The sequence below is a fragment of the Diceros bicornis genome, chromosome 27, assembly GCF_020826845.1.
Source record: "Diceros bicornis minor isolate mBicDic1 chromosome 27, mDicBic1.mat.cur, whole genome shotgun sequence".
NCBI classification, from domain to species: Eukaryota; Metazoa; Chordata; class Mammalia; order Perissodactyla; family Rhinocerotidae; genus Diceros; species Diceros bicornis.
Window position 1 is genome coordinate 45,591,422 of NC_080766.1, and position 243,502 is coordinate 45,834,923.

Sequence of the window (243,502 nt, forward strand, 5' to 3'; positions counted from 1 at the left end):
CTAAGTGCCGATGAGAAGATGCCCATCAGCCTACATAGTCCACAAAATGTACCCAGAGGAGCCTGAGCACACTTGACCCTATCTGTTCTCCCAAATTCACCAATTCACACTTCCCCTGGGAGTAGAAAAGAGGCTGGAAATTTTTTCCAGGAAAGTCCCTCCATGTGGAAACACAAAGAGTGGGAATAAGGGTTTCAGCCTACATGGACATCTCAAACCCTGAGTCTTACCAAGCTAAAGGAGGGAAGAGGTTTCAACTGGAGCAGAGTTTGAGTTTTGATATTTTACTGGACTGGAATTTTTATGAGAAAAATAATAATCGTCTCTTTTTTAATATCTAAGAAGGAAGGAAAAAAACTATAAATCAAACTAAGAATTCATAGATAAGAGTTTCTAAAAACAGTCATGAGAAAAGATAATCCTTTCCTCTGCTTGCACCCTACCAATTCCAGCTTGTTCAATAAACTGGATACAGAAGGTGTCCAGGTTTTTGGCATGGACAACTGAGGATGTGATGGCGTCATTTACTAAAATAGGGAAGGTTTGGGGGGAAATTTCAGCTTAGATTGGGGACATGTTAAGACAAAGATGCCCATTAGGCATTCAAGTGGATATGTTGAGTAGGCTGGTGTTCAGGGAGAAAGGACAAGGCTAGAGAGAGGAATTTGGGAACCATCTGTTTTCAGGTAATGTTTGAAAACATAAAGTTAGATGAGATCAACTAAGGAATGACTATTCCAGAGAGAAGAGTTTCCAGGATGAGCCCTGGGGCATCAACTGTTTCCAATATAGAGGAGAAGTCGTGCCCAGAGAGAGGAGAAAAATCAAGGGAATGTGGAATCAAGGGAGCCAAGTGAAGACATGGTGATTTGTGCAGAGGTTTTATAGGGATTGTAAAATGAGGTCTGCGAATTGATTAGATGTGACAATTTATTGGTGACTGACAACAGCAGTAACAAGAGACGTGAGGAAAAAAGCCCAGTGGTAGAGTTTTGTTTTGTTTTGTTTTAAAAAAGGGAAATTTCCAGTTAAACATGTCAGACAGCACAGGCATTGACTTTTATTTCCCACTCAAACCCTACTCACATAAATTAATAAAAGAGATAAAAACTCACAGAGAAAGAATGGGAGAAAAGGCAGCAGTAAACAAGAGAGATCAACAAAATTATAGAGGCTGGGAATGTAAAGGGGAATGATAACTGACTTAGCAAGCCAGAGAAAGCTGAAATCTGTGTGTGGGGGTGAAACCATCAAGAAAAAAGACCATTCTTGCCAACGAACCCCAGGAAGGCATAGAAGTTGGAAGAACTGGTGGAAAGTTTGAATAAGGAGCAGCGTGACAATAGATCCCTCCCCCAACCTGGGTGGAAGCCTGCAGCAGTTGAGTCAGCAGTTGTGAACTCAGGCACAAGGCATAGCTGAGGGCCACTGAAAGCAGGAGGCTTGAGTGAAAGTTTATACTCATGCAAAAGCCCAGTCCCACTTCTCCCACTCAGCCATATAGCTTCAGGCAGTAGGAGGAGGATTTCTCTAAAGCAAAAGACCGCCAAAACACATGCAAACATTGGCCAACTTGGACCCAGTGGAAAAGCAGAGAAGCTGGCAGGCTGTATCCATTGACATAGAGCTTCCAACAAGCTCCTCAGAGCCCCAGTGTCAACATGAGCCAGACATTTAAGGAAAACCTCTACCACGAAAGACAGCAAAACACAGAAAAAGGAAATTTTGAGAAATGGAGATGATGAAGGTGTGGAAGAGGACTTTGACAAAAACATGTCCTCACAGAAATAGGATGTTGCACCCATGAAACAAGAACCATCCAACACACTCTTGCCGTCCCTGCCTTATTTTTCTCCTTGTTTATCACCAACTAGCATACCAAATGTTTTGCATATTTATCTTGTTTATTGCCTGTCTGAAAGAGAAGCCCCATGAGGGCTGAAATTTGTTTTGTTTGTTGCCGTATCCCCAGCACCTGGAATAATGCCTGAGATATCGTAAACACTCAAAAATGATACATTGAATAAATGAATGAGCAGGAGTCTCTAAATAGGAAATATTAAGAAAAAACACTCTCAGAAATGAAAAATATGGCAGACTTTAAAAGTCACTAGAATAGGAAGATAAAATAGAGAAATTTTAGGATGGTAGAATAAAAAGATAAGGACGTAAAAAATTGAAGGGAAAAGAAAATTAGAGAATCAATCCAGGTGGTCAGACATAGGAATATTAGGAGTTCCAGAGGAAAATAATGGAGGGGAAGAACATATTAAATAATTCCAAAAAATTCCCAGAATTGGTGGATAATTTTCCAAATTGAAAAAGCATGGCAGGGGCCAGCCCGGTGGCGCAGGCAGTTAAGTGCACGCACTCCCGGGCGCGCACCGACGCACTGCTTGGCAAGCCATGCTGTGGCGGCGTCCCATATAAAATGGAGGCAGATGGGCACGGATGTTAGCCCAGGGCCAGTCTTCCTCAGCAAAAAAAACAGGAGGAGTGGCAGATGTTAGCTCAGGGCTGATCTCCTCACAAAAAAAATGAAAAGAAAAAGAAAAAGCATGGCAGATTGTTTTCCAAAGATGCCTGCAACACCTCCCATCTCACATGCTCCTCTACAATGTGGTCTTAACCCTCATCCCCATTGAGAAATGGGATCTATGTCCCATCCCCTGATTCTGTGAACTGCTTGTGACCAATACAATGCAATGGAAGTGATCCTGCACTAGTTCCAAAGCTGGGCTTGCGTTTTGCTCCCTAGGACACTTGCATTTGGAGCCCTGAGATTCCACGTAAGAAGTATGACACCCGAGGCCATCTTGCTGTGAGAAAGCCAAGCCATGTGGAGAGATCACATATAGCTACTCAGGTTGAAAGTCCCAGATGAGGGCCAGCCCGTGGCTTAGCGGTTAAGTGCACACGCTTCGCTGCTGGTGGCCCAGGTTCGGATCCCGGGCGCATACCGACGCACCGCTTCTCCAGCCATGCTGAGGCCGCATCCCCCATACAGCAACTAGAAGGATGTGCAACTATGACATACAACTATCTACTGGCGCTTTGGGGGGGAAAAAATTAAAAAAAAAAAAAAAAAAGGAAGTCCCAGATGAGCCCCCAGCCAACAGTGCAATATCACCTGACAGCCATATGAGTGACATCCCATATAAATGGAGGCAGATGGGCACGGATGTTAGCCCAGGGCCAGTCTTCCTCAGCAAAAAAAACAGGAGGAGTGGCAGACATCTCAGACATCCAGCCTAGTCAAACCCTCAGATGACTGCAGCCCCAGGGAATACTTGACTGCAATTGCATGAGATCCCGAGAAAGCTGCCCAGCTGAATCCTTCCCAGATTTAAGCTACTATTGGGAGTAGTTTGGGTTTGGGGGTAGTTTGTTACACAGCAATAACTACTGGAAAAAAGCATTACTAAGTGCCCAGCACAATAAATTGGGCAAGCAGGAGAGTAAGGGAGGGAAACCAACACATCAAGCATGTTGTTGAGAAATCTGAGAACATCAGGGATAGAGATGATCTTAAAAACTTCCAGCAACAAAAAACAAACAAAAACACTGGGGAATGATTTCCAACCTAGAATTCTATTTCCATTCAGACAATGAATCAAGTGTACGGGTAGAAATAAAGACATTTCAGACATGCAAGCTCAGAAGGCTGCTAGACGATGGGCTCCATCAAAACGAGAAAGCAGACCAGGGAAGAGGAGTATATATGACTCAGAAGCCAGGAAATGTCCAAGCCGTGGCAGAAAAACGGGTTACCCAGAGGGTCATCTCCAAAAGAAAGGAACTAGCACATGACAGAATTAGGAGCTTTACACCTAGGATGGAGAGTTTTGGGTGAAGTAGTGATAGGAACACAGAAAACCAAGCAAATGGAAAAACAAGGCAATTCATGCCGGGAAAAACTGAAAGTTGTACCTAAAGGAAATGTAATCATAAACCAATACAGGGTTCAAGAGCAAACAGTATTAATACAGTCCACATGAGTGCAGATTCCAGTCAACATTATATTAAGCTGTTTTGGGAGACTAGTAGGAGAGGAAATGTAGATATATGTGTGTGTGATATACATTGCAGAGAGGATAGTATAAGAGAGCTAACTCCTCTTCCAGTGCAGGAAATCAACAATGTCTAAAATCAAGATTAAGAAATAGCATTATTTAAGTCTTTATTGATAAACATGAAGTTACTCACTGAAGAGATCCCTAAAAGACTTGAATAGTGTTTGTTTTGGGGAAGCAGGGATCAGCTAGTCGATTTGGTGGTGGTGGGATAAAGAAGTTCTGTTCTTAGTGCTTCTATTTTCTCAGCGAAATAAGCAGCAAGGTCATTATCTAAGAATGTGGGAGTTTTGAAGAGAATAAGAAGTTATGCAACAGTCTTCTCAGAGAGTCTAGGGGATATAGGATTATAGTAGAGAGGTGCCGACTGCCAATTTAAAATTGGTGGTCATACTCAGTGTCATCAAGTCTATTAATACCTCTTTCTGTATATGGCTCAAATTTATCCCTTCTTTCCACACCAACTGCTAGCAAACAAACTCAGGATTATACCCTTCCTCTTTCACCTGGACGGCTATAGCACCTCCCTCTCAAGATTCCTGCCTTGTCTTGCTGACCTTCCCCATACACTATCTGAAAAAGAAAATGTGACCCAGTCACTTCTCTGCCTAATATTCTCCAACAGCTGATTCCCATAGCACTCAGAATAAGGCAGCAAGGGCTCTGCGGTCTGGTCTATCCCCTCACTTGGCAACACTACCAAACTGTACCCAAAAGGATGTGATGAAAACCTGGAGGTGCCACTCTTTCCCAGTACACCCCTGCACTCCTCTCCAGTAATTCTGCTCTCTCCTCAATCCCCTTGTCTCCCTCTGCTTCCAATCCAGGCACATACCCGTGCACATGCTCAGAGAGCTACGTACATATACAGTTGACTCAGTACCTCTGTTCGCTCTCTCAGATGTGAGCTGAGTGGGCCTGGTGGGCAGGCTTCCTGCGCCTTATTCATCCCCTGCATCATTGGTACCTGGCACATCAGGGACTGCAACTTTGCTGAGACAATGAATGACAACTTGTTACACACAGAAGTGTGAGCTACAGATTCCCTCAGAGCATATGTTGGTGAGTAACAGTCTGAGGATACGGTGAAAACAGGTAAGAATATCAAAGATGTTACACAGGAGGAAATAGCCTTTCATTCTGAAAACTGGGTAAGACCTTATTAGACATTCAAATAGTTTATTTGCATGATTTTTTATTTTTTTTTAATAATTTTATTTATTTTTCCCCCCAAAGCCCCAGTAGATAGTTGTATGTCATAGCTGCACATCGTTCTAGTTGCTGTATGTGGGACGCGGCCTCAGCATGGCCGGAGAAGCGGTGCGTCGGTGCGTGCCTGGGATCCGAACCCCGGGCAGCCAGCATCAGAGCGCGAGCACTTAACCGCTAAGCCACGGGCCGGGCCAATTTTTGCATGATTTATAATCACATTTCCAACAGTGCATCAAGCATCTGAGAATAACATCATTTTGAGTAAAAGCAGAAAATATTCCAGAGAGACCCTCCCTCTCTCAGGCCCAGCAGCTCAAATGTCCACCATGTCCAGCAGTGCAGAGAGATGGAGCTCAGAGGCAACTTCCTCTTCCTTTGAACTCCGGATCAGCCTTTCCAGGTGCTTCAGCCGTTCAGTAAGAGATGTGTCTGTTGCCTCTGACAGCTGCAGTTGCTCCCCTGTCCTTTTATTCTATTTGAATAAAAAAGAAACTAAAAACAGTTTTGATATATTCATAAACCAAGATCTATTCTCTGTAAAAGCACTAGATCTGCCTCATGTTAGACACCTTGTCTGGGGCCTGTGGGGCTCAACAAACCCCCTCCTGGCAATGTATCATACATCCTTCCAGCCTCTTCCAGTACAGACACATACAGCTGGTATCATCTGCACATGGAATGTTTCTCTCCTGATTCTATCATTAACAACCTCCAGTGTCAGTCATTTTTGAAATATCATCGTCTGGGCCAGCTCCGGTGGCCTAGTGGTTAAGTTCGGCACACTCCGCTTTGGCGGCCCAGGACCGGTTCCCAGGCACAGACCTATACCACTCGTCTCAGTGACCATGCTGTGGCGGCAGCCCACATACAAAGTGGAGGAAGATTGGCAACAGAAGTTAGCTTAAGGCAAATCTTCCTCAGCAAAAAAATATATATATATCATTGTTAAGGGCTACGAACTATTGCATCATATGTATTGTAATTGCTTAACCAGACTCCCATCTTTAGATATTTAGTTTGTTTCCACTCTTATGCAGTATAAGTAAAGCTACAGTGAACAAAAATACATTATTTTTTGTAATATATAGTAATTTCTTTAGGGCAGAATTGTTCAAGTCAAAAGTACAAATATTTTTAAGTTGTCTGCCAAAGTGATGAAACAGTATGTCGTCTTAATTCCCTTTTCTCGAGACCCTATTGAAGGGCTTCCTAAAGCCAGTTCAGAAGCATACTTTTTACCTATCCAGCATTTTTTTTTTTTAATTTTTTGTTTATTGCAGTAACATTGGTTTATAACATTGTAAAAATATCTAGCATTATACATCAATGATTAAAACTCTGTTTTTGCTTCTTTTACCACTGAAGGAAGGATGGTAAGGTAGAAAGACCTTGAGCTTTGGAACCAGTCATGTCTGGCTTTGAAAAGCACCTCTGCCACTGACCAGAACACTCTTGGGTAAGGCCCTTGACTTCTGTGAGCTTACCCTCCTCATTCATTCATTTTCCTCAGGGAAAGTTAATCCCAGAACGGGATATCTGGGTGTTGCCAAGGCTTAGACAGTATGTGCTCTATAAACAGAAGCCACTATCATCACCGTTCTTATTCTCCTCAATGCCCTTACTGTGTGTCAGCACACGGTTATGGGTCTTGTTCAGTTCTTAAGCATGTCTCAATTCCATTCTTCATTTCACAAGCAGAAACTCAGAATCAGTTGGGCCTCTCTGACACTGACAGATGAAGTTTAAGAAAAGATCTAATTTAAACTAATAACTTATTGGTCATCATACATCACATGATGGATCGAGATGTTACTTTTTCCCCGCCGTTTTCTCAGTCTTTAATTTCAATAAAAATGCCAAATGTACTCTCTTCTCACCTGAGGGCTAACAGCTGTAGATGTTTTCAGCACAGGTTTGATAGTCTGAGGCAGAGACACCAGAGTTTGAGGAAGGTAGAGGGGTAGGGAAGTTGAATCTGTAAATGCTCCTGAGTCTTCAGACAACCACCGCTGAAGTTGATCTTCAAACCTGAAACATTTGAGCATTAGGAAGCAAAAATTTAACTATCATTCAGTTTTCTCCTATATATACTTTAAATTTTTTAAAGCTTTGCTTTTTACTAAGGATAGGACTATTATGACATCAACTGAGGAGCAGAAATTTTACCTTCTTAAAAAATTTAATATCTTCCCTTTAATTTATAAACCCAATTTACATTTTATGAGAAAGGTGGCACTAATCCAAAAACAACTGCTTTTACATGTTACTTAACATTACTTATAATTCTCTCATTTGGTTTATTTTCTGTTTGGCTTATTTTGGTTTTATGTGTCTATAATTAATTCTTATCTCTTGATGTATTGTCCAAATGTATGGATTGCTTATAGTTTAAAATTAACTCAAAATAATATCCTACTGCCACCTAACACACCCCAGAGCTGTCCACTCCATACACTTGTCTTTTCAAGAAAAACAATCTGATCCAAACTGGTTAAATGATACAGACCTAGGAAAATCTACTTTTAGAAATCATGACACATTCATTCACACTTCCAATACATATTTATCAAGCCCTACAAAATGCTAGGCACCATTCTAGGTCCCAGAGACACAGCACTGAAACAAAACAGACAAGGCCCAGCTGTAAGCAGCTTATACTTTAGTGAAGGGAGATGGAGAAGGAACACATGACAAGAAGAGAAAGACAAAGCAGAGACATGGAGACTGGGAGGGTTCGGGGCAGGCAAGGAGGGCCTCATGAGAAGTAGATACTTGAGCAGCAAATGCAAAGGCCTGGCTGACCACAGCCTGGCATGTTGGAGGGAGGAGCAGAGGTCAGAAAGGACATAGAAGGCAGATCACGCAGGGCCTTGCCCACCTCATAAGGAGTTTGCCTTTGATTCAGGGTGAAAGAGAAAGCCACTGGAAAGTTGTGAGCAAAGGGCTAACATGACCTCTGCCTCACACCTGAAAGGCTCACACTGGATCTGCCGAGACTAGACTACAGCCTACTGCAAAAATGGTCTCTCAATATATTCTGAATAGAGCCAATAGGATTTGTGGATGGACTGGATGTGGAGGGATGATTCCAAGGCATTTGGCCTAGGCTGCTAGAAGGATGGGGCTGCCGTCAACTGAGAAGACCACCGTAGGAGGAGCTGGTTGGGGGAAAACCAGGAATTGGATTTTGGGTATGTTAGCTTTGAGATGCCTATCAGATGGCTAGTGAAGATTTCAAGGAAGCAGTAGTATATTCAAATCTGGAGCTCAGAGGACTCAGGGTTTGAGATATAACTTTGGAGTTGTCAGAATACTGATGTTCTTGTAAAATCTGTGAAACTTGATGAAATCACTGGGGAGTGGGTGCAGATGACACAGAGGAGAGGTTCAGAGAGTGAGCTGGGGAGGAGGCAGTTGGGACATGACGAAAAACCAGCAGGGGGGCCTTAGGGGGAATGGCTAGCAGGGCAGGAGAGAGACTAACGGTATCCTGGGAGCCAGGAGGGAAGGAGCAAAGGTGTGGAACAGTGCTGGGGACTGGGGTTCGTGATCAGTTCAGCGTGTGCCGGCTGCAGTGACCCGGACCGGAGCAGACATGGGGGGTGAGAGGGGCTGAGGAGAGACAGGGAAAGAGGACTGGGGAAGTGAGAATCACACTGCTTTTAAGGAGTTTACTGTTAAGGGAGCAGAAGCATGGGGTGGTGACTAGGAGGGAAACGGGGCCAAGTTAGGGAGAAACGCCAGCTTGCTTTCACGTTTGTACGCTGGTGGGAAGGTGATGGTGCACCAGAGTGACTGTCACTGGACGAGTGTCCTTGTGTGGGTGGGAGATGAGACCTCAGCCAAGGGGAGAGTTCATCCCCAGCAACAAGAGGGGACAGGCTGGACGCAGGGAGGCTGCTGAAGGGGGGGCAGGGCAGGGGGAGGCATGAGGACGACCCGTGTGAACCCCCTTCTTCCTGGTCCTCTGTCTCAGTAAAACCATAAACAAGGGTGGTGGGAGACACAGAGGGCCTGCTCTGGCTGCCTGCCCGCCTGCAGTGTGGGATGCTGCACCAATACCCTCAGGCTCCCAGAGGGCAGAGAGCGGGGGTCAGCCACACGTTTAGCACTGATGGTCCAGTCAGACCTGGTTAGCCAGCCACACTTACTTCTCACTAGCAAACTTAAGACTGACTTTCAATAATAAACAATAAATTAAATTGATTTCAAATAATAAAACAGTTTAAGACATTCTATCTAGGGCACTGCCTCTGCCTGGTACACCTTTGACTCGCCTTCTTTTTAAAACAAAGTCATGTTACTATGATCCTTGCTAATCCAGCATGAAGCAGCCTGAAGGGCACAATGAACCACAGGGACAGGGCTTCACCTCTTGCTCTCCTCCTTCTCCAGCAGCAGACTGCTGGACAGACACTGGGCCAGGCGCTCGTGGGCAGAGGCTCCGCGCATCAGATCCTCCGTGCTGGGAATCCGCCCCTCTTGGCCGCACTCCACACTCCTCCTCCCTTTGCAGTGCACGTGAAGGAACGGAGTAGGAAACTTGTTTGCAGAGGGATGAAAAGATTTTATCCCCAAACTGTAAGTACATGTTTTGAAATGCTTACGGTCAGGAAAGAGAGGGAGAAAGAGTTCCTCCAGGTTAGGTAGAGTGGGTACAGACACAGAGCCTCAGACCTGCCCCTGCCTGCTCCTCAGGAGGGAAGCAGACGGAGCGCAGCCTCTGCCTTACGGGAGCTTCCACTCTCCTGGGCAGCTGGGCTCTCAGAGCTTCTCTATTCTGAGTTTTGCTTCCCATTCCAGGGTTATCAGTAGGTTCCCTATTTTCCCTGATATTTGCGAAGTTCTTATTTTTACATTTAGCTCTCAAATCCATCTGGAACTAATGTTTACAAACAGTGGGTGATATGGGCTCTAATGTTTTTCCTAAACAGATACCAATGTCTGTCGTTCCCCCACTAATTTTGCTAATTTGGCATGGTACTTTTGTCACAGATGGTTCTGTTTCTGGACTTTCCATTCTGATCTTTCTATTCTATTCTGATTCTATCTGATTCTATTCTGATCTTTCTATCTGATAAAAGTTTCGATTCTATCATAACTTTATGATATGTTTTGATATCAGGCAGAGAAAACCTTCCTTTTTTAATTTATTTTTTTTTATTTTTTTTATTTTGTGAGGAAGATCAGCCCTAAGCTAACATCCATGGCAATCCTCCTCTTTTGGCTGAGGAAGACTGGCCCTGGGCTAACATCTGTACTCATCTTCCTCCACTTTAGATGGGACACCGCCACAGCATGGCCTGACAAGCGGTGCATCGGTGTGCGCCCAGGCTCCGAACCCAGGCCGTCAGCAGCGGACCACGCACACTTAACTGCTATGCCATGGGACCAGCCCCAAGACCTTCCTTGTTATTCAAAATTTTTTCAGCGATTGCTGCAAATTTTCTCAACCTGATGAATTTTAGAATTAACTCATCAAGACCGGGAGGAAAAATCTCTTTGGGTTTTTGATTAGAAATGCCCTGGGGCAGGCCCCGTGGCTTAGTGGTTAAGTGAGCGCACTACGCTACTGGCAGCCCGGGTTCGGATCCCGGGCACGCACCCATGCACCACTTGTCTGGCCATGTTGAGGCGGCATCCCACATACAGCAACTAGAAGGATATGCAACTATGACATACAACTCTCTACTGGGGCTTTGGGGAGAAAAATGGGAAACAAAGCAGGAGGACTGGCAATAGATGTTAGCTCAGGGCCAGTCTTCCTCAGCAAAAAGAGGAGGATTGGCATGGATGTTAGCTCAGGGCTGATCTTCCTCACAAAAAAAAAAAAAAAAAAGAAAGAAAAAAGAAATGCCCTGACTTTATACTTTTGAGAACTGACATCTTTACAGCATTGCGTCATCCTGTCAACAAAGTCAGCCTGCCCTTCATTTATCCAGCTTTTCTTTGCACCTTCAGGGCCTGAGAGTCCCCTTTACAGGGTTCAGCACCTCTCCTGGTCACTTTATGTCCCTCTGTTATGTGCTTGTTGCTGCTGTGATGAGAATTTTTGTACATTGTACATTGATCTGTCCCATCACCTTGGTGAATTCTGTATAAAGTTCTAAGGGCATGATTGTTTATTATCTTGAACTGATAGTTGTACTGTCTGGAAATGACAGTTTCCTCTTCCTTTCAATATTTATGCCATCATACCTGTGTCCTTGCATGGGCAGGATTTCCAGGACAACAGTGAGCAGCAGTGACATGAGAGGCAGCTCAGGCTGGTTCTGACTTCACTGTTTCCAATGTTGTACCAAGAAGCATGATTTTTTTTGTGTGGTAGTTTTATGGCAGATAGCCTTATAAAGCTAAGGAATCTTTTTACCCAAGTATGTTAAGCAATTTTATCAGGAATGGGTATAAATTTTGGGGAGGGAGCGGGCAGGAATGGGTATAAATTTTAAGAAAAGCATTAAAACCTACTGAAATGATCACTTATTTTTCTGTTATGGCAGCAAATTACACAAATAGATTTCTATTGTTAATACTGTTTATCGTAGGATAAAGCCTACTTTACACTTTTTTATGTACTACAAGATTGTATATGTTAACATTTTATTTAGTGTTTCTGAACCAGGTTTGTAAGTGAGATGAGAGATGTCAGCTTTCTTTTGTCTGCACGCTCCTGGTTATGTGATGATTTCAGGGTCAGGTTCGTCTGATAAATGAAGTGAGATTTGCTTCTGTCTGCTCTGGAACAGTTTCTACTACGTGGGAATGATCTGTTCCTCGAGTATTTGTCAGAACCTGCTCACTATGGGCTGGATTCTGTGTATAGGATATTAATCTCTGTCTTCTACTTTGGAAGAGAACAATATGGTTCACTCTCTTGGCTGTAGTGACGACAGAAACACACACTGAACACAGATCTCACCGCCCCTGACTCAGCTGTAGCTCCTTCTGCGTCTGCATTCTGGCTTGTTCCCACAGCAAAGGAACATCATATTTTTCCAAATGGTTTTTAAAAAAATATACACATATCTGACCGTCTTCACTCAGCGCCTCTGAGAAAACAATACAAAAACAAATAAGAAGAGAATCAGAAGAGCAACAGGTGACCACTTGACATTTGCTTAAATTCACTGATTTAAGGACAAGTCCTTCTGATAATTAAAGTCACATAATTACATGACTCCCATGTTTGAGCCAAATATGCTCCAAGTGTCTGTGGGTCATTCAAGGTCCAGACAGGCTCATGTCCAGACTATGGCATAGCCAGTATGATTCCTCAGAGCTACAGAATTCTAACTTAGAGCCAGCATAGGGGCCCATTTCAGGGAGGAGGTAAGTCTAGGCTCTCCTGGAACCTTCTTAACTCTCCCCAATGTTTACAGGTCACCTGGAAGTCACTGGCTTGAAGAGGGAGTCGGACGGAAAGGAAGGGCAGGAACCCACAGGAAAAGAAACAAACATCCAGTAAACATCCTTAAACAAGTCTCATGAGGAGCTGGCCCCACAGCACCGAGTGCTAACTACCTGGCGTGACGGGAAGCTTGGGGGGCGTCCAGTCCCTCAGCCTGTGGTTGACACACAAGGCAATGATGTCGTCCCATGGGATCTCCGCAGCCGAGGGCCCTGCACCCCGGCCCAGGCGGGGGCTCCCGCTCCTCCACCTGCAGTACGTCCTGCGGAGCAGCCTCTCCACTTCGGACTGGAGGACAGGCTGCGTCTGCCGAGAGCTGGGAATCTGCGAGGCATACTGGATGACCATAGAGTACATGGGGAGCCAGGGAGCTGGAGAGAAAGCACCTCTTGAGTTACAAGATTTGGCCAAAATCTATGTAAATTGTTCTTAAGACAAGGCAACTGTATAGTTGAGAAGTCTGCTTTTGAATCTGAATACGATAGAACCACAGCTGCAGAAGAAAGAGCATCTCCCTCTCCCTGTCCTGGTAAGAGATGCAGACAGGCACCCTGGACAACATTCACAACGAAGGGTCCACCCTAGAGGCTCTGATTGCACAGGCCTGTGGTTGTGCCCAGAAATCTGTATTTTAACAAGCACAGGAGAGTCTGGTATGGGAGGTCTTGGCTTCTCTTGGGGAACCCTAACCTAGCTCACAGTACAAAGGATTTGTGCTGTGTGCTTTGCTTCCCTTCGAGTTCCTTCTGTAACAAGGAGCTACTGAAGACCACATCGTGACATTTAGAAGGGCCACTGAGGCCTCTGTTCCATGTGGCCCTGGCAAGGAGAGTGGCCTGGCAAGACCACACACGGCACCACATAAGCAGCAAACGGCAGCGTCAGCAAGGGAAGGGGCAGCCTCCACACTCAGTGCACAAGACCCATACATCAAAACAGCCCAAAGGCCTCACCTGGGCACAGCCTGGGCCACAGAACAGAGGCTGCTTTGACAAACAAGGAACACTGGCATTAAATCAACACTGAGTACCATGGCCCCAGCAGAGCCCAAGTGTGGAGACGGGACTGCAGTCCCCACGTTCTTTGCCCCACACCCCGTGGGCACAGGCAGGACAGGACCTGCTGTCGTAGGCCTTGAGCCAGTGCTCCTCCTGACACTGCTCGCCACCGTCCTCCCAGGGCTGAGCAGACACCCACAGACGGCTCTGTTGTTGGTGACGGGTTAAAAGCCCCCACTCCACAAAACCCTGCTCGTTGTGACCCCTGAACCCAAAGGTGGCCAGAGGCAGTGTGGGGATGCAGGGCGCACAGTGGAGGAGGACGTACGAACCTCACACTAGTGCCTAAGCCTGCCAGACTGTCACTACAGTAAGAAAGCAATCGGGCTTGGCCGCCTCACGCTCCTCCCCAGCCGCAGCCCTCAGCTTCAGCACGCACCCCCTGGCGGCGGAAGGTCCATCTGCGGAAGCTGGAAGCCCAGCACTGCCTGCTTCAGCCAGGCCAGGTGCTCCGGGGTGTTCCAGTGCAGGTGAGGAAGCAGCCGGCTGCCCCCAGTCTCGGCAAACTCGGTGACGGGCCAGGACAGGTCGCACAGCTGCTCAGAGGACACTGCACAGGCCAGGAAGTGCAGCACACTGTTGAACAGCTCAATGATGGCGCTGGGCTCCTGCGAGGCCAGGCCGCCCAGCCGCCTCTCTCTTCTGTCACGGAAAAACCGGCCGCTAAACTCACGGCCAACCCCATCTTCCACATACTGAACGAGGGTCTGGCAGCAAAGGTCAAGGGCACAGGGGCAGCGGGAGACCAGCCACTGCACAGCCTGTGAAACCTGAGAAGCAAAGACAGTCAGGAGAGGCTTGGTTAAATAACTCATGCTGTTTTTTGAAGGAGCTTCCTGAAGGTGCCTCCTCCCGCAGCTGCCACAGCAGGTGCCCGAGAGCACAAGCTTCTCAACCACACCAGGAAGGGGAGCAGAAGCTTCTGCTGCAGTTGTTTGGCCTCCTAGAGCCCTGGAGACCCACATAGCGGGGCCCCAGAGAGGGGCTCTGAGTCCCACTCCACCCTAGAGGAGTGCGGCCTGCAGGGTCACCCCCCAGAAGTGCTTAGGCCTAAGGGAAACCACCCCTGCGTCCTTTTCACCACGCACAGAAATGAGGCCACATCTTCCCGCTCTTAGAACGACTAACAGCTTCGCTACACGCCAGGAAGCTTTCACATTCTGCAGTTATCTTTCTTCCTGTAGTTACTTTTATTTCCCAGCACTTCTTTCCCTAAATGTAATTGTCAGCACAGACCTCCTTCTTTAAAGGAGACCTCTGATAACATTATTTCTTCATAAAGTCCAAGGACAACCACCGTACAAAAACAATTTATATATCTGACCCTCAGATACAAGACATGAATGGTCATACTTAAAAAAAACACTAAAAAAATTTATATGAACAATTTAATTTGTTGCAGATAGCAGGACTGAGCAAATTTTCTTTTATTTTGATTTCTGCTTATATTTTTAGAAAGTTACCTATCAAAACATAAAATTCAAAATGTAAGCAGTGGTGTACACTAAATTCAAGATAAAGAAAAAGGGGAAAAACTGACATATCTTGTTGGCCCTTTAAAAAGGATGACACTTTACCTTACTTGTGGCTTGTAATTCATTAATGGAATCAGGGATCTCAAGAATGGTGTAATCTGAAATCAGCTTAGCCAAAACCAAATCCTGTAGCATCAGACCTTTGAGAGAAACAGATGGAGGTCACCTGCCTCCTGCTCTCAGCCTGCAGTGGAGCTTACGTCTCATGCGCCGACGCCCAGCCCTGCCCCCAGTCACCACCACAGCTGCTGTACCGTGACTCCCAACACCACACTGCAAGCTTTCCTCACACCCAGGGCTGACCCACTTATTAAACATGCCAGTTCACAAACAAGACTGTCTTCACAAACCATCTTCCACTTCCTTCTCCACAGGGTCCCCTCCGGGGCTGGGCGCAAGAACCACCAGCGGAAGTGCAGGCTGGAAGGGCTTGGCCTGCAGGAGCTGCTTGAGCTGCAGCAACGCCGACAACCAGTACACGTCCTCCTCCGCCACGTCCTCGCTCTTCACTTTGGGGGGAAGCAGTAGCATGAGCCCACTGGCCCCCAGCAGCTCCTTCTGCGTCTCCACGGCATCGAGAGCACAGTCACTGAGCGCGCCATGGGCCACCTGGAACAGCACCCCGACCATCAGGATAGACACACAAGGGGACAAATCAGCAGTGAATGAGGGCCCCAGAGTGAGCACAACCAGATGCTCACTGGACCGGCCTCCCTCCATGAGGCCATGAATTAGTGCGAGAAACAGCCAGGTCAACAGATAATTCAGCTTCCAGTGTTTGAGCACATTACTTTAATCTTAACAATTATCCTTAAACAGGAATAAAAACAGGTAAGCCCAAGGACGGGCCCAGTGACATTGTGGTTACATTCGTGCACTCTGCTTCACCGGCCTAGGGTTCGCAGGTTCAGGTCCCAGGTGCAGACCTATGCACCATTCATCAAGCCGTGCTGTGGTGGCGTCCCACATAAAAAATGGAGGAGGATTGGCACAGATTTTAGCTCAGAGACAATCTTCTTCAAGCAAAAGGAGAAAGACTGGCAACAGATGTTAGCTCAGGCCCAATATTCCTCACCAAAAAAAAACAACAGGTAAGCCCATAATGACAAAAAAGGTGAAAGGCAAGCCAGCAGCAGACAAGGGATTCTGATCCACTTCTAGAAAGCAGCACAGAGATGGGAACAACCATGGGTTAAGGAAGCAGAGGAAGCCACACCTGAAGGGCTGCAGACATGGTATGAAAGGAACCAGGCAGTTGAGCCTGCAAAAGCCCTGAGCTCCCAGGCCTTGTGGCACCAAGAGCCAGAACTGAAGTTAGGAGCACAGAGGGACAAGTCACACACAGAACAGTGGCCCGACAGGTCATCCACCCACCCTGCAGGCAACCTCTAAGCAGAGCCTGTCCCCTTATCCTCCTGGGCAGGATCCAGACACAGGGGCATCACCCAGCAGTGGAGGGGACCTTACCTGAGAGCACCAGCAGCTGCCCAAGGAGGAGATGAGATGACTCCTTTTCCAGGGAAGCCCAGGGAATAGATATCCTGACATTTTGGGGTCCCCCCAAAAAAGGCTGGCTTGCTATTCAGTTACCCTCTACCCCACGTTAAGCACAGCTTGTGCCCAGCCTTTTAGGGCCTCACTCAGGTATGGGGGATAGCCTCAGATAAGGTGTCTGAGGAGAGCCTCCAACATGAGAGAGACTAGAATAACAGACAAAAAGAAACAGATAAAGCAGGGAACATGTGAAAACTTAGAAAGACCTCAAAAATCCTAATTTCCTCAGAGAGAGAAGATGATGCACCCAATAACAGTCATAAGATGATATGAGAAAGACAAATAAGGGTAAGAAAAAGGAAATGAATAACATATATGGAATAAAAAATTCAGTACAACATTTGAAATATAAAGTGAAGGAAATCTCCCAGAACACAATATAAAAAACAAGATAGAAAATAGGCTAGAAAGGATGAGAGGCTCAGAGGATCAACTGCAGAGATCCAGTATCTGTCTAACAGGTTCAAGAGAGAACAGGAAAAAAGAGAGGGAAAGCAGGTGTCACCAAGACACAAAAACATCCCAAAAGTGAAACAAGGGTCTCCAGCCTGCAAGGACCTGCCAGGCCTAGCACAATGAGTGAAGGATACTGGCACCAGGCAAACCAAAGTGGGTTTTCAGAACCTCAGGGACAGAGAGAGCAGGCTTCCAAAGAGAAACAAAACCAGGCCACAGAGAAAGGAACAGGAATAGTCACAGACATCTCAACAGCAATGCTGGATGCAAGGTGACAGTGCAGCAAAACTGGAAGGAAAACAACTTTCAACCCATCATCCTACAACTAGCTACGCTATGAAGCAATCAATTGTGAGTGTAAACACATTTTCAGACAGGCCAGGACTCAGCAAATTCTCCTCCCATGCATCCTTTCTTTGGAAGAAACTGGAAGTCATTCTCCATCCAACAAGAGACTAAACCAAGAAAAAATACTGCTCCTGCTGTGAACAGCAGCACTGCACGAGCACTTGGTGTGTGTCAGGCACGGCTCTGAGAACTCACTTGTATAACTCACTTCATCCCAGGGGCACCTGTATGCAGCACCACCACGAGTAGCTCTATGGCATGAGGCAATCTATTTTAACTTCTCTGAGCCTCTGTTTCCTCATGGGTAAAACAGGGATACTGAGTAAGAGTACATCCACAGGCAGCACGGGGGCATGAGGAGTGTGCCCAAGGTCACAGAGTTGCCAGGTGGAGGAGCAGGACAGCGACTGGTATGGAGGGCCCAGTGGCATCCACACCCTGGGACACGCTATCAGCCAGACAGGAGCAGACGATGGCACTTTCTCAGAGGGAGGGATAAGGTGAAGTCACAGAGCACTTGGAAAACTCTATTAAGATGTATACAGCCCCTCTGCTGGCACTCTTGGGTAAAAATTAATGAGAGATACAGACAAAACTACGTAAGTGAGAAAATAAGGCAACTATTTCTCGCAGAAAAAATAAAGAAATGTAGTCACAGAACACTCGCCAGTTCTGGGGCAAATAGCGGTCACACAGACATCAAAACATAACCCCACTTACTGAGATAATATAAAGTGACAATGTAGCCGTCCTGGGAAGGTGGGGAAGGCTGAGTGAGACTGTGGTGTAAGAGTTCACTCCTCACCTAGCATGGCACGCAGCCGCCAAGATGGCCCCCACGATCCCACTCCTAGTGCTCATGCCGTTGCACAATCCCCTGCCCTGAGTGTGGGCTGGGCCTGGCGACTCACTTCTAACAGACAGAATCAGACAAAAAGTGACAGATGTCACTTCTAAGATTAGGTTACAAAGAGACTCTGCCATCTTACTCAGCTGATGGAAGCTGGCTGCCACGGTGCAACCTGCCTTATGGAGAGGCCCACATGGCAAGGAACTGAGGCCTCTGGTCATAGTCTGTAAAGAAGTGAATCCTGCCCACAACCACGTGAGCTTGGAAGTGAAGTTCCCTCAGTCGAGCTCTCAGATGAGACCAGACCTTGGCCTACATCTTGATTTTCACCTTGTGCGAAACCCTGAACCAGAGGATCCAGCTAAGCCATACCTGGACCACTGACCCACAGAAACTGTGAGATAACAAATGTTTGTTATTTTAAGCTGCTAAATTTGGGTATAATTTATTATGTAGCAATAAATAACTAATACACCTATTTTTTTTGTGAGGAAGATCAGCCCTGAGCTAACATCCATGCCAATCCTCCTCTTTTTGCTGAGGAAGACAGGCCCTGAGCTAACATCTATTGCCAGTCCTCTTTCTTTTTCTCCCCAAAGCCCCAGTAGATAGTTGTATGTCATAGTTGCACATCTTTCTAGTTGCCGTATGTGGGAGGCCACCTCAGCATGGCCAGATGAGTGGTGCGTCGGTGCACGCCTGGGATCTGAACCCGGGCCACCAGTAGCAGAGTGCGCACACTTAACCACTAAGCCACGGGGCCAGCCCCACTAATACACCTACTTTAATGGGAAGTCAGCAGAGAATATCTAAAGTGGATAAACTGAGAAATAGCAGTGTAAGCATACGATTTGGAAACACGAAGAAATCAAGCTCTGCGGCAGAAGGCTAGGAGAGGGGGCAGGAGCTGCTGTTCCTCATTGTAAATCATATGGTACTAGGGCCGGCCCTGTGGCATAGCGGTTAAGTGCTCATGCTCCGCTGCTGGCTGCCCGGGTTCGGATCCCGGTCGCTCACCGATGCACCGCTTGTCAGGCCATGCTGTGGCAGCGTCCCATATAAAGTAAAGGAAGATGGGCACGGATGTTAGCCCAGGGCCAATCTTCCTCAGCAAAAAGAGGAGGATTGGGCAATGGATGTTAGCTCAGGGCTGATCTTCCTCACAAAAAAATGATAAATAAATAAATAAATCATGTGGTACTGACTTTATTTTTTTTTTAAGTTTTTATTTATCTATTTTTGTGTGTGTGAGAGATCAGCCCTGTGCTAACATCTGCCAATCTCCTCTTTTTTTGCTGAGGAAGACTGGCCCTAGGCTAACATCCGTGCCCATCTTCCTCCACTTTACATGGGACGCCGCCACAGCATGGCTTACCAAGCAGTGCATTGGTGCGTGTCTGGGATCCAAACCAGTGAACCCTGGGCCACCGAAGCGGAACATGTGCACATAACCTCTTGCACCACCAGGCTGGCCCCTGACTTTTTAATTACATGCAAATATTACTTTGATCAAAAACTTTAAGAATAAAGGCAAGAGCTGGGGCCGGCTCAGTGGCATAGCAGTTAAGTTCATGCGTTTCGCTATGGCGGCCCGGGGTTCGCCAGTTCAGATCCTAGGCACAGACCTACTCACTGCTCATCAAGCCATGCTGAGGTAGTGTCCCATACAGAAGAGCTACAACTCTACAACTATGATACACAACTATGTGCTGGGGCTTTGGGGAGAAAAAAAAAAAGGAAGATTGGCAACACATGTTAGCACAGGGCCAATCTTCCTCAAAAAAAAAAAAGAATAAGGGCAAGAGGAACAACAATCGCTGTCTAGCGGGTGAAGTCTGACTCTGTACTCACAGGAAGAAAGGGAAGAAGACACACCGAGACATTACTGTCGCCTCTGAATGGTGAAAGCACAGATGGCTCTAGTCATCTGTATACTTCCTTTACATTTCCTTATATTTTTAAAGTTTTATACATGTATTACTTTTACATTTAGAAAATACAATAAATAGTATTAAAATGGAGAAACAAAAACTCTATCACCAAACTACAATTTGAAGACGTTCCAAGGACGGAGGGAATACGGACTGCAGCGTCAAATGCAGATGACCAGGGCGTGCCATGAAGGTGACATGGTTAGGAAGAGGAGTGGCCTGAGCAGTGTCAGCCTTCAAGTCAGGACATGGGGGAGGGCACTGACTTTCACTGAGCCGTCCTCCAAGCATGCAGCCCAGCTACCCTCACAAGACGCTGGTGCAGCAGGCTGTGATCACCACACTATGGAAGGTACCGCGCCCAGGCTCAGAGAGCTGACCACGGCAGCAGCAGTCAACACCACGTCTACTCAACACTGAAGCCCACACTTCCTGCTGTGCACTGCTATTTTCCAAGTAAATAAAATATACATCCGATTTTATTTCTGAACACATAGACTGAAACCTAAAATTCACTTATGCAGGTTTGAATCTAATGAGGAAACAGGTTCTCATTAAACAAAACTCTCTCAGGGAACCAAGTAAGGTCAGTATTGTACAAATACCTATAAAGAGCAAAAATTAGAACTTATAATAGAAAACCAAGGACAACATGAATGTAAAACCAAAACAACTAATCTGAAATGTCCAATATTGAACCCATATAGTAGCTGGGATCAAGTTTAGTGAAAACTGCACAGGATTAAAAACCATTAGTCTTTTGGTAAGACCTAAAGTATCAGGAGGCTATTTTAACAAAGATGTCAGCCGTTGGCAAACCACGTGTGATGTAACAGTCGCTGCATTTTTGTAGAGTGCTCTGTCTCTTATCCCTCTTGGGTTAATTACCAGAGGCCCATGGAGGAGTTCAGGACTTCTGAATTATGTGCAGAACAGCATAAGTGCATCTCTGCCTTTTCAGGATGGTTCTGAGTTTTCACCAAGTTCTCAAAGAGGTATGTGACCCAAGACAGTTAAGTATCACTACACTCCTGAGAACCTAGCCTGGTATCTCACTCCAAAAAGTGACCATGGGACGTCAAGATTCAGGAGGAAAAGACATGACACTTGCTTCTGAGCCTCCCACATTCTTTCAAAACCACTTCAGGGCATTTATGTGATTCCAGTGATGTCTGGGAGTGAGTGAAAATAAGCAAATCATAGAAGCAAATACACAAAGTATCTGTGACTCACCTTTATACACACATTGACAGAAACTGTCTGACTCTCTTTGCTCCTGAGCGCGTTAAACAGTGCAAGTGTCTGAATCCCACAAGCGTCACTGCATGTGTCATCCACCGAGCCATCGTCTCCCATGAACTTGACTTTTAACCAACTTGCTAGGATTCTGTGAATAAAAAAGAACACTTGAAGGGGCCGGCCCGGCGGCGCAAGTGGTTAAGTGCGCATGCTCCGCTGTGGCGGCCCAGGGTTCGCTGGTTCGGATCCCGGGCGCGCACCGACGCACTGCTTGGTAAGCCATGCTGTGGCGGCGTCCCATATAAAGTGGAGGAAGATAGGCACAGATGTTAGCCCAGGGCCGTCTTCCTCAGCAAAAAAAGAGGAGGATTGGCGGATGTTAGCTCAGGGCTGATCTCCTCACAAAAAAAAAAAAAAAAACTTGAAGAAGAATCTAATTCTAAATTTGAACTACAGAGATTTTCAGGAAAATAAGTTAGAAATATCACACAGATATAGGTCCACAGACACCAAACCTTACTGTGAAATGGATCTACACAAAACAGGCTGTGATTTTAAAATGGTGCTAGGAACTCTACTGGGTTATTTATTTGGGTAAGAGGAGAGGTTATTCATGAAACTGGGTCATTCTAATGTGATTTAAGATTCTGAAGCACTAAGAGAAGATTTTGAGCAATAGAAAAGGTCCTTAGAGTTTGAAATATAAATGTTCTACAAAATCAAATTTCTCATGCCTGAGACCTTAAGAATTTTTATGACATGTTTCCTTATGAACTTAGTAAATCAGAAGACAGCTGTTTCATTTTAAGAAATGAATCATCATTTAAATACTTTTAAAATACCACAACTCTCTTCTTTGCTCAGACGTCTCATGAGATAAGCTTTACGACTTGCTTTTTCCTTAGCATGCATGTGTTCCAATAGCAGTTACTACTGGTAACTAAAAGTAATATATTTAGAGAACTTAATACCCTCATACATTGCTAATAGGAATGTAAAGGGTGCAGCTACTGTGGAAAACAGTCTGGCAATTCTTCAAAGACTTAAACATGGGTTACCATACAACCTAAGAGCAATTCCATTCCTAAGTATATACCCAAGAGAATTGCAAACGTATGTCCACACAAACACTTATATATGAATGTTCACAGCAGCATTATTCATAATAACCAAAAAGGGGAAACAACCCAAATGCCCATCAACTGATGAACAGATAAATACCATGTGGTATATGCATACAATGGAATATTATTCAGCCACAAAAAAAGAATGAAGGACTAATATATGCTATAACATGAATGAACCTAGAAAACATTATATAAATGAAAGATACCAGTCATAACAGACCACATATTGTATGATTCCATTTATATAGGATGTCCAGAATAGGCAAATGCCTAAAGACAGAGAACAGATTAGTGGTTGCCAGGGGCTGAGGGCAGGGAGGAATGGAGAGTGACTGCTAATAAATATGGGGTTTCTTTTCAGACGAAAGAAGTATTCTGGAATTAGATAGTGGTGATGATTGTACAACTCTGTGAATATACTAAAAACCAGGGAAATGTACAGTTTAAATAGATGAAATTGATGATATGTGAATTTCATCTCAATAAAGCTGTGAAAAAAGAAAAATAACATGTTCTGTAGTTGCTTTAAAAGTATGGTTTCTGGAAGCGATTTGGTTACAGGAAATAATGCCATGTCAATTTTTTGGATTTCTTTTTAAAAATGCTAAAAGTTTTTTTCCTAAGAAAACAAAGAGAACTGTAGCAAACTGTAAACTGTCTTCCCCAAGAGTCTAAAATGAAGAAGGCTCTAACCAATATACCTCAGCATAGCTTTAAATAATAAACTCTGAAATGCTTTTGGACAAAGACTATTGCCAAGTTTACAGAATGAAAATTTAAATAATCTCAAGTGTCAACTTCAAATCACAAACAAAACAGACTTCACGTCTCAGCATCAAAACATAAAAACACACGTCGGGGTTCCCGCGGTGCACAGGAGGAATACACTGCGCTCACACCCCAATGCTCTCAGAAGAGCTGCTCCACCCACCCAGGCCGAGGTCTCAGGATCAACCCCACAGAGGGAAACTCTCCCTGACCTGCCAGGACTCCCTGGGGACTGCTCTTCTCCAGCAGGCAACACCAGCACCAGCTTCCAGAACACGCGCTCCTGCCTCCCAGGGAGGTGCTCGGCCACAAGGGATGGCAGGTCCAGGGGCGCCCAGGCTGCATCACTGGAAGCAACAGAGCGCTGAGGGTGAGCCAGTGCTCAAGCCCCGGGCAGGAGCAGCACGCACCGCAGGGGCACAACAGACCTCAGCAGCTGCTGGTGGAAGTGCTGGACCTTCAGCTGGTGCACCGTCTTGTTTCTGAGCCACCTTAACCTGCGGAGAAAGGGAGAAGGACAGAGTGGCTACACAGCCAGCTCAGTGCCTGTGGCAGGAACTCGGTAAGTATTTACTGATGTTCTGAGTGTAAAGTAATTGGTTAGTGAGTGTCTCCTGGTAGAAAACACTCTAGGAGACCAAGAAAACTTTCTCTTTTTTTTTTTTTTGGTGAGGAAGATTAGCCCTGAGCTAACATCTGTTGCCAATCCTCCTCTTTTTCCTGAGGAAGATCGGCCCTGAACTAACAGCTGTGCCCATCTCCCTCTATTTTATATGTGGGGCGCCTGCCACCACGTGGCTTGATAAGCAGTGCATAGGTCCATGCTCAGGATCCAAAGCTGCGAACCCTGGGCTGCCGAAGCGGAGCGCGTGAACTTAACCACTACGCCACTGGGCTGGCCCCAATAAAACTTTTTCTGATAAAGAAATAGGTTAGTCAGAGGACTCATTCATTCCACAAACATCATGCAATGATCTACTGTGTGCCAGCCATGGAGGATCAACAGTACACAGACAAGAATCCTGCCCTTCTAGAACATGTGCTCTCACAGCGAGAAGAGCCTCTGTGAGTGGACGGCATGGCTGATGCTGTGGGCGTGCTGTGGTCTTACACAGGCTGGTCAGAGAAGGGGATATATAAGAACACCTGATGGAAATAAGGGCAACCAGTGTGACAAGCTCTCGGGGTAGACAGGCAGAGAGGATGGCCATGCCGAGGCAGGAGCAGGCCTGGCACATACTCAGAATGAGCACAGAGAGAGTAGTGGGGGATAGTAGAGGGGGGCGGTGGCTGCCGTACGAGGACTTGGGGAGCAGCACAGGGATGTCAACTAGAGACCTGAGGTGACCTGACTCGGACGTGGTGCTGAGCACACCAGGGTGTAGGGTCAAGGGTGGAAGCCAGCAGACAGACAGGCGGCTCTATGAGAAGGACTGGCAGCAGAGGTGGTGAGGGTAGAGCTGAAGGATGGTGGGTCCGAGTCCAAGTGCGTGACCTCACACCAGAGAGGACAGGCTGGCGTCCTGGGAGCAGGGAAGGCCTCGAGTGGGGCAGGCTGGGTGAAGATTAGGTTACGTGTTGAGTTGGGAATTGTATACAGAAGTCTGGGATGCAGGGAAGAGGCCTCGGCTGGAGATGCACGAGGGGAGTTGTCAGCGTGAAGGATGGAAAGAAATTACCAAGGGAGGGGGCAGAAGGGAAGAACAGAGGACAGGGGGCTGTGCTGAGAGGGAGGGGGCGGGGGAGACACAAGAGAGAGGGCTGTCCTGACACAGGCAAAGCAGCCATGACTCCAAGAGGAAGCCAGGCCACTGCCAACGCTGCCGTGGGTCAGAGAGAACCCTGAATACCCCGACCACACAGTGCATCCGAGACAGGTCAGCACTATCATCCACCCCACTCAGAGGTGCAGAAAAGGGACCCCAGGGATCTAGGCAACTGCAAAAAGTTTGTTGGACCCAAATGAAACCCAAGGAGACGGTTTTTGGAGAGAACACCCCATAACACCCCAGGGAGGATGAGGTGCACCAGAAGACCTCGGCACAGTACGCTGCTGCAGCCCCTCCATATCCCCTTCCCCCGGGGTCCCCACTGGGAGGCCCCTCTCAAGAGCTGATACAGCCCTGCATCGCCAGGATTGGAAAGCCTAAGCAAGGACCTGAGCAGGTCCCCGAGGAGCCAGACGTGCCTGGGATAACCGGAAGGAGCAGAGGCAAGGGCATGCCCAAGGGCCACAAGGAGGGAGCCTGTGAGAGGAGACTGGAGGGCGGGAGGTGGAGTCACTAAAACGCTGCTGCAGAAGACAGAGGGTCGCAGTGTGAGCGAGGCGGCAGCAGGAATGACAGGGAAGCAGAAGGATCTGGACACAGAGGAAACAGGTGGGGGTGGGAGTGAGGCCAGTGTGGACCTCTAGCTCCACCAGTGAGAATGGACGTGGTACGTCCTTAAACCATGAAGACCAGAAGGAAAAAGGTGATTCCAAACAAAAGTCGATTACCGGGACACTGAGTGTCTCAAGGAGAAAAGGCGTGTGAAATCAGAGCATGTAGAGTAAGTCACACCCAGAACTGGAGGGAAAGATGACCTTCAAAAACACAATCCTGCATTTGTCTTCACTTTCTCTGATTCCACCCATTTCCCTCCAAATACACATGTGAATCCACACTCTTTCTAAAGCCAGGTGGGGTGGGGGGCACTTAGGAGGCCGTGCAGCAGACCAAGCACTGACCTGGTGCAGGAGATGCCCACTTTCCCTGCATGGCCCAGGTCCAGGAGGCCCTTGGCCAGGTTCTCCTCAGTGATGGGGCACTCTGCGCTGGGCGCCAGTGCCCTCAGCCGGTCATTCACGTCCACACAGGGCGCCGCAGGGAAGGCCCGCATCTGGCGCCTCAGTTTCTTCCGGGCTGTGACAGCCTCCCTCCACCTGGAGGACACATCAACATATCATCACTGGGTGTTTTAAAGGTTCACCACAGGGACAAATGCAAAGACAAGCTCCAGCACCCTCACACGGAGAAACACATTTTTGGCAATATGTTTAGGTCTTTTTCAGCAATAATCCTCAAACTGAGAAATGAATCAGAATTAAAACTCAGGCATGGGGAAGGCCTGTATCAAATGAGTGGTGAGGAGCAACGAAACTACTGAACTTAAGAGTGAATGCTAAATGATCTTTGGAGGCCAACTTGGCAACAAATACAAGATACATATACCCTTTGAACTAGCCAACACCACTGACAGGAATTTATCTCTAGACACGTGTGAAATATTCGTAGAGACACTCACTACAGCACTCTCTGTCATGGCTAAAGAGAGAGAGCCAGGTGAAAGTCCATCACCAGGGGACCAGCAAGGTCCTTTATGATGCATTCTTGCAGTGATCCGCCTCAATGCCACTGCAACGAGCAGGAGAGCCCAACATGCTGCCGTGGTCAGGCCCTGCCTCATATCAAATGGAGTACAGAAAGGCTTAGCACAGAGGAGGGAACATGCTTCCATCTGTGTTAACAACCACAAAAAAGGACAGAAGGTTTCTGGATGGGTACACAAGCAGCTGCTGCTCCTGAGGAGGACGACGAGGTCTCTCATGGAACGGAGACTCACTGCTCACTGAATTCCCTTTTATCTGGTTGCAACTGCCAAGAACACTATGACTTATCTTAAATTTTGCTATGAAATGAATCACCATACAACATTCATAACATAAACCTAATACCGACGTCCTCCTGCCCAGTTGAGAAGCAGTGGCTGTGACCAGCACTGCGATGCCCACGGGCCCTGCTCAGTCACACGCCCTCTTGCTTCCAAAGGTAACCATGATACTGAGTTTATGTTCCTTATTAGCCTTCTTTTCTTTAGGATTATACTACTATACATAAATCCAAAACAGTCTATTTAGTTTGAATATACATTGCTTAAATGTTGTATACATTTCCCTAAGAAGTGCTTTTTTTCACTATAAATTATGTTTTGGAAATTCATCCATGTGGGTGAATATGGCTATAATTTGTTTGGCTTGTTCACAGCCATCTCTCTGTGTCTAGCACAGTGGGTAAACGACTATAAATACTTGTCAAAATACAGAACAGGCCCCCCCGCCCCGCCCCAATCTAATTCCTTACTTATCCAGTTTAGACCCTTGAGTAAAGAACATGTTACATGTGTGTATAATCGACTGTTTCTGAAAGTACAATCTTTGTAAGACACTCTCCCTGTGGGCATGGACTCACCGCTGGAGATACTTGCAGAAGCACTGAAGTTCCTGGAGGGTCTCCTTTGCCGTCTGGAAAATTTCCTCCCCGAGAAACAAGTCCACCAGGTGGGCACAGACATCCTCACAGCAACGGGCCCTGCGGAGCCTCTGGTCTCTCTCCACCGCACTCCTAGGGAAGAGGGCAATCAGCATGGGAGACACTGCACCCAGGGCCCCACACACCGAGGGCTTGCCTTAAAAGCACAAGAGTCCATGTCCTTAATACTGAAATATAATTACATTTTTGCTGCAAGAGAAGCTCTAAAATTTTCATTTTATTTAATGTACAGACACTTGGAATGATAGAGAAAACGGAACAAAAGTGGTACAGGGTACTAGATCATAGGTCCAACAGGGCCCTTGTAAATGATCAAGAATAAACCTTTATTTTAATAAAATAGTTAAATTTTTTAACTTTTAAATAACCATTAAGACAACTGCAACAGCTTCTCATCAGCAATATCTGATGCTTGCAATTAGAAGTGTCACAAGTACGTCAGAGCTAGCAGCCTGTGGTCATGTGGTAGTGGCCTCAGATAAACCAGTATCTAAGAGAGAGCTTTTTACAACAAAATTCTATTAACCGAGGGAGCAAAGAGGACTTTATCAGATATATTTAGTGACAAAATCAAAGGTGCTTAAACAAGCCAGACCCGTTTCCAACAGCCATCCTCTGTGACGGGTGGAGACAGCCCTGGGGGTGAGCTGCCGTCCAAGTCTCCCAGGACTGTGGAGAATAGCACTTTCCCCATGCATCAATGAGTCCTAGGTTTTACTTATCTCCTAACACCCTGCCTGGGATTAAGAACAGAAATACATCCATCATCTGTGAGGTCTCTTGCTTACAGTAAACAGGGACATAGACTCACAATTAACAGAGAAAGAAAGAAACATGAATTAAACAATACACTTCTGCCTCCCGGCTGTGTCCCCATCTACACGGGAAGCTGCAATCTGTACTAACGTCCATCACCTTCAGGGCCATGTCAGGGGAGCTTAAGTACAAAGACAGACTTCCCTGCACAATTGAACCTTTTTCTCCCTGAAGCTTGGCATTAAAATTAATAAAGTTCTTAAGTGAGAAAGCTCAAAGAAATCTTTTAACACATGAAACAAGGGACAGAATCTTCTAGGTGAGAAAAACTACGTAACTAAGCTGGCATGGAGACTACCAGCGAATTCTTTTGCCAACAGACACATCCCTGCACCCAAGGCAGGGCCCACAATGAGGATGAGACTGAAAGTGAGGCCCTCTCTGGAAGCAACACACACAGAAGTACAGGGATGGCATTTTAGTTTTGGTATCGAAAAGATATACTCTTGTCAAAAACAAACCCAGCTAGCTTGAACTGCACCAGCCTGGCCACAGGGCCTCAGTCACCCTGCACCTCACCCGCACCCCGCACTGCAGGACAGTGCTTCTCTTACTTCAACTCCTGGGAGCAGGTTTCCCTCACACATTCCACCACCACAAGTTCCATCAGCTCTGCAGCCAGGCCCTGGCTCAGTTCATTCAACACCAGTTCTCTCTCTTGTTTCAACCTAAGAGTAAAACAAAAAAAAAAAAGCACAAGGGTAATGCTGAAGAATAAAAACAAGTGTCATCACACTCTGACCTTCCAAGTGGGGATCTGAGATGTGCTGCCTGAGTCGGCAGGCCCGACCCCTCTGATCCCATCAGACAGCCACAGAGCCGCCCCCACTCCAGCTCTTCTGACCACCACCCTGTCCGCCACCCCAGCTAGGGAGGACTGCTGCTCACAAGGTGGGTGCGGCCTTGGGACCCCCACCCACTCCCTGGGCCACAGGGCACTGGGTGCACCATGGTCTGATCCTAGTACAGGGGACAACAGCAAGAGCGTCCTAGGCCAGGGCGGGTTCTCTCCTGTGTCCACACGCTCTGACCCCCATGTGCACTGCAGGGAGGAGACACACTCACCTCTTCTCTTCAGCCTGCCGCCTCTCCTCCTCCTTTCGTTCTCTTTCCTTAGTCACTTCTTCAGCTGCAATGTGCCTCAAAATGCCTGTGGTTGCAGCTGTTAACAGCTCCTCCATAGCAGCATTGGAAACACTAGACAGAGCAAAGTGGATACCGTTCTAAATAAATAAATAAATAAAAGCCAAGCAAACCACATAACTAAACTTCTAACACTGGCAAGGAAAAAAAATACTTAATTGGCTTTTAGCATAAAAATTTAGCCCATGGTTGAAAACATACACTCTATCAAAACTGACTCATGAAGAAATAGAAATCTGAATAGACCTGTAACTAGTAAGGAGATTGACTCAGTATTCAAAAACCCCTCCCAACAAAGAGAAGCCCAGCACCAGATGGCTTCACTAGTAAATTCTACCAAACTTGAAGAATTAACTTAAAGAAGAACTAACACCAATCCTTCTCAAACTCTTCTAAAAATTTGAAGAAGAAAGATGTGCTGAACTTCCTAACAGTTCTATGAAGCCAGCATCGCTCTGATCTGATATCAAAGCCAGACAAGGACACTACAAGAAAACTAAAAAGTAACATCCCTTATGGATATTGATGCAAAAATCCTCAGCAAAATACTAGCAAACCAAAATTAAGCAATACATTTAAAGGATTATACAACTTTATCAAGTGGGATTTATTCCTAGGATGCAAAGATGATGCGACAAATGAAAATCAATCAGTGTAATACAACCACATTAATAGAACGAAAGAAAAAGAACCCACATGGTCATCTCAACTGATGCAGAAAGAGCATCTGACAAAATTCAACACCGTTTCATGATTAAAATACTCAGTAAAGAATAGAAGGGAACTTCCTCCACGTGATAAAGGCCATATAAAAAACAACCACAGGGGCCGGCCTGGTGGCGCAAGTGGTTAAGTGCGCGAGCTCCGCTGCGGCGGCCCGGGGTTCGCCGGTGTGGATCCTGGGCACGCACAGATGCACTGCTTGGCAAGCCATGCTGTGGCGGCGTCCCATATAAAGTAGAGGAAGATGGGCACGGATGTTAGCCCAGGACCAGTCTTCCTCAGCAAAAAAAAAAAAAAAAAGAGGAGGATTGGCAGATGTTAGCACAGGGCTGATCTTCCTCACAAAAACAAACAAACAAACCAAACAAAAAAACACCACCACAGCTAACATCATATTCAGTGGTGAAAGACTTGAAAGCTCTTCCTCTAGGATCAGGAACGAGACAAGGGTGCCCACTTTTGCCATTTCATTCAATACCATATTGGAAGTTATAGCCAGAGCAATCAGACAAGAAAAGTAAAAAACATTCAAACTGGAGAGGAAGAAGAAAACTTTGTTCACAGATGATATGAACTTGTATATAGAAAATCCTAAGGAATCCACTCAAAACCTATCAGAACTAATAAACAAGTTCAGCAAGGTTGGAACACAAGGATCAAACACAAAATCAATGGTATTTCTACACACTAGCAATGAACATTCTAAAAATGAAATTAAGAAAATTCCAGGGCTGGCCCCATGGCTTAGCGGTTAAGTGCACGCGCTCCGCTGCTGGCGGCCCGGGTTCGGATCCCGGGCGCGCACCAACGCACCGCTTCTCCGGCCATGCTGAGGCCGCGTCCCACATACAGAAACTAGAAGGATGTGCAGCTATGACATACAACTATCTACTGGGGCTTTGGGGGAAAATAAATAAATAAACTACACTGGTCTTTAAAAAAAAAAAGAAAGAAAATTCCATTTACAATAGCAACAAAAAGAGTAAAATAATTAGGGGCCGGCCCCATGGCGTAGCAGTTAAGTGCGCGTGCTCCGCTGCTGGCGGCCCGGGTTTGAATCCCGGGTGTGCATGACGCACCGCTTGTCAAGCCATGCTGTGGCGGCGTCCCACATAAAGTGGAGGAAGATGGGCACAGATGTTAGCCGAGGGCCAGTCTTCATCAGCAAAAAGAGGAGGATTGGTATGGATGTTAGCTCAGGGCTGATCTTCCTCACAAAAAAAAAAAAAAAAAAAGAATAAAATAATTAGGAATAAATTTAACCAAGGAGATGCAAGACTTAAATGAAAACTACAAAACATTGCTGAAGGAAATTAAGGATGACCTAAACAAAGGGAAAAACATTCCATGTTCATGGATTGGAAGACTTAATATTGTTAGGATGTCAATATTACCCAAAGCAATCTACAGATTCAATGCACTCACTGTCAAAATCCCAAGAGCATTTTTTGCAGAAATAAGCCCATTCTAAAATTCATATGGAATTTCAAGGGACTCCAAATAGCAAAACAATCTTGAAAAAGAGAAACAAAACTGAAGGACTCACACTTTGTGCTTCAAACCTTACTACAACTTACTACAAAGCTACAGTAATCAAAACAGTGGTACTAGAACAAAAACAGACATAGACCAACCGAAGAGAGTAGAGAGCCCAGAAAGAAATCCTCACATATATGGTCAATTGATTTCAAACAAGGGTCCCAAGACCATTCAATGAGGAAAGGACAGTCTTTTCAACAACTGGTGTTGGGAAAACTGGATACCCACATACAAAAGAATGATGTTAGATCCTTATGTTACACCACATATAAAAGCGAAATAAAAACAGATCAAAGACCTAAACTCAAGAGCTAAAACTATAAAACTCTTAGAAGAAAACACAGGGAGAAATCTTCATAACACTGGATTTAGCAACGATGTCTTGAATATGACACCAAAAGCAGAGGCAACAAGAGAAAAAATATATAAATTGGACTACATAAAAATTTAAAACTTTTGTGGATCAAAGGACACTATCGAGAGAGTGAAAAGACAGTCCACAGAATGGGAAAAATTACTTGCAAATCATATACCTGATAAAAGATTAATCTCCAGAATATAAAAGAACCTACAACTCAACAATAAAAAAAAAAACAATTCAAAAATGAGCATAGTGAATTTCCGTGAACTAAAATTAAAGAAATAAAGTTTCTGTAAGTAATTCAAAAAAAAAAAAAAATTTTATGTATATTTTACCACAATAAAAAATTAAGCCCATGGAAATCATACTTATTTTTAGTTCCATCAAATAGAAAGTATGTATACAACTCCAGTATAAAAAAAAAAAATGAATCAAATCTATCAACTGATCTTTTTGTGTAATCTCCATTCATATAGGTGAAATATCTTTTATCATTGTGTCACTTTATGTGTACTAGGATTTTTACAAGATGTTTGAAATCCTTAAAGTCTGATTTACTAAATTTATTAATTTTAATTAGCTTTACAAAAGTTTCTTAAGAGCTTACAAAGATTTTGATTATTAAATTTATTGTCTAAGGAAGTTTCATCGTGGTATAAAACACAAATGGTATAAAATGTTTAAAGGGATTTAATCTGTCAAATTTATAAACTGAGACTTAATCCAAGATCAAGTAAAGTGAGTGTTTTTAATTTTTAATAGAGAATTTTTTACTAGATTTTTAAGTCGTTTAAAACAAAGAAAAATAAGTTTTTAATTTACAACTTTAAAATAAGCCTGATATTGCTGAAAAAGCACACACGAACGGACACTACATGCCAATGACAAACAGAAGGTCAGGAACATGAGACATTACACCCGCCGAGAGAACAGGACCAATATTTAAGCCCACACAAATGGGTAGCTGCGATCTCTTGTTGAAGACTGAGAGCAGCTTCATGACAGGAAATATCTGGAGGGACAGGGTATGGCCCGAGCGAGAGCAGACCGCCTGAGCAGGAGGAGCGCCACACTTACCCCAGAGCTGTGGCTGCGAAGGCCGCCCCCGCAGCGCCAACCTCCTCGCAGTCCCTCTGAAGAACCTCCTGGATGAGCTCATCCACCACCTGCGCCAGGTCCTAAGGAGGGGCCAGGCAGGGGTCAGGCGTGCCGTGCGGGCACTGAGAGACACTGCCTCAACCAGACCCCGCTGATAACCAAATGGTCTCACGCTACAGCCTTAGGGTACTGAAGGTCCTCCCAGAACCTCAGAGAGGGAGACCAGACGACCTTCTCCTGGAATAGCTCACCCAGGGCAGAAATCCCTTCCAGAGCTTGTTTGAAGGCGCCCAATGACCCTCGCACAGGGGTTGGGTACACTGCTTCTGGAAAAGTTTCCTGCTAATGAATGAGAGCAGCCTTCTGGAGAGGACGGGGCAAGCCTGCGGCCTGCTGGACAACAGCTGTGCAGGCGGCCCTGATGCCACCTCACATCAAACACCCTCAGTTTCTGTGGCCATTATCATGCTCTTCTCAGGCCTCCTTGATCCCTCAGCGGGCACAGTGCCCAGCGCCTGCCCAAGCAACAGGGTGGCAAGATTCAGTCCCACAACCTGTGTGGTGGACAGGCCCTACTTGACCCCAGGGGCACCCCTGTCAGAGGGCACGTGCACCACAGGGACACGCCTGTCAGCGGGCATGGGGACCCCAGGGACACACCTGTCAGCGGGCACGGGGACCCCAGGGACACACCTGCCAGCAGGCACAGGGACTCCAGGGACACGCCTGACAGCAGGCACACAGGCCCCAGGAACAGGCCTGTCAGCGGGCATGCTGGCCCCAGGGACACGCCTGTCAGCGGGCACGGGGGCCCCAGGGACACGCCTGTCAGCGGGCACGCGGGCCCCAGGGACACGCCCATTAGCGGTCCCACACGTCCCCAGTCCACGTGTCCACTGACTATCTTGAATGAGCAGGTGTTGAGCATCACGTTGAGCAGACACCCTGCATAAGGGTGCAGGGTGGCATAGGGTGGCGCAAGGATAGAAAGACCACGGACAGGAGTGTCTGCTGAGCCCCCGGAAAGAAAGCACTCAGTGCAGGACAACACTTATTGTACCAACAGTATTAGGTCCATAAAACCCCTCAGTTCATTCTCTCAAGTTTCAACTGTAACCTTTCAAAGAGAAACGCAGGCAGCAAGCTGGGGAGCCGCATGCAGTCCCTGCTCTCGGAGCCGCAGGCTCCTCATCTGAAAGACGGGCTCCAGCCTGAGGGCCAGGGTCCTGAGACCCACCATGGCTGGAACCTTCCTGAGCCACACATGCCACCACCTCAGCAGGTTCAGTCTACAGATGACGGTCAGACTAGACACTGGACACTGCTAGACACCTGTGCACAGCGGGTTCCTCAGAGCCCTGGTCTGCAAGACTCCTTACCGTGTCAGAGTACACAGGCGCAGGCTTTGGTGGAAGAAGCTCAGGCTGCACAGGGGGCTGGAAGGGGCTGGGCGCCACACTCGGGGCTGGTGCCGGTGCCGGCAGGTGAGGCAGAGAGACCGGTGCAGGTGGTGGGGCAGGAAGAGGCTGTGGGAGGAGAGCAGGCGCGGGCGCGTCCGCCTCTGCACCACTCTCCTCTCCTCTCTCCCCACCTGGAAGGGAACAGACAAACATGGGCACTAAGGACGACCCCTGGGCCACCCACAGTGACCACTAGGGACTGGCCACCTTCCCTGAGCAGACCACACGTCATGGGGGACAGTGTGTGCTTCACCCAGGGGAACCAAGCCCCATGACGTCAAGGAGCCATTCAGGAGGCTCTCAGGAGGAAACATCCAAGCACTGAGCAGACACCCACATCCCAGCCCCCAGAAGACGACACTGCTTCTAGCTCATGAGAGGCTTTCTAGGGGGAAACACAGCTAGCTCCCTCCCGCAACTGCAGCTCACTCACCTGCTGCGTCCAAGCCAGGTCTCTGAGTGCCCATGGGCAGCTCGGCGGCCAGGCTCTCCCCAACATACTTGTTCTGGGAGTTGAAGCTGCACACAGGTGTGTGACGAGGGACGGGGGGCAACAGCCCTCCATTCACGATTTCCCCAACCGACACGGTCAGCTTCCTGGTAATAAACACCGACTTCCTGGCCTTGGATAACCCCTCTGGTTCCAGGAACGAGGACCGGTTCAGCTCGACACAGCTACCCAAACCACAAGGAACCCAGAGAGGTGTCACAGAGGTGAGAAGCCAGCCTTCACCTTCACAGTACCTAGCAGCATGTTAGAAGCCTCACCCCGCCACTGTGTCACCACATGGCCACATGGAAACGAGGAGGGAAGGTGGCAAAGGCTGGTCTGCCGGCTAGGCCCACAGCGCCCACCACTGCCAGCCCGGGCGTTTCTTTCTGACATGGGAGCCGCCTGGCCTAGTCGTTAACAGCCAGGTGTGGAGCAACGCACACCTACATGCTCCTGGCTCATTCCAAAGCCGCCACATTTCTGTGAGGACAGGACTGCAGGCAAACGGGGGCCAGCGGTAAGGAGCCAAAGGAGGGAGGGGCTGGGGAAACACCAACTCAGGACACGAATGTTGTGGGTCATGGTGCCATTTTCTGGGAGGGGAACCATGAGTTACATCAGGCTCTCAAAACACTCTGCTCCACAGCAAAGGAGAAGCCCCTGGCCTAGCCCACCAGCGCCTGTGTAGACTGTCAGAGGGGGATCAGCAAATGCCATCATCACACAACAGAAGAAGGAAGGCCCTAACCTTTACCTTTAGGTTCTTTACTAATTTGTGAAAAGCACTGATTTTTGGAGTCACAAGTAACTGGGTCTGAGCCCCAATCTGCTGATGAGCAGTGTGTGACCTGGGGATGTTCCCCAGCCATTCTGAGCCCCATGTGTTCACCTGTTCCCAGGGAGGCAGCACATGGAACGTCCCTTCTCTAGGGCCTGGCACGTGGCTAGCGTGGCCCAGCCGGTTATCAGGGATTTACTAAAAGAGAAAAAGGAGAGAGGCCCACAGTTCCACTCTCAGCTCTTACCCCTCAGAGACGGCGAGCCCGTGGTAGTTGAGGAAGTCTGTGGCCTCTTCGCAATCTCTGAACAGCAGCATGCGCACCACGCTGTCCAGGGGAAAGGTGGTGGACCTCTGCGTGCTCACCGTGTATGCAATGTTGAGCGCTCGGAGAGCATCCTTGCGGATCTAAAAAGAGAAGCCAAATGACTGCAGTCTCAAGGGTCACGGTCACCCCACCGCCACGGAAATGCCACATGGGGCAGGGGTCCTGCTGTCGCTCAGTCCCCTGGAAAACACAGGGGCACCACAGGTCCCAGACTTAAGGATCATCAGGCCATGTGCTCAGTGGAAGATGCCCAGGAATGCGTGCAAAGAAAACAGTTTCACACAAAGGAAAAGTTAGGCCAAGAAGGCTTTATTTACAAGAAAAACCAGGAAACAAACCACCCGGAAACAGGGCATGGAAAGTAAACTGAGCAGCATCCACTCAACGGAAAGCTGTGCAGCTGCTAAAAATTATCACAGCGACAATGCAGTGGCGTGGAAAAACACGTAACATGAAATTCAGAGAAAGACTCAGTGACAAAATTCTTTCACAGTATTATAAGAAGTGCTTTAAGAAAAGAAGACAGAGCAAGCCCTCACAGTCTAGGGGTTAAGATTCGGCACTCTCATTGCCACAGCCTGGTCAGTTTCTGTCGTGGAACCACACCACCAGTCTGTCGGCTGTCATACTGTGCCAGCAACACACGTAGAGAACTAAAAAGCTAACAACTAGGATACATAACCATGCACTCAAGCTTTAAAAAAAAAAAAAAAGACAAAGGAAAAACATGAAAATGCTAACAAAATCATGTTTGGGTGCCAGGAGTCTGGGTGACTTTTGCTACTCCTCCTCCAGCGTTCTGTAACCAATTCAACCAGTATTTATCAAGGGTTTCCTATGCACCTGGTATTGTTAGTGCCGAGATACAGCAGTGAACAGAACAAGACGCCTGTCTCCATGGCCCACAGGTCAGGGAGAGACCAACACTGAACAAATGGATACATAAATAGCAGAGTACACTTAATGCTGATAGCGCGACAGAGAGAACAGACAGAAGAGGAGGACAGGGAGCAGATAGGGTGGGTGGTCAGGGTGGGCCCTGCCGAAAAGGTGGCAGCCAAGCCAAGATCTAGAGGAGGTGAGCACTGTATGGCTCTCAGAGGAGAAAGAACAGCAAGTGTAAAGGCCCTGAGGCAGGTGAGTGCTGGGGCTGGAAGTGCAGGAAGGCATCAGTGCAGGTGGAGTGGAGCAAGGGGGGAGCAGGAGAGGAGGTCCAGGAGACAATGGGACCGTGTGGGCCACTGCTAGTGAAACACTTTGTTTTTCTTGAGAAAAGGCACTCAGATTTCCTTTTCATTTAAAGTTATTGAAATGGGCACAAATGGTCAATGGTCTAACAACATTAAGTAATCATTTTAAAAATATTAACTATGATTTATTTATCAACTGTACCGAGTTGCCCAACTGGCACATTGTTAGAAATCTTTTCATTTGTTCCAGAATTTCAGTTCTGTTGGCAACTGTCAGATCTGACAATGAGCAAGCTTACGGAAGATCTTTGCCTGGGATGTGACCGTGGGTTTAGGCACTGTTTACAGGAAGACCTGGTGTGTGACCAAAGAGGGAAAGTGCCCAGAGTCACAGACCCAGCTGGGCAGGGCCCTGAGATCCACCAGGCAGGCTCCTCCCCACCGAGTGGACCCCAGGCAGGTAGCCAGGCAGGCAGCATGTCCTCACACCCCTGCAGGGGGCAGGGGTAGCACAGCACATGCAAGGCGAGGGGGCATGCTCCCTGAGGTAGGTGGGGGCTGCTGTATTATCATCCCCAAGTGCTCTCAGGGGCTGGGGCCGAAGACCTGACTTGGAAAATTCCAAGACCAGGAGTTTACACTCTATGCGAAGCCCCAGCTAAGAGATGGTCTTCCCCCTCCTTTGTAACCCCAGTGTACAGCACAGGACGCAACAAAGAGCAGGCACTTAAGATATTTATTGAAATGAATTTAGCATCATCAGGCTCAGTCCAAAAATTTAGATTAATAACACTAAGAATTTCTAAGTCAGGGATTTTGTGCGTGCAAGTTTTGCTTTTTGGTTTCTTTGTTTCCATGGAAGATGATAGTGCTGAACTCAAGTTATATCTTTCTAAAGAGACTTCTCTTATGTGAACCATAAGAATAGTATTTTCCATTGCATGGCCTTTTCCATTGGTGATCAATGGTGCCAACCCCTGTAAAACGGGGTAACACCAGTAACCCCCTCGGAGGGCTGCCACAAGGGTTGCACAAGAGTTAGCCCAGGACCTGCTGAAATGTTCTTGGAATAGAGAAGCACCTAAATATCACAAGTAACAGCCCACTTTCTTCCAATTCTGCAAGTACAGCGATGTTACTCACCTGGTTAAAGTAACAATGCAAAAGACAAGCGTTTAGGTAAGAAGCCGACTGGACCAGTTTGAAAAATCTCACAAAATTATTACTGTTCAACGCAGCAAAAGCCTGAACAGCAAACTTCACCTCAGAGGAGTTTCTAACAGCAGGATGGAACTGTTGTACTTCTCTGTCAATTAAAGGAGAGAAAAGGGGTTAGAATTTTATTTTTAACTAGGCAAAATTTCCATGAAAATAGATCTGATTAAAAAACTAGATTTCAATCATACTGAGAAAGAGGGTCTTAATAGTGACATGTGCCATTATACTCATAATTTATTAACTTCAAAGCTGCCACTCTTGGGCTGGGTTGGTAACAAAAGTTTTCTTTAAAAAAATGATGGGGGCCGGCCCGGTGGCGCAAGCGGTTGGGTGCACGCGCTCCGCTGTGGCGGCCCGGGGTTCGCTGGTTCGGATCCCGGGCGCGCACCGACGCACTGCTTGGTAAGCCATGCTGTGGCGGCGTCCCATATAAAGTGGAGGAAGATAGGCACAGATGTTAGCCCAGGGCCGTCTTCCTCAGCAAAAAAAGAGGAGGATTGGCGGATGTTAGCTCAGGGCTGATCTCCTCACAAAAAAAAAAAAAAAAATGATGAATAAAGTAAATAATTTCAAGCAACAATTTAAGAACTGATTATCAAAGAGTTACTTTAACTCTTTCAAAGACAGTTGACTGCCAACTGTGCTTTATGACAATGTCTAATAAACAGAAGTTAACTGTATTTCGTTTAGAAATAAACTGATTTGACTGAATTATTCAAGATAGGAGACAAATACCTATCATATATGAAAAGACCACATAGCCATTTCCCATAACTAGTTTATCTCCAAGGCTTAATTTTAAAACTTAAAATCAATCACACATCTAGATACACTGCAACAAGGTTCTTGGGGAAAATACTAAGCTAACAAAAACTTTTGGCATAAATAAGAGAATCTTGGAACTAAAGGGGACACTGGCTGTCATAAAGTCCAATTTACCAGTGAAAGGAACAGAGGCCCAATGGACTCTGCCATGTTTTTCATATAAATGTCTACATATATATCAGACCAGGGTTTAAAATTCATTCTTTCTTGGGCCGGCCCCATGGCTTGGCGGTTGGGTGCGAGCACTCCACTGCTGGCGGCCCGGGTTCGGATCCTGGGCGCGCACCAACACACCGCTTCTCTGTCCATGCTGAGGCCGCGTCCCACATACAGCAACCAGAAGGATGTGCAACTATGACATACAACTATCTACCAGGGCTTTGGGGAAAAAAAGGAGGAAGATTGGCAATAGATGTTAGCTCAGAGCCGGTCTTCCTCAGCAAAGAGGAGGATTAGCATGGATGTTAGCTCAGGGTTGATCTTCACAAAAAAAAAAAAAAATCATTCTTTCTTAACATCTCATCTTTAGCATTTTTGTTTCACACAATTTTTTCCTCTCCTATTACTTAGATCTTTGACAAGGTGTGTGTACAAATGTGTTAAAAGAAACACACCTAAGACAGCAAATTGCTAACAGCTCTGATAGGGCGCCCTGGGGTTCCCTGTCCTGTTCACTCCCATGTCCTGCTCATCAGGCCAATTCCTTCCTCCTCCTCTCTCGCTGACAAGGAGAAACTGTTCTCAGAAAGGACTGGGGGCCGACTTCAGATGTGCTGGTGTCAGTCTGCGTCCCCATCCTTCTGCTCCTGGCAGCTCAGCTCAATAGACTGTACAGCCCAGCCCAGGTTTCTTACTATCATCCCAGCTTTTAATACCAGAGAAAACTCAGCACTATCAGCTACTGCTAATCCTAACAGCTCTTTCCCTGTTTAAACCTTGCCTTTCCATACATCTTAGGCTAGCTTCCAAATTTGAAAATTCACCTTAGGATATCCCCCTTGTTGAGATTGAGCAGAACATTGTAGCCCTGGAACTCTGCTTCACTGGCACAGAACACGCCCTTGTTTCTCAGGTCCTGGTACATCTCCTTCAGACTCTGAAGGCACTTGGTCATGTTCTCATTGTTGATCTTGGCATCAAAGGATGACATGGGCTCCTCACACATGAAGTGAGCACAGTGGATGTGAAACCGGGTACATTTCTCGATCAGGGACACCGTTACAGGGTCACACAGGTGCTGCTGCGTGATGTCCTGGCCACAAGCGAGGGGAAATATTACACATACACACACGTTTGATACACACATGGACATCATACACAGCCAGGTGACCTGGTACGCACACACACACCTTATATGCACATGGGTCTCATATACACACAGATTTCATGCACATATTCCCATGCACAGAGAATCAACTATTAGAAAAATCATGCTTATTACCCAAGTTTCTCATATTTCAATTTGAAACAAAGCCCATGCAGCACATTTTAATAGAACACTGTAATGATTTTAAATTAGTGTATTTTTTCTTACAGATAAACTATAACTGAGTGAAATGAACTCTCACGTTCACTTTGGAATTTACATGCACTTTCTAGCCTCCTGACGGGAAGCGGCCAATACCTTCCGTATGCCTCGTGTGCGGTTCCACACGAAGTCATACCAGTCCCGCAGGCTGCCCTCCTTCTGGTCCATGATCTGGGTCACCAGGTAGTCCATGGTCCTGCTGAGCACTGCCGAGGGCCGCAGCTCGTGCGGCAGGGGCTCCTCCTGATCCGCTGAGGAGCGGCTATACTCCTTCACAGCTGCCGCGTGGTCCACCTAAGCACAGGGAGTGGGGACAAGCTGCTGGCGGGCAGGTGCTGGGCCAGCCTCCCAGCAGCGGTGCCTTAAAACAAGGAGGGAAATCACCCACACTCATACAAGATCAACACTGCAGAATACCACTGTAAAATATAAAACTTCTGTTTGAAGGTGATAATTAAATTCAAAGACAAAATAAACCGATAAACTTGTTTTTGGCAAATACGACAAGGAGGGAAGATGTGAGGCCATCACATCAAGAAGCAGACGGAATGTAAGTGAAGGCATACCTGCTTGGCTCCAAGCACAAAGGTGTGACAGGTAAAGGACTTTAAGACATTTTAAAGGTCTCAGCCCCGCTCAGACATCAGATTAAGCCTACATGGACCAGAAACAAAATGGAGACCTCAGTGAGGACTAAGGGGGCATAGCAGCAGCAGGGGCTGGGTGGGGCTGGGACCAGCTGCCTGCAAGAGGCCTGGAGTCGCATCTTCCACCTTCAGAAAGAGGCTGAAGACATGTGGCTGAGGGCAGAAACAGAGACGTCCACAGGACTGGGCCCTGGGCATCCGCTACAAGCTATCGTCACTGTCTCCTGCGGCAGGAGCCCTGGGCCTCTGCCGTGACTGCTGCTGCCCAGCTGGGGACTCCACATGGGCAAAGGCAGCTATAAAACCACTAGCCAGGAGAGGAGGAGAAGCCCATAAGCAAAATTAACAGAGAGTAAAAGGATCTAAAATGACGTAGATTTCTGGGGAAACAATTTGGGAACATGAATTGACACGTTCAGGAACCTTAAGAAAGGTCATACCCTCTGATACAGTACCTTAATTCTTAAGATGTATCCAAAGGATATAATCTAAACGCCTTAGAAGCATTACACACAACATGTCCAACAGAATTATTAATAAAATTGAAAAATCAGAAACAGCATATCTAATGATTGCAAAATGGGGAGTTTTGACAGAGCTACATAATCAAATAACATGCTGTCATTTAAAAATGCTTATAAAGAGTTTATTATAACAGAAAAAAATGCTCATAATTTTAAACGAAAAAGAGTCAAACAAAACTCTATCTCAAGCATAATCCCAAATGTCAAAGTACAAACACAGGAAAGGACAGGAATAAAGTTGTGAAAAGAAAAAAGAAATGACAATTTTTAATCCAGGAAGCAAATCTGCATCTACACCCACACCTTAGGGTGCCATGTGGCCCAGCCACCGCCCACGAGGTAGCTCAGCACACACCTCACAACACAAAGGATCTGACGGGACTGCTCACGGCACATCCCCACCACCCCATACAGACCCGAATCAAGTATCAATTTGTACAGAAATTACGGAGAACAAGCCTCTCCTCCCTTGCCCACCCCACCTCCACCCGATGATTAAACATGGGCAGCGGCCTGGAGAGGAACCCCAGGGGAACAGGGGGCTCCACCTGGTCAGTCCCCGGGACCACTTCAAACACGCTCAGCTGGCTCCGGGTCTCCCGCATGTACCGCTCCTTCTCGGGACACATGTCCGGGCACGTCCCAACAAAAGTCCTCGCTTTGTCCAGGTCGGTTCTTTTCACCCGAGCTAAATGACATCAGATAAAAAGTTAAGAGTGTACCACAGTTACCAGGAACCAGAGAAGTGCATTTTCATAGTGATAAAAGGAAAAATAAAAATAAAAACAAACATCACACACAAATTACAAAAGAAAAGGCAGAAATATTTTTGAATTTAACAATCACTGGGCCTTAGAGAAAGGAAGTGCAGCCTATCACTCGGGGGACAGGGCAGGCAGGCCCACGAAGACCTCAGGCCTTCCCTCCCCAGCACTCAGGTCCTCACTGCACACCACAGGCAGGAGCTCCTGTAGCCAACTCAATGACAATCACGCTGCAGTATGTTTTAAAAGAATGAATTTAAAAAGTAAACATTCAAGATATACCAGTATTTTAACACTGTCAGTATTTCATTGTTTTTAATATAACAAGAATCACATAAAGGAAGTTACCTGGGTCCTGACCTGAACAAACCGCTATTATCACCCACAGAATTAAACAGTTACAAAAGCATATTTTAAATGAAACAGAATGCAACAACTTCACAACTCCAAATATACATATCTAATTTTTAGGTGGCGTAGCAGTTAGGAGCACGCGCTCTGCTTTGGCAGCCCAGGGTTCGTAGGTTAGAATCCCGGGCGCGCGCCAACACACCTCTTGTCACACCATGCTGTGGCAGCATCCCATATAAAAGAGAGGAAGGTGAGCATGGATGTTAGCCCACGGCCAGTCTTCCTCAGCAAAAAGAGGGGGATTGGCATTGGATGTTAGCTCAGGGCTAATCTTCCTCAGGAAAAAAAAAAAATTCCAATACCTGGTAATAATTTTATTTGGAATATAAAAATCACCATGTCAATGATATAATATACCATGGCAGCTTTTATTACCACGTTAAGGAGGTGCTGTGATTATTCCACTTATTCACAGCTTTTAAAAGGAGGAAAATCCTACAGCTAAAATTTAATTTTAAAAAAACTTTGCAAAGAAGAGCACAAGTGCTTTTTCCTTTTATTTTTGGTCACTGTACATATTTTTCAATGTTAATAGAATATTTACTTTTTGAATAGGTAATACATTCACAAAGTTCAACGATCCAAAGGTAAAAAAATGTCCAAAATGGAACACCCACCCCCACCTTGCTCTGCTCTCTCCTGACAATCAGAGTGAGCAGACCCTTTCGCATCTCCCATAACTATTTTATGCACATGTAAGCAAGTATACTTACATATACACGGTAAGCATATGACTGACTCACACACACACACACACACGCACACACACACACTCTTTCCCCGTTTTTGTACACAAATGGTAGCACACTAGGTACTTCCTGCATTGCACTTTTTCACAACAAACCTTGATGATGTTTCCATCAGGAAACCCCAGTCTTCTTTCAAGCTGTTTAGAATCCGACTGTGTGGACAACCAGTTTCCAACCTCTGTCATCACAAACCACCTTGTGCACAAATCACACACACGTGCACTATGTTTGTGAGGTACACCCCTAGACATGGAATACTAGGTCAAAGGCACGAGTTTTCTTAAGTCTCAAAGATACTGCCAACTTGTGCTCCTCCACAGGAGTGCAGCCCCGCAGCCCAACCTGTGGGGTGTGATCTACATCGCCCACTGTGTGACAGCCCATTCACGACACTTCCTTTTCTTGCAGACCCCTTAGTCCTTTCCCACTACATTTGGTCTTTTTCATACTAACTTCTACAATACTTTCTGTATCAGAGAAATCAGCTCTTCGTCTGTGATATGAGTTACAGATTTCTTCCCCTAGATTGATATTTCTTTCTGAGTTTTATTTGTGGTGACTTCTGTCAAACAGAAAATTTTGATTTTTTTTACATGTTTTCTGAATGTCTAAAAATTGCCCTTTAAATTGTTTAATTTAGCATGGATCAATGGTTTGTAGACTTTCTTGCAAAATAAAATAAAATTAAAAACATATCTGCATTATGTCCATGCCTACATTCACGCCTCAGGAGACTCGCAAACAAGAAAGACCGTATGTGGCACATCAGAGGCCCAGGACTCGACGACAGTGGAGCCGCACAGACAGGTCGTTCCTGCTCTCAGAACTCTGAGGAGATGACCTTGTCATGACCTTAGCAGGGTCTCTGGACCTCTGCCAAGAAGACCCAACATACCTTGCCGCATAATTCTGTCCCTCTGGTCAAGTACGCGGTACTTCTCCTCAGACGTCTCAGCCACGGTGCCTATCAGGGTACTAAGGGAGGACACACACGGCCCGAGACCCTCAGAGCCCTCGGAGGCCTCATCAAAAGGGTCTCCTTCCAACTGGTGGGCCTTCAGAAGACTTGGCTTCTTCACTGGAGAGCTACAAAGAAGACAACACATTAAGGGCCTGTATCTATCAAGCATTTGTATCATTTCCACTTCCAAACACTTTTCTTATCTTTCAAGGTTTTCTGCTCCTCTAAGGCCGACAAACTTACAAGCATTGAAGTGCAATGAACCTTGATAATGCTGGTGATGTGCACAAAGGTGTTAGTTATATTAGTCTGTGTTAGTTACCATGATTTTAGAATTTTGAAATATTTTATACTTTTTAAAAATGAGATGAGCCCATTTAAACAGCTGAAATGAATATTTGTAGATTTCTATTTCAAAGAAATGAAATTCAGCCTGAAAAAGAACACACTTTAACACCATGAGGAAATATCATGCCTACGTGTTTTCACACATAAACACGTATCATTTCAGCAGAAAGATGTACTAAAAAGAAGTGGGCGTTCTCTCTCAGCTTCCTATTTTCTAGCAGGCTTTCAACATTCTGTGAACCCAAATGCTGAAGGTATGACTTGTTGAGTGAGACAGGAAAAGCACAAAAAAATCAGCAAATAAACTGCTAATTACAAAATGGAAAGTGACAGAAACGACACACTGGCTAAAATATGTGAGGAAGGATATTATAGAAGATCTGTTGCAACAGCCTGATGTGAAGAGGAAGTCGGGATCACGCAGGGAGGGGAGGGCGACAGAGATTCCCACACAGAGAGGCCGTGTGAAGCGCACAACCAAGCGCCAGCCTGACCCGAGGGCCACACACACGGCTCCCCAGTTATAACGTAGCTGCAAGGGAGAGCGCCTCACCGTAAGGAAGCTGGACCTACAGAGTCACGTTGGAAATTGCTAGAAGTGGTTACTAGGAACACACCGGCTATCACAGCCAGTTAGACGATTTAAGGGAAAACGTTACTGCTTCTACATTTATACATCGGGTGGAACCATATGACAGCAACGGCATGGGACACGGGACCAAGTGAGAAGAGCGAGGAGCACCACAGGCTCTTCTCAGCCCTGGCAAGTGACTCCTACGGTTACCCCTCTTGTGTGCCCCCAGTCCTCCTGCCCCCGGGTCCTCTCCCTCACCATGTCATCCTCTCCCCCTCCCCGTCATCCCTCAGTCCCTTCTCACGTTGTCAGCGTACCACCCCACTTCCCATGCACGATGGCTGTGAAGTCCCCCGTTTACAGACATCAGAAGTCAAAGCACCCACACGGCATGTAACATACAGTCATCAAGAAGGAGCGGCCACACCTCTTATTCAGCAGGCTGCCAGCTGCGGCCCTCCCCACAGGCCTGCCCAGAGAGGCGTGCTGGAAGGGGGCGTCCTCCGTGCCCTGGCCAGCCTCACCATCACCCGGTGTCTTCTCCGTGAGGGAAAGGAGTTTCTTGTTGGGACCTGAGGACGCCAAGAGTCAGAACAGAGGTTATAATAGCATAAGTCATTTGACACTGGACTTTTTCACTTGTTTTTTGAAAAAGTAAAATTCTTGTAATTGTTACAGAAAGTTACAAAGGAGCCCCAGGAAACACCATGAGACAGGAGGATCCACGTGGAGCCGGCCCTCCATGGCAGTGGAGAAGGGGCTCACACTCAAAGCTCCAAGGGCCTTGCACACAGAGCATTAGAGACTGTGCAAATAATAACTGAAAACTCACTTATTTTCTTCTTGTGCCAAAAGATAGCCATGTCTTTATGCAAACCTTTCCCCTTCTTCCTAGCCAGGGCTGCAGATGCCTGGAAAACAGTCCACAACACAAAGTATGAGGACCTCAGGAGACCAAAGTAACTGAGATTAAACACTCAAGTGCAACGTGCAGAACTCTGTACAACAGCGCAACGCTCCACTCATACATGTTCTGACCACGCCGCCTGCCTCCAGCCACGGCAGCCACGGTCCTTGCCTCCCTTTCCTGTCTCACAAACACGTACTTGCTCTTCTCCCTTTTGAAGTTAATGACTTGACTGTGAATAGAACCCAGAGGCTTGGCCTCGCTGCCATTTGGTAAGACGACCCTCACCATCTGATTACACAAACAGCAATGGAAAGACTGCCAAGTCACACTTAAACACAAAAGGGAGCTGCAAAATGATACACATGGAATACAATTTATCACAAAACACAACAACACAAAACCAACTACATGTTAGTATACACACAGATATACCTATGAAAATGTCTAGAAAAATGTACACCACTCTAGGAAACTGTGCTTGCTCCTAGGTAACAGGAGAGATGGGGTGATCAGGGGACCTCAGCTTTGTATGCATTCATGAATTGCTTACAATGACTATGTATTTATATACTATATTATACATTTATTATATAAATATTTTTTAGGGTTCCGCCAGAAGAATAAGCACATTGCAATAGCCAAAAAATAACTTTTAAAAAAAAGGATTGGGGCCAGCCCCATGGCGTAGTGGTTAAGTTGGGCGTGCTCCACTTCGGAGGCTCAGGGTTCATGGGTTCGGAGCCCAGGAGCAGACCTACGCCACTCATCAGCCATGCTGTGGCAGTGACCCACATACAAGATAGAGAAAGACTGGCACAGACGTTAGCTCAGGGCGAATCCTCCTCAAGCAAAAAGAGGAAGATTGGTAACAGATGTTAGCTAAGGACAAATCTTTTTTCCTTTTTTCTCCCCAGAGCCCCAGTACATAGTTGTGTATCACAGTTGTAGAGTTGTAACTCTTCTACGTGGGACGCTGCCTCAGCATGGCCTGATGAGCGGTGAGTAGGTCCGCGCCCAGGATCCGAACCATCGAACCCTGGGCCTCTGAAGCGGAACATGCAAACTTAACTGCTAAGCCACCAGGCCAGCCCCTCAGGGGGAATCTTCCTCAACAACAAAAAATTAGGATTACCATATAACCCAGCAATTCCACCCCTAAGTATACACCCAACAGAATTGAAAGCAGGGTCTTGAAGAGATATTTGCAAACCCTGTTCATGGCAGCATTATGGGAGATGGAAACAACTCGTGTCCATCGACAAATGTATAACCAAACAAAATGTGGTACATTCATATAATGGAATATTATTCAGCCATATAAAGGAATGAAGTAAAACCACATGGACGAACCTCGAAAACATTATGCTAATTAAAATATGTCAGGCACAAAGTACAAATATTAAATGATTCTACTTGTATGAAATATTTAGAATAGGCAAATTCATAGAGATAGTGAACTAGAGGTCACCAGGTGCCAGGGGAAGGCGGGAATGGGGAGTTATTGCTAAATGGTTACAGCCTCTGTGTGGGATGATGAAAAGTTCTGGATATAAATAACGAGGATGGTTGCACAACACTGTGAATGTAATTAATGCCACTGAACTGAAAAAAAATTCCATAGAAAGGAATAAATAGCAAAAGCCCTAAAGCTGTGCATATATTTTGGCACAGAACTTCCACTTTCAGGAATTTAAACAAAGAACATGAACTAATCAGAAGCATATGCACAAACACACCCACACATAGAAAACTGGCCAAGTAAGTAAACAGGATAGAACGCCATGGAGCATTTAACAATCCCACTCTAAGCTAGACTGTTTCAGTTCAGAAAATACTACATATTGCTACACGAAGAGGTTACCAAACAGTATATGCAGTGTGATCCCATTTGTGTAAAAATAATGTGACTCTTTAGTCTTTCTGGTTTTCTTCCTTACATTGACAGGCAATATTTCTATCATTTTTTTTTTAACTATTTTTTTTTTAGGCAGTTGGATGCCATTTATTTTTTTTTTCCCCCCAAAGCCCCAGTAGATAGTTGTATGTCGTAGTTGCACATCCTTCTAGTTGCTGTATGTGGGACTCGGCCTCAGCATGGCCGGAGAAGCAGTGCGTTGGTGCGCGCCTGGGATCCGAGCCCAGGCCGCCAGTATCGGAGCGTGCGCACTTAACCGCTAAGCCACCGGGCCGGCCCCATATTTCTATCATTTAACAAAGTATAGAAACATGTTTTCTACTTTATAAATTCCTACAGAACCTAATTTTTCCACACAAGAATACTCAGAAAAAAATAATAAAGCTATAAAGCTACATAACGTGAGTAGTCTGTGTACGCATACACTCTACAACCAATGTGTTATGCATGTATGTGCTTATACACATATTGAAAGTCAAGGTATAAACCAAAAGATTAACAGCAGTTATCTCTGTAGGATGAGATTACAAGGGGATTTTACTTTTTCTGTATTGTTTGAATGTTCACAGTGATCATATACTATGATCAAATAAAACAAAATGAAAAACAAAACAAGAAAACTCACATTTGAAAAAGTGTTGTGTAATCGGTGACAGAGCCACTCCCATGCATTTCAGAGGAATCTGACTTGGTGGGAATCATTCACCCAGCATTTCTAGAATGCTGCCTTCAGTAGGGACTGAAAGCTTTTCACAAATGACTCCAAGTTATGAAATAAATAGTGCATTCCAGCCTCTCCAAGTTAAGAATAATATATTCTAGTATTTCCCTACATTCTAGCAAGCAAATAAGTAATAAATGAAAAAAATAGGTTTTAAAGTGACAAAGTTCAAGTGACCTCTGTCTGGAGTACTCACATGATCAAAAAAATACACCACTGCAAGCTTCTTGCTGCGCCTGGTGTAGATGCGCTGCACTTTAGCAATTTTACCGAAGTGCCTCTCCAGAATGGTTCTGTTGTTGAGACAGTTGGGGATGTTCTTGCACTGGATTGCCGTGACTTCAGCAGGAGACAAGCCCCCAAGACTGTCTGTGCTCTCGCTTCTTTTACTCTGACGCCCAGGAGTTCCTCGGAGAGAATCTAGGGAATCAGAGAACAGGCACGGAAACTTACTAGATGGAACGTTTTCACACAACAGGAGGCTCTAATTATGTACCAGCAAAGGAAATCTTCATGGGTGTAAGACCTGCTCCGAGATCCAATGGTATGTTAGGATCCCTAATGTTTACAGGGGATTTTCCAGAAAAATCAAGCATACATCCAGGGAAATTTACCAAGAACTTGCAAGCAAGATTTACTGAATGTTGTAGATTTTTAGAGCTCACCTTCTTTTTTATCTCTACTTTCGGTTTCTTCCTCTTTATTCACACCTGGAAGCCGGGAAGGTGCAAGGACAGATTGACTCCCCCCTGGGATGGCGAAGTGGTCATTATCCCCAGACTCGGCACAGCCAATTTCCTTTTTCGATTCCTTGTTGCCCAGACGACCTACTTCTTTATTGCTTTTGAAGACATCCTGTATCGTCCGACCAAACAAAGTGCCTCCCCGGGGTCGACTGAGACGGACAGGTCGTTTATCTGGGGGATGATCGCCCCTCGACAGAGGGTCCAAGTCTTCTGCCCCATCATGGCCGTGTCTCCTTGGGGAGCGATCCTGGTCCTCCTTCCTTTTCAGTCCTTTCATGAGGCTGGGAAGTGGCTCCATTTGGGAAACAGCTTCTTCACATCCTTGTCTGACACCTGTTTTGCTGACTGGGAAGGGTTCACCCAAAAACCCTGAAGATGTGGGGAAGCTGGTGAAGCTACTACCAGAACTTCCGAACAGTGATTTAGGGCCTCTCTTCTCTTCCTCTACATTTTGGTTTGACAAAGCAGGAGTAAAGGCAGATGACGAATTATTACTATTAACTGGTTTTGAAAAAGTAAAATTTGAATTGGTAGCTGAACTACTTGTCATCTGAGAAAAAGAAAATGGGGTCAGTCCCCCAGGTCCACTACTAATTGGGTGGGAAAACGTGAAAAATCCAGAAGTAATTTGGCTCTGAGTTTTCTCTGGCTCTGATTCAGTCCCCAATATTGGTCTGAACACTGAATTTTCGAGAGGTTTAAAGCTGAATTCGGTTTTCCCCAAACCAGAACTTGCTATTTCTCCAGTTTCTGGTCCAAAAGTAGAAGTACTTGGAAAAGCCTCAAGGTTGGGTGATTTAAAACTAAATCCCGGGTTTCCAGGCACACATGAACTTGAAGGCCCAGAAGTAGCTACAAAAGCCGGAGTGTGTTCAAGTCCAGAAAAGAGTCCAACATTCGAGGTCTGGGAGAATCCTGCTTGCGCTGAAGAAGAATGACTTACTCCAGAAGATGCTGGAAAGCTGGATACCTGTGAAAATCCTGAGCTCTTCCCAGGTAATGTACTGTTTTGTCCAAAAAGAGAAGGCTGACCAAATCGAAACGCTGGCCTAGCCTGAAACGTTCCTATGGAACTACTAGATGTTGGAAAAACACTAGGCTGCTGCCCACTGAAAGGATTAGTTGGGTTCATTTTCTGATCCAATTATTGGAAAGTAATAAAAACTGTGTGTACAGAAGTAGTCCTCTTCTTTAAACAGTCTGTTGAACTAGAGAGCTCCTCTTCATCTTCACGATAAGCTGAAAGACAAAAATTCAGATCATTACAGCTATGTCCTATTATAAGACTAAGAAAAGAATTTTTAATCACACGTCACACTCTAAGGATAATTATTTAAAAGGCGAGCAAAGCTAAGGGCTGAATATTCTTATTTTCTGAGAGCCAGCGGATTCCTTTTTTTTGGACCGCGGAGTGGAGCGAGGGATACAAACACATTACTTTGCTACGGAGGTTTAAAGCGTGATCCTCTAAGACCAAAAGAAAAAAAAATTCAAGTCATTTTCCTAAATTGGTGAATTCACGAGAAACCTCAAATGGTAATAAGAAAATGAACGCCGTTCTCAACTTCAAGACGCGTTCCTGCTGACTTCCTCAACCTTCGCAGCCAGAGAAATACAATGTAACACCGCTAGAAGCCCGGTGTTGTTTCCTCCCACCTCATCGTTCTCCGCGTCACCAGAGCACCAGCCTCTCCCCAGACACGGGAATAACTGCGTCTTCACACTGGGGCGACCCCCGCCCCCCAGGCGCGGGCTCAAAGGCCCCGAGGGCTCAGGCGGGGGCGCCCCAGATCGGGAGGGCCCGGAGGGTGCGGCCGCGCTCGGGCCCGCCGTGTCCGCCCCGGCCGCTCCGTTACCGCGGGCACAGCGGCCGCTCACCGTCCGGCTTGGGGACGCCGCCGCCCGCCTCCCGCCGCCGCCGCCGCCGCCGCCCCGGGGCCCCTCGGCGCCCGGCTGGACGCGCAGAATCGGACCCCGGCCGCCGGAGACAGCCTTCGCTGCGCGCCGCGGACGGGAATACCGGCGGACCGACTTCCGGTCCGTCAGGCCGGTCCAGCTCCGCCTGCGCCCCGCCGCGCTTGGGTTCCGCTTTCCGGGCTGGGCGGCGGCGGGGTTTCCGGTGCGCTGTGTCCAAGCCCGGGCTCCCCGGCTTCGGCCGGGGTATGTGCGCGGGCGGCTTCCCCTCTCCCAACGGGGCCGTGGTACACGCCCCGCATGCTGCCGGGGCCTGCGCACCCCACCCAACTCCGGCACCTCATACCCCCCCGCTTCCCCACCTCCCCGACCCCGTACCACCCCGCTCCAACTCCCCGACCCCCGCTCCCCCCACCTCCCCCCCACGCACCCCGCTCCCCCACTACCCCCCTCCCTCCGTCCCTCCCTCCACCGTCGCACCCTGCCGCCCACAGCCCACCCCCTCTCTTTTTATGGCCCTTCCCCTCCACCGGCCTTAGTTGGCTACTGGCTGTTGTTATCCCTTCTGACTTCGTTTCATATCCCCTCATGTTTCTATCTTCCTTATGATAAAATGTAAATTCCCTTACATTTTTCAGTGAATTCCACCAAATAAAGTGATTTGTGTGTGCACGTGTGTGTTTACAGAATTATGACTTCCTAGTACTGATTTGTCTTCTCTTAAAATTTAACCACAGGTTCCTTCACCAGCATTTTTAAAGGGCCGGGTTGTTTTTCCTGAAATGAGTTTGGTGCTTAGAAATCTGCAGCGAGCCGTCCCCCTCCGGAGAGCGCCACTCCGCAAGAAGATGGAGATAGTAAGGAATATTTTAGGAGTGCAGAAGTTCGACCTGGGGATCATCTGTGTTGACAACAAGAATATTCAGCACATTAATAGAGTCTACAGAGAGAGAAATATCCCAACCGACGTGCTTTCTTTTCCATTTCATGAGGTAAAAAGTATTTTCCTCTTCACCTTGTCTAGACTACTATCCAGTGTAAATTTCCTGTGTTAATTATACAATGGGTGTGATTTTTAAGTTTTATTTTGAAAACTTTCGAGTATACACAAAAGTAGATATCAACCCCTATTGATTGATGCCCATCATGGAGGTAAAAAGGCAATTGGACTCCTCCATCTCCCCCTCCCCGTCCCTCTTAATGCTGTCAGCGAATTAAGAGGTCTTCTACAATTGTAAGTGTGATTAGATAATGAATATGTATAGATTGAAAAATTTAAATAACACTGAAAATAAAAGAACAGATGGGTAAATATTTTCAACAAATATGTGAAATATAAACAAATATGCTGTGAGGTCACTACCTCCGTGAAGTAAATACCTCATTCAAGGCTTCACACATTGTTAGTAGCAACATAAATTGGAGCGACCCTCTTGGAAAGCAGTTTGTCCGTATACTTTAGGAGCATTTAAAACATATATGTACTCTTAATCCGCTAGTGTCACACTTAAGAAAATAAATCAAAGAAGGGAAAAGATAAAATGTTAAATATATAATATTAAAATGTTTATTTTCCCTAATAGGAAGAAAAAACGTTAACACCCTAAATATTCATGTATAGGTGACTAGCTTAGTGTGAACAGTCCTCAACTGAACGGACTGATCTTTAAGGTGTTTATGTGGGAAAATGTGAAAGACTTTAAGACAAAATTCCAAGCAGAAAGAACAGAAATATAAAATTGTATCGATGTGGTTTAACTCCGTAGAAGTGGTGGATCTGTGTGATTTTGCACTGGGAAGGATGAAAGAAATGGAAAGGAACTCATCTGACAAGGTGGAAACATCTTAAGTCGCTTGTGTGTGGTGGCTCTGCTGAGCACCACCCCCCACCTGCCTTGGGACTAGTGAGAGGGGTCTTCCAGAGGGAAATCTGTAGGCCTGCAGTCGAGGTCGTGTTCCTGAGGTCATGTTCTCCACACCTGTATTTCCTCATTTGCAGAATCTGAAAGCAGGTGAAATTCCCCAGCCGGATTTTCCAGATGACTATAATTTGGGAGACATTTTCCTAGGAGTGGAGTATATCTTCCAGCAGTGCAAGGAAAATGAAGATTACTATGACATCCTGACTGTAAGTGGAATGCTGAACTGACAGATCCCGGTAGCGAGATAAACACCGATGTCCTTCATCCAGGCTGTGTAAAGAGGTTGTGAATGCGACACCTGCATCCACACTATCATCCACGCATAGGACGGGGGTTATTGGGGGAGACCTACAAGCAGGGACACGCCTCTCTCCCACAGAGAGAGAGGAGAGCCTAGGCCCTGGGTCTGCAGGCCCAGGGCAGTGTTGGGTGGGGAAGAGGACAGGGAACATCTATGTAACTGGGAAAACGGAAGCTCCCAGAAGTGGCCTTGTTTTAGCTTTTATCTCTGGAGATCAGCAGGCTGTGTTTAGCTAACTCAGACGTGCTGAATAACTGAACTGCCCAAAGTAGGCAGGACTCTAGCCTCCAGAACCTTCTAGATCTGTCTCTCCTCAGCTTGATGCAAAAAAAAAAAGGGAGTGGGGGGGATTGTTCTGAAAAACGATGTGTGTAATTGAATCATGTTTTAACTTCCCCATGGATTCAATTGAGGTGCCTTCCTTTGGCGGAACAGCTGCACCCTGAATTACCTTTGGGGAATCCTAGTGCTTCTGTGTGACTTGAAGCAGAGCTTCCAGGCCAGACCCAGTGTGAGCAGGCATTGGGGGCCTGACTGCTTCCTCGGGTGAGGGTGGGTGAGGGTGGGTGAGGGCGGGACTTCCCCGGGGGAGGAGGCTGTGCTTTCTTCCTGAGAGTGACAGGAGCCCCAGCATAGGCAGGACTGGTTGGCATGGGGTTCAGCTCTGGGACCTCTGGCAGCAGCTGTGCACCCCCAGGGTCCTGCGGGGGGCAGTCTTGGACGTCTGCTTCCACTCCCCCACACCTCCTGAATATTCTGTTACCCACACTGGAGGACCAGGCCTGCTCCTAGGACCCTCTCCCCCGGCACCAGGCCAGGCCAGGCCACTCTCCTCCCCGCTGGCTCCCAGCTGCACGTAGGCTCCTTCCAACAGCCTGGGTGCCCTCCACCTAGCCCCCCTTATCCTCCATGTCTCCACAGCCCCCACCCTGCCGCCCCTCCCCCTGCCCCCTCCTCCCCCCCAGGGGAGACCCTGGTCTACACACCCGTAACGGGGCCCTGGCCTACCTGCTGTTCCCTGAACTGCACCCCTCTGTCCTCACAGCCCCGCTGTGTCCTTTCTGCCCGCCCTCGCCCTCGGTGCTGCTGCCACCTGCTCCCACAGCCCCGCCTGGGCCCAGAGGCAGGTTCCTAACCTCCTCTGAGAGGTGTGGGCTACTGCCTTCCTGCCTCCTCCCCCCTTTCCCGAGCTCACGGTGTGGTCGTCTTAGCCCCTGAGGCGGCTCTTAATTGTTCTGACAGGTGACTGCCACCCATGGGCTCTGTCACCTGCTGGGCTTCACACACAGCACAGAGGCCGAGTGGCAGAAGGTAAGACCATCCCTGTCCATCGGCATGCGCAAGGGTGCGCCCTGCCGTGTGCACCAGGCACCCCCAGAAACAGGGCCACCCAACCCGTCCCTTACAGCCAAGGATGAAAACCACAATTGGAAAAACAGTAAAATAAGGAACTTTATAAATGCCTGCTTTATGAAAAAGACTCACAATGTTTGTTTTAAATATTGGGCTCCCCAAATGCTGTTAACTGTGCTATTTATTAGCTACTGAAAGGAAAGTCTCAGCAGAGAGACTGAATTCTATAAATTCTATAAAATTCTAATGGCTTAAAGTTAAAAAATCTTTATAAAAGAAATTGTGATGATATTTATGAGTTGGAAACAGGATTTAGGACATGCAGGCGTCCGATCGGGACTATTGGGTAAAGTTATTTACCAATTTGTTTTCTCAAAGGGCCAACATTTACCCTGTTTATAAAAGTCTGCGTGGGTATATGCACCATATTGTGTTTAATAAACTCAAATTATATTTGTAATCTAACAGTCGGGTTCTCTGAAAAGCATAGAAAAACTTTTTTCATTAACAAAAAAAGTCCTTGATGCCGTTGGCCTCCCAGGGCCCCATCCTAGGCTGGGTCCACACCCTGGCTCGGCCCTGTTCCCAGTGGGATGCTGACCCCGCTGCGGCCCCTCGCTCCTCTCCTCCCTGCACCCACAGACCAGGAGAGCCTTCGATGACGTCACCTCCAGCAGGCCTGTCTTCCAGGGACTCAGCCCTCCTGGGGCGTCCCTGCCCACCCGCCCAATCCCCCCGGGAGGGAGTGTCCTCACGCACCCACCCCTGTGTGTCCTGGGCCTGGCTGACCGGCGTCCCATCCTCCTGAGCCGCCCCATCTGGCTCGTTCTGCAACCCCAGGCACGTTCTCCTCTCTCCTACCTGAGACCACCACCTCAGCCCCTGCCCTCAGCCCCTCCTGCTGGCTCCGTCCTTCACCCTGAGTGGCGTGTTGGCCCCCCACCGTGTGCAGGCGCTGGTGACGGTGAGCAGAACTGGACCTGCCCTTCGGCCTGTGTGGGAGGCCGTGCAGCCAAGGCTCCCTCACACCACAGCCGTGAACGCGGGCCTTTGGTCGGGGCTTCCAGCAAGGGGATCCCTGGGCCGAGCCAGGGACTCTCCAGGCCTGAGGAGGCCAGGCCAGCTGGGCGAGTCCCCAATCGTTCTCCGTTCCTTTCTTTCAGATGTACCAGAAGGAGAAGCAGGTTCTCGAGGAGCTGAGCTGGCGGACCGGTACCAGGCTCCAGCCCCTGAGCAGGGGCCTCTTCTGAGGATCGAGGCCCAGGACGGCACCCTGGTATCGCAGGGTGCTCCAGAACACAGGGACACAGTGGCTGGAAGACAGACCCCTCCCTTTGGGCTCTGAGGATCAGGGACTGCCCCAAACTGAGGGCCCTGCTGGTCCCTGCTGTCCTGTCGGGCTGCAGAAGTGCCAGCCCACGCTGGGGCTAAATTTCCCGAGTGGAACCTGACCAAGTACAAGAGAAATTTCCATTCATTATTTAGAACACAGCAGACGTGTTCTTTCAGTATTGTAAACAAAATAGTTCTAAACTCTCAGAATGGAGAGATAGAGCACATGAACCCCCCCGCCCCCTTGGGGTCCTGCGTTTGGTACAGAGGCCCTTCCCTCTCCCCCCTCTGCAGCCCACTCTAATACGCAGCCCAGGCTGGACATTCCCCTCACCCTCCTTCCTGCTGGAGTCCCAGTGGATTTGGTTCCCGCCCAACCCTCAGGAGCACTGTAACCTGGAGCCTTCACTTGGCACCTCTATGACAGGAGGGACAAGGCTCACCCTTGGGGTGGCTGCAAGGCCCAGGATGACCCCAGCCAGGTGACCCACAGTGGACGTCTCCTATCTGTGGTGTCTCCCGAGATGGGCATGGCCCCTGGTCAGGGCATTTGCCTGTAGACTGTACCTGAGTCCTCCACTGTGGCAGGGGCGTGGCCAGAGCTCTGGGGCCCCAGCTCCCCCTTACTGCCCACTGAGCTGTGTTAAGTGTCTTCTGGCTCAAGGGAGGCACCTGAGCTCCAACAGCCGCATCGCATCCTCCCAGAGGAAAGCGTCCCTCCTGTCAGTATTTCCTGCCTTGTCTTCTGGGTGTTAAAATAAACCCAGGAGTCATCACAGAGCTTTGTCCAGAGCTACTCATGAGCGTGGGGTGTCATGGGTGGGAGTGGATCGTGGAGGGGCGCTGAGCCAACCCAGGGCCTCCATCACGGGGGCCTCCCAGGTCCACACACCAACCACAGCGCAGCGCAGCGCATCCCTCCAAGGAGCCCTGAAGAGGGTGCAGCAAGGAAACACAGCCTCTCAGAGGCCCTTTTTTGGCGCTAAAACCCAGGGGTGCTACGATTCTGAGAATTTGTTTCTCCCATGAATCAATTTTAGAAACAAGAAAACACATTTCCCGCTGGATTTGTGTCCTGTCTCAGCCAGGACTTTCCCTGGGCTCTCGGGGACCCGGAGTTGGGCCAGTCGTCGTCCTGAGTCACTGTTGGCCATGCACGGCCTGCTTTTGGTCAGTTAGTTAAGCTTGTTATCAGTTTAAAGTCTGACACAGCGAAGACCAAAGATAACCCCCCAAAGCTCCTGGCTCTGCAGTCCTTTCTAAGACTGAAGGGGTCCTGAGACCTATGGGTCCCATCGGTGGGTATTTCGGAGGCTCCTCCGTCTGCCGTCAGAGCTGACCCTGGTGAACCTCTGGCCACATCCAGGGCACAGGCGGGGTCCTGGGGATGGGCCTCACAGCGGAACTGCTGGGGGCCGGGGTGGGAGGTCCAGCTTTACCAGGCAACACCTAATCCTGAAGGGCCAGCTCACCTGTCCCCCAGCAGCCCGATGCAGTGACCCCGGGGTCCAGACCCCAACTGTGCACACCCTGACCCCTCCACATGGATGGGTGTCTGTGTGTGCACTGTGGCCGTCCTGTGTCCTGTCACCAGTGACCCTCTTCATTGGCATTGCCTCCACTGTGAGGTGACTGCTCAGCCCTTAGGCCCATTTTTCTACTAGTTCTTTTTTCTTACTGATTCAGAGGTGTTTTCATATATCACTGAAAACAATAGAGACTGAGTAAGTGTCCCTCTGACCTTCGGAATCTGAGAAAAGGCCGCCCACTGTCCAGTCAATGGCTGTGTCACCTGCCACCTGGCTGTGGAGCTCCGTCCTGGCTATTTCATTCCACTGGTCACTTTTGCCCACCCCTGACGTGGCCCACACTGCCCTGGCTCTGGAGCTTCCTGCAAAGCCAGTGTCTGCCAGGGCAGACCCAGTACCTTGGGCTCCTCGGCCTTCTACTCTCCTGCCTGTATTCTGGACTCAGCTCCTGAGCCGTGACGACCTGGAATCTTGGTGAGAGTTACATTAAATCTGTAGGTCAGCTGAGGATCTTAAGGCTCCAGGCCAGGCCGGCGCAGCATCTCTTACTTCGTGGGTCTTCGATGCTTTTCAGTGAGTGTCAACGTCTTAGCACCGGTGGGCACGATGTGCCTGTAGGAGCCCCACCAGCATGAGGGCATGGCCATTAAAAGAAAACTGCTCACAACAGGAGTTAGTGCAGACCCCACAAGTTAAGGGCTCAGTCCCGAAAGACTGCTCCCCACTTCAGACCAGGGTACCCACACTTCTGTTCAACTTCAATACAAATCAGGGTCTCCACACCCCCTCCATCTGGTTCAGTAATTTGCTAGAATGGCTCACAGAATTGTGGGAAACACTGGTTTATTATAAAGGCTACTATACAGGATACAGGAACAGCCAGATGAAGAGACACATAGGGTGAGGTTGTAACCACGGGCCCTCCAGAACCAATCAACTGACCCCATCTTTTATCAACAGAGTGATTAAGAATTACCTTTCAGGGGCCGGCCCAGTGGTGTAGCAGTTAAGTTCGTCTGCTCCACTGCGGCTGCCCAGGTTCAGATCCTGGGCGTGGACCAACGCACCACTTGTCAAGCCATGCTGTGGAGGCATCCCATATTAAGGAGAGGAAGATGGGCACAGGTGTTAGCCCAGGGCCAGTCTTCCTCGGCAAAAAGAGAAGGATTGGCAACAGATGTTAGCTCAGGGCTAATCTTCCTCAAAAAAAAAAAAAAAGAATTGCCTTTTATGTGCACAGTCACGTAGCCCGAGCATGTGCAGAAGAAATCTTGAACTGAAATGACCACAGAACCAAAGACCCTCCTCCTCATGGAATCCAAGGACCAGTCTGGACACAACCAGAACTTGAATGTCAGACTCTTATCAGAAGCAAGGCGTCCCTCATTCAGGAAGATCTGGTGTTAAAATTCTTTCCTCACCTCATCATAAATGTTTAGAACCCTATCATAAAAGTTGAGAACCGTATCATAAATATTTAAAACCTTACCACAAATGCTTGAAGCCCACCAATCAAAACCTGTCCCACCAGCATTTCCACATGGCAGCCTACTCTCTCTAACCTCTTAAATTTTGCCCCAAATCCTGAATCGGAGACAGATCTGAGGTCACACACCCCCTGTTCACCCTGCAGATAGATCTCACGGAATAAAGCTGATCTCTTTCCCCAAAGGCTGATGCCATAATTAATTGGCTATTTATGCAGATCAGGCAAGAGAACCCCAATTTTGTGTGGTAACAAGGTCTGGGAGGGTCCCGAGCACAGGAGCTCTGTCACCATGGAGTTTGGGGTGCGTCACCTTCCCATCTTTTTGGGTTTTTGTGGAGGTTCCATTCCATAGGCAGGATTGATTCAATCCTTGGCCGTTGGGGATTAACTCAATCTCCAGCCCCTCTCCCCTCCCTGAGGTTGGGGGTGGGGCTGCAAGTTCTGACCCTCTAATCCCATTTAATCACGTGGTTGCTTCCTCTGGTGACCAGCCCCCTTGCTGAAGCTCTGGGGGGCCCACAGATTCACCTCATTTGCATAATCTCAGGTGTGGTTGAAAGGGGTTTATTATGAATAACAAAAGACACTCCTCTTACCCCTCTCACTGGGAATTACACGAGTTTTAAGAGCTTCTACGCCAGAAACCGGGGATGAAGATCAAATATGTATTTCTTATTATATCACAATATTACGCCATGCAAAGCCCCAACCACCATACTCTAGGCCCCTGGACCCCAGAACCGGCCTCCCAAGCAGCTCAGCCCCCTTCCAGGGCTGCTCAGACCTCTTCAGCTCCCGAAGGTTGGCCCAAGAGGGACCAAGGGGGCCACGTATGGGGATGCCTTGACCCCTGGTGATCCACCCCTACTGCAGGCCCTCCCACTAGTGCCTTGTCCTGGGGTCACAGCACAGGGACACTCCTGTGCAGGAACACGTTTCCTCCATCCCTGCTGACCTGGCACGGCCAGGTGTGAGAGCATAGAAGATATATCCATCAGTCTCTGCCTCCAGTTCCCGGCACAGAGCTCCTGAATCTCTTGTGATTTCCTGGGTGATAGGAGCATCTTTTGTCCTAATAAGGTGGGGGCTGGTCACCAGAAGGAGCAAGCCATGATCAGAAGCCTGGAACTTTCAGCCCCACCTCCCATCCTCCAGAGAGGGGAGAGAGGCTTAATGATTGATCATGCCTACATGATGAAGCTTCCATAAAATCCCAATAGCATGGGGTTCAGGGAGCTTCCAGGCTGGTGAACAGGTGCACGTACCAGGAGGGTGATGCACCCCAACTCCATGGGACAGAAGCTTCTGCACTCGGGACCCTCCCAGACCTTGCCCTGTATGTCTCTTCATCTCACTGTTCATCTGTATCCTTCATCATATCCTTTAATAAACTAGTCAATTTAAGTGTTTCTTGAGTTCTGTGAGCTTCTAGTAAATTAATCAAACCTGAGGAGGGGATCATGGGAATCCTGATTTATATCTGGTTGGCCGGAGCACAGGTGATAACCTGGACTTGTGATTGCTGACTGAAGCGTGCTGGGAGGGACGTCTCATGGGACTGAGCCCTTACCCTGTGGGGTCTGACGCCATCTCCGGGCAGATGGTGTCAGAATTGAGTTAAGTTGTCGGATCCCCAGCTGGTGTCGCAGAGAATCGCTTGGTGTAGGGAAAAACCCAGACATTTGGTGACCGGAAGTGAAGTGTTCTGTGTGAGTGTAAAGAGACTCACGGGGAAGAAAGACACAGGAGGAAGACCTGGGTTTTCCCTACTTAGGAGATAAACAAAACTGAGTTTTTCCAATTTACCAGGCCATCCAAAGACAATCAACTTCTGTCAAATTTCCTCTCTCTGTTGAATTAATAATTATGTTGAGAAATAAAACCAAAGAGAAAAGCCATGTTAGAAAAAGTCAACGTGAAAATAGGAAATTGGGTCAGACCTTTAATTGGTGCATTTAACAAGAGACTAGATGCCCCACTCGCTGTGCTCGGGCCACCCCTCCCCTGTGGGCACACGTCACCCTCACTGCTCCGAAGCCGGGCTGGCTCAGCCCAGAGCGAGCCTGCGTTCCGCCAAACGGCAACTCAAACGCCATCTCGCTTCCTCTGACCAGCGCTCTGGAGAACGTGTGTGTGTCCAAGGATGCAAAGGGGAGACAGGGCTCCTGCTTGTGCAGAACTTAGAGAAAGAGATAATTTATCCCAAAAGGGGCCAATGAAAACATCCATAATACTTAAAAATGACATTTACGTGAAAATAATATTAAAATAGCAAGGGACCATAATTCCACCAAGAAAATAAAGTAACAATAAGTACAGAAAGTGTCAAGTTTATGTATTCGTGTCAGAAACCCAACCACCGGAGGGAACAAGTGGGACTGAGGAAGCCCCCCCTCAGCCTTTCTTCAAAAGGAACGTGTGCAGCTTCTTGTGTTTTATTTCTAGGAAGAAAAGCTATGCAAACCCACTTGCAGATCTATCCACGTACATCAACAGAGGTCACATCGTGCACGTCCTGCAGCTTCCTCCACGTTAACAGGAGACTCTCCCTCTGCCACGCCGTGGCAGACACATCTCCCAGTTATCATGCTATTTGACTGTGTTTATGGTATTTTTCCCACTGGAAGGCTTAAGATTTTATGTGGCTAAATCCATTGGTCTTTCTCCTATGGCTCCTGAGCTGTCTTTCCTGATGAAAGCCCCATTTCCTTGTGATCCTGAGTCCAGCATCCAGGGCCCACGACTGCCCCTAGCGGGAGAGCGAGGACCCTGCTGCTTGCTGGAGCCCAATCGTGGGGCTCACAGGCCCGGAGCATGTGTGGGCAGGACGCCATCGGACGCCATCCTAAAGGAAAGGCAAGATGTCTCCGGTGTCTGCCCTGGTCTGGCTCACAGACGCAGACACATCATGCTGCCAGGGCTTGGGCGGGGGGCCCTCGCAGCTGTGTTTCCACTAGACATTCCCAGGGCCACCCCTACTGGGCAGGACAAATGACCTAAGCTGCAGGCAGCTTCCCTGGGAGGTTGGCCGGGGGTCCACACTTGGCCGGCTGTGGCGGCCAGGGGCTGAGGCGGCCAGGGGCTGAGGCTGCCGTGGTCCCACCCTCGTCCCTCTGGGAGACGGCAGGGCCTGCCAGGCTCCTTTCCAAATTCCCTGCTGCAGCCTGTTGACCTGACGCAGATGGGGTGTCCACTGGTTCTCAGCAAGAATGAGAAGGGGTGACTCGGCCCTGGGATCCTCCCACTCCCCAGACCCAGGAAGCTGGCCTTAAGCCCGGCCAGGACTTACGCGCTAAGGGCAGCCGCTGAGGGGCCGGCCACGTGGAGCACAGTGGGCAGGAAGCCAGCAGTAGGTGGGAGGGCAGTGGCCGAGACCACTGAGGGCCACAGGGAGTAACCCACTGGGGAGCCAGCTGCAGGGACGGCCTGCAGTGGGGCTGGGGGCGTGTAGTGGTGGTGGTGATGCACGGCTGGCGGCTTCTGCCTCTCGGCTCGCAGGATGGCGCGGTGCGCCTGCTGGGGGTCCTGGGTACAGCACACACACCGGTCCATTTCAACGGGACCCTGGGCCGCTCTCAGCCATCCCCTTTCCCTCCGCCTGGTTCCTGACTTAGGGTGGGATTGGAGCCCTGGATGGGCAGCTATGGGCAGGGGGGCCAGGAGGGGAGGGCGAGGCTCCAGCAGGGCTCTTCTGGCTTAAGGAAGCAGCTTTCTGGGCCCCGAACTGCACAATCCACTCTTCATCTGGGGTGGGACAGGGGACCACTGGGGGGCTGCACAGACAGGTCACAGACCCAGAGCCAGAAATGTGCTTTTCAGAGTTAGGCAGGTGCGCAATTTCCAGAGAAAAGCCACCCCAGGTCCTCTGGTTTTGGTTTGGGCGTTGCCTTTGCCTTGATGTCTGCTCCCGGCTGAGCCTACCTGCAGGGTGGGGTGCCGGGGGGCGGCCTGCGGTCCTCCAGAGGGCATGAGCGCTGAGGGGGGCAGGGCTTTGAGCATCAGGTTTTGCATGATGATCTGGTGCATCTGTGCATTCTGCATCAGCATCAGCTCCACCATGTCTGAAAGGAGAGGCCAGGAGGGGCTAGGTCATTCTAGGACGGCGGCCGATTAGCGGGCCTCTCCTGAGAACAAAGCTTCCGAGTCTCCTATTTGTTGAAATAGACGTAGTGCATTACAAGCAACGGAGACCCTTCCGCACAGGTATCCAACGTGCAGGTCTGTGGGGGCACGTCCTGGGATGTGAAACGCCTAGGTCAGAGAGTGTGCGCTTCAAAGTGCTGGTGACGGTGTCCAGCTGGGCTCCCAGGAGGCTGCTCTGCTTTGCCTTCCTGCTACAGGATTCCACAAGTCCACCTGGGCTGCATGGTGGCCCCCCAAAAGTGTCTACTTCCTAGTCCCCAAGATCCCTGACTGTGACCTTAATTGGAAGAAGGGTCTTTGCAGATCTAATTAAGGATCTTGAGATGAGATCATCCTAGATTATCCAGGGGGCCCTAAATCCAAGGACAAGTGTCTTTATAAGGCAGAGGCAGAGGGAGATTTGAGACAGACAGAAGAGGAGACACAGACAGAGGAGAAGCCACATGGAGACGGGGCAGAGACAGAAGCGATGTGGCCACACGCCCAGGAACACCGGGAGCGGCCGCTGGAAGAGGCAGGAAGGATCCTCCCCAGAGCCTCTGTAGGGAGGGTAGCCCTGTGACACCTTGACTTGGGACTTCTGGCCTCCAGAATTGAGAGAGTACATCTGTGTTGTTGTAGGCCCCCCAGCTCGTGGTGCTTTGTTAAGGCAGCCCCGGGGAAATTAATATATTCACCAACCCTGGATACTATGAAACGTAAATTTGTGTCAGTGTGAGAGGTAAACACGGGTTCTTTCCACAGCAACTAGGCCCTGGAAACACGGCAGCCCTTGAAGGTCCCCAGGATCTCTCTCACTCCCACTCAAACAATCTGAAGCCTGGAGGCCAGGGGTGCTCCCACAGGCGCAGCCAGGAGCCAGGGTGCTGGCAGGGGTGCCGATGCCCTTCCACTCAAACCGCAACTCTTTCTGGGGTCTCCCGCCTGCCGGCCCGCCCTGCAGATTTTGGACTAGCTAAGCCTTCTTGACCACACGGGCCAATTCCTTAAAAGACATCTTCCTCTCTCTCTATGCATATCCTGTTGGCTCTGTTTCTCTGGAGAGCCCTGACTAACGCAGATTTTGCCACAGGTGCCACGGGGGGCGGGAGGACAGAGCCTGGGTCTTGCAGCAACACAGCTGTGGGAACTCTTACCTACAAGATAAGACAGTGGGGAGGCTGATCCTGGCATTCTGGGCCAAGACCCTGGAGGAGACTACGTGGGCCTGGGCCTGGGGCAGCCCCGTCCAGCAGCAGCAGCAAGCCCTCTGAGGGGAAGCTCCCCCAGTGGGGTCTGCAGGATCCCCACTTGCAGACTAAAGTGTGAGAAGATTAGACAGCAGGAGGGTGCAGACACAGACCCACGTCCGCTGCTGCCTCATGACAAAGGTCGGTGCAGTGGGGAGACAGGGTTGAATTGACATCCATGGCAAAACCCATGATGACCCCTAACTCGAAGCACACACAAAAATCTACTCCAGACAGATTGAAAATCTGAGTGTAAAAGATAAACAAAGCCATAGGAGAAAATAAAGAAGGGCATTCATGACCTCGAGTGGGCCAGGTCTCTCTGTGCGAGAGAGGGAACGCTGAGGTGCTGCTGGGGGCTTGTGAAGGATCGTCTCAAGATGATAGAAATGATTTGAATTTACCTAATAGGTAAATTCAAACAGTATTTTGTGTATGAAATTGTACTAGTGTCTACTTTTGTGAAGCTTTTCTCAGAGGTGGAGCTGAAAGGGAGCAGGACTGGGTCAGGCCAGAGAAGCAAGGGAGCCAAGGGTCCCAAGTTCCTTTTGTTACAGGGGAGGAGGTGGCTCAAGATAGTGTGTGTTTAATTTTCTATGAAACAGCCCAAGAGTTCTCCAAAGTGGTTGTTACAGTACTTTTGAGATTTTGTATTTTTACCTTTAAATATTTGATTCAGTCGGGACTTGTTTGGTATAAGGAGTGGGGTAAGGAGTTTGACTTTACTTTTTCTAAGTAGCTAGCTACTTACTGAATATTTCATTTTTTGCCACTGATTTTAAACACCACTTTTTCTCTTTTAGGCACACAAGCATTTGCACACACATACGGCACACATGCACGCACACAAACACAGATCACCACACGCATGGTTTGCTCGATTTGCCTCTGGACCCTGACAGGCTGTCACTAAAGTTCGCCGGGAAGAACCAGCAGTGAGTCATGAGGAGAGACGCAGATGCCCCTGGGAGTGCACACGCTGTGTCTCTGCAGCTCCAGGGGCACCTGTGTGGGTCACAGTGTGAACAGGCCCCGCGTGGGCAGTGTGGCCACCTTGGACCAGGCCTGTGTATTACAGCACACGGTGGAGCCACAGTAACTAAACAGGCTGGTACTGGTCACTGGGACGGAACTGAGAACACTGCTCAGAAGACTGATTCCACACACGGGTCTGCCCCTATAGACTCCTAATCCATCAGTCTTTAGGGAAATGCAAATTAAAACTACAGTGAACTACCACTAGCCCTCTATTAAAATGGCTGAGATTAAAAAGACTGACCAGACCAAGTGCTGGCAAGGATGTGAAGGAAGTGGAACTCTCATACGTGGCTGGTGGGAGCGTAAAATGGTGCAGACACTATGGAAACAGTTTGGCCATTTTTTGGAAAGGTAAACACACACCTGCCATATCATTCAGCCATTCCACTCCTAGGTATTTACTCAAGAGAAATGAAAACCTATGTCCGCGGGAAGACTCAGACATGAATGTCCATGGAGCTTTTGTGGTGCTAACAGAAAACTGGAAAGAACCCAAAGGTCCATCAACAGGTGAAAGGAGACATAGACGGGCCCATCCACACAGTGGAGTGTTACTCAGCAATGGCAAGAGTCATGGTTTGATGCACCCAACTAGAGTGATGAGATTAAAACCATTCTGCTGAGTGAAAGAAGGCACATAAAAAAGAGTATGTACTGTGTGATTCCATTTATATAAAAATCTAGAAAATGCTAACTAACACAGCATGGCGAAAGCTGACCAGCAGTTGCTTGTGGGGGGCAAGAAAGAGGGAGTAAGCAGGGCCATGGAAAACTTGCAGGGTGATAGATGTGTTCACATCCTTGATTTAGTGATGGGTTCACAGGTATTTACATATGTCAAAACTTATGAAATTGTACACTTTGTGCAATTTATTCTATGTCATCTCAATAAAGCTGTTTTAAAGTCAAATATTTAAAGGTTATTTAAAAAGCAGCAGCAAATTAACCAAGGTTTTGGTAGAGCTAATAATTGGATGAGTTGGGACTGGAGCCCAATTCCTTCAATTCTAGTCTAGGCCTCTTTCTTTTACCTCTTACTTTCTTCCCTCAGATTGTCCACCATATAAGGATTTTTCAAAGTTAAAATTATTTTCATCTTTCATGTAAATGCATAGCTTCAGTTGAGTAGACAATAGCTGACCCTATGTAACTATCTTGATTAGAAAATATTTTTTGTTTCAGTTGAGAATTTCATAAACTCATAACAATTTAATATGGAACACTTACCTTCCTTAATACTTCCTGACCTTTGAGTGGGGAAGGCCTGGGGAGGGGGAATCTGTGCTATGAGTGGCTGCTGAGGCAGCTGCTGAATGATGGTGGCAGGAGGCTGGGGGACCTAGGAAAAGCCAGATGGAAAGTTACCTGAAAGTGCCCTTGGAGAGAGTGTTCTACAGCATCCACCCATGCACCCATCTACCCATCTGTCTACCAACCCACCCACCCACCCACTCACTCACTCAACCACCCATCCATCCACCCGCCCACCCCCCCATCTAGCCATCTGTCTGCCAGCCCACCCGCCCACCCACCTACCCACTCACTCACCCATCTATCCACCCACCCATCCATCTACCCATGTGTCTACCAACCCACCCACCCACTCACTCACCCATCCATCCACCCACCCACTCATCTACCCATCTATCTACCAACCCACTCACCCACCCACTCACTCACCCATCCGTCCACCCACCCACCCATCTACCCATCTGTCTACCAGTCCACCCACCCACCCACTCACTCATCCTTCCATCCATCCACCCACCCACCCACCCACACATCTATCTGGTCATCCATCTATCCACCCATCCATCCAAGGGGAAATTTAAAGGATTAACCCTAGAGGTTAAATAGATGGCTGCATAGATAGATATTTGAGTCTGGGTATCACTTAGGACATGGTATATTATGGACTGAATGTTTGCGTCCCCACTAAATTCATATGTTGAAGCCCCAATCTCCAACATGACTGTATTTGGAGACAGGGCCTGTGAGAAAGTGATAAAGGTTAAATGAGGTCATAAGGGTGGTTCCCTAATAAGAAGAGGAAGAGACACCAGAGCTCTCTCTGCCATGTGAGGACACAGCAAGAAGGCAGAAATCTGCAAGCCAGGAAGAGAGCTCTTACCATGAACCAGATTGGCCGGCATCTTGATCTGGGACGTCCTGCCTCCAGAACTGGGAGAAAATAAGTTTCTATTGTTTAAGCTGCCCAGTCTGTGGTATTTATTATGGCAGCCCAAGCTGACTGAGACATGGTATTTTTAGTGTTTGCCACATTTCCTGTATTCAGCAGGCTAAGTCAATCCCTCATTTCATTAATTCTGCTTTAGTAGAGGCATCCACGGAACCTGTCATGAAATAACCTGCACTTCTCTTCTGAGTTAAAAACACGCAACAATCCAGCATGCACTGGGTGAGCCTGCACCAGAGAGACCACTTACGTTAATCCTTCCTGGAGGTACGGGCCCTGACCTTGTCCCTTCTTCCTCAGCTCACAGAAAGGGTGGCCGGCAAAGGAGGCCGGCACTCTCTCTCTGTGGAGGCCTAGACAGTAAGTCGTCTGGGTTTTGGGGGCCACGCAGCCTCAGTTGCAGCTACTCTACTCTGTCGTTCTAGGTTGAGATTGGCCACAGGCGTGGCAGCAAATGAGGCTGGTCCAATGAAACTTTATTTATGAACACAGATTGGCATTTCCTATCATTGTAATGTGTTACAAATTATCCTCCTTCTTTTGATTTTTTCCCCAAACATTTAGAAATGTAAAACCATTCTTAGCTTGCAGGTGGTACAGAAACAGATGGCAGGCCAGGCTCGGCCCATAGCCATAGTTTGCTACCCCAGCACAGCCCAAAGAGCCATTCTCAGAGCGGCTGTGCCTGTCCTGGCTGATGGGACCTGCTACCTAGGGGTCTCCGAGTCCAGCTTCTAGGAAATTCATTGTAATGACCAAGCGTCCTGCCTGTCCTCGGTGTCTTGGGGCCAAGACTGAAATGTGCAAGCATGCCTGGGCCCTGATGGAGTGCAGTGTGTAAACATGTTTGGGCTTGGGGACAGCCTCCTGTAGCTACACCCCCACTACTCCCACCCTTCCTGGAAGGAGGTTCCAGGTGTTGGAAGACGGGAACATGCAGGCTGGGGATACCTGGCACCTGGACACAGACAGTCCAGGGGCAAAGGGGGCTGTGCGGGCTCTGTTAGCATGGGTCCCTCTGAGACAGCCCCTTCCCACTCCATTCCCCCCACCATATGTTGCCAGCGTCCTCTCCCAAAGGACAAATGCCCTCCAGGTCATGGAGGGAGACTGCCGGCACCATCAGTCTCCCTGGCCAGCCAGTCCAGAACCTTCTTAACTGGACCCTGCCCACCTCCTTGGCCTCTCTTCTCCCTGGTCACATTGAACTTCTCCTGAGGCTTCGAGGTGCCAGGTCCTGGCTTCCGTCCCTCCTCTGGGCACCCAGCGGCCCTCTAATACACTCCCTTTCGCTTAAGAAAGTAGGAGTTGTTTTCCGTTGCTTGTACCTAGGATGCTGAATGAAGGTGTGAGGACCCCAAAATTGGAACACTCTTTTACCTTTTTAAATTCTGCCCTTGAAATTAGGGTCTTAAGCTTCCCCTGGTCATTATGAAGTTTTGAAAAAGAGTTGACACCCTTCTTTCCCAAATTCAGGGCCCTCCTGGTGCTGAATCCCCCTGATCCTTCTGCTCCTGGTGAAAAGTTAGGACTGGGGCTAGAGCCCGGAAGGCCAAGCTGGGAGCCCAGCCCCTCATCTGTAATGAGGGGACAAGACCACCTCCTCCCCAAAGGCAGTCTCAGGGTGCCTGCGAGGACTGACGGAGATGAGCCACCGAAGTCCCTGTACAGTGCTCGGGACACAGTAAATGCAGCCAGTGTTGGCTCTGAGCCACTGAGCACCTTCAGAGCACTTTTGTGATGCTGCTGAGGTTGGCCGAGAGGTGTGGGAGAGGAGCCGCCATCTCTGCTCAGATGAGAGGTCTCTGTGCCACCTCACCCACCTTGGTTCTGCCCTGGGTTCACCATAACGAAGACTTACGGAGTGTTGGATGATCCGTGGCGACTCCAGGGCCGGTGGGGGTGGGGAGGCTACCGGGTAGATTCCCATGGGGGGCACTTCTGGGGGCAGCCCTGACCCGTGGGCTCCTCTGTTCACCCCCCTCCAGGTGTGGGCGTGGGAGAGCTCTTCCAGGAGGTGATGTTCCTGCAACGCCAATGCAGAGCCTGCTGCACCGAGCGGGGAGCCACAAACGCTCAGTGAGGAGGCCCGGGGAGGAGGCCCAGTGGGGAAGTGGCGTGTTCTGGGCTTGTCCTCCGCCTGCACGGCAGCGCCAATGTACAGACGTGTGCCCTCTGTGTGGGCGGCCTTCGGACTGGCCGTCACTGGTCTCCATTGGGCTCTCCTCCCGCCCCCACACAAGGCGCAAGTGCAGCCCCTCTGGAATCAGAGCCCTGGAAAGCAAAGCCTGAAGGCCCCACACGTGGGGCACAGGTGAGCATAACGCTTCTTTCCAAATTCACCAAATAACATGAACTAGCTCTGGGTGCTCTTTTGTTCCAGACAACAGAGTATATTGTCTCCTTCCAACTTCCACATCTACTTCACTGCAAAGCACATGTTTCCATAACCATCCGTCTGGAATCACATGCATCGCGCATGGGCATTCCCTGCTGCTGGTGAGTTGAGTTCAGATGGAGCCCCTGAGCATTTCAGAATCCCACTTTCTGGGGGAACGGGGCCTTTTGCACAGCATTTCCACCTTGGATAATGTGCAACCAAAGCAGGTTTTTAGCTAGTAACACCCCTGCTAGAGCCCAGACTGCAGAAAGTGTGTGTGCCTGTTTGACTTTCCCCGTGAGGTCTGTGATCTGGGTGTGAGGCCTCGTAGCTGCTCACGATTCATGAGTTATCCATCCACAAGTCACAAACATCAGAGAGCCAGCGCTGAGTCCAGAAAGACCCCCCCCACACACACTGTGCCTCCTGTCTGAGCGCAGTGGCCAGCAGTTTCAGCCACAGAGAGCTCGGGCCTAGGCTTGCTGCGACCCTGGGGCGCCTACCCAGAGTCTCTGCAGAAGGTCCTTCCTCCTCAGCAGAGCACTCTGCAGGGCTGCGGCCGGCCTGTCCTCGTCTCCTGGAGGGAAGCACGCAGTGAGGAACACTTCAAGTCTCATCACCGCAGACCCCATCAGAACGCCCCAACCTCACCCGCCCCGGCGCCAGGGGTGACCTGGGCTCAGGCTTCCTGTGAACGCCTGTCCCGGAGAAGGAGGGACAGTGCCTGGGGGGAGCGAGATCAGGGGCCACCCCATCGGGGGTTATGTGGGCCACAGGCGGGCACTCAGGGAGCCCCATCTTTGAGTTGGGGCCTGTCCAGTGGATCATCTTATTCCTGGAAAGGAGCTGGAAGTCACACAGCACAGATTCCTATCCGGGGCCCAGGTACCCCTTGCTCCTGCAGCGCCCGTGGTAGAAAACCCCTCAGGCTCTGCTGGACGCCGTTGAGAGGAAGGAGGCCCTCACAGGGCTCGGTGGTGACCACAACCGGGTGGTGAGCCCGGTGGCCCTAAGCTGCCTGGAGGCTGGCGTGGTCTGCCAAGCCGCAGGTGACGCCATCTGCAGCATCCTTAAGTCCATGCCTCTCCGAGGAACGGGACCCCATTCGAGAGAAGGCTCTAGAAGGCGTCTGGCTCTGGCCTCCTTTCCTCTGGGCACAGCAGGCCTGCCCCCCTCCGCTGGGGGATGCCCAGAGCAGCCTCACCTTGGAGGGTCCCCAGGAACACCTGCCCCCAGCCCACTTGCACTGCTCCGTGGTTCTGCTCACACCTCTTGGGCAGGTGACCTGGTTTGGGATTTTCTATCTGGATTTGGGCCCAGGGCTCTGCCTGCTGCCCTCAGGAGCTGCCTGGAGCCCCCACAGCCCTAGGGGCTACCCCACATATTAAAGAACAAGCAATGCTCTGCAGTCCTCCCCAGCACCTTGCCCAGATGTCCCCGAATCCAGACCCCATCACCGGGGAAAAGGGTCCCCTCTCCTGGTTCCTGTGGCCTGAGCATCTGACCACAGGCCAGGGTCAGCGGACGCACGGGGGTGTCTGGTCTGGACACCTGAGGATGGATGGAACGGGATGAGTCCCCCACATGCCTCACCCCAGAGCAGGCTCAGGGCAACATGAGTCTAATCTGGATGTGGCCACTTCTGAGCTGGGCAACCTGGGGCAGATTATCAGAGCTCTCTGTGCCTCCACCCTCTCATCTGCAAAGTGGGAATGAAGAATGTACTCCCTCTTGGGGTTTGCAGACTAAAGGTGACAAAGTATGAGGGTGTGCCTAGTGGAGCACCTGGTGTGTGTGTGTGTGTGTGTGTGTGTGTGTGTGTGTTAAAGATGAAAACAACAGCCTTTCAGCTCTGAATGAAGAGTCTTAAGGACAGTCTTGCTGTGACAGGAGGCAGGGAGGGACCTGAGCTGACGGGGGTCTCGTGCCTGCCTATAGGGCTCCATGCAGCCCGGGGCTCTCACCTGGCATGAGGCGAGGGTCCTCAGACTCCCCCTCCATGTTCTCACGCTCTTGCTCCAGTTTCTGTGAGGAAAAGAGGCCGTGACGGGGACACGCACTCCGACACAGGCTCAGTGTGAGCGACTGGCTCAGAGGGCTCTGAGGGTTCTGAAGGGACCCGCGCCCCAGACGGAGGGGACTGGGAGCAGGAAGAGCTATGTCATGGAGGTCTGCGACAGGTGGCAAGGGTCACATACTCTCTTAGGGACCATGTGAGTCACGCTGTCCGTGCAACGCCCATACGTTGCACCTTGAAATCAAAGGCAGATGCTCTGAAGTGTATGGCCCCCTTCAGGCAGCTTTCTGAAGAGCTTGACTCAGTCCAGTTCTGTGGCCCTGACCACCCGGACCACCCTGACCACCCCTTCTGAGCCCTGGACTGAGGAGCCATAGTCTGGGCCCATCCTGGGGTGACCCCTGCTGCCCCCTCCACGGGGAGCTTGGGGCTGCGGGGCATCAGAAGAGGAATAAAGCAGGCGCAGGGACATGGAGGAGCTGCTGCACTGGGTGGCTGTGAGGACGTCCGGTCCTGGACCACGAAGACCCTCAGAGAAAGATAAGAAAACTGGTGTGGAAGGGCCAGCCCGGTGGTGCAGCGGTTAAGTGCGCGTGCTCCGCTTCGGGGGCCCAAGGTTCGCAGGTCCAGATCCTGGGCGCGCACGGGTGCACCGCTTGTCAAGCCATGCTGTGGCGGCGTCCCATATAAAGTGGGGGAAGACGGGCACGGATGTTAGCCCAGGGCCAATCTTCCTCAGCAGAAAAAAAAAAAAAAACGGGAGGATTGGCATTGGATGTTAGCTCAGGGCTGATCTTCCTCACCAAAAAAACAAAACAAAACAAAAACAAAAACAAAAGAAGACTGGTGTGGGGACGGGTCCATCAGGCCCATCCTGCAAGGCTGTGGGCCCAGCACTGGGCAGGGTTCCCATCTTCCCTTAAAGACTGAAGCCGCGTGGCTCTATGGTGGAGCTTCATGGGGCCCTGGATCTGCTCTGGCCCCTGGGTGCGTGCCTGCCTCCTGGCTATAGAAACTGTGGGAAGAATCTACTGGGTTCTGTGTAAATGCAGAGAAGAAAAGCCAAGAAACCACTGTCCTTCATTACAAGGCTAAAAACCACCACAAAGGTTTTGCTTTGGAAGCAGCAGTGTACTCACAGGTATAATATCTCACTTTTTTTTTTTTTTTTTTTTTTTTTTTTTTTGTGAGGAGATCAGCCCTGAGCTAACATCCGCCAATCCTCCTCTTTTTTTACTGAGGAAGACGGCCCTGGGCTAACATCCGTGCCCATCCTCCTCCACTTTATATGGGACGCCGCCACAGCATGGCCTACCAAGCAGTGCGTCGGTGCGCGCCCGGGATCCGAACCAGCGAACCCCAGGCCGCCGCAGCGGAGCGCGCGCACTTAACCGCTTGCGCCACCGGGCCGGCCCCAATATCTCACTTTTTGAAGCTGCAATCCCTAAACAAGTTAAAAACACAATTGCCCTGCTATCTTACCTTCTCCAAGAGTTTCAGCGTCAGTCGAGTCATCTGATCTGCCAGTGAGGAGTCCAGCATCCCAGGACCACAGGAGAGGGGATGCCCAAGCCCACCTCCCTCCCTGGTTCTCAGTGATCTGCAGGAAAGACCCGCTCAGCTACAAGGAGCAGCCCCAGCCCTGGTGTCATTGGAGGATTTCCACCCCCGGCTTGGTTCACCTCCTGGAGACTGGCCTCTGTGGGAGGGTCGCTACATCCCTCTGGACTGCAGAGCCTCTGCAGCCCACAAGTCATCACCTTGGCAGTTGCCAGGCGCCGCGGACACAGGGAGGCCCCAGGTTGCCAGGTTTCCACTGAGAGTCCTTCCTATGCCCCGCCTGCTCTCCAAAGGGGTTACCTGTAAACACTGCTGACTCCCAGGTATGCCAGGGGCTCACCAGGAAGGCAAAAGTGGCAGCAGCTGGTGCCAGAGGGCAGTGCGTGGCCCTGGGGAGGGGGGGGACAGTCCAGACCCCTCATACACCACCCCACCCTCAGGACAGAGCCCAGAAGAGTGTGGGGTTGGAGGACAGGGCAGCTGCATCCATCCCCCATGTACTGCAGGGGCCTGCTGCCCCCTTACCCATTACCACCTCCAGGAGGCCATCAAGCCCCTCCCTAGGACCCTCAGAGCCAGATAGGAGTGAAGCCCGGACACCAAGGGGACAGGGTAGGAGCATCACCTCCCTGTGGATTTCAGGAAATTCTGCGTGGCAGCAGAGGTGGCACCAAGGAGCTGGCCAATGTCTCGCCTAGGGACTTCTGGGTGGGGGTCACGGTGGCCCCCCACACAGGCACCTATCTGGCACCTCACAGGACACAGGGCCACCCGGGGCCACCACCCCTCCAGGAGGGGATGTGACTCCAGCGTTGGTACTGCCCTGCGGGGACCCCAGCCCCAGGGTGGGGATCCTGGTGGCCGAGGGACGGGGGCACCTGGGGGCGGGACCTCCAGCCAGGTCAGCACTCTGTCATGACCCACCTGAGGCCAGGGCTTGTCTGCAGGGCTGCAAGTAGGGAGGGGTGCGCCCAGCAAGGGAAGCCTTTTATAATTGCTGCTTCACACAGAGGCCAGGGCACAAACAGATAAAGGTCGCCCTTCATTTGCATGGGCTCTCCATTCCAGATTTACAAATCAGTCAGCCTGACTAATGAAGCGGATACAGCAGATTTGAAATTGGAACCCGTGCCTGCTGGTGGAGGTTGTGGGAGGAGCAGGGCAACAGCAGCTTACAGTCCCCTCCTCAATGCAACTGACCTAGAAACTTGCATCCAATGGCCCAAACCGGGCTAAAAGTCCCTTAAAGTGCCCATACACTTTAGTATTTATGGTTTTATATGTATCATAATCCTAACATTCAAACAGGAGGTCTGAATGTGCACAAAAACTGGTTAGCTTAGCTAGGCAACTCAAGGTATCTAGGAGGTAATCCCAGTGGTAAACATAACACATCCCAGTGGGTATGAGTTTGTTAGAAAATTTTTTTAAAAAATTATTTTTTAGAACAGTTTTAGATTTACAGAACAATTGAGAAGATAGCACAGAGAATTCCCACACATGGCTTTGCCTATTATTAACATCTTGTATCAGTATGATACATTTGTTACAGTTGATGAGCCTATATTGATACATTATAATTAAAGTTCATACTTTATTTGATTTCCTTATTTTTTTTGCCTAATGTCCGTTTTCTGTTCCAGGAACCCATCCAGGACACTGTGTGACATTTAGTCATCATGTCTCCTTTGGATCCTCTTGCTTTTGATGACCTTGACAGTCTTAAGAAGGACTTGTCAGGTATTTTGTAGGGTGTCCCTCTACTATTGGGACTCATGATGGTTTCTCATGGCTGGACTGGAGTCGTGGGTGGTGGGAGGAAGACCACAGAGGTGAGGTGCTCTTCTCACCACATCACACCCAGGGTGCGTGCCGTCCACATGACCTGTCACTGTGGGTGTGGACGTGACCCCTGGTGGAGGGGTGTCTGTTAGGTGTCTCCACTCAGTGTCACTCTGTCCCTCCCCACACTGTCCTCTGTGGAAGGGGGGGTGCCATGCACAGCTTGTACTTAAGGAGTGGGGGGCTATGTTTCCCTCCTTGAGGATGAGTATCTACATAAATTTATTTGGACAGCTTTTTAGTTACTAAAAACAAATTAAGATGGGGCCAGCCCCACAACCTAGTTGTTGGGTTTGGTGCACTCTGCTTCAGTGGCCCGGGTTCAGTTCCCGTGCTCTGACCTACACCACTTGTCAGCCATGCTGTGGTGGCATCCCACACACAAAATGGAGGAAGATTGGCACAGACATTAGCTCGGAGTGAATCTTCCTCAGCAAAAAATAAAATAAAATAAAAATAAATAAATAAATAAATAAAGACTCAGATCCAACATTTACAGAACCTGTCTAGAATGGCCATGGAAATGATTCTAAGGTTCTGAGGAATAGTTGGAAACCCACCGACCCAACCAGTGTAGGCAAACTGTGCACATGGGCCCCCAAGGAGTTTTAAATGTATTGCAACATGAAAAGGTTGAGAGATCTAGGCACAGATCTGGGTCTCTGACTGCTCTTGGAAAGTCTGGTCCTGTGGTCTGCAGGTGTTGCCTGCCTGACCCCTTGTCTTATGAGCCTCATGTTTGCTCAAACCACTCAATTCTGCCGGCCAAGACTGGAAACTCCACTCCCCACACAAACGGCTGTGGTCTGACTCTGGAGGAGGAGTGCTTTCTGGTGGAGGCAAGCTTCCAGCTCCCTGAAGGAGGTTTGTGTACACTGCGGTTGATTAGAATCACAGTTTCTCACTGAGGTTGAAAGATGAGCTTGTGTCGGCATGGTGTCACTATGGCTTGTTAATGGAAGGGCATCATCGCTGCCATTATTCAATCTCAGAGCACACGGCCTGCACACAAACCCTGTTCAGGGAGAGGCCCAGGAGTAGTGAATAGAAGAGAAGGAAACCCAGAAACCACGGAGCGTTTGCTTCGATGAGCCCTGCACAATCACGCTTTTTATGCTGCCTTCTCTCCAGCTGCAGGGTACCTGAAGTGCTGCCATCCTGCCCAGCTCTCCAACGTCCCAGACTGTAGAGGGCCAAGTTTCAGGGGTGTTGACACTTCTCACACAGGGAAATCGAGGCACAGCTGTTCAGGGGTTTCCCGGGTCTCTTCCCGTGTTTGCGGATCCCACCTGTCCTTGGCATCTGCCTGGACTCTGATTTCCTAATTCCGCAACTGAAATGTGGTGCTATTCCATTTACAGACTCGAACCTGGGGGTTTTACTTTTGTTGGGGAAGAGGGAGAATCCCCCTCCATCCTTTCCCTTAAGGTTCTTATGGCTGGCCAAATAATTAAAAGACAGGTTAGCAAGAGAAAATAATACCAAGTTTAATAATATTTATACAAGGGAGAAACCAGGGAAACTGAGTTTCTCAACAAAATGGCAGAGATTCTCATCTTAAATACTATCTTCAGCGAAAGACAAAGGAGGATGTTGGGGGAGGGGGGAGTCAGTTATGGGAGATTACCAGAAAAGCACAGTAAACAAGAGTAAGGTTATTACCCAGATTTAAGGTCTCACCTTCCACATTGATAAGTTTCTAGAGATAAGGTCATCTCCCCTCTTCCCAGTACAGAGAGGGAAATACCTTTACAAACAGAGATTTCCCTTATAAATGTTAATGTTTGTCTGGCAACTCTTTTCAGGGCCACCTAGAGAATGCGGCCAGGAAGAGACAGAATTTTTGATAAGAGGGGCTTGGTGCCTTTCCTATTGTAACATCTATTTTACATTATATTACAGCCATCATATGACAGTGGCTCCTTCCTGAAACAGGTCTTCTATGTTAAATTCTTTAGGCAGTTTGGGGAAGGTCAAATGTCCGTCAGAGAAAATAATCAAGGTAAGGAGACACATTTAAGGGTGGCCAATTTTGATCTCCCACACTTTCATTTTCCTTTTGATGGTAAATGGGATGCTACCAACAGTGATGAGAAAAGGTAAAATGAGACCAAGAATGTTAAGCACATTTAGGTAAACAAGATCACCATTTGGTGAGAGCATCATGGCCCCCCCAGGTGCCCACCTGTAACCCAGATACAGTTACGCTAGAGTCACAAAAGGTGCAGGCAGGACGCTTGGGTTAACGTCAATTAGTCAGAGCTTATCAGCTTCCAATGAGCTTGGTTACACAGAAAGCATTTGATTGTTAACCTAAACCAACTGTAGGCTAGGAAAAAACTCAGCACTGTTTCCTTATCTGGACAAACAGGTTCAAGTGAAGTTTGAAGCTAAGCAACAAACAATGATTTCATGAGACTTCAGATTCCCACACAGACCATGAATTTATAACCAAAGTCACATTTAAAAAAAAATTTTTTTCAAGACTGTATTTTTTAGAGCAGTTTTAGGTTCACAGCAAAATTGAGCAACAAGTACAGCACATTCCTTTTTAATAACTATTTACAATATATTTGGAATGATTTAGTCAAACGTTTCAAAACCTTAATCCTTTTCCACTTGAGAACAGACTGTTTCTGCCTTTCCCTGAACCAGCTCTCTCCCCCTGGTGATTTAGAACTGGGTACAACTACTGCGACGTTTAAAACGGCATCCTCCCTGAATTTTGCTCCTTGAGGAGACCACAGGCCTTGGCAAGGAGGCCCTCTGGAGCCCCTTCCATCCTGGGCTTCCAGAGACTGTGCTCGCGGGAGCAGACGGCATCCCAGGAGTGGGTCTGCCCGTTGGCCTGCCCTTCTCCCCAAGCTCCCCACCGGCTCGTCTCCCAGCGGACACGCTGACTGGGGGCTCCTTTACGGCAGAGTCGGGTGGACCAACTGTGGGGCCCTCTGCTGAGTCTGGTCTCGCCCTTCTTAGAAGTCCTGGTCTGATTCTGCACCGCCTGGAAGCTGCAGCCGCGTTACACCGGAGACCCCGACCCGGCGCGTGTCCCCAGGAGGAGCGCACGGGCCCGGGGTGGCACGGCCGCCCGTCCCGCGACTCCGGGCTCCGAGGGCCGAGGTCCCCGGCCCGAGTCCACTGAACGGAGACTCTGGGCCACGAGGCTTGGGCTCCTGGGGCCGGCGCCCGCGGGCTCGGGCAGCGGAGTCACAGCCGGAGGGCGCACGGGACTGGTCCGGATGACTGCCGGCCTCCGCGACGGCGAGGGGGACAAATGCCGCGGCCGGGCGGGCGGGGCGGGACCGGGGCTCACACCCCTGAGGACAAGGTGCCTTGGGTCCCGGGGCACTCCCGAAGGGGCCCCGGAGAACAGGGCGTAGACTCAGCGGGCCCCCGCGCGTCCGGGGCCGCCTCAGCCCCCAGGCTCACGGCTAACGACCGACGGACCGGTCGGGGACAAAGGCCGACGACCACACCCGCTCCGGTCCCGCGTCCGCGGGACAGCCTGGAGCCCCCGCCGCGTCCCGGGAAACACTGCCTGCCGCGCGCGCAGACGGCAGGCCCCTCGGTCCCTTTAAAACCGACCAACCACAGCCAGTTCCGCGGCGCCGCGCCTGCTCATTGGTCCTGCCCGGAGGGAGGCGGGAGCGTCAGCACACCAATCGGGGGCGGGCGGGCGGCAGGGGCGGAGCTCTGCTTAGCCCGCCCCCCGAGCGCGCGTGCGCGCGCTCAAGAACACGGCCCCCTGATTGGCGGCGGGAGCAGGGGCGGGGCCGGGCGCGAGGCGGGCCCACGTCTGCGTGACAGTTGTCGCGGGGAGGGGAGGGCGAGCCAGGCGAGGGGGAGGGAGCGTAAATAGAGCGAAGGCGGCGCGGCGGCGGCCCTGCCACCTCCCGGGCCACCCGCGAGGAGGCCCGCAAGGAGATGGAAGAAGATGAGCAAGAGCAGCGGCGCAGGAAGGTGGAGGCCGGGAGAGCGAAGGTAAACGGCAGCGCCGCCTCCTCCTGCTGCCTCGGCGTGGACTCCTGAGGGCGGGCTCCGGCGCCCGCCACCACCCCTGTCGGGAGCCGATGTAGTCAGGCGGGCCCCGCCGCAGTCTTGCCCCGGCCGCCGGCTCGGCTGGAAGCCGCCTCCTGGCCGCCGCCATCTTGAATCCACCGCCCTCCGCTGGGCCCGCCCCCTCCGTGGCCTCAGCCAATCAGCGGCTGGGAACGCGCGGCGCCGCTTGGGGAGGCGGGGTGCGGGGCACGCCGGGACTCGCGGGGCTGCGCCTGCGCGCTGGAGGGCGGGGCGGGGCAAGGGTCTCGGCCGCGGGCTGTCACTGTCGCCCAGGGACCCCTCTACCCCGCCGTCCTCCCGCGCGTCCAGGGGTGCTGGCTGCCCTTCACCGAGGCGCGCTAACGGACGCGGTGGCTTAGAAACGCGCTGTCCCTGCCCGCCCGCCACACCCGACCCCGGAGAGAGTGAAGGGCTGGGCGCAGTCACCGCACCGCGCGTCCTGGTTCTCGGCCGGCCGGCGCGCGCCTGCGCGCACCTGCTCGCCTCATCCGAGCTCGGGTTCCTGGAGGACTCCCTGCAGTCCTGGGCTACACAGGCGCTCTCCCGAGGGCTCATCTCCGCTTCTATCGCTTTAGAACTACATGTAGAGTTTTGTTTTGTTTGCAATTCTGCCATTTTTTAAATATAAAAAAGTCTCCGAATGATGTTCCAGGAACACGTGAGTTGTTTACACTGCAGAACACTTCCCGCTGACGAACCGCTTCATATTCCCGGGGTCCAGAAGCTCCTGTTCTCTCCTAGTTGGCCTTAGGGCCCATGCGGACCGTCTTGAGCAGGGGAGGGTGGAGGAGCTCTGCCGGGGTTCCCGGGGAAGCTCCAGACGCCCGGACCGAGCTCCCGGGGTGTGTGTTACATCCCTGGGTTGTGGACGCCCCAGTGAACTCGGTGTGGTCCTGGAGTCACATGTCTCCAAGGATGCTTTTATTATCTCCTTTCTGCCGCAGTTTTCACGGAAACACCTTTCTGTCACTCACTGTTTTGGGGGCATGTCGTGGGGATTAAAGCATATGCTGAATAGATCTGGGCTCTAAAGGCGGAGTGGAGCAAGCACCAGCCCCACCCCGTCTGGCTGTGGGAAGTCACCGCTCTGTCTAGGAATGAGTGAGAGCCTCTACAGTGCTGGTGGAGTATTAGGTAGAGCCAGGTGAAGTTGCTGTGTTTGAGGTCAGACGCCGTCAAACATGGGAATTTCCCATGGGTCAGCTAGCACGAGGGTATTCAGTGCCAGTTCTTCCCTGGAGGAAACCACAGGGCCACTGCACTAAAGAGACCGTTCAGAGCACAGTGAGTGGTGTGAGGCAGTGACAGAGATAGCAGCATCCTATGGTAGAGTGACAGGCAGAGGACAGTGGCCTTGTTCAGGCTTCCTGTGAAGGTGAAACTTCTGACTGGGGTTTGAGGAGGGAGGCTGTGGCGTGCTTTTTTCTTCCTTTGCGTGTGTCTGGCACACAAACCTGCGTAGAGACGAAAATGAACTGGAATTGAATACTTGCTGTGTGTGTTCTCCAAGCTTGGCTTGGTGTGTAAACGTAAGTAAATGTGCTTTCAAGGAGCGTTGAGGATGATGAGGAAGATTAACCTCGTTGCTAGAAGAAACAAGACGCCTCTTGTTGGGTGACCACAGGCCAGAGATGAGGACTGTGGTGCAGGAAGGGCACTCACAGGTGGTTAGATTGGCTGGAATGGGGCTGGTTTTGAAGGCAGTGTCTGTCCTTGAGAGACAGTTTTTCTCAAGTGGCCTTGTGTGTTTTTCCTGTGTCTGTGAAATTTGTGCATTTCTGTTATTTACACGAACGTTTGTTCAATGCATTTGCTTTTATGACCACAGTTGTCATTTGAAGGAACTGATATCCCCCTGTGAAAAGCTGGTGTTAGATATCATACGTTTTGAGTAAAGTGTTAGTGGGAGATGTGTGTGAACAGAGTCTAAAGCCCTCGGGTCTGAGAGACTGAACAGAGCTAGGTTGTGCCTTCTGATGGGCGACATTCTGTGGAGGTCCCTGGTGCTTTGGTGAGCTGTGTCATGAAAAATAGAACAGCTGATTCCATAAAGGAGGATGTTAGATTGACCTGGCTTAATTAATTTTTTGCTATTTCTGTACCTTGTCTCAGAATCTATGGCTAGGAAGTTTTGGCCAGGCTATATATTTCCTTGATTGGGGGAAATGGGGGCAAAAAGGGAGAGATTTAGCTTTTATATAGTTTTAAACCTTAATCATGCTTTGATTAAGCTGTCTTTTAAAAAGTGTATTTTCTAAAATTTTATTTTCTAGCCAGGGACTAGAAAAGCTGTTCTGCTAATAGACTGTATTGCTTTCTTTTGTTTGTTTGTAAACGTAATTAACAGTCCTCATTATTAGACTCTTTGGGTGTAATTGTGAACTTAATTCCTAGCGTCAGAGATATTAATGAAGGCAGTATTTTTGGGCAGGGGTCTGTTGGCTGACGTGAGTCTGGCCAGGTGTGGCTGAGTGGGCTGGGCCAGCCCTGGAGCCTCATGTGCCCCACGGGCTCGTTGACTTTGTGGTCCTGTTGCTGTTTTCTCACTTATCTTTGCCTTTACTATTTCTCTACGTTTTTGCGCAGCTTGCTCACTTCCGACAGAGAAAAACAAAAGGTGACTGTGTGCATTCGAAGAAAAAGACGGCGAAGAGGAAGGGCTCGGCTGTCGATGCGCCTGTCCAGGAGGAGAGTCCGGTAGCTGCCGAGGGTGGACTCCAGGGAGGAGGGGATGTTTGCAAAAGCACATCGTGGGGTGACACCCCTAATGGGGCAAGAGTGGTTCAGGTACATTTACTCAGTATTGTGTTTTCACATTTTGTTTATCTTCTAGTTATTGCTAGCGTAATTTACTAAAAGTGGTCTTTGGTCTGTTTTTGCCTATCAAAAGTGGGGAAAGAGGGTTTTATTCTGGTTTACAAGAGGAGAGTCTGTTTCTGTGGTTTTACTCCTAAGAAGTGTTTTATCTTTGTTACGTGGTGTTGAGAACTTTTGGGTTGACTGTTTGAGGGCAAGCATCAGTGTCGGTGCTTTGGCAGTGTGAGCTTTACAGGTGTGAGTTCCCTGGGTGTGGCTGTGTGCGTCAGCTCTTCTGACAGGTGTTTCTTTGGACACTTATAATATTCTTTCACCCGCTCTCAAATCCACTTGCTTGTCATTCTGTGTCCTTCACCTTTCTTTCTGAACGTGGGACGAGGAGGGAACGTGTTGCAGAAATGGTGTCTTGCTGGAGGAGGTGCCACCGTCTGCTGCTTGAGGCCTGTGAGCTGCTTGAGGCCTGCGAGCTGCTGGGGGCAGGTGTGGCAGGTGAATGGATGTGGGTGTGGGGAGTGCTGAGGGTGCTTGCCCTGCATGGCCTCCCTGGGGCCTCGGATTGCCCGTGGGTGGGCTCTCCTTGGGGCCTCTTCTTGTGTGCCTTATCAGTGAGGGGCCTTGAATTGTGAGTGTCTCTTGCTGTGTGCAACAGGGTAGGTGGAGGTTTAGGTGTTTGCTAGAATGAGCTGGAAAACTAGTGGCTGAGGGCAGTATTTGACTCAAAATCATGTGTCTGGCCTGCCTTATTGAAAAAGATGGAATCATTGCCAGTATGTAGTTTATGATATTCTACCTACAAATCTGGAATTTTGCTTCTTTTGAAAAATTGGAAGACCTAACCACAGTGCTCCCATGTTGCCTGGGGAGCAGCTGGCCAGAACTCTGGTGGCCGAGCCTTTGGACCAGCCTCTGTCCAGTTCACTCTCCCGTCACTCCTGCCACCTTGCAGGCCTGAGGTCGGATGTCAGTGCTGTTCATCGTGGTTATCGTCCTCTTGTTGTTTCTCTTGGGTAGAGCCCCAGTTCTCAGCAGCCATGTCTGCATCACAGCTGAGGAGATGAAAGCTACGTCGAGAGGCGAGTTTTACTCCCAGTGGCTTTTCTCTGTATGTTTCCTACCTAGCCTCTTGGAGGAGAAAAGCTCATATTGTATAATTAATATTTATTAATTTTTTATTTTTACTATAAAATTGGAGGTCTTTTTTAAATTAAAAGCTTTATATTTTTTAGCTTTTCATTTTGAAGTAATGTCAGACTTATAATAAAAAATTTGCAAAAATAGCACCGAGTTCCTAGATACCCTTCACTTAGCTTCCTGAAACGTTAACATCTTGTGTGATCATAGTGTAGTTATGGCGATCAGTTTCAGTTAACATTGAAACAGTGCTGTGAGCCAATCAATAGCGCTTCTTCACATTTTCCCTATTGTCCCACCAAGGCCCTTTTTCTGGTCCAGGATTCTGTGTTGCATTTCAGTGCCATGTCACCTTAGTCTCCTCCAACCTGGGTCAGTTTGTCAGTCTTCTTTGTCTTGTATAAGTTTGACACTTTTGAAGATTACTCGCTAGCTGTTTTGTAGAATACCTGCCAGTTGGGGTTTGTTCGATGCTTCCTCCTGATTGAAGTCAGGTCTTGTGTTCTGGCAAGAACACTGTGGCAGTGATGCACCCGCGTAGTGTGTGAGGTGTTGCTCTTTGATGCGTCTCACTGCTCGTGGTGCTGACTTGGATCGCTTGATTAAGGTGGGCTGCCGGATTCCTCTTGACAGAGAAGTTGCCAATGTTCCCTTTGTATTAATAGGTATATATATATATATATATATATATATTTTGTGTGTGTGTGAGGAAGATTGGCCCTGAGCTAACATCTGCCAATCCTCCTCTTTTTGCTGAGGAAGACTGGCCATGGGCTAACATCCGTGCGCATCTTCCTCCACTTTATATGGGATGCCGCCACAGCATGGCTTGACAAGCGGTGTGTCGGTGCGTGCCCGGAATCCGAACCATCGAATCCCGGGCCACCACAGCGGAGCGCGCACTTAACCGCTTGCACCACCGGGCCGGCCCCTTAATATGTATATTGTGTGGAGATGTTTAGAGACCCTGCAAATATCCTATTTCTTGTCCTACTTTCTTTCATTAATTTTAGCTTCCGTTGGTGATTCTTGCCTACCACAGTTATTACGGTGGTGTTGGCCAAATGATGACTTTCTGTCCTCATGATTCTGTCTACATGTTAATTGGCATTCTACTCTAAGGAGGAACTGTTGTTCTTCCCAGTTTATTTGTTTAGTCAATTACTTATATCAGTGTGGACTCACAGATGGTTATTCTATGGGTTTTTTGTTTTTGTGTGTGTGTGTGAGGAAGATCAGTCCTGAGCTAACATCCATGCCAGTCCTCTTTTTGCTGAGGAAGACTGGCCCTGGGCATCTATGCCCATCTTTCTCCACTTTATATGGGACGCTGCCACAGCATGGCTTGCCAGGCAGTGCATCAGTGCGCTCCCAGGATCCAAACTGGCGAACCCCGGGCCGCTGCAGCAGAGCGTGCACACCCAACTCCTTGTGCCACCGGGCTGGCCCCTTTATGGGTTTGAATCCATCATATCAACCATATCAGTGTTTATGTTGTTGCTGAAATACACAGATTTGGCCACTGGGAGCACCTCTGAATTGGCGTCTGTGTCCTTTCAACATGTCCTCATCATTTTCTGGCACCTTACTTTCTGGCACCAAGGTTTTCCAGGCTTATTTTGTCCTTTCCCTGTCACAGCCCTGTAACCAGCCATTTCTTCAAGGAGCCCTGGTTCCTTTTAGTGAGAATGGTAATTAGAAACCAAGATCTGGGTGCTAGGTGTGCTTATTGCTAGTGGGATGTCATTGCTTCTAGGCTATTTCAACAGACAGAGCTAGGAAATATATGTATATTCACACATCTGTATGTATTTTTTTGTCTATTTATATGTATAATAAAAACCATGAGTTCACATGAATACCTTCAGTTCCAGTCCAACACCACAGAATTCATTCTAGCTTTTCCCTCTCCTTATTTTTAATTCCTTTTTTGAATAGTGAGAAACCTGGCTTCCTTATCTACAATATATTGGCTTATTTGGTCCATCTTAAAATACACACAAATTAGTTTTAGAATTGCTAACCCTCACCCCTGTGAAAAACAAATTTACTAACTAGAGTAGAATACTTGCATATAGTTCTTTTTGTCTTTATCATTCCAAAGTTTATTGTTTAGTGTTCCCAAGTTATTAGGTTAGTCCTTGCCTCTTCATTGTGGTCATTTTATTCATTTGTAACACAGTTTATTGTTTTATTGTTTGTATTCTGTTTTGGTTCTTCTCACATCCAGGCTGATTTTAGTTCATTATTTTTGAGTAAGTGAAACATTAATTACTGAGGTTCTGAGAATCAGAGCTGTACGCTGAGAATGTCACTTCCTCGTCTTGCCACAACCTGTTCCCATTTCTCCCTTCTTCCCACTCCACTCACCCACCCTGTACATGAACAGTCTGTCTAGTTTTTAGTTTATCCTTCCGGTATTACTTTTCACACAGAGGAGTAAATTCATGTTTGTTTTCTTATATCCTGTTTTTATATGAGAAGGAGCATGCTATGGATAATCTTTTGCACTTGGCTGTTTTCCTGCAACAGTGAACCTTGGAATCACTCCCTGTCAGTTCACAGAGATCTTGCTCCTTCATTTTTTGTGGCTGCATAGCACGTCAATTGGGTGGAGGCACCGTAGCATATTCAGTTGTGCCCCCTGAATGGGCATTCACACTGTTTCCAGTAGTTTGTTTCACAAACGGTGCTGTGGTGAATGACCTTGTTCATATGTCTTTTTATATCGTAGGAAGTATATTCTCAGGTTAAGTTCCTAGAAGTAGTCAAAAGGTGAGTGTATCTGTAGTTTTGTTGGCTGTTGCTAAGTCTACTCCATAAGGGACCTATTCATTTGCATTTCCATTAGCATAGTGTGATATTGCCTGCTCCCTGACAGCCTTGCCAACACAATGTCTTGTCATACTTTGAAATTTTTGGCATTCTGACCTATGGTTTCATTTCTCTTGGATCAATACCTAGGAGTGGTGTGGTTGGATCCTATGGTAGGTGTGTGTTTAACCTTTTAAAAATCTGCCAAAAACGTTTTCCAAAGTGGATGTAGCATTTTGGATCCCCACCAGCAATACAAATTCAGCAATAAAAAGGAATGAGCATTCAAGACATACAAAGACATGGATGAACCTTAAATGCATACTGCTGAGTTGAAAGATGCCGGTCTGAAAGGCTATGTACCGTGTCATTCTGTTTATATAACATTCTGGAAAATGAAACTATAGAGACAGTCAACAGATCAGTAGTTGCCAGAGGTTAGTGGAGGGGAGGGTCGAATAAGGTAAAGCTTGGGATTTTTTAGGGCAGTGAAACTGTTCTGTATGATGTAAATTTTAAAAAATCAAATTAAAAAATATTTGTATGCAAATTTAAAAAGATCGTTCAGGAGATTGGGGGATCCCAGAGTGGAATGCAGTCTGTAACAAAAGACCCTAACTGTTTTACAGATGTATAAAGCAACCTCACTGGAGGGGTTGAGGGGAAGGGGGCTGACCTGAGTAACTTTGGAATGAGTGGAGTTTGTAAGACTGAAGGCAAAGGGAACTGTGTATGAACACTGTACTCTAGTTGGGAAAGTTGTGTCCCAGGGGGTCAGGGTTAACAGTTCTGATATTGCTGTACATGTACACTGGAATTGAATAGTTAAGAGACGGATGGTAGGTGGTGGGAGCTAGGTTTCTGCTGTCTGATGACGTGCTCATGCAGCTCTGCCTTGGCTGGCATTTGGGTTGAACTAAAGTTGAGAGTGTCTCAGGTGAGGGCCGTTGGGGGTCTGGGCTGTATGGGGAAGGCAGTAGGGAGAAGGTCAGCGGGAAGAAAGGGAGAGAGAAGCTCGGGGGAGATTTAAAGGCAGTGTCTTAAGCTGCTCAAGCTGCCATAACAGAATACCACACAGACTGGGGGACTTAAATAAGAGACACTTATTTCCTCTCAGTTCTGGAGGCTGGACGTCTCAGATCAAGGTGCTGTCAGGGTTGGTTTCTGGTGAGAGCTTTCTTCATGACTTGTAGATGCTGCCTTCTTGCTGTGTTCTCGCGTGGCCTCTTCTCTGTGTGTGCAGAGAGAGAGAGAGCTCTGGTGTCTTTTCCTTTTGTTATAAGGACGCTAGTTCTGTCAGATTAGAGTCCCACCCTATGCCCTCATTTAACCTTAATTACCGTCTTCAGGACCTATCTTCAAATATAGTCACATGGGGGTTAGGGCTTCAACATATTAATTTCAAGGGACATAGTTCAGTCCATAATATTTTGCCCTCTGGCCCCCCCAAATTCATGTCCTTGCATGCAAAATACATTTAGCCCACCCCAACAGCCCTAAAGGTCTTACCTCATTCCAGCATTTATTCCAAGTCCAAAGTCTCGTCTAAATATCATCTAATCAGAGACGGGTGAGACTTGAGGTAGGACTCATCCTGAGGTGAAATTCCTCTCCAGCTGTGAAGTTGTGAAGCCAAAATTATGTGCTTCCGAAATACTGCAGTAGGACAGGCATAGGATACACAATCCCATTTCAAAAGGGAGAAATGGAAAAGAAGAAAGGGATGACAGGTCCCTGGCAAGTCCAGAACCTAGTAGACAAAATCTGTTTGATTTTAAGGCTCAAGAATACTCGTCTTTGGCTGGATGCTCTGCCCTCTGGGCCCATGAGGCCGCAGCATCACCCCCGTGGCCCTGGGCTGAGGCATTCTGGCATGCTGAACTTGAGGAGGGGACCCCACCCTCTGACACTGAGGAGGAAACAGCCTTGTCCCCTGGGCCTGTGGTGGGAGTGGCAGCCTGATGACCTCTGGTCATTCTTCCCTTTTCTTGAAGGATAACACACGTTCATGGCCAGATAGCTCTATTGTCCTGTCCTGTGGAGTCTCAGAAGTCCGAAAGCCTTTCTTTATTTCATCCTGTCTCTGTTCCCTTTGGTGCAGACTGGCGGTGTCTCTGCTGATGTAATCCCATCTCCATTACTGGATCTGCTGAGATGGCTGATTAACTCCATGAGTGATCTCTTTGAAACGACTGTCCAGCCACACCCCTGGTGTTCTCTCCAGAGCAAGCTTTCACCTTTTTTTGCATTATGGATAGGCCAAGAATTTTCCAAATCTTCAAATTCTGGTTTCTTTTTTGCTTAACAATTCCTTTAATGTATCTCTTTTCTCTCACATTTTACTATATGCAGGGAGGAGAAGCAGGCTGCACCATCAACACTTTGGCTAGAAATTGCAGCTAGATAGTCAGTTTCATTGCTCACAAGTTCTGCCTTCCACAAAACACTAGAACACAATTCAGCCAAGCTCTTTGCCACGTTATTACACAGATTGTGTTTCCTCCAGCTTCCAATAGCATGTTCCTTGTTTACATCTGAGGCCTCACCAGAATCAGCTTTAACATTCATATTTTTGCTGATCATCCCTTCGTGGAAATCTTTTTTAATATGCACCTCAAAACGCTTCCAGCCTGTACCCATCATCCGGTTGCAAAGCTGTTTCCACGTTTTTAGGTATTTATTACAGTAGCACCCCACCCTCGGTACCCAAATCTGTGTTAGTCTGCTTGACTGCCATAACAGAGTACCTCAGACTGCGTGGCTCTTTTCTCGTGCTTCTGGAGGCTGGACGTCTGAGATCAAGGTGCTGGCAGGGTTGGTTTCTGGTGCGAGCTCTTTTCCTGGCTTGCACATGGCTGCTGTCTCAGTGTGTCCCCACGTGAGAGAGAGAGTGCCCTGGTGTCTCTTCCTCTTCTTGTAATGCCACGGTCCTATTGTATCAGGTCCCACCCTTAGGGCTTCATTTAACCTTAATCTTCTCCTTGAAGGCCCTGTCTCCGAGTGCAGGGGGGGGTGTGTGAGGGGGTGTTAGGGCTTCAACGTGGGTACTTTGGAGTCACAATTTGACCATAACAGGCACCCACTAGGAGGGAAGATGGGATCCATCTGACGGCTGTTTTTAGAGAAAGGCTGTTGAAGTTCGATTTGACAGGTGGCAGGATGGAGTGGACGGGCCTCCCAAGTTCAGAGAGTGTAAGCAAAATAATTACCTTTACCTTTTGAAGGGACAGGATGTATTTGCTCGTAGATCAGAATCAGCTTGAAATTCAGAAGGCTTAGGCTAGAATAACTGAACTGGAGGAAGAGCTTCTGAGCAAGCCGGATGCCATTGGCAGACTTAGTCTGAAGGTGGAGGCACCTCGGGCTCGGCTGGTTTGGTGCCCTGGCGTTCCCTGTCAGCAGGTTCATTGTTAACTTGCCAACATCTTGTTTGTTTCAAAGGAAATGTCGTGTTTAATGTAAAGTTCCAAGGCTAGGCCTTACCTTGTAAATCATGGATTCATTTTGATGTATCTGAGCTGATGCCTTTCCTTCGTCTGGCTGGGGAGCGATTTATGTCCCTGTTTTAAAGCCTGGGGTGAGATAAGGGTATCTGCTGGAGCGAGTGGATCAGAAAAGAAGGATTTGAGGGTGGAGCGTTGAGAAGAGACCCAGCAGCAATACTGGTTGGGCTTCCTTGGCTGTCTAGATGTACAGGCCGTCGGTCCTGGAGGCTCCTGTGTGCTGAGGGAGTTCAGCCAGGGAGGGCTGGGTAGAGCATGGGTTGTGGTGTTTGCTGGGCAGTCTTGCCAGTGCCAGCCATGCTCCCATGGTGGCAGTGACACCTGGTGAAGGACCCTGTGCCACTCAGAGTCCTCTGCCTATAGCTTCATTTCATTTTTGGTGGAGACAATGATTGCTATGATCTAGTTTTCTCAAATTAGGGAAGTTCAGTTAATTCTGAGTTATTTAAACTGTTTCAGGGGCTGGAGGGGAGCAGTGGTGCAGAGTTGGTGTGGGGAGGCAGGAAGGGGGCCGGGAGGGCCCGAGGCTATAGTTCTGGATGTTGCTATAAATGCTCTTCTCTGGCCCTTCCCCTCTTAGCTGGAAGACCCCGATGGAGAGAGGACAGGGGACATGGAGCAGCCGCAGCGGGCACTGGATGGTGACGGTCTGGAACAGCCTGGGGTCATCACAAAGGTATTCTTCTTCCAGGTTCTGTGTTAAGGTGTGTTGCTTGTCAGAGGATTTCTCCCTGTTGTGGTAGAAATCCAAACCAGAGAGAAGACTCAGTCTCTGAAGGGCCCTCTCTCCTTAAAAGTGGAAACCAGGAGTAAAGAAGGCTGGAGGCAGAACTTACCCGGCAGGCCTCATGGAAGGTCTCTCTTCAGACCCCTCTGACTGAGCCCGAATCTGCCTTCCTGTGACCTTTGATCTTTTCTCCTGCATGTTGGGGAGAGAAGGTTGCCCTCCGTGCGTTGAGGATAGCTGTCGTGTGACTTTCTCCTGTCAAGTGATTGCCCTCGTCCCTCACGTGGTCATGTGTGGTGGGTTCCAGCCTGGAGCTGTAACATGGAGGGCCGGCTTGGGGTCAGTCTTAATGTCCCAGTTGCTGCCACAATGCCCGGTATGAAGTCCATGTGTGTTGAATTGATTACTTTTATTTAATCGATTTGGTTTTTGTTAGCATTTGGAAGGAAATTTATTAGATATTGAATTGACTAATTTCAAAGTGTTAGAAGTCTATATTTTAGACATTTGATTCTAGCTGGACTCAGGTCACACTGCTTTAGGCAGTGAGCAAGTTTGGTCTTTAATCTGAGTTATTGCAGGAGAGATCTATATCATAGGCAGGGCCTGGAAAAATGGTCTCTGGTGGGGTCCATAAAACCTTATTATACTTGTTATAAACGACTGTGACGTGTGGCATATGTATAGAAAAGTGCAAAGTACGTAAAACTTACTTACAGCCTAACAGATGAGCACACAGTAAACACCACTTGATCCCTTTGCAGGTAAGAAACAGTACCATGCTGGACCTGGATTCTTCCTCTTGCCCTCCTTCCCCCACCCCCCAGCCTCAAAGTCAACACTGTCCTGATTTCTGTGGCGTTTATGCTTTAGAAGTTTGTGTGAATAGATCAGACATGATTCTGGTCTTTTTCTATCTTTTACCTTCCAATATCTTTGCATCTTATGTTTTAGATATATATCTGGTAAACAGCATAGAGTTGGTTTTTTTTTTTTTTTTTGTGAGGAAGATCGGCCCCAAGCTAGCATCCATGCCAATCCTCCTCTTTTTGCTGAGGAAGACTGGCCCTGGGCTAACATCTGTGCCCATCTTCCTCCACTTTATATGGGACGCCGCCAAAGCATGGCCTGACAAGTGATGCATCAGTGTGCGCCTGGGATCTGAACCCGGGCCGTCAGCAGTAGAGTGCGTGCACTTAACTGCTATGCCACGGGGCCAGCCCAAGAGTTGATTTTTTAAAATTATTCGGACGGTCTTTGTCTTTTTAGTAGATAATCTAGTTCATTTACATTTCATGTAATCACTGATGTATTTGAGCTTACATCTATCATTTAATTTGGGCTTTCTGTTTGTCCCACTGTTTTGTTTCTTTTTTCCTCCTTTTTACCTTCTTTGGATTACTTTTTGTAGGAGATTTTTTTTAATTCTCTCTTTACCCATTTTGAAGTTATAATAGACTCAGTTTCCATTCTTTTAGAAGTGAGCTTATTAAATCCTACATTTACGCTTAAATTATGTAAGTCTAAATTTAATCAGCACCTTCACTTTCCTCTTGGATAGTACAAGGACTGTAGAATGCTTAAACTCTGTTTATACCTCCCTCTATGTACGTTTTTGTCATGGTTTTTTAAAATTTTAAAATACAGTTAACATAAGATTTACCATCTTAATAATTATTATTTTTTTGGTGAGGAAGATTGGCCCTGAGCTAACATCTGTGCCAGTCTTCCTCTGTTTTGTATGTGGGTCACCACTACAGCATGGCTTGATGAGCGGTGCATAGGTCTGCGCCTGGGATCTGAACCTGTGAACCCCAGGCCGCTGAAGTGGAGTGCGTGAACTTAACCAATATGCCACTGGGCTGGCCCCATCTTAACTATTTTTAAGTGCACAGTTCAGTTGTATTAAATACATTCATAATGTTGTGCAACCATCACCACCGTCCATCTCCATAGCTCTTTTCATCTTGTAAAACTGACATTCTGTATCCTTTAAACAGTAACTCCCCATTCCCCCCTTCTCCCAGCCCCTGGCACCCACCATTGCACTTTTTGTCTCTGATTTTGACTATTCTAAGTACCTCATATTAGTGGAATCATATAATTGTCTTTTTTTTTTTTTTTTTTTTGTGAGGAGATCAGCCTTGTGCTAACATCTGCCAATCCTCCTCTTTTTTTTTTTTTTTTTCTGCCAAGGAGGACTGGCCCTGGGTTAACATCCGTGCCTATCTTCCTCCACTTTATATGGGACACCGCCACAGCATGGCTTGCCAAGCAGTGCATCAGTGCGTGCCCGGGATCCGAACCGGCAAACCCCAGGCCACCGCAGTGGAGCGCACGCACCTGACCGCTTGTGCCACCGGGCAGGCCCCTAGTTGTCTTTTTTTGACTGACTTATTTCACTTAGCATAGGGTCCTCAAAGTTTACTCATGTTGTTAGCATATGTCAGAATTTCCTTCCTGTTTAAGGCTGAATAATATTCCATTGTATGGATAGACCACATTTTGTGTATTCATTGATCTGTCGATGTACGCTTGGTTTGCTTCCACATTTTAGCTATTGTGAGTATTGCTGCTGTGAACATGGGTGAACATGGGTGTACAAATATCTCTTTGAGTCCCTGCTTTCATTTCTTTTGGGTATATATCCAGAAGTGGAATTACTGGATCATATGGTAATTCTATTAATTTTTTGAGGAACTGCCACGCTGTTTTCCACAGTGGCTGCACCATTTTACATTCCCACCAACAGTGCACAAGGGTTCCAGTTTCTCCGCATCCTTGCTAACACTTGTTGTTTTCTGTTTTTTTTTCAGTAGCCATCCTAATGAGTGTAAAGTGGTTGTTTTATTTTTGTTTTTAAATAATTTTTAACTCTACAGTCCATCCATCTATACAGCTATTTGTTTATTGCTTTAAATAAACTTAATTTTGGACTAATTTAGAAAAGTTGCAGAGATAGTTCAGACAGTTCTGTATGCCCCTCACTCCACTTCCCTACTGTTAACATCTTGTATACCACAGCACTTTTGTCAAAGCATATTTGGATTTTACCAGCCTTTCCTCTAATGTGCTTTTTTTTTTGAGGAAGATTTGTCCCGAGCTAACGTCCGCTGCCAGTCTTCCTCTCTTTTGTGTGTGGATCGCCACCACAGCATGGCCGCTGACAAGTGGCATAGGTCTGCGTCTGGGATGTGAACCCAGGCCCCAAAGTGGAGTGCACTGAGCTTACCCGCTGGGTCACGGGGCTGGCCCTGGTCTGCTTTTTCTATCTGGGATCCCATCCAAGATTCCATGTTGCATTTCATGATCTTGTCTCCTTACCCTCCTCAGGTCTTTGATGGTTTCTCCCTTTTCCTTATTTTTGGATGACCATGACAGTTTTGAACAGTACTGGTCAGTTATAGACCTTCCCTCAGTTTGGGTTTGTCTGATGTTTTCTCATTATTAGACTCAAGTTAGGGATTTCTGGGAATGACACCACGGAGGGATGTGCCCTTTTTATCACGTCATATCAGGTAGTGTCTGCCAGTTTCACCTGTCAAAGTACAGTTTTCTCCCTTTGCAGACTCTGTTCTTTGGAAGCGAGTCACTAAGCCCAGCCCACACTCAAGGGAGGGAGATGAAGGGCCGCCTCCTTGGGGGAGCAGTAGCCACACGTTGTATGTGGACTTCTTCTGTAAGGAAGATTTCTCCCTTCTCCCCCATTAATTAGTTTATTAACTATGCGTTTATGTTGGTATGGACTCATGTCTATTTATGTTATACTTTGAGTTATAGCCCCAAACTGCCTTATTTATGCTGTCGTTCAAGTGTTGCAGCTCTGCCACTGGGAGCTCTTTCAGGTGGGCTCCCCTGTCCCGTTGACACACCTGTCCTTTGTTTTGTAAGCACATCCTGGCTTTCTGGCACTACGCGGTCCCCCAGGCTCATTTTGTACTTTCCCTGCCTCAGTTCTAGAATCATCCATTTCCCCAAGGAGCCCTGGTATCTTTTGTTGGGTGGTGGTATTTAGAAACCAAGATCTGGGCACTGGGTGTGCTTGCTGCTTCTAGGCCCCAGTGGACAGAGCCGGGGAATCCGTGTACGGATGCTCGTCCACGTGCCGGCATCTGTCTGTACTTACTTCTGCATGCGTCTGTCTGTATACACATGTTAAAATAACCTTGAGTGCAGACTGATGTCTCAGACTCTAAGCCAGCACTCAGGGGTCATTACCGAGCAGTCCCACTCCCCCACGCCCCCCGTGTGTCCATTTTGCAGTCAGCCTCTCCTGCTTCCCCAGCCTCTGCTGACCTGTGTTCCATGGTTTTGCCTTTTCCAGAATGTGGTACAGATGGAATCTTGGAGTACATAGCCCTTTTGGGTCTGACTTTTTGAGTCACATAGCAAAGCAAATGTAGGATTCACGTGAGTTGTTTCCTGCTCAGCCCTCGCCCTGTCACTGTGCCATTGCGTGGGTGCCAGTTTGTCGATCACTCGCCTGCTGAAGGACAGCTTCCCTGCTTCCAGGTTTTTTGTGCTTATGAGTACGGGGTTTGGTTTTTAGTGGTCAATTTTTCTTGTTTAGGTTTAGTGTTGTATTTCCCATCTTCTTTGTCCTTTATTCCTTTTCAGATTTTTCATGTGGGGCCACCTTTCTTCTGCTTCAAGAACAGGCTTTAGTGTTTCCTGTAGCAAGACCCTTCTTCTGCCAAGTGTTCCCGGTTTTTATTTTCCTGGCTGTATTTTTGTTTTCATTTCCCCTTCGTTGTTGAAAGAGAGTCTTACTGGTGTAGACGTTCAGATTGGCGTTTGTATCTCGTGTGCTGGGAGTCTCATCCTGCTCTTCTCTGGCTTCGTGCTGGCTGCTGGGCCGCTGTTCTTTGGCGTGGCTGCTTTGAGGACTTTCCATGCTTGGTGTTCTGCAGTTGTACTTCACTGTGTCTAGGTGTGGATTCCATGATTTCATTAATCCTACTTGGGATCAAGGTGTTTTTGAATCTGTGGTTGATGCCTTTCACCTCCCTTGCTTCTAGAAAGTCTGCCGGCAGTGTCTCCCTGTGTAGCTCCTGCCTGTTCTCTCTCTCTCAGCCTGAAATTCCAATTACGTTTTTTTAGACCTCCTCTCGTATACACATTTCTCATGCTGTCTTCTGTGCTTTCCTTCTTTTCACCTTTCTGCTGCATCCTGGATGATTTCATTTGGGTTACCCTTTGTTATACCAACTTTGGTCATCTATACAGAATCTTCTGTTAAATCTGTCTGCTGAGCTGTTGAGTTTGTCTTTGCTGTTTCCATTTCAAGACATTCTTTTTGGATTTCTTAAAATCAGTTATGTTATTCTGTGTAATTTCATGTTTCCTAGAGATATTTTCAAGCTGCTTTTGTTTTGAGCATAACTGTCCTTTCTTTTTTATGAGCAAATTGGTCTGAGCTTTGCCTTGTGTTTGGAGGTGTGACCAACTATTCACTTTATATTAAATCTGTGGCTGGGGATTATTTGGGTCACTTTGGTTTTTGGTTTTTTGGTCTGCAAACTTATGGGTGCGGCGTCTCAAGATCTTTCGTTTTAGTGCTTTGTTTTCCATGTCTCTGTTATTCTTCCTGGAGTAGCCGTTGTGTGGCTCTTCTCTAGTGTGTGTTTGTGTGGTTTCTGTGAGAACGGCTGTGTCCTGGCTTGCAGGAGCCCCTGCAGATGGTGCCAGGTCTGCACCTCATCAGTGTCCCACAGGTAACCCTTTGCTGGGACTTATTTTTATGTCAGTTTCTTTGCTTGGGGATTCCTGCCTCCGATGGTATGTATACATTGTAAACAAGCGTCAGGGGCAGGCCTCTCCCCATCCCGCTCTGTTGGAGGCGGGTACGCTTCCTGGCCTCCTACCCGCGGGAGCAGGTATGTCTGTCCTGTCCTGTGGCGCAGCCTTCCGGGGGACCTGGCTTTGTTCAGATGTTGCGTTCCTAACCACCCTCCTGGCAGAGCCTCCGATTCTGGGAGGAGGCGCTATTGTAACTCGTCCTTGTCTCCCCAGATTGTGATAGTTTTCAGGTCCCTCCTGTCTACATGTGGGGTGTTCCCTCTCTTAAGAGCCTTTAAAGTCACTTTTGTTATGTTTTATCCAGAAATTCTAGGTGTTGGTAGCAAGAAGGTTTTAAGATCATGCCTTTTATGTTTAAAACTGGATATTTCTACATTACCTTTTCAAGAGGGAAGGAGAAACTTAATTTGAAAGAGGGTCCGTAATTGACTCCGACACTCCCGTTTTTGGACAGTTGTTCCCCTTGTTGCTGTCATGGATAGAGGAACGCTTGCACGGCCATTTTCACCAACACTTTGTCTCCTGGGTGCCACTGCGGTTCCGGGCATCTCAGACATGCGTGTAGAGAGCAGCAGGAGTCTCTGCGGGGCTGGGGGACCGGGGTTGATGTGGTTGCAGAGGACAGGCAGGTGCCCAGAGGAACTAGAGAGAGGAGAGGCACAGCCGTGTGGGAGTCGAGCGCCATGTGGGATGGCAGGCAAGGGCTGCACCGTGTGGGAGTTTAATCCAGGGGCCGCGGACGCACTGAGGAGTTTAAGGGAGAGTGTGACAAGATTAGATTTGTTTTCTGAGAGCGTCTGCAGTCTCCAAGCCAATGATAGCACGGGAGGCCAGTCAGCTGTGCTCATGGGAATGGAAGGATGCCGGGACAGACCCTGATGTGGCCATGGAGTGGCTGTGAGGGGGAGGCAGGAACATGAGGACTGTGCGGGTTTGGGGTGCGGTTAACTGAGGTAGAGAACTTGGAAGAGCCCTGGGTTGGGCAGGAAAATTCAGTTCAGTTTTGGTCATTTTGAGTCTGAGGTAGACAAATGTGTGTTCTGGGGGCCCCACAGAGAGGTCTGGCTGCACGAGGGGAAAGCTGGGAGGCCCCAGTAGCGGGTTCCAGGCGGAGCGAAGGGCTGGCCTTCAGGGGTGTGGAGGGGAGTGGATCACGGTGGGGAGGGGGGACTGTGGTGCCGTGCTGGTATACAGGCCTATGGTCTTTCCTCTCCCTTTGGGTTGTTGATGCTGAAAGCGTTCCCAGAGGTAGGAGTGTTCAGACAGAAACCTTTTCTGTGGCTCTTGACACTTGTTGTCAAAGTAGCTCTTAGGAAAAAAGCCACACCAACTTATTCTGTCGTTGACCGCTTTTGGTTAATTTGCTTCTCCGTGACCTTGGTGACATTGAGGATCAGTATCATCATCACCAGCTTTTGCTGACTTAGTGGCTGTAAAGTGATCTTTAATATGTACATCTTCAGGTTCGTGTGGTTCTGTTGGCTCTGCCCCAGCCGGGTGTTTCATGTACATTTTCTCTGCTGTAAGCTTCGCTTCCCTCCTCTGCCTGAGGGGCAACAGCCGGGAGGCCGCGCTGCTCGTCCGTGTCAGCACCCATGGCCTCTTTTTCTGGGGTTTCCAGCTTTACCCTAAGACACTTAAAACAGGTTGAATATTCTTTCATAGTTGTTATTTTTATTGAGATATAATTCACATAACATAAAATTCACCATTTTTAAATATGTACTTCAGTGGCTTTTAGTACATTCATTATGTTGTGCAACCATCACAGCTATCTAATTCCAAAACATGTTCATCACCCCAACAGGAACCCCGTCCCCGTTAGCAGTCACCCCCATTCCTCCCTCCCCCAGCCCCTCGCGACCTCCATTCTGCATTCTCTCCGTGGATGTGCCTTTTTCGGACGTTTCCTTTGATGGACCCGTAACCATACAGTGTGTGTCTGGCTTCTCTCACTGAGTACAGCGTCTCGACGTTCTTCGTGTTGTCATGTGTGTCAGTACGTTGTTCCTTTTTATGGCTGAGTGATAGCCCGTTGTATGGACACACCACATTTTGCTGATCCGTTCACTTGTCGATGGACACTGGGGTTGCTTCCTCCTTTTGGCGATTGTGGCTGGTGCCACTGTGACGTTCATGGACAAGTCTCGTGTGGAGCTGTGTTGTTGGTTCTCTCTGGTGTCCTCTTCTTCAGCAGCGTGTTTTCTCCTGTGAATTCTCTGAGTCACGTGCTTTGCTTTCCTGCTCCAGGAATGTGGACAAGAATGTAAACGTGAAATTGCTGAACTGATAAGCGGACAACAAGAGGAGACTGGTGGACAGCAGCGGGCAACGGTGGAGCCTCAGCAGCCGGCAGAGACGCAGCTGCAGAGCCAGGTGACCCTGGGGCGCTCAGGCCCCAGTCCAGGGGCTCAGGGGCACAGCCAATTCCTGCGCACTCGCTCTGTCACTTACACCAGGACACAGTGGGTTTTGGAATCTGGGAGGGTTGCAGGTAGGAGAAATTTGTCACAAGTGGACGGCTGTATGCTGCAGGCTTGCTGTCTCTGCTTTGTTTTGTTTTCACGTCTGTGTGTGGGGCCGTTGAAAGCACGCTTGGAGGGACACATGTGGACACCTGTGGCAGCGAGTCTGGCCAGGTGCCAGGCTGCATGGGGGACACTCGCTGCAGGCCGGCGTTTCCCTGTCAGCTGCTGAGCCCACTCTTTAAACACCAGCAGTGCTGTAGTGGAGAGGGATCCTGAGGGAGCAGAAGCCGCGGGAGTGGAGCCGCGTGTGAGGCCATCCTGGAGGTGCGTCCGGCTCCCCTGGGTGGCTGCTGCTCCCTGGGCCTCAGGGTCAGGGCCAACCCCTCGAAGCAAAGGGAGCGCTGGACACCTCTAGCCGTGGGAGAGCCGGCTGGTGCCCCTGCTCCTCGCTGTGTCCTCTCCCCCCTCGGGAGGTCCCTGCTGGACTCCTGGGGACATGTGTTCTCTTCCTCTGTTTTCTGCCTGTTCCTCTCCTTTATTCATTTTTCTCTTCCTGCTTTTCTGTGGGTCCCTTCAGTCCCGTTCCAAGCATGTTTTTCTGTTTTTTGTGTTAATTGGGAATCAGGTGTTGGACGCCTGGAACCCTAGCCTTCCTCCATTTCCCCTGAGGCAGTGGAAGGAGAAGCTGATCCCTCACATCTCAGGCACAGAAGCTCTCTTCTTTTCCCCTCTGTCTACGTTCGAGAGCAGTCAAGCGCAGAGCTCGCCTGTCTCTGGTTTGGAATGTGGGGTTCCTGTGGGTGCTGTTAGCTCAGTGGTCGCTGGTCACTGTTTGGCCTCAGTTACTCCCTTGTTGGCACCGACCTGCTGTCAGTATTCTGGTGTCATCCCACGTTTCTTTATTTTTTTTTTTTAATTTATTTTTTTGTGTGGAAGATTGGCCCTGAGCTAACATCCGTTACCAATCCTCCTCTTTTTGCTGAGGAAGGTTGGCCCTGGGCTAAAATCCGTGCCCATCTTCCTCTACTTTATATGTGGGATGCCTGCCACAGCACAGCATGATGAGCAGTACGTAGGTCCGCACCTGGGATCTGAACCTGCAAACCCCAGGCTGCCAGAGTAGAGGGTGCGAACTTAACTACTATGCCACCAGGCTGGCCCTCATCCCATGTTTCTTAACGGGGGTTTTGCAGTATCTGGAAGACCTGCTCGCCTGTCCCCAGCCAGGACAGGCCTCCAGGCTGTGGACTCTGTCCAGAGGAAGGTGGGGAGCCGTCTGCATGGCCCTGGTCTGTGTGTGGCCCACGTCTTTGAGGAGGAATGAAGAGGCAGTGATTATGGCTCCTGCCCTCCAGGGAGCCTTGGTTTAGTTGGAGAAAGAGGGCACGTGGCTGGAGGGGCCTCCAGAGAGGGTCGAGTGGGCTGCTTTAGGTGGTCGGGGAGTTGCCGGGCTGTGCCGGGCGCCTGAGGGCAGCGGAGGTGGACCAGGGAGGGAGCTGAGGTGCCGTCCCTTGAGCATGTGGCTTGTGAGGAGCAAGCAGGAACAGCAGGGAGAGGGTGCTGCGACAGCGTCTCAGCAGGAACAGTGTCTGTAAAGAAGTAAACCGCGGCCCCTGAAAGACAGGGCCACACTGGGTCGTACCCTCCCCACGCCACTCCATAAACGCCTCTCTCCCCCAGCCGGTCCCCTCCCTGGAGCTGGAGGCGCTGCGCCTGAGCCTGAGCCACATGCACACGGCGCAGCTGGAACTGACGCAGGCCAACCTCCAGAAGGAGAAGGAGACGGCGCTGACGGAGCTGCGGGAGATGCTCAACGGCCGGCATGCGCAGGAGCTGGCCCTGCTGCAGAGCAGGCAGCAGCTGGAGCTGCAGCTTGTCAGGGAGCAGCACGCCCGCGAGCTGGAGGAGGTGGCGCTGCGCTGCAGCCAGGAGACAGGTGTGTGCGGGCGGGGCGGGCGTGGGCTTCCAGGGGCCTGTCTGAAGCTCAAGTCCCTGCGCCTGGTCTCGGGAAGCCAGTGGTCCATCCGGGGCGCCTCCCGGGGAAGGCGTTCACATACAGGTCTCTGTGCCCCCAGGAAGTGAGCCCCCAGGAAGTGTGGGCGTGGCAGTGCTCTGGGTGGTTGTCTTCTCCGGGTGGTGTGGGGTGTGTCCTGCGCTGCTGTCCCCTGTCTTCCGTCTGGTTTTCCAATGGGCTTGTCTTAATTTTTGAAACGATGTCATTGGAGGCAATTTGCTCACGTGCTGGGAGTTTCTGTGTCCGCATCTCTGACGGAACTCTGACTGGGACCGAGTTTTGTCCAGCCCGACCCAGACGCCCTGGGACGCAGACCCCCCGCCCCACAGGCTCCTCCTGGTGGGTGCCCAGGTGCCTCTTCATCTGGCCTAGACTGAGCTCTTTGTGCCTAACATGCACTTTTACCTTTTCACTTTAATGTTTTTTGGTACATTTTTTGTTAAAGTAGTCACCAGTTTTTGTAAACATCTGTTTTTTACGTAATTGCTCTATTTCCTGTAGTTCACATACCACACAACTCACCCATTTACAGTGTACACTTCAGTGGCTTTTAGCCTGTTCACAGAGTTGTGCAAACTGCCACAATCTGAGTTCAGAGCATTCGTCACTCAGAAGGAAACCCTGTGCTTTCAGCAGTCCCTCCATTTCCCGCTGGCGAGAGTGCCTGCTGTCTGCCTGCTTGGTAGGTTTTCATTTGAAAAATAAAAGACCGTGCCCGGCTATGGTGTGTTGGGAAGTCTTCCTCTCCTGGCCCCCACCCCGAGAGCGGGCCAATCTTCTCAGGTTCTTGTGCTGCTGTCCTGTGTTTCTTCACATGGATGCAAGCAAACGCAAACACATAGTTTTACGTCCCCCTTGTTTTGTTTATTTTTTTTTGGAAAGGAAGATTAGCCCCGAGCTAACATCCAATGCCAGTCCTCCTCTTTTTGCTGAGGAAGATTGGCCCTGGGCTAACATCCGTGCCCATCTTCTTCTACTTTATATGTGGGCCGCTGCCACAGCATGGCTTGATAAGCAGTGCACAGGTCCATGCCCGATCCGAACCTACGAATCCCAGACCACCAAAGGAGAACGTGTGAACTTAACCACTACACCACCAGGCTGGCCCCTGTTTATTTTTTAAAATACAGAACATACTTTGCCTTAGGCCCCTTCCTGTGCTGTTTTGTCCTTGCGCACCCCTGGGAACGGGTCCATGGAGAGGCCCACGCCTGCCCTCTGCTCCATGAGGCTCTGCTGTGGGCTGGGCCCCTATGGATAGGGCTGGTGTCTGGCCCTTTGCCTGAATTCTGGACTTGCTCAGGCCACCCTCACGTGCCTGTGTTGTGTCGCCTGGTACCCTCTCCCCAGCTCCACCTCACTCTTTCCTGAAGCCCCTGCCGTCTCTGCCGGGCGCCCAGATCTCCAGGTGTGCACCCGGCTCTCAGCCCTTGCCCGGCCGTACCCACTGGTCCAGCGTCGTCTCCCTCCTCCTCCCCTCAGCACCTGGTCTCTTTTCTTGTGCTTCTTCCCTCTTGGGTTTGGGAGCGTTGTGTCCTAGAACGTCTCTACCTGTCTTGATTTACCTGTCTTCTAGCACCTAGCCTGGCATCTGGCATGGAGGGAGCCTGGGTGCTTGGGGGTCCCCGTGTGGAGCAGACAGGCTGAGGACCAGAAGGATGACGTGGGTTTAGGGTGCTCAGTGACCTGTGCAGCCCCAGAGCCAGCCTTGCTGCGCTCATCCCGAATTGTCATGCTGGCTGAAAATCTCCCTGTCCTTGGTTTGGGCACGAATATAATTTGTTGATTAGACCAGACACCATCACGTTCTTGTTCCCTCACAGACATGTCCTGTTGTCCCATTCACGTTGGCGAGTGTTTTGTGGAGCAGCCAGTGGGCACTGGGAGCCGTCTCATCTCCCGGGCAATCAGGTTGTGGAAAAGTCTGAGATCAGTGATCCAAGCTACTTTTTGTTTTTCTTGCAGCTGAGCTGAAGGAGAAGTTGCAAATAGAAGTGGAGAAAAATGTCCAGATGATGGAGGTACATATGATTGGAAACTTATTATTCTGTGTGTGCAGTATTCTCTTTTTCTCCCCATCCCTCCAACTTGTCCCTTGCCCCGGAACTCCCCACAGAAAAGCCCCTCACTTGACTCAAACAAGATCCAATCAAAGCTTTAATTGAATGCGCTGGTAGAAAGTGTATTGTGTTTTCCTTTGGAGGTAAAACATTGTTTTATTTGTACAATTTGAATTTGTCGGAACGGCTTGTTTTGGGGTTTCATGTTGACTTGTGTAACATGAGGCTCCATCCCGAGTCTGGTTTCTGAGTGGCCCCTGGGGCCTGGCCCTCGCTGTGCTCTGGACACAGACTCTGGTCCTCACAGATAGACGTGCCAGCACAGGGCAGCGCTGACTGTGGTGATGAAGTGAGATGCGTGGGGCACAGATGCTGGGACGCCTCAGGGAGCCACAGGGGGAAGAGGTGTGGGGAGTGGGGCGCAGGGCGTGCCCGTGGGTGGAGCAGCCAGGCTGGGAGTGTCCACGCTGGTGCAGCCGATGCTGGGCGATGCCTGCGCGAGGGCCACTGTCGGCTCCAGCGGCTGTGCTGACCCCTCTGGCTTGACCTGTAATTGTCCTGCTGCTGTCACCCCACACCCCCTTTTTGGGGGAAAGAGTTGTATTTTAGGATGTAACAGAACGAGCTCTTTTCTAAGGAAATCTGTCACTGGAACTTTTGATCTTCGTGAGCAGTGCCTTTCTCAAGGTTAGGTTTGTAGAAGGGCTGTTAGTGCAGGTGACGGCAGAGGAAGTGGATGACATCAGGGGACATGGGTGGTGAGGGCGGGGGACCTGGGTGGCGTTGGGGGGCATGTATGACGTCAGGGCATGTGAGCATTTATGTCCTGGCCGCTCTGGTTGGTCAGTTGGTAGAGGATGGCCGTCAGTCCTGGGTTGGGGGCTTGTGCCCAGCCCCCTGCCCCTCTGAGCTGGACAGTGGGGACTTGTTTCTTAGGGCATTTGGGACAGAGCCCGGCTCCCGGCAGAGGTCGGGGACATCACTGTAGACGCCCAGGTCTTGTGTGGGGGACGGAGGCGTGAGTCATCGAGAGTGACCGCAAGCCTAGGCTTTGTGTTCAGAGACCGGTTCTGTGCTGGGCAGGCGATCCTTCTTCTCTTTTCCTTGGCTGTTGGCCTTGTGGGTGCTGCCGTCCTGTCCCTTTTAGCGGTAGTGGACAGACCGACTGGACGTCCAGAGCCAGTTTCCTGTAGTGCCGGTCTGGTCTGGGTGGGGGTGACTGCTCACTCCAGGTTTTCAAATGTGCAATTAAAATTTTTTTAACCACAGATAATCAACTATTGGCCATAATCTCCTTTTTCCTTATTTAAATCAGACCCTGAAGCAAGACTGGGAATCTGAGAGAGATTTATGCTTAGAAAACCTATGCAAAGAATTATCTGGAAAGCATCAGTTGGAATTGGAGAATTTACAAAACCAGTTTAAGAAAGAATTGGCGGAACAGAAAGCTGAGTTGGAGAAGATGTTTCAGGCCAAAAATGAGGCTGAATGTGAGTATCTAATTAAAATGAGCACGCTTTTAAGGGGGACTAAGTTTTCCTATGTAATACTAGAATAAATATCATGTGCTCTGTCAGATTCATGATTGAACACTGATCCCCTATGTGTTCAAACCCCAGATAACTGAGTGCATGTGACACCCATGGGGATGGAGGTGTGGGACTGGCTTCCCGGGGCACAGTCAGCCTTGGGGCCTTCCCCCGTTGATCATAGGTTTCTCAAGGTCGCTGAATCTTCCTGAAACCTTTGAATTTTGCATGCTCCATTATTAAATTGCTACCAAAAGAGTAATATTGTATCTGTTCACTTTTTATCCGGGTTGCCTGTTACACGGCGATGCCCACTGCTCAGGAGGGCTCGCCTGCATCTCCCCCCTCCTCCAGGGGAGCAGGGGTGCTGAGAACGGGGTCTGGAAGGAGCCGGGGGACCCGCTGTGCGAAGGGCGGTGCTCTTCGGTGCTGTCGTGACTGACTGCAGCGTGCTGGTTAGCGTCATGTTGAGAAGGGAGACCGTGGCGTATGCGCTGAGTGAGGTCTTTGCTGCTCTCCAGCTTCCCTTAAGACTCTGGAGGCTCAACATGAAGCAGCCTTGAGAAGGCTACACGAGGACCTGCGGTCTGAGCGCTGCCAGTACTTAGAAGACTTGGAACTGAAATTCAAAGAAAAGGAAAAAGAAAAACAGCTAGAGGTAGGCAAGAGCTTATTTATTTTAATTACTTGGTGGAGGAGGAGAGTCTTAGAAGATTGTGGATTGGGCTCATTTCACATTCTTTTGTTCGCAAGAACTTAAGTACTAAAGCTAAAGAGGCTTGCCATATTTGGCAGAGCTGGTAGATGCAGAAGTGGCTATGTCGTGTCTGTGCAGTTGATTTCACAGTTAGGCTCAGTCTGAGGCACAGAGAGTTGGTCTTCTTTACCAGAGCCCCTGAGATGGTTAGAGACCCCAGACACTGGGGCATTAGGCCACAATCTCTGTAATTCAACAAACAAGAAGTTCCTTTGAAAAGTTAACCAGAAACATTTCTACTGCCTGTGTGTTCAAAACTGTTTTCCAATGAAACACTACATGTCAAAATGTAGGAGGTGTGGCCAGATCTTTCTCAGAGAGCTGAATGCTTCTATCACCAAACCCAAGAACCAAGCAATGCCCCAAGCAGAGGTTCAAGAAATGACAAAGGAAGTCAGCAGGGCACAGAGTTAGTCGTGGCCTGTGCACGGGTTTACAGAGGAGGGGAGGAAAGTCGTTGGAGCCCAGGAGGAGCTTGTGTCTCAGGCCCTGCAGCTCTCGCTCCTGCTCCCACCCCCTCTCCTCCCAACGGAGGCAGGACCGGCCAAGTGTGAGAGTAGGGGTTCCTAGTGGGGCAGAGCTAGGGCAAGGCTGGTCACCGAGCACTGGGCTCGCTCTGCTCGCCACGATATGAGCCAGTTAACAACAATGAGTTAGGGATCGAGAAAGGAAGCTTGAATTCGATTAGCTGACACAGTTGGGAAGATGGCAGACTAATGTCTCAAAAGAACTACCTTCAAGGATTACAGAATCTTGAGGCAGTTATATAGGGAAAATGGGTAATAAGGAGGGGGTCCAGGGATGTTGGTCTATGACGGGCTCCAGGCATCACATTGTTCCATTTTTCTGTCAGCTGTGATGGATACTTTGTAGATACGTTTCTCGCCTGTGGTCAGCCTGTTCCTGGAGGGAAACTCATATAACAAAGCTTTAATTTATCAAGCTATTGGGGAGTACATACGTAAGTAGAGGCCATAAATCAGGAGAGCATGTGACTTGTTTGGAGTACGTGCAGAGCAGCGAGTAGTCACACACAGGAGGGGCTGGGGCCGCTTAGCGTAACAAGATGGCCTCACTTATGATCACTTACAAGGCTGGGGCACACGTCATCTCCCTGCTGGCTCTCCCTTACTGATGGGAAAGAGATGACAGAAGGGCACCTTCTTCCTGTGCCCTGGATGAGAAAAGGCTGCAGGCACCAGACCAACCTCAGGGCCAGCACTGCCCATGCTGCAGCCAGAGCTCCCATGTTCCCTCAGGCAGGACTAGCCCTTCGGCCTTCGGCCCTGCGCTCGTGGCTCCCAGCTTAGTGACCAGCCTGACCCTGAGCCCCCCGTGAAGGCAGGTGGGAGCTGCTCTCAGCTCTGTTGGTGCAGGGTGGGCTGGCACGCAGCACATGCTCGTTGTGCTAGCTCCATTCACCCCTGAAAGAAACCGCTACCCAAGAGGTTGACCAAGAAATGCGGAGAAAACCCAAACATACCACACGAGGGATGAGGGCAGCTGTGACCACATGAGGAGGAAGTGCCCCTGAGGTCAGTGATGTAATCTTGGGGTGGGACGGAACTTGTGGCCTCCTGGGAGACTGAGGGGTGCTGGTCGGTGCTGACTGACGGCCTGGGATGGAGCACAGTCTGCCCACTTCGGGGGGCCCGGGGCCTGCTCCGAGCCTCTCCCATGGACTCTGCTGGTCAAGTTAGAAGGACCTGTGTTTAGGACAACAGAGAAAGTTCCTGCCCTTGCTCATTGAGAAAAAATGGATCTATGGAGGGAACAGGGCCAGGGGCTGAGCAGGTAGTCTGTAAGAGAAGAAACGCGGGTCACCGAGAGGACCATGGTCGGGGAGTGGGTAGTCCGTAGAGAAGAAATGCAGGTCACCAAGAGGACCACGGTTGGGGAGCGGGCAGTCTGTGAGAGAAGAAACGCGGGTCACCGAGAGGACCATGGTCGGGTAAGGGCATGTCTGACAACCGTGTGGCCGCTGCTGCTGGTTTTCTCAAGGCCGTGGGTTTTGAATTGGAGCTTTTACTCCCATCTCATGCCCATCAGATGCTGGGCACAGACGACATGTCAGTGTGAGTCGGTGTCTCACGTTGCTGCCTTCCTTTTCCAGTTAGAGACTCTTCAAGCGTCATATGAAGAGCTGAAGGCTCAGTCGCAGGAAGATATCAGGCGCCTGTGGTCCCAGCTTGAGTCTGTGAGAACCAACACACGGGAGCCGGGTGGTAAGGAATTGCCTGTTGAAAATTCAGATCCTCAGAAGCTAAAGCTGTGTGTTTTTAATTGTTGAAACCCCAAACTAGAATTTAACAATTGTAGCAAGCAGAAAAAAGTGATTTTGTAAACTTCCTTGAAGACTGAGTTGTGTAGTTTTAAGGTGGAAATTTGTTTGTTGGAGAGCCTGGGTTTCACCATTAAGCAAGTTACCGAGTAACCACAGGTCATGCGTCTTTTCTCATGTTACCATGAGGCACTTTTCAAGGGTGAGGTTAATGAAGCTAACCAGTGGTGCTTGCTTTGACCCAGAAGCTGTGCTTGAGTGCTGTAGAAACGCGGTTCTTAGCCGGCATTTGGGGTCGCAGCTGTGCCTTGCACACACCGCCTTGTGGACCCCATGAGCTCACCAGGGATGAGTGTTGTCAGGCTCCTGTGGTCCCGAGCTCTGGTTTTGGAGGGTGATGCCCACATCCATGCCCCAGCAAGTGTGGCCCCTTTGACTGAGGGAAGGTCATCTGGGCCCCCCTTATAAGACCCTGTGTCAGAGCCATCGTGCTCGAGGGCGGTGCCTTCAGCAGGGGGAGGTCAGGAGACACGGGGAGTAAAATAGACAGATGTGAGCTTTTCTGCTGCTAATCTCCAGACAGAGTCTTTTAAAGCCAGTAATTGCCCTTGCTTGGTAAATCTTATTTGGCACAAAGAACAGAGTTATGAGAAAAGACCAGAAGTAATGCCTGTCTGCTGCATGTGGTGGTGAATATTGGTGAACACGGCCTCGTGTCCGCCTCCCTGCCCCGCACCGTCAGCGCACTGCCTGGTCTTTCTCTGGAGTCTGTCTGATGCTGGTGGAGGCTGCAGGTGTTGCTGGTGGACTTACCTGTAGGGGGCTGTCGTGCTTTCACATGCGTGTTTCAGCTCTCGCGTGTTCCGCTGGGAATCTTCTCCCTTGCATAAGGACCCTTATGGGAACTTTGAGTTGAAACATCTGGGATAATGACTAGTTTACATCCACATTATTTGAAAGCTAATTAATTATCAATTATCATAGACCAGCTGGCAGCATTCTCTTGATCAAAATAGCGATGATGACAAGTTCTCTTAGAATCTGTGTTACTGTTTTGTTGTGTGTACAAAATGTCACAGACTTAGAGTTTAAGAGCACACACGTTTATGGCTTGCAGATATGTAGGTCAGAAGTCTGGGATGGCGCGCCTGCATCTTCCCCGCAGGGTCTCCCACAGCCAGATTCAGGGTGTTGGGCTGCGCCTTGACCTGGCTCACTCAGGTGACAGCAGAATCAGTGCCTGTGGTTGTAGGACTGAGGTCCCGTTTCCTTGCTGTCAGCAGGAGCTGCTCTTGGCTCCTAGAGGTGCCACGTTCCTTGCATGCAGCCCCTCCATCTTCAGAGTCCCCAGCGGCACGTGGAGTGCTGCTCACGCTTCCCATCTCTCTGACTTCTTCTACCACTAGCCTGAAAAAGCTTTCTGCTTCCAGGGGGCTTGTGGGATTTGCTGAGGCCGTCTGGGTCATCTCCCTGTGTAAGGCCTCATGTGCCACATAGCATGAGCCACGTGCAGTGCCCACGTCACATCACAGGTTCTGGGATTGGGACCCTTTTTAGAATTCTGCCCTCCACAGCACACTACAGATATATCCGTAAATATCTTAAGTCTTAAATATCTCATTTTTTCTGAGTGCTTCATTTTAAGATGATTGTGTAATTTCATCCTATAAAAGAGTTAAATGAGCAGCCCCTGGCTCGAGCGTCTCACCTGAAAGAATTAGAACACCTAAAGCGAGCCTTTGAGGAGCAGCAGCAGCGAGAGAGAACGGAGCATGAATCCGAACTAGAACAATTGAGAATTTATTTTGAAAAGAAATTAAGGAATGCTGAAAAAAATTACCAAGAAGACCTGACTTTATTACAGCAACGGCTGCAGGAGGTGAAGGAAGACTCTCTTCTGGAGTCTGCGGAAATCAGGTAAATAAAGCAATTTTCATCTCAAATATGTTTTTCAAATATGGGAACCTTGAGCTGAACTGAAATCTTGCGCTGTTTGTGATTTCGTTCCAGTGGAGACTATAATAGCCTTGTATTTTGGAAACATTTTATGTTTGGGCCTTGAAACATTAGATGTTAGAGCTAGGAGCTGAATCTGACCCGCAGGACAGGTTCGGACGACGACCTGCAGCGTGGTGGTTGGGCAGGCTGTCGGGATCCCGCGTCGCCCACCACATCCCTGCTGCTGCCACACGTGGCTGAGTTGAATTCGCAACTGGCTCCCGTCGCTGCCACGGATGCAGCTCACTCAACTGTGGTCATCCTGTCCCCAACACAGGAGTAGGATTGCCTTGGAAGGAGTAGGAAGGGCTTTCTCCTTTCATGCAGTCGGATCCCAGGGACAGAGCGGAGTTCAAATGGAAAAGTGCTGTATGTGGGGCCGGCCTGGTGGCACAAGCGGTTAAGTGCACGCACTCTGCTGCCGCAGCCCGGGGTTCACTGGTTCGGATCCCGGGTGTGCACCGACACACTGCTTGGCAGGCCATGCTGTGGTGGCATCCCATATAAAGTGGAGAAAGATGGGCATGGATGTTAGCCCAGGGCCAGTCTTCCTCAGCAAAAAAAAAAAAAAAAAGGACAATGGGCAGATGTTAGCACAGGGCTGATCTTCTCACAAAAAAAAAGTGCTGTATGTCAAGTTTTTATAAACGTGTTTTCTCTTTTAGTTCATCCAGTGCATTTTTAGAAGAGCCATCTGAAAAAGACAGAAGAGACCAACTTGATCAACTCGGCCTTCAGCTGGAACAACATGAGGTGAAGGCCAGTTTTTTTCTGATTGAGATGTAATTGACATATAACATCAGTTTCAGGTGTACAACGTAGAGATTCAGTATATTTATCTGTTGTGAAATGATCACCACAGAAAGTCTAGTTAACATCCATCAACACACTAGTTACCAATTTTTTTCTTGTGATGAGAACTTTTAAGACCTACTCTCTTAGCAACTTTTAAATATACAGTACAGTGTTATTAGCTGTAGTCACCATGCTGTACCTTACATCCCCAGGACTTACTTATAACTGAAAGTTTGTATTTTTTGACCCCCTTTACACATTTTGCCCCCCCCCCTTGCCGCCTTTGGAACCACCAATCTGTTCTCTGTATCTGTGACTTTAGGTTATTTTTAGATTCTACATATAAGTGAGATCATACAGTATTTGTCTTTTCTTTATCTGACTTACTTCACTTAGCATAATGCCCTCGAGGTCCATTCATGTTGTTGCAAATGGCAAGATTTCCTCTTTTATGGCTGAATAATATTCCTTTGTATATGTTTAACACACTTTCTTTATCCATTCATCCATTGCTGGTCACTTAGGTTGATTCCGTATCTTGGTTATTGTAAACAATACTGCAGTGAACATAGGGGTGTAGATATTTTTTCGATTTAGTGTTTTGTTTTCTTCAAATAAATACCAAGAAGTGGAATTGCTGGATCATATGGTAATTCTATTTTTAATTTTTTGAGGAACCTCTATGCTGTTTTCCATAGTGGCTGCAACAGTTTACATTCCCACCAGCAGTGTACAGGGGTCCCTTTTCTCCACATCCTTGCCACACACTTGTTAGTCTTGTCTTTCTGACAATAGCCATTCTGGCAGGTGTGCGGTGACATCTCAGTGTGGTTTTGGTTTGCGCTTCCCTGGTGACTAGTGGTGTCACGCCTCTGTTTCATGTGCCTGTTGGCCATCTGTGTGTCTTCTTTGGAGGAATGTTGATTCACATCCTCGGCCCCTTTTTTAATTGGATTGTTTTTTGCTGTTGAGTTGGATGAGCAATTTTTTTTGTCATTGAGAAAGATTGTGTTTTATTAATCTTTAATTGAGAAATGGACTGTCTTTCATGTTACAAAAGCTGAATTTCCGTCCTCACAAATGCCTTCTGTGACACACATCACGTAAAGGAATATTGCTTTTGTGTTTTGTGAATGAGTGTGTCTGGCGACTGAACACGCTGCATTGTGGTCTGTTTACAACAACAAACGTGGTTGGGTTGAAGGGCATAAATCCGAGACGGCTTTCTACGACAGCCTGCTGTCCTTCTTTGGGCCTGCCCAGGCTCCCGTTACACCTGCTGCCGTGAGCGGGGCTTCCTCCTTCTCCTTGAGCTCCCTGAACTGCCTGTTGTCCCACGTTCCGAGAATTGGCAGAGTGTAATTGTGCATTTTTTGCTTTGAGTTGCATGTTAAGCATCTTTTCCTTGGCCTTTACGTTCTTCCTTGAATTGCCTCCATGTGTTTGTTTCTGTCATTTTGAACCTTATAGCACTGTCCAGAGAGAATTTTCTGTGACAATGGGAATGTTCTGTACCTGTGCTGCCGGTGTGGTGCCACCAACACACGTGGCTGGTGTGACTGAGGAACCGAGGTTTCCTTTTGTTTGCTGGTGGTTACTTCATGCGTCTGAGCCCCTGGTCTCCTGGCCACTGTCCCGGGTGAGCAGCACTCACACGTGGTGGAGTGGCCTTGCCCCTGTGCGGTGTGCTCTGCCCTGGGTGAGCACCGGCTTTAGTCTGAATGTGTGTTGTTCTCGGTCGTTTAGCTTGTGCCTTAGTCAGCTCAGGCTGCCATAACAAATAGCACAGACGGCAGCTTAGACAACAGACGTTTGTCATCTCAGAGCTGGAGGCTGGGGCTCTGAGCTCAAGGTGCCAGCAGGGCTGGTTTCTCCTGAGGCCTCTCTGCTTGGCTTGCAGGCAGCCGCCCTCTTTCTGCCTCTTCCCATGCTCATCCCCCTGTGCATGTGCACCCCTGGTGTCTCTGTCTGCAAATGCAGTCACATTCTGAGGTGCTGGGGGTTAGGACTTCAGCATAGGAATTTTGGGGGACACCCCACTTGCTTCTTCCTGTCACAGATTGCTTCCAGTTTTGCTTGTTAACGTCCTTTTGTATAAATGTCTGCGTACATGTGCTGATTTCCTAGGGGCAGGAGTGTGGTGGACGGCACTGCCCTTCCTTTCACTTCTCCCCCCGCCACCTTCCCAGTGGGCGTGGTGCCGGGTGCTGCAGCGAAGCCTCCTGGTCCTCATGGGTCCGTCTCCGTGTCCACTGCTCTCTACTGCCCTGTAGTGTCCTGCCCTGCCCTCTGGGTCTCCTGCTCACTGCTGTCCTGGGATGGCCCTGCTCTCCCGTTCCCCTGGTCCTTCCCCTCTGGCCGGCCCCACGCCCTGTGCTACCCGGGGAGCAGGTGTGCATCAGTCTGCGTTTACTCCCTTTCTTTGCTGCACCTGTTCCCTTAGCAGAGTGTAAAAGGGCGTGTTGGGGGGTACAACCTGGGCCTCGCACGTCTGAGAGCTTGTTTCGTTCTCACGTGTGTTTGACGGGATGTTGCGTTTGGAAGGTGGTTCTCCGTCGTCTCTCCCCGTGATTTTCCATTCCTGTGCTGCTTGTGTTTCCAGCAGCTCTCGGGGCCCCTCTGTGTTCTCTGGAGTTCTGAGACGGCTGTTTGTCTGTCTGTGTGTGTCCGTTTCTCGTGCTAGAAACGAGGAGGTGCCGTGAATCTGAGACTCCGCCTTCACTTCTGGGAAGTCTTGTGCTATTCTATTTATTTTGATAACTTTTCCTCCATGTTCTTTGAAACTCCTGTGAGCTTCATGCTTGACCTCAAGAATGAAGCCACCGGTTTTCTTAAATTTTCATTTCTCATCTTATGTTGCTTTTGGTTCTATTTTGTGAGTAGGAGATTTTTCTATCCTTACTCTTCTAATTCTTCAGTTGAATTTCTTATTTCCATTATCATTTTTAATTTCTAGGGGCTCTGCTTTCTTCATCTGTGTTCTTTTATACGTCCTCCTGTTCAGCGTCGTAGTTGGAATGTTTTGCTCACCCCTCTGAAGACAACAATTAGTGTAAAAGGTTTCTTGTGCCTCCTGTGTGTCCCTGCTGTCCATCTGTTTGTCTGTGTCAGTCTCTGTGTTGTGTTGGATGTAGGCGTTCCCTGTGTCGGTGACCCATGGCCATTCCTTCACGGGAGGTATGAGGCACCATCAGGTCTTGGGGTGCCCTCTGACCAATGGCAGAGCTCTACTTTGGGGGGCTGCATGTCGGGCTCCCCTCCCGGGGCCATTTGGTCTCCCTCAGCCTCCTGCTGGGGTACCTGTGGAGAGGGACCCCTGAGGAGAGGGGCCCGGGGCCTGTGCTACATCCCACCTTAGTCAGCCAGGTCCTCACCACTTCCTGCACGCCCAGTCTCCCTGGTCCACAGCCGCTGGAGGTGGGCTGCAGTCGCCCCCATCGCCCCTGCGTCTGCCTCCCGGCCTCCTGGGCGTCTGGGCAGCTCACATGTGGCTCTTCTCCTTCTCTTCTGTAAGCCAGGAAAGTTCAGCATCCAGTGATTTCTGTCTTCCAAGTTGGTCAACTTTAATTCGTTTCTTCCCAAAGGTTTATAAACTAAATTGTTTCCTCTCGAGCCAGCCCTGATGGCCTAGTGGTTAAAATTTGGTGCTCACTGCTCCAGCAGCCCTGGTTCGTTTCCCGGGTGCGGAACCACAGCTCTTATCTCTTGGTGGCCATACTGTGGCAGTGGCTCACATAGAAGAACTAGAAGGACTCACAACTAGAATAAACAGCCATGCACTGAGGCTTTGGGGAGGGGAAAAAAAAGAAGATTGGCAACAGATGTTAGCTCAGGGCAGATCTTTAAAAAAAAAAAATTTTTTTTCCTCTCATTTTAGTCATATTTCAGGAAGGGGGGAAAATAAAGTGATGGAGTGTGTGTCTGTTTAACCAAAAATCCAGTGTGTATGTATGCAGTGTGTGTGCGTATTTACAGTTTTGACCTGCCGGTGGCTTGTTCCCCCTGAGGGAGCCTGGCTGAACGTCCCAACATGGTGTGGGAGCCCCTGCTTACCCCCCGCCCCGCTGGACGTGGCCACAGCTTGTGAGGTCCTCACCTGATCGCTGTCTCATTTCAGCTTGCGCTGCCTTAGTTAAGATGGCGGTTGACTCGGCACTTACTCATTGACTCTTCCGTCTGTTTTATGCTTTGGCTTCTGCACCTTTGCTGTTGTATGTGCCCTTTTCTCTGGTTCAAGTCCCCACTCTGCTCATGTTTGGACTTAGCTGTGCATATTTTCACACTTGATGCTGGGCCCACATCTGCAGTGGGAGTCCTTCCCCTTGCCCTCGGCTCTTTGTCCCCATTCTCAGAGCGTCACAGTATTTTCCTGTGTTTTCTTCTGGTTCTTTTAAAGTCTTTAATTTTAGTTTTCATTCATCTGGAACTTAGCTGTTGTCTGGTGGGAGGTGTCGGCTCTAAGTTTATTTCCTTTTCCTTTCTTTTGTTTTTTTTTTGGTGAGGGAGATCAGCCCTGAGCTAACATCCATGCCAATCCTCCTCTTTTTGCTGAGGAAGACTGGCCCTGGGCTAACATCTGTGCTCATCTTCCTCCACTTTACATGGGACGCCGCCACAGCATGGCCTGGACGCCGCCACAGCATGGCCTGGTAAGCGGTGCATCAGTGCGTGCCCGGGATCCGAACCCGGGCTGCCAGCAGCGGAGCATGTGTGCTTAACCGCTGTGCCACAGGGCCGGCCCCTGTTTTCTTTTTCTAAAACGTGAATCGCTCTTTCAGGCCTGACTCGTTGAATTTTTTCTTCCAGTTTGAAACATGACCTTTTTGTGTACTTAGTTGTCACAGGGACATGAGTCTGTTTCTGGACTCAATTCTTCTCATCTGTCAAGTTTTTTATTCCTGTAACAATATAAGAATTTAAGTTATGACTTAAAAGATAATTTGAGCTCATTGGGAGCTTGAAGTTTAGGTTAATGTGACTTTTCTGTGAGTTTTCAGGAAAATGGATTTACTGGTTGCATTTTAAAGGAAACAGGAAATGTTGAAGCTTGCACTGAGCACTCCATCCCTCCTTCCTCCCCCCTTCCTCCTTCCTCTCCCCTCCCTCCCTCCCACTTTCCTCCCTCCCTCCTTCCCTCCTTCTTCCCTCCCTCTTTGCTTCCTCCCTCCCTCCCTCCTTCCCCTTTCCTCCCTCCTCCCTCCCTCCCTTCCTCCTTCCCTCTTTCTTCCCTCCCTGCCTCTTTCCTCCTCCCTCCTTCTTCCTTCCTTCCTTCCTTCCTTCCTTCCATCCTTCTTTCTCTCCTCCCTTCTTCCTTCCTTCCTTTCTCCTTCCTTCCTCCCTCCCTTCCCACCTCCCGCATGAGGATGCTGGGCAGCCCCTGTTATCAGGGCTAGTTGCAGCAGCCATCAGAGACCCTGCCCTGGGGGAGCTCCTTCCTCGTGGGGGTGGGCCCCAGGTCATGAGCAGGCCCAGCATTAGCTCTGGAAGGGGAAGTACAGGGGAGGGTGATGCGGAGGAGGGAGTGAGGGGGCTCAGGAGTGAGCTGAGTGGAGAGTCCTGGGAGCCCCCACAGGGGAGCAGGGTGCCTCTGGCTGAGGCCCTGGCCCGTGTAGCTGGTCACAGAGGCCATGTGGCCTGTGAAGGACAAAAGGGAGTAAGCCGGAGCCTGACCCTAGGAGGGCGAGGGACGAGGGTCCATTGGGCAGGGTCTGCTTGCAGCTCAGCTCCAGAAAAGTTCTGGTCAGGCTCCTGGGAACAGCCTGCCTGGCGTTCCTGTGTCCAGTGCTCAGTGTTGGCCACGGCGAGTGTAGCGAGGGTGTGAGGAGGATTCATCGACTCCGCGGCCCGTGAGCTGCAGTAGAGGGTGCCCTCCTTCTCTGGGCTGCTGGCAGCATTTCCATGAGGTAGTCCTTCTGGAAGTGAGGTGTTGGGGCAGGGAGAGACGGCGTGAACTGCGCGGCCTAGCGAGGGTTACCTGGGAGGCAGGGAGTAAGTAACAAGGCACGGAGGCTGTTAACACGTTTCCTCTGTGTGATTTCCCCACAGGAGAGCCTGTGTCTGCACACACCATTAGAAGAAGACCACCGGGGCCGAGTCACAGCAGTGAAGTCCTCTCCAGAAGTCCAGCAGGAGGCGGAACTCACAGGGGCCCGGGTGTTGGAAAGGGAGCAGCATGCAGGGCTCTCGGAAGAGTCTGGCCAAGGTGTGTGCCCTGTGGTGCTGCCCACGTTGGCAGGCGTCTGGCCTGCGGCAACGTTTGGTGGGAAGGTCGGGCACCTCGGCCATGATTGACTCCACGTGAGTGGTGATGTGGGTACGCTGGCCCTTTACTCTGCAGTGCTGGTGCTGGAGGCCTCCCCGGGGGGTGTCCTCACGTGGGCGGCTCAGAATATGTCAGGAGAGGGCCCAACTGGGCGCAGCACTGGGGTTGTGGGAGACTGGGGCGGCCAGGAGGTGGCTGATGGAGAAGCTGTGGTCATCCCATGGGTGCGGCAGATGGGGACGGGCAGTGGCCTTGCTGCTGAGGAGAGCAGGTGTAAGGCCAGCCCCGGATGCCGATTCCAGGAGAGACACCCAGACACCCGATTTCCTAGCTCTGTCCCCCTGGGGGTGAGCGCTGTTGCCGTCCCTCGTAGAGCTGAGGAGGGAGGCAGAGGGTCCCGCTGTGAGGGCGTGGCGGGGTCACGGTCCATGCCGGGGTGCTGTCTTGGCTGAGGGCTCCCTCAGAGCTGGGCAGGGCAGGCCGAGAGGAGGACCGTGCCCCCGAGAGCCGAGGTCACGCTACGCGTGTCTGCCCCTCACTGTTCACCTTTCTGCGTGAGAAGTGCCCCATGGCCATCACGTGATGTGCTACCTCACTGGGCACCGGTGCCCGTGTACTCACCCTCGGCTTGCTCTCGCACCCAGGAAGGTGGCAAGCCCTGGAATAGTTTGGAAGGGCCTGGCCCAGAACTGTGCGTCCCCCGTGGCTGGTAACAGTCGCCTGATACACAAAGTAAAGGAGCACACTGGGTGGCGGGTTGGTGTGGATGACTCAGGACGGGTTTGTGAGGGGGCAGCCGCAGGGCGTGTCATCTGGGGGTGAGGCACAGTGACCTCTGGGCCGACAGTTGGTGTGTGGTGTCCACTTCTGACACTGCACTCACCGGGAATTTTCAGAATCTAAGTGTCTGTGTTGTCTGAGGCGTTTGAAGGAAAGTGTCCTGTCCATGTTGTGTGGGTGTCCTCGAGGGTCGTGCCTGACTGTCCTCCCTGCTTCCTTGTCCCCTCGCAGAGCGTGCTCGGGTCTGTCTCAGGTATGCACAGGACACAGCCTTGGAGGTGGAGACGGAGGTGGCAGCCAGAGTCTTGAGTTTGGAAACCGAGCACAAGGTTAAACTCTCACTTCTTCAAACAGAGCTCAAGGAAGAAATTGACCTCTTAAAAATAGAAAATAGAAATTTGCAGGAGAAGTTGCAGTATGAAACTCGCCTGAAAGAGGACTTGGAGAAAGTAAGTTGTGACTCCTCAGAGCGAGGCGCTCCTGCCCACTTCCATGTGTGGCTCATGGGCCTCCTGTGAACAGGCGGCCTGTGCCAGCCGGGTGGTTAGGATGTCGGTCCACACAGTCCTTGAGCTCCATCCGTCCCACCACCAGGAGCAGTGTTTGGTTAGTGCCTGCCTCAGTCGGGAAAGGATTCCACTCTGAGCCGAGGCCAGAGTTTTGACTCCTTGTTCTTGCTCTTTCCACCTGCCTCCAGGGGTAGGGGAACTGGCCGGGCATCCTCAGAGGGGCTCCAGGAAGAGGCTTGAGCCGGGGGGTTGGCGCGCGGCCACCTGCAGGCCTTGTCCACCTCAGTGTCTCCAGTGGCGTCCCGAACCCCCCGGGCTCTTCCTGCTGACTGTTGGTCATGCAGCCACAGAGAGCGCACAGCGCGAGGGCACGCTGAGAAATACGTTATAGCACATAAACCTTCACTAAGTTATTCATGAGCTTCATTATACAGCAGTGCAGGCAGGGCATGGATTTATCACTATGTTGGAATAATAGAATTAAAGTGACTATAATTCTTTTGATTTTTTTTCATGTGTTCTAAGCTGTATTCCCTCCACTTGGTGCTTGTGCCCGATCTTCTCACCCATGTTCTTCCTTGTGAGGGTCTTCTTGGATTTTCACTCTCCATCAAAACAAAGTTTCATAGGAAGCTGTTGTTACCTGCAACTTTGATCACACGTTATTCCCAAAACTAAGGCATTGTGAGAACTTGGAGCAAAGTAGAGTGAAGGAAGGAGCTTTGTGGAGGCTGCGAGGGCTGGCCATGTCGGGGCTGCCATGGGGGCTGCAGTGCGTTTGCTGGTGGTCTGCCTGCTGTGTCAGCACTAGCCTCAGGCACTGCTTATCGAAGGACAGACTTGATGTTCAGGTGTGTGTATATGTGGTTCCTGGACCACCGTTTTATCAACCTATATCAATTATTGAGAGAGGGGTGTGGAACTGTTTCTCTCTCCCTTTAGTTCTGTCAATTTGTTTTTTTTTTTTGTGAGGAAGATTGTCCCTGAGCTAACATCCGTGCCCATCTTCCTCTACTTTGTATGTGGGACGCCACCGCAGCATGGCTTGACAAATGGTGTGTCGGTCTGCGCCCAGGATCTGAACCTGTGAACCCCGGGCTGCCGAAGCGGAACACACGAACTTCGCCACCCTAGTTCTGTCAATTTTTACTCTAAGTATTTTGAAGCTCTGTTGTTTCACATATACACATTTATGATTGTTATGTCTTCCTGAAAAACCTACTCTTTCATCATTCATGAAATATCCCTTTTCTCTCCTGTAGTGTCTTTGTATTGAAATCTACTTTCTTGTGTATGACTGTAGTCATTCTAGCCTTTCTTTGCGTTTTGTTTGCAAGGGGTACCTTGTTCCTGTCCATTTTACTTTTGATCTGTTGACAGTAGCTGCCCGGAGCTCGTGTCAGACCCTGCAGGTTAAAGGCTCAGCCTCGTGAGACTGCACCGCTTCTGTCTGACGTGGCTACAAAGTCAGAACGTTCCATGCTCCCCAGGTTTAATCATTTGCTAGAATGGCTCACAGAACTCTGGGAGATAGTTTACTTCCATTTATCAGTTTGTTGTAAAGGCTGTAAACAGGAACAGCCAAATGGAAGAGATGCACAGGGCAGGGTGTGGGGGCACGCAGCTTCTGCGCCCTCTTTGTGCATGCCGCTGTCCCAGCACCTCTAGGTATTCACCAACTTGGAAGCTCTCCGAACCCCATCATTGAGGGTTTTTGTGGAGGTTCGGTTACGTTGGCATGATTGAATAAATCATCGGCCATTGGTGATTGAACTCAATCTTCAGCCCCTTTCCCTACCCTGGAGGTTGAGGGTGGGCTAGAAGGTCCAACGCTCTGCTCAGGTGGTGGTCTTTCTGGGGACCAGCTCCTGTCTGAAGCTGTCTAGTCATCTCATTAGCATACAAGAGACCCTCTTATCACTCCAGAGACTTCAACGGTTTTAGCATCTGTGTGCCAGGAACTGGGGACAAGACCAAACATTTATTTTTTTATTATGTTACACATATGGACAGCATATAGTTGGGTACTTCTTTTTAATCCATTCTGACAAACTCTACCTTTTAATTGGAGTGCCTAGTCTGTTAACATTTTGTGTCATAATTGATATGGTTGGACTTAGGTCTGCCATTTTACTATTAGTTTTCTACGTGTTTCATCTGTTTTTCTTGTTTTTTTTTCTTTTTTTTTGTTCCTCTGTTCCTTCTTTCTTGCCTTTTTGATTATTTGAATATTTTTTAGAATTGATTTTAATGTTTCTCGACTTCTAAGTTATACTCTTTGCATTATGCTTTTAATAGCTGTTCTGGGGGTTAGAATATAGATTCTTTTCACAGTCTGCTTAGGGCTAATGTTGTGGCATTTCATGTGAGTTTTAAGAGTCCTATGATGGTGTGGGTGCGTTTGTCATCTCCTCTTTGTCTTTTATGCTCTGATTTTCATGTGTATTACATCTACTGTTGTAAACTCTACAATATGATAAGCTTTGCTCTGAACAGTCGTATGTACTTGAAAGAAATTAAGAGGAAAAACAGTCTTACATTTACCATTCACAGTGCTCTTCATTTCTTCCTGGAGATCTGAGTTTACATCTGGTGTCACTTCCCTTCAGCCTGAAGAATTTCCTTTATTTAGCATTTCTTGTTTTGCAGATCTGCTGTACAAGTTTTCTTTTAGCTGAAAAGTCTTTATTTCACCATCATTCTTTTTTTTTTGTGTGAGGAACATTAGCCCTGAGCTAACATCCATGCTAATCCTCCTCTTTTTGCTGAGGAAGATTGGCTCTGAGCTAACATCTATTGCCAATCCTCCTCTTTTTTTTTTCCCCAAAGCCCCAGTAGATAGTTGTATGTCACAATTGCACATCCTTCTAGTTGCTGTATGTGGGACGCGGCCTCAGCATGGCTGGAGGAGCGGTATGTCAGTGTGTGCCTGGGATCTGAACCCCGGCCGCCAGTAGCCGAGCGTGCGCACTTAACCACCAAGCCATGGGGCCGGCCCAACCATCATTCTTTTTTTTTTTTTTTTAATTTTATTTATTTATTTTTCCCCCAAAGTCCCAGTAGATAGCTGTATGTCATAGCTGCACATCCTTCTAGTTGCTGTATGTGGGACGCGGCCTCAGCATGGCCAGAGAAGCGGTGCGTCGGTGTGCGCCCGGGATCTGAACCCGGGCCACCAGCATCAGAGCACGCGTACTTAACCGCTAAGCCACGGGGCTGGCCCTCAACCATCATTCTTGAAGAATATTTTTGGTACATGTAGAAGTCTGGGGTGACAGTTGTTGTTCAGGATTTAGAGATATTGTTCCTTCTAACCTCCTTGTTTCTGATGAGAAGTCAGTGATCATTCAGTCTGTATTTCCCTGAGTGTAATGTGTCATTTTCTTTTGGCTCCTTCAAAGATTTTTCTCTTGATCTTTGGTTCGCAGTCATTTTGCTATGATATGCTAGGTGTGATTTTCTTTGACATTTTTTCTCATGAAATTCTTAAAAGTTAGTACATAAAATTGTGAATATTTGAGAAAAGGAAACAGGGATCCTAAGAAACATAGTTAACTAAAAAACAAAAATTTAGAGCTGGCCTGGTGGCATAGTGGTTATGTTCATGCACTCTGCTTTGGCTGCCTGGGGTTCGCAGGTTTGGATCCTGGGCACGGACCTATGCACTGCTCGTCAAGCCAGCCTGTGGCGGCGTCCCACATACAAAATAGAGGAGATGGGCAGAGATGCTAGCTTAGGGTCAGTCTGCCTCATAAAAAAAAATGTATACTAGATCTTATCTTTTCTTATTTATTAATGGTATTATTGAAATGATGGTCTGTTTTAATAACTTAAAAAACATTCTCTACATTTATGTCTTTCACCAAATTTGGGAAATTTTCATTAAGTATTTTCTTCAGTTTTTTCTTTCTGCCTCATTCTTTCCTTGCCTTTTGGAACTCTATTTACATGGATGTTATATCTTTTGGTTCCTGAAGTTTTGTTCATTTTATTGTTTCTAATCTTTTCCCCTTCCTGTTGGTTAAATTCTTTTGATCTTCAAGTTTACTGACTCTTTTCTTTTGTCATCTCTAATCTGCTTTTAATTCCATCCAGTGAATTTTTAAATTTCAGATATTGTGTTTTTCAATTCTACAATTTTGATTTGGTTCTTGTTAATAGTTTCTATATTTTTGCTGGGATTTTCTATCCTTTCATTCATTATGAGCATGGTTCCCTTTATGTCCATAAATGTAGTTGTGATAGCTGCTTTAAAATGTTTGTGTCACCTTGGGGTTGTTCTCCATTGGTTGTGTTTTCTCTTTAGTGTGGGTCATATTTCCTGTTTATTTGTATATCAACTAATTTTGGATTGTATCCTGGACATTGTGAACGACACATTGTGGAGACTCTGGATGCTGTTATGTTCCTCTGAAGAGTATTGATTCTTTGTTTCAGCGGGCAGTTAACTAGGCTGGATTCAGATTCTGCACTCCATCTTCTTTGTGTTGGGCTGCAGTGTAATGTTCAGTTCTTTTAGCCTTAGCTGGCCTGCCCTTGGAGTCTGCCCACACATGTATGGATGAGGGATCAGCCTGAGGTTTTAGCTAGGTTTGTTCACAGATTTTGCAGCTTTCGCTCCCTGCTTCTGTCCCAATGGGATTTCCCCTTTCACTTTCCAGCTTCTCTGTTCAAAAAAGTAAGATTATGGGATTTCTGTGTGCATGGCACAGACAGATAAATCACTTAGTGCCATTTTTTCTTCTGGGTGTCAAACCCCTCTCCATGATCTGCCTGCTTTTGGATGCTCTCCTGGGTCTTCATGTAGTTTCTTATATTTTTATCCAGAGTTTATAACTGTTATCTCTAGGAGGGTTGGTCTGATTAGAGCTTCTCAGGCGTCACCAGAAGCGGGGCCTAAACTTTATTTTTAATAACTTAGTTTTTCAATGAAGAGTTGAGGTCAATCTTAACATACCTTTTTTGGTTTTGTTTTTTTTGATGATGTTCAGTACTTGATTGACCTACTTTCTTTCCTTTATGAAAATCAGGATATTTCCTTGCCTTCGGCTTTCTGATTCATCTCCCTTTTCATAAGGTACCTTTAAAAGTGTTAATTTTAGCTCACCAGCCTCTTGCTCAAGTTCCTTGTATATCCTGGAATATAAATTGTGCAAGCCCAGAGACATGAACTCATTACACTGCTTGCTGTTCTTGCTCAGACTTCTAATCTCCTTGCTGATGGTGGTTCCGCTCTGTTTGGGGCAGTTGGCCTGTCCCTTGACAGAAGACCCATGACGTGTCTGATTTTCCCCTGTTGCCGGTCCTGGCACAACAAAGGCCTCCAGCCCCACCTTTGTGTGCTGTATTCCTGTGTGTATGTGTCAGTTCAGGTGGTTTTGGTGCCAGCTCCAGAGATAAGGAACAGTTGGTTCTAGGTGCCAGGATGTGGACACATTTTACTTAAGCAGAGAGTTATAAATTTGTTCATTTTAGGTTCCTTGTATTCCCATCAACATAAGAAACATTCCTATTGCTCTGATCAGCATAATGCCTGTATGTTGTGGAAGTTTCGCTGTCTTTAGAGGTGGATTTGGGTCATTGCTGCCAGTAATCTTTTCATTGAATTTCTTCCTTCTTAATCAAAATTATCTTATCTGTAGGTAAAGCATGATTTAGTTGAAGATCACCAGGAGGAACTGAAGAAAGCTAAGGAGAAGATTCAGCTAATGCAACAAGAATTCAAAGAAAGAGAAGCAGAGTGGAAAGTTACAAATGAGGACCTAAAGGGAAAAGCTGAAGAGAAGTTAACACTGATGCTCCTTGACCTGAGAGAACAGGCGGAGTCTGAGAAGCAGTCACTAATAAACAAGTTTGAGCTTCGAGAAATCACAATGAGACAACTTCAGGACCAGCAGGCGGCCCAGATCCTGGGCCTGGAGGGGTCCCTGATGGAGCAGCAGGGCCGCCTGCGGCAGCTGGAGCTTGAGCTTGCCGGGGACGAGTCTCTGCAGTGCAGCCAGTGCGGCCGGGAGCCAGGCGGTGGTCTAGCCCCCACAGACCAGGACCGGGAGCTCGCCACGCTCCGCCTGAAAGAGGACTGTGCCTTCCAGCTAATGTTGGCCCAGAACAGGTGGGTGATGTTCTTGTAGCAGTGTGTTAAGTTGGGAGCCATCTGCCAGGTCCCCATGTGAGACCTGATCCCGAGACACTCAGCAGAGAGCAAGAGGCAGGTTCCCTGGGAAGACGTGCTGTTGTCTCTCAGTAGGGCGAGAAGGTCTGCAGAGAGGTGGAGCGGAGTGTGGCGTCCTGAGTGCTGGACACTTGGTGTTCAGGACAGAGCTATGGGTCCCGTAACTGAGACGTGCTGGCCAAAACAGCGTCCAGATTCTTCCTTTGGAGTCCTTGTCTCCTTGATGGACACTACTGTGCATGCGTGTTTCACATCATTTTTGTTCTTTGCAGAACTTCAAACATCATTTATCACAAGGACATGCAGTTTATCCACACAAGTTTTTTGTGTTTTTTAAACTCAAATAGATATTTAAAAAAAAAAATTTTTTTTTCTAAAATATATACATACTTCCCTAAAGTTTTAAATAGACTTAGGGCATGACTTCATTTTTTGCCTCTGTTGGTGCTGACACTTTTTGCAGACTTGGGGCGTAATGGCCAGGGGTGTTTGTGAGTCTTGGGGTCATCAGACCTGCTCTTGGTTCTGCTGCTTCTTGTGTGTCAGCTGCTCCCCAGCATCATGAGGTGCAACAGCTTCTGCAGTGGGGTCTGAGAACTCGAGTTCGCATCCTGGCCCCCACTACATCTGAGCTGGATGGACATGGGCACAATGCTCAACCTCACGAGACCTTAGGGCACTCCCTGTGCAGTAAAGGTTAAATGGGGTAGTTTATGGAAACGCTTTCATGGTATCTGGTACACAGTTAGCACATAAAAATCATCGCAGCCCGTTATCTGTGTGAACTTACCAAGGCACGTCACCAATGTATCATGTGTGCCTGGTAGAGATGCCAGTCTCTTCCCAGTTCCTAGTGGGATTCTGGGTGCCATAATTAGAAGTGAGTCTTCCTGCCGGCCTCCGTTTTTGCCAGGCAGCATCACTTATGGCTGTTTTTAATTTATGTCCCTTAATTCACAACTGAAGAGTTTTCTTAGGTCTTTTGAATGCGCTTTGCGGCCCCGTGGGCTCCCGTAAGCCGTGTGCCGCCCCTTCCCTGTTGAGGTCCTTCTCACCGTGAGTGAACAGTCATGCCTGCTTTGCCATGGTGTCTGTCGGAAATGTGTATGTGGTTTCTTGGTGTAGATCCTGTGTCTTTCACTTCAGTCTGTGGCCGGGGATGCCTGGGCTCTGGCCTCAGAGCTCCTCTGGCCTCATGTGGCCCCTTTACTCTCCACTTACTTCTGGTGGTGGTGCTCAGACCACATGTGGCAGAGGGAGAAGGAGTCACAATAGTTAAATCCAGGAGTGATGATCTTCCCAGCAGACGTAGTGTTTCCTATAGGAAATGTGAACAGGTATTTCAAAGTGAGGTTGGTGCTTTTATGACTGCATATTTTGCTGTTTGTGTTCACTTTGCATGTCATCCCAGGTTTTTAGAAGAACGTAAAGAAATCACAGAGAAATTCACTGCGGAACAAGACGCCGTCCTGCAGGAGGCCCAAGAGAAGCATGCTAGCGAGCTCCAGCTCCTCCAGGAGAGACACCAGCAGCACGTTCTGTCCTTGACGACGGAGCTCCAGACCAAACACCAGGCTGAGATTGATGAACTGAAGGCTTCATTTGAGAGTGAACGGTGGGCTCTTTCAGAAGCTCGTGTAGCTGAATTGCAGACAAAACATGCTGCTGAAATCAGTGCTTTGGAGATGAGACATTTGTCAAATCTGGATTCTTTGGAATCTTGTTACCTGTCTGAAATTCAGGCCATACGGGATGAGCATAGGCGAGCCCTAGAGCTGTTGCGAGTCGACCTTGAGGGACAACTGCAGAAAAAGGATTCTTCTCACCAAATGATTTTGGCTCAGGAGTTAGAGAAACTTAAACTGAAACATGCCGAAGAGCTTCAGTCTGCCAAGGACAGCCTGAGAATTGAAATGAGCACTCAACATGTGGAAAGTCGGAAAGTCCTGGTCGCTGAGCTTCAGGGGGCACAGGTGAGGCGTCGGGGTTGCTTTGCTCTTTCTCAGGACAGGTCTCTTCCTTGCCTGTGTGTTTCAGCTGCATGTTTGTGTGTGTCTGTGCAAGTGTGTCTCTGCACGCGTGTGTCTGCATGTCTCCTGCACTGCACTGTCAGTGGTAACTTTGGGTTTCCTCAGGTGGGTGTAGGACAGTGAGTTCTAAGGGTTTTCTTGGAGGCTCTTTGGTGAAGGCTTTGGATCTCTGGTCCTATAAAGATGTGCGTATGTGTGTGTGTGCACAGAATTCTGTGTACGATTTCGTTGGTTAGAGTGCTGCTCAAGGCTAGCCCCTGATCCCCGTGGTAAGACTTGGTTTCAGGGGCCTTGGCTCCAATTTTCCTGTTGTGTGTATGGAGCTTCTGTTCTCCTTGATGGATGCTTCGTGAAAGTAAACCCTTCTGTCGTGTTTCAAGAGCAGTGACTGTCCCTTGGCGCAGGTACTGTAAGTTTTAGTATGAAAGGGAATTTCTGGAGAAGGCCCTGTTGTCCTGGGCTGGCACCCACTTTCTTCATCTGCAGACCTGCAGCCCCTGTGTCTCAGGAATTTGGATGTGTTTATTTGGCCTAAAACTGTCTTGCCGTGTAGACTGAAGTCGCTGTGGAGTCTCATCTCCTCACAGTGCTTGGGGCTGCTCTGTCCGGTGCGGGCGCGGTGGGCGTGCCAGCCCGGGGGCAGACGGTGTCAGGTGCCGCCACGTGCGGGGCGGGATGTGCACCTTTTTCCTAGGGTGGCAGTGGAATGATCTACAGCTGATGATGCAATTAAAAATTGCTATCCTGAAAAATTAGTACTTCGTCAAATATTTAAGAAGTAGATATTCCAAATTACAAAATAGGAAATCTAAGGCTTCTGTGAACACAAATACCAAGTGGAAATTGTTCACTGCCCAATTCAGACAAGCTTGATGAGACGTTCCCCAGAGGGTTTCGTGCTTCACTCCTTGTCAAGCAGCTCCAAAAGTTAGTTTATTGTTAGCCTCCATTCAGCTCTGTGTAAGATAGAAGGGAAAAGGTAACCTTGATTAATAGGTGTGATGGCTTCATTTTATGTTGCAGCTCTGCCTGTTGTGTGTAGTCTGAGGGTGTGCTCTTGGGAGAACTCCTAGAAAGCAGGGCACATTCAGGCCCCCTCTCCTGGTCACGGGCGTGGGCAGAGGGACGGTTGCCCATCGTGAGCCTCTGGTCTGTCCTTGCATTCAGACCTCAGGGCAGGTGTTGGGGCAGTCCCAGCCATAGGCTTCTCCTTTGGAGTGGATAGAGCCGCAGTGTCCTTTTGGTCTGAATTTAGAGAACTGTCTGATGATGCTGGGCGGTGCCCCTAGGCCAGCCGGCCGGCCGGCCCTCTCCAGCCGCAGGCCCTCAGATGTCAGTTTCAGTTTCCTACTATGCAGCCAGATCTGTGGATTTAAATTAGATTTTCTTGATTCATTTGGTTTGAAGAAAATGAAGTGCTAAAAGGCTATTCAAGAGGGAGAAACATGTATATGTTTACATGTGAACACTAAGTGTTTTAAACACTGGCTTACTGTTATTATAGGTGGCAACGTTTGATTGTAGAAAGCCTGTGGAATGTTTATCACCTTGCAGAGAGGTGTGTGTGGGTGGTCAGGGGGCGTGCGGAAGAATGTGGGTGGTGGGATGGAGGCATGTGTGGTGGTCGGGGAGGCGTGTGGAGGCGTGTGAATGGTGGGATGGAGGCATGTGTGGGTGGTTACACACAGCATGTACACAGACACATGCATATCATGTGATTTTGCATACCATCCTCGCAGGCTTGTGCAACTCCAGGAGTCCATCTGAGGACCCTGGCTGGACATCCCGGAGGCCCTTCTGCTTCTGTGCTCTTAGATTTGAAATACTCATATTTCCCATGTCTTCTGGTCTTTCTGGGGGTGAGAGGATAAGAATCTATGTTCATAGTGCTTCACTAATAATTGGTATTGTATGTGAAGCATCATGTACAAATTTATTGAGATTATAAATTTTTGTAAGTACTATTTCTATGGGGCTTTTTAAAAAGGACATGCTAATATCTCATTTTTAACCGTAAAATAAAGCCCTAGCCTTCGCTCGGGTTTCCCAGGTTGGTTATCAGTGCTCTTAGGGGTGTGTATACATATCAGTTGATTTCTGAAATTAGTATTTAAACTGTTTTTTCACATGAAAGTTCCCAGAATGAGAATTAGAGGAGATTACAAAAATAAATGGAAACATAAAAACGAGCTTTATCCTCCTTTGTTTGGTTGAAAAGTCTGGCAGTTGGCATTTTTCTTGAGATTTGTTTCTTGGACTCTAAGTTGCCCTGAATCTGGCCGCTCTGAGTGAGTTTCCCATGTTTGAATGGATAAGAGGACAAAGGAGGAATCCATACACAGAAAGCTTGCACCCTCAAGATGGCTTAGAGAAACACACATGGCAAGACCCCAGCTAAGAACCAGAAAATGCAGCTGGTCGTTGATTACATCACGTAAATACTCTTCTCTTCACAATGACGTCTTACTCAGATTTCATTAAAAGATGAAGCCCCCTCAGTGTCTCTTCAGCCCCCTCAATGTCCCTTCAGCCTCCTAAGTGTCACCTCAGCCCCCTTAGTGTCCCTTCAGCCCCCTTAGTGTCCCCTCAGTGTCCCCTCAGCATCCCTTCAGCCCTCGCAATGTCCTGTCAGTTTCCCCTCAGTGTCCCTTCAACCTCCTCAGTGTCACCTCAGCCCCTTAGTGTCCCCTTAATGTCCCCTTGATATCGAACCCGGAGTGAGTTTGCTCACCTGTCATACAGCAAGCCAGTCTGTGACACTGGGTGTAGTGGAAGAAAATAGGAATTTTATTGCAAAGCACTGAGCAAGGAGAACGGGCAGCTAACGCTGTAATCCCAAACTCCCCGAAAAGCTATAAGCAAGGGTTTTTATTTGGGGTTTTATGTAGGGGAGGGGGAGCATGTGGCCTTGGGGGCTGAAGTTCTAAGAGTCCTCCGCACAGGTGTGACTGTGTTCTGTGTGTTGCATGCGGTGGATTTTTAGTCTTTGACATCTAAAGTTTACAATCAGTCATTTTAGCTTCTCAGTGTTCCTGCAAGATGCTTAGTCAGGCGGCGGGCTGTCAGCAAGTTCCTGTCTTATCAGTGGTACTCCCGCCGTTCTGCAAGGCAAGCTCAAACTGGTTATTTTGTTTCCCACGTTAACTTTGTGGGTACAAAGCACAGTTTCACCCTAATCCAGGGAAATTTTAACTCCTTCATCCTCAGTGTCCACTCAGCCCCCTCAGTGTCCCCCAGCCCTATCATGTTGATGTCCTGAGGGGCCATCACAGAGGGTTCCAGTGGCCGCCAGGAAGACGCTGAGGTGCAGTGGAGGCTATGAGATGGACAAGCAGTCATCCTATCAGCACCTTCATCATTCACAGTCATCCTTGTGAAAGGCATGTAATGCTGGGTGCTGGCAAGTTCCATGTGCCTGGCCCCCTGGGAGTCCTGTAAGAAGGATTCTTAAGACAGCCCCTCTTGAGTTGGGCACTCTTCCATGTGTCCGAGAGGCTGGAATTTACCTGTGGGGCAGACACCTGTGGCCCTGCTGTGCTGCTGTGGCTTGCAGATTGGGATTTGGTTGGAGCATCTCTGGATGACTTAGTGATCCCTGAGAGTGGACAGCTGTCCCCCTTCTCTCCTGAGATGCTCCCTTGAGACGTGCTGACATGCTGAGGGTGTTTACGTTTCATTCTCTATCTTCTCTGAAAAAATCAGATTCTGTCATTTGCCTTTTCCTAGTACTCACTGACTTACAGCCCTCCCTCTAAAGAAACTCTGTCCAATCACGGATTCATTTCTCCTGCCCATTTTATTTGTTGGTAACAAAAAGAGCCATACGCTTTTTGAAACTGTGTGTCATTTATGTTTTTTGTCTTAGCCTTTTTGTACTTCTGTGTTGACTATTGTCTGAATGCTCCTAGGGCATTTTGGAAGTATTTTTCTAGTTGTAGTACAAGTTTATTCAAGTAAGTTGTCCCTTTACTTTGCTGCTAAGGATGTGAGTGTTAGATACTCTTTAAGTTACCGTTTTTGTCTGACTGATTTCACAGAAAAAAAAATTTGGCTTATGGGAAGGTGGGATATGCTGTTTCTGCCCCTGTTTTATTTTAACTTTTTATTGGAGAAAATTTCAATATATACAGCAGTAGAGAGAATAGTTCAGTAAAACTCCATATCCAGCTACCCGGTGGGGTACTTGCCAATCTTAGTGCTCCCTCCACCCCCTGACTATTTTGAAGCAAATCCCAGACATCATGTGTTTTCATCTATAAATACTTAAGTATGTCTCTACCAAGTAAAGTCTTTTTTTCCCCTTGATATATCATAACTGATATATTATCTCCCCATAATCTGTTCTAGCCCAAAAAGTTAACAGTAATTCCCTAATTTCATCACATATCCAGCCCAAGTTCCATTCTCTTTCTGTGGTTGTTCAAATCAGGATCCACACAGGGCCGCATTTGCACTAGACCTGTTTTTATTGCTTCCTGTGATGTTGGTTAACATTTCTCCCTTATTCCTGGTAAACCTGTTGGTAGGTCTGTACCTGTGATCAGATTTAGGTCCCTGTCTTGGTGAGAATACTTCTAGGTGGTGGCTGTTTCTTCTGTGGTCTTCTCTCAGGCTTTACCTTGCAAACAGAACCTTGCTGGGTGTTTCCTGGGATTTCAGGGTCATTGTCCCCAAAATAGCAGGGACATGCTGTTCTTCCTCTGTGAATAGGTTTTATTTGGGCCACAAATATCTTTGCACCTGTTTGAAAAGCAGTGTCACTTATCAGAAGAGTTATTTAACATGCGTTTGTGAGGTGATTGGATTACTTTCCAGGTTACCGCCCTTTGGAGTTTGGTTGTGAGAAAAGTTCTCTGAAAACGTAAGCTTGATTTCTTTTTCTTAGAGATATGCTTCCCACGTTGGTAACATCCTTATCCTTATCCTCGTGTTGGTAACACTAAGCAGAGTTCTGGAATGCGGAAGTAATCTGCAGTATGACCAGTATTGATTCCTTAAGGCAATTTTATCTTTTCTTGGTTAAAAAAAAAAAAAACCCAAATCTACTCATATGATAATTTTTGAAAATATTAAGAGAACCTGTGGATGGTTTAGATATAGTTTGAATGTCTTTAATTCATTATCAATTGAGTTTATTTTTATTACTACATTGGTATTTGTGCAGTACTACTTATTTTTTTCTTCTTTAGGCATATCTATTATGTTTTTTTTGTTTGTTTTGTTTTGTTTTTTTTTTTTTTTTTTTCGTGAGGAGATCAGCCCTGTGCTAACATCCGCCAATCGTCCTCTTTTTTTGCTGAGGAAGACGGCCCTGGGCTAACATCTGTGCCCATCTTCCTCCACTTTATATGGGACGCCGCCACAGCATGGCTTGCCAAGCAGTGCGTCGGTGCGCGCCCGGGATCCGAACCAGCGAACCCCGGGCCGCCGCAGCGGAGCGCGCGCACTTAACCGCTTGCGCCACCGGGCCGGCCCCTATCTATTATGTTTTTTAATGATTAAAATATATGTATGACAGTTTCCCTATAATTCTGTGGAGTTTTAGAAAAACCTGAAAATAACTTTTTAAAAACATCTTTTTCTTATATTGACCGTACCATTTAGAACATGACAAGTTAAACAGAGTTTTACTCAAGGCTGGAAATAGAAGTGATCGTCTGTAAGGAGGTGTGTGGGTGGGGGAGTTGCATGAGTAAAGCCTCCTTTGAGCCTGTCCAGTCAGGTCGAGCAGTGGCCTGAGGGTGTGCATCCCGCCAGACGTCTGCCCCAGAGATACTGGGCCCTCGAGGTGGAATGGCCAGATGCTGCCTACGCCCTTACCTGAGTGCATACTGGCTGCCCTCCTGCCAGGGCTGACCGCCCTTGAAGGTGCCTTGCCTGGCTCCTGAGTGTCTGGGTGATGCCGCCACGTTGGGCCTTTGCCTCTGTCAGGGTGCACGTCTGCAAAGTCCCACTCCAGGCCTGGGGGCACGCTGGGCAGGACAGGCACGCAGTGGCCCCGCTGCCCCTGCAGGTGCAAAGGTAGGATATTTCCTCATGCCCACAGTGCACATGGGACAGGTGTTTTGTGTTTCCTTTTCTCCTGCCTACCTTTAGCTATCTTGTTATACTTTGTGTGTCTCTGAAAACTGCCTTAAAATCCTTACTGAAACAAAATGAAAGTTAAGAAATAAGTGATATGCTTCGCTTCCAGCTGCCTTCACAAGTGCAGCTCTGTGTTGGAGGACCATGGTGCCTCAGTGGGGCAGATGAGGAGGGGGCTTGTCATCAGTGGGGCTGGCTCTTTGATTGCCTTTCCCAGCCACGGTACCATATAGAATCCACCCTCCACCCTCTCTGTTGGTAGGCAGTGACACTGAAGCCCGGAAGGACCACACGGCCAGAGAGAGGCGGGCAGCGCCTGCTGGTCAGTGCTGCTATGTGTGCGGTGCAGAGCACAGGCGCCCTGGGACTCAGGGGTGGGGTTCCACAAGGGCCTGTTGGGCATGGGGTGCTCTTGGACTCCTACTCTGACCTCAAACGGACATTTGCATCTGTGCAAGACTTTTGCCTGAAGAAAGTGACCTGTGGCTCAGAGAAGTTTCCCAGACCACGTGTTTAAGCCCTCTACCTCTTCACCAGAGCATTCAACAGGCGTAGTGAGCGTACGAGGTGTGCCCTCAGGACCCCTCGCTGAAGGTGCTGAGAGGGAGGTACGCTGTGCCCACATTGCTGGTCTGCTGTGATCTAGTTTCCAGCTTGGCTGGTGATCATGATTTATCATGTTTCTTGGGGGGTTTGCCTTTTCTCGGGTATTGATGTTTTCTTATTTTTCCCAGTGTTCTTCACTGTGTAGAAATATTTCATATGGGAGCTCTTTTGGGAGAAAGAGAGTGTGGCTCCTGTCCCTTGGCCTTGGCTCTGTGGTGCCTGTTGGCATTTTAGTTTTCTTGTTTTCACTGTGTTTTGTGGTTGGCAACCCACAGAACCAGCATCCTGGTCAAACCTGATTACTCTCAGGCTGCAGCTTCCTTCCTAGCTGTGAATGGTTCAGATCAACCCCATTCTTCCCCTGTAAGGTAGTTGTCTGGTATAAATGACATAATTAAAGCACTTTGGAAACTTTGCAATGTATCATAACTCAGAAGTTGCCCTTGAATGCTTCCTTTTAAAGGATTGGAATTAAATCTATTTCAGGAGAAAAAGTTGATGAGAATGATCTGTGTTAATTCAGAAATGGTCTCTAAAACTTGAAAATATAATTTTAGCGTTGTGTACCACACAAGCCATGTTTTCTGATTATCGCGGTTGAGGTGAGAATGCAGAGCCTACCAAGTGGCTCAGAGTTCTCTGTGAGCTCTGACCCGACCCCGTGTGTTACCACAGCTAACATGTGTAGGAGAAGAGTGAGCTCCAGTATCCATACCTGTCTGTGTGTAGGGTCGGGTCTCAGTGTTGGCTCTCCTCCTCCTCGTTCCAGCAGAGTGCCCTGCTTCCCGCAGAGCTCGAGGCCCAGTGCCCCGCTCTCCTGGCCCAGCTGGAGGAGGACAAGCAGCAGCAGCTCGCCTCTCAGGCAGAGACTGAGCTGCGGACGTGCCCGTCGGAAGCGTCATTTGAGCAGAAGACCGCACAGCTAAAGGTACTGGGGTTAAGAGTGATCTGTGTCATTGCTTGCCAGCCCTGGCAGTCTAGTGGTTAAGACTCGGTGCTCTCACCACGGCAGCCTGGGTTCGTTTCTGGTCAGGGAACCACACCACCCGTCTGTGGATTGTCACAGTGTGGTGACTTGCATGTTGCTGTGATCCTGAAAGCTATGTCACCAGGATCTCAAATACCAGCAGATCACCCGTGGTGGACAGGTTTCAGTGGAGCTTCCAGACTCAGACTGGGAAGGAGGACCCGGCCATCTACTTGTGAAAAAATTGGCCACGAAAACCCTATGAGTAGCAGCAGAGCATTGTCTGATACAGTGCCGGAAGGTGAGAGGATGGCGCAGAAAGACTGGGCAGGCTTCCGCTCTGCTGTGCACAGGGTTGCCAGGAGTCGGAATCGACTCAGCAGCACTAACAACAGTTTTATTGCTGTCCTTTCTCATCTGCGAGGTAAATAAGAAAAGTTTATTCTAAATTAATTTTGATGAGCAAAATTAAAACAAAATAGTTGCATTTTTTTTTTTTTGGTGAGGAAGATCATCCCTGTGCTAACATCTGCCAATCCTCCTCTTTTTTTTTTTTTTTTTTTTGCTGAAGAAGACTGGCCCTGGGCTAACATCCGTGCCCATCTTCCTCCACTTTATATGGGATGCTGCCACAGCATGGCTTGCCAAGCAGTGCGTCAGTGCGCGCCTGGGGTCTCAACCAGCGAACCCCGGGCCGCCGCAGCAGAGCGTGCGCACTTAACTGCTTGCGCCACTGGGCTGGCCCCAAGTTTCATTGTTTTTGAAACTGAGATTTTTCTAGGCAACTTTTTTCATTTTTATATTTATATATTTCATTTTTATATTTAAATTGGCTGGTCAGCATAGCTTTTCTGCTAAGCATTGTCATAAAATATTCCAACTGAGAAAGTTGGAGCCGTGTGCCTGGCTCTGGTGACTCAGCAACCACGTCAGGGCTCTTCTTGCTTTAATGATCCCGCTTTCACGGAAGGATGTCTGCAGGATGAATGGATACCTTCACTTCTCATGATAGTTGTTCTCGTAGGTTTGTTTTGTTTTTTGTTTTTTTATTTATTTATTATTATTATTTTTTTTCCCCTAAAGCCCCAGTAGATAGTTGTATGTCATAGCTGCACATCCTTCTAGTTGCTGTATGGGGGACGCGGCCTCAGCATGGCTGGAGAAGCAGTGCCTCAGTGCGCACCCGGGATCCAAACCCAGGCCACCAGCAGCGGAGCGCGCGCACTTAACTGCCAAGCCACAGGGCCAGCCCTGTTTTGTTTTTTAATGACAGCTTTATTGAGATATAATTCACACGCCATAAAAATCAGTCTTTTAAAATATACATTTCAGTGGTTTTTAGTTTATTCACAAAGTTGTGCAACTATCACTGCTGTCTAATGCCAGAACATTTGCATCCCCATGAAAAGAAACCCCTGCACATTAGCATTCTCTCCTCTCTGCCTGCCCCTGGCAACCAGTGATCTACTTTCTGTGGATTTGCCTTTTCTGGACATTTATAGAAATAGAATCATACAATATGTGCCATTTTGTGTTTGGTTTCTTTCATGGAGCATGGCGTTTTCTAGGCCCACATATGTGGTAGCGTGTATTAGTACTTGCTGTTTGCTTTCCATGTATCTTATGTCTCTTTTGTTCCTCTAATCCTCCATTATTGCCTTTTTTTCATTTTAATTTCCTTGATGTTTATTTTTCTATATCTTTTTTCGAGTTATTTTCTCATTGTTTACCGGGGATTACAATGAACACCTTACAACAATCTAGTTCAGTTAATGCCAACTTAGTTTTAGTAGTTTACAAAACTGTACTCTCACATAGCTTCATTTCCTCCTCCCTCCTTTGTGCTACTATTGTCATACAAAGTGCATCTGTTTATATTTTTTGCTCATTGCTATATGCAGTTGTCTTTTAAATCAAATAGGAGGAAAAAAGAATTACAAATGAAAACTCCATTTATTTTGTCTTTTATAATTACCTGTATGGTTACCTTTACCAATATTCTTTGTTTCTTCCTGTGGACTCAAGTTAATGTCTAGTGTTCTTTAATTTTAGCCTGAAGGACTCCCTTTAGTATTTCTTCAGGGCAGGTCTGTTAGTGACAAATTCTCCCAGTTTTTATTTATCTGGAAATGTCTTAATTTCTCACTGATTTTGGGTAGTTTCCTGGATATAGAATTCTTGGTTGACAGTCTTTTTCTTTCAGCACTTTGAGTATCTCGTCCTACTGCCTTTTGGTCTCCGTGGTGTCTTACGAGAAGAAAGCTGGCTCTTAGTCTTATTGGGGATCCCTTGTGTTGAGTCGCTTCTCTCTTGCTGCTCTCAAGATTCTTTCTATTTCTTTGTCTTTCAGCCATTTGATTATGAAGTGTCTAGGTGTGGATCTCTTTGAGTGTATCCAATCTGGAGTTCATTGAGCTTCTTGTATGTGTAGACTAACATTTTTTCATCAAATTTGTAAAAGTTGTGGCCCTTGTGTCGTCAGGTATTCTTTCTGCCCTGTTCCCTTTCTCCTTTCCTCTGGGACTCCCATTATGTGTATGTTGGTCTTTGAGGGTGTCCCACAGACCTTTAAGGCTCTACTTAAAGAGCCTCTACTTTTCCTCATTCTTTTTTCTTTCTGCTCCCCGGACTGAATAATCTCATTTGACCTATCTTCATGTTTGCTGATTCTTCTGCCCACTTGAATCTGCTGTTGAGCCCTCTAGTGAGTTTTTCATTTCAGTAGTTGCACTTTTCAGCTCCAGAATATCTATTTGGTTCCATTTGATACCTCTGTGTCTTTACTGAGTGGCTCTGGTTGGGGTGTGCTGTCAGTGCTCTTGCAGGCAGTTTGCAGCTCTGACTTACCTTTCACTTCCTGCTTGTGCAGAGCTGCAGGATCAGTGAAGTGAGAGAGCTTGGAGCTGTGGGGGAAGAGAGAGAATCCCCCTCTGCCCTTTCCCTTAAGGTTCTTATGGCTGGTCAAATAATTAACCAGACAGGTTAGTGGGAGAAAATAATACCAAGTTTAATAACATGTATACATGGGAAAAACCAGGGACACTGCATTTCTCAACACAATAGCAGAGATTCTCGTCTTAAATACCATCTTCAGCTAAAGACAAAGGAGGATGTTGGGGGTCGGGGGAGTCAGTTACAGGAGATTACCACTAAAGCACAGTAAACAAGAGTAAGGTTATTATGCAGATTTAAGGCCTCACCTTCCACACTGATAAGTTTCTAGAAATGAGGTCATCCCCCCTCTTCCCAATACAGAGAGGGAGATACCTTTACAAATGGAGATTTCCCTTATAAATGTAAATGTTTGTCTGGCAACTCCTTGCAGGGCCATCTAGAGAATGTGGCCAGAGAGACAGAATTTTTGATAAGATGGGCTTGTTGGTGCCTTTCCTATTGTAACATCTGTTTTATATTATATTACAGCCATCAGATAGGAACTCCTTCCTGGAACAGATCTTCTATGTCAAATTCTTTAGGCAGTTAGTGGGGGAAGTCAAATGTCCGTCAGAGAAAACAGTCACGGTAAAGAGAGCTATTTCAGGATGGCCAAATCTTGATCTCCCACAGAGCCTTCTCAGGTCTTTCTGGGCACGTGCACAGCCGGATACATGCCCATGCCTTCTAAATTCCCAGGAATATGTTAGAGCTTTTCAAAGCCCCCTGTTGACATCTCATTCTTGACTGTTGCCTTTTAAGTTTTTTTGATCTGCCTGTTATTAACTATTATCACAGCCTCAGGCCACTGTGATGTTAAACAGTTGCTGTTGATCGGTTTGACAAATGGCCTGGGGATAGGATCGTTGACCTAGAGTGAGCTCTGCATCAGGTCCAGCATTGAGAATGAAGCTTTTCAGTGAGCTGCCGGACAGGTCAGTTGGTGGCAGTTGGTAGGGTGGTGCTTTTGGGGAGCTCCAAACTCATTCTGTCATCCCCTCGGCCCCTGGCTACCGGGCTGCTGTTTTCAAAGCTGTCCCAGGGATTGATGGGATGGGGGCAGGTTCAAACACCCCAAAGCTTGCTGTTCTGTTGGAGACTCAGCCTTTGTTTTCAACTCTCTGGATTATTGCAAACCTTTCTTAAATTCCAGAGCTCTGAAAAAGTTTTCAGTTTTTGCCAGTGTTCTTAGTGCATTTATAGAGGAGTGGATTTTTGGAGGTCCTTATTCTGCCATTCTGGAAGTGCTGCCTCTGTAGTTTCTTTTTAAAAAATAAGCTTATTTTGTTAATATAGTTTAACTTATTACATAAACCTTATTAAAAATGTCTTTTATTATTTAAGAAGAAACAGCGTTTATCTTTTAAAACCAAAGGAACTTAGGTTTCTAAATATCTTGATTTTGATGGTCATAATACACAGATGATCTGTTTATTTTGTGTTCTATACGATAAGCACATTTGAATGGATGTTCACTGTGGGTTGCAGCCTTGGCCTTTTTTTTTTTTTTTAAAGATGTTTATTTATTTATTTTTCCCCCCCAAAGCCCCAGTAGATAGTTGTATGTCATAGTTGCACATCCTTCCAGTTGCTGTATGTGGGATGCAGCCTCAGCATGGCCGGAGAAGCGGTGCGTCGGTGCGCGCCCGGGATCCGAACCCGGGCCGCCAGCAGCGGAGCGTGCGCACTTAACCGCTAAGCCACGGGGCCGGCCCAGCCTTGGCCTTTTTGATCACTGCTCTTGACACACAGTACGGACTCATAAATATTTGTGGGATGAACTAAATTCTAGCAAACAAAAGAAAAATGGAACAAGCGTAATTTTATAGCTTAATGGCTTTTTTTTCGTTATTAATGTACTTTTGTACAGGGTGAATTTGAAAGTGAAAAGAAAGCTGCTTTGCATGAAAAAGAGGAGATACACAGACTTGAGTGTGAGCAAGCTCAGCGTTTCTACCAAAAGGAGAAAGAGTCTTTGTCTCTTCAGCTTCAGGAGAAGAGTAACCAGATCCTGCAGGTGTGTCAAATGCGTCTTTTGTTGGTTACTACTTTTTTATGTGTGGTAAAATATGCATAACATAAAATTCACCATTTTGACCATTTTTAAGTGTACAATTCAGTGGCATTATCCACATTCACAGTGCTATGCAACCATCACAGCTATCCATTTCCAGAACTTCTTCAAGATCCCAAGCAGAAACTCTATGCCCATTAAACAACAACTCCCCATTTCCCCTCCCTCCAGCCCTTGTACCCACCATTTGCCTTTCTGTCTCTATGAATTTGACTACTCTAGGGATCATATAATTGGAATCATACAACATTTGTCCTTTTGTGTCTGGCTTATTTCACTTGGCATAATATCCTGAAGGTCCGTCCATTTGTGGCATTGTCAACTGAGGAAAAAGCCACTGCAATTTAAACAGCAGATATTTACTTAGGCAATTGGAATTGTAATTCGGGAGACACAGATTCAGGTAGAAACCCAAAATGTGCTTCAAGGAAGACAAGACAAAGGTTTATAAAGGCTAAAAGAGATAAATTACAGAGGTTGTTTTGCAAGAGTTGTGATTGGCGCCGACGACAACTGTTACTTCTTGGCTACACGTGACTGGTTGCTAAGGCCATCTCTGAGGCAGAAAGTTCTTATCTATGGGAGTAAGCATATTCCTTGGAAGACAGTCAGGATGACAGCAGTGAAGCACAGTTCAAAGGTTACATTCCATCTGGGTGGAGACGTCAGAAGCCCCACTTCTCTAATGGCTTACCAGCTCCATTTAATTTAATTTAATTTAATTTAATTTAATTTAATTTTATATTTTATTTTATCTTATTTATTTTATTTATTTTTATTTATTTTATTTTTATTTTTTATTTCATTTCATTTTATTTATTTTATTAAATTTTTTAATTTAATTTTTTAATTTATTTTATTTTATTTATTTCATTTTTTGTGTGTGAGGAAGACCAGCCCTGAGCTAACATCCGTGCCCCTCTTCCTCCACTTTATATGGGACGCCGCCACAGCATGGCCTGACAAGCGGTGTGTCGGTGTGTGCCCGGATCCGACCCAGTGAACCCCGGGCCATGGAAGCAGAACCGCGCACTTAACTGCTGCACCACTGGGCCGGCCCTCCCAGCTCCATTTTAGGAGCCTTGACATATGTCACTTCTTTCTGTTATCCTGTCCACAGCATATTCAAAATGTTTTGGCTTTTTATGGCCAAATAATACTCTATTGTTTGTAGATACTACATTTTATTTATCTGTTCATCTATTGATGGTTGTTTCTGCCTTTTGGCTATTGTGAATAATGTTGCTATGAACGTTGGTATACCAGCATCTATTTCAGTCCCTGCTTTCAGTTTTTTGGGGCTATATATCTAGGAACAGAATTATTGGGTCATAGGATAATTCTATATTTAACTTTTAGAGGAACTGCCAAAGTGCTTTCCACAGTGGCTGTAGCATTTTACATTTCCACCAACAGTGCAGAAGAGTTTCAGTTTCTCCACATCCTTGCCAACACTTATTTTCCATTCTTTTGATAGTAGCCGTCCTGCTGGGTGTGAGGTATTATCTCATGGTTTTGATTTGCATTTCCCTGTTAGTGATGTTGAACATCTTTTCGTGGGCTTATTGGCCATTTGGATGTCTTCTTCGGAGAAATATCTGTTCAAGTGCTTTGACAGTTTTTGAATTGGGTTGTTTTTTGTTGTTGTTGAGTTGTTTTTCATTATTGCTTTTGAAAGTGTAAATGTGTATTTGTACTATTTTTTGAGATAGTCCCACTGTGTAGATCTTTCAGAGTTGTAATAGTAGTGTTTACTTTCCTTCTCTGACTTCATCATTGTTTTGTGCTGGTCTCAGCCTATCAGTAACAGAGAGAGAAAGCTCATGGGCCTGGGGTTCGTCTTTTATTGGGGTTGAGGGTGGGGGCCTAGGGTTTCATAGGCTTACTCTTCATTGGTGAATTTAAAACATAAGATCGGGAATTTAAAGCATGAGAAGAGAAAAAACAAGTGACCCAAATGGTCAGTTCTTGAAATCAACCAAGATCTCCAAAACAAAGGAGCCTCAGTGGGGGGAGGCGGCCTGGCTCTTTATCCAGTCATGTGGCTGGCAATGTGTTTATTTGTGCTAGCCCTCTTTGAAGTGGATGCTTGGACAGTTAAAGGTTAAGTCAGGCAGTTGCATTACAAAAAGAAAAAAAAAAAACCAACTCTTAGGGTTGTCAACTTAAAAAGCAAATTTGCCTGCTATTTTATCTCAAAATGAGTTTGTTCAGGATGAGCCAAAAGAATTGCAATTCAGGATATGTATGATATGGCAAACCATAGGAAAATCTGGAAAAAAAGGATGGGAGATGCTTTTATGGAGAAAAAGGGGGAGAGGGAGGGGCTGTTCTAAAGGAAAATCCATTGGGGGAAAGTAACAGTTTAGGGCGGCAATGGCTTCTCATTGGCTGAGCTGTGGTGTTTCTCATTGGCTGAGCTGTGGCGTTTCTCATTGGGGGAGCTGTAGCATTTCTCATTGGCTGGTCTGTAGCGTCTCTGATTGGCTGGGCTGTTGTCAGGTGGGGAGAGAAGTCTTCCTTCAGTGGTAAAGTAGTTGTACTTCCTGTGGGAGAGGCAAGCTTCTGTGTCTTCCTGTTTGGTATCATTGAGGATGTGTGACCAGGGGTGAGAGGTCCTCTGGCAGGCCTACCAGACTCTGGTTTTGTTGAGGTTTCTCTTATTAATTTCCGCAGGGTTTATACTACAGTCATCATGCAGGGTCGCTGGGTTGGAACTTCTTAATAGATTGGAGGCAGAGTTTACTTGTGAATGTGTGCCGGGCACTGTGCTAAGCATATTACAGAATTTTATCATTTCTGTACAGTTCTCTCCCACTCATTGTACAGATGCTTCGTGTCACGGAGGCCCAGGAAAGGTTCCATTAATTTGCTAAAAGTCCAGTGGCTGCCAAGTGGCAGAGCCAGGCCTCTCTGACTTGAAACACTGCACGTTTTGGGAGGACATAAAAATGACTCTCAACCAGAGGTCAGTGCAGCGGAGGTCAGTGATCAGCAGCAGGTCGAGAGGCACGTTCCCGGCTGCAGCAGCCCTCCCGTGCTGGGAGCCCAGCCACAGAAAGGCAGGAGGGGGCAGTGTGCAGTGGAGCAAGATGGCTGAGGTGGGAAGGGGATTCCATGAGGAAGAAGGGCCTTTCAAAGTGTTTCTTAAACTTTTTCTTCAAGTACCAGGCATTTCTGCTGTGATGCAATATATGTATTCCTGAAAAACTTCTCCTTCTGTAAAAAAAAATACTAAATATAACGCAGCTCGTGAGCAAAAGAGAGTTGAAGATATACCATTCAAAACTTATGCAATTTTATAACTCAAGTACCGGCACAAACAGTGGGGATCCTAATAAAAGTATTAACACAGTTAAAAAGAAAGGCTAAATTCTGAAATAAGAAAGAAATTGTAGGGGCTGGCCCAGTGGCTTAACAGTTAAGTGTGCGCGCTTCGCTATTGGTGGCCCGGGTTCGGATCCCAGGCGCGCACTGACACACCACTTCTCTGGCCATGCTAAGGCCGTGTCCCACATACAGAAACTAGCAGGCTGTGCAACTATGACATACAACTATCTACTGGGGCTTTGGGGGAAAAAAGGAGGAGGATTGGCAATGGTTGTTAGCTCAGGGCCGGTCTTCCTCAGCAAAAAGAGGAGGATTGGCATGGATGTTAGCTCAGGGCTGATCTTCCTCACAAAAAAAAAGAAAGAAAGAAATTGTAAAGCAGATAGAGCGATTAAAACAGGGATGATAGCTTGATGGAAGGGAGTGTGGGAGTTGAGGAAGAGAGAGTGAAAGACGTCAGAGTGGTGACACTAGGGGACAGACCGCCCAGAGACCCTTGTGGGTGAGTGGCTGGGGGCAGCGCACGCCAGTGCAGCTGTTGCATTCGGGGGGCTGTGCTTCCTGCTGGTGTTCCTTGCTGCCCCTGTCATGAGCGAGCCAAGAGGAGCTCACGTGCTTGTTTGTTGTGGCCAGGCAGTATCCCCAGTCAGAGAATAAATGGTGCTTTAGGCAAACCAGACTCTTCCAAGAAGTTGTTTTCATTGTGAACTAATCCTTCCAGTGTCTTTAAAATGTAATTACTCAGTTAGAATAGTGCTATGAAGTAAGGAATTGTGTCACCCAGGTTAAGTACCTAAGAAGTCCAGTCTTGTTGCTCTTGGAGCTCCTAAGCTCTCCCTTCCTGCCCTCTCCCATGCCTCCTTCCCCACCAGAGTGACCACTCTCCTGATTTTTATAGGTTTGTCACTTACTGGTGTGTTCTTGAACAATATGTTGCTTAGTTTTAGCTGTTTTTGACCTTCGTACAGGGAGGTCTATAATTGCCTGTCTCGTGCAGTGTTGATTGTGGGATCCATTGATGGCGATGTGTGGAGCTGTGATCACTCATCTTCATTGCAGAGTAGTATTCCATTGCATATCGCCAGTTATTCATCAGTAGACTTCGGCTTTTTTCTAGTTTTCTGCTATTAAGGGTAGAGCTGCCATGAGTCTTCTTATACATGTCTCTTAATACAAATGTGCAGGAATTTCTCAAGATTATATACCTAGAAGTGACATTGCTAGATTGTAGGGTTCTGCACATGTTCAACTTGGTCAGGTAATACCAGACTATTTTCTAAAGTGGTTGCACCAGTTTACGTTCCACCAAAAGTGAATGCAAGTTCCTGTTACTGCACGTCCTTGCCTATACCTAGAATGTTCCTACTTTTTAAATTTTTTAAAAATTATTTTATTGAGGTTATATTGGCTTATAACAGTATGTAATTTTAGGTGTACATTATTATATATGAGTTTCTGTATAGACTGCATCGTGTTCACCACCAACAGTCCAGTTTTTATCTGTCACCATATGTATGTGTCCCTTTACCCCTTTCGCCCTCTTCCCACCCCCTTCTCTGGTAACCACTAATCTGTTCTCCCCATCTATGTGTTTGTTTATCTTCCACATATGAGTGAAATCATATGGTATTTGTCTTTCTCTGTCTCATTTATTTCACTTAGCATAATACCCTCAAGGTTGATCCATGTTGTTGCAAATGGCACAGATTTGTCTTTTTTATGACTGAGTAGTATTTCATTGTGTGTGTGTGTGTGTGTGTGTGTGTGTGTGTGTGTATACCACATCTTCTTTATCCATTCATCTGTTGATGGGCACTTGGGTTGCTTCCATGTCTTGGCTATTGTGAATAATGCTGCGATGAATGCTGCATATATCTTTTTGAATTATTGATTTCATGTTCTTTGGAAAAATACTCAGTAGTGGAATAGCTGGATCATATGGTAGTTCTATTTTTAATTTTTTGAGAAATCTCCATAGTGTTTTCCATAGTGGCTGCAGCAGTTTGCATTCCCACCAGCAATGTATGAGGCTTCCCTTTTCTTGACATCCTCTGCAACGCTTGTTTTTTCTTGTCTTGTTAATTATAGCCATTCCCACGGGTATGAGATGATATCTCTACATCATGATTTTGATTTGCATTTCCCTAATGATTAGTGATGCTGAATATCTTCTCATGTGCCTGTTGCCTGTCTGTATATCTTCTTTGGAAAAACGTCTATTCATATCCTCTGCCCATTTTTTGATTGGGTTGTTTGTTTTTTGTTGCTGAGTTATATGAGTTCTTTGTATATTTTGGAGATTCACCCCTTGTTGGATATATCATTTGCAAATATTTTCTCCCAGTTGGTGGGTTGTCTTTTCGTTTTGTTCGTGGTTTCCTTTGCCATGGAGAAGCTTTTTAGTCTGATGTAGTCCCATTTGTTTATTTTTTCTTTTGTTTCCCTCACCTGTGTAGACATGGTATTTGAAAAGATGCCACTAAGTCCTATGTCAAAGAGTGTACTGCCTATATTTTCTTCTAGGAGTTTTATGATTTCAGGTCTTACGTTCAAGTCTTTAATCCATTTTGAGTTAATTTTTGTGTGGGGTGTAAGGTAATGGCTACTTCATCCTTCAGCATGTGTCTGTCCAGTTTTCCTAACACCATTTATTGAAGAGACTTTCCTTTCTCCATTGTATGTTCTTGGCTCCTTTGTTGAAGATGAGCTGTCTGTAGATGTGTGGTTTTATTTCTGGGCTTTCAATTCTGTTCCATTGATCTGTGTGTCTGTTTTTGTGCTGGTACCATGCTGTTTTGATTACTATTGCTTTGTAGTGTATTTTGAGTCAGTCTTTTATTGTTCCATATAAATTTTAGGATTCTTTGTTCTATTTCCATGAAGAATGTCATTGGGATTCTGATTGGGACTGCATAGAATCTGTAGATTGCTTTAAGTAGCATGGACATTTTAACTATGTTTATTCTTCCAATCCATGAACATGGAATATCTTCCCATTTCTTTATGTCTTCTCTTTCTTTCAACAATGTCTTAGAGGTTTCAGTGGATAGGCCTACTTTTTAATTTTTGCCAATTTTGTGGCTATGAAGTGTAGTTGCGTGGTGGTCTTAATTTGCATTTCCTTATTTTCTAATAAGATTGTGTATCTGTTAATACGTTTATGGCCCATTTGTGTTTCCCCTTCTGTGAAATGCCTGTTTGTATCTTTTTCCATTTTTCTATTTTGAAATAATTGTTTATCTTTTTCTTACTGACGTAGGGAAGTTCTTTGTGTATTCTAGATTTCTTCTAATTTGTGTTTTTTTCCTTCTTTCTGTTATCTTTTGATGAACAAAGTTCTTGACTGATGAATTAACTTTATTACCTTTTTTCCTTTTCGAGCTTGTGCTTTCTCTGCCTTAAGAAATCCTTTCCTATTTCATGCAAATATTCTCCAAGATTATCTTATAATTTAACTTTTAATCCACATGGAAGGATATGAAGTAGGGGAATGAATTTTTTCCGTGAGGATTACCTAAGACCTGTGTATGGCATCCATCGCTGCTGCTCTCACATACACGTGGGAGGTCTGTGGCCCCTCTCTTAGGCTCCTGTGGTGACCCTGTGCAAATGCGGCACAGTTCTAGTGGCTGTAGCACCTGGCATGGCGGGCTCCAGCTCTGTTTCTCTTCAGGAATATCTTTGCTGTTGCCTTTTACTCCTTCATGTGAGCACCAGGATCTGCCTGTTCAGTTCCTCAAAAATCTCCTGCTGGGATTGTGGTTGAAATTGTATTGAATCTGTACATTCTTTTAGGGAGAATTGACATCTTTATGTTATAGGGGCATTCTGTCTAAGATTCTGGAGTATCTCTCTATTTGGTTTTGTTAATTTCTCTCTCTGAACTGTGTAATTTTCTCCATGGAGGTCTTGCATATCTTTTGTTATATTTGCAGTTTGATACTTGAGAATAGGTACTTTAAAACCAACAGTTGTCAAGTGTAGCAATGCAACTGGCTGTTGTACTGAGCTTAACGGGGATGCTTGCACTCTTAATTTTTAAGAATAATGTTTGCTGTAGCTGTTTGTAGATGGTTTTTTTCAGGTTAGGGAGGTGATGGATTTTTATGTGACTAGATATTAAATTTGCTTTTTCTGCATTTATTAATATAAAATTATTTTTCTCATTTAATCTGTTAATGTGGTAAATCACAATGATTTTCTAATATTAAACCAACATATCTGTGTGATAAACTAGTTTATACATAATTTTCAGGTATTGCTAGATTTTGTTTTCTAGTATTCTTTTTAAACCTTTTGAATCTGTTTTCATTTTGACTGATCTGTAATTTCTCCTCGTTTCATGACAGTCTCATAAAATAAGCGAGGATTATGCTCCCCCACCCTTTCTACTCTCTGGACAAGTTTGTGTAAGATTGGAATTATCTTTTCCTTAAATGTTTGGTAAAATCATTTAAGGGGAAAACTGAGCTTAAAATTTTCTTTGTGGGAAGATATATAGGACTATTTCTATTTTCTGTTGCTTTTCAGTCAGTTTTGTTGAGATGTTTATTTGCACTTCTCTTTTTCTTGATCAGTGTTGCTAGAGGTTCACCTGTTAGATTTTTTTCCCCAGTTGCTGTGTCCTTTTGGCAGTAGGAGGGAGCAGAGCCGGCAGAAGGAATGGTCTGCTGTCCATAGGCTCTCAGTGGAACCAGCCCTTGTGGTGGCCTGCTGGCCTGTGCTGGCTGGCCATCAGCCATGGGTGTGCCACCCTGAAAGGCCGACCTTGGGTGTGGAGCTCTATGCTGCGAGGCCTGCAGGGGTCTGCCATCCGTTGACCGCCGTCCACTGTCAGCACTCTGGCTGCTCGGGCCGCAGCCGGCTCGGAGCAGTCTGGGCACCGCAGTTCCAAGTGAAACTTGCAATTCACTTTTTTATTTATTCCATTCTCTTTAATTTTTCCAGCTACCTGTGCATCTTAGTCTGATGTAACCAGTTTATAGAATCCATATTTTTTCTGATTTCCCTCCAAGCACAACATTGAAACTGTCTTTACAGTTTGCTTTTGTTCCCGGCAGTAAATTGGTTTCACAGTTGCCCTCTTCTTTTCCTCTGCCTGTGTTTTCTCACACCGTCTTCAGGGCCACATGCTGGTGTCCCTTATCCGTCTTCTCCCCCCACAAACCTGCTCTTCCTGCTGCTAGATACAGAGACGGCTGTGCCAGCGTGGTGCTGCCCCAGCCCGGCTTCTCCACTTGGACTCCACTTGGCTCACCACGCATCACTGCCCTGCCACCGCCAGCCATCCTTGACGGAGGGGTCAGACTGGTGCACTCTGCCCAACAGCCCCACCGAGTGTGCACGGCCATGCTCTGTGGTGTCCCCTGTTCTTCTGTCTTTGTGCGGAGGACACCCAGATTCTCATCAGTGAACTGGCCAGTCATGAGAAGTCTCTGCCGTTGGTGACTTGCTCAGGGGAGAGGCTCTTAGGTGACGGGGCTCAGGTCGCTCTGTTGCTGGGAAGATACACTTGTCACTTTTTAAGCTATGCAGTAAAAACCCCCGTGGTCTGTGGCCACTGCTTGGGGAGCCCACAGTAGCCGTGCACACCCAAGGTGGCTGGTGCCACTCACTCACCCAGCCCACTGAGACACCACGGTTGTTGACTCTTTTTGTTTTTAGAGAGAAATATGTAAGATAGATCTTGGCTGCCTGGCAACTAATTTTTATTCTGAATCCCCGGAAAAGGGATTTTGTTTTGAATTATTATTTGTGAGAATAACCTCTGGTGAATTTGCCCCTTCCCCCTGATGGCTAGGGCAGGCTGGGTTGTTTATTGTATTTTTGTAGGCGATGAATAATGGAGGAAAACCATATTAATAATTTTCACCTTTAATCACCCCTTGTTCATCTTATGCCATTTTTTTTTAAATGGGATGATAAAAATGTCTTACAGAAATTTATTTATAATGAAATTGTTTTAACTAAAGCTTTAACAATTTTCCTCAACAGCTGAGAGACCAAATTTTAACCCTAAGCCGTGAGATAGAAGAGCACCGTTCTGCCCTGGCACAGCTACAGCAACGGCGTGAGAGGGAGAACCAGGAGGGCACGCGCCTCATCTCCATGCTCAAGTCCGACATCGACCTGGCACACACGGAAAGGTCAGCGGCGCCCCGTCTGTTGCTGCTGCCCCAGCACCTTCTCCGCCCGCGGGAGTGCACGTTGATAGCAGGCGGCTGGGACCCTGAGCCACGTTATTCTTGTCGTTCAAAGAGGTTTTAAACATGGAGAAAAGTACTGAGTAATGTAACAGACACCTACATACCTACCACCTTGCTTTGCCAAATCTTCACATTTTGCCAAATTAGAAAATTTGATGCTATAATGCAGGCACAGTTAGTGATCTGTCCCTTTGTCTTGGTTGCTTGGGAGTCTTATTTAAGAAATAGTTTCCTACTCTGACACCATTCAGATTTTTTCCCGTATGTTGTGTCAGCTTTAGTTTTCTTTTCATGCAGGAATAGAATGTGCCTGGAGCTGTTCAGTTATTTGTTTATTTGCATCTGAGATCAGGAAAGTCGCTCATTTTTTCTGCCAGTCTGAGCAGTTGGCTCAGGGCCATGCATTGGAAAGTGTAGCTTGTGGGGTGGCCCTTTCTCTGGGCCCCTTTCTGCTGTGTCCCGTCCACTTGTCTCTGCCCGGTGTCTTATAGTCCTGTGGCTCAGTACTGAAGTCGGGACCTGGCCGGTTCCGCCACCCCTGGCCCTTTGTCCTCAGTGTACACCTTCAAGGGTCGAGAGAAACCAGGCCAGGCGGGCGGGCTTTGTTTAGTCCTGAGCTTGATGTGCAGAGAATGGCATCTTTCTCGCACTGGTGCGGGGTCTGTGTTGAGGTTTCCTCTGATTCTCTTCATAGTTTTCTAATTCTCCATGGAGACCTTGCCTGCTTTTTCTAGCATTTGTTTGTAGCTGCCTTGTGTCTTGATGCTGACCCCTCAGTTGCCCTGAATCACTATGGTGAGTGCAGGGTGGAGTGTGACGGGCTTGGCGGTCACCAGCTCCGCACACTGGAGGGACATGGCAGAGAGAAAAGGACCCCCAGGTTTTTGGGGAGTGTGCCTGGCTGGGCAAGCAGCAGCTGCAGACTCCCTGACACCCACAAATGTTTGGCATTTTTGAGCATCATCACGGGACCAGGGGTCAGCGTGGCCTGGACAGGGTGCAAAGAGGAAGTGGGGGCAGGCTTTGAGGGCGTCTTCTGGCATTTTCTCTCAGAGCAGAGCTGACTTGCCCTCCCTGACCCACTGTCTGTGTGGTCGTTCTCATGCCTACCCCCACACGCTTCCACCGCAGGGCCTTTGCATGTGCTGTGCCCGTCTTGCTTGTTCTCATAACCTCGGTAGCCACCTGCAGGGCCTGGGAAGCAGCAAGGAGCTGTCTGCGGCCTCCCCCAGCTGTTTGTGTGCTCAGGGCAGTCTGCCCCACTGCCTCCTTCCCGCCTCACCTCGCAGTTCCTGCGCCCCGATCTCACTGTCTGTCTCTCACCCGGAATGTCAGCTTGCAAGGGGCGGCTCTTGGTGTGTTGTGTTCAGTGTTTCCCTGTGTTGGGGGCAGTGCCTGTGCTGGGCCTGTGATAGGGCTGTGAGTGTGTGAAGGGATGGGGTGGGCAAGCCTCTTTCCTGCCTACTTCAGCCCTGACGTCTGACGGGTGTGGGAGCTCGTGTTGGCCTGTCTGGCTGGCACATTTGCTACAGCGCTTTGCCCATAGCTACGTCCTGAGCGGGGTCACGATGCCACAGACAGATGAGGCCCAGCTGGCAGGGCTGGTCTAAAAGGATGCAGCTCAGACACGGGTGCAGGCTGGTTTGTGGTCCTATGAAGAACAGAACAGTCCAAGCTTTGGGGTTTGTGTGGCCCCAGAGAGAGGCATGGGAGAGCCACGACTTCCCATGCACGTGGGCCGTGGGTCAGGTGTGACTTCTGATTTTTGAACAGATATTTTGTAAAAGGGAAGAACCCCGAGGCCATGTTTGTACCCAGCTCTGCTCCTGAGGGTCGGAGAGCCTGTGGCGTGGGGACTGGTGGGGTTTGTGTGCTCCCTGCCCCAGGGGAGAGCAGGTGGGGGCGGCCTCTAGACGAAGCTGGTGTGCTCTGGCTCGGGGGCTTTGCTCCACGCTTCAGGTCACAACAGTGCAACACCTTTTACAAGTCAAGAGCAGCAACAGAAAGATCTGCTCACGTTGTCAGAGCCGCCCCCCGGCCGTGCTGCTGTTGTCCCGGTCAGACAGGGCTGGGTCTGGGCCGACGGCCGCTGTCTGGTGTGCTTCCCTCCTCAGGAGAGCTCTGCGGGATGCCCTGAGGAGGCTGCTGGGTTTGTTTGGAGAGACGCTGAAGGCTGCCATCTCCCTGAGGAGCCGGATCGGTGAGCGCGTGGGGCTCTGTCTCGAAGACGAGAGCCCACCCGACATGCAGCTGGTGGGCCAGGCCCCATCTGCAGGTGAGTGCCAGGCCCAGGGCGCTGAGGGCCTCCTGGGGCCGCTGTGCTGGGAGCACCGCCCTCCCCCTTCCCTCCCACCACTGTGCTTAAAGACAGCCAAGCACTGGGCCCCGGGAACCTGCTTCTTATGTTAATATGGGTGTCGTTGTTAGCAGTGCGGGCATGCTGGTCCTTTGCTGCTGGTGGTCGGGTGTGCGGCCATGCGGTGTGTGTAGGCTGCTGTATTTGCTCACATTGTAGCACCAGCACTTGATGAGACGTGGCCTGGGTGTGATGCGGCCCTGCCAGAACTGGACGGAACTTTGCCAGAATGCGCTGAGATGTCTTCAGTGGCTGAAATTAGCAGTCACGTCTGTGAAAGCTTTTTTATGAGCCCAGAAAGTACGCTGGAATGTGAGCAGCCAATTAGGAGAATCTACCGGAGCCTTGGCCTGGCAGTGGACGGCCTCCTGGAAATGGCCCTGAACTCCAGCAGGCAGGTGAGACGTGGCCCCACTCGGCACCATCCTCACTGCCCGTTCTCTGTTCTGTGGCCCCATTTTGGCCCCTACTGCTGATTCTCTTTTTCAGAGAAGGATAAGGGATTGAATAAGTGAATAGACTGAGTCATTGATGATATTACAGCTCCCAGGTGCTCTGCGGGCGCCGTTCATATGGCTTTTGTGATTCTCAACCAAACCCTGCAGGATGAGAGGGATGTTTCCACTTTCCAGGCAGATCTGGCTTCTCTCTCCATTCTCTTCTCCACTGGGTGTGGAGAAACTCTCGATTCTGGGGGGCTAATTTGCTTCCCTTGTGTCATTTTATCTTCTGTCACTACCAACGACATTCTTCTACGTGTTCTTCTTTAAGAAGGAGTCTTTTCTGAGGAAGTAGGCTTGCTCTGAAGGAAAAGTAAAACCTCAGTGTACTTAGTTTAGACCTTATATAATCCGCCCCTTTCTTTTACTATATTTACTTCATGTACTATTTTAATTCCACATTGAATATATTTAGAGATTATCACTGAAAAAGGGCATTATTTTTGTTAACCCTTTTAGAACATTTTAATCAATCAGGAAAGATGTTAAATAGGAATATATGGAAAGCAATAAAAATTCTTTTTTCCAGAGTCAGACCAGTTAAAAAAATGAGGCTTTTTATGCAAAGCATTGCTGTTCAGATCTCAGAATAGCTGCAGAAATTTCCTCCTGCTGAAGGTGCGGAGAGCAACAGTATCGAAACCTGGTTTTTCTTTCTGGCTCCTCCCAGCTGCTGTTTTCTTCCCTTTGTGCCCTCCTATCTTCTCTCAAAAAGAGGACAGATTTGGGCAGCATCTGACGAGTAATCAGGTGTTTTTGATTGTCCCTCCAGTGTCATAAAAGGAAAACAGACACTCACATGTGAGCATCTCGTGGGTGGGCACTGTGTCTGCAAGTGTAACCCGGCCTGTGGCCCTGGCGTCATGTCCGAGCAAGTGCGCTAGTCTCTTGTGGGCTCACGTGTGCTCTCAGTGTGTCCCATTCCTTAGAAGTCCTACTGCATGGACTGTGTTCTGCAGGGCACCCGGTCCCGCAGCCGGGAGGAACATGGGGCCTGTGGGAGAGAAAGCAGGGCAGGTTTTGGGGGGAGGCAGGGTGAGCAGAGCGGAGTCCTATGGGAAGTGGAAAGTCAGCGCAGGGCAGCAGGAGGGGTGTGAGGGGCCCTGATCAGTCGGGGTCAGGGGTGGGGTGGCAGGAAGGGCGGGCAGTGGCTAGTTGGCTGGAGGAGGTGTCATGAGAGGTTGGAGGCTGGGGGAGGTGACCCTAGGTGAGGCATGAGGAGTGGCGGCCTCAGGGGCTGCTTTCAAGGTAAAATCAACAGATTTCAGTAGAGTCTGGGTCTGGAGAAGGCCGGAGCTGCATGAAGTACATGAGGAGGCCGAGGGAGGCCTAGGCCAGGTGCTCAGTTGTCTGTCAGGACAGCGCGGTATATGGGCGTTTTGGATTCAGACATTAACCCAGGCCCCCCAGCCTGGGGATGGCCTGGGAGCCTCAGACTGGACATGCCCGTCAGGGGAGTGCGGGGAGGAGGGGAAGGTTAGGGCCTGGGGCTGAGCCTCGAGAGGGGCCTCGTGGCATCTGGGTCAGGGAGGGAGGGTCTGCAGGCAGTGGGGACGTGTAGGTCTCCTGCCCAGTGTGGTGACTGGCCCATGGTGCCCTTCCTCCCGCACCTCTCCTGTCATTTCTCCACCTGCCGAGACCAGGTGGCCCGTCCCTGCCCAGGGCCAGGTTCTCAATGTCGGCTTCCTGCCACGTGTGTCCTTGGAAGTGCACCTTCGCCTCAACACACGTGGTGTCAGCACTTCACAAATGCACGAGTGTTCTGTGCCGTTTGTCTGTGTCTGTGTGCAGAATTTTTCTTGGTTGAAAATTTGTTGAATTACCAGGTTTAATTATTTAGTAATTGATATAACGTTGAACGTCGAAATTGTTTCATGTGGAATATTTATCATTTCACCAGGATTCTATGCCAGTAGGCTTCTATTGGTATTAATAAAAGTTTTGATGATTTTTGATACACAGTTCCAGTTTTCAAATGTGTTTCAACAGCTAGAGGAAGCACGTCAGATTCATTCTCGTTTTGAGAAGGAATTTAGCTGTAAGAATGAGGAGACACTACAGGTCGTTAGAAAGCACCAGGAGTTACTGGAGCGCCTGGAGGAGGAAAATGCGGCCAAGACGCGGCTGATGCTGGAGCTGCACAAGGCGGAGGGTAAGCGGCGGGCCACGGCAGAGGCACCCGTGACTTTCCTCAGAGAAATGAGTCGCGTTGGAGGCCCTGGGAGCTCTGGGGAGTCCGTGTTGCAGCAGACAGGCCCCTGGGGGGCGTCCGTCCTTGGTACTTAACGACCACTTCTCTTTGAGCTGACCACCTCGGTGTCCCGTCGTGTGGCGAGATGGGAACCTTCATCCTCCCATCACAGCGATGGGCAGTGGGTGCCCCAAGAAGTCACATCTCCGACTGCCCCCGACTCTACGCTGCTGTGTCTGGTGCTCACAGTGGCCTTGTGTGCTGGGCACTTGGCCTGAGGGGGTGTGCGTAGGCGTAGTGTGGAGGCGTCTTGCATGTGGCTGCTCACAGATGCATCGTCTTGTCTGGTGGCTCCCACATCTCACTGGGTCGGCCGGCCCTGTGCTGTCCATCTGGGACCAGGATGCAGGTGTGACCACTCAGCTCTCAACGCCCCATGGCTGATGTCTCACTGGCGCCTGGGACACCCTTGTCGTCCGACTGCTCCTTTCGCTCTTTCATTGGGGCCTCAGCAGCCATGTCTCTCCCTGTCTCCTCAGGTGTCATCGAGGGGTTCAAGGTGGAGAAGGCCAGCCTGCAGGAGGCACTGGGCCGGAAGGAGGCATCCGAGCAGGGGCTCGTTGTCGAGCTGGAGAGCCTGAAACAGCAGCTCCAGCGGGTAACCCAGCAGCAGGCAGAGCTGAAGGAGGAAAACTCCACCCTGTGGAGCCAAAAGGAGGCCTTGGCTGCAGGAGCTGAAGAGAGAGAAGCTGGTAAGAAATGCCAGTTCCAGGAGGGGAGACGGAGCTGCAGAGGGCGGGAGTGTGGGCAGCAGCCACAGGCTGTTCTGGAAGTTCAGCGTTTCCAGAGGGTAGAAAGGACAGAAGACGAGAGCACTCTCAGAGGGAGGCTTGATGTGTGTGGCTCCGGGAAGGTGTGAGAGGTTCCATGGAGTGTCCACCTGTGTTTGCTGCTCCTAGAAGAGGCTGGTTATCCTGGTGAGCGTGGTGACTCGAGTGTTCTTACGTTTCCGTGGGGTCAGCTCACCTCTGGCAAACAGGAGATGGCTGAGATGTTGCCAGGCTGTTTGAGATAAACAGCCAAGACTGTGAAAAGATGAGGCTACTTAAAAATTTTACTTAAAGTTAACATTAGGCACATTTTTTTAATTTTAACTAGAAAACACAGAGTTTTAACAAAAGGAGTTCATTATAGTTCAGATTCTTAGATAGTTTAGATTTAAATATATTTAAAATAAAAGTCTAAATAGAAGAAGCTTCACACGTTGAGCTGCAGGTGGTGTCCTCCGCGGCAGGTCTGTAGGAGACTGTTGTGCATGAGGTCAGGCTTTGCCAGAATGGGTGTCACGCCCTCGCCTCAGGTCTGCCACCTGTGGGGCGCTCGCCTCCTCCCGCTGCTCTCTGCTGGACCCTGGGGGCCGTCCACACGCTCAGAAGGCTGGGCTTTGTGTCAGAACCTTGGCCGCTGTTTACCACCCTAACCGATTCAGAAAACTCATTTTTCTTCCCCCAAATTCTTTCTTCTTTTTAATGTTTCTCATTGGTAAACAGCTAGCTTTTGGTGTTGCTCATTGATTCCATCTTCTTGTCCTGAGTTATGCCCATCTTTGCTCTTTCTGGCTATCGTAGTTCTTCAGTCACGCTAACATGAGGCTCCTGGGTCACATTCGGCTCCGAGGGGCTTGCCATTTCTTTAAGTAAAGGGTGGTCTGTTGCTTGGTTTCTTGGTGCCATCCGTGGGGGCCCTCTGAGCTGTCTGCTTGTCGTCGTTTCCAGACTTGATCTCTTGCTCAGCTATTTGTGACATATATGATGTTCCTCTGTCCTTTTTCTATTTTTTTTTTTTTTTGCAGGGGAAGATTCACCCTACACTAACATTTGTTGTCCATCTTTCTCCTTTTTCTTCCTTTTTTTCCTCCTCCCCCCTCACCCCTGTGCATAGTTGTGTATAATTGTAAATTCTTCGAGGTCTTCTGTGTGAGCCGCTGCCACAGCATGGCTACTGACAGACGAGTGGTGTGGTTCCGAGCCTGGGAACTGAACCCAGGCCACCGAAGTGGAGCATGCTGAACTTTAACTGCTATGCCATCAAGACTGACTGTCCTTTTCCTTTTCCTTTTTTTTTTTTTTTTGTTGAGGAAGATTGGCCCTAAGCTAACATCTGTGCCTGTCCTCCTCTATTTTGCATGTGGGTCACCACCACAGGATGGCTTGATGAGCAGTGCATAGGTCCGTGCCCAGGATCCAAACCTGCAAACCCCAGGCTGCCGAAGCAGAGCTTCAAACTTAACTGCTATGCCACTGGCCTGGTCCTCCTTTTCCTTTTTTTTTTTTTTTTTTAATTTGCAAGGAAGATCAGCCCTGAGCCAACATCCTATGCCAGTCCTCCTCTTTTTGCTGAGGAAGATTGGCCCTGGGCCACCATCTGTGCCCATCTTCCTCTACTTTATATGGGACGCTGCCACAGCATGGCTTGACAAGTGGTGCGTCAGTGTGCGCCCGGGATCCGAACCTGTGAACCCCAGCTGCCACAGCAGAGTGCTCACACTTAACCGCTATGCCACCGGGCCAGCCCCGCCTTTTCCATTTTTTTGATGTAAGTTCCTGATATTAGAAATACTAACCTGGGCCCGCCCTGTGGCTTAGCGGTTAAGTGCATGCGATCCGCTGCTGGTGGCCCGGGTTCAGATCCTGGGCGCGCCCCAAGGCACTGCTTGTCAAGCCATGCTGTGGCGGCGTCCCATATAAAGTGGAGGAAGATGGGCACGGATGTTACCCCAGGGCCAGTCTTCCTCAGCAAAAAAAGAGGGGGATTGGCAGATGTTAGCTCAGGGCTGATCTTCCTCACAAAAAAGAGAAAAAAAAAGAAATACTAACCTGGCTTTCTTTCTTCACCCCTTTATTTTTAGTTTTTCTTAATGTTTTTCTTTGGGACTCTTATGGGTATTAATGACGTGTGTGTGTGTGTGTGTGTGTGTGTGTGTGTGTGTGTGTGTGAGGAAGGTTGTCGCTAAGCTAACATCTGTGCCTATCTTCCTCTATTTTGCATATGGGATACCTCCACAGCATGGCCTCATGAGCTGTGCATAGGTCCGCGCCTGGGATCTGAACCTCTGAACCCCGGGCCGCTGAAGTGGAGCATGCTAACTTAACTACTATGCCACCAGGCCAGCCCCTATTGATGACTTTTTAAAAAGCTGATTTAGGCAGCTGCTTTTGTTCCGTTAGCCAAGTTTTATTTGCCGAGCCCACAGCTGCGTGGGTGTGTCCTGCTTTCTTCCGGTGTTTCCTTCTCCGTGCTTCCCAGGACCTGCTCTCTCCTCTCAGAGAGGGACTTTCCTCTGCCTTGTACAGCTGTGCATTCAGTTGTTCTTCTGTGCCTGCTCCTCCCTCACTCAGGCCACTGTCCTCTGATCACTGACCTAAACCTGCCCTGTGCTCTCTGACTCCTTCCCATCTCTGCTCGTCCCAGCCCAGCTGGGGTCAGGCGAGGCTGTCGTCCATGTTTGTGTGCAGGTGTGTGAGCAAGTGTGTGAGAACACATAGACGTGAGCGTGTGTGAGAGCTCGCATGAGTGTGCATGAGCATGTGTGAGAGAGCCCGCGTGAGTGTGCGTGAGCACGCTTGTGAGAGCGTGCGTGCGCTGTGTCCCATGTCACATGTGAATCGCCACCCAAATGGCAGTGAGCTGTGGGTGTTTTCTCCCTGCATCCTTGCTTTCAGAGGGCTGTGGGGACTTGCTCAGACCTTGAGTGTCTGAAATTTCCTTATTTTACCCTCATCCTTAAATGACGTTGTAGCTGAAAGATACGATTCTAGATTTGATTTCTTTTCCTTTAATACTTCGAGGCCATAAACTGTCGTTTGCTCACATCCAGTGTTTCTGCAGAGATGTCTTGTTTTTTGGCGGGTGTTCTTAGGAATCTCTCTTTGCTCTGATGTTCTTACCTGTCCCTGTGATGTGTCCAAGGCGGTTTTCCCACGCTATCCTGTTCTGATTGGGGATTTCTCAGCCACTGCTGCTTCTGTCCCCACGCCTTCCTGTCCTCCGGAGCTCCCGGTGGGGTGGACCTTCCTTGTGCAGGGCCCTTTCGCCCTGTCCTCAAGGACAACGCCCCCGCCCGTGGGTCCATGTGACCGCCCATGTTCCTCCACAGGGTGGCTGGGCCCACACCCTGTCCGTCGAGACTGGTATTTACTCCCGTGAGCACTCTCATTTTCAGCCCTTTCTTCTCTTCCTGGGTATTGGGACTGTAGAGTGGGGACCCAGTGGGAGACACACAGCGGTGGGACCAGCTGAGTGGCCACACAGCCCTGTGCCATGGAACAGCCTCGTCTTAGCTGCCCAAGGGCCGAGTGGCTCTGCCTTAGCTGGGCCTGGATCCGGTGGCCCTTGGTCCAGTCTCCCGTGGCGGTGTCTGTGTCCGTCCCCTGGGGCTCTGCCTCAGCTGGGCCGGGCTCCTCCTCTGCCTCTTCCTGAGGCCGTGACCGCCCCTCCGCTTCTGTGTCTCTGGTTCGGCCTGCGAGAGGCCTGGCTCCCTTGTGTGGCTGGAGCCCCCGGAGCGCCTCTGCAGACGTGGGAGCTGGGCCAGGGAGGGGCAGACAGACCCATGGAGCCCTTCCCGACCCAGGCTGGTCTTTCCTCCTTCGCTTCGTTTTGTCACCAGGAAATTCTTGGCTTTCTCTGGGGTCCTCTCGGGTTGCTTTCATTTTTGCATTGTTATCCCCACCTTAATTTCTCGCTCTGACCTCTGTTCCTCCCCTTCACCCTGCCGCACGATTCTGTGCTCCCATTTAGGGTCTCACGTGTGCACTGCCACGCTAAGGTTCTCCTGGGTAAGCTGTCTGAGAAGCTGCCCGCCAGCACACCTGATCTTCCCTGACCACAGCCCCCCTGGGTGGGGTCCAGGAGGCGGCCACTTGGTTCTCATTCTGCTTTAGGTCCTTGTGAACATGGGCCAACTTGTCAAGAGTTTCGGGAAGTCCCGGCACCTCGTGGGGAAATTCAGCCTTCCTTGCCCGTCTGTGTGGCTCCTCTTCAGCTGTGCGGCGTGTCTCATGGCCACCTTCAGGGCGATGCCGTCTGTCCTGTGTGTTTTCCTTTGTCTCCTTTAAAAGTCAACACGAAAGCCCCTGGGAGCCGGGACCTGCTGCGACACGAGGACAGACACTGGCTGTAGTAGTCCATCTGAGCTGCTGTAACAGAATTCCACAGATTGGGTGTCAACGACAGATATTTATTGCTCATAGTCCTGGAGGCTGGAGGTCCAAGGTCAAGGCGCCGGCACGGTCGCCTCCTGGTGAGGGCTGCTTCCTGGGTCACACAGCGTCTTCTTGCTATGTCCTCACATGCAGAAGGGGCAGGAGCCCTCTGCAGTCTCGTCTAGAAGGGTGCTAATCCCCTCGTGAGGCTCCTGAGCACCTCCTATGGGCCCCACCTCCTAACCATCATGTCTGGGGTTAAGTTCACCTGTGAATTTGGGGGGACACAGACATTCAGACCATGGCGGTGGCATTATGGAAACACACGAGTGTCAGGGGTTGTCCGAGGCCAGAAACGTTCCTGGAGTCCTGCGCCGACACTCGCTTCGCTTATTTCTGACTGTCATGTTCTAGGTCACACATTCTTCTGTTTCCATCTCTGAAAAGGCTGTGTGTTTTCATTTATAGGCATTCCTGTTACTCTAGCACATAAGGATTCAGGTCTGTAAAAACAGACGAATGATTTCTGTGTGATATGCTGTATGTTTGCACCAGATTTTACAACATTTTACTAAAGAGGAAAAATACTTCAGCGCTTTTGAGGCCAACTATTAAATAACATGGTGACTGTGACCTTCAGTACTCGTATGTAGAGCGATGAGGTCTCTGGCAAGGCTCACCGCAGTTGCGGAGCCACGGCGCGTGCTGCTTTGCAGTAGCCCATCTCGCGGTGGCTGCAGTGTCCTTGGGCTGGGGGCCCTGGGGGCCCGGAAGGTCTCGAGGGAGGGGCTCGGGGCCCAGGGGGCTCCTGTACTGGTCCGACCTCACAGTTGTCCCTCAGCATGGCCTGAATAGCCACACCGACGCTTTCCCCTCTGTCCTGCCTGCACGCAGGCGCCTGTGATGTCAGCCAGGTGCCTTTCCTCCATCTCGTGGCCCCATTGCGTGTGGCCCTGAAGGTGGTGTTGTCTGGGTGGGCACCTGGGGAGCGCTGACCGTCGCAGCAATGGTACACAAGCCCCGGACTCATGTCTCTGAGGGCTGTGAATGACGTTCTGACTGCATGTTTAAAGCTAATTTACCTTAATTGCTGACTTATTAGCATGAAAATTTATTGAGAATGTTATATTAGTGGTGATGATAGTTTGTCGTAAAAGATTGACAGATTTTTATAAACCGAGAAATTAAGATTTGAAAGCTGGTGAAATGTAAATAAAAACTTACGAACTTAACATTTCAGTTTTCGGGTAGTTTGAGCACTTCGAGACTTGTCAGAGGCAAAATGCTTATCAGTTTGTAGTTTCCACTTGGATTGTGGCTCCCCACCCGGTTAACTTTAGACTGGCTTTTGATTTGCTGATAGCTTGACGCCTTTGCTGCAGCACAGCCCCAGCCCCGGGCACGTGGTGAGCACCTTTACTGTCCACGGACCTGCTGGGGAGCCTCCTCATCAGGGCTTGTGCTCCCTCGGAGGGAGGTTCTAAGTTACATTTTATGTTTCCATATTGGAGAATACAGTGAAGTTGTCATTCCTAGAAAATTACCTGACGTGTCATTTGGGAATAACAAGTTTTCTTGGCCTTAAAATTTTTTTATCCAATTTTCATTTAAAAGATGTGATTTTTTTTTTTCTTTTGTTAACAGTACTTGACTTTATTTTCAGTGGCTACTTGGCTAACTTGTGGCTGTGTTAGTTAGGATGTGGGCTCAGCGTCTGACAGGACACGGACTCACCTGGCTTGCTGGGCGCATGTTTCCTCTGCTCGAGGCAGCTGTGGGGCCTTGGCCGTGTCACATCCCTGTGGGAGGAGAAGGAACGGAAAGGGAAGAGCCATGCCCTTCTCTGTGGGGCGGGGTCTGGAAGTCTCAGGGAACCTGTGCTCCAGTCCCCCAGCCAGGACTTGGTCCCAGAATGCCAGGGAGGCTGGACATGGTGTCTGCTTCTTCCCGGGTGGCCGTGTGCTGTGTCTGCTGTGGAAACGTCGCGCTGGGAAATGCACGTTTTGTGTTTCTGCTGTAACACAAGCGCCTTGCCCTGAGCTGTGGGGGCTTTCCTCATCTGTTTTCTTTGATCTTTAGCTCTTCGGAGGGAAGTGGAATATCTAGCCAAGGAGCAGTCGGAGACCAGGAAACAGTCTGAAAAGGACCGCTCAGCTCTGCTGTCCCAGATGAAGGTGTTAGAGGCTGAACTGGAGGAGCAGCTCTCTCGGCATCAGGCGTGCTCCGGGCAGGCCGCGGAGCTCTCCGCCCTGCGGCAGCAGATGGAGTCTCTGGACAAGCACTTGCGTAGCCAGCGGCAGTTCATGGATGTAAGAATTTTGGAGAATAAGTTTTATTTGTATCACTGGCAGTCATCTTTATCACATGAACTTCTTTCCAGGTCATTAAATGAGCTTCTGCACCACGGCAGTAGATTCCTGTGCAGATGGACCGTCACTTTTCCACTGTCTCTCGGTGGCCTTTCGGCTGTTGTCGGCATTTTGTGGTGTGTGACTCTTAGGGAACACCCTTCTGAGCCCCTCGCCACGCGCTCCTCTCTGGTCTGGGAGAAGTCTCTAACGGCCGACTGCTGGTCCTGTGTGCCCCGCGCCGGGCGCCGTCCGGGAGGTGCCTGCAGCCCCCTGCTGCTTCCCCTGGACTGTGCTGTCTGCTCTTTCTGTGTCTTGTCTTCCTGTCAACGTCCAAGAGCCTCCCCTGCGTTACACCTAAAGGGCCATTCCTCTTCCTTCACCCTGTCTACACAGTGGCCGCAATGAGGGAGCCCGCCTACTGGGCAGTGGACGCGTGTGTGAAGTGGAAGCCCTGGCCGCAGCGTGAAAGGCGTAGTGGGCAGTCAGCGGCAGGCCAGGCCCTTTCCTCTCTCGACCGCACACCTTTCACTTGTCCCTCCTGGTGCCACAGGAGATGTGCTGTGTCTCAGTGAGCACTTCTGAGCAGTCTCAGAGGAAACGATGCAAACAGACTGCCTCTCATGACAGGAGCAGGCCGTCGAGAGGGAGCAGGAGCGCGAGGACTTCCAACAGGAGATTCAGAGGCTGGAGGAGCAGCTCCGACAGGCGGCCAGGCCGCAGCCCTGGGGCCCCCGCGACAGCCATGTAAGTCAGCCTGCCGTGCCGCGCGTGGGGTGGCTGTTGTCTGTGGCATTTTTAAACTTTATTTTTTGAAACTTTTTCCTTCCATGTACGTGGAACAACAGCGGGCACAGCTGGATGAGGAGGTAGGGGTACGCTGTCTGCTGTCCGTCGAGTGGTCCGTGCTGCCTCCTTGCCCGCCCTCTGCATGGCCATAGAGGGCGTTGGGCACCTGGTCCTGTTTCTTGCTTGTTTTTCTTGCTTCCTTCCGCTTGGGGCTGGAATGATCTGCTTCCCCCTGTCTGAGGTAGCTGTGGTTGATTTGCTTGTTCTTTTTTAAAATTAAATTTGTTTTGAGATGATTGTGGATTGACTTGCAGTTGTGAGAAATAAGACCCAGAGAGATTCCGTGTCCCCTTCACCCAGTTCCCCCTGTGGTGACATCCTGCAGAGCTCTGCCCCAGATTACCGCCTGATGTGGACGTGCAGACAGACGAGATGGGTTCCCTCCCCGCGGGCCCCTCAGGCTGCCTTCCCTCCCCCCCACTAACCTGTCCTCTGCTTGGTGGTTTTATTATTTCCATGCTATTAAACAAATAGACCATACGTTGTGTAACCTTTTAGAACTGACTTTTTTCACTCAACCTAATTCTCTAGATTCATCCAGGTTGTTGCTGTGTCTGTAGTTAATTCTTTTTTATTGCTGAGTAGCTCTCCGTTCCTTACTGTCAAAATTAATCTTATTTTACTAACACATATTGTGTAATATTATTATTTTTATATGTCATCTTATTGAGAGCATGTCCTTGTTAATGCAGTTTTATCATATTCTTTCACTAGGCTTCATTGTGCAGCCTAGGTCTAAACCATGTAGATCTGTTTTCTCTCAGTTGTAGTGTGTACTTTATTTAGAAGATAGTTTTGTTTTTTTAAATCTTGTATTTCTCAAGCATTTTTTGTTGTTTTAGGTTGAATTGTTACAAGAAAAATTGAGAGAAAAGTCAGATGGACTTAATGAATTGGTTATAAAGAAAGAACTGGCAGATAGACAAGTATTGATCCAGGAAGAGGAAATTAAACATCTCGAGGAAATGAATGCCAACACCAGAAGGAAAGTGATCCAGCTCCAAGAAGAACTGGAAAAGCAGAGAAAAACTGTGAAAGAGTTACAGCAAGTAAACACCCTTTGTCCAGTTGGAGTTCCGTCAGGGTCTCTGGTTAACGGTGGCACTTGCTGGTGCATTGCCCCAAGCTCTCTGAGCCGCTGGGGGGTGGAGGGGGGGGGCCTTTCTTTCTTGCTTTCACTTGTGCCGTTGGCTGCACCAGAAAGACCACGTGGGAGCAAGGACCCCAGACCGATGGGCAACAGAGTTCCCTCTGAGCTCTGCTTTTATTAACTCTAAGGAACAATGCTCTGCGTGTCTCTGTGCTGTCAGCCCTCTGCTGCAGCGCCACCTCACTTCACTCCTGACACTTCTGGTCACTAAATGTGGGAGGGGGGTCCCCACACCAAGCTGTTCTCCAGTTCCCAGCAGACCCCAGCTGCGGGTCCTACAACTTCATTCAATTCTGACACCATCTACCTAGAGATGGCATCACATCCCACAGGGTAAGAGCTCAGTCCTACAAGATTCCCTCCCCCAGATGTCAATCACAAGTCCAAGATGAATAAATCGGAGGGTCCCACAACCCCTTCCTCAGGTTCGATTTATTTGCAAAAGCAGCTCACAGAACACAGAGAAACATTTTACTTACTAGATCACTGGTTTACTATGAAAGGACATAACTCAGGAACAGCCAGGTGGAAGAGACGCGTAGGGTAAGGGATGAAAAGGGAAACAGAGCTTCATGCTCTCTGGGAGCACCACCCTCCCAGCACCTCCATGTGTTCGCCAACCCAAAAACTCTCCGAACCCGTCCTGTTGGGTTTCTATGGAGGTTCCATGACATAGGCACGACTGATTAAATCATTGACCACTGGTGACCGATTCAACCTCCAGTTCCTCTCCTTTCCTGGAGGTCGGGGCGGGGGTGGGGGTGGGGCGGGGGGAACTGAAAGTGCCAACCCTCGAATCACATGGTGGGTTTCCCTGGCGACCAGCCCCCAGCCTTAGGTGTTTGCCCAGAGTCTCCTCATTCACATAAACTCAGATGTGGTTGAAAGGGGTTATTATGAATATCAAGACACCTTTATCACTCTCATCACTCAGGAAGTTCCAAGGGTTTTAGGAGCTGTGAGCCAGGAATCAGACGAAGACCAAATATGTGCAGTCACGTACCACATAACGATGTCTCGGTCAGCAACAGACTGCACATATGACGGTGGTCCCATAGATTAGCACCATGTAGTCTGGGTGTGTAGTGGGCTCTACCATCTAGGTTTGTGTAAGTACACTCTGTGATGTTCACACAACGACAGAATTGCCTAACGATGCATTTCTCAGAACATGTCTCTGTCAAAACGTGACACATGACGTGTTTCTTGTTATAAACCACAATATCACGTTTAGTATAATAGCATTTTGTACCAATTTTTACAGTACTCCTTTATTTCTCAAGCACTCTGAACTTATCCTTAGTAATTTCATAAAGTACATGTTCAACCTTTTATGTTGAAAAAACTTATTTCATTAGGTACTTTACTTAGAGCTAGTTATAATCATTTAAATTTTTGTGTTCAGGAATTTACATCAACTCCCCAGGGGAAATACTTCAGTGATAGTTTTTCATATTGTAGTTTGGAATTATGCACCTGTGATGTACAGGAGTGTTTTTGTATCTGCAAGTTTCAGCCGAGGTGGGAAAGCCAAGTGTGATTGGGGTCATCTGATTGCCATGTGCTCCAGCCTTTCCTGGCAGCACTTGTTCCCTCCTTGTGATCCTTCAGTCAAAAGGAATTCAACTTCTGATGTTTCATTTCATGTCACTGGGGTTAAAAATTACTTGAAAAGTGAGTCTCAATGAGAAATTTTATTTTAGAATCCTAAGTTTGACCTTAAGACAAATCCTCTTCAAGAAGGAGAGTTTTGGGCCGGCCCCGTGGCTTAGCTGTTAAGTGCGTGCGCTCTGCTGCTGGCGGCCCGGGTTCGGATCCCGGGCGCGCACCGACTCACCGCTTCTCTGGCCATGCTGAGGCCGCGTCCCACGTACAGCAACTGGAAGGATGTGCAGCTGTGATATACAACTATCTACTGGGGCTTTGGGGGGAAAATAAATAAATTTAAAAAAAAAAAAAAAAGGAGAGTTTTTACCAGGTGTGTTTGGTTCTTGAAAATGCTGATGAGAACCATTGAATGAAGTCAGAGCTCTTTCTTGCAGACAGGTTCACTCTCTCGGGAAGGACGCCCAGCACAGGCCCAGGCGCTGTGTCACCTGGTTCCTGGAGGGAGTCGTGCCCCTGGTCCAGCCACTTCCTGGACCTGTGTGGGGACAGCTCAGTTTGGGGCTGCCTTGTCTGTCCCTCCCTCCCTCACTTCTTATTTCCTTCCCTCTCTCCTTCCCTTCTTATTTTCCCCCTCCCTCCCTCCCTTCCTTCCCTCAGCAAACATTTACTGAGCTTATTAGGTGCTAGGGGTATAGAAAATGCCTTTTTTCCCTCCACAAAGTTGGACCATATATACAACTTTGTATGCCTATTTCTTCCCCACTTAATATGTTGTGACCATTTTATCCATGTTAAATGTTGTTTGAAGACTTTTTAATGTTTACAAATATTTGTCATATGGAGGTATCATCAGCCATTGCCGCATTCTTTGGCAAGTTGTTTCCAATTTTTGTTAAATTGCTAGCGGTCTAGAGACTGTTTTTGTACCTTGTTGAATAATTACTAAGGATAAATTCCTCACGGTGGAATCACGGGCACAGGCTATGGCTCTCTGTTGGGACTGCATCCTTCACCAGGCAGACCTCTGCTCAGCCAGGTCTGTGGATCGTGTGTCTGGTACATGCAGATGTGTGCAGGTGTGCTCCAGGCAGAGCAAAGGACGGTTTACACTCTGACAAACAGCATTTTGAGGCCCCTGATTCCTGAAATACTTGCCTAAAATCTCCTTTTTTTCTTAAATAGGATAAAGAGGCATTACAGGAACAGCAGATGAGTAACTTGCTTCTGGTGTCCACACTGCAGTCTAAACTAGATGAGGGCAAATGCCCCGTGCCTCCTGTGGACAGCCGTCCCAAGGGCCCAGAAGTCCAGTTAGAGGCGGTGCAGAGGGCACTCCTGCAGCGTGAGAGCGAGGTACGTGGGGGGCGGGGCAGACAGGCGGTTTCCTTCGGCTCAGGGTCTGCTGGTGGGATCCACTGCACTTCAAATGATACAGTTACTGTATATTGTTTATAGTTTTAATGTGGGTTATAGGATAGTAATAACTTTTTTGGCATGTATTTTTAAATCTTTCAAAGTGATTTTAATAATTATTAAATCAATTGCAATATTAGGTAATTTTTAATACCTGCCTTCTTTTGTTTTAATGAAAGATTCTGGACTTAAAAGAACAATTAGAAAAGATTAAAGATGACTTAGTAAGTAAAAACGAAGAAGTACTACATCTGACCTTAAAATTAGACATGCAGAACAACCATAGTGCCGTCAGTGTCAGAGAACTTCAGGAGGAGAATGCCAGTTTGAAGGTAAACGACAAGGACCCACCTTGACCCCTAAGTTTATGCTGATTATATAACAGCTGTGGCTGGCCAGCTGTGGGGACTACCTGAGCCTCGGGCCTTTGCAGACGCGTGTGAGCCTTCTTCCTGAAGACAGGAGGAGGGCCCTGCTCTGGCGGGTGACACCAGGAGATGCCTGACTTCTGCACTGAGCTTGGCAGCTGGGGCTGCGCCGGGAAGTGTTTGGGGGAAGCAGCTTTCCAGGAGTCAGGAGCGGAACACCAGTCACCTTGACTGGGAAGCTCCTCTGCGTTCACCTCCTGCACCGTGCTCTCCTTCCTGCTTGCAACACCAATAGTCAGGCCTTTCAAAGGATGCTTATTGGGTCACAGTGCAGGAAAGGCACTTCCCTAGTGACAGAAACTGTGAGAGGAAAAAAATCATAGATTTGGAGCGATGTGACCTGCTTTTGGCCATTGCAGGGGAACCCCATTCTAGAAGAAGTGGTTGCTAGTAAATGGTCGCTCATTGTCATCCTTCCTACCAGTAGGATGGTAAAAAATCTGTTTTTAAATCTTCTCTACTATCTTAATGTAATTGTGCTTTTGAAGCAAAAAGAAAAACAACCTCTGTATAGTGGAGATGATAATCCAAGTTGTAAAGAAATCAAAACCTTAAAAGGTGGCTGTGAGATACGTGAGTTTAGAATCAGTGTCTGCGGTGCTGACCCGGCAGTTGCTGGATGAGTGAACTAATAGCAGTGAAAGAAATTCAGGGGGTTGTGTCGTTTATGCCCGATCCTCACCAAGGTTGCATCTGTACAATTTTAAAATGTCTTCAGTGAAAATAGAGTTTTAAGGCAATCTTAGTCATTAGTTGTCCTTTTGGTGGGAATTTGTCCTTAATTAATAGACGAGAAGCAGATAAGAGCACACTTTACTTACTCTTTGGTGATTGCTTTTAAACAAATTGCCTGGAGAACTGCAGTGATTAATTTTTGCAAGTCAAGCTCTAATATGTCATTTTAAAAAGAAAGCACTTTAATAGAAAAATATTTTCAAATGAAATGTTGGTATTTAAAACTATAGGCATATTCATTGAGGATATTTCACTTCTGCAGGATCAGGGGACTGTTTCCCATAGTAATGCTTTGGTGGCTTTATTATTATTATCATTTCCACAGGCATTTCTGCAGAACAAAGAAAGGGAGATAAAGTGTGTGAGTGAGCAGCTCGAGGCGCAGCTGGCTGGGATGGGAAGCAGCGCTTTCAGTGAGGTAGGCCTGCCCTGACGCTGGACGCGCTGGACACAGTCCAGGCTTGTGCCTTTGGCCGTAACGGTGTCTTGCGCATTATGTTTTTGGTAGTTTGTAGGTGTGATCTGGGGATCAACAGGGGCCTCTGGGATGACAGTAGTCTGTGTCTTTATATGAAGTTGAGAGTGGTGTTTTTCATTAATTTTGGAGGTAAGGATGGTGGGAGGTTGGTGGGGTAAAAAGGAGAAGTTTTATCTGTAGTTTTTCATGTCTCCAAATTTTGCAGTGACAGAGGCTATTGGGATATTAATGATCTGTGTTGGTATCTTATATATTTGGCAAAATTTAAAGATATCATTTTGTGTTACTTTGAGAAATGCCTTTAAAACTGGTGACTAATTGTTTAAAGGAGATTGTATCTGTTATTACTCCTTAGTGCTCCAGAATTGGCCATGTGAGTATAATTTTACATACTAAAATATATACATATTAAAGAGAGTTTATGTGATAAGGGAAATATTTTAGTTCCATTAACAATAGAAAGCTTTGTAAAGACAATCCCAAATATTTTCTTTTGAGATTTTTGTTCATTTCTAGATTTGCAAATCTGTACATCCTTTGTTTTCTGTAATTCTACTTTGAATTTTTTGTAAAGGTATGGATAGTATCTTTGCTTCAATATAACAAATAAAACTAAAATTTCATTTTTTTTTAATTTTTTTTATTTTTTGTTTATTGCAGTAACATTGGTTTATAACATTGTAAAAATTTCAGGTGTACATCATTATACTTCTATTTCTGCATGGACTACATCACGTTCACCACCAAAATACTAATTACAACCCATCACATGTACTGAATTATCCCTTTCACCCCCCTCCCTCCCCCCTTCCCCTCTGGTAACCACCAATCCAATCTCTGTCCCTATGTGTTTGTTTATTGTTGTTATTATCTACTACTTAATGAAGGAAATCATACAGTATTTGACCTTCTCCCTCTGACTTATTTCACTTTGCATTATACCCTCAATGTCCATCCATGTTGTCACAAATGCCTGGATTTCATCGTTTCTTATGGCTGAGTAGTATTCCATTGTGTATATATACCACATCTTCTTTATCCATTCGTCCCTTGATGGGCACTTAGGTTGCTTCCAAGTCTTGGCTATTGTGAATAACGCTGCAATGAACACAGGGGTGCATGTACCTTTGCAAATTGGTGTTTTCAAGTTCTTTGGATAAATACCCAACAGTGGAATAGCTGGATCATATGGTAGTTCTATCTTTGATTTTTTGAGGAATCTCCATACTGTTTTCCATAGTGGCTGCACCAGTTTGCACTCCCACCAGCAGTGTATGAGAGTTCCCTTTTCTCCACATCCTCTCCAACACATGTTGTTTCCTGTCTTGTTAATTATAACCATTCTGACGGGCGTGAGGTGATATCTCATTGTAGTTTTGATTTGCATTTCCCTAATAGTTAGTGATTTTGAACATCTTTTCATGTGTCTATTGGCCATCTGTATATCTTCTTTGGAGAAATGTCTGTTCAGGTCTTTTGCCCATTTTTTAATTGGGTTGGTAGTTTTTTTGTTGTTGAGATGCATGAGTTCTTTATATATTTTGGAGATTAAGCCCTTATCAGATATATGGTTTGCAAATATCTTCTCCCAATTGTTAGGTTGTCTTTTCGTTTTGTTGATGGTTTCCTTTGCTGTGCAGAAGCTTTTTAGTTTGATGTAGTCCCATTTGTTTATTTTTTCTATTGTTTCTCTTGCCCGGTCAGATGTGGTGTTTGAAAAGATGTTGCTAAGACCGATGTGGAAGAGCGTACTGCCTATGTTTTCTTCTAGAAGTTTCATAGTTTCAGGTCTTACATTCAAGTCTTTAATCCATTTGGAGTTGATTTTTGTGCATGGTGTAAGGTAAGGGTCTACTTTCATTTTTTTGCATGTGGCTATCCAGTTTTCCCAACACCATTTGTTGAAGAGACTTTCTTTTCCCCATTGTATGTTCTTGGCTCCCTTGTTGAAAACTACCTGTCCATAGATGTGTGGGTTTATTTCCAGGCTCTCTATTCTGTTCTATTGATCTGTGTGTCTGTTTTTGTGCCAGTACCATGCTGTTTTGCTCTGTAGATTAGTTTGAAATCAGGGAGTGTGATACCTCCAGCTCTGTTCTTTTTTTTCAGGATTACTTTGGTTATTCGGCAGTCTTTTGTTGTTCCAGATAAATTTTAGGATTCTTTGTTCGATTTCTGTGAAAAATGTTGTTGGAACTTTGATAGGGATTGCATTGAATCTGTAGATGGCTTTAGGAAGTATGGACGTTTTGACTATGTTAATTCTTCCAATCCAAGGGCTCAGAATATCTTCCCATTTTTTTGTGTCTTCTATTTCTTTCAACAATGTTTTATAGTTTTCAGTGTACAGGTCTTTCACCTCTTTGGTTAAGTTTATTCCTAGGTATATTTTATTCTTTTTATTGCAATTGTAAATGGGATTATATTCTTAATTTCTCTTTCTGCTACTTCATTGTTAGTGTATAGAAAAGCAACTGAGTTTTGTATGTTGATTTTGTATCCTGCAACTTTACTGTATTCATTTATTATTTTTGAAAGTTTTTGTTGGATTCTTTAGGGTTTTATATGTATAAAATCATGTCATCTGCAAATAGTGACAGTTTCACTTCTTCTTTTCCAATTTGGGTCTCTTTTTTTCTTTTTGTTGCCTGATTGCTCTGGCTAGGACATCCAATACTATGTTAAATAAGAGTGGTGAAAGTGGACATCCATGTTCCTGTTCTTAAAGGGATAGCTTTCAGTTTTTCTCTATTGAGAATGATATTAGCTGTGGTTTTGTCATATATGGCTTTTATTATGTTGAGGTACTTTCCTTTTATACCCATTTTATTGAGAATTTTTATCATAAATGGAGACTGTACTTTGTCAAATGCTTTCTCTGCATCTATTGAGATACTCATGTGATTTTTATTCTTAATTTTGTTAATGTGGTATATTACGTCGATTGATTTGCGGATGTTGAACCATCCTTCCATCCCTGGAATAAATCCCACTTGATCGTGGTGTATGATCTTTTAAATGTATTGTTGTATTCCATTTGCTAGTATTTTGTTGAGGATTTTTGCGTCGATGTTCATCAGTGATGTTGGCCTGTAATTTTCTTTTTTTTGTGTTGTCCTTGTCTGGTTTTGGTATCAGGGTAATGTTCGCTTTGTAAAATGAGTTAGGCAGCTTCCCCTGCTCTTCAATTTTTTGGAAGAGTTTGAGAAGGATAGGTATTAAGTCTTCTTTGAGTGTTTGGTAGAATTCACCAGGGAAACCATCTGGTTCTGAAATTTAACTGTTTTGATCTCCTTACTGGTGATTGGTCTATACAGATTCTCTATTTCTTCTTGATTCAGTTTTGAAAGGTTGTAAGATTCTAAGAATTTATCCGTTTCTTCTAGATTACCCAATTTGTTGCTGTATATCTTTTCGTAGTATTCTCTTAAAATCTTTTGTATTTCTGAGGTGTCCATTGTAGTTTCTCCTCTTTCATTTCTGATTTTATTTTATTTATTTATTTATTTTGTGAGGAAGATCAGCCCCGAGCTAACATCTGTTGCCACTCCTCCTCTTTTTTCTGAGGAAGAATGGCCCTGGGCAAACATCCGTGCCCATCTTCCTCTGCTTTATATGGGACACCACAACAGCATGGCTTGACAAGCGGTGCGTCAGTCCATGCCCGGGATCCGAACCTGTGAACCCTGGGCTGCCAAAATGGAGCGCTCGAACTTAACCGCTGTGCCCCTGGGCTGGCCCCCATTTCTGATTTTATTTATTTGAGCCTTCTCTGTTTTTTTCTTGGTGAGTCTAGCTAAAGGCTTGTCAATTTTGTTTATCTTTTCAAAGAGCCAGTTCTTAGTGTCATTGATTTTTTTCTATTTTTTTTTAGTCTCTATTTCATTTATTTCTGCCCTGATTTTTATTATTTCCTTCCTTCTACTGATTTTGGGATTTGTTTGTTCTTCTTTTTCCACTTCTTTTAGGTACATTGTTAGATTGCTTATTTGAGATTTTTCTTGGTTGTTGAAGTAGGCTTGTATTGCTGTAAACTTCCCTCTTAGAACCGCTTTTGCTGTATGCCATAAATTTTGGCATGTTGTAGTTCCATTTGCATTTGTCTTCAGGTATTTTTTGATTTCTTCGTTGACCCAGTGGTTGTTCAGTAGCATTTTGTTTCATCTTCACGTATTTGTGGCTTTTCTGATTTTCTTCCTGTAGTTGATTTCTAGTTTCATACCATTTTGGTCAGAAAAGATGCTTGGTATTATTTCAGTTTCTTAAATTTATTGAGACTTATTTGTTGCCTAATATGTGATCTATCCTGGAGAATGTTCCATGTGCATTTGAAAAGAATGTGTATTCTCTAGTTTTTGGATGGAATGTTCTATATATATCTACTAAGTCCATCTGGTCTAATGTGTCACTTAAGGGCTAATGTTTCCTTATTGATCTTCTGTTTGGATGATGTATCCACTCGTGTAACTATTATTGTGTTGTTGTTTATTTCTCCTTTTATGTCTGTTAATAATTGCTGTATATATTTAGGCGCTCCTATGTTGGGTGCATAGATATTTACAAATGTCTTATCCTCTTGTTGGATTCTTCCCTTTATCATTATGTATTGTTCTTCTTTGTCTCTTGTTAGTTTTTGTTTTAAAGTCTGTTTTGTCTGATATGAGTATTGCTACCCCAGCTTTCTTTTCATTGCCATTTGCATGGAGTTTCTTTTTCCATCCCTTTGCTTTCAGTTTGTGAGTGTCTTTAGGTCTAAAGTGTGTCTCTTGTATGCAACATATATATGGGTCTTGTTTTTTTATCCAGTCGGCCACCCTATGCCTTTTGATTGGAGCATTTAGTCCATTGACATTTAAAGTAGCCATTGGTAAGAATGTACTTATTGCCATTTTGTTACTTTTCTTCTGGGTGTTTTAGTAGTTCTTCTCTGTTCCTTCCTTCTTCTCTGGCTGTCTTCCCTTGTGGTTTGATGGCTTTCTTTAGAATTATGTTTGGCTTCTTTTTTCTTAATTCTTTTGTATTTATTATAGGTTTGTGGTTTTTGGTTACCATGAGGTTCATATATAATAACCTACGTATATAACAATCTATTTGAAGTTGATGGTCTCTTTAGTTTGACTTCTTGCCAGAAGCTCTACTCTATTACTCCCCTCCTCCCACATTTTATGTTTTTGTTATCATATCTAACCTTTTTTTTTTTTGAGGAAGATTAGCTCTGAGCTAACATCTGTTGCCAATCTTCCTCTCTTTTGCTGAGGAAGACTGGCCCTGAGCTAACATCTATGCCCATCTTCCTCTACTTTATATGGGACGCTGCCACAGCATGGCTTAACAAGTGGTGCGTCGGTGTGCGCCCGGGATCTGAACCTGCAAACCCCGGGCCACCTCAGTGGAGCACACGCAGTTAACCGCTATGCCACTGAGCCAGCCCCCATTCTTTCAGCACTTCAGATATATCATGCGACTCCCTTCTAGCCTGTAAGTTTTCTGCTGAGAAGTCAGCTATATAGCCTTATGGGGTTTTCTTTGTATGTTACTTGTTGCCTTTCTCTTGCGGCTTTTAGGATTCTCTATCTTTAATTCTTGACATTTCAACTATGATGTGTCTTGGTGTGGGCTTCTTTCAGTTTATCTTTTATGGTGCTCTCTGTGCTTCCTGTACCTGGATGTCTGTTTCCTTTCTTAGGTTAGGAAAGTTTTCAGCTATTATTTCTTCAGATAGGTTCTCTGCCCCTTTGTCTTGCTCGTCTCCTTCTGGGACACCTATAACACGAATGTTAGTGTACTTGATGTTTTCCCAGAAGTCCCTAGAGTGTCCTGGTTCTTTTTAATTCTTTTTTCTTTTATCTGTTCAGCCTGGGTGATTTCCTCTAGTCTTTCGTCCAGCTCACTGATCTGTTCTTCTGTAACATCTATTCTGCTATTGAGTCCCTCTAGTGAACTTTTCATTTCCAGTATTGTATTCTTCATTTCTGATTGGTTCTTTTTTATATTTTCCAGTGTTTTGTTGACGTTCTCACTGCGTTCATCCATTCTTCTCCCAAGATCAGTAAGCATCCCTATGACTTTTTGTTTTGTAGTCTTTGTCAGCTAGATTGTTTATCTCTTTTTTGTTTTGTTTTTTCTGGGGTTTTGTCCTGTTCCCTTACCTGGAATGTATTCCTCTGTCTCCTCATTTTGCCTCTTTCTCTGTGCTTATATCTACGTATTAGGTAGGTCAGCTATGTCTCCCGATCTTGGAGAGGTGGCCTTATGTAAGACATGCCTTATGAGGCCCAGCAGTGTGCTTCCCTTTCGTCACCAGTTCCAAATGTTCCAGGAGTGCCCCTTGTATGTGCTACATGTGTCCTTCTGTTGTGGCAGGGTCGCTCTTGCTGCAGGTGCCCAGGGAGGCTACGTTGTCCCCCTGGCCGGCTGGTTGTAATGCTCAGCTGCATGTGGCTGCTACAGTCCCTTCAGTTACTTTTTCGGGCATGGGGACCCCCAGCACAGTAGGCTGCAAGGTCTAATAGCACATTCCTGCTGCAGTTTTTCTGTTAAGTGAGTAGACCCCCAGCGTGGCTGGTTGCTAGGCTCAGGGGCTTACAATTGCTGCAGGCCTCTGGCCTGATCGGCTGTTGTCAGCTCTCAGGCTTGCAGCTGGGTGGGGCTGGCCCCAGGCATGGGAGCACCCAGTTGTTTCACGCTTTGGAAGGTGGGCCCGATCCTCTATGTGGCTGTTTGAGAAGCACAAGTCTGCTACAGCTGACAGGCCCCATTGCCTGCATGGCCACACACCCTGTCTACAAAGTCCTGTCCCATGTGTGCTCCCTGACCCACTGATGTGGGCCCAGTCACCCCACTACAGAGTCCCCACAAACTCCCCAATGCAGGCCCGCCCCTCATGCACACCCTGCCCCACAGAGGCCAACCTACTCACCTGGCTGCAGAGGTTCCAGGCACCCCGCCTATGCGGGCCCACAAGTTGCCCAAGGGCTTGCTACTGGATGGGGCCAGTCCCTAGGGTGGGCTGCCTGCCCTTGCTGAGCTGGATTAAATCAGTGCTTTAGTGGGTGGGGCAGACCTTGGGCAGAGAGGCCGAGGGAAGAACTCCAAAGACATCTGCCAGCGTCTGTGTTGGCATGCCTGTACTAGGTCACAACAATGTCTGATGCCCGTGTCTCAGTCCCTGGGGAGGTGGTCCCAGCCTGGGGAGGTCTCACCTGTCTCCAGGATGCACCCAGAGCCTATCACGTGAGTCTCTTTTCACCATAGGACTGTGCTCCTTTCTTTCTGGTGATTTTAGGTTGCTTTTTGAAACGGGTGAATTTGTGTGTGGGCCCTTTAAGAGCAGGCTTTTTTTCGCCTTATGTTTGATAGCTTTTCTGGGGATGTTCCCCGTGGTTGTGAAGAGCCAGCAACGCCAGGTGTTATGACACTCGTCTCGGTTGTGCTGAGTCCAAAAGCTGCTTATTGTGGTAACACTCCCCCCCTCAGATCCCCCGCTCCTCCAGGGGAGGCTTCGTACCTTAAGGTTGCTCCTGGCTTGCCATGAAGCGCAGTTGCTCGAAGGTGGCTTTTTAATCTCTCCAGAAAGGAATTTCTGCCTCTTCTACCTCTGTCAGGATTGTTCCTTGTTGTGGGGGTTCTTTTTATCCAGTGTGCAGTTCTCTCTCAGGGGTAGTTGTTCCAAGAGTAGTTGTCAATTTGTTGTGTCTGTGGGAGGAGGTGAGTTCAGAGCCACCTATGCCGCCATCTTGAAACTGTCTCTTGGTTTCGTTTTTGTTTCTTTTTATAGTTTCCTTTCCTCTGCCAAGATTTCCTATCTTTTTGTTTATCGTAAACTACTTATCTATATGTCCTTCCACACAGCTGTGACATCTGCTTTAACATCCTTGTTTGCTCATTCCAGCATTTTTGTCATCTCAGGATTGCTTGCCATTGGTTGTCTTTTTTCTTAAGAATTGGTCACATGTTGCTGATTTTTTTTCCTGTGTAGATAATTTTCATTTGCATTCTTGATATTCTGCAAATTATGTCGTGGGGACTCTTGCTTCTGAGAGTGCTGAGTTTTTGTTTCCGTGGTAGTCCTCTTTCAGACTCAAGTGTGCACTCTGTCTTGCCTGCAGAGATCGTGCACAGATCAGCCCAGGACGTGGGTGGAGTTGACACACGGAGTTTGGGGTTTTCCTTCCCTACTTCTCTGTCTCTTCTCTGTTGTTCTCCACAGCTTTGGCTGCGCTGGTTCCTTCTTCTGTCCTCATCTTGCTGCGCTGCCCCAGGGCACAGCCTGAGAGCTGGAAACTCCCCCATCTGGTGGCCTCTGCCATGTCCAAGTCCCCTGCACAATGTCCTGGGCCCACAGGCAGGTGGGGTGTGGCCTGTCAGGTTTACACGAGGTTGGTTCTAAGGAGTGTCCGTCTGCACGCCTTTTCATGGAGCTCCACGGCCCCTTCTGGCTGCTGGTGTGTGTCTTCAGCCACACCTCATGTTGCCCCACAGAATCACACTCGCCAAGGGAGAAACACCCCTCCGAGACACCACTTCTGGGTCGGGTGGGCTGTCTTAGCTGCCTTGGGGGTGGGGGGCACTCAGGCCTGGTCCCCTCTGCACCGTCCCATGTCTAAAGGGCTCTGCACACGCTCAGGGAGACGCCGTCATATCTGCTGTTCTCAGGTCCCCGACCTGCAGTTGCCATCTTCTTTCTCTTGGTGCCATAACCTGTAGTTGCCCGTCTGCTTCCTTGTCTGCTCCTATTGCGCTGTATTTCAGAGGACTTATTGTAGATTTTAGTGTTTCACGTTTTAAAGCCCGCTTCATGTTCTGGCTTGAATAGTTTAAGTATAATATTCATGTTGTGATTGTGGCTATTTTGTAATGTAGACCTTTTCATCTCAGTGTACTTAGTGCATTAAGTGAATAAGCACAAATTCTATACAATCATAATTGTTCCTAAAACTTCCTCCCTTCACTTGTCTGTGAGCAGGGAGACATGGGTCTATGCACACACAGCACAAGGGTGTGAACTAGAGCTAAGTGTGACCGTCTCGCCTCACATCGAGAAATTCTCTTTTTCTAACTATATAATATGGCATTCAGATATGGTAAATGTGTGTGTGAGACGTGTAGCTGATATCATCCAAACCAAACCGAAAAGTTAATTAGTTTTCTTGTTTTCGTTTTCATTACAGGCCAGATTTGAATGTCAAAGTAATTGTTAAGTAGTACTGAAACCAAGAATTGTTATGAAGCCCTCAATTTTTAGATAGCAAAACATTAGACTATAACAAATTGGTTGAATGTTGTTAACTAAAACACAAACTGGTTAGAATTTTTTATTTTTTGGTCACTATCAGTGATGTGATCTTAAGAGAATGGAGTTTGGAGCCACATTGACATAGATTTCAGTCCTACATAGATTTCAGTCCTAATTTTCCATTTACTATCTTTGTGGTCTTGGCAAGATATTTAATATCTATGTTTTAATTTCTCTGTCTTTAATGTAGGAATAATAACATTTCTTACCTTAAAATTGTTGCAGATTGGATTAAATAGCACAGGTAGAAGCGTTCTTGGACGCCTGGTGTGGCACAGTCCTCAGGATGGGGTGGCTGAGGTAGCAGGATGGAAGCCCCACGTCCCCTGCAGACAGCATGGGAATATGCTCAGTCACGTTCCTCATTAACACACATTCCCTAGCCCAATTTTCTCACTTTTATTCTTATTCTAGTGTTAGAATGACACCTAAAATCTAAATGTTCCCTTTAGGAAAATCAAACAAATCAAAGTTGTTTAGACAGTAACAAAGTACACATTTAGAAGGCGGTAAAAGATAAGTATGTAGGTGTCGTTGATTGAGAAGTGGCCAGGTTAGAGCCTCCTCTGGGTTTTGATGGCCGAGGGTTGAGGCCCTAGCGGTGCTGACGTGGAGCCGTAACTGAAGTGTCAGAACGAGCGGCAAAGCAGCGACGGGAGGTCGTCCTGTTTGACTAGACCGATGTACTTGAAGTCGCTGGAGTGCAGCATTTTGGGTGTTTTTCCAATATTAAATGTCCTTTGGTGACTTTGTTAGTTTGCTCCCACAGCTGTTTTGTTTTTCAGGCTGTGAAGTCTCTCCACTTCTGTAAGAATGAATTTAGGCTGAACTGTGAATTGAAAGAGGGAAATTATGAAGTTGATACAATTAATTTGCCTCTGAAATGTGCTTTTTTTCAGGTTATGGATAACAGAAGTTCTGAAATCGAGGAGCTGAAATCCATTATTGAGAACCTGCAGGAGAATCAAGAACGATTGCAGAAGGATAAAGCAGAAGAAATTGAACAACTCCATGAAGTCATTGAGAAGCTGCAGAGCGAGCTCTCCCTTGGGGGCCCTGTGGCGCGTGAAGTCAGTGACTGTCACGCTGAAGACCTGCAGAGTGAGCTGGATCGCGGGCTGCGCTGCCTCCAGGCGGAGGGAGCGGGGGCCCACGCAGCTCTGGAGGGCGAGCTCCGAGCTGCACTCGCTGCCAAGGAGGCCCTGAGCCAGCTGCTTGCTGAGCAGGAGTGCAGGCATGGCCAGGCCCTGGAGGCGCTGCAGCAGCGCCTGCGGGGTGCGGAGGAGGCTGCCGCGAGGCAGCTGGCAGAGCTGAGGCACAGCACGGCCCTCAGGGAGGCCGAGGTCCAGACCATGGCCTCCCAGATCCAAGAGTTTGAAGCTGCTCTCAAAGCAAAGGAAGTGAAGATTGCAGAGAGAGATTTGGAAATTGAGGCCATGAACAGACAGAAATCTACCTACTCCACCGAGCTGGAGACCATCCTGTCGGCCTTCACCCGCTTTCGCTGCGCCCTGGAGCAGCAGCCCCTGGCTGCCGCGGGCGAGCCCCCTGAGCTGCAGCGGCTCCGAGCCCAGTGTGTCCGCCTCAGCCGCCAGCTGCACGCACTGAACCAGCGGTTCCTGAGGTGCCAGAAGGAGCTGGACAAGCAGCAGGTGCACGGGGCGCTCCCACACCCTCGTGTGGAGGGCTGCTCCCAGGGACGGGGCCCCTGGAGTGAAGAGGCCTCCTGTGATGAAGAGTCAAAAGAGGATGTGGGCAGCAGGCAGCTGACCACAGCCCCCCAGGGCCATGGCGGTGACCCACAGGTTGGCCTCGATTCCCCTGCAGGCCCACAGGTGGTGTAGCCTCTGTGCACAGAGAGCTGGGGTGTGCTGCGGGAGCTGGGCGCCCTCGGCGAGCTGGGGGAGCTGGGGTGTTCTCGGGTAGCTGGGGGGAGCTGGCGTGCACTGAGGGAGCTGGGGGAGCTGAGGCACACTTGGGGAACTGGGGCATGCTGGGGGAAATGGGGCGTGCTCGGGGAGCTGGGACGCACCTGGGGAGCTGGGGGGTGCTCTGGGTCTGAGGAGGCTCTCAGCCAGACAGCGAGTGGCCAAGCACTGGGGCTGGACCAGAGGGAGTTGGATGTTCTCTGAAGTAGACTGAGTTTCTTTTCTTTTTCTTCTGCTCTTTTAGTTTTAATGATTTTCCTTCTTTCTCTGCTGGGTGGGGGGGATGCAGTTTCCGTTGGGTGGCTCGTGACGTGAAATGAGTCTGAAGCTCATGCTGGTCTGGGGCCCATTTAGGATCCATAGAACTTCAAGTCAGAGCACATGTACACAGGGAAATCGGCTGGGGTTTCACTGTTTTGTACAATTTTAAACTTACTATAAGTTACTTAAGCTTTTGTAACACTTCTCTCATACGGTAGGGAACGTCAGTGATGTGGTGAGCACCTGGAGTTAGGTCTCTTAATTCCTCTCTGGGTTCTCATCAGATGGTTTGTCTTTTAGCGCGATTTCCCATGTAGAACGTTTTATGCTCCTTTGATTTTGCAACATGCTCCAGTTTGTTTTTGAGTAGAACTCAGGATTCACTGCTGCCGCCCCACACCAGCTTGGCATCCTGTGTCGCATGGCTCCCGTCCCGCGTGCTTTGTGGGGTCACCCCCAGCTGGTGCCTGTGCCTTTGGAGCCCTCAGCCTCGAGCACAGCTTGACCTGCTGTGGGTGGCGGGCCTGCAGCTCTGGTCTCATGCTCTCCGTGTGTGCTTTTGGAGACAGGGACTTGCTGGTCACCACCTGTGGACTTCCCCTCGGGGCCCTGCTGGCTGACATGCCGGCTCCAGGGCTCCCTTGAGGCTGAAGCAGCCCAGCAACTGGCCTCCCTTGCACATCTGACTTTCCAGTGTGTTGAGCTTTATCTTCGTAAGCATCGTAACTATTTTCTCTGCTTATTGTAGAGTCCAGTTAAGGATGATTTGCAGCCTGCTAAAGCCCTGGAGATGTTAAACCACACAGGTCTCCACAAACAAGACAGCGTGGTGTCGGTGCTCACGGCCTGCCAGAGGCAGCTGGAGTCTGAGCTGCTCTTGGTGAAGAAGGAAATGCGCTTGCGTGCGGGGGACCATGGCACAGTGTCGGGAAGAGCGAAGGTACAGGGCTGGTTCTGGGAGAGGCTGGGCACAGATCCCGTGGAGGTGACGGTGGGCGGAGGTCCACTCTGGCTCTCCTGCTGAGGTGACACATGTGTTACGTAGACTGCAGACATGCCGTGGTCTCTGAATCCGTTGTACTCTCGTAGCAGTGCTGGCAGATCTGTTTTGAAATTTCCTACATGTTTTATTTAAACACTCTCTAGCAGCACACATGTCCTGTGGTCTAATCAGCTTGCAAGAAACGAGCAGTTACTTCTCTTTGTGATTCGTACAAGCAGGCTTGACCTGGGCTCCAGGGCTTGTCTCCAGGATTGTGGTGTGAGGACAGTCGTCCGCACAGCTGTACCGTGGCTCACAGCCTTCGTCGCCAGCATCTGTTTTACTTTGAAAGACATCACATATATTTTTTGAACCTCAGTTTTTGTTCCCTACATATTTTTAGTTGTGCTCCCAGCAAAGCAGAGCAGAGAGTAATCTAGAAATCAACAGTTTTAAAATTCTGATCACTAGGACAGAAGCTACAAGAAAATTGACATTTCTTTTCCTGGGGTGGGGAGGTTGCACATCAGCTGTGCAACATCAAACTGTTGCAGGGTTGAGATGTTCCGAAAACCAAAAGTGGTCGGCTGGTTTGGAGGTTTGCCAAAGTGTCCTTGGGTCTGCAGCCTGCTTAGACCCGGGCTTTCTTGAGCCCCGTAACCCCACTGGTGTGGACATTGTACTCTTTGCTGAGATATTCAGCCCTCAGCTCCTGGGAACACTGCTGTGAGACCACCTGCCCCTTTAGGATAGGAGAGCCTGAAGATTCTGCATTCCACGGCACACCAGCCCGGGGTCTCAGAGCAGGATCACAGGGCCATGCCTGCGGTTCTGGTAGAAGACGCCCGGATCTGATGTCATTCGTTCATCAGATCCCTCGGGAAATGTATTCTGTTTGGGGAGAACCTTTTCACCAAGTCTGTGTAGCAAACTTGTCTCCGTGCCCTCATGATAGGAACGTGTGTTTGAATGATTAAGAGAAAGCTCAGCCCTGCAATGTCGTGAGCTGGTCGACAAGTTCTTAGAAGTCGCACACCGACGGAAATCCCATGTTCGTTCCAGAGCACGATTTTATTTTTTTCAATGTTTGCACATAGAACTTGCCAGGACTTTTTTTCCTTAAAAAAAAAATGCTCATGTCCCCGGTAAATCACCACAGAAATAGGTTATGACAGTTGCCTCTGGGTGTGTGTGTGTGGTAAAATACACATAACGTAAGATTTACAGCTTAACTGTTTCTAAATGTACGGTTCCGTGGCATTAAATACCTTCACAGCGTTGTGTGACCATCCATCTCCATGGCTCTTTTCATCGTGTAAAACTGAAACTCTGTCCCTATCGAACAGTAACTCCCAATTCCCCTCTTCTCAGCCTCTGGCAACCACCGTTCTCCTTCCTATCTCTATGAATTTGGCTCCTCTAGGGGCCTCGTATAAGCGGATCATACAGTATCTGTCTTTTGTGATTAGCTTACTTCACTTAATGTTCTCAGGGTTCATCCATATTAGCATGTGTCAGAATTTCTTTTTTAAGGCTGAATAATAATTCTGTTATATATACCATCTTTTGTTTATCCATTCGTGCATTGGTGGACGCTTGGTTTGCTTTCACATTTTGGCTATAGTAAGTAATGCTGCCACGAACATGGGTGTACAGATATCTCTTAGAGACCCTGCGTTCAGTTCTTTTGGGTATACACCCAGCGGTGGAATTGCTGGATCATACGGTAATTCTATGTTTAATTTTTTGAGGAACGGCCATAGTGTTTTCCATGGTGATTGTACCTTTTGACATTCCCATCAAGAGTGCACAAAGTTTCTAAGTTCTCCACATCCTTGCCAACAGTCGTTATTTTCTGTTTTTTTGATAGTAGCCATCCTCATGTGTGAGATGGTATCTTGCAGCAGTTTTAATTTACATTTCCCTAATGAGTAGTGATTTTGGGTATCTTTTCATGTGATTATTGGCCATTTGTATAACTTCTTTGGAGAAATGTCTATTCAGTACCTTTGCTGGTTTTCAAATCAGGTTGTTTCTGTTGAGTTTTAGGAGTTCTCTGTATATTCTGGATATTAATCCTTATCAGATATATGACTTGCAAATGTTTTCTCCCATTTTGTGGATTGCCTTTCTACTATGTGGGTAGTATCTTTTTTTAATTGATGTCATAATAGTTTATAACATTGTGAACTTTTAGTTGTACGTTATCGTTTGTCAGTCAGCATATAAATGCGCCCCTTCACCCCTTGTGCCCACACCCCAACCCCTTCCTCCTGGTAACCACCAAACTGATCTCTCTGTCCGTGTGTTAGTTTATCTTGCACTTATGAGTAAAATCATGCGGTGTTTTTCTTTCTCTGGCTTATTTCGCTTAACATAATACCCTCTAGGTCTATCCATGTTGTTGCAAATGGGACGATTTTGTCTTTTTTTAGGGCTGAGTGGTATTCTATTGTATATATATTGGGTAGTGTCTGGTTTTTTTTTCTTTTTTGTGAGGAAGATTAGCCCTGAGCTAACATCCGATGCCAATCCTCCCCTTTTTTCTTGAGGAAGACTGGCCCTGGGCTAACATTCATGCCCATCTTCCTCTACTTTTTATGGGATGCCACCACAGCATGGCTTGACAAACGGTGTGTCAGAGCACGCCCAGGATCCAAACCCATGAACCCCAGGGCACCGCAGCGGAGTGCACGCACTTAACCACTGCGCCACTGGGCAGGCCCCAAGGGTGGGGTCTTTTGATGTACAAATTTTTAAAATTCGTGAAGTCCAATTTCTCTCTCTTTCCTTTTGTTGCCTGTGCCTTTGGTGTCATAAAAAGAAATCATTGTCAAATCCAATGTCATGAAGCTTTTGCCCTATGTTTTCTTCTCACAGTTTTATACTTTTAGGTCTTTGATCTGTTTTGGGTCGATTTTTGTATATAGTGTTAGGTAAGGGTCCAACTTCATTCTTTTGCATGTGAAGATCCAGTTTTTCCAGCACCATTTTCTGAAAAGAGTGTCTTTTCCCTCCTGAATGGTCTTAGCACCCTGGTCAAAGTCATTGACCACGTCTGTGAGGATTTGCTTCTGGGCTTTCTATTCTATTCCATTGGTCTCTATGTTTTTATGCCATTACGATAGTGGGTGTTTTTGTTTTTTGTTTTTTTTGCTGAGGAAAATTCGCCCTGAGCTAGCGTCTGATGCCAGTTTTCCTCTACTTTGCATGTGGGCCGCCGCCGCAGCATGGCTGCTGACGAATGGTGTAGGTCTCTGCCCGGGAACCAAACCCAGGCCGCCGGAGCAGAGCGTGCCGAACTTAACCCCTAGGCCACGGGGCTGGCTCCACTACCACAGTGTTTTGATTACTGTAGCTTTGTCATAAGTTTTGAAATCAGAAAGTGTAAGTCCTCCAAATTTGTTTTTCTTTTTTAAGCTTGTTTTGGCTCTTTGGAGTCCTTTAAGATTCCGTATCAATTTCAGGATGGGTTTTTCTATTTGCAAAAAATGTCATTGGAATTTTGATAGAGATTGCATTGTATCTCTAGATCGCTTTGGTAGTATTGACATCTTAACAATATTAAGTCTTTCAATCCATAAACATAAGATGTATTTCCATTTATTTATGTCTTCCTTAATTTCTTTCAGCAATGTTTTCTAATTTGATTGTATAAGTCTTTCACCTCCTTGGTTAAGTTAATTCTTAATTATATTCTAATTTTTTGTTGCTATTGTAAATGGAATTGTTAATTTCCTTTTCAGATTGTTTATTGTTCGTGTATAGAAATTCAACTCATTTTTGTATGTTGACTTTGTATCCTGTGATTTTGCTGAATTCATTTATTAATCCTAACTTTTTTTTGTGGAATCTTTAGTTTTCTACATATAAGATCATATCATCTGTGAATATAGATATTTTTACTTCTTCCTTTCCAATTTGGATGCCTTTTATTTCTTTTTCTTGACTCATTGCTCTGCCTGTAATTCCCAACACTGTGTTGAAGAGAAATGGTGAAAGCAGGCCCCTGCCCTGTTCTCGATCTTAGAGGAAAAGCTTTTACTCTATCACATTGAGTGTGATGTCCACTGTGTTTTTCTCATGTATGGCTTTTATTATGCTGGGTAGTTTCCTTCTATTGCTACTATGTTGAATGTTTTTTATCGTGAAAGGGTGTTGAATTTTTTCAAAGGCTTTTTCTTTCTTTCTTTCTTTGTTTTGTGAGGAAGATTGGCCCTGAGCTAATATCCATTGCCAATCCTCCTCTTTTTGCTGAGGAAGATTGGCCCTGAGCTAACATCTCTTCCCGTCTTCTCTATTTTGTATGTGGGATGCTGCCACAGCATGGCTTGATGAGTGGTGCATAGGTCTGTGCCTGGTATCCGAACCCCAGGCCACTGAAGTGGAGTGCATGAACTTAACCACTATGCCACTGGGCTGGCCCCTCAAATGCTTTTTCTACATCGAGATGATCATGTGATTTTTTTTTTCCTCTTCATTTTGTTAATGTGGTGTATTACATTGATTTTCCTATGTTGAACTGTCCTTGCATTCCAGGAGTAAACACCACTTGATTGTGGTGTATAATCCTTTTAATATGCTATTAAATTTGATGTACTAGTATTTTGTTGAGGATTTTTACATCATTGTTCACAAGGGATATTGGTTTGCAGTTTTCATTTCTTGTAATGTCTTTGTTTGGCTTTAGTATCAAGCCAAATAGGCCTCATAGAATAAGTTAAAAGGCATCCCCTCTGCTTCTATCCTATAAAAAAGACGTAGAGAATTGGCATAATGTTTTCCTTAAATATCTGGTAGAATTCACCAGTAAAGCCGTCAGGTCCAGGACTTGGTTCTGTTGGGAGATTTTTGATTACTGATTAAATCTCCTTTGTCTCTTGTAACCTTTCTTGGTTTAAATTTATTTTGTCTGATATTAACATAGCCACCCCTATTCTATTTTGGTTAATACTTGCCTGGAGTATCGTTTTCCATTCTTTCAATTTCAACCTGTTTGTGTCTTTGTGTCTAAAGTAAGCTTTTTGTAGACAGCATATAGTTGGATCATGTTTTTATCTATTCTGCCAATCTTTGTCTTTTATTGGAGAGCTTTATCCATTTACATTTTAAAGTAATTACTGATAAGGAGGCATTTTGTCATTTTGCTATTTGTTTGCTATATGCCTTATAGCTTTTTTTGGTCCCTCATTTCGCTGCATTACTGTCTTCTCTTGTGTTTAGTTGATTTTTTATAGTCAAATGTTTAAATTCCTTCTCATTTCTCTTTGTGTATATTCTGTAGCTGTTTTCTTTGTGGTTGCCGTGGGGATTACATTCAGCATCCTAAAGTGATCACACTCTGATTTGAATTTATAGCAGCTTACTTCCAATAACATATAAAACTGCTCCTTTACAGCTCTGTCCCCAGCCCATTCAGTTGTTGATGTCACAGAATTCCATCTTTATACTTGTATGTCCCAGACCATAACGAATAATTCTTTTAAATGCTTTAATCTTGGGGCCAGCCCAGTGGCGTAGTGGTTAAGTGCACGCCCTCCACTTTAGCTGCCTAGGGTTCGCAGGTTTGGATCCCGGTGCACACTGACGCACTGCTTGTGAAGCCATGCTGTGGTGGCGTCCCATATAAAGTAGAGGAAGATGGGCACAGATGTTAGCCCAGGGCCAGTCTTCCTCAGCAAAAAGAGGAGGATTGGCATTGAATGTTAACTCAGGGCTAATCTTCCTCACACACACAAAAAAGCTTTAATCTCTTAAATTATGTAGAAAACACCATGTGAGGTTACAAACTAAAGTTACAATAATACTAACTTTTAGACTAATAATTTCTTTAAAATTATATTAGTCTTTTAAGTCATGATGAAAACAAAATGTGGAGTTACACGCCATTGTTACATAAAACTGGCTTTTAACATGGCCAATGTATTTACCTTATTGAGGTCTTTATTTCTCCGTGTGGCTTTGAAGTACAGCCTAGTGTCCTTTTGTTTCCTGCTGCAGGTGAAGGTGCACCTCTCTTGAACATTTCCTGCAGGGCAGGTCTGGTGGTAACAAACTCCCTCAACTTTTGTTTATCTGGGAATGTCTTAATTTCGTCCTCTTTTTTTTTTCTCTTTTTGTTGAGGAAGATTGGCCCTGAGCTAACATCTGTGCTAACCTTCCTCTATTTTTTTGTAAATAGGACACCACCACAGCATGGCTTGATGAGCGAGTGGTGTGTAGGTCCGCTCCCGGCATCCGAACCTGTGAACCCCAGGCCAGTGAAGCGGAGCACGCGAACTTAAACACTACACCACCAGACCAGCCCCTCTTCCTCACTTTTTTTTTTTTTTTAATAAAGACATCTTTATTTTTAATTTTCTGTGCCCCCCCCCCCGAAAGCCCCAGCAGATAGTTGTATGTCATAGTTGCACATCCTTCTAGTTGCTGTATATGGGACGCGGCCTCAGCATGGCCGGAGAAGTGGTGCGTCGGTGCACGCCCGGGATCCGAACTTGGGCCTCCAGTAGCGGAGCGCGTGCACTTAACCACTAAGCCACGGGGCCGGTCCTCTTCCTCACTTTTGAGGGACAGTTTTATCAGATATAGGATTCTTAGTCGAAAGTTTTTTTTTTCTTTTAGCACTTTGAATATCTTGACATACTGTCCTTTGGTCTCCAAAGTTTTTGATGAGGAATCTGTTGATAATCGTATTGAGGATTCCTTGTATGTGACAAGTCACTTCTCTCTTGCTGCTTTCAAGATTTGCTTTGTCTTTGGCTTTTGTAAGTTTGATTATAACGTGTCTGAGTTCATCTTACTTGAAGTTGGTTGAGTTTCTTGGATGTTTATATTCAAATTTTCCATCAGATCTGGGAAGTTTTCAGTCATCATGTTCTCAGATATTCTCTCTTTTCTCCTTCTGGGACTCCCATGGTGCATGCTTGACGGTGTCCCGCAAGTCCGTTCGGCTCTATTCACTTTTCTCAATTTTTTTTCTTTCTGTTCCTCAGATTCTGTAATTTCCATTGTTCTATCTTCAAGTTCACCAATTCTTTCTTCTGCCTCCTCAAATCTGCCTTTGAATTCCTCTAAGGAATTTTTTATTTCAGTTATTGTATTTTTCATATTCAGAATTTCTTTTTCATTTGTTTTTAGATTTTCTCTTTCTTTATTGATGTTTCTATTTTGTTCATACATCATTTTCATTTTCTTGATTTTCTCCACATCTTCCTTTAGTTCTTTGAGCATCTTTAAGATAGTTGTTTTAAATTCCTTTTCTAGTAGATCTGCCATCAGGTTTTTTTCAGGGACAGTTTCTGTTGGTTTATTTTTTTCCTTTGAATGGGACATACTTTCCTGTTTCTTTGTGTGCTTTGTGATCTTTGTTGTTGTTGAACACTGAACATTTGAATCTAATAGTGTGGTGAATCTGGAAATCAGAATCTCCCTCTTCCTCAGGGTGTGCCATGTTTCTTATTGTGTGTGTTTTTCTGATTGTTGAAGGGTGTCTCTATGCTAAGGATCAGCCTGAGGTGTAAAATTAAGGTTTTCTCAGGGCTTTTCTCAGCCTGTGCCCTTCCCTGGGCACACACAGTCACTTTCTAATTTTCTCTCTGCATGCACTTGTTTTTGAATGTCCTAGTTTTTAATTTCTCCCCAGAAGGAAAAAAGAGAAAAAGGCAGTGGTGGAAAAAAAGGGCACCAGCCCTTTAAATCTGGAAGTCACTTCAGCCAGAGCAGGAGGGGTCTGCAACCTCAGCCTCAGGCCTCTCATCTGCACCTCTGTGATGGGAAGCCACAGTCGGAGCACAGAGCCCCAGTATCTGGAGGACAGGGTCCTTTTGCCCACCCTAGGTCCTGCAAGCTGTGTGCAGGCTGCTCCAGGAGCACGTGCACAGCTGCCTGTCTGGGTGGGGGTGGGGGGTGGGTAGCTACTCCTCTGCTAAGAGCTGAAATTGACTCCAGTTGACCCTCCAAGTTTTCCCCTGGAAGTTGCAAGCCTTTAACAGACTCCAGAGTTCCAAAATAGTTACATCAGACGGATTCTGCCAGTGTGATTGTCCAGGTGGGGAGACGGATTCCAGTGCATCCTGCTCTGCCGCCGTCCCTGAATCCTCTCCACCAATTGCCTTTTAGGCAAAGATCATTGAGCCTGGATTCTCTCTTTCATGGAATTAAAAAAAATTGAAATCTTAAGAGTCTAGAGGGACCAAAGGGCTTGTCATAGAATATCATCTTTAATTGCTTAGACAGTCTCTGAAATTGGCTCAAAAATACTAGACAGACGAATGTGACACCATGTAGTTCAATTATTTTACTGTAAGCGTGTTCTTTTTACCTACAGGATAAGAAAAAACTACTGGAAGGATGTCAGCTGCAGCGAGTTGATCTCATAACTCAGGTGAAGCAACTTCAAGAAAAATTGAACCATCTGGTACATTCTATGCACTTCCCAAACATCGAGGCAGAGGACTTTAAATCTCAACAGCCATTGGCATTTTCACATGTTCTTGAAAATAGTTCAAGTGATAGTTCCAAAAACAGTGAAGAAACTGACAAATCGCCTCCTATTGATGCATTGAATATTGATAAAACCACATGGGATCTAATTGACGTTATTGGAAATCAGGATTCCTTGCTAAGAAATGAATTGCCAGATGTTCCCTTGGAAGATAAGGGTGATTTGCAGGATGGGTCACTTTCTTTACAAGCGAGCTTGCACAGTAGCTCACGTGACCTAACCCACACCGAGGGGGCGGAGCCCTTGAAGAACGTGCTCAGTGCGATGGACCTGTCCTCCTGGAGCTCCCCTGAGGTCATCCGGAAGGACTCGACCCTCAAGCCCCCACCCAGCCTTCCCCTGACGCCCTGCTCCGATGCCCTGAGCCAGCTCAGCCTGGATGCCTCCCTGCGGGACAGGACAAGTGCCTCACTGCTCCAGGCTGACCAGTCAGGGCTGCTTTGTTACCCGGGCAGGTCAGCAGCAGGAAAGGCTCCTAGGTGGGCAGAGTCTCCATTGACTACGGACAGGGCTCCCTCCCCTGACCACCAAGTGCAGCGGATGGCTGTGGTAAGTTGTCTCCCGTGGGTGCTGTGCTGGTTTGGTGTCCGTGGGATGCCCAAGGCCCCGGTGTGTCCCCGTGGAAATGTGTCTCTGTGGCCTGGGGTATCACAGCTGTCGCCATTGTTAGTTCATCTCCTGACAGGGCCTGTGGGCCGGACGTGGGTGAGCACTGACAGTGCCCTGGTCAGCTGTGTGTGGGATGGTCAGCTTTCTGCAGGACTAACCCGAGTCCGTTGTAATGTGCATATCTAGAGTACTTTCGTTATCTTTAAAAATATGTGAGATGCATTAGTCCTACTCAGCAATTCACCCCAGACCTCAGTTTCTTAACTAATGCTGACATTGAGAAGTACAGTCATAAGCCCGTCTTCATGTGTAGTTTGCATTTGGGTTCTTTATCTGGAATACGTTTTTTAGATTTATTTTCACTTGTATTTCACATTTAACAGGTTCCACACATAATGCTCATTAATTTCAAGAGCACTTCAATTTATTATTTTTGAGTTATATTTTATAATTTTGAGAGTTTGTTTATATTGGGTTAAAGTAAAAAGTAAATTAGAGATATGTGTGATTTGAGGCATCATATACCACCATTTCATGCAGAATTTTTTTAATCTAAAATACTTGCTGGTGACTTCTTTAAAATATTCCTGGAGAACTGTGGATGAATTTGATTAACTTATTAGAAGCATATGACCTCGGTGTGTCCACAGGCTGTGAGTACTTTTGTTTGGGTTTGGGAAGACGGTAGTTCAGGCCTTGGAAAGTTTCTGGTTGGCCAGTTCAACTCCATGGTGTAATAAGTTGTTATTTTATGACCATTTAACAATCTACTTATTTGAGCAGGAGAAAGATGTTGAAGATTTTATCATAACGTCTCTTGATGCTCAAGAAAAGTCCAGATCATCTCCTCTTGGATTAGAAGGAAGAAGCGATGGAAGTGAGAACAGTGAGTCAGTCATCTTTGTTTAAACTTCTTCTTACTTTTACAGTTTCAGATAGAGAATAGCACGAGAATTCCTGCCTACCCTCACACAGACTCCCCCTGTGGTAACATTCACCACGCTTGCTTGCGCGTGCTCTCGCTGTCTGTGTCTGTCTTTGTTTCTCCCTGTCTCTCTCTCTGTCTGCACCCTGAGTGTTACTTGCAGACCTGGTGTCATCTTACTCCTGGAAATGTCATTGTGTCTTTCATGAAGTCCAGTTCACGACACTGTGCCCGACACCAGGACGTGCACACTGACCCGAGGCAGCGTCTGGTCTACAGGTGTTACTTAGATTTTGCTAATTGTTCCATTAGCGCCCTTTATAGAAAAGGACACTCAGCTGGTATGATGCGTTCAGCTGTCTTTGCAGGGCAGAGGCTGGTGAGAGGCAGGCCAGGCGCCTGGGCACAACATTTTGGGCCGGGACACCGTGCCATGTGGACCCCGCGAGGGGTGCCTCTTTACGTTTCAAGCAGTTCCAAGACATCCTTTCTTTGGGTGTCTGTAGCAGGGTTGTCAGCATGTGTGTATCTCACGTGTCCTTGTGAGTGCACGTGGCAGTGCCATGTTCTTCCTAGGGCATCACAACGTGAGGCGTGTGGTGTCAGCTGGGACTCGGGGCAGTGGTGTCTGCAAGGTTTTAGTCTCATTTTTTCCCTTTTTAATGGCTCTGTGTCCTGGGGGAGGTACTTGGAGACCATGTAAATGTTCTCCTGTTTCTCAAGCCCGGACCCACTAGCTTTAGCCTCTGTGGAAGGTTCTTGCCTGTGTCGTCATCATGATGTCAAACTGGTTTCTAACTTCCTAATTTCTTCTGTAATTGTTGACTTTTTACAAGTTAGTCACCTCTGGAGGTGTTTTGACTTTTTTGAAAAAAATCATCATTGGCTCATTCAGTGCTTTTGAGACCAAGGCCATAGTAAACCATAGTTCATTGGCAGTTTCGGCATTTGCAGAATAGGGCCAGCAACTTTTTAATTTTAGTTTTTATCTACTCCGGGTAGTAAGCGTGTGGGTTAAGAATTTGAGTGGTTCTGCAGGGTGCATTCTGGGGGCAGCCTTTTGTCTGGTCTCTTCCCTCTGAATTGCCATTCCCTGAGGACATCCACATCTAACTTTTAGAAATTTCTTCTAGTATTTATTTTCAAATCACATTTGTCAGTTGAAATAACATGTTTAAACTTCCTAGAGGCAAACTCTGCACGTCCCTTCCCCGTCTTTACTTTCTGTCCCATCATCGCTGAGCATTTGTATTCTGTCTGAATTCTTGAGGAGCTGCTGGGGGTGCACAACCTCTCTCACACAACTTTCCTTTTCCTTTCCCTTGGCCTCCTCCCTGGTCTCTGTCACTGGCCCTCCGCCGCTGTGTGCAAGCATGGGGGTGCACCATCCTTGCTTTCCAGGTGGGACCCCTCTCCCTCTCTGATGGCCCTTATTTTTATGAAGCATGTCCTCTAGAAGCTTCTGTAGGAAAAACATGCATAAGGTGCTTTTGTGTGTGTGTGTGTGTGTGTGTGTGTGTGTGTGGAGGATTAGCCCTGAGCTAACATCTGTTGCAAATCCTCCTCCTTTTGCTGAGGAAGACTGGCCTTGGGCTAACATCTGTGCCCAGCATCCTCTACTTTATATGAGACGCTGCTACAGCATGGCTTGACAAGCGGTGTGTTGTCAAGCCCTGCAAACCCTGGGCCGCCGAAGAAGAGCACGCGCACTTAACCACTGCGCTACCGGGCTAGCCCCATGAAGTGTTTTTTTTTTGAGAACTTTTGGGTCTTCCTGATGTTTGTTGGTAGTTTTGGCTTGATGCAGACTCCTGGATGAGAAGTTGTGTTCCCTCAGAGCACTGAGCGCCTGCCCGCTGTCCTGACCCTGGTGTCTCGAGAGCCCATGGCACCACCATGGACACAGCCCTGCTGGTCACCTGGAGCGTCCTTCTGCCTGGAGAGATTCCTCGTTATTCCTGTGGTCATTCTCCTGTGGTTTTGACTTGTCTTTCTGCAATTCTTGTCAGTCACATGTTGGACCTCCTGGACTAATTTTCTCATTTTCCACTTCTTTGTATTTTTGTTCTTATTTCTAAGAGATTTTTTACAATTTTACTTCTTAAGCTTTGTGTCGAATATTTTTGTTTCTGCTCTGTTTTAATTTCTAGGAGCTCTTGGTCTTTTCTGCCTGCTTCTTTCTCTTACATCTCCCCTTCCTTGGTTTGTGGATGATGCTCTTGTGCTTATTTCTTGGAAGATCTTATAGTTTTTCTCAAGTTTCTTCTGTTTGCTGCCTTTACTCCATTTCTGCTGGCTGTCTCTCTTGTGTGTGAACACTCCTCGGCACGTTTGAGAACTTAGACCACTTTGCAGGGCAGTCACAAACAGCTCGCTGGATGTTCTGTGCTTAGAGGGGCCTTGCCGACGGTCCCCCAAGTCCTCCTTCCCTTTCCTGAGCTGGTGTCGGCGGGGAGAAGCAGCTGGAAGGTCTGATCCTGCGTTTCCTGGGGCACCTCCCTCTGTTCCCAGAGCATGTGCCCACAGGCCTTCCTGGACTGGCTGTGGGCTGCAGGGCTTGGGAACGGATCGGGGACCTAGGCACCGCTGAGAGGTTTGGATTCTGGTTTGAGGCCCCCTCCTGTCAGACCGAGGTTCCTGGAGTCTCATGCTCTCGCCTCATTCAGGGTCCGCAGCCCAGGCCTCAGGGCTTTTCTGCTCCCACTCCCAAATCAGGCACGTTCCCTTTCCCTGACCAGCCGTTTACCGCTGGTCCAGCTGCTCCCAGCCTGTCCTCGTGGTCGGCATCTTCCACGGCCCGTCCCCTCTGCCTGCTCCTCTATCCTTGTGGGTCAGGCCGTCTTCGTCGCTTCCCTGGGTGTGGAGAGTGCAGGCCCTGTGCACGTGCGTCGGCCGCGGCACTCGCTCTGCAGTCCCGTCTTTGGGAGGATGCACGTCCGTGTCTGTGTAAGAGGGAACTGAGGTTTGTGGGTTTATGTTCCAGTCACGGACGTTAACATATTAAACATGCAGAGTATTCGTTTTCTTACTTAATGTGTGTGGTTCTCATCTTACATTTTCATAAAAATATTTTTGCCGTCTTTGGTGGTTCACTGATGTTTTCTTCTGTGAGAGGAGCCACAGCCGTAGCTCTTCTGGGTATTTCGGGGCCCGACCTTGCCTGGCACAGGGAAGCAGGGGGTCTGACCGCCCCCCCCTGCACTTTGCAGAGCGTCCCCTGAGGAATGCCACCAGAGAATTGCAGTTTTGGGCTCTGACTTTGTGCTGTGTTTTTAGGTGATGGCTCAGGGTTTGGCGAGATACTAAACCAAGGTTTGGGAAGACTCAAAACTCCCACTACTAGTCCTGCAGCTCCTCCTCTCACCTCTAGAAGGTTCCGACGGCCCCTGGAAGCCATGAAGGAAGTCCACCCGAAGCAAGTGAAGGTAACGGCTAGTGGGAGCAGGGTGTGCTGTGTCGATGGGCCTCCGTCTTTGGCCTGCTCTATGACCGCGCCCTGGGTGGGGTTGTGTTGCACGATAATCACGCTCTGCTCACACAGCTCCATACGCTTCAGCTCTGTGCTAACTCTGTGCCTCGGGTGTTTCTGGAAGGAGGTAAGCTGATCTTGGAGCGTGGGGACAGGTGTCCAGGTGAGAACCTGGCACAGCAGGCCTGTGAAGGGCCGCGGGAGCCTGGGGCGCTGTGGCCCCGGCGAGGGTGACCAGCTCTTGCTGTGGCACTGTCAGGGCACAGTGCACAGTGGTCTGCAGGTACAGGTGTTGTAAAGAATCACGAGAGACAAAACTAGGATTAGTCTTCCCGAATTGAGTTTAGGTGTCAGAACTCATGACCCCCTTGTGGGACGTGATTGTGGTTTTATGTTTGTTCTGGAGATTGATCTCTGGCTTTTCCTGAGACGACTCAGGGCTGTGCTCAGGACCGGGACTGCCCTGCCAGGCACCCATGTGCGAGCAAGCGACAACCTCGAATGTCGAGTTGCCACCTACAGAGCGCGGAGAGCGTTGCGTGTCAAGGTGGCAGGGTCACCATCTGCAGGCGCCTGCCTGTGGGGCCGCATTGGAGACCCACGCCCAGCTTTGCTGTTGGAGCATGCTGCTCCAGAAGGTGCGTTTTCATCCTTTCCAGAGTCTGTTTAGCAGATTGCTCTGGTTTCTTGCTCTTTACGTTTCCTCAAGTTGGCCCTTGAGGAGGAAGATGGTCTTTCTTTGCTTGTACAGCAGCGTGGGTGTTTTTGATGGGTAGTCTCAGCCCTGACCCGGCCAGGTCAAAGAGGACACAATGTTTATTATTGCACATCACCGAAAGTTTCTGGGTGGAGTGGCTCCAGGTGCACACCCGGAGACGGCAGCAGCGTACTCATGCTCGCTCACTCCCTCCCTCCCTTCTGCCATCAGCCAGCTGTCCTCAGGGTGGCAGGAAGGCTATGGCATCTCTCGGTGTCTGACGGGGACGGGGCCCGATGCTTCCTCTGAGCCTCTTTTCCAGAAGCACCTCCTCTGGGCCCACCCAAGAGGACATTCCCTCCCTTCATTGGCAGACGCGGTCACCCGCCCGCCAGACCACTCGTCCCCAGCCCTTGTGATGGGCTGGGCTCATCCTGACCCACCGCTGATGGGACGCCGATGGCCTACGTTCGGGAGGCTCATGCTGCTCTCCTGGGTCGTTGTTTGGCCTCTCACGGCTGCACTCCAGGGAAGAGCTGAGGCTCTGGGATTGGGGGCTGGCTTCTCTTCAGACGAGGGAGGAGGAAGCCACACTCAGCATCCTGGAATTTAACTTGGAAGGCAGAATTAAAAAAAATTTTTCCCAGCTTTAACTGACTTATGACATTGCCTAAGTTTAAAGTGCGTGTCGTGATTACTGATACACGTATATATTGCAAGATGCTCACCACAATACGGTTGGTTAACACCTCCATCCTCCGGAAGGCAGAGTTTTCTGTGGAACTTTGTATAGGTTTGCTTTTCTCTTCCCACTTCAGCAAATCATTTTATGGCAAAACCATTGACGTAAACTTGGCCGAATAAGTAAATGGTATAATGCCACTATCGTGTCTTATTCAAATAGTAAAAGTATTCCCAAATAATTTTGATAAGTAAAACTTTCTCTGAAATTGTGTTCAGAATAAAACTTTATCTTACTCCTTTAAGAATTGAAATTGAAGTAATTTTTTTGTAACTTAATTTCTTTTTGTATTTCTCAATTTTTTACATGACATAAAACATCAAAGCCATGTTTCAGTTAGCATTTCCAATCTAAGCAACCTAATATCAGAATTCCTAATTTTAAGAAATAAATTTGGTTGTTAATGATGATAATTTATACTTAGGTTTTGATGTTTAATGCTGAGTGATTAAAAAAGAAAAAAAAAGGGGGCCGGCCCGGTGGCGCAAGCGGTTAAGTGCGTGCACTCCGCTGTGGCAGCCCGGGGTTCGCTGGTTCGGATCCCGGGCGCACACCGATGCACCGCTTGTCACACCATGCTGTGGCAGTGTCCCATATAAAGTGGAGGAAGATGGGCACGGATGTTAGCTCAGGGCTGGTCCTCCTCACAGAAAGAAAAAAAAGAACCCAGTAAGGGTCCTGAGCCCTCTGAGGAAGCGGCTGAGCGAGCCGTTGGCGATGGAGGCAGAGCTGATGTGGACGTGGGCCTCACTGCGTGGTGGAAGAGTGAGTCAGGGAGCTGTTCCCTGGAGCGCAGTTTGTTCACCTCAGTCAGAACCTGCACTTCAGTATTCCCTACGTCCAGTTCAAAGTAGCAAAAAGGTATTTTTGAATAGATTTCTCAGACTGTTTGAAACTTATTTTCCTTGATTGTTTTAAATTCCTACACTGTTTCTGGACCGTGGAGCCACAGCGCGCACTGCAAGAGAGGGCAGCCTGAAGAGGACTCCTGCGCTCCGTTGGAGAGCTTGCCCCATGAGGTGCCCTTCTCAGTGGAGCGCAGGAACGACATGCTTCTCAACGTGTCAGCCACGACACAGAGCGTGCTGGCAGGGGCTGTGTCTCAGGAGCATTGTCCAGCCACGATTCTGGTTGCCCCTGAGCTGGGAGTGCTGGTGGAAGTTTGGGTGTGTGCCAAGCGAGGTCCCTGGGCAGGGCTGTGGTCCCCGCCAGACCCAGACACCTCTGGGACCGTGTGGGAAACGAGCCAATGAGCGGGGGTGGACAAGTGACCGTGGTGCAGCCACGTGGGAAGCGTTGCTCATTGGCTGGAGCAAACGAGGGTGCCTGAAGCCCCCAGCACCCGAGTGACCAGCTGGTGTGGGGGCCACGTGCTGAGGGATGGGCGAGGTTGCACGTGGGGACGGTGGCCACGAAGTGCAGGGTCCTCAGCAGAATGTGGCAGTCCTGAGAGCAGGACTCCAGAGCCTTCTCAGCCCCGGTGATGGTGTCCATGGCACCAGAGGTCGGAACCCCCTGCAGGTCTCTACGCCCCGAGCAGCGTCAGACCAGGGGTCCTGCTCCATGTTGATTCTCACGGCAACCGTAGAAAGCCCAGCTCTGCAGAGATTGGACGTCACTGAACGGATGCTGTGGCCTCAGGCAGCTGTGGTCACAGCTGGCACAGGCACAGAACCTCACTCTTCACATGTGTTGTTTTTGAGAGATGGTTCCCCACCCCCCCGAGGAAGATTGGCCCTGAGCCAACATCTGTGCCAGTCTTTCTCTGTTTTGTGTGTGGGTCACCACCACAGCATGGCTGATGAGTGGTGTAGGTCCAGGCCCTGGATCCGAACCCGTGAACCTGGGCCGCCGAAGTGGAGCGCACTGAACTTAACCACTGTGCCGCTACTATGGCTGGCCCCATTGAGAGATGTTTTTTAAAATGCATTTCTCCTCATTATAAGATCCGGGAAAGTATTTAAAGACCGTAACGTGGCTGTTCATTGCAGCCAGGGCATTTCTGCTGCCACTTGCTCTTCTCGTCTGCCCTCTCTGGACAGACAGAAGACGGACAGCAGGTGCGGGGGCGCGATGGGGCCTGTGGTCTCAGGCGCCCTGCTCCTGTCTGCCTCGCCTGGTCACCGTTCCTCCAGACCTGCAGGGGCTGCGATTTGCATCCATTTTATTTCAAATAAGTTGTTTTTAAAGTGAAATTGTTTTAGATTGTTAGAGATAATTAAACATATATAGTTTGGTTTCTAGTACTTTTATCTTAATATTTCGCTTACATTGGTCACATCATTAGAATTATAGCAAAACATATTTCTAGTTAACTGATTAGACTCCGTCATAGGTCTCCTCATTGCTATTTTTACATTTCCCTGTTTGGGCCGTTTATTAGTTTCTTTTTTCCCAGAGTTTTAAGCTTAACATGCCCCTTGCGTGAGTCTTTCCACGTGGAGTGAGGATAATTGGGGTTCCTTGGGATTCTGTGTTGGTCCTAACACCAGCTTCCCCCTGAGGACGCTTGGGGGAAACTGCCACCTTCCTCACTCGGCCTCCTTGGGCAGGACACAGATGGCCGGCGTGCACGTCCTGTTTCCATCGCTCTGTAACTAGCACTCCGAGTCTCAGTGGTGCGAAGGACCCCAGGGGCAGGGACTCCCACAGGGTGCCTTGGCCACCATTTCTCTGCTGCCTGTGTCTGGGCCCCACTGGGACCACTGGAGGGCTGGAGTGGTCAGTAGCCGGCCTGGTGCTGCCTGAGGGCGCCATCTCCCCAAGGCCTCACCTGTCGGCCGGGACATGTGCACAGGCCTCCCGTGCGGCTCCTTGGGGCTTCCTCATAGCACGGCAGCTGCGGGCCCAGGAGAGCCAGGGTAGTGCACGGTGTCTTCGTGACCTGGCCGCTGAAGGAGGCCCGAGGACCTGCCCTGAGCTTCGCCCAGGCTGAGGGGAGGGAGTGTGCACCGTGAGGGAGTGAGTGGGGGCCATCCTTGGAGTAGCTTACGCAGAAGTTCACTCCTTCAAAACTGGTTTCCTGGTGGTCTCTGATGGTTATGAGGGAGGAACGTCTGAAAACCTCACGTCACAGCAGCACTCTCTGCTCTTTGATGCAAAGGCCGTGCGGGTCCCATGCGGGCGGCCCCGGAGAGCCTTGATGGGTGCAGCGGGTCAGTGAGTGGTGAGTGGGTCAAGCTGCTGCTGCTGCTTTCTGAAATGCTGTCCCCTTGCAGGCCTTGCTGCAGAGGGTGTGTGATGAGAGCTACCACATACTGGCCTTGTCTGAGTACCGCGGACCCCCCAGCACCCACCTCGAGCACTTCCCAGGGGAAGGCCAGGGCCAGTTGGAGGCAGTGCCAGCTCTGAGGGGGCATCCGACGCCAGCACCCCAAGAGCGAGAAAAGGTACAGAGGCATTCTGTGTGAAAGAAAAGGAGGAGTGGGCATGGACCAATGTGAGGGAATTGCTCGGCCAAATAAGTGAGAATAAGGGAACAAGAGGTGGGTCAGCGGTGGGCGGGGAGGCTGTGCTTCTCTCAGCCACCCTCTCACTTGCATTCGCTGGGCACCATCCATATGCCGGCATATTCCAGGCCCTGTCAGGGCAGGAGGGGCACGGCGGAGCTCTGCTGGGTGGCACACGAGGGGGAGGTGGATGTGGGGGCTGAGCCTGAGCCCACAGGGTCTCGGCCTCTACTCTGTGGCTAAGGAGCCAGGGCGGCCAAGAGAGAGGCAGTGCGGAGGCGAGGGCCACATGCTGAACTGTGTCTCTGGGAACCAGCTGGCCACAGGGCGTGCAGGAAGCAGTGGGCAAGACCCTGAGGCTGGCCTGGGAACTGTAGGGGAAGGAGGTGGGTGGGTCAGAGTGGGTGGCCAGAGAGCAGCCAGCACCGTGCAGGCAGACACCCCGGCACCACTTACAGCCTCGGGCCTTCCCTAGACCCGGGGCCTCGTGCAGCGGTGAGTGCCGACATTGCTCGATCTTAATTTTATTTATTTATTGTTTATTTTTTTCCCCCCAAAGCCCCGGTAGATAGTTGTATGTCATAGCTGCACATCCTTGCTGTACGTGGGACACGGCCTCAGCATGGCCGGAGAAGCGGTGCTTCAGTGCGTGCCCGGGATCCAAACCCGGGCCGCCAGCAGCGGAGCGCGCACACTTAACCGCTACGCCACGGGGCCGGCCCTGCTCGATCTTATTTTACCGTCTCCTTCAGTCGTTTCTTCTCCACCTGTGATGGCAGCATTGGCTCTACTTGCCCCTGGACGGTCATGGGTGTGTCTCCTCTCTGTCAGGTGATTGCTGTTTAAACTGCAGAGTGCATTTGTAAGAACACCGAGCTCCTTGTTCCAATATTTTAGGAACCTCCCGACGTGTGCCTCGACTGGAGAGGAGAATTTCTGCAGGTTGTCCAGGAGGCCTTTGAAAAAGAACGGGAGATGCTGAAAGTTGAACTGCAGCCCCAACCCTGTGGCTCTGACCCCAGCGACTACAGCTCCCTATTGGAGAGGCTGGAGAGGGTGGTCCAAGAGCAGGTGAGTTGCCTCCATTCACCTTCTGGAGCCCACCCTGGTGGAGAGGGTGACAGAACGTGGTTCTTACATGAATTTTGGGTCCCACGTTTCACTCCACCTCGGAACGTGGCAGTGACTGAGGAGGAAATGCTGCTTCAGCCCAAGTATAGCACTGCATTTTTATGCACGAATTCCACGAAGTGGAAAATTCTATGCGTTTATCTTCCTTTACAATCTCACTCTGTTGTGGAAGTAACTAGCCTTTGAAAGCAAAAGAGCAATTCTAAGCAGCCCTGCTGAGGTTCTGAGCACTGAGCCCAGGGTCAGAGGGTCCGAGGGTGTCAGCACTGTGCAGGCCCTGGGAGTCTTGTTTCCACCAGTTCCCTCATAAGTCCAGACACAGGGTCCACAGCAGGTCAGAGTGGCCCCTGGGCATAGGCCAGGCCCAGAAAGCAAGACGGAGGTGCCTGGGAGCAGAGGTGTGTGGGATCTGAGGGTCCCCAGGAGCAGCTGTGCTCGTGTCCCATGCCACATGTTTGTCACAACCTTCCTGCGAGTACGTTCTTAGCCCCAGTCGGGGACTAGACTCAGATTCACCAAGTTTGTACCAGTGAAGCTGGAAGCGTGGGCTGCTTGTGCCTGGAGCCACCAGCACCCTGGCCAGGCCTGGCCTCCCCCAGCCCTTGGGGCATGCTGTCTTCTCATCCCGTTTTCCCATTTGGGTGGGCAGCCGCTCACCAGCAGAGCCCTCCGAGCTCCCTGTCTGTGAAGTCCTGTCTGACTCCCCTCTTCCTCCTTCACCTGCCCTGCCTCCAGGAAGACCTGCAGGAGAAGTCCCTGGAGCACCTTCGCCTGTCCGACAGGAGCAGCTTGCTGTCGGAGATCCAGGCTCTGCGCGCCCAGCTGCGCATGACGCACCTGCAGAACCAGGAGAAGCTGCAGCAGCTGTGCGCGGCACTAACCAGCGCGGAGGCCCGTGGGAGCCGCCAGGAGCACCAGCTGCGCAGACAGGGTGGGTGCTGCCCTTCCTGCCCAGCCCCGAGAAACCTGCCCTCCTGCCCTCCACCTTTTCGGTAAGGCGGCACACAGGTTCCTGGAGCCCCCTGGGCCGCCCAGTGCTGGGTCTGGTGGCAGGAGTGGTGTCCTGGTTTCTCCAGCTCCCTGAGTGCAAGGACCACTGGCCTCGGCATCAGAACACCGTGGCCAGGTTCATAGAACTCGAGGTAAAAACGACTCTGAGAGACCGGTCAGGGCGGAGAAGGGGGAGGGGTCAGGGCGGAGGCCTGGCCAAGGGCCCCGGTGGGTGTGCTGGGCGCCAGCAGGACCACGTCTGGGAGAGTCTGGAGCTCAGACCAGGCTTCAGCAGCCTGTGGTAGGTTTCTACACTTAAGTTAGATTTTGGAGATTTTCTGTAGACACTCATGTCATCTGTGCATAAGAAATGTATGCTTTCCTTTCCCATCTGCCTCCTCTTCTTGCTGATCGCACTGGTTCAGCCCTTGAGCATGAGGGTGACTGGAGCCCGCGGCAGATGTCCAGCCTGCTCCGGCCGTGGGGGACGCACTCCATCTCTTCCGCTTCAGTGTGGCATCTTCACAGATGCCCCCTGTCGCTCTAGCAAGTCCTCTCTTCCCAGTTTGGGTGCTGAAGCATGGGCCGATTCTGTCCAGTGAGCAACCTTGCGTTTGGGCAGGACCTCCGTGGTGCGTTGCCCTGTGCACGTCTGGACCAGACGTTTTGTGTCTGTGTTCATGAGGGATACTGGTCTGCAGTTCTCTGCTGGTTTTGGTTTGGAGTAATGCCAGCCTCATGGAGGATTGGCACGTGTCTCCTCCCCTTCTGCTTTCCAGAGGAGCTTGTATAAAACCGGGGTTATTTCTTCCGTGAGTGTGGGAGAATTCTCCAGTGAGGCCGTCTGGGCTGGAGCAGTCTCTGTCGGGTGGTGTTGAGTGTAGGAGCAGCGGGTGGGCTGACCTTGTAGGATGACTCTGGGGATGGTCACTCCTGGTGTCTGTGCACCAGGCAGGGAGGGCTCTGAGCGGCCTTGCACACACAGGTCCATCTCGGCCCAGCTTTGAACTCTGCCTCCAGGGAGACCACAAGCTGAGCAGCTACCCCTGGGGAGCTGTGTTGCGGCCTGCAGCCTGTGTGGCCCTTGTGGGTCGTGCAGGCTCTCTGCCCGTGTGTCTCTGGGTGCTCCCCAGCCAAGACGGCAAGGCCTGGTATGGTGCACGATGGAGAAGCTGGCGCTGAGCCGGCGAAGGAACGTGTCCCCGAGTGTCCTGGCTCCGTCAGAAACGGCGGCTTCTAGGTCCTAGGAACTTCATTTCCGCCAAAATGAATACATCCCCACTCCCTTATTAGTTTGCTTTTAGTTTGTTGAATCACGCGTGCACTCACTTTGGGCTCACGAATAATGCTGGTTTATGTTCCTTAATCTCTTTCTTAGTTGAGTTACTGGCGTATAAGGTGGAGCAGGAGAAATGTATAGCAAGCGACCTACAGAAAACCCTGAACGAAGAGCAGGACAAAGCAAACGCTGTTCGGAAGCTCCTGGTGGTGGAACAGAATGCCGTCAGAGATTTGAAATCTGAGCTATGTGAGTGTAAGCAGGACAACGAGCGGCTATTAGCATCCCTCAATGACGTGCAGAAGGAGGTCCTGCAGCTGAGGTAGGGGACACAGCCTGTCACCAGTGTTCGTCCCCTTCCCCCCCCGCGCGCTGTCACCAACTTTCTGTTGAATAATAAGTGGAAGTTACCTAGTTCTTGCCGTGTTTTTCTTGGCGTTGTGGTAAAAGGGAACCTCTGGTGTGCCGGGTGTCCTAATGGGCATTAGAGCAGACACCTGCTTTCGTGGGTCTGTAGCATGGGAAGGAGGGATTGAACACTTGTGCAGGTCACGAGGAGGCGACAGGGCTCTGCCCTCTGCATCCTGGGAGTGCCCGGCCCCCGGTGCTGGCCTCCCTTTCAGAGCGTTCTGTGACATGGGCATGACGGCCTGTCTGCCCACGCAGGTCCGTGCTGGACAGTAAGGAGAATGACCTGAAGGCTGCACTCCAGGAGCTGGAGAGCGAGCGCGTGAAGGAGCGCGCCCTGCAGAGCCAGCTGGAGGAGGAGCAGCTGCAGCACCTGCAGAGGGAGGGCCAGAGCTCCAAGACCCTGGAGGTAACTGGGCAGCAGTGCTGGGGCTCCGGGTCACACATACCAGCCAGTGGCGACTGGAACCAGGAAGCAGTTCTCCTCTTCAGTGCCCCTTATTCTTGTCTGTGACAGTGTGCCAGGTGACAGAGTTTGAGGCAGTGAGGAAGGCTGTGAAGCAGGTAAAATAGCATCTTTGTAGTGACAGACAGCGTGATGGCCGCCCGCAGTCCTCACTGTCTCTGAGCATTTGATTCTGTAAGGTGGACACAGCCTCCTGGCCAGCCCTCCTGCACAAAGGGCAGCCTCACATTTACCCTGTGTCTCACGGGATAAATGACCCGTGTGACCTGGCTTCAGTCTAGGTGGAGGCTGTGCTGTGACTGTGTGTCCAGCAGAGGGTTTTGTAGTCCTGAACAAACTGACCGTCAATTCCATGGTGAGGGTGAAGCTGTCTTCAACAGCAGAGACCGTGGTTCAGCACAGGATGTGTATGTCGTCAAGTGTCCTAGGTGTTGTGGTTCTGAGGAAGGAGAATGAACCCAGGATGTGTGTGTGCATTTACTCAGTGCTGCTTTCAAAAAAGTATTTCATCCATGAGTAAAAAATAATTATCGTACTTCTTTTACCCATAGGACAAATTTCAAAAGGTGTAATTGCTAGGAAGTTTGGGTGGGAAAACTATTTAGGTACTTTTCCTCTTGGTTTTAATTTTCTCCGATATAGGAGTTAAGAATATCTTTGGAGAAGCAGTATGCTCAGAGTAATCGACTGTGTGTCGCATTAAAACACGAGCAAACAGCAAAGGACAATCTTCAGAAGGAGCTGCAGATCGAGTCCTCACGCTGCGAGGCGCTGCTGGCGCAGGAGCGGAGCCAGCTCTCTGAGCTGCAGAAGAGCCTGGAGGCTGAGAAGGGACGCTCGCTGGAGCTGTCTGAGGCCTTACACCGCGAGCGCCTCCTGACGGAGCAGCTGAGCCGGAGGACGCGGGAGGCCTGTGCTCACCAGGAGACACGGGTGCACCGTGCTTTGCTGCGGAAGCTGAAGGACGAGAAGTCCCGTGGGGGGGAGTTGCAGGCCACGCTGGAGAAGGTGCAGCAGCAAGCTGTGCGCTCTCAGCGACAACTGGAGGCCGAGGTTCAGAAGCGCTGTGAGGAGCTCAAGAAAGAGAAGGAGGTAAGTGCCACGCTGAAGTCCACCGTGGAGGCCCTGCAGACCCCAAAACCAGAGCTGAGACCTTACCTGGAGAGAGAGGGGGAGCAGCCCGCATGGCTACAGACAGAGTTAGAGCAGTTACACACGGGACTGGCAGAGCAAGAAGGACATGAGGACACAAGGAGAGCGGAGACGAGGCAGAGCCGAGCAGACGTGGAGAAGTGGAAGAAGTGGCAGAGAGACAAGGAGAAACTGGTGAGAGCCGACCGGCGGCCAGATGTCAGCACTGAGCAGTCGCAGTCTTCTTAGGGTTAGAGCAGTTCCCGTGGTGACGTGAGGGCTGTGCAGGCTCCATTCTGTCCCGCTGGCCTGTATGTCTGTCTTTATGCTGGCACCACACTGATTACTGCAGCTTTGTAGCAAGTTTCAAAATCAGGAAGTGCGTGTCCTCCAACGTTGATCTTTTCCAAGATTGTTTTGGATATTTGGGGCCCCTTGCAATTCCATATGCCTTTGAGGATTGGCTTTTCCGTTTCTGCACAACAGCCGTTTGGATTTTGATAGGGATTGCACTGAATCTGTAGATTGTTTGGGGGAGTATTGTCACCTTAACAATGTTAAGTCTTCCCATCCATGAAATTGGAAGATCTCTCCATTTATTTAGAGCTGCTTTAATTTCTTTCAACAAAGTTTTGTTGCTTTCAGATGATAAGCTTTGCACTTCTTTTGTTAAATCTATTCCTAAATATTATTTTTTGATGCTATTGTAAATGGAGTTCTTTTCTTTTCTTTTTTTTTTCGAGGAGGACTAGCCCTGAGCTAACATATGATGCCAATCCTCCCCTTTTTTCTTGAGGAAGATTGGCCCTGGGCTAACATCCATGCCCGTCTTCCTCTACTTTATATAGGACGCCGCCACAGCATGGCTTAACAAGCAGTGTGTCAGTGCGCACCCGGGATGCAAACCTGCGAACCCCGGGCCGCCGCAGCAGAGCGTGCGCACTTAACCGCTGCGCCACCAGGCCAGCTCCGGGAGTTTTTTTCTTAATTTCATTTTAAGATTCTTCATTGCTAGTGTGTGGCAATACAGTTGATTTTTATACGTTGATCCTGTATCCTACAGCCTTGCTGAACTTGTTTATTAGTTTCAATATTTTTTTAATGGATTCTTTGGGATGTTCTGTATACAAGATCACGCCATCTGCAAATAGACATAGTTTTACTTCTTCCTTCCCCGCCTGGATGCCTTTTATTTCCTCTTCTTGCCTGACTGCCATGGCTGGAACTTAGAGTGCCGTGCTGAATGGAAGTGGTGAGGGGACATCCTGGCCTTGTTCCTGATTTGGGGGGAAACTTTCTGTCTTTCACAGTTAAGCATGTTGGTAGCTGTGGGATTTTTGTAGATGCCCTTTATCCGAGGAAATTCTCTTCTATTCCTGGTTGATTGAACTTGTTTTGTCTTTACTCATGAGAGAGTGTTGGGCCTGCCTTTGCAGTGTCTTTGGAGATCTGTGGTTTTCTCCTTTGTACTATACTGAGTGATTTTCATACACGGAGCCATCCTTGCATTCTTGGGATGAATCTCTGCTGGTTTTGGTGTATACATTCTTTTTTACATAGTGCTAGATTCAGTCTGCTAGTATTTTGTTAAGGATTTTGTGTCTATATTCATAAGGGATATTGGTCTGTAGTTTTCGTTTCTTGTGGCGTCTTCGGTTTTGATATTGGGATGAATTTGGCGTCACAGGATGGATTGGGAAGTGTTCCCTTTTTTGTGTTTCGGATGAGCCTTAATTTTAGATACATTTTATGTCAACCAAAAAGACTTTGATTCTGAGAAAATTACGTCCTGTGTCTTCTCATACATTTACATTTTGCCCTTTTTAAAAATGTTTTTAAAAAACTTAAAATACCCTCACTCTTTCTGTTTTGTATTTTGTGAAATTATCACAAGTTTTTTAAGATGCACAAGGAAAACAAATGGCCTGATCATTGTAGTGGTTAGCATGCCATGAAATCATTGTGAAATGTGTATGTGTTTCTAAGAATAAAACTCCAGGTTTCTAAAGGTTACAAGGATAAATCAGATTTTAAAATGCTATAAAATTAGTTTTGTAAGTTTATATGAGGGATGTGATTAATATTTTTTAACAGCTGTATGGAGATACAATTCGTATACCATTGAGTTCACCAATTGATTGATTGATTGATTTTGTGAGGAAGATTGGCCCTGAGCTAACATCTGCCAATCCTCCTCTTTTTGCTGAGGAAGACTGGCCCTGGGCTAACATCCATGCCCATCTTCCTCCACTTTATATGGGACGCCACCACAGCATGGTTTCAAGTGGTGCCTCAGTGTGCGCCCAGGATCCAAACCGGCGAACCCCAGGCCGCCGCAGTGGAGTGTGTGCACTTAACCGCTTGCGCCACCGGGCTGGCGCTGAGTTCACCAATTTAAATTGCACAATTCCTTGATTTTTAGTATATTCAAAGAGTTGTGCAATGATCACTATAGCAATTTTAGAACATGTTCATCACCCCAAAATGGGACCCCAAAGCCCCCCATTTCCCTCTTCAGCCCCTGGCCACCACTGATCTACCTTCTGTCTCTGGATTTGCCTATTCCAGACATTTCATAAACGGAGCTATACAATGTGGGGCCTTTTGTGTCTGGCTTCTTTCATGATGTTTTCAAGGTTCATCTACTTGTAGCATGTGTCAGTAATTCATATTTTTTGCTGTGTTAAACAACCTTCAAAATAGTTGTAGTGTTCTATCACCAGAAATCTTGGAAAGTGGAGGAATAGTTTGTAGGTGTGACAGAGTGGGCAGAATGTGGCCAGGAGGGGTCCCAAGTCATTTTGTGAAGGAGATGAGCGGAGTAAAGCTCCTGGGCGGGCCTTGGTTATTCAGGACCCCCAGAATGGGTTCAAGATTGTGTGTGTGTGTTGGCCTTTTTTCCTTTGGGAAGAGGGGTCTATAGCCTTCATGTTCTTCCCAAAGGACTTCCTCATATCATATTGAAAGTTTTGTCAAACCCTTTTATTTAATTTTGATTTTTCTTTTTTGTAAAAATGAATGGTAACTTTGTTTCTTAAAAAACATAAATACAAAGAAAATGTTTTCTAAGTTAATAACTATTCTTCGTGATGCACCTTGATATGTATTTTTAAGTGATATAGCCCTTTTGGTGTTATTTTTACTGTAGATGGTTAATTTGTTCTGGATTCTAGAATCTTTTTCTAGCCATAGCAGCTGAGGCCTCCCAAGGTAGTCATTTCACCGCCAATTGCATCTTTTTTAAACAAAATAAACTTGTCAGTCCCTTGGTATCTTACTTACTTCATCTGGAAAATAGATAAATAGTCCCTGTTTCCTCATGAAGCTGAGCATTAATTGAGATGGTGCCAGGAAGGGGTGAATGTGTAAACTGCACACCTGATGGCCCACGAGGAGGCACTCGGCCAGAAAGAACACGTGGTCCGCGTTGGGCAGGGGCTGCTGAGCTGGAGGCTCAGGCTGGGTTCTGGGCTTCTGAGGTTCTCTCTCTAACACGGCAGAGCCTTGTCTGCATGACTCCAGTCACGGGGACTCTTCTTGCCTGTTCCATCTTCGTTTCCCCGGGGGGAGTCCCCTCACTTGTGGGAGTCCACCACGTGCTCTCCTCGCCCCTGCTGCTCTCATCACACTTATCACTGGTTGGTGATTTCTCCCAGGCACTGCCATCCTGAAGGGCATTTTACATGTGGGGAGGTTTCCACTTGGTGAGGCCTTCCATGACTTGGGCTCCCCAAGCTTCGTGGTGCGCCTGCTTTCACATGACTGTGTGTTTGTGTGTGGGAGCGTGTTGCTGTGTGCTTGTGTGTGTCCATGTGTCAGCATGTGTGTTTGTGCATTTTTGTGAGTGCACGTGTATTGGTGCACACACGCGTGTGTGTTGAGGGTGGGGACCGGAACTTGGGCCTGTGAAGCTTTATCCTGTCTGTTTCAGCATCACAGGCCCCTCTCTTTTTACCCTCGTACCGACCTTGGGCCTGCTGAAAGCCTAATAGTTTTCAAAAATAAACATAAAACCGTTACCACTGAAACTCGGGAGTGATTCTGCTTGTCTCTGAGGCAGGGGCTGTCCTGACTCCATGTTACACCCAGAACACCCCATGTGGAGGGTGTTGGGTGAGTTAATTCGAGGGGCCAGATGGAGGGCAGTGTGCAGAGCAGCCCCCGCCCCCAGGGACCTGGTGCCGGGGAGGGGCCGCCGCTGTGCACTGCTGGGCTGTTGGTCTTCTGCCTCTGGAACGCATGTGAACGTCTTTTCTGTGGTTTTGCCCTTGACGACAGCGAGAACTAGAGTTACAGCGCCAGCGGGATGAGCACAAGATCATGCAGCTGCAGCAGACGGTCAGGGAGCTGGAGGCGAAGGAGGCGGCGCAGCTCTGCCCCGAGTCCCAGCGTCTGCGAGAGCAGCAGCAGGGCCTGGAGAAGGTTCGGCGGCAGCTGCTCTGGGCTGCTGGGCTTCTGACCAGCCTCCTCAGCCAGACCGTGGACAGGTGAGGTCCTCAGGACTGGCTAGTGCCATGTGATCATGCGCCTTCTATGGTAAGACAAATCCTGAAGTCTTTGAGTTCAGGTCTGTGTTTTAATGAAACTGACTCTTTCTTTTCCCGTGTTTGGATGAATTAGTTGGCAGCTCTCTCCAGAAGGGTGTTGACAAAATTGTATTTTTTGCATTCTAATATGAGAGTAAAATCCAGGTTTGTTTTAGATCAGTTCTCCCCGTGTCCCTTTGTAATTGTTCACCACCCAGAGGGTTCGCTGGGGTGGGGCCGACGGTCTGTGCTGTGCCTGCCTCTCCCACGGCCCCAGAACCACCGCTCACATGACCAGCATGCGTCTGCATGGTTGAGGAGCCGAGACGTGGTGTTTTGTATGAATAGAAAAATTAATGTTTCCCCTTTTCAGCAAATACAGGTCTGCTGTCTATACAGTAATTGGATTTAATTTATAGAGCAGTATGATCTCTAAGCAAAGTTTTGTTTAGCACAGTATTTTAGTAACCAACACAGAATCCCAGCAGAATGCAACAGTAGGAGGCCTAAGCACTGAGGGAGCCTTGGTGGTCACTGGTCAGTGGCTGGAGGTTTCTGGGCTTCACAGACTGTTTACCCCAGGGCTGCACCACCTCACGCCTGCCACCATCATTAGAGGGACTCCCAGCCCCCACCTCTGAGGACAGAACACAGGTCGATGCAGTCCTTCACAAGCGTGTTCACAGTGGTCTATGCACAGTCCTCCTGGAACCCTGGGTGGTGCCTCGGTCTCCCTGGGGGCTGCACAGCCCCGTCTTCTCATCTCTTCAGCACGGAGTTCCTGCGTGGCTTTGGATAACTGTCAGTTGGGATCCGTCTGAACTTTTTAAATGTCATTTTACAGGACAATTAATGATTGGACGGCATCAAATGAGAAAGCAGTGACATCTTTATTGCGTACGTTAGATGAACTCAAGTCCGAATTGAGCACGTCCAGCTCCTCCCAGGTGAGAGACGGCGCAGCCGCTATCCCGCTCCCCCAAGCCTGCCCTGCTGCAGAGTTCCTCCCTCAACTCCTTCTCTGTTTTAAAGTTTGCCATGTGGGTGAGTGAGTGGGTGGCTCCCATGTGATGTGTGTGGGCGGGCAGCTCTGTGTCGCCCCCAGAAGGCTGCGTGACTTTGCTGGCTCCCCTTCTCCTCCATGGGTGTTGGGGGCTCACGCGCACTTGGCCACCGGCCTGGCGTGCCCTCAGGTGGGTGCTGGTCTGTTCTGCTCGGAGGGCAGATGCCCCGGGGCTCCTCTGGCCCAGCCTGTTCCTCCTACACTCATGTTGAGAGCCTGAGCCAGAAACTCCCGAGGCCTCCTGTGGGGTTCTGAGCCCCTGGCAGCCGCATCTGTAAGTGTTTAGAAGTCCTGGTTGCTGATACAAATTCTTGGTAAATGTTCTGTGACAGTCATGAAATCACGAGGTTTATTGTGAAAGCAGTGTGCATGTTAGGCAGCAGAAGAGCCGACCACTTGCTCACTGACCCCACTCTCAACTCTGACCCCACTTTCTCTCTGACGACGCTCTTGACTCTGACCCCGCTCGCTGAGCGTAATCAGTTGTTGTGGTGCGTCCTGCCTGCTTGTCGGTTGGGCACCACGCTACTGCCTTCCTCAGTGTCCTGTACCGGCTGTGGGCTGAATGTTACTCAGATTATGGAAATAACAACTCTGTTTTAAGGGGCTTATTCATTGGAGCCTCAGGGATGAACACACGATATCCCCTGGCCACCTCTTATGTGCTGCCTCTGTTTGCGGTGCTATTAGAACAGTCAGAGAGGTCTGAGTTCTGTTACTGGCTTACTTTGTTCATGCAGCCCAGTTTTGTGCAAAGTCTATTTCGTAGAGGGTTGAAGAGAAATGTGACTTGATGACTTTTTTTATTTCCTGTCCCATAGGTGGACAGCTCTGCCCAGCCCCACAAGCTTCCCACTCAACCCCAAATACATGTAAAATTATAATCTCTGAGAATAGTCAACAATAAAAAACACAAATAACCTGCATGCCTTTTAACAGAAAAAATTCTTATACATTTATTTTCGTTTTCTCCTTTTTAAGAAAAAAATGACAGCAGAGCTACAGATCCAACTGGTGGACGTCTTGCTGAAAGACAACGACTCCCTTACGAAAGCTCTCGGTGCAGTGACGCAGGAGAAGGCGGAGCTGTGCAGGGCTGTGTCCCAGCTGGAAAAGACCCTGAAGCACCACCTGCTGAAGGGCTGTGCGCTGAGGGTGGGTGTTCCCGCTTCTCCATCTCGGGTTCGGCTCCTGCCCGCTAGCCTGGGGGTGAAGTGAGCCGGGTTTCCTTCACGGCCGTGGGCGCCAGTGTCAGTTCTTCCTGGCTAGCCGTGGTGGGCACTGTCCTCCCTCAAGGCCACAATATCTTATTTAACATTTTAGCGAATTTTCTGCTCTATTTGCAGACGCAGACACACACACGCACCCACGCGCTGTCACATGTGATCCTTGCCACGAGATGATGTTTAATACAAGTTCGTGAAAGGAAATTTTGACTAAGAATATAATAATCTGATGAAATAAGGGTTTTATTTGACTTTCATCCAATTAGAATGATTTATAATTTTTTTTTTTAATAATTTTATTTATTTATTTTTCCCCCCAAAGCCCCAGTAGATAGTTGTATGTCATAGCTGCACATCCTTCTAGTTGCTGTATGTGGGACTCGGCCCCAGCGTGGCCGGAGAAGTGGTGCGTTGGTGCATGGCCGGGATCCGAACCCGGGCCGCCAGTAGCGGAGCGCATGCACTTAACCGCTAAGCCACGGGGCCGGCCCCTGATTTATAATTTTCTTGACTGTGTAGTTTGATGGAATTTTTTCCTAAAATGTCTAATTTTTTTCTTCTTTAGATTGTTTTTTGTTTGGGATTTGCTTTACGTTTTTTACAATGAAAACTTTTTAAAACTTATTTTTTAATTACATATGGTAGAATCTGCCCGTTGTTGGTGTGGTGTCATTTGACTTTACACACGTGTAGATTCTTGTGCTTGACATCACCACCACCGTTGAGGGTACACAGCAATTCGGCCGCACCCTGTACCCTCACCCTGTCCCCCCGGCACACTGACCCCCCACACTGTGTCCCCCCAGCATCCTGTCCCCCCCACACTGTGTCCCCCCAGCATCCTGTCCCCCCTACATGCTGTCCCCCCAGCATCCTGTCCCTCTGCACCCTATTCTTGGCTGCCGCAGCCTCTGACTTCGGCTCTTCCCTGTCGTGTCTTATCCCGAATGTCATATCTGTGGGATCACACAGTGATCACACAGTGTGTAACCTTTTGAAGGGCTCTTCACTTCTTTGGTAATGCATTTGAGTCCCGGCTATCAATGTGTCAATAGCTCATTCCTTTTTATTGCTGAGCAGCATTCCATTTGCCTGCTGGAGGATGTCTGGGCTGTTTCCAGTTTTTGACTGTTATGAATAATGCACCTATAAACATCTGTGTGCAGGGTTTTGTGTGGATGTAAGTCTCACTTCTCGGGTATAAATGCCCAGGAGTGGGACTCTAGGCCCTTTGTACGTCCATATTTAACACTGCCAAAGTGTTTTCCAGAATGGCTGCACCGTTTTGCTTTCCCTCCAACAAAACGTGCAAGTTCCATTTACTCTGCATCTTCGCGTTTGGTGTCATCAGTACTTTTCATTTTAGCGTTCTGATAGATGTGAAGTGCTATCTGTGTATCTTCTTTGATGAAGTGTCTGTTAGTCTTCTGCCCATTTTAAATTGGATTGTTTGTTTTCTTATTGTTTTGAGAGTTGAATCCAGTTCATATTCTGGATTCAAGTCCTTTGTCACACATGTTATTTGCAAATGTTTTCTCCCAGTGTGTGCTACCTCTCTGTCTAGTATCCTTTGCAAAACAAAAGTTTTTAATTTTGATGAATTCCTATGTATCGATTTTTTCTTTAGTGGAGCATGCCAAGAGTTTTGTAGTTTACTTTTCACATTTAGGTCTATGATCCATTTTGAGTTAATTTTTGTTTATAGTCTGAGGGATAGGTCGAGGATTATCTTTATGCATGTTGATACCCAGTTATTCTGGCACACTTTGTTGAAAAGATTGTCCTTTCTCCTTGAATTGTCTTTGTATCTGTGTCAAAAATCAGCCAACAATCTTGGTGTGTATGTCTCTGGATGCTCTATTCTGCTTCACTGTTCTACATGTCTTTCCTTTACCAGCTGCCTGATCGATACAGTTTTATGTTACATCTTCATATCCAGTAGTGGGAATACTCCACTTTTTTCTTCTTTTTCAAATTGTTTGGCTATTCTGGTTCCTCTATCCTTTAATATAAATTTTAGGACCCTTGCTGGTCATTTTGATTGAGATTGTGTTAAATCTATAGATCAAGGTGGGAAGAATTGAGAAGGTAAAATGGTGCAGCTGCTTTGGAAAACAGTCTGGCAGTTCCTCAAAATGTTAAACACAGAGCTGCTGTCTTCCCCAGCAATTCCACTCCTAGTTATTTACACAGAGAAATGAAAATATATGTCCACATCAAAACTGGTACACAGATTTTCCGATCACCATTATGCATCATAGCCCTAAAGTAGAAATAACCCAGATGTCCATTAATTGACTGATGGATAAATAAAATATGGTATGTCTGTAAACAGAGTATTATTCGGCACTAAAAAGGAATGAAGGACTGTTGCATGCAACAGTGTGGATGGGCCTGAAAAACGTTATAAGTGAAAGAAGCCAGTCACAAAAGACCATATATTGTGTGATTCCATTTATATGAAATGCGCAGAACAGGGAAATCCATTGAGACAGAAAATAGATGAGTGGTTGTCAGGGGCTGGGGGAGGGTAATGGAGAGTGACTGCTAATGGGGACAGGTTTTGGTGGTGATGAAAATGTTCTTGACTTAGATAGTGCTGATGGTTGCACAACCCTGTTAATATACTAAAAATCAATTTTACTGTATACTCTAAAAGGATAAATTTTGGGGCTGGCCCGGTGGCACAAGCGGTCAAGTGCACACACTCCGCTGCAGCGGCCCAGGGTTTGCCGGTTCAGATCCCAGGCGCACACTGACGTACTGCTTGTCAGGCCATGCTGTGGCGGCGTCCCATATAAAGTGGAGGAAGATGGGCCCAGATGTTAGCCCAGGGCCAATCTTTCTCAGCAAAAAGAGGAGGATTGGCAGATGTTAGCTCAGGGCTGATCTTCCTCACAAAAAAAAATAATAATAAAAGGATAAATTTTATGGTATGTGCATTATAATCTCAGTAAAGCTATTTACTGAGATTTTTTACTCAGTAAAAAAATTGGGGCAAGAATTGACATCTTAACTATATTTTGAACTTAATTGAATCTTCCCATCCATGAACTTGGCATGTCTCTCCACATATGTAGATCTTTTAAAATTTCTTTCTTCGATGTATTGTATCTGTCAGCATTCAGATCCTATAAACCTTTTGTTATATTTATACCTAAATATTTCATTTTTCAGGGGGCTGTTGTAAATGGTACTTTTCAAAACATTTTGTCCTCCAGTTGTTCATGGCTGATGTACAGACATGTGATTGATGTTTGTAGGTTGACCTTATGTCCTACGGCCTTGCTAGCCTCACTTTTTAGCCCTATGAGCCTTTTTCTAGGATTTTCTACATAGACAATTAATGTCATCTGTGAATAGGGAGTTTTATTTCCTTCTTTCCAATTTGAATACCTTTGATTTCTTTTTCTTGCCTGTTGCACGGTTGGACTTCCAGAACATTGTTGGGCAGGCATGGTGAAGAGCACACTCTCATCTTGCTCTCTGTCATAGGGGTGGAACTTCAACTCTCACCATGAAGGATGAGGCAGGTGCTTTTGTGAAGGCCCCTTATCTGTTTGAAGACGTTCCCTTCTGTTCCTAGTTTTCTGAGACTTGTAATGATGAATGGATGTTGAAATTTGTCATGCTTTTTCTGCCTCCATTGATACGATGATGTGGGTTTTCTTTTTTATTAATATGGTGGATTACATTAATTTTTGAATGCCGACTCTATTTACCTTGTAGTCCCAGGAAAAACCCCAGTTGGTCATGCTGTGTTTTTTTATGTGTTGCTGCATTCAATGTGCTAACATTTTTTGAGCGCTTTTGTGTCTGGGTTCCTGAGGGATGTTAATGTGGAGTTTTTTTGTATTTTCTTTGTCTAATTTTGGTCTCATAAATGAGAGGATGTGTTCCTTCCTCTTCTGTTTTCTGGAAGAGATTCTGTAGCGCTGGTAATTATTTTTTCCTTAAATATTTGTTAAAATTCATCAGTGGAAACCATCTGGGCCTAGTGTTTCCTTTCTTGGAAGGTTTTTTGTTTTTTTTTTTTTTTTATTGATGTCATAATAGTTTATAACATTGTGAACTTTTGGTTGTACATTATTGTTTGTCAGTCACCGTAGAAATGCGTCCCTTCGCCCCTTGTGTCTACCCCCCAAACACCCTTCCCCTGGTAATCACCAAACTGTTCTCTCTGTCCGTATGTTAGTTTATCTTCTACATATGACTGAAATCTTGTGGTGTTTGTCTTTGTCCGGCTGGCTTATTTCATTTAACATAATACCCTCCAGGTCCATCCATGTTGTTGCAAATGGGATGATTTTTTTTTTATGACTGAGTAGTATTCCATTGTATATATATACCACATCTTCTTTATCCGATCATCAGTCGAGGGACACTTGGGTTGCTTCCACTTCTTGGCTATAGTGAATAATGCTGCAGTGAACATAGGGGTGCGTAAACCTCTTTGGATTGTTGATTTTAGGTTCTTTGGATAGATACCCAGTAATAGGATAGCTGAGTCATAAGGTATTTCTGTTTTTAATTCTTTGAGGAATCTCCATACTGTTTTCCATAGAGGCTGCACCAGTTTGCATTCCTAGCAGCAGTGAATGAGGGTTCCCTTTTCTCCACATCCTCTCTAACATTTGTTATTTTTTGTCTTGGTGATTATAGCTGTTCTAACAGGTGTAAGGTGATATCTTAGTGTAGTTTTGATTTGCATTTTCCTGATTATTAGTGATGTTTGACATCTTTTCATGTGCCTATTGGCCATCTGTATATCCTCCTTGGAAAAATGTGTGTTCATATCGTTTGCCCATTTTTTGATCAGGTTATTCGTGTTTTTATTGTTCAGTTGTGTGAGTTCTTTATATGTTATGGAGATTAATCCATTGTCAGATATGTGATATACAAATATTTTCTCCCAGCTGGTGGGTTGTCCTTTCATTTTGATCCTGGTTTCATTTGCCTTGCAGAAGCTCTTTAGTCTGTTGAAGTCCCACTTGTTTATTTTTGCTTTTGTTTCTCGTCCAAATAGACATGGAATTTGAAAAGATCCCTCTATGACCGATGTCAAAGAGTATACTGCCTATATTTTCTTCTAGGAGTTTTATAGTTTCAGGTCTAACTTTCAAGTCTTTGATCCATTTTGAGTTAATTTTTGTGTATGGCGAAAGAAAATGGTCTACTTTCATTCTTTGCCTGTGGCTGTCTAGTTTTCCCAACACCATTTATTGAAGAGACTTTCCTTTCTCCATTGTATGTTCTTGGACCCTTTGTTGAAGATTAGCTTCCGTAGATGTGTAGTTTTATTTCTGGGCTTTCAGTTCTGTTCCATTGATCTGTGTGTCTGTTTTTGTACCAGTACCATGCTGTTTTGATTACTATAGCTTTGTGGTATATTTTGAAGTCAGGGATTGTGATGCCTCCAGCTTTGTTCTTTTTTCTCAGGATTACTTTAGCTATTTGGGGTCTTTTGTTGCCGCATATGAATTTTAGTATTCTTTGTTCTCTTTTCGTGAAGAATGTCATTGGGATTCTGATTGGGATTGCATTGAATCTGCAGATTGCTTTAGGTAGTATGGACATTTTAACTACGTTTATTCTTCTATGTGCGTGGGATATCTTTCCATTTCTTTATGTCATCATCGATTTCTTTCAATAATGTCTTACAGTTTTCAGTGTATAGGTCTTTAACCTCCTTGGTTAAATTTATTCCTAGATTTTATACTTTTTGTTGAGATTGTAAATGGGATTATATTCTTGAGTTCTCTTCTGATAGTTCATTATTAGAGTATAGAAATGCAACTGATTTTTGTAAGTTGATTTTGTACCCTGCAGCTTTGCTGTAGTTGATTATTTCTGATAGTTTTCCGATGGATTCTTTAGGGTTTTCTATATATAAAATCATGTTGTCTGCAAACAGCAAGAGTTTCACTTCTTTGTTGCCTGTTTGGATTCCTTTTTCTTGCCTAATTGCTCTGGCCAAAACATCCAGTACTATGTTGAATAAGAGTGGCAAGAGTGGGCACCCTTGTCTTGTTCCTGTTCTCAGAGGAACGGCTTTTAGTTTTTCCCTGTTGAGTATGATATTGACTGCGGGTTTGTCATAAATAGCCTTTATCATGTTGAGGTACTTTTCTTGTATACCCATTTTGTTGACAGTTTTTATCATAAATGGATATTGGAGCTTGTCAAATGCTTTCTCTGCATCTATTGAGATGATCACGTGGTTTTCATTCCTCATTTTGTTAATGTGGTGTATCACATTGATTGATTTGCGGATGTTGAACCATCCCTTTGTCCCTGGTATAAATCCCACTTGAGGGCCGGCCCCGTGGCTTAGCGGTTAAGTGCGTGCGCTCCGCTGCTGGCGGCCCGGGTTCGGATCCCGGGCATGCACCGACACACCGCTTGTCCGGCCATGCTGAGGCCACGTCCCACATACAGCAACTAGAAGGAAGTGCAGCTGTGACATACAACTATCTACTGGGGCTTTGGGGGAAAAAATAAATAAAATTAAAAAAAAAAATCCCACTTGATCATGGTGTATGATCTTTCTAATGTATTGCTGTATTCAGTTTGCCAATATTTTGTTGAGGATTTTTGCATCTATGTTCATCAGTGATATTGGCCTGTAATTTTCCTTCTTTGTATTGTCCTTGTCTGGCTTTGGTATCAGGGTGATGTTGGCCTCGTAGAATGTGTTAGGAAGTGTTCCATCTTCCTCTATTTTTGGAATAGTTTGAGAAGGATGGATATTAAATCTTCTTTGATTGTTTGGTAAAATTCCCCAGAGAAGCCGTCTTATCCTGGACTTTTATTTTGGGGACGGTTTTTGATTACTGTTTCAATCTCTTTACTTGTGATTGGTCTTTTCAGATTCTCTCTGTCTTCTTCATTCAGTTTTGGGTGGTTGTATGAGTCTAAATTTATCCATTTCTTCTAGGTTATCCAATTTGTTGGCATATAGTTTTTCATAGTATTCTCTTATAATTTTTTGTATTTCTGTGGTATCTGGTGTAATTTATCCTCTTTCAGTTCTAATTTTATTTATTTGAGCCTTCTCTCCTTTTTTCTTAGTGAGTCTGGCTAAGGGTTTGTCAGTTTTGTTTATCTTCACAAAGAACCAGCTCTTTGTTTCATTGATCCTTTTACTGTTTTCTCGGTTTCAATTTCATTTATTTCTGCTCTAACTTTTATTATTTCTCTCCTTCTGCTGACTTTGGGCTTTGTCTGTTCTTCTTTTTCTAATTCTGTAAGGTGTAGTTTAATGTTGGTTATTTGGGATTTTTCTTGTTTGTTAAGGTGGGCCTGTATAGCTATGAGTTTCCCTCTCAGGATTGCGTTAGCTGCATCCCATATGAGTTGGTATGGTGTATTTTCATTTTCATTTGTCTCCAGATATTTTTTGATGTCTCCTTTAATTTCTTCAGCGATCCATTGGTTGTTCGGTAGCATGTTGTTTAGTCTCCAGATCTTTGTCACTTTCCCAGTTTTTTCTTGTAGTTGATTTTTAGTTTCATAGCATTATGGTTGGAGAAGATGCTTGTTATAATTTTAGTCTTCTTAAATTTATAGAGGCTTGCCTTATTTCCCAACATATGGTCTCTCCTTGAAAATGTTCCATGTGTACTTGAGAAGAATTGTTTGGATGGAGTGCTCTATATGTATCTATTAAGTCCATCTCATCTAGCTTTTTGCTTAAGTCCACTATTTCCTTATTGACTTTCTGTCTGGATGATCTATCCATTGATGTAAGTTGGGTGTTAAGGTTCCCTACTATTACTGTGTTGTTGTTGATATCTCCTTTTAAGTTTGTTAATAATTGCCCTATGTATTTTGGTGCTCCTGTGTTGGGTGCAAATATAAGTGTTATGTGTTCTTGGTGGGGTGTCCCTTTTATCATTATCTATTGCCCTTCTTTGTATCTCATTACCTGTTTTATCTTGAAGTCTTCTTTGTCTGATATAAGTATGGCAACACCTGCTTTCTTTTGTTTGCCATTAGCTTGGAGTATTGTCTTCCATCCTTTCACTCTGAGCCTGTGTTTGTCTTTAGAACTAAGATGTGTTTCCTGGAGGCAGCATATTGTTGGGTCTTGTTTTTTAATCCATCCCACCACTGTGTCTTTTGACTGGAGAATTCAATCCATTTACCTTTACAGTAATTATTGATATATGAGGCTTTAATGTTGCTATTGTATTGCTCATTTTCTGGTTCTTCTGCATTTCCTTTGTTTCTCATCCCATGTGTTTCAGACAACCAATTCAGTTGGTAGTTCTGTATGATGGTTTTTTTAGTTTTCTCTTTATTTATCATATGTGTCTCTATTCTGATTGTTTTTTTAGTGGTTACCATGACGTTTGTATAAAACATCTCATGGATGAGAGAGTCCATTTTCTGATGGTCTCTTATTTCCTTAGACTAAGTTGATTCCCTCCCTTTCCTCTTCCCCTTCTAAGTTACCATCGTCACAACTTATTCCATCTTGTGTTGTGAGCTTGTGTTTAAAGTGATGAGGTTATATTTATTATTGGTGTTTTCCTTCCCTTTATCTTTGGTATTATAATTAAGTGTTTGGTAACCTATTCTGATAGAGAGCTGCAATTTTTCTGATTTTGTCTACCTATTTTTCTCCTTGCTCTAGGCTTTGTATCCCCTTACTCTTTTTTTTGGGGGGGGGGGGGTGAGGGCCTTCTTGAGCATTTCTTGTAGTGGGCATCTTGTGGCAATGAAATACCTTAGTTTTCGTTTATCTGGGAAAGTTATTATTTCTCCATCATATCTGAAGGATATTTTTGCTGGATAGAGTATTCTTGGCTGAAACTTTTTGTGTTTCAGAATTTTGAATATATCGTTCCACTTTCTCCTAGCCTGCAAAGTTTCTGCTGAGAAATCCACTGAGAGCCTGATAGGAATTCCTTTGTACGTTATCTTTTTTGTCTTGCTTCCCTTAATATTTTTTCTTTGTCATTGACTTTTGCCCGCTTTACTACTATATGCTTTGGAGAGGGTCTTTTCATGTTGATATATTTACAAGATCTGTTGACTTTATTCACTTGTCTTTCCAGCTCCTTCCCCAATTTGGGAAGTTCTCAGCTATTATTTCTTTGGACAAACTCTCTGCTCCTTTTTCCCTGGCTTCTCTCTCTGGAATACCTATAATACTTATGTTGCATTTCCTAATTGAGTCGGATATTTCTTGGAGAATTTCTTTGTTACTTTTTAGTCTTAGTTCTCTCTCCTCCTCCATCTAGAGAATTTCTGCATTCCTATCTTCTATTTTGCTAATTCTTTCCTCCATATTGTCAGCTCTGTTCTTTAAAGATTCCAGATTTTTCTTTATCTCCTCCATTGTTTTTCATCTCCAACATTTCTGATTGCTTTTTCTTTATAGTTTCAGTATCTTTTATGAAGAATTTCCTGATTTCATTGAACTATCTATCTGTATTGTCTTTTAACTTGTTGAGCTTTCTTATGACAGCTACTTTGAATTCTCCATCATTTTGATTATAAATTTCTGTTCCTTCAGGATTGATTTCTGGGTTCTTGTTCTTTTCCTTCTGGTCTGGAGAACATATTTTTGCATACTGTTTGAGAGTCTGGGTTTGTTTTTCCTCATATTGATAATATCTGGTCGTAGCTTCCACCTGCCGCCACTGAGTGGAGTCAAGAGCTGTGTGTTTTGAGCCCGCAGGCGCTCTGGCCGACCAGCTGAGCTGAAGTGCCAGGTCGGGGGTGGGGCGCTTTCTTTCTCCTGCCAAATCCTGGGGGTTTCTTGCTTTTCCCTCACTGTCGGCTCTCCTGGGGTGGTAGCTAGGTGAAGACACCCCTACAACAGTTCAGTCCTTTCCGTGTGTGAGTTTCTCACGGGCTGTGGGGGAACTTGGAGAGCAACGGTTTTCCCGTGGAGGGCCGTCCCTCCCCCCGCTCCCTGAGAGCTGCGTGGACCTGGAGTCGCTGTCACTGGGGAAGGAGAGGAGTTCTTCTTACCTCCTTCCACTTCCTTCGGGGATTCCAGCAACTCCACCTTCAGATGTAAGGCTGCTTGGGTCTCCCAGACATCTTTTGTGTTGTGTGAATGTTCTCTGTTGGTATGTGAATGTCCTTTTTGTTGTACCTTGGCGAAGAGTCTAAGGGGAAAGCTCACTCTGCCTTGATGCTGACGTCACTGTCTTGGAAGGTTTGTAGTGATGAGTTTGAAGTTTGTGCTGTTGGTGGGTGTGTCCTACAGAAGTCCATTGGATCCGGTTCTCCAGTGACCTTGCCCAGCCTCTTCCTGCTTGTGCTGTCAGTTACTGGGAGGGGGGTGTGGATGTCTCTGAAGAGGACTGTGGATTTGTCTGTTTCTTCTTTCAGTTCTACCCAGTTCTGCTTTGTTTGAACTCTGTTGGTAGGTGAGGTAAAGGAACAAGCAGATCCACGACTTCCATTCTTTGATGTGAGAAGTTTTAAAGGCTCCACGTTCTAACCCTGACAAGAGCTGCCATTAGTGTCAGTTCGCAGCCCTGTCTGCTTCTCTGGAACTTGCTCAGAAAGTGTGTTGGCAGTCCCTGTTGAGAGTGTCCCCTTGGGCCTCTGTGGACTAAAGTACAGTCACCAGTAGAATGCTGTTATTCTTTTTGTTTTGATGAGGAAGATTAGCTCTGAGCTAATATCTGTTGCCAGTCTTCCTCTACTTTACATGCAGGATGCCTGCCATAGCATGGCTTGATGAGCGGTGTGTAGGTCCACACCCGGGATCCAAACCTGCAAACCCTGGGCCACCGAAGCGGAGCGTGCAAACTTAACCACTATGTCACTGGGCCGGCCCCAGAATGCGTTTTATTCTTTATGTGAAAGTTAACAAGGAAATCAGGAAGAAAATATTTTTAATGTGTAAATCAAAGGTAGGCTGAGAGTGAACTGCTGGAGTATTTTCTGCTTCATGTCCAAGATGACTTCTATTCCTTGAGCATTTCTTTCCAGAAATGACCAAGCTGTGTTTTAGAACCAGGGTAACATCAGTCTTTTCCTTCTGCCTCATCAGGGAGGTCACGTGAGAGCTGTTCGATAGGATCGCCATACCCCCGGCTCCAGGTTCCTCCTTCCTCAGCCTTGCCCTGGACTTGTGGGTTGGCACGACCAGGCTGCCTTTGATTTCTGTTCCAAACTGCTGGACAGAGGCCACTGACCCCATGGCCCCAGCAAGTGCTTTGAGCTTCTTTTGCCTTCGGGAACAGGCGGGTCCTGGTCATCAGTTGTGGGTGGCACCTTTGTTCCCCTCACTATGGGACCCTTCTCCCTCTATTAATGTATTCCCCACTGGAGCTCTGGGCTCCTCTGCATGCTGTCGTGTCCTGGCCATACTGTGTGCGTTCAGACAGTTGCCTGGTCACGATGTCCTCTCTGCATGGTGCCCATCCCTTGGCATGAAGGGCTCCTGTGTGGGGCCCTCACTAAGGTTTCCAGGCGTGTGATTTGATGGTGCTAGAGCAGAGCCAGGAGTTAGCATTTCTAGGACCAGGGAATATGAAGGTGTTTAATAGCAGTAAAACTTTGAATTCAGGGTTATTTCACAAATACTTGTTTTTTTGTTTTTAATAAAAATGGACCTTTTGTGCAATCATATTTGAGTAAATGGCGTGTAATAATCACCACATAAGTGTTAATTATCTTCTCATTAGTATCATGTAACAATTTGGGTACCACAGAAAAGATGCTGAGGATGGACATAGGCATGGCCGTGTCCTGGCATTCGGACCATAGGCATTCGGCCATGTCCATGCACCCAGCCTGCTGAGAGCCCCCAGCGCCCTCTCCCACCATGGGGCCTCACACGGGAAAGGGCCTGGGGGAACAACCATGGAAGGAACGAGGTGTTTGAACATGACCTTCTCCCTGGGGTTGGGGTTGGGAGCAGTCGTCCACTCTCCTCTACTCTTAGCCCTTCTTCCCAAGATGTTCTTGTGTAAGAACAAGTCTAGATTGGTGGTCACCACAGGGCAGGGGGTGGGGGAGGGTGAAAGGGGCAAAGGGAACACATGTACGAGGAGGCACTGGCAACTAGACTCTTGGTGGGGAGCACAAAGCAGTCTCTACGGAAGGAGAGATACAATGATGCACACCTGAAGTGTATACAGTGTTACAGACCAGTGTGACCTCGGTAAAAAATGAGGAAATAAAAGACCTCTCTGTAGATGGTGCTGTCTGTGTTTGTTTCAGAGGTCAGACAGGTCAGCATGGAAGCAAGACAGGATGGTCCTGCAGAGCTCACCACAACACCCAGACCCAGGACTGCCCACGCCGGCTGCAAGCGAGGAAGCGAAAGTCTCCAACATCAAAGTAAGGCCAAGCTGAGGGCCGTGTCAGGTGTACAGAGCATGGTCTAGTTGGTGCTCGTTATTTAAGACTTTATATTTTTAGAGCAGTTTTACCTTCACAGCAAAATTAAGGGGAAGGTACAGAGATTTCCCATAGACCCCCGGCCCCACACATGCACAGCCTCCCCCACTGTCAGCATCTCCCCGGAGTGGTGTACCTGTTAAAGTCAGTGAACCTCCATCAACACGTCATTATCACCCAGAGTCCACAGTTTACATTAGGTTCACTCTGGGTGTTGTGCGTTCTATGAGTTTGAACAAATGTGTAATGACGTGTCCACCATTATACTATCATACAGAGTGGTTTGTCCTAAAAATCCACTGTGCTCCTCCTACTCATCCCTCCGCCCATACCCCCTAATTGACGCTTTTTAAAATCCTGGGTTTGTTCATTGTAGCAGGCCAAAGCATTGTCATGACTGTGAGGTTCTCCTTTCCTGGACATAGTTGCCAACACATGTATCAAACGTGTGCCTGTTAACAGTAAGAAGACATGCTGATTCTAGTTGTCAAGTCATTTCAGATAAGGGAAGTTGAAGAAAATAAACTTTCATTTGAAACTTGGTGTAGTTGTATACAAATACATTTCTGTGCTCATGTTGAGTCATCAGATAATAGTCTCTGCAGCCTGAAAAAATCCTAGACCAGCGTTTCACTAGTCATCATTTTTGACAATGATATATAAGCCGTGGGCCCTCTCTTGAGGGAAAATTGCCTGTTAGGATATGGATACCAACCTCTGGGTACAATTGAGGGGGTTCCCACAGCCCTCCTCTCACCCCCGTGATGTTCATGGAAGCTGTGATGAGACCCCCCCACCCCACCCCCAGTTAGACCTTACTTAGTGTCAAATTCATGGTCCTTTGTGGGGGCCCCTTCAATGCTGTGGAAAGAACGTCTGTGGTCTACATTTTGTCTGATAAACAAGATCGAACTCTTAACAGCAGGGTTGTCTCTGGTTATAGATGTCATGCAGGGCTGATTTCTGTGGTAATTTGCTGAGGAAGAAAGTAGTCTGGTTCTTTGTAAAGCACATTGGTGCACATGTGCATACAAGATTTGTCAGCAAGGTGTCTTAGCTCTGTGATTAAGTTTTACTTTTTTTTTCTTTCAGATGGAAAAATTGTACTTGCATTATTTGAGAGCAGAGAGCTTTAGAAAAGCTCTGATTTATCAAAAGAAGTATCTTTTACTGTTGATTGGTGGATTCCAGGACTCTGAACAAGAAACACTCTCCATGATTGCTCATTTGGGAGTATTTCCTTCCAAAGCAGATAAGAAAGTTACTGCATCCCGTCCTTTTACAAAGTTTCGAACTGCGGTCAGGGTGGTGATTGCAATATTCAGGTAACATTGAGGCATGTGCTGCCGCCGTCTTCGTGAATAGGAGGCGCGTTGTGGTGGTTTTAGTCTTTGAAACTCTGCCATTGTATTCTATTTTAAGATGAATGACATTTGATGTTTTAAAGAAGATATAGATGACACTTGTCTTTAAGAAATCATGTGCAAAATTATCTCCTTCTAGAACGAAAAGATTTAAGAATGCCTTTTTATCACAAGACAACACTGTGCCCCTTAATGGGTCTAATGGGTCTCTTGCCAGGACAGGCACATCTGATCAAGTTTAAAACTGCATTTCACCTCTTCATATTTCAGTTTCTTATAGTTTAGTCAAATTCGTGTTACGTAAAAGGTGTTAGGTGCATAAGAATACATGCGCCACCTGGTGGTGGCTGTGGCGCAGGGGCTTTCCAGTCTTGGCCCTCTGACCCCTGCTCTGGGGGGAGGGGAGGAGCAGCCCGCTGCAGGGCGCAAGGGGGGCGCCTCCATCTCCACCTTCGATGCTGACCTGGCTCTGCCCACCCGCCCCATCCAAAGGCATTGCTCGTTCTCAGCCGTTATTTGCACAGTGTCAGTTTTGGAACAAAGATGTGACTCCCTGGTGTGATTGGGAATTTTGACCATTTCAAAATTAACAGTGATGAAAATCCATTTTATAGTCTAATTTTACAATATGCTGAATTTCTAAAACTGTTTTTCCCACTACGAATTGTGCGGCCATGTCTGTTCCGTGATGCCCGTGGAGGTGCCTCCTCCAGGCCACGCTTACCTTTGTCCGCGGGAACGGGCACAGCAGGGTGGACTGTGCTACAGAGAGTGGGTGGGAATCCTGTTCCTCGCAGAGACCCAGCACCGTGCCCACCAGCGCGGCCCGCTGGGGGAAGCCAGCCGCCTGCTGGGAGCCCTGGTGGGGTGGGGAGGCCCTCTCAGCTTCAGGGCACTTAGTCCCCTCACCCCTGCATTCTCCTGACCACACTGCCCACCCACATGTCTGTTTCTATCTGTCTGTCCATCCGATATCCTTGGAGGGAATGCCCAGAGGAGGACAGATGAACAGACCACACCCTGCCTCCCATCTTCCTCTCAAGCGGGAAAGATCATTCCAGTGCAGCAGTAATTTTAACACCAAGGAGAAAATGCCTTCCAGGAAGGCCTCTGGGGCTCACAGAGGCAGCAGGGCCTACAAGGGGCTGCCCAGGAGGCCTCCTCTGGAGGGGCCTTATCTGGAGAATCCGTGATGTCCGCCAAGCCAAGGAGGAGGGAAGTTGCAGACGTGAGGGGCCGTCCTAGGAGAGGGACCATCCTGGGAAGGGGTCTAGGAGCCCCCACACTGTTCCCCTCCCGTCACCCGACGTGGCACTCCTCACCCTAACATCCCTGCTCCCCGTCTGAGGGAAAACGCGTGAGGGCGAGGGCCTCTGTTTTGCTGCTGTCTGTCCGGGTGTTGCAGACTGATTTTGAACTGGAGTCTGACAGACCCTAGCTGGTGGGGGTCAGGAGGGGTCACGGCGGGGAAGGTGCTGGGGCGCAGACATCAGGTCATCAGGTCGCTGCCCTGGGTGAGTTGGCCGTGACGAGGCAGAGCCCACGCACCTTCTAATTCCAGTTGTTGGTCACATTGGACTTTCACTCTTGTTTTGCTCTAGTTTTCAATGTTTTGTCTCCTTTTTTTTTGTAGGTTACGTTTTTTGGTTAAGAAATGGCAAGAAGTAGATCGGAAGGGAGCTCTGGTGCGAGGCAGAGCGCCCCAGCCAGGTGGGACTGGTGGGACTGCGGCCGCTCCCTTAACTGACCGCACGCGTAAACGCCGCCTCCAGGCGTATCGTCGCCCTGACACGCTGGCCCTTCTCAGTGCTCACGGGGACGTAATGGAGAACAGTGAGAAATCAGTAAATTCAGTCTGGGCAGTTGTCCAAGGGGCAAGAGATGGGTTTTGAAGGAAAATGGTGTTTATGTTGGGAACAAGCACAAATAAAAACACAGTTTATACAGTTAATGTCAGTGAATGAAAATAGTTCAAAGGAGCAAATGAGATTGAAAAAGATAAAAATCTTAAATATATTGACTAATAACTTATTTTTAATAAAACGTCTTTTTTATTCTCCAAAATCAAGTGAAGTTTTACTTCATGCTGCCACATCTCTCCTTTGAGAGCATCATTGCTTACTTTTGGCTCAATCACATCTTGTCTCTGTGGTTCTCTGCTGCTGCCCCCACACAGAATGGGCGCTGGCGCCGAGAGCAGGCCTCTGGGTGGGTTACTGCCCTGCGTGTAAACGCACGCAGAGAACTTCCCACCCAGCAAAGGGACGTGGCCCCTGGTCCTGTGGGGCCCTGGCCACCTGGAGGGGAGGCTGCAAGTGGGCAGCGCCCTGGAGCTCTGCCGACCATCATGGTGACTGGGCTTCCCTGGCAGTGAATTGATTTGCACACCTTCATTGTTACTTCCTGACATCGGAATGCTTTGTTAGCCTTTAGTCCTTTAAGGAAGTTTGTCCCCGCTGGGGTGCATCGGGTGCATGGTCTCCAGGGTTTCTGCCCCTCCCTCTCCTGAGCCCACTCCTCAGAGCTGGGTGGAGGAGACCCCAACCCAGGCTCACCTGGCACCCTGCTGCCTCCATCAGGGCCCTGAGCCCTCTTCCAGGGCACTGCCTGTACGGAGGCCGGGGCTCAGGGTCAGCCTTGCCAGGAGTAAAGTATAGGTGATCAAAACTCAGGTTTCTTCTAGAGCTTTTTAAAATCTAACTTTTATAACTTTAGTACTTTAAAAATGTTTTCAGATTGCCACGCAGACTCTTTTTTTTGGGGGGGGTGTGGAGGAAGATCAGGCCTGAGCTAACATCCATGCCAATCCTCCTTTTTTTTTTCTTGCTGAGGAAGATTGGCCCTGAGCTAACATCCGTGCCCATCTTCCTCCACTTTATGTGGGACGCCGCCACAGCATGGCCTGACAAGCGGTGCGTTGGTGCACGCCCAGGATCCGAACCCGGGCCGCCAGCAGTGGAGCGCGCTTACTTAACTGCTACACCATGGGGCCGGCCCCAGGCAGACTCTTGAAAGCTTATAAATTTAAAATTTTGGTAGATGGGCCTTCCTGCTAAGATGCATTCATCTCTTTTCTTGATCCCTTTGTTGTTCAGTGATTCTGGGGGAAGGATTCCTGGGGTCACAGCAGCAGCAGTCTCCACCTGAAACCAGTGAATCCCCAACCCGGGACATGTCTTCCAGCCACGCCAGGGACCCTGTGCCAAAAGCCTCACCTCGCAGGAGGGAAAGGTGAGTTGTGGGGCTTTCAGCCGCTTTTCCATGTCAGAGTAGATGGGACCTGGTTTGTAGCCATCAGTAGGAGCCCAGGCTGCAGTGACAAGCTGCCGCACGTGGAGGTGTCCTTGCGCAGATTAGTGTGGGTGCCTAGGCCTGCCTCTAATGGAAGGGGGCCCCCAGCCACAAATAACACCCCCTACACAGACACACAAGGCCTTGGTTGGCCTTACTTAATCTGTTTTCTGTGGGATTTCAGTTTTTTACACACGGGCATTGAGATGTTACAGCAAAAATGTTAAACAGCTATAAGTTATTTGGGAGAAAAACCTTTTCAATTAAAAAAACAATTAAGAAGACTTGTGGTTAGATTGCAGAAGGTAATTTTGTTTAAATATTAAAGTGAAAGAAGGTTTCCTCAGTGACTATGTGTAATCTGAGGCCCGTGTGGAGATTGGACGTAGTGTGTTGTGGCCTGTCAGGAGCAGTGTGGTGAACCTTAGTTATCTTCATCACAGTTTACACCCCATTTTCCTGACCATGAGCTTTCTCTTCTGAGTGTTACTTATGAAAGATGTGATTTCCATTTCCATCTCTCCAGGTTGAACCATGTAAATAATCCTGTTCAAATGCTGGAATGAGGAATTCTAGATTATGAGTCATTTATTTAATTCTTTCAGTTATGAATTTTCCAGTATTTGGAACGTACCCTTAAAGTGTACAGAAAAGTTCAGTTTGTGTCTTTGTGGCTATTTGTACTGCACACGTTAAGAATCATGTAGGTGTGTCATCTCTTTTTCCTCTGTGTGCTTTCCTAGTATTCTAAAGTGAGCGTTCTCCACTCGCACGGGAGCAAAGCAGATCATCCCCATCTGCCATCAGACTAGCAGGGCATGAAATGCTAGCATTTGCTCTTTCACTCCATGGCCTCTGGTTGATGATGACACCTCCATGCGAACTGCATTTTTGAGTGTAACCATCTGTGGTGTCCCTACTCTGATGGAGAAACAATGCGCACCAGTGTCAGTGGCACCACGTGCCACGTGGCAGCTCAGGCACCAATGAGTCTCTTCTCTGAGCAGCTGAGCGTTGCAGCTCACTGGACATCTAATTATGCTGCTGATTATGTCCCACCAGCGTATGTGACTCCTCAAAGAAATGTCTTTTGAAAGTTTTGGCTTTGGCCCGGCCCCAGAGCAAGGCAGGGAATGCACCAGTGTGAGTCCGTGAGGGCCTGGAAGCCCCGTTCTGTTTGGGGAGGACAGAGATTCTCTGTCTGGGGTCTGTGGCACCCCCGGTACCTGGATTGGTAACATTTATGGAAAGAGTAAATGGTGGCCGAGGCCTCTTTTATGTGGATGGCACGAGGACAGGTAAGACACGTTCCCTACCCCGCAGAGAAAGTAAAGAATGACACAGATGGTGGGCCCCGGGCCCGGCGGGAGACCAGGAGGAAGGGCGGCTGACGGGGCCACTGGATGGGGGCAGGTGAAACCGGAAGTGAGGGGGATATTTGCGACGGTCAGGGAGGGGCACCTCCCTCAGGGCCCAGAGTGTGGGTTTGAGGGACTCTGGTGCATAATCCACTGGAGGTAATAGATTCATACATGGAGATTTAGTGAATAAGGTAACATACAATCATTCTTACTCACTTTAACTCTGAGACGGTACATAGAGGTTGGTTTTTAAAGCGCTGTGCAACACTCTTTTGAAGCCTTACTTTTTTCTTTTGTGGTAAAGAAAGGATGGGAAGGAAACAACCATCTGGGTTTACCCATTTCCACAGCCTGTCTGGTCAGCAAGACCCAGCACCACTTCCTGTCTGGTGTTCACTGTGTTCACCGTCTGTTGACTTCAACTCTCATTTTCTTTGTTTCTTGGTGTGTGGTGGTTTGTTTGTTTGAAGATCCAACCTATCTCCAAATTCAAGATCAGAAAGATCCCTGACTGCTTCTGAAGATCCGGAACATTCCTTGACGGAATATATTCACCATTTAGAAATGATCCAGCAAAGGCTAGGGGGGGTACCACCAGGTAATAAAAGTCCTTCTCTAACTATCTTTTAAGATAATATAACTGTACCCTAGGAATGTAAAATAATATAGAAAAAAGACTTCTGGAATTCAGCTTAGTAATTGTTGTTAGTTTTGGTCTTAATAATCAACTGTCATTAATAGTATTAGAAGAAAGGTTGTATGTGAGGACACCCCAGAATTGTGTGAGCAGCACTGTACTTGGCAATGGGTGTCGGGAGCAGTTTGACTGAATGACTAGCTGGGCCTTTTGGTCCTTTCTCTTACACTCATAGGAAACATAAAGACTATGTTTCAGCCAGGATATAATTTGTCCAGTGTTTCCTAACCGTCATAATTTAAACCACTCTATATTTTAATTATAATTCCTATTTCTACCAAAAATAAGATTGATTCAGTGGTGGTGTTTTGAAATTGTGCAATTCTTCTTAAGAGACGTGTGAAGCCTTCTAACAAATTGCTACGTCATTTTTATTTATATTTAGATTCCACTTCAAAGAAATCCTGCCGCCAGAAGATTAAACAATGAATAAAATCCTCGTGGCTCTTACCTGTGACAATTCTATTTGAGGAAAAGATTTGTTTTTCCTGTTGCTAAGAAAAGCTTGTTGTGTGGCATGGTGTTCTGAGCGATGCCCAGACCCCTCATGTGCCTGAGATGCCAGCCCCTGAATGCCATTAATTGCATTGCTGCAAAGCCAAATGGAGTCTTTTCTATGTAATTTCAGTACATTTTAGCTCCTTACCTTCATGAGGTGGCGTGTGTGCTCCAGAGTGTCAGGCATCTGCCTGGTTCTGTGCATGTTGGCAGAGCCACCTGTCTGCCTCCAAGAGAGGTAAGCAGAGAATGGCTTCTTGTGGTTTATTTTCTTAAATTGTACAGATGGAAACTTGGTTTAAAAACAAAAAGAATGAAATTAAAGTACTGTTTTATTTGTGAACAGCCCTTGTGTTGTTTTTTAGTTTGAGTTTGCTTTTATTACTGGCAAAAAAAATAAAACATAGAATTTATGTTAAACAGGAGTAAGTCAGAATCTTTCAGTGGAACTCAAAGTGCTCTTCACCTGGTAAAGACGGCCGCTTGCCTTTGCTTGACCTCACATGGCTGCTTGTATTTCTGTAAGATGCTTCCACTGTGTATCTACTTCTCACGACTATGATCTTTTCACGTTTTATGCATACTCACTTGTACCATGTAGTAATATCTTGCCAAGTGTCCTTTACCCAAAAACCTACTATACAGGTATATTTATGAGTATCTCAGTGTCTTTTTAGGACCTTTGAACATGACATTTATTCCTTTGGTTTAGGTTTTAATATAAAACAACTTTTTCTAAATTACTGCTTACTTATTTCAGTGATGGATTTTTCTTTCAACTTACAACCCTGGTACGTGTCTGCATTTTCTGCATATTAGCCAACGCTACATTAAGGTCACTGGTTTACAACCTTCTCACCTTTTCCACCGAGTTCTGCATCCTTCTGCTTGATGCTGCTGAAGCTGAAATCTTAGTTAGCCCCAGCAGCAGGAACCCAAGAAATGTCTCTTTGGTTTCAGCATCCAGAAGAAGAATGATTGAAGTTGATTATCAACTACTGATAAATAAGTATCCGTGTGCACCAGTATTAAGCTGACAAGGGAGGGGGGGCTCATTTAAAGCCAGCAGTGGAAGCGAGCATCACACAACTCATTACCAGGGGAGATGATAATTAAAGAGAAAGAGGCATTCACCCTGCCTTTCATCCTTGACGAGGGAACATTCTTTACCGAAAAGTGCCAGCTAATTAATACGGAGGGAATGGATACAATTAGAGAACCACCATTCTGCAACCCCCAGCGAAATAATCAGTTCAGGTTAGATTCATCAACAGGTCCTAAAACTAAGGTGAAATTCCACTTTTACAGCGCCAAGATTGATAGTCTCCACTTTACTCACAGCTCACTGCGGATGGCCTGGCACAGTGTCGTGTGCATCTCCCGTGGCATGCTCCCAATTTATAGATGGAGGAACAAATGACATGAAACCATGAGGAAAAAGACAAACATGGAATATTCTATAGGTGATTGGCTTAGTTTCATCAAATAGACAATGTTAGTGGGAAAACAAAAGTGAGGGGTCTGTTTTAGATTAAAAGAAACTAAGGGGACATAACCAAATGCAATGTGTGAAACTTAATTAGTTTCTAAATTGGGGGAGGAAACAGCTTATAAAGATATTTTTGGGGGTAATTGGATAAATTCGAATCTGTCCTGGATAGTAGTTTTGAGGGGAATTGTTAATTTTCTTAGGTGTAATAATGTTTATATAAGAGAATACTTCTCAGGAGTTGTATGCTGAATTATTTAAGAGTAGAAGCCATAACATATGCAACTTACTTTGAAATGGTTCTCTTAGGGAAAAAAAACACACATGTATATGGATTAAGTAAACATGGCAAAATCTTTTTAAAATATTTAATCTGGTTAGTGAGTATATGGTTATTTATGGTTTAAAAATTTTCATAATAAAAGATGAAAAAATACATCAGGACCGACTGAAATCTGGCCCAGGATGCCTTAACCTAATACAGGACACTGTGTTAGAGCCCAAGTGGGGAAACAGAAACCACCCTGTGTTTTCAAAGCAAGGGAATTTAGTACAAGGATTTGATGACTCTGATGATGGAGGAGCTAAGACAGGCAGCATGGTGAGGCGACCTAGAGACAGCCACAGCCAGAAGCTGCTGTGACTCTGGGGCTGGAGGGTCAGTGGAATTACTACTGGGACTCAGGAACAGGGCCTCTCTGGCAGGAGCCATCCCCACAGAGGAGATGCGTCAGCTGCCAGAGGTGCTGCCTGCAGCAAGTGAGAGGGAGAGAAATGCCTGTCTTTGCCCTGCTGCCTTCTGTTCACGAGAGCTAGATGAGGGGCCTGCCCTTTGCAGGGCAGACAGGTGAGACCTGGTCTGGAAGCACAGCAGCAGGTGACCAGCACAGTCCACCGCTGTGACTGCTCAGTGTTTGTGTCTCACCCTTGCACCCACATGTAATGACTGAAGTATAATCTAATGCCCCTACCCAATGTAAGGCAAGTGTTCTTCATAAGGAAGAAGATGCTCTAATTTTCTGTCCAAGGCCCACGAGGTGTCATAGCTCAATAGTGCAGACCATCCAGATAATGCACAGACTTCTTCAGTCCTGGTCGGCCCCTTTACTATTGTGCACAGGGAATGCACCCCAGCACATCATACAAAATGGGGAAGTGAATGCATTAAAGTGAAAAATGCTCTGTCCTGGTCTCTATAAGTAGTCATGAGGCGCTATTTGATATTTATCACCTCTTCCCTCTATCACCTAGTCCTTGTTTTCTGGCCCTCAGCCAGTACCTTGGCTGGTTGGGACCTGACTTCCCTTCCTGAAAGATTTGAGACCTTAATAGTCTTCTTTTTAGAGGACTTCCTTTTTTCTTCTTTGTTACAGTTGAACCTGAAAGCAGTAAGTACCAAGAGGTGCCCAGTGAAGACAGATTAGAGATTTTCCTGTCTTCACTGTGTGCCAGCCACCCAATTTCCCCCCGGTAATTGGGGTCCATTGCACCAGCTAATAATGGTAACCCCTATCCCTGCTTGCTGGTTCAGATGACAGTCTCAACTGCTCGTTCAATGGTACCGTTGTCATATCTGGTGGAAGCAGTCCTCTCTTGGGACAGCAGAGCCCAAAGTCGTAGGATGGGAAGCAAAAATTCCTTCAGGCATTATCTGGCATAACAATAAGAGGGGCCATTCCTGTCTTCCCCCATTGGGTTCCCAGGCTGATGTATTCTGGCTGTTCAGAAATGGCACCGTAAGTGAGTCTTCAGTAGGTCGGCCTTTCCACCACCCATTAGGTAAGCTACTTCTGGGTGATGGGAGTTTATGGTAACATTAGGGAATTCATGGTCTTAAGCCTAGTGCTACACTTTTGCTGTGAGAAGTTTTCAGGTCAGAAGCAGTGATGATGAGTAATTTGGGAAGTCCACAAATTACTTGTTTGTGAGTTTGGGGGAGGAAAAGCAAATTCATATCCAGAATAGGTGGACAGAGGCATAGGGACAGCTCAGCAGGAGAAATTTAATGTGAACCTGAGCCACCTCTTCATGCAATTTACTTTTGCCTACTTGACCTGCTTGAGTCATCTCATGTCATTTTTCAACACCAGTTCTCCAACACCAACTGAGTGTCCTACAATTCAGTTCAATTCTGATGCTACCTGGAGTTAGCACAGACCCCATAGGTTAAGGACTCAGTCCCACAAGACTGCCCCTACTTTAGACACCAGCCGTAAGTGAGGTCCCCAGGCTACCCACACTCTGCTTGGCCAACTACAAATTGAGGGGTTTTCATAACCCCTCAGGTTTGGTAATTTGCTAGAATGACTCAGAACTCAAGAAAGTGCTATACTTACGATTACTAGTTTATTATAAAGAATATAACTCAAGAATGGGCAAATGGAAGAGATGCCTAGGTCAGGTATGGGGGCAGGGGTGCAGAGCTTCTGTGCCCTCTCTGGGCCTGCTACCCTCTTAGCACATCAATGTGTTCACCAACCTGGATGATCCCCCAAACCTTGTTCAGGAGTTTTTGTCAAGGCTGCATGATGTAGTCATGATTATTTGCCATGTGATTGAACTCAATCTCCCTCTGGCAACCAGCCCCCATCCTGAAGCTATCTAGAGGTGGCACCGTGAGTCATCTCATTAGCAAAAAACTCAGGTATGATCAAAAGGGGCTCGTTACAACAGAAGGAGAGTCCTGTCACTCAGGAAACTCCAAGGGTTTTAGGAGCCAGGAACTAAGGGCAAAGACCAAATATATATATTTTTTATTATACCGGACATAAATAGCAGTTCCATGTGATAATAGGTTACTACTACTTTATGGTTACTACTGCAGTTGCCTATCTTGACAGCTTGGTGATCAGCCAGCACCCAATACACAATTGGCAGTTTGAGTGGCATATTGCTTGGTATCCCATGGGCAGGAGTTTGGTCTCTGCCAAGACCCAGGAGTAAGTCAAAGGTTTCTCAAATGGAGAATGAGTTAGCAGAAGGCAAAGCTTCGCTTCAAGACCCTAGAGGTCTGCTGTAGTGAGGCTTTATAGTGGAGCACCATTTGGCATCCTTAGTTGCAAAGGCACTTTAAGCATCGTTGAAACTTATAAGTCATAAGGCCTGAGTAGCAGAACAGCTTGCATCAAAGCTGTAGTTTTTTATTGTCCATGTCTCTCTTGAAACTAACAGCCTATGGCTTCCTCAGTCAATAGACTGGAGCAGCACACCCAATATGGTTGTATCCAAAATCCAAACAAGCCAAACCTTGTGCCTTTCTTAGTTGTAGGCAGTGCAAGGTGTAGCCACTTGTCTTTCACTTTAGAAGGGATACTGTGATATTCCGTAGACTGCTTGACCCCTAGAAGCTTTGCCAAAGTGGCAGGCCCCTGATTTTTCATGGTATTTATCTCTCACCGTCCAGCACGTATCTTACTAAGACATCTAGGGTACTTACTACTTCTGTTCACTAGGACCAATGAATACAATGTCTTTAATGTGATGGATCAAAATGATACCATGTCTAAACAATTAAAGACCCTAAGATAAGATAATGAAGGTATACTGCTGTCTCTGCCAGCTGAAACTGAACTGATCACCTTTTCTAATGAATTTTGAGAAAAAAGCAATAAGGGAGCCTGGATATAAACCTTTTATGTTTGCACCTGGGATAGATGCCATTGCTTCTGGACCCATATCAAGAGTTTGATCCCAAAATAGCCTAGAAAAGTACAAGGCCTGCTATGGGAGGAGATACTCTATACAATAAATCGTAAAAGTAGATGTAAACAGCAGCATTCCATTGAAAACTGGAAACAGTATTGTCTTAGGTTGGGCTACTATAACAAAATACCATAAACTGGGTGGCTTATAAACAACAAAATTTTATTTCTCACAGTTCTGGAGGCTGGAGCTCCAAGAGCAGAGTGCCAGCATGGTGGGGTTCTGGTGAGGGCGCTCTTCTGGGTTGCAGGTGGCTGACTTCTGTATCTTCACATGGGAGAGAGCAGAGAGGGAAAGCAAGCTCGCATAGCACTCTTACAAGGGCATTAATCCCATTCATGAGGGCTCCACCCTCATGACCTCATCTAACCCCAGTTACCTCCCAAAGCTCCCATCTTCTAATACCATCACATTGGGGGTTAGGATTTCAACATATGACTTTGGGGGGACACATTCAGTCCATACCAAGTATATACAAAACTGGGCCTGAACAGATCCAGAAGGCATAATAAGTAAATTACCCAAGTGAGTGGTCAAACTTGTGGTGCTGAATTTTCTACTATCTCCCCCTCAGTCCACATCTGTGGTCTCATGCGAAGTTCCCTACGACCAGTTGACAGAACAGAAAAAAATCATAGGTTTGTTCTGCAAATGGATCTGCATAGCATGGTGGCATCAGCCAGAAGTAGACAGTTGCTACAGTACGATCCAGCTTAGGGGTGGATTTTGGAAGATTTCCAGTTGGCAAAACATAGGGTGGTGCATCTGGTGGACCACTTCATGTGGAAAGAGGACTGACCTGAGTTACTGATCTATAAGCATTCATGTGCAGTGGGTAATCAATTGTCTATCTGGTCAATAACTTGACAGAGGAAAGATTGCAAAGGGTGGTATCAAGGAAGTCCATGGGACAGGTATGTAAATAGACCTCCTCCACCTACCAGAGGACATCACTGTGGAAATGTAATCAGGTGGACAAGGTGACTTGTCTGTGGACATCACTCAGCTTCTTTCTTTGGCCAACATGGTGCTTTCTGGATGAACTCATAAAAAGTGACCACAGTGTCAGGAAAGGAGACTTAACGTTGGTTCAGCAATGTAGACTTCCTCTCATCAAGGCTTCCCTGGCTTCTGCCACTTCTGAGTGCCTGAATTTCCAATGGCAGAAGCCAATGCTGAGACCTTGATATGGTGACCTGGTTCCTTCCATTAGAGAGGAGACAGTGATTTGTCCTCCCAGGAATAGACACATTCCAGGTATAAATTTGGCTTCCCTGTTGGCACTGCATCTGCTGACACCACCATTCATGGACTTATAGAATGTCTTATCCATTGCCGTAGTTCTCTACAACACTGCCTCTTAGCAGCAGGCATATTTTAAAGCAATAAAAGTGCAGGAATGAGCTCATACTCATAGAATTCACTGGTCTTACCATGTGTTGAAGGAGGTCATCAATAGGGCGGTTGAACTGTGAGCTGGACCCAGGCAATCAGAGGATCCTCACCCCCTCCCCGTCCTTGGAATGTGTGTCCTGCTTGCCTTCCTCGCCTTAGAAGCTGCCCCAGGGACACAGCCTTGAGAGAGTAAGGTGTTGTTGAGACTATCTGGATGGTATACATGACTGAACCCAGTCAAGGCCTCTATATAAACTTTTAAGATTCTGGTGGCCAGGTGTGGAGATCTACTCGTCTTGTGGTTCCCCAAGACAAACCTTGTAAGTTCCCTTGTTTATTCAACCTGCCACCTACCAATCTAGAGTGGTCTGCCTCTTTCTTCTTGCACTCCGTGTACAGGGGCTAATTTACGAACCAACGCCATGTATCACATCAGCTGGAAGCAATGCCTTGACCAAAGAGTGGAGTGGACAGCTGAAGGCTCTCTTTCAACACTAGCTTGGAAATCACATCTTACAAGTTTGCGGTAATGTCTCAAACTGGTGTATGCCTTAAACCAGTAGCACATCTATCATGCTACCTCCTTTACAGCCAAACTGCAGGGGTCTGGGAATCAAGAGGGAGACTCTTCCACTATGTGTGCAAGTTGGATTCTCCAGTTTCTTAATCATAGTTGAGCAAAGGAGTACCAAGACACACCCACATCTGGGTTCCACACATATTCTTCCCCATTGTGTAATGAACATAATAACAGCCCTACCTTCTCCACTGCCAAGATTCCTTCTGCCTGCTGGTTCCTAGATGCAATAACCCCAAGGTTCCCAGACATCCATAGTTTGCAATCCGATGGAACATTTGGTGTGTTCCCTGGTGAGTGTCCCTTTTGTGGACCAGGGCCTCTAACCCTGCAGAGTGTAAACTTGGGAGGACAGGAAGCACAAAGTTCCCCAGTGGATACTTAGGAGTGATGGTAAGTGGGGCCACTCCTGTTTCCACTCCTTGGGTTTCAGCCTCATGTATCCTTCCTATTGGGAAAACAGTGCCATATAAAGGTCTTGAATGACATTCCATCTTTGCAGAATACTACTTCCAACCTGGCACTTAAGTTGTGCCTTTAGCTGGCAGTCCCAGTGCTCTATGAGGCAGTGAATCCCATGGTCACTGCACTTTCTGCTGTGTAAAATGCACTCTTGCATTTCATTTGCTATAAAGTGAATCCTCTGTTTGATATGATCCCATATGGGATCCTGTGCCAGTGGAACAAACACTCCTGAAGCCCTTGCTAGCTGACACTTGTGGGCAGGAAAGGCAAACCTATATATGGAATATGAACCTATTCCTGTGAAAATGAACTGCTGGCCCTTCCAGGATGGAAGAGTTCCAATATAGTAAACCTGGCTGGTTGAGCTTCTTGATGAAAGGAGCCATATTGGGAGCTCAGCATTGTTCTCTTTTGTTGGCAGGTTAGACATTCAATGGCAGCTAGTAGCTAGATCAGCTTTGGTCAGAGAGCCCACACTGTTGGGCCCATGAATAGTCTCAAACTCCACCACCTTGGCCACTTTGTCCTTGTGCCCATCATGCCAGTATTGAGGGTGCCAATGAGAGATGCTTCCTATTGTCAACTGGCCAAGTCATTCTGTCTACTTGGTTGTTTAATACTTCTTTCATGGATGCTCTCTGGTGGGTATTAATATTTATACAAAGATCATCCCACTTGGTGCATATGTGCTTATTCCAATACATCTACCCACATGCTTCTCCACTGGCTTCCTTGTCCTCAACTTCCAATTGTTTTCCTTCCAGGCACCTAACCAGTCACCCAGGTCATCCAATACTGCCCATGAGTCCATATATATTCTCACTTTGGGTCAGTTTTTACACAAAAAATGTGAATGACTAGGAGCTCTGCTTGTTGGGAGGATATGCCCTTACTACTATCTTTCTAGGCCACCCCTGAGTAAGACTGTGATGTAGCTACTGTCCATTTTCATTTTGAACTCACATACCAAGCCAACCCAGCTATGAACCAAGCTCAAGATTTTTCCTCCTCTGTCAACTGGTCATAAAGGCTGCCCATATGGTCATATATGTGAAATGACAGAAAGGCTCTGATAAAACAGCAGTGGATGCCACGTGAGTCTGGGCAACCTATTCTGTACTCACTTGTGACCTCTGTCTATTCTCACACTCAATCTTGAATGTACTACTTCCATCTTACGAGGGATTGTAGATGGGCCCAAGTGACCTTATGACTTGGTGAGTTTGACAGAACCAACCTCATAATGGGCAGTTTCAGCTGCATGGTCACTTGGTGTGCCAAGGTCAGGTGTTCCATCTCTATCAGAGCACAGTAGCACACCAGGATATTTTTCCCCCCAAAGGCATATAATTTTTTGCTCCAAATGGCATGGCAGAACCTAAGAGTCCTGCATTCTGAATCATCTACTGGGATGTGCCAGAAACTCCACATTGCATTATTCCCCACCACCGATAACCACCAATACCACCTACTAGATTATATGGCCCAGGCAGCAGAGCTATTTGTATCACAGCCTTGACTTATTACAGAAACTATTCCTGTTCTGGGCTCTTCTCAAAGCTGGCAGTTCTCCAAATCACCCAATATTTGGACCAGAGCTGTATTCCTAGGTGTGGAATATGCTGCTTTCAGAACCTGAAGAGGCCCAACAATATCATCCTTTCTAATGGTTGAAGGTGCAAGATGCAATAATTATCTTTTACTTTTGGAAGGGATGCCCTAGGGCATCGCTGACCACTGGACCCCTAAAAATGTTATGGATGTAGGTCTCCGAATCTTCATAGAGTTTACTGCCCACTCTCTGGAGCACCTGTGTCTTATCAAGGTCTCCAGCATCTTCTCCGCCTCTTGCTCTTCTGGCTGATCAACATGTTATTGATGTAATGAAACAACATAATAGTCTCCAGGATGTCCAGGTGGTCCTGATCTCTTTGGACTACGACAGAAGGCAACAGAGGTAACATAACCACCATGCAAAACTATATCTTCATTCTATGTGAATGTGAAATGTTTCTGATCCTCTTTTCTGATAGGGACAGAAAAGAACCCACTCACCAAATCAATAGCCACCTAGCACATCTGGTACAGAGGATGTTATCAGGGCTACTACTTGGTTTTTTATTGTAATGTACTGTCATCTTCCAGGATCCTTCTGATTTCCACAGGAGTCATGCTGGTGAATTACAGATTTTGAGTACCACCACTCTGTATTCTTTAGATCCTTAAAAGGGATGCCAATCGCTGCCCTTCCCACCTCTGGATGTGATATTGTTTTATGATCTTGATAGGGATGAGGCAGTTTCAGAGGTTTCCACTTGGCCTTTCCTATTGTGATAGCTCTAACCCAAAACCCAATGGACTTACTGTAAGCTGGACCCTGAGCAAGACTCATTACCTGGCCACCATATGCAGCCACTCTAACAAAGGTGCGATGATTATGATCCAGCTATCTAGGTATCAGTCAATTCAGACCCTGTGTGCATCAGTTTTCAAAATGTTTGGAAACTTTTCCCCAGAGTGTAGTTATCAAAGGAAATGGCTATTGGACCCTTTGGAAAAGGACTTAAGGATTCAATTCTCTTTTTTTGTGAGGAAGATCAGCCCTGAGCTAACATCCATGCCAATCCTCCTCTTTTTGCTGAGGAAGACTGGCCCTGAGCTAACATCTATTGCCAATCTTTCTCCTTTTTTTTTTTTTTTTACCTTTTTCTCCCTAAAGCCCCAGTAGACAGTTGTATGTCATAGTTGCACATCCCCCAGTTGCTGTACGTGGGACGCCGCCACAACATGGCCGGACAAGCGGTGCTTTGGTGTGCGGCCGGGATCCGAATCCGGACTGCTAGTAGCGGAACACGCGCACTTAACTGCTAAGCCACGGGGCCGGCCCCACGGATTCAATTCTGTGTGTATCTGTGGTATATTGCAGGGTCCTTCTCAGTACTGGCCACCTCTTCAGTAAATGTGTTTCATGTCTGAAAAGTGGCTCAAGTCCAGAAACTGGTGATTTTTTGGGGGGGGGCAACCATCTTGATTTTCCTAGTCATCCATCCTTGACGTTTTTCTGCTGGTAGTATCCTCAGCTGCCCATTTATTTTGCTTCCAGGGATGCCATGTTTTAGTAACCGTTTCTGTGACTCTGTAGGTCAGTCTCCCTTGGCTACCATTCAGATCTTGCTGCCATTATAATTGCTATACTCTGACTTCTGTTGGTTAAGTGCTGCCTCTTGTTTTAGGGTCCTATAATGTCCTTTGCACCCAGCCAAGTTCTGGTGCAGCCTTCCTACTGTCAGCTCTTGCCTACAGAGGTGAGCCATCACTGAACATTTCTGCTCCATCAGTGCCTCTTTCATCACCCTCTTTGGACGTTTGTTATTTGTGCCTCTATGTGGAATATAATCATCTGCCGGGTCTTCAGGAAGCACAGAGTATATAAATTTCCATTATCCTTCCTTATAGCTATTATATGTAAAAGGTCTAATGTATCACCCACTAGTGTATTCCATTTCACTTCACTGGTTCACCCTCCTACTTCAACACAGGTGCAAATTTAACAATTAGATCACCACTTTGTGCCAGAGGCTGTGAGTGCTCCACCCACCACAGTGGTGAGTGATTCAGCTTCAAACCCCATCTTGTCACCTCTTTCTCAGACTACTCCTGGTACCAAGTGTTGCAGGATGGTTTCTCCACAAGCAGAGGCTGCAATGGAGTTTGGGGTACAAGATGTTTATCTGGTACCAGCAACTGTGAAAGGAAGCAGGATTCGGCAGAGAAGTAGAAGTGCACACAGCCCCAGCAAAGCTTTGGCCAGTCAGGTGTGCTCTGGAGCAAGTACTGCTCATCAGGGGTGTACTGTCAGGCCCAATGGCCAGATCTTCATACTCCCGCCTCATTCAGTCACCAGATGTGGACTGCCCCAGGAAGGATATGACCTTAGGAAGGGTGGCTCTCTGTGGATGGACGTGCGTCTTCACGTCCACTACAGTCCACTCTTGTACCACGCAGATACACTTCCCCATAGGTACTTGGGGAAAAGCTCCTTCGAGATTCCTGCGGGTCTCAGTTCAGCACCACCACGCCCCCAGGCTCCAAACGTCTTGTTCCCCTATGCCTGTCCTCTCATTGTCCAAGGTCACCTCGTGGTCTGACATGGCTGCTGGAGTTCCTTCCTTCCTGGTCAATACTATACCTTCTAAGGCTGTTTTGAAAAGCAAGTAAGTTAACACACACACAGGCCTAAAAAAACGCCTGGCCCACACCACAGTACATGTAGGTATCTTAACAGCCAGCAGGAACGCAAAGCCAGGGCGTTAAAAGTGTGCCGAGGGGGTCCCGGCAAGGCTGCTGAGAACCAGCGAAA

At 47.7% G+C, this 243,502-nt stretch overlaps 4 protein-coding genes across 19 annotated transcripts; 2 read left to right on the forward strand and 2 right to left on the reverse strand.

Moving 5' to 3' along the window:
- Positions 1-3,572: 3,572 nt before the first annotated feature.
- Positions 3,573-52,601, reverse strand: MCM3AP (minichromosome maintenance complex component 3 associated protein). Of its 2 annotated transcripts, none has more exons than XM_058523317.1 (29): positions 52,518-52,601; positions 50,559-51,878; positions 50,090-50,313; positions 47,180-47,258; positions 46,775-46,919; positions 45,360-45,550; positions 43,089-43,228; positions 41,466-41,663; positions 40,825-41,093; positions 38,942-39,104; positions 36,528-36,688; positions 35,443-35,684; positions 34,929-35,140; positions 33,529-33,629; positions 29,751-29,882; positions 29,240-29,353; positions 27,789-27,941; positions 26,288-26,482; positions 23,988-24,056; positions 23,772-23,906; positions 21,659-21,812; positions 15,637-15,895; positions 15,329-15,426; positions 14,131-14,521; positions 12,807-13,064; positions 12,205-12,334; positions 9,658-9,864; positions 7,163-7,313; positions 3,573-5,757 (listed from the first exon to the last, which is right to left on the reverse strand). In XM_058523317.1, exons 2-29 carry the CDS (start codon positions 51,769-51,771, stop codon positions 5,599-5,601), a joined length of 5,943 nt encoding a protein of 1,980 aa, XP_058379300.1. In that variant the 5' UTR covers positions 51,772-51,878; positions 52,518-52,601; the 3' UTR covers positions 3,573-5,598. The 2 variants fall into 2 exon arrangements, with proteins under 2 accessions (XP_058379300.1, XP_058379301.1); XM_058523318.1 differs by lacking the exon at positions 52,518-52,601 and adding an exon at positions 52,296-52,442.
- Positions 52,602-52,716: 115 nt separating this feature from the next.
- YBEY (ybeY metalloendoribonuclease) lies at positions 52,717-58,239 on the forward strand. Of its 3 annotated transcripts, none has more exons than XM_058523319.1 (6): positions 52,717-52,799; positions 53,291-53,545; positions 54,553-54,681; positions 56,019-56,087; positions 56,772-57,093; positions 57,293-58,239. In XM_058523319.1, exons 2-6 carry the CDS (start codon positions 53,336-53,338, stop codon positions 57,472-57,474), a joined length of 912 nt encoding a protein of 303 aa, XP_058379302.1. In that variant the 5' UTR covers positions 52,717-52,799; positions 53,291-53,335; the 3' UTR covers positions 57,475-58,239. The 3 variants fall into 3 exon arrangements, with proteins under 3 accessions (XP_058379302.1, XP_058379304.1, XP_058379303.1); XM_058523320.1 differs by lacking the exon at positions 52,717-52,799 and adding an exon at positions 52,988-53,168; XM_058523321.1 differs by lacking the exon at positions 56,772-57,093 and having other exon boundaries at positions 52,720-52,799; positions 57,293-57,453.
- Positions 58,240-64,457: 6,218 nt separating this feature from the next.
- On the reverse strand, positions 64,458-75,135 carry C27H21orf58 (chromosome 27 C21orf58 homolog; the record flags this gene model as incomplete). Its single annotated transcript, XM_058523369.1, is given in 7 exon segments — positions 64,458-64,540; positions 68,117-68,228; positions 70,948-71,112; positions 71,970-72,043; positions 73,431-73,491; positions 74,966-75,082; positions 75,085-75,135. Coding segments are annotated over 7 exon segments (663 nt in total), but the record flags the coding sequence as incomplete, so codon positions are not given.
- A 5,612-nt stretch (positions 75,136-80,747) lies between these two features.
- On the forward strand, positions 80,748-231,859 carry PCNT (pericentrin). Of its 13 annotated transcripts, none has more exons than XM_058523322.1 (49): positions 80,748-80,866; positions 83,531-83,731; positions 91,790-91,885; positions 99,986-100,111; positions 101,884-102,139; positions 104,183-104,238; positions 105,593-105,767; positions 106,328-106,464; positions 108,677-108,788; positions 110,518-110,761; positions 111,508-111,595; positions 117,683-117,839; positions 118,911-119,128; positions 124,831-125,300; positions 126,772-127,333; positions 134,850-135,008; positions 139,852-139,998; positions 149,380-149,531; positions 151,706-151,866; positions 152,107-152,345; positions 154,437-154,599; positions 155,178-155,390; positions 161,919-162,148; positions 162,818-162,934; positions 163,036-163,056; positions 163,879-164,085; positions 166,977-167,147; positions 167,387-167,539; positions 168,696-168,788; positions 179,043-179,978; positions 181,081-181,272; positions 189,641-190,366; positions 191,210-191,312; positions 194,628-194,776; positions 199,478-199,648; positions 200,606-200,779; positions 201,575-201,770; positions 203,208-203,430; positions 203,775-203,925; positions 204,625-205,308; positions 209,392-209,600; positions 210,484-210,586; positions 211,684-211,857; positions 224,124-224,243; positions 225,396-225,628; positions 227,301-227,377; positions 228,763-228,898; positions 230,790-230,917; positions 231,402-231,859. In XM_058523322.1, exons 1-49 carry the CDS (start codon positions 80,810-80,812, stop codon positions 231,443-231,445), a joined length of 10,110 nt encoding a protein of 3,369 aa, XP_058379305.1. In that variant the 5' UTR covers positions 80,748-80,809; the 3' UTR covers positions 231,446-231,859. The 13 variants fall into 13 exon arrangements, with proteins under 13 accessions (XP_058379305.1, XP_058379316.1, XP_058379308.1 ...); XM_058523333.1 differs by having other exon boundaries at positions 204,625-205,074; XM_058523325.1 differs by having other exon boundaries at positions 179,043-179,948.
- The last annotated feature ends 11,643 nt before the right edge of the window (positions 231,860-243,502 follow it).

Coding starts and splice junctions, on each gene's coding strand:
- YBEY (XM_058523319.1), top strand. CDS start 53,336: ATGAGTTTGGTGCTTAGAAATCTGCAGCGAGCCGTCCCCCTCCGGAGA. Junction 54,682..56,018: donor ATTACTATGACATCCTGACT/GTAAGTGGAATG, acceptor TTGTTCTGACAG/GTGACTGCCACCCATGGGCT. Junction 56,088..56,771: donor CAGAGGCCGAGTGGCAGAAG/GTAAGACCATCC, acceptor CTGCACCCACAG/ACCAGGAGAGCCTTCGATGA.
- PCNT (XM_058523322.1), top strand. CDS start 80,810: ATGGAAGAAGATGAGCAAGAGCAGCGGCGCAGGAAGGTGGAGGCCGGG. Junction 168,789..179,042: donor GAAGCAGCGCTTTCAGTGAG/GTAGGCCTGCCC, acceptor GCTTTTTTTCAG/GTTATGGATAACAGAAGTTC. Junction 227,378..228,762: donor AGGCAGAGCGCCCCAGCCAG/GTGGGACTGGTG, acceptor TTTGTTGTTCAG/TGATTCTGGGGGAAGGATTC.
- MCM3AP (XM_058523317.1), bottom strand. CDS start 51,771: ATGAACCCAACTAATCCTTTCAGTGGGCAGCAGCCTAGTGTTTTTCCA. Junction 26,483..27,788: donor TTCTGCAAGTATCTCCAGCG/GTGAGTCCATGC, acceptor TGTGTCCTCCAG/GTGGAGGGAGGCTGTCACAG. Junction 7,314..9,657: donor GAGAAGGAGGAGAGCAAGAG/GTGAAGCCCTGT, acceptor CAAATGTTTCAG/GTTTGAAGATCAACTTCAGC.